The sequence below is a fragment of the Gossypium raimondii genome, chromosome 4 (genome assembly GCF_025698545.1).
Source record: "Gossypium raimondii isolate GPD5lz chromosome 4, ASM2569854v1, whole genome shotgun sequence".
Lineage (NCBI taxonomy): Eukaryota > Viridiplantae > Streptophyta > Magnoliopsida > Malvales > Malvaceae > Gossypium > Gossypium raimondii.
Genome location: NC_068568.1, coordinates 50,284,343 through 50,554,568, shown reverse-complemented (window position 1 = coordinate 50,554,568; position 270,226 = coordinate 50,284,343). Strand labels below are relative to the sequence as shown.

Here is a 270,226-nt window from a genome sequence, read left to right as displayed (position 1 = left end):
TAGGTTTAAGGTTTTATTTAATTTTTAGGGGTTCTAAAAAAATAAATTCTGAAGTAATAATTTTGATGAAATGAGTTGAGTTTTGTAGAGAAAAAACGCTCTAAGTAGGATGCACAGTCAGCAAAAGTACTGAAAACGCTTCCAGTTGGACACCCTTTTTAGTACTGTTGTTTCTAAGAAAATAAATTTGAGGAGTTGGTTCTAAAAAACTATCTCGGGATTAGGTTTGTAAAAAATGCCCCGAATAGTAGGGGGTTGAGGTTTGTAGAGGAAAAACGCTCCAAGCAGGATGCATTGTTAGCAAAAGTACTGAAAACACTTCTAGTTGGACGCCCTTTTCAGCACTGTTTCTGATAGTGCGTCCTGCTTATAGTGTTTTTCCTCTACAAATTTCAATCCCCACTATCCAAGACATTTTACAGAAAGGAGTGAGATGCTATCCCTTAACTATAAATGACCCATATTTCAGCCTCTGGTGGCATAAGTTGGAGTAATAGAAATTAAAGAAGTTCAAAAGAATAGAAGTTGGGGTTGAAGGTATAAGTTGATTTTTTGTGTTAATATTTATATGAAGCATTATATTTATTGCATAATATTTTAATTTTTCGTGTTGATTTTTCGTGTTTTGAATTTTTCTCTATAGATAAATTGGTTAAAAATGAGTGGACGAATTAGTGCTATTATTTATTATGACGATGAGGTCCGTGACACCGAGAACAATGTGATTTTTTTATTGGAGAACACAGCGTAACTTGCTTTTAACCAGAACATAGAATCAACAAAATTTCGTGAAAGAATTAGGCTAAAAATCTTCGGATCTATGGCAATGAGAGTTTCATCTATTAAGCATCGATTTTGTGTTTCGGTCGATCTCGTGAGATATGACTCATTTGATATCAAAGGTGCTCAGGCCTTGGAGGCAATGGTGCAGATGTACCTCGAAAGTGGATCACCATTTCTTGAGTTATATGTGAATTTTTCAAGACCAAATGAAGGACTCGCGTCTTCAACATCTCTTTTTGTTCGAGAGACAATAACCGTTGAAATTGTCGATAGTATAACCACTTTGTTAGAAAGTTGTCATTATGATATCCCAGAATCATCAATAGGAAGACACTCATCCGTTTTAACCTTAGATTTCAATCATGGAAGGCAGAACACCAAACCATTGGGTTTTGGCGGCAGATCAGAATACACAACCCCTGCACGACACTCAGTCAGTGGATGAGACATGCACCTCGGTAGGTCAATGTTCAACGCTGGGAATACTTAATGGGGAATAGCATCATCTTCCAGTGGTTGGCAATCGATATGTGATTTTGTACTTTTCGAAACATACACAAGAAGAGATGATGTACTCCCTACGACGTCCACTGGCGAGATGACCTCCAACATGGCAGATGTTGATGGGTCGGAGAACGAAGATGGAAATGAATCCCATGAGGATCCACTTCGGGAGTCTGGTGTCGACAGTTCAGAAGTTGCATTATTTTCTGAATCGGAGCCTATTCCAACTGAACCTGATGACGATGAATGGGATGAAAATGAAGAAGAAGATCCATGATTCACAGCATACTCATCGCCAACCTACATGCATAATGTCGATTTTTCAACAAAGGATGCGTTGGAGTTTGTAGAACTACAGCACATAAGGCCTGGCCATAGAAGTGTATCGTCGAATTCGGGTGATTCGGAAGTGGGTAGGGAGTTTTCCAGTAAAGATGGTTTTCTTGCAGGATTGAAGCGATACAACATCAAGAATAGGGTTAACTTCCATGTGATTAAATCTAAATATGAGAAGTTAGATGGGAAGTGTACAATGCAAGATGGTAGTTGCTCATGGAAAGTCATGGATTTTTTAAAAAGAAGATGGGGTTATGGACGATAAAAAAGTTCATCAGTTCATATACATGTGTTGTCTCTGATACATTATCAATGGGTTATTAAGGTTTTATTTAAGGTCTAAGGTTATTTCCAATTAATTTAATGTTCTCGTGGGTTGCAAGTGTTTCAAAGGATCATCCGAAGCTGGATTCAGATATGATCGCGTGTCTAATACTACCGATGGTGAAAACGGATCCGAAGACTACTATGTTGGTTTTAATTGCCAATATTCGTAGCCAATTCAATTACTCACATTCATACCACAAGGCGTGGATAATTAAACAGAATGTGTTGAAAAATATGCACAGTAGGAGGGACGCGTCATACAACGAGGTATGGCAGTGGTGTCAAGTGCTGGAGAGGTACGTACTAGGTTACATAACAAATCTTGAAACATGTCTTGCGTACTACAACGATCGCTTGCTTCGTGGGTGCCGAGTGTTCAAGCATTTATTTTGGACCTTTAAGCAATGTCGGGATGCATTCCAGTACTGCAAGCCATTGATACAAATAGACGATACCTTTATGTATGATAGATATACCCATCGGCTGTTGTTGGCTGTGGCATAGGATGGTAATCAAAGGATCCTTTCAATTGCGTTTGCAATAACACCGGAGGGAAAGCAAGCGACTAGGATTTCTTTCTGTCTAAGTTAAGGAGGAACGTCTGCCCCCAAATTGATACATGCGTTATCTCAGATCGGAGAACTAGAATAATATCTACAATTGAACAACATAGATGCCTCTGGGATCGCACACACCATCGGTACTATCTAAAGCACGTTGCGTCCAACTATTATCAGTAATGTCGGTCTACCGCTGAGCGACGACAAGTGACTAATATGGGTATTTAATCGCCACCAATATTATTTGGTTTGTAATATTCCGTTTGTATTTTTATATTTTTTGGACACAAGCATACGACGGAGGGATACGATATGGCCATATGACCTAAAACCTGACAGAATGCATCAATTTCGTTTTAAAAGGAACTCGTCATTTTTCAATAACCTCGGTTGTGAAAGAGACATACTTTCGTTTGGTGGAAACGTTCCCAAAGCGAGCGAAGAGTTTTGTTGGGCAATTGTAAGGAGGTCATGTATGGTGCCCGACAGTATTGGAACAAATTAATAATGGTAAGGCACGAGCTAACTGCTTGTATATAGTTTGTCATTCGCACAACAACCTATGGTTTCGGGTGATGGAGTTCGACAAACCAAACCAAGGTATTTCCGGGGGAGTGTACCGAGTACACCTAAGAAATAAGACTTGCGATTGTGAGATATTTTATGCATTTTATTTTCCATCCGCTCATGCAATTACAGGTTGTATGAACCTCTGTTTAGATCCATGAGCTTTGTCGATGAAATGTACAAATTAGAAAACTTGTACAACGCGTGGAGACACGTATTCCCACCAGTCCCAAATGGACGTAAGTGGTCGCCTGTATCGCTTGCTCCATTTAAGTTGTTACCCGATAGAGAATTACGTTGCCAACCAAAAGGTCGATCGTGCTTAACTCAACACATAGATATTCAAGAGCATTCAAACCAATAGAGGCTATGTGGGTGGCGTAGGAACCTGAGCCATATAACACCGTCATATCTACATCGAAATTAAACATTATAATATATGTCTTCATGAGAATTGTTAGCCATTGTTAATCCAAACTAAATTTGATATTTCTTCATATTAATTTTCAACAAAAATATTTGATATTTCTTTTCAAATCAAATCTTATTGCTCTGTTATTGGAAAATAATCAAAGTAAATTTCCATTTTGATCAGGGTTTAATGGTACAAGAATTAGACCGTGTACAAAAAAGATTCAAAAGAACTTCCATATTCTCAAATGAACAATATACAATTCATCAGTGTATATGTTGGTCAGAATTTATGCCACATCGGTGTGGTTGACGGTTATGTGTTAGATTCCTTCTAGGTTTAGCTTCCGAGCGGAGTTATGGTTGTCGGGGTTTACCTTCGGTCGATATAGATCCTTCCGGTCTATAAATAAGTGGTAGGGAAGATGACCCATCTTGATAGAACAAAGATCTCAGACATGTTTACGTCACCCACAGTTAATGAGCGTAACTATGGTGAGTCCCATAAGCCGATGAGATAACGACTGCATTCTTCGTCAGTGCCTCATGCAGAGATGACATATACATTGTCGTAGGCGTCGCTATCATCAGGAAATGAGATGGCCGGGGCGTGTACTACACCGAGGATGGATGACAAACAGTCTAACCTGATATAAGACTAGGAGCAGAAAAATGTGGTGCAACATTTTGTGCTTGTGTAAAAATAAAAGGGTGAGGATAATGACCAAAATAAGACGGTACGCACTAAAAAGGGTGTGGTGAGGGCATTGGTGCTGAGGTCGTTGGGACCGGTTCTTGTGTAGATACTGATGATGGGCTCGCCTCGTCACCCATTGAATTTAAAAGGAGCCATCGTGGCCTACTCGTATGGAGACGCCGATACCTCACCTCTTCCCCTAACAAATATGACTTGCCGTGGATCATAAACCATGGCATGTAATTCAGATTGCATGCTAACTCTGAAACGAGAATTGCGTCTCCAGTAGGTAAAAAATCATACTGATTATTCCATATGTTGATGTATTACGAGTGGAATATCGACCAATTTGTATCCGGTCGTCGTAAGTCAATAAGATGCAGATCATCAAGTTCTTGAGGTGCGACAGGAATCGATTGTCAGAATCCGAACTGTCGCAACACTCTATCTGCCTTGTGCTTCTCAACGATAGCGTATACTACCAATGAGACCTTAACGTGCTAGGCGTTGGGATTTACAAAGAATTCATTAGGAGTTACTGCCCAAATTTTAGGGTCCTCGTATGGTGTCTATTAAAACTATATGAATGTGATTAAAACATTAGTTATATATATACTACTAAATACTAAATACAAAATCGAATACATTATATAGTTCAAAAATAAATAAATACATACATCCACTTCCGATCATTGGTCTAATAGAAGCCGTATATCTTCAAGCTCGGTAGGTAATCCTACGTGACTCGGGGCATAGTTCCACCTATTTAAATAACTTATTAGCATAATAATTTTATTTTAAATCAATTTAATAACGGTAATATCTACTGAATTTTACCTTGTTACGAGTGAGAATGTATACGCGTAGTCCACTCGATGATATAAAAATAGAAAGCAGTACTGAGCTCATGATTGTAGTAGTAAAAGGCAACCACCAATTTTGATTTTTTCTGGTTTCAGCGCCCAAAACATCTCCTGGTACAATATTGCCAACACAGCGAACCCCCAACTGAGTTCGCCAGCTCCTTTAAAATTGACTAGTTTCAGTAGCCACCTTAGATGTGTAAGGTTTCGTGACTTATCTGACATTAGAATACCCCCGACAATTTGAAGGATGTACGCCCAAACGTATCATTCTATTCTCTCTTCAGTAGAATCCTCCACCAGCTCTACAAAATTATTTCGTAACCAGGCCATTTCGATCCGACTTCCGTAAATTGTCTCTAGAACCACACCAAAAAAATCGTAACATACAGTTCCCCAATCAATAGACTGAATAGACCCGGTAACTACTGACCTATCCATGGGTAACCCTAACTGTAACTACACGTCTTATTGAGTGATAGTACACACACCATATGGAAGAGAGATTGTGTATGTCTTTGGTCTCCACCTCTCCACAACGCGCTTATGAGTTTCGGGTCCAACTTACACCTTGGCCTAAAAGGGCCACGTGAAAAAAACCGGCTTCCTTCAGCAACTCTGTGTTTAACTAATTCACAACCCCCTCAACAATTATAGGCCATTATATAAAGAAAAAATAACAGAAAATTAAAAATAAAAATTGAAAATTAATGATACGGATTAGCTGGATGAAACGCTCCACTTCACTAAGTCTTCTGCGCATCGTTTCACTAAAACCAAATATGTTGTTTTGTTTGTTGGTTGCCTATTTTTCATTTTGACCTGTAACTACAATAATGGAAATGATTTTCTAAAAAAGGGGTTTCTTCCAAATTGTTTCTTTTTTCGAATCTTTGAAAGACAAAAGAAAAAAGGAATCTAAGATTGGTTTTTCAATCTAAAGACGAATATGGTTGAAATTTCTGAAAACAAAGATGAAAGTAAATATTTTCCCTATTTTAATTGTCTAAATTACCAAAGAGTAATTTTGGTATTAATCAATTATTAATTACAGAAAATTTTTAAATAAAATAAAATTGATTCTTCTCCAAATTTTATATAACAATTGGGTAACATTTAAATAGACCACGTGTCAATATATCATTGTGCAACAATTTTTTAACTAACATAATTAAAAATTGAATAAAATTTTAAGGTACCTACTTTTACACACACAAAAAACTTTTGGTACATATAGGAAAAGGTTATGTAATTTAAGTACCTATTATTATAATTAATTATCTATTTAAATTTTATTTAATTAAATATTTATCTAAATAAATATTGTCATCCCAATTATCCCATCTAGTTGAGGTTTTTTATTGAAACCTCAAAACCCAGTTTAAACCCCGATATTGTCATCCTTCATAATATTATAATTTTGCAAATATATAAAAGCGGTGTCTAATAAACAAATAATAATTTTCTTAATTGTTGGTGCAGATACCTCTGCAAAAACATTTCGGTACAAATATTCTTATTTCAAATTATTGCAAAGCTATTTTCTAGTAAGATAAAATAGGTTGTTTACTTTAACACTCCTTAAGATGTCTCTTAATCACATCATTTGTGTTGGTCGAACTACTTTGGTTCTTCTCTGATCATAACACTAGGAATGGGGGCTTTCATGGTAGCTTCAAAAGGAGTACTCAAGCCATGTCCCATACGAACCATGTCGATGTGCTCAACTTTGGTAGCAAGTTCATTCTTTCTTCTTGTAGAATATCCCTTGGTGATTCCCTTGGAAGACTCAGGTATAGCGGTAAGTCCATGGCTGGACCAAAAAAGGCGAAGGTCCCTCCCTCTTGACCTAGCAGTCATCCTTCTTCTCCTCTCTTCTTTGCTTTCATACTTGTAGTGAGTTTGGATATGAGCTGCAAACGATTTGGGTGAATAAAAAAGTAGCCAAGCATTTAGGACATCCATATACACTTTTAGGATAACCAGGAAGACTATATGTCCTACCATCATACCTTTTTAGATGATTATAATCTTCTTTATTTTCATCAGAAACCTCTTCGAAATTGCTATTAGAACTTGGTTGGTTTCTCTGAGTGCTAGGGTTGATGTTGTAGTTGGATTTATTCATATTATCAAGATTTCGCAAAAGCACAGCTATTTGATCAAAGTTTCTAAGGCATTGGTTGTAATACATAGGATTTTCAAGTGAATAACTAGATGCAGATTCAAAATTAGTTTCTCTGTTAACATTGCTACAAACATTGATTTGGTTCATTGGTGGGTTCTCAAAGCGAAAGAGATTCATATTCATGAGTTGATTGGGTTGGCTTCTTACATGAGGTTGGGCTTGGGCGAAAACACCACTGGTTGGAAACATTTCATATGGGCTAACTCTAGAGCTTGAAGCAAACATGCATTCCATTATGGAGGTTGGTGTAAGAAAACGAGTAGTTTTCACAATCTCAGGGACAGTAGTAACTGGATTTAGAGGAAAGGCAAGCAAATGGACTGTTAGATATTTGAGTGGAGATGATAGAACCGGAGACTTGTATGGAAATAAATAGTAAACTTCGAGGCACGAATGACGCTTTCCAAAGAGAACTATTTGCTCTCGCACAAAGTTGCTAGCGGGTTAAGACAAAGGTCCTCCCGGGATACAATGAAGTTTGAATTTCCTTTGATTAGCAAAATCAATGAATTCCCTAACTCTTACTCTAGTTTTTGAAAATAAGATCTATTGTAATTTTATATTTGTGACCACCATAATGCCTCTATTTATATGCACTCAATGAATACAATTTGAAGAGTCACAACCCTTCATATTGGACATACTCATTGGGAGAAACATGTCCCATGAAAATGTATTCATTGGATGATAAATCATCAATTTCAATTTAAATAGTTCTAATATTAATTTGCAATCTATACTTTCTATCAATCCCCCACTAGATTGCTAATTCCAAAAAATAAGTACACAACGATTATGCATAAAGAAGGGTGTCCACAGATTGAACATTCCTTTAGTGCAAACGCTCAAAGTATCAACAAAGTGAATGGTGGCTAGTTGCTTGAACCATCACTCCTAAAGTTAATACCGAAAAATTTTCACACAAGTAAAGTATTAGAGTAATAATTTAAATTTACTTTAGCACCGTTATGGCCATGTGCTCATCCCTTTTCATGAACATGTACAAGAGAAAACCATAAAGAAAATCTCGTTGAAGCTGCACAACTTCATGTCCATATAGGTGGATTTCATGACAATTAATGTCCATCCATTAAGAGTAAAACTCATCCTCCTAAAATATAAACACTAAATCCTGATTCTTAGTGTACGTTGTTATTCGAAAACTTGTTATTACCCTTTGAACCTTGAAACTAACTTTTGGCTAGAACAAGGTAGGGTTTCCATTATCAATGATGTGATTAGAATGATTTTAATCCCATCTTAGTGGTGGAACTCCTAACCAAATCCCTTGACAAACCTTTTTTCAATGGATCCGCTAAATTGTCAATTGACTTAATATAGGTAACAGTTATCACACTGTCCTTAATCAATTGTCTCACATACTCACGTCTCAAACTTATATGTCTAGATTTTCCATTGTACACCTTATTGTACGCTCGAGACAAGGTAGATTCACTATCACAATATACGGAAATAGTGAATCTACGTTGTGGCCACAACTTTATATCTTGGAAGAGATCTCTTAGCCATTCCGCTTCCTTACCAGTAGCCGCTAAGGCTATAAATTTAGCCTCCATAGTTGAATGTGAGATGCAAATTTGTTTCTTGAAGGCCTAACTAATGGCTCCACCTCCTATTGTAAAAATCCATCCTGATGTAAACTTATTGTCCATTAAACTTGTAATCCAACTTGCATTCGAGTAACCTTCTAGTACAGTAGGATAATCACTATAGAATAATTCCAAATTTTTTGTTTTCTTAAGATAGCAAAAAATCCTACAAATGCCTTTTCAATGATCAATAATAGGACAATTTGTAAATCTCACCAATTTGCACATAGCAAATGCGATATCAGGTCTAGTACAATGCATTGCATAATTAGACTTCTAATTGCGCTGGCATACTCAAGTTGCATTATAGTCTGCCAATATTCTCACTTAACTTGAAGTTCAAATTGTATGAAGTGTTTGAATCCTTGATATTCAAATGTTTAAACTTTTCCAATACTTTCTCTATATAGTGAGATTGACTTAGTGCAAAACCCTTTCCATGCTTTTTCACCTTTATACCTAGAATTGTATCTACCTCATTGAGATCATTCATTTTAAATTTCGAGGCTAGATACTCTTTTGTCTCACAAACACCTTCTATGTTCGTACCAAAAATCAACTAATCATTTACATAGAGACAAATAATTACACTATACCTATCGGTGAATTTAGTGTAAATACATTTATCTGCACCATTATGTAAAAAACCATATGACAAGATAACCGAGTCAAATTTTTCATGCCACTGTTTATACACTTTTTTTAAACCATATAATGACTTGATCAACTTACACACTGTATGTTCATTCCCAGGAAGCACAAAAACCTTCTGGTTGGTCTATGTAGACTTCCTCTTCGAGATCACCATTCAAAAAAGTCCTCTTAACATCTATTTGATGTGCATGTAACTTATGGATAGATGCAAGTGCTATAAGAATTTGAATGGAGGTCATCCTAGCTACTGGTACATAAGTGTCAAAATAATCTAGGCTTTCTTTCTGCCTAAATCCTTTAGCCAACAACCTAGCCTGAAAGATTAGAAAACCCCCTGTTGGAGTATTCTTCCTTTTAAACACCCATTTACACCCGATAAGCTTCGATCCTTGAGGAAGATCAACTAGAATCCAAGTATTGTTGGATAATATTGAATCCACTTCATTATTGATTGCCTCTTTCCAAAATGTTGCATCCCTAGAAGTCATGGCTTCACCATAGAATTGTGGATCACCATCCACATTAAACATTATTAGGATCTTCCTAATTACGGATTCTCTATCTCCCTCAACAAGGAATGCTGGAGATTGTGAGGGAATGAAATTAAGACCAAAGCCATTTACTTTTCTCACTTTTTGACTTTTCCTTGGCTCCGTATCCTTATTATCACAAAGACTTTTTTTGGTTTGATCACTTGAGATCATTGGTTGATATTCTTTTTCCAAATTTGTTGAATCATTGAAAACCTTATTTTTCAATGAATACAACATCTCTTGTTTCAATTATCGTATTTGACGCTAAGTCAAGAACACGATAAGCCTTAGAGTGTTAGGCATATCCAATGAATGCACCCTTGAAGGCTCTTGGACCTAACTTTGTTCTCTGTTGGTCGGGAACTCTATAGTAAGCCAAACACCCCCATACTTTGAAATAATCTAAGTTTGGAATTCGACCCTTCCATAACTCATATGTAGATATTTTGAATTTTCTCGATGGTATTCTGTTAAGAATATAATACGTAGTCAATAATGCTTGACCCCATTGATTATATGGAAGTTTAGCATTTAACAACATTGAGTTAACCATATCTACTAAAATATGATTCTTTCTTTCTGCCAAACCATTTTGTTACGGAGTATAAGGTGCAGAACACTCATGTACCACACCTTGTTCATCACAAAATATATTAAGTTCATTTGAAAAATATTCACCACCTCTATCACTACAAAGCACTTTGATTTTCTTACTAAACAAATTCTCAGCCTCATTTTGAAAACGTTTAAACATATCAAAAGGCTCGTATTTACTTCTCATGAGATACACATAAGTAAATCTAGAGAAGTTGTCTATAAAAGTGATAAAATATTGTTTTCCACCTCTTGTTAGTGTTCCATTTAATTCACAAACATTCGAATGAATTGAATCTAACACTTGTGAATTCCTTTCACACTTATTAGGAAACGGCTTCTTGGTAATTTTTGATTGAATACAAATTTCACATTTATCCTCAGACTCATCGTTACTTAGACTTATATAACCATTCTTTTGCATATATTGTAAAGTTTTAAAATTAAAATGTGCTAAACGCGCATGCCACAAAAGATAAGATTCAACAATATAAGCAGAAGAATTAAATTTATTCATATCAATACTCAACTTGAACATACCCTTGTTACAATATTCTTTTCCTACATATATATCACCCTTAAAAAAGAAAAACTTATCGGATTCCAAGATAATCTTGAACCCCTTGTTACACAAAATACTTGCGGACACTAAATTTTTTCTCACATCGAGAACATGCAAAACATTAGTCAAAGTCAATTTTTACCCAGATGTGAAGTTGAGTTCCACTGTCCCTTGACCGAGCACCTTAACCGATTGATAGTTTCCCACAAGCACTTCACAGTTTGCCACTAGTTCATAACTCTTTAATTATTGTCGGTTATTACACACATGGACAGTAGCTCCAGAGTTGAGCCACAAATTACAGGACTTATCAGTCATGGCTATGTTGAGTTCAGTAATCATACCAATCTCCAAATTTTTTATCCCTTCTGTAACCATGGCCACTAAGTCCATGCCATCCACCATATTGGCTTTGGAAGTTGTGGCATCTTGCTTCTTTTTGAGAAGTTTGCAATACTTAATATAGTGTCATTTATTATTGCAATTATAACAATTGCGAGTTTTTTTCTTCTTGTCTTGCACGTCCTTGGTCTCAGATGTGGCCTTTCGCTTACCATTTCGAGAGTTCTTGGACTCGCTCACATGGTTCACTTTAGAACTTTGGGAAAGATACAATACATCATGCTTTTGAGTTTCTTTTTAAATACTCAAATGCCTAAGTATTTTCTCCGCATTGAAGTCCTCTTCCATATGCAAAAGTTTCTTCCGATAATTGTTTCAAGACGAGGGAAACTTCGAGATGATAGCCCCAACTTGTAACAATTCCGGAATAACAACTTTCAAGGCAGGAAGCCTACTTACAAGGACTTGTAATTTATGTACTTAATCCATGATTGGAATACTATCGAGAATTTTGAATTCGAAATACTTCATCATTAAAAATTCATCAGTACCTTGTCGCTAGGTGTTGTATTTCTCTTCAAGAGCTTTCTATATTTCCACCGGGGATTGCATTGATGTGTAAAAACCATACAATCAATCAAACAAGGTGTTGAGGATGTGTCCTCGACATGTGAGATTGTCTTCTTTGTGCTTCTTCTTGAGTTCAGCCACTTTCGCAATTTCCTCGGAATTTGCATTGGTGGCGGGATCCTCCACGGCTTGTAGGTTTGGTTCCAGAATGTACGCCACATTTAAGACAGTAAGAAGGAACAACATCTTGTCCTTCTAACGATTTAAGTTTGAACTATCAAATCGGTCAAGTTTCACAAACTCTTGATTCATCACTTTGAATGTGATGTTAGCCTCCGTCGCCATCTACAAAATTAGTTCTCTTTAATTGTTGGATACTTGAGTGGAGACGATAGGACTGGAGACTTTTATGGAAATAAACAGTAGACTTCGAGGCACGAATGACGCTTTCCAAAGAGAACTATTTGCCCCCACACAAAGTTGCTAGAGGGTTAAGACAAAGGTCCTCCCGGGATACAATGAAGTTTTCAATTTCCTTTGATTAGCAAAATTGAGGAATTCCCTAACTCTTACTTTAGTTTTTGAAAATAAGATTGATTGTAATTGTATATTTGTGAGCACCATAATGCCTCTATTTATATGCACTCAATGAATACAATTTGAAGAGCCACAACCCTTCATATTGGACATACTCCTTGGGAGAAACATGTCTCATGGGAATGTATTCATTGAATGATAAATCATCACTTTTAATTTAAATAATGCTTATGAATAATTAAATTTGTAAGATGATAAATCATCGCTTTTAATTTAAATAGTGCTCATATTAATTTACAATCTATACTTTCCATCAGAGACATCATTAGCGACACTATGAGCCTGAAATCTATTCAATGAAACATAAGTTCTATTTACTTCCCTGACTCTATGGCTAACGAGACCTGAATTTGAGTTAATGATGTCACTATCCCTCACAAGGGTCAAGCCTAAGTCAGAGTTGGTGGATGATAGAAAAAAGCGGACGTCAACGGTTTCATCACCAAGACCTAGGCTAGTTGATGAAATCAAACTGGAGTGACTGAAATTCATAGCCATGGGGGAGAGGGACAAGACTTAAGAAGCAAAGAAAATAGAGTGCAAAATATAACACTACTAAGGCTAATTCTGGTTTAACCCTCGAAGTATTGCTTCTTATTGTAGAAAAGTGTGTCTATTTTAGGTTAAAAAGAACTTATTAGGCAATGCCACGAGGGTTACATTCAACAACTCCTAAAACTTGAAAAACAATTAATTGATAAGGCCATATTTGGTTACTTGGGATTTCTAAATGGCAAGAAAGTAATTTCAAAATTGTGACATTTACTCACTGGAGAGCAATTAATTTTTGCTTGGTTGGAGGCAAGTGAAATACAGATAGGAGAAAACCCAACAAATTAATGAGAAAAAAGCCAAGGAAACCCGTTAATGATAAAACAACTGTTTTTTTACTGTATATGTTTGGGTTTGTGGTTATCATTTCCAATAATGTCATCTTCGTACTTTGAGTTTATATTTTTAATTCAAAATGCAATATGCCTTTTATGCATTTAATTAATATTTTTTATTTCCCAAAAATGAGTGAATTATTTATCATTATATTATACATTAAGGGTTGATTAAATTGTTGTCATTCATTAATTGGGTCTCAACTTTATTAGGAAATTACTAAAATTTATTTCTTTTTCAAAGCAAGAAATATTATTTTGAGCGTATTTATTTATTTTTATTTTAGATAATCTAGATATATTTTTGGAAACTTTTATTTTTTAAAATTTATATTTTAACAATATTTTGAATTTATTAATTACAATATTTCTTTTTAAGTCAAATGGCAACTTCAAATTTTAGAAAATATTGGATTACAATATTTCTTTTCATTTAATTTATATTTAAATTTGATATATAATTTTAAATATTTAAATATTTTTAATCTAAATATCATTTGTTTGGTTGAAAGTAAATGTTTATTTTTCAATTTAATTATCTTTTACTTATCTAAAACACACAACATTAAATTTAATTTTTCTTTTATATTTCCTAAATAATTATGGGTTATTAATATATTTTAATTAATTGATGTGAATATTTATCTAATTTAATATATTAATTTGAAATAAATTTGTAATTGGTAATATTGTTATTGATAATCTTGCTTAACTCAAATGTTGAATTGCTTTCTAATTTTTATGTTTTAATTAACGAAATAATGAATTATTCTAAAATACATGCAAAATATCAATTTATTTCAATCATGTTAAAAATAATTTACTATTGTAAAAGTGGATGTGGATTATAATAATAAGTTTAATATAATATATGTTATGACTCTAATGTTTATCAGCAATAAAATTTCATATAATTTATGTTTTTTGTCTATAAATATAAACGTCGGAGAAGTATTATAAATATCCCGATTGAGAAATAGAATTCATATTTCTCTCTTTGCTATTGTATTCCTCTTGTTTTTTTTACTCTGTTTATTCTTTATTTTATAACACATTTGAATTTTTTAATTTTTTCTTTACCGTATGAATCTTGATTTTTTTTTCCTTTTAAATTTGTTTTCTAACTTTTTCTAGATTTTGGAAAACGAAAAGTTTCTATAGCTCAACCCGAGAGTTGAATCCAAGGATGGATCTAGGGGGTACGATCGCTCCTTTGGAATTTTCAAAATTTTGAATTATATATATAAATTATCATATATTTTAGATTTGGTGTCTACATTATATAACATTCCCCTTAGCCAAATTGTATTTCATATAATTCCTCCCATTAAGCCATAATGTAACATGTCAAACCAGATCCTTTAAAAAATCAAAGTATGACATGTTATTACTTAGAAATCATATTAATTTTAACACCTGTTCTGGCAAAAAATTTGTAACACTTCAATGTTCGAAATAAATCATTATTGGATTAAATATAATGTTTAAATCTTATGGCGTATAAACTCAAATACAGTAACTGTATTAAACCGCATATAATATTTAATATCCAAAGCATGAAATTTCAATAAAATTTCATAAAAACAAAGTTTTAACAAAAAGTTCTTTGTACAAATTATTCTAAAAATATATACTTAGATGCCACTCCCACGCTTCATGCATACTACAAACAAAACATATTATCTCACAATAGCAGCAGCGCTCCGGTGTAGTCTTTCAGGTAGGTCTTCTTTCAACCAGTAAGCCTGAGAAGTAAAAAGTAACAGAGTAAGTTCGTATAAACTTAGTGAGTTCCAAAAATATCTTAAGTAAGAATACTAAATGCACAACTGAACTTTTAAAAAAAATTCACACATTATCACAGAGTATGCCCAATGGTGTATACAGAACTCAGATAGATCAATAAGCCAATGGCGTACCACATAGGTGAATACTATATGCCAACTCAACATAACTCAGATAATCCATTTTCATGCCAGCAATGTGCCCAGATTTCATAGCCAGATACATAATACAGTCTCATTAACATACATTATTCACCATAACTTCTCATATCATTTACACTCAATATAACATGTTTTATCATGTTTTGCCAATCCAGTTTGCAACATACTTGTCCTATCGGAGGCTACACAAACATATCTCCTCATCTCTATCTCTACATATCAGTTCACATCATATCATTCATTCACATTAGAAGCAGTTACTAGTGGCTTAAATATGAAAAATGACTCATACTTCATATCATAGACATATTGAACTCAAATTAACAACTCTGAATAACCGTTATTCATACACATACATTTTTCATCATTTACAAAGAAAGAATACTTACCTTATACAAATATTCATACACATACATTTTTCATCATTTACAAAGAAAGAATACTTACCTTATACAAATATAAAATAAAAAAGACCACAACACATGAAAGTCAGAAGGAACTCACTAGAAATTATAGTAAAGTCTATAAAGCATGTCCTTTGCCTTTATCACTTGGGCCTTTAGTAGCTTCTTGATCTAAAAATGATGATAATTAAACATATCATATCACTAGTCTATCAAATCTAAACATGCATGCAAGAATCATCAACACTTAATCCAGAATCATGAAGTTTCCTTCCTTACACACCATTCTAACATTTATGCATGTAGAACTAAAAACACGTAAATAACTTTGAAGATAACCTAGGGTTCATCATTAATTACTAGTGAGCTGATACAAATGTATAAGTTAGCTGAATACAACGAACCCAACTTCGAAGAGGTTTTTTGGACTAAATTTTTCAAAGAGTTCAAAGAAAATCAAGAAGAAAGAAGAAAACAAAGAATACGCAAAGGTTTTTAGAGCAGTCATCGCTATCCTTATACACTTAAGCACGGAGACAAGGTTTAGTGGAAGAATCATATAATTCCATTAACACTCTTGGTTCTCGTGATTAAGTGCGCTTATAATAATTTAAGTCTTTTCATCTACAGTAACTTAGTTCTATTCTAAATAAATCCCAACTTAACTAACTAAATTACCTTACTAAAATAATAAACAAATCTAATTAACTATAAATTTGACTAGTTTGCCAAAAAATCTGAGGTGGCGTATGCTTAACAAAAGAGTTCGCCAACCATAGATCTCGCCAAAGCAAAGAGTTCGCCAATTGGCATAACACTCAAAACTCTATACTTATCCAAAACAAACACTTATTCTTATCTACCCTTCTATTACCAACTATATGTCAAACAAATAGTACTCACATACAAAAACTTTGTCGGGCGAGTTGTTACATATAAGGTTTTACTTTGGAAGTACAAGAATGCAATAATAATTCAGGGAAAATATGGTAGCACTGAGGCGATACTAGGACAAGCTAAAAATCTCGCCATTCACATAAGCAGCAATAACAAAGTTGAAAGATGAATCATCTAGAATTATTGCCATCAAATGGAAGGCACCTTGCTATGGTTGGCTAAAGATCAATTCAGATGGAGCTACTGTAGTGAGTGGAAACTGGTCAGCAATAGGTGGCGTTTTACGTGACTCGCATGGTAATTGGTTAGCAGGCTTTCATCGATTCATCGGGAGAGGTTATGCTCTAATGGCTAAATTATGGGCGATCCTCCATGGCCTTGAAATAGCTTCGCAGAAGGGGTACACCAAGGTGATAATTGAATCTAACAATAAAAGTGTAGTGGATATGCTAACAAATGCTTCAGTAGGGTCATCATCAACAACTTTAGTCCAAAGAATAAAGGAGGAATGTAGGCGCAATTGGACTGTCAAAATCCAACATGTCTTCCGTGAAGCAAAAAAAATGGTTGATTACACAACCAAGTCTTGATCTAAAAATAAATATGAATCGAAAATTATTGATTCCCCCATGTTTGGTATTAGGCAACTCCTTTTAGTGGATAAAATGGGGGACTTTTATGTAAGAAAGATTAAAGAGAGAGAGAGAGGGGGAGGGGGAGGGGGAGGGGAGAGGGAGAGAGATATACAGAAAGAGAGAGAAGATATAATTTGCAAATGTAATTCAATTTTTTAAATATTATTTTTATTTAATAAAACTATAATTAACATATTTTATATAAAAATTAAACTTTTTATTAAATAACATATTAATTAAAATTTATTATTTTTATTTCTATTAAGAGTAGAACTAATTTTATTAAAATTTGAGACAAGATGTTATACAAAACTAATTTAATAAAGAATATATTTGTACTTTATGGATATTATTATTATAAATAAAAATACATTATAAAGGATTAAGAAAACATAAAAAGAATAAGCTTTTTTTTTTCGGTACAAAAGACAGCCAACCAATAGTGATTACAAACCAGTGAAATTCCTAAGTAGCAGTAAGGGACAATGCATTCAAATCTTTATGCAGCAACACTAGAACTGAGTCTGGGGTTCTTCAAATCTCTATAAACTATTAAGGTTATAACAAAACTAGTTTAGCCATGTGATCAACAACTTTGTTGTGATCTCTAGGAATATGTCGAACTCGCACATTCCAATTGTGTTTTAGCAGATGATCAACCAGTCGCAACTTTGTCATCCTATTAACAACAATGTTTCCAACCAAAATTGATTTAACTAGCATCAAATTGTCACATTTTAGGTCCCAATGTCTATAGCTAACTTCCCATACAATTTGGAGACCTTCCAAAATAGCTCTAGCTTCAACTTTAAAAATTCTCTCCTTCTCAATTCTCATTGTCAAGCTATGTACCAGTTTGCAAATGAGTCTCTGAAAACTCCTATTGCAAATGAGTCTCTGAAAACTCCTATTGACACGCCATTAGTGTTATCTGAAACAACACCATCCGTATTTAATTTGACCCAACCTTACTCTAAAGGCATCCAATGTTTAAAAGTGACTAGTTTGTATGAGAAGATCACCTATATTTGACCATACAACAAACCTACTGTTATAATTAAATGTTGTTAAAGAAAGTAGTGTATAATTTTGACTAATTCTGTTGTGGTGCTTGTCAAGACGTTCCTTGGAGACCTCTAAACAAGAGCTAGAATTTGGTAGAGGATCTCTATCACACCATTAATTAATTGCCTTAGACTTTTCTTTTTCATTCAAAGGTCAGACTCCGCTTGCAAGGGATTGGATCAGCCTGAAAGACTATTCAACGGATCATGTAAAAGTCCATGAAAGAAATAGAACAAGAAAATCGGTACTTCTTTGATTAATTTGTTGCAGGCGGAAGAAATAGTAAGATTCCCATATGATAGATACTCTAGCCTAATTTACACGATTTTGTTTTTTTATACAAACGCACCTGCTGTATTTTTGGTCGTAACCAAGGTATTCACCGCCAACAATGATGATTAATCCCCTCGTCACAAGTACTCTTCAAAGGGATAAACGATTGACCATGAAACGTGCTCCATTATTATAAACGGGGATCGAACACCTAACCACATAGTTAACGGATTTGGTGAGCAACCACCATATCATGCCTCATGGTTACACCTGTTGCATTGATCCTTCAATTTTGAACCTCCTCCAAGGAGTTATATTCCTGCTGCAACAACAAATTCTACAGAATACTACCTGTTCCATTGAAGTATACAAGATCTCTGGCAGGCCTAGACAATGCTTCATCCAAGCTGGCTTTCATGAAGATATAAGACGAAAGAGTGCTTCAATAAACAACATATCAGAGCATATTGCTCAAAGTCAATCACTAAAACAAACTAAATGCATTAATCACCCAACCACGATTGAAGGGAACTTTACATTGAATCAAATTTGTTGTCCAAGAAAGCATAGAATGCAAAAGAATGTCCATCTTGCATATCTTCATTGCGCCATAATAATTTAAACTACTCATGCTCACATGTTAAACAAACCATCAAATATATATTTAACATGTACCAAAGGAAACGACAAGTGAATTTTGTTGGTTAGTTGATAACAATATCTAACTTGTTAAAGCGATTACAAATATCCTCAAATTGTTCACGTACACAACTGAAGGTAAAAGCATCAAAGCCTACATATTGGGCATTTGCTCTCTACCCTTAGAGTGTTATTTCATCCTGATAGTATATGTTACATTAAAATTGGCTTAGTTGATGGCTATCATGTAGAATAAGGATATTCTAATATCGAAAGTGAGATGAACTGCTTCTCAAACAAGATAAAATTAGTTTACATACCTAATGAATTCATTAAACTATGAAGTTCCAACAATATGGAATTCCTACTTATTATCTTCCTCAATTCTTTTCCAGCTAGAAAATATCATGTTAAGTTGGTAAAAGTATCATGAAGGTCCCTGTACTAGGAGTCTGATTTCATTTTACCCCCTTTACTAAAAATGGGCAAATTAGTCCTTTTACGTTAGATCAAATAGCAAATTGGTCATTTCTATTAAAAGATTCATCCATTTCTACTGTTAAAACTAGCACGAATGACAGAATAATCGGGCAGTTACACAAGGTGTGCCACGTGTACCTCATACTAACATACAAAAGTAAAAATGGATGAGAGTTTTAACAAGAGGACTAGTTTGCTCTATCGTAGAGGGACTAATTTACCCATTTTTTGAGTAGTGAGGGCAAAATGCAAGTTGACTCCCAGTACAAGGACCTCTATGATGCTTTTACCTGTTAAGTTAAATTCCTTAACATGAAACTGATCATATAATTTGATGACCTAAATGCCCAGTGAAATTCTTTTCTGAAACTGTATCACATGAAAATTATCTAAAAGGGGGAGGTTTTGTTCAATTGTACTACATAAAGACAATCAAGCATCAAACAAACGAAACTTAAAAATTCTTGAATGTAATGTTTACCATATGATGATAAACTTAACTAAAGGAATTTCAATACAGATTTTTGGAAGAACATTTACTTCATCAATGGTGCAAAGTAATGGCAGAATTGACAGCTAAACTAAAACTGATTCCACAAATCAAGTCAGAATTGACAGGCTTAACTAAAACTGATTCCACAAATCAAGTCAAAGGGGAATACAAGCTTAAGCAGTCTATGAAACAGAAGACCAGACTTCAAGCAGGAAAATACAGTGTGAAAACCTCAAACTTTGAGAAGCTGCAATTTGTTGGAAAAGGCAATGGCAATCCAATCAGGTTGCGCAGCAGACCACTGTAATTGATTAATTTCGTAGCCAGCAGAGTAAACACACAGAGGATCGATACCATTAGGTCCCGCCACCGTAGGCAACTCCCAAATAAGAGCCTGGGTATCATCCCCAGCGGAACAAATATGCTTACAACTCTGAGGAGCCCAGGCAATGGCATTGACACTAGCGTGATGCCGCTCCAACTCAGCAACGGGGGTTGTGGGTGACCTTATATCCAAAATCACAACTTTATTGCTATCCATTTGAATGGTAGCCATATACTTCAAATCTTGCTTGTTCCAAGCCAATCTTAATAAAGGGGTGTCGGGTTGGGGACTTTCATAAATGATGGTGGAATGTTCTTTGTCTCTCAAATCGAAAATCCTAACGGACCCATCAGCGGAAACGGAAGCAAAAACTCTAGCTTCACCCCAAGCAATGTCGTAAACCTCTTTATCATGAGCGATCAATTGGGTTTCAACGACGCATTTCTCGATGTCCCAAATGGTGCAAGTTGTGTCGATGCTGGAAGTCCCAATTCTCTTGGGTTCAACATCGTTCCAATCGAAGGAAGTTAACGGGGCACAAAACTCGCTGGTTTTGCTATTGTTTAGAACAGTGACAGGTTCAATGGAAGATTCTCGAACTTCCCAGAGACGCAGGAAATCGCCGGTTGAAGCGAGAAGATCGGAACAAGAAGAAGAGGATGAAGCGGATTTTCGATTGGGTTGGAACATGAGCTTGGTGGGTGGATAAGGGTGGTCGAAGGCAAGCTTTGGGTGGGTCTTGAAGGAGAGGGTTTCTGGATCAAATGAGATTATGTCGACTCTGTTAGTGTAATCTTCGAGGAAGCTGCCGAGAGCGATGCGTTGATGGTTGATATTGGTGGAGGAAGGCGTGGAAGATAAGGCCATGGCATAAACTGTGTAAGCTGATTCGTAGGTTACCGAATTATCGGATCTCAGGTGGGATTCTTGAGTTGAATTCTCCATTTCTTCTCAACCAAATTTGGGAAGAGCTTTTAGGGTTTATAGCCCGGGAGCTGTTAATTTCCCTTTCCCTAATTGAGTTTCCACGAAATGGAATGCTATATTGTTTTCTTCACAGCAATGTTTGATTTTTCATGTGGTTTTGGTCCAAGGTGAACCCAGAACCACAAGCTTTATACATTCCTTCCAGACAAATCAAATTATCGAATTATAAATTATTTAAGAACAGTTAGAAAAAGCTCTAGAAAAGTTTATAAACACTAATAGCATAAGCATCAATTAAACATTTCAAATTCAATTAAAGGTTAATTTTCTTAAATTCTAATTCAACATTAACATTACTTTTAGCAAGCATTTTGTCAATGTGATTACCAAAATGTTATTTTACTTTTTAAATTTAACCTTATTAAATAAAAGAGTATAAAATAAAGTTTTAAGTAATGTAAAAAAAAAACAATCCAAAATAAAGTTAGTATTTTGATAAGAAAAATTAGCAATATGAACAAGTTGACTTAAATTTTGAAATATGAAAAGTACAAAGGCTAAATTTCAAATATGTAAAAGGAAAAGCTAGAAAATAGTTTACCCAAAATGTTACAAGGACTGAAGAGAAATTTCCCCTTTTCTCATTTTCACATGAAAGTCACAGGTGGGGTTCTTTCATTTTTTTTTATTTTTCACTCTTTACTCCTCTTCTTCCTTCTCCATTTTCCCTAGCTGCACTCCACTATGCAGTTAGCCATTGCCAATGTCCCTCGAGCCAACTGATATCACTAGAGTGCAATTCTCTTCCTTTTTCATTTTTTTGGTTTTCTTTTGCCCAAAAGTCTCTCTCACTCTTACTGCTACCGTCGACATCATAATGATTGTTTGTGGTGATATTCTCAATACTTAGCTGTATCTACTCTATCACTTCCGTGATTTGGATTTGATTGTCATTTCCAATTTTTAGTAGAGCTCTCTCTGCTTTTTGTTAGCTTCGTCTTATTGAAAATTCACTAATGTTGAAAATCAAATGATATAAGAGGAGTTTTGACTACATTTATTTATTTAAAGGTTGAAAAACCTTATTCTAATTAATATTAAATAGATGAAGTGTAGTTCTATACGAATTCTACTTGTGCCACAAGAGGAGTTTCGGCCCTCGGCCTTAAGCCCTCCACATATCCCCTAGTTTTGCCACTGTATTATTTTTTAACAAGAATTTTGGTCACACAAATCTAACAATTCACTTTCCATTGTTTCTCTTTTGAAAATTTTAAACTAAGACTGTCTAAGAAGGGGAAACATTTGTTGTCACTCTGTATCAAAATTTGATGTTCTAGGTTGTTATTCAGTATTAGCGTTTAGTTGTTCTTCCATTTAATTTTTTTGCATTTTGCATCATGTTGTTTTGGGTTTCATGATCATACGGTGGAGACTATCATGATTCGTGAATGCATAGACTATCATGTTTTGGGTTTCATCGACCTGTGTTTGAATGCCTTCAAGAATTTTTTGTATCTGCAACTTCTCCGGAGATTCTTGTGGCAATTCATCTTTTTCCTCGCGATTACAAGCCCATTCTTGAATTTTGTTTTGGTGAACCTCCTGAAACTACCTAAACGTTAAATCTCCTACCACATACGTGGTAAGGCGATGGAACGGGGGAAACTAAGCTAAAGACTAAGCCTAATGTGTATCTTCTCTCTCCTATGCCAAAATTGGCTATTTTTAACAGCAAAATCTGACTCCATAATTGTCCCCAAAATTTCCTTGAACGGACCTTCATTGTTTAGTGCTTCAGTTAGACAAAGACTACCCCTGGTGTCATTTTTTGTCCCCTCACGATAGTGATATCACAATATTGTCGACATATGGGATGCTCCTTGGTAATTGGGTATTGTGATACCTAAAGAGGATATCACAATACCATTGTAGGTGGTCTTCATCTTGGACCTATTGGAGGTATCATGATTCCCATGTTTCAATATCACGATACCTCTATCTTCGGGGATGTTTTCGTGTAATTTTGGTCTACTGTTAAGTACCTACAACACTTAACACTTAAACAGACATTAGGGCCCCGATGGCACAATTGACCAATTTCGGTCTAAAAAATAAGTAAAAAGAGGTATTTACACTTACTAAAATGAAAATCTAAAATTAAGTTAAACTAATAAAAAGACTCTTAAATTGCTTAAATACAAGCTCATTAAGTGACACGATAAGCCTAATTTGACATATGAAATTATAACAGATCACCTTTCTTTCAAAATGTCAAATGCCTGAGTGCACTCCTCGTCAAAAATGAAGGGAACATCTTTCTGTAGAAGACGACTCAATGGTTTGGAAATTTGAAATAAATCCTTGATAAACCACCAATAAAACCTGGCATGCTCCAAAAAGTTACGGATCCCATAGTTAGAGGATGGAGGTGGTAGCTTTTCAATGACTTCAATATTAGCACGATCAACCTCTAATTATGGAATTGAATTAATTATTGAACATAAATCGTTATTAACTGTTCCAACTTGACTAGTAACATTTGGTATCCTATTCCGGTAATAGAAACAGGATATGGGTGTTACACCTTTCTTCGGGACACAGTGTGTCGAACTTACCCACTCACTATCAGAGATAGCGTAGACAATACTAGCATTTAACCATTTCGTTAATTCTTTCTTCACCACCTCCTTTCATTCGCCGCTGACCATCCACCATCGATTCCTCTAAGAGAATATTATGTTGAAAGAGAGATTGGCTTATACCTTTAATGTTAGTAATAGTCCACCCACTAGCCTTTTTGCACACTTGTAGTACTTGGTGAAGAGCGGTTTCTTATTCCACACCGAGTCGTGCAAAGATAATAATCGTTAAAGTATTATTCTCTCCAAAATACCCATACTTCAAATCTTCCAAAAGAGGTTTCAACTCAAGCTTGGGTGACTTCACTATAGATGATATCATTTTCTCGAAAGCATCCTCAAGAGGTTCCAATGGTTCCTTGCAATGCCTCCACCAATCTAGCTGATAAACTCTTTCCTGTTCAAGTTAGAATTCCATATCATCGTGGGATTCCCAGTCATCATCATTGTAACACCCCTAACTCGTATCCGTCATCAGAATAGGGTTACAGAGCATTACAGGACAAACAGAATATTAAACCATTCAAATCGTACATTAATACAAACATAATCAAATTTTATTCAAATACATCCATAATGTCTCTTAATCGAGCTCTCGAGGCCCTAGAAATACTATAGAAACAATCCAGGACTATATCAGAAAAATTTGGAAATTTTAGGAAAAATTTGAAAAATTTAGACTGCAAGGGTCACACGGCCGTGTGACTCACACGGCTGAGACACACGCCTGTGTCTCAGGCCAGTGGACATTTAAAATAGGGACACACGGCTGTGCCCCAGCCCGTGTCCGTACCCATGTAACTCACTGACTTGGGTCACACGGCCAAGCCACACGAAACCACCGTCATATACCAAATCACGAATGTACTCAAATCTCGCGTTCAATCCAAACTGAGTACTAAATTCGATAATATATTACTCATTTATTAACTATTTTTCCTTTTCCACGAGTATCTACGGAATCTTGATATAAAATATAAAATTACTCATTTATTAGCATATATTTCATTTCCAATCCATTTTACAATTAATACCCTTTTATTTTTCAAATTTTCACAATTACCCCAAACTTTTACAATTTCTGCAATTTAATCCCTTAATTAGTTAATTCATCAAATTAACTAATTTTCTCAAATCAATAATCTATCCAAATATTCTAGGCCCTCAAAAAGCCCCTACTAAACCTAAAAGTCACTATCAAACCCTACTATTTTGACATTCTCACAATTTAATCTCAAAATCAAGATTTAACAAAAATCTCTTTACAAATTCATCAAATAGCACAACAAATACTCCAAATAAATAATATTCAACAATGGAAACTTCCAAAATTTTTAGCAGAATCAGAAACAAAGGTACAGGCTAGCTGGACCTAGTTGCAACGATCTCAAAAACATAAAAATTACAAGAAACAGGTAAGAATTGAACTCACACGCAAGCTTCTATGCTCAACCGATTCTCCAAGCTATTCCTATGGTGTTTCGGCAATGGCAAAAGAAGAAATGAAGAAGAAAACTTATTTTTTCTAATTTGTTTTATTTAATTTCTATTTATTTACAATTATGTCATTAAAATCTCATTAATCTATCATTTTAATTTCTCTTGCCGTCCAACACTATCCATTAGGGACTAATTATTATATTGGTCCCTTATCACGTAATTACTAAGCTATTGAATCATTTAATTGAACTAATTATTAACTTTTACACTTTTTTCAATTTAGTTCTTTTTCTTTAATTAACTATCTAAACGTTAATATTTCTAAACCAAATTTTAATACGGATTTAATAACTCTATAAATATTCTAAAAATAATAATTACGAGTCGACACAAAGAAAATTTGTGGTCCCGAAACCACTACTCTATGACTACTGAAAATCGGGTTGTTACAATCATGGCATGACTCATCCTCCTTTCTAATAGAGAACTCTCTATGTGCACTAGATTGTTCAGTCCCAACAGGCCCCATGCTCTCAACATCCAAAAATCGCTCCACTTCACACTCTTCTTGTTCTGCAAATGTTCCTTTTTCCTTGGACACAATCATCACGGATATAGACATCTCTCTAGCGGATTCTACTACTCTCAACCTGTTCTTTATTACTCTCATACAATCTGGCATAGAAATACTACAATTGAGCCGCACTCTCGACTCCATTCCCAATTAAGCCTCATAATATTCTCTTGAATCTTTCCCAAGCTTGACCTAAAGTCTCGGTACTCTCTTGTTTGAAGTCGGACAACCCTTTGTAAGCGATAAGCACGGTGGTCATAGAAATATTTCGCTTCAAGAATAGGTATAAAAATTCCTCCCACGTAGTGATAGTGTTGGGAGGCAACATATCCAACCACTCCCTTGCTTTTCCTCTAAGAGCAGATGATATCAATAACAATCGAATATTATCGTTAGGAATCCCCTCATAACCCATAGTGCTGCATATGTGATCAAACCTGCGAAGCATATTCAATCACACACAATTTTTTTGAAAATCCTTGCTTGACTAAAATTCAACATGGTACAATTCAATAAATTTGCAAAATAATCCAATCCAATAAATTTGTGCTAAAAATCCTCCTAAAAAATCAAATGTTTTTTTATTAAAAAAAACGAATAAATATGTTAAATTACACGGCAACGTAGATGCATGTGAAAGTTGCAATTGGCAGAAGCACAAACCAATTCATGTTATCATACGTTTTCTCCTCTTATTTGTTTGGCGGTTCAAGATTGACGGACTTTTCCTTTTCTCATGGAAATTGATTGGGTCATTCATTAATATTATTTTTTTGTTAGTTGGGTGTTCGAAGTGTAATTTGCCTTCATCCTCACCATTCAAATTAATTTCGAATGCCCATCTCATAAAATGTCAAATCTCTCAGCCGTTTCTGCCTAATTTAATAGCTTTCTTTGGTCAAAATATGTTTATAGTCCCTGAACTTTTTGAAAATTAGGAATTTAATTTATATACTTATATTTTTAGGAATTTAATCCCTTTACTTTTCATATTTCAAAATGTAGGTCCAATTGTTAATACCTTCAATTCTTTTATTAAATCCAGGTTAATTACAAGATCTTTTTTTAATTACATGGAGTAGTTTTCTTTTAATTTGAAAAGTAAAGAAACTGAAATCCTAGAAATACAAGTGCAGGGCCTAAATTCCTAATTTTTAGAAAGTACAAGCACTATAGTCACATTTTAACCATCTGCTTTCCAGAATTAAACTTTTCTCTTAACTCATAAGAAGCTTGCAAGGCAGTGCAGTGAGATTTGAATGAGAAGGAAAGCATGTTTGAGTCCGTAATTCTGACCCACAAGACTTTAAAGCCACTCCATGTCCCACCCATGGTAGACGTGCAGGAATTGGATTACTTTTAAATTTTTTTAATAAATTTTCATTTAATTAAAAGAATTTACAATCTAGTAATTGAATTATTCAAAAAAAATTATTTAAGTAATTAAATTATTAAAATCAAAACTATATAACTTTCTTTATTCACACAATTTGCAATAATCGAAAACTTTTTTTTTCTTTTTATATAATTCACTTTTTTATAAAATAAATTTAAAAATCATAAACTAAAATTCCAGAGTTACATAGTCGTAATCTGAAATTTCAAAGTTAAAAGTTTGACTTTCATGTACATGTGAGCATCACTCGTTAATTCACATGGCTTGATGTACACGCCATGTTCTTGCAATATGTGTTGATTATCACATAGATTAAATTAATTATATTTAGAAAACATTTTAATATATATAATAGGAAAATCATAATGTTTTTAAATTAAGAATAAATATGAAATATTAATATAAAAATATAAATTAGCTATTTTCTTTTGAATAGGAATTTGTATGTACAAAATTTAAAAGATTTTATATAATTAATTTATAAAAGTAGACATTATTTAGTAGAATTTTAAATGAAAAGTATTAGTTATTATATTGTTTTTTATGTTAAAAATAAAGATAAAATAAGAAAATAATTTTTTGTTAAATACTTGAAAATTAACTTTTTTTACAACTATTTACTTTAATTTATATTTTATATTTATAATGTTATCTTTTACTTTTATTTTAAAATTATAATTTGATTTGTGCATGTGATATTCATTTTTGTGAGATTTTTTCTTATTTTTAAAAGTAAATTAATAGGTCATGCTATGTTACATAGTTTGATAAGTAATAATGAATATATAAAATATTCTTTTAACAATTTTATTATAGGTTAATATCTATTATTTTTAATACAATGCTTATAACTATCCATATTCCCTTTCAATGCACTCAAATTCATATCCTCCTATATTAACAATAATATTTATGCAATATATAACATATCTTAAAAGGTAATGAAGCCGTAATAAAAAATATATAAGTAAATTTTACACTTTAAAAATTAAAATTCTTTACCGGAAAAAATAGAAATAAAACGTGAGTATTAATAATTTATTAATACTAAATTATGAGACATTGATGTTGTAAATAGAAAACTTTTATCTAAAAATTTATGATTTCAAAATTTTAAATTTTAGTTGTTTTGTAAAAAGAATTAATTTTTTTATTGTTTTCCAACTGAATTAAGATTCTATTAATGAATAATTTCAATATAAATATATATTTTATACTATTTTTATAACTACTCATAATTTCTAATCAAGGACACAATTATCAATATAGATTTATGGATAATAATGTTATGAATGAAAATGAAAGAAATAGAATTAAAAGAGAAAAGTTTGGTACTTGGTAGACCCCACAAATATTTTCTATCTTTTTAAGTTAAACGTTTGGCTGCATCTTTATTTTCTATCTCAGCATTCCAACACTTGATTTGGGAAAGCTAAAAGTAGGTTCAATATTTTCTGTTCTTATAGAAAAAGAGATTTGTGGAATTGGAGGTCTTCAAATTTCCATCCAGCAGAAGAATGATTAAGGTATCGATTATGGCGGAGCTGTTAGGAGAATGCAAGGTGGCGCTAGCAAGGGTGAGGGAGAGGCTGTTAACACCAACCCCAACCTTTCATTTTCACCCTTTCCCTTCTTCTTCTCGTGATTCTTCTTTCCTTGTTTACTTTTAGTAATTTAATGTTTCTAGTTTGGATCTTTTTCTGTGTTTCTTTTTCCTTTTACATATAATTTTCATCATCCTCATTCTTTTCTTAGTGCTCTACGATAATGTAAATTTCAGTAACCCTTTTTCTGTTTCCTTATTGTAGTCAACAGCTTAATTATGAGACATCGGTGTGGGCAGAATCCTAAATTAGTTCCTTTGTATTCACCTTATCACTACCTCTACGAATAAAAACGACTTACATTTTATCCCAGGTAAATTATTCTTATATATTAGATTAAAAAGTAAATTATTTTTTATTAAAACTTTCATCTATTTCTACAGTTAAATATTGATCTCTATATGTCAACATGATGTATATATGGCATGTCACGTGTCATTGTCTAGTTATTTTGTCAATCGCATCAGTTTTTAACGATACAAATGAATGAATCTTTTAACAAAAATGAACAATTTGCTCTTTTATCTAATATACATGGACTAACTTGTCTATTTTTTTAATAGAGGGAGCAAAATGTAATTTAACTCCTAATACAGTGGCCTCCATAGTACTTTTATTAGAGATGCCCAATGATGGTTATTAAAAATTCATATAAAAATGAAATGATGTTTTGATTGTAATGATAAATTAAGTTAAAGGTTTTGCATGCATGATATTCTTAGTTCAAATCTTATTAATTTATAGGTACATTTTTTATTGATTTATAAAATATATAAAATGAACAAAAACACTCTCATAACGATATAACTTATTTTGCACGTAGAAGATTATTTTGATAATTTCACAATTAAGTTGGTGTTCGATTAGCTCGTGACTTAAATATAAATACTTTAAAATAAAAAAAATTTCTCCAACAAAAATGAAATTGAATGGAGGTTTGGCTCAAAGAATATAAAAATAATTTTGATAATAGATTATTTTGTCTGGTTTATTTGGTTGTGATGTAAGATTTGATGTTTGATTGATGAAACTTAAGATTATTTATTAAATTCTTATTATAAAATTTATTTATTTTTAAAAAGTTTAGTTTTATTTTTCATAGTCACAATTTTCATAAATTACAATAAATTGTGATAATTACTGTTTTTATTACATATTAATAATTAAATATATGATGTTGTAATAATTATAATAATCGTGAAAAATGATTGCATCAACAATCATAATTTGTAAAATTTTAAGATAATGTAGTCATTAAGTTAATTATTTTGAAATAAAAATATTAAATTTTAAGACGTTATAGGACCATGTCAATACTATCGTTAGGATAGACATCGTAGTGTCAGTGTTGATCCTTCCTTATATGTAACCATATTATAAAACCAATATTTGGTTAAGTAGATCCAAATTTGTTCTTTTAGATTTCCTTAGTTATAACTAAAATAGATTCAATAAGTTACTAACGGCAACTAAAAAAATATCAATGGAAACTTAAATTTTACTTTTTTTATATATCATATTTGGGGTGGAGATGAAAATAACAAAATTTGAATTCGTGTCTAACGATGTCCGATACACTCCATACAAATTAAAAACTCGTATAAAATTTTGTTTCAAATAGATCAAATTGTCGAAACCATTTTTATGATTTGAAAAATGGGGATCGACTTTTGAAAATAAAATGTGGAGTCGCCACCGATCTTTTATTAATGTGTGATCGGCTCACCATTAAAAATAAATTTTAGGTCTGCGAAATTTGAGAAAACAGGTTCGGGAGTCGGTTACGCACGAGAAAGGGTTAGCACCCTCGTAACGCCCAAAATTGGTACCGAATCGATTGTTTAATGTCTTAATGTTGCAATTTTGAAAAGATTTTAAAATACGATCCTTTGAAAAGAAAACTTGAGTAAGATGATTTGGATATTTATTTCGATCAAAGAAAATGAAACGAAAAGCAGCGAAAAAAAAAACTCGAATCACCTTTAAGAAAATTTTTTCTGTATATTGAATGTGTGTGTGATACAATATGCCTTTTTTTGCGTTTTTTGTCCCCCCTTACAAATACTGAAAACTGGCTTTATATAGCCGAAAATGAAATACCAAAATTACAACCAAAACATCTCGCTTCCTTTTCTTTTTTTCTCTTTTCTTTATTTTCTGTCGATTTCTGCTTTTTTCTTTGCCTTCTCTGCTTTGTTGTGTTCGTTTGTCCTTCTTGCAGGTACAACGTACAGAGGCGCAGGCGCACGCGTACGGAGGTGGTGGACGTAGCACCATGTACGTGGGGAGAGGTGTGCGTGGCAGCGGCGCAGGAGGCTCTGGAAACCCTAGGGGTTTCCGAAAATTATTCAAATCGGGCCATAGTGTATTGGGCCTGGGGTTTTGGGTATTTTAGGCTGAATTATGTTTGGTATTAGGAAATTCGAGTTTGAGCTATTTTGTAGTAGGGTTTTGGGTTTAGTTGGGTCTGTAATCTGGGCTAAGTTAATTGGGTCTGTAAAAGCTGGACATTAATAGTAGAATTTATTTATTTATTTGGTTTTTATATTTGTATCGGGCCGGGCAAAAATGGGCTCTTACACAAATTATCATCCTCATTCAGCACAACATTGTATGACATTTATAAGGGCTCAAGATATAATGGAATAAACTATTATGAGTATGCCTTTCGTACAGAATGGTCAAGTAATTAATCAACCCAGTCGTACAAATGATCCCACTTTCCCACATTCCCTGATTGATCATGTGAGAACCGTCCACCAGATTTCTCTAAAACTCTCATCTCCAGTGGTAAGGACTGAACATTAATTATATATACTAGTTATCTGTATACTTCTCAACCTTATAGTAAAATTGAAATAATCTACAGGTAGAAAAAGAAGTTTGTCGTAATGATAAATCATCACGAAATGCAACAAGCGTTGGGATTTTCATCGCTAAAAAGCTGAGGAGCAGGCGGCATTTGCTCGATAACGTAAAGGGGCTGGTAATAGTAAATCATTCTCTTCATGGTTTCCTCCTCGTTACCATGATTGCCACTATTTTCCTCTGCTTCTGCAGATCCTTCTTTCTTCCCTTCTTCTTTGTTTTCACCTTCTTCAGAGGACTTTTCTTCTTTTTTCTCTGCGTTTTCTTCAGGTTTGGCTTCTTCGGTCGGCTTCTCTTCGCCCTCTTTCTTTTCTTCTTGTTTCTCTGGCTCAGGTTGAGGCTCAGGCTCTGGTTGAGGCACGATCCTTGCCTGTTTTTTCGTGCGTCTATATACATAATCCACTAGCTTGTTTGCATCCATGGTGCCCGTCACTGTAACTTTTCCTGTGCTATGCTCTGTTACGGCAGTCTGTACGCCTGTAACATGTGTCCATTAAACAACATCAATCATCCCTAATGAATTTTTGGGTAAATTATACCCAAAGTTAATAAACTAGTAGTAAGTTTATGTTTTGAATATTCAACTTCAAAAAGCTACAAAATGAGTATTGAACTATTCAAATGTTTTCATTTAAGTTACTGGCTTGTACCGGCTGCACCAATCAAAAGCTCTTAATCCCCTTTCTCTTTGATAGTTCATTTATTTTCATGAAACAACTTTGGTCATCACAAATCTATGATCCAAAATCTAAAAAATTTTCTTGTCCAATCTCCTACACTAGCCGTCAAAAGACTTAGATCTAAGGTATATTCTTCTACTCATCAATGGGTACTGATCTACCATATTGATCGTTAAATCGTCGCTTGAAACTCACTAACCGAACTTAAAAAAACACACTTAACAACCCAGTAACTTAAATAAAAACTTTTAAATAATTCAGTAACTTAAATGAAAACTTTCAAATAGTTCAGTAACCATTTTGTATCTTTTTAAAGTTATATTCAAATTTATCAAACCTTGGATGTAATTTACTAAGTGCTTGTCACGTTGGAAAGGCCCCACCACCGCCATTGTCTGCCTAATATGGAATTCCTTTTCTGTCTTATATTTCTTTAGTTTCCCATTCAGTTGGTCAATCACACTCATAAATTATCATCTAGCTTTTTGCGGTTAAGTGGCAAAAGGGTACGGTTGTTGAATTGGCTTGAAACTTAACCAACATTATACCTCTCATTTTTAGTATCTTTTTCTTGAGCTGGTCAGCACAGGCTTGGCAATGCATGTCTACATTAAGCTCCACGGTTGCTAATCCACTAACCTGGAATTATCAAACCAATCAACACCCTTCAATACTTCTATATATGAAGTAAATGAAATTATAAGACGTTAGATGAGACCTGTGAAGTGACAACTTCTGGTATAGGTTCACCCTCAGCTGGTGGCAAAGGAGACAGTACTTTAGCTCTTCTCTTGGTTTTCTTCATGATCTTAGCACATATTGTTTGAGGCTCAATTATTCCCTTTATTGTCACTTGGTTTTGAGCCATGTCGATCTCCACTCCTTCCACACCTGCTAACCATTTGTGTATATTTTTATTTGTCTCAAAATAGAGATAAATAAGTAAAAGAATCAAAGAGGCAAGTCGGAGTATATTTTATTTTCTCTAATAAAAAAATTAGATAAATTAGTCCTTAAACATTATATTAACAGTAATTTGATCTTTTCTGTTAAAAAAATTATCCATTTGTATTGTTAAAAACTGACGTGATTGTTGGAATAAGTAGACAATGACATATAACATGCCACATGTATCTCATACTAATGTACAAGATCAATTTTTAATAACAGGAATGGAGACAAAAGCACGGTTTGCTCTTTGAGTTAATGTATAAGAATTAATTTATTTTTTCTTAGTAGAAATAATAAAAATACAATATGACTCATAATATGAGATCCTTGATACTTTTACCAAATAAATATATACCAATTAATTTATATGGATAAATATATAATTACCTCTAATCTTCATGATGGATTTCTCAATCTTCTTTGCACATCCCACACAATGCAAGTCCACTAACAAGATAAAAGGAGGAGGCGGAGGGGTGGGTGCCGGTGGTTCCCCTTTCTTTTCTTCTGTTGCCTTCTCTTCTGCCTTCTCATCCTTTTTCTCCTCTGGTTGAGCCTCTACCGGCGGTTGTTCCTGCCAAACATTTCCAATTAATGCCAACATAAGTTAGCAAAAAGGAACCCATATTGAATTATATACGTGCATGCAAACTGTTTTCCTTTCTTTAACAAAGCCAGTCTCTCACCTGCTTAGTTTCCTCACCCATTTCCTCTATAAATTAACTTAAATAACTAAGTCAGGTACTTGGTTAAGCAGTAGTAGAGTAGGTTTTATATAGAAGAGAGTGAGATGGAATAAGGGATGGACGGTGGGGTTAATAGTATATGAAGGAAAACTATGGGATTCCAAAGCACATGTAGTGCCACTCAGCATACAAAGAACCTCTTAGTTTAATATTTCTTTTTGGAGGTCTTTCCGATCTCCAAGGCAGAATATGTAAGGAAAAAAGGGGCCGGGGAGGTAACCAGTGGAGCAGAGTTGGCAGATTTATAGACAAGATTGAGGGAGCTGAATCGGATAAAAGGATAGATGAGAAAAGAACCAATTTGACGATGATAATGCCATACTTCTTCCATCTTCCACCGAACTTGGGGTGGATTTAGTGACCCTTGTTCTCTCTCAATTTTACTATTAAGCAAATTAGTTTTTTTTAAAAATTAGAATAATTTAATTCTATTAAGTAATTAAAGGTAATTAATCATGATATTAATATTTTTTTAATTTTAAATAAATTTAATTGATATGATAATAAATTTAATTTTCATAATTTATATATTTTATCAATTTGATCATATTAAATAATAAATTTTAATTTTTTTTAGAGGTGGTGATCTGTCAGACAAGTGTTGGGGGAATCTAGTACCGCCAAATCACATGCTTTGTCAGCTATGAAAACCTTGGTTCTATTGCCACGTATGTATCCACGATGACCCACCTCGAAAGTGGTTGTTAAATTTGGTGTTGGTTCTTTTTCTTTGGTTTTCCGCCTACCAATGAAAAATGGTCACATCTTTAACCATAACTACATGTGTTTGGTATGTTAGGAGCCAGCATTAGTTTTTGTCGGATGCATCATCCATATATCCTACTGGACATGAAAGCGCTGCTTAACTGTTAGCCTAGCTTTCGGTTGGATACACATGGAGCACAATGTCCACTCATTTTACCTTTATTTTCTATGTTTGAACTTCTTCGAATTTGTCTCTTTTTACGTTAAATTCCTAAGCTTCATGTTACATTGTTTTTTCAATGTGCAATCTCTTTACTTGTATCAATTTTGTTTCTTTTATGTAGAGATAAAAAAAAAACATATATTACTAAACATGCTTGTATTAAATGTGTGTCATCATTATTTATATTGATGTAAGTGCTTAACAAGAGAGGAGATGATCATGGTAACAAGAAAGTCGGTTCATCTAGATAGGCAAAGAGCTGGAGTGAGAGAAAAAGGAAAAAGGAAGCTTAAGGTAAGTATTCGGGACGTGCTGGGCTGAATGCTTAAAAGTTGCCAAAAAGGGAGAGAAGAGTTTCTTGTCATTGTGTGTTGGGGTGTATATAGGGGGAAAAGAACCCCATGTTCGGTAGTGGCATGTCGTTGACAAACTCAGGATATGGAGAATGTGTGATCAGTCAAGTGATAAGATTGTTATACCTTAGTTGTCATCAAGTATAGTATTATTTTGACATTCTCTTTTTTTAGATAATACAAAGTTGCTAGTCTTAGTAGTTCCCTCTTGGGGAATAAATGCATACCTACTAAAAATTGGGTGTCTGGATTGAGGGTCTGTTATTTAGCGGGTTAATGGCTAATCACGTAGTGACCAGTCGGGTGGTATAAGTCAGAGCCTCAAAAGGTCGTCCATAGTAGCCAGAGGATGCAAGTTAAAAAAGACCATCTGAAGATGCTTCCAAAATGCTTCTTGTGATGCCACGTGTTCATATCGAAGTAGGGGTATAACAATTTAAATAATATTTTTTTCTATCATATCCAAAATTAGGTTTATCTGTAAAATTGAAATGTTAACAATTAGTTATGTTATGCTTAGGAAGGAAGCATATACCAATTTTGGAGAAAAATTATAAAAGAAATGTAGAGATGGCTGAAACGTGGGATCAAAAAATATTAAGTTTTTGCGTGTAAAGATGTATTGGAAAGTAGATATCACATGGGATGCTGACCTTGAAATTACAAACCTTTGTCTTCCTTTTTCTTTTTCAACTTCTTTGCCTTTCTTAGGTTTCCGAAAGGCTATTATACTATAATTCATGTTTATAATATATAAAAAAAATCGAATCCTCAAAATTTTGATTTAAATTTCAAACTAACTAATTCTTTTATTTTTAAGAAAATTATTTTCTGTGATCGGAAATTTTCAATTTAAAATCAAAGCTTAACTAATGATACATATCCTGTGTAATATATATTAAAAAAAGGATATGCAACGAATTCGAGTAGTAGATTCATTAGATGAAGTGAGTTCATCCATGATCGATATCAAGATTCGATTTGTAAGTTTACTTGTTTAATAGTGTAATGTGCGCATGTATGAATTTGAACCTATAATGTCTAAAAAAACAATGGATATGTGACCATATTTGAAACCTGGTTATGAAGTTAAATATTCCATTAACCCATTATTCGTAAAAGTGTCATGAGGACCTCTATATTAAGATTCAGATTGCATTTTGTCTCTTTTACTAAAAAAATGAGCAAATTAGTCTCTGTACAATAGATTAAAGAGCAAATAAATTTTTTCTGTTAAAAATTTCATCTATTTGGACAGTTAAAAATTAGCGGAATTGATGGAATAACTAAATAATAACATGTGACGTGCCACGTGTATACATGGACTAATTTTTAACACCAAAAATAGATAAAGTTTTTAACAAAATGACCAGCTTACTTTTTGATCTAATAATATATAAAGATTAATTTATCTATCTTTAAAATAAAAGTAAAATACAATTTCACTTCTAATGCAAGGACCTCTATAATCCTTGTAGCCTGGAATACCAAACTTTATCTATAAAGAGGTGATCGATCTGGAATATTTCTCCTTCCCAGTTCCGATCTATCAATTCGACGGGAAGAAAGCAAGGCTAATACGCATTGCTATGTCGGTTTGGTGTTCCAAAATTGACAGATAAAATAAAGTATGGAGCAGAAGGGATGAGAAAGTGAAAGCCTAACTTGCATTTGTGGCAAATATTTGGGATAACCCAAAACCAACGGAATTACAAGAATTCAGACTCTTATTTCTTTCTGCTCCATAATTAGTCTCACCCACTTCCACCCAACAATTATATCTTCTAACTTGTAAGTGATTCACACCCATTTTGGGCTGAAAATATTTGTGTGAAAACTGTATTCTGAAAAAAAAAATTATATGAGTAGCTTTCTTTTAAGTAGACATTCATAGTTCTAATTTCAAAATTTTTAAATATATTTGGTTTTCTCTCTCACCAAGTCGAAAGCCTCATAATTTTTGATAATTTTAAACACTAAAAAACATGATTTTGATAAAAATATATATTTTGATTGCTAATTTGTGATTAAAATTTTAATTGAGTGTAATTATAAATTAAAAACTTAATTAAATGACAATAATGGAAAAAGATGTAGAAAAGTAAGGGGTGTTTGGTGTCCCAACTAATAGCATGGGCGGTTTGTAGAATCTGGATGATTGATTAATCAAACCATTAAAGCAATCAATTCTCAACCACCCAATTACTTTTGTTTTCTAAATTCTAGTACACTTACTTTTTACAAAATCAAATCACTTCATTTATTTATTCATTAATATTATTTCTTTTATCCAGAACCATGTTTTCAACTGTCTTCACAAAGTGATCCCCTAATGCATTTTCAAAAATATCGAAACAAATAGTTTTTATAGATACTAAAACATATATACAAAATATTTTAATTTAAAAAAATATGAAGTGATATGTAATATAGTTACCTACCACTACATTCCATTGAATTTTTTTAAAGAAAAAGAAAACCAATACATTTAAGGGAGGTCAACTGCTTCCAGAGAAGTTTCTGAAGTGTTGTTTGTTCGGAATCGATGGGCCCTTCAATGAGACGGTATTGTCCTCGGGTTGAGCTAAAGTTTTGTTGCCCAATTTTATAGAGAACTCGAGTGCTTGAGGTGAACAAGTTCAACCAGAACGGGAGTGCCTCATTGGATCAAGTTGTGTGTGGCGCACAACCACCTATTAAGGGAACGTGAACTTACGCTCTTGGTAGAGTTTTAACCCATGCCCCATAAATGAAAACAATGGGCATGTATAAGTGGTTGTGCGTGCTCAAACCAACAAGGCATTTCTACTCTGTTCAACCCATTGCCTAAGGCACCCAGGTTTTCTGTAGAGATCATCATTGTTCTAACATCGTGAATCGTATTCTTTGACATAATTAAACATCTTTCATACATGGTTGTACTATAAAGACTAATGTTGGGTGTGCCACAATTTGTGCAGTGCAATGTGAGTGCTCAAGATAAGATTTTTCTCTCCTACATAGTGGGAGAAATATATTAGCCCTCTTGATTTAATGAAACTAGAAATGCATGAGCATACTCAAATTAAATGATATGAGATATCATACTTATTTGTTTATCTTAGTTTACTCGGAAATTAAGAAACAAGAGATTTAAGGTAAGACTATTCCATGATTTGTGTTCAATTAAATATAAAGGACAAAGGGATATACTACGTAATAATATTATCATAGAAGACCATGTCGAACCACATCTTCTTATGACTTGGGTAGCAGTAATGCATTGCTAGATGTCGCTCACTGTTTGTAACATTAGAATTGTTTTAATATTACTACCAACGTTACAAGATCCTAGAGGGTCACACTCTTTGGTAGCGACAATCGGAATGTAATGAAGGTTAGGATTATGTTTAACCTGTCTTAAAAGTTAAATTGATTAAAAATATTCTAATAATTAATTTAATTTAACAATATTAAAATAAATCATAATATATGTATTTAGCTTATGCGCATATATATATATATAAAAAGGATTAAATTATAAATATGCCTTTTTGAATTATTAAATATTGTATTTAATGAAAATTCGATTAAGAAAATAAAAAAAAAGATGTTAGGATTTAAATTAAATCGATATCACCTTAAGCGAAGGAGAAAATCTCGTTTTAAGAGATGTATATTATATTTTCCCTCTTAGTGGTTAATGGTTTTGAATAAAAGGAAGGACTAATCCCATACTCAAAGTAACTTGAATTAAAACTTTGACTAGCAACAAAATTCAATTCTTTTTGAAAAAGTTTTAGAGTTTTTTTGATCGTTTTCTTCTAGGTGGATAACGTAGAGGTTAGGAATTTTTCATTGTTGTGTTGTTTTCAGATTGCGTAAGGTATATTTTTGACCTTCTCTCAATCCTAGTTTGTTCTTCAGACATGGATCCATAGCTTGTAGTCATCATAATATATTTTACTGTTGTGCCAAGAGGTGTATCGGCAATCCATTTGTGGTACCTGAGCCACTTGTATGATACAAATTCAAGCTACTTTCGATTGAATGATGTGATTGTATGAGATACATGTTTTTTGGTTCGATTTGACTGATTTGTTATATATGCTATATATGTTTTCTATTTAGATTAATTTATAGCATGATTCGTATTTGATTAAATGTTAATCGCATGTTATAATATGTTTTATTGATTCACCTAATTAATTTGTTAATTGTTAAACTGGATGCTTATTGGAGTTTGTTATTCACGGTAAGTAGTTAACTATATGGTAACAAAACAATGGAACAAATGTTATTCCAATAAGAAATTACATTGATTTTCAATATGGGGTATGTTTATGTTTTGGTTAAAAATTGGCAAATGTTAATGATTTTTCCACAGAAATCAAAGTGCAATTTCTTAATTTTTGTTAGGACTACGGCTCGTCAACCTTGTAAGGGGGCTACACCCCTTTGACCCCCTATACGTAGACCACATTAATTGTAGGAAAATTTATGTAATTCAAATTAACAAGTGATTGAATGACAACATATTATATTTGTATGCAAGTATGTTGTATACCAGGGTTGATATGTACGGTGTTTGCAAATGCATGATTATAGCCCAAAAGCTTGATAGTTTTATATTTTACAAATAAATTTATATTTGTATATACATATATTAAATATTTTTAAAATATATCGATAAATCTGAAACAGTACACCAAAACATATTGGTATTGATACATATCAATTCCAATCACGAGATTCAAATCTATGTAGTTGGAGTCAAAACTCAATTTATTCATACAGAGATTTTATCAAGAAGAAAAGTTGAAACTTCAAAATGATAAACTTTGGAGTTCAATAAGGATTGAGGACGAATTAGGAAGGTCAAAGCTTGCCTATTTACTTAAATACTCAAATTGTGACCACGAGCCCATATGGGAGAATGATAACATCAATCGGCGTCACACTTGAAGAAGCCCAAGCAAGCCCACGAGCTTAAATCATGTTATCCAGCTCATTTGGAGTAATTTACACCTAGTTATTTTGTTCAGGTATTATTTGTTAATATGGATGTATGGGCATGTTTAATTTAGCCCAATAATGCTATTTTATTTTGTAAAAATTCAGTCCATGCCTTAGCCAATAAGTCGACCGAATTCCCTTTTTTATTTGCCTTAGTTTCTATACTTTGTTATTTTTTTCATGTTTAAACTTAGTGATTTGACTTACAACCTATTTAGCAAGTAATAATAGTTTCATAAGGATTCCCCTAGCCTTTTCCTATGTAAAAGCTATGTTGCCCCTTGTATTAATAAAATTTTAACTTGTGGACTCTTCAACCACCAATTTACTTACTAGGTTGTCATTCCTAGGGATTGGTTAGAGCCAATTGTGTTCTGTAAAGGATTTTATAGGATTCCATTCAATCTTTTTCCATCTTTCTTGAATATTTAGTTTATATTAATCTTTTTCTAACACTCCATATTCTTGTGAACTTTCAAGTTCCAAGATCCAAAGATTTCTGTTTTAAACATCAAGAATATGATATTTCTCAATTTGTTTGCAATTTTCCATTCTTTCTTTTCAAATCTAGTTCAGTTTTCTCTATTCTATCAAATAGCGGCTATTTGTTTGATTTCTAGCTTAAGAACTCTTCAAGAAGTACATTTCTTATAAAAAAAATCCATCAAGAATGCATCGATTTGATGAGATCTCTCTTCTTTCTTCTAATCGATTACTTCTACTCATCTTATTGATTTGTTTTGCTTTGATCTTGAGTTTTATTAATCTATTTGGATTGTTTTAATTTCATATCAAGGTTCGACCACTCTTGTTGTTCAAGAGAGGTTTCCTTTACTTCAAGAAACCTCCTCGGAGAAACGATCGAGTTGAGACAAGCAGGAACGATAGAGGAGTATCGACGTCGATTTCATGAGTTGTTACCTCGGGCTGAATCTATGTGGGTAGATCAATTGAATGACATACTTACCACAAGGTTGTCAAGTTCCATTCGATTAGAAGTGGAGATGCAAAAACCTTCGAATTTAATTCAAGCAATGAACTTGGCAAGAACTTTGAGAAAAACAACAATTAACCAGGTCTATCAGCTTGCATGAATCATTGTGGCAAAATACGTTTTCAAACTGAAGGGGAACTTCTGCTGTAACAACCATTGCAGAGAAAAAAGTCAATTCGGAGGGGGATGGGCATCGACATTAGACTCCAATAACCGCAAGACAAACCTTGGATTTGTTAGAAGGTTGAGTCGTGTAGAGATGACAAAACAAAGAGAGAATGGTTTTTTGTTATCAATGTAAAAAAATATTTTGGTTGGAGATGAAAGATCTTGACAATGTTACGTAGAATGAAGAGGAGCATATGGAAACTAAAATATCCCAACTTTCAATAATGAGAAAAAACAAAGTGTAGGAGCTATTCAATCTGGAGCTTGCGGACAAGCTCTTTTTCTAGAGGGGAGTAGTGTTAGATTTGATTATTATTATTTTATTAAGAGATGTATTAGGAGATTTTGTTAATGAGTATTTTATATGTTTTTTAATTAAAAGTATGTTTATGATATTTAGGTTTAGGTGTGTGTCTTTATTTATTATTTTACTAAGAGATCTTTAATTAAAGTATCTTTATGGTATTAGGGTTTAGGTGTTTTTTCTTTATTTACTTAGTTTAAGACTCGATCCTATTCCCGCGTTCTCAGCACCCCTCTTTCCAAACAGATATCCATTGCTTTTACTGAACTTAGTTCTGAATTTATACCATAGCATAGACAACCATCATAATGGAAAGGGATTCAAAACAGAACCTTCTGCAAATGTGCTACTGCAATGGGAACGTTGGACTTCCTTTCATCATATAAAACACGAGAAAAATATCTTTACATAGGAATTGTTATTACTGTAGAAGCCCTTACAATGCTTCATCTAAAATGGAATGTTTGTGTTCATTAAGGTAAAGTTCAGCAAGAGCGGTATGTAAGGCTGCACCGATCGCAAGGACATCTTCATCGAGAAAGAAATACGGGGAATGCGGAGGATGAATTGAACCCAGTTCCTCGTTTCTAATTCCAATGCTTAGCATGAATCCAGGGATTTTTTCTTGATAGAAGGCGAAGTCCTCTCCTGCCATTATCTTTTTGCCCCTCTTCACATTCTCAGGACCAAGCAAAAGGCTACCAACCTTCTGAACATGTTGATGCAAGCCATCATCATTTACAACAGCAGGATAGACAGGGTGATCTTTTTCTTTCATGTCAATAAAAGCTTTGCATCGGTGTACAGCTGCTTGTCCTTTAATGACCTACAGTAAGTTACCGGTACATAAAAATGCTTAAGCTGAAAATAAAGGACATCTTTGACTCAGGTTTTAAGAACAAAACAATTTGGAGGAAGCCAAGATCTTAAAAGACTAAGTTGAATATAATATGACCTGAAGCTGATCTATGATAGTAGAAAAATGATCCATCAGCAATGCAGCAAAGAACATAGAACAATGAGATACTCTCATAAAAATAGCAAAAATCATATGATAATTCCCAGAGCACCAATACAGCAGGCCAACAGAGAAATCATAGCAGACAAGATTATTTTATAAGAATAGCATCTCAGAAAGGAAGGAGGAAAAGAAGATTGTTAATTTCACAAGAAAGAAAGAGAAGAAAAAGAGAGTGGCTACTGCTCTGAAAGGAAAAGAGAGGAAGAAAAGAAAAGGAGAAAAGAGAGAAAATCAGAATATATTTTTCATACTTTACCCTCAAACTTAGAGAAAATATATACAAGTGAAACTATACATAAAAAGGAAAGGTAATCTCCTAATTTCCTTAATTTCAGCCTATTAAAATCCTAAATCAAAGTCTTAAGATAGATACATGTCTTAACAAAGATGAACAAACCAGAAAGGTTACAATAGTTTGTCCACTCTAAAAAGGGAAAAGAACCACACACACACACATATTATATGTTAGTAAAACAATTAGCTCAAAAAGGTAAGACTTAGCTAAGGGCAGAACGCATGCTAGGAGTTTTCTTACTATCAATGGGAAAATCATGATTCTCATGGTTATTGCTAAAACCTAAAAAGACAAAATATTGCTCTGTACCTCTTTCAACCTTTGTTGTAGTTTATGCAAGCCCTCAGTGGTGAGACTCCTCAAAGTGCCCCCAAATTCGACATATGATGGGATCACACTGAATGCGGATCCACCTCTAATAAAAGTAACAGACAACACCTTACAGGGGAAACAAAGACATCGGGCATTAGGTTGCATTGGATGCCTTGCATACTTTAACCAGAATATATGCATTGTTTGTGTGTATCAGTAAATGATGGATGTCAAATTTGCCAAAGAATAGGCATAGAATATTCCTATACTTCAACAAGTTAGGGTAAGTCACAATTAATTTGAGAATGGATATCTAGATAAGAAAATGGGAACATACTTGACTGTGGAGAGGATCTGCTTCTCTAGAGATTAGCTGTTGCAGTGCCAAAATTGTAAAGGATGCAGCAAGTATTGGATCTACAGTTGAATGAGGTCCCGCAGCATGCCCACCAACTCCTTCTATTTTGGCTTCAAAGATGCATGTAGCGGCTAGGACTGGCCCTGAAACCAGTGTTATGCTTCCTGTCAATGTGCTATAATCAATGTGCATTCCAAATATTGCTTCAGCGTCACCTAAAGCTCCTTCCTTTATCATGTGAGATGCACCAGCACCCCCCTCCTCTGCAGGTTGGAAAAGTAATCTGACAGTTCCCTTCAGGGGCATATAAGGGAAAATGTAACTTGAGCCAACTTGAAATTTGTGAATCTTTAACATTTACCTATGCGCACATGTTAGTTTGTCATATATGTTTGCTTGTGTGTATATATATATATATATATATATATATATATATATATGTACATGAGGTTTTATGGAATCAATATTAGGAAGAGTGTCAAATGCTACTACATGATGTTGCGAGAAAAATGACTACTAATAGCATCTTTTTTATCTCTTGCAAGTTCCTAATTAAACTATATTTATGAAATGGAGGTTGTATATATGGCACTGTTCCAAACGAAACCTGTATAATATCGTATAAACAAGCAGAAACTGTAAATACAGGAACAAAAGAATTTGCAATAAGCCTACAAATGCATTTTTAGCTAAGTCAAAGGCTCATACAATCAGTTGAGAAAAATCCAAGTCAGAGCTAACCTTAAGCCTGTCTTTGCGTTGATTAAGCAACTTGGCAGCACCAAGAAGCATGGTAGTGTGAGCATCGTGCCCACATGCGTGCATTTTGCCATCTATTTTGCTCCTATGTTCCCAATCCACAAGCTCCTATAAAAAACAAATTCAGGGTAACAGAAACACGGACTCTCCGATGATCAGCTGCATAAATAAAAGATTAGGAACAAAAGGATGGTCAAATTTAGGATGACCTGAAGAGGAAGAGCGTCGATGTCAGCACGAAGAGCAACGATGGGTTTAGAACCAGAGCCAATTTGGGCGACAATACCCGTCTTGGCAAAGGGGTAAGAATAAGGGATGCCAAGTTGGTCCAGGTGTTGGCGGATAAGAGCACTAGTGTTGTGTTCTTGGAAGAGAAGTTCTGGGTTTTCGTGGATCTGCCTCCTGATAGAAACCAACCAATCTTTTTCCTGCTGGGCTGAGCTAAGGAGTTGATCTTTGTAATCATGATCAACTCTGCCATGTATAGCAGAGAGGCAAGCAAGAGAGACAAGCAGAGTGTGCAAACGGGCAACCATCTCGGTAGCGATGGCAGCCACGAGTTGCCAATACAATTTGGCAACAGATTGATTCAACTGAAGTAGCCAACAGGCAGGCGGAGGCAATGAAAAATTGATGAGGTCTGAACCCAAATTGTGGGGTGTTCATCTCACTGGGTGCAAACCATAATTGTATAAAAGAAATAAAAAATGTCTCACCTACCATTGACCTCATGACATGCCAAATGCTAGGGGACATTACTGCAGTAGCTTTGAAAATTTTTCTTATCATTTTTTTTTGGTGTTCTTTATAATTATTGAAAATCTCTCAAAAATCATTCTATATTCTTTAATCATATTTGGTATGCATTTAGAATTTTTGGTTTTCACGTTAGAATTAATAAATTTAAAATTAAAACTTAAATAAATAAAAAAATTTTATAACACGAATCATTATTTGATAGTTACTCATAATTTTTCGGCACTTTTTCAAAATTAAATTTTAGCACAAGAAATCAATATTTTATATTTGTACATACTTATAAAATTTTTAAAAATAAATAATTAAAATTTTATAATGTGAACCATTATTTGGTAGTCTTTCGTAATTTTAGTGTGTCCTTGAAAATTTTGGTATAAAAAATGTTTTGTATACTTATAAAATTATTATATATTAATAAATTTTAAGACATGAAAATAAATATATTTGGTAATCCCTCATATTTTTGTATTAATTTTGTAATCTTTGATATCACTAATACATTTTAGTACTAAATACTAATAAATTTAAAACATTGAAAATTAAACAAATACCTTTCATATTTTTGGTATGTTTTTTAAAGTATGTTTCATATTATTTTGCATACTAAAAATTATGTTAGGATTTGATTGAGGCCAACCAATATTTAATATTCAAAAAATATTATTTTGCATGCTACAAAATTTGTTTTATATAAAGATAATTTTAAAATTATTGAAAATTAATTGTTGTTTTGTATTTAATTACTTAGGATTTTCCTTGAAGGATATTTATTATATTAGGTATTTTTTTGTTACTTTAGTATTTATTATAATATTTTTTAATTTTGAAGTAGTACCAAATATTGGTTTGTCTTAACAATTTTCTTTCTTTATTTAATTTTAATATTTTTAATCTATAAATAATTTTTTAGCATTCAAAATAATACTTTTATATCAAAATTTGATTTCGAAACCATATTAAAGAAAATAGTACATAAAATATATGAGGGAGTAACAAAAATTTTGTTAATTATTTGGTTGCACACCTGAAGACTCTGACTCCCAAATAGGAACTCCAAACAATAGAAAAGAAAAACTTTGAAACTTCATAGAGACAACACATTTATAGAACTCCTTGACAGACTTAAACACGTCGTTCTGGGGAAATAGCCATGACCAATGGCATTTGACCACTTGTGCAATGTCAGATGCTCTATGTTACGAGCACTTTTCCCCTAAAATTCTGCATTTATGACAGTTACCCTAAAACAACTCTGGTGCTTCGTAGGGTAAGTTATTTCCTACCACTAGATCCTCAATATATTGTGGAAAGCCGCTTTGTAACCTCTTGTTCGAATTTGGGGCTATTGTTATACCCTTTTGCTACTCGAACACGTGTCAACATCAAAAAAACGTTGACCTTTCTGTTGACCCCACTAGAAAGAGCCATTTACTTGGACAAAGGGAACACCAACATCCCGTGTCCTTGCCCATCTATTCTCAAAGCCTTGGGGTAAGGCCATTTGCCTTTCTCAAAAAGGATCAGCCATCCGTTTTTTAAGTGTGAACACTCTTTAAGTGTAAAAACAGCCTCGATTATGTTGGACCTATCTAAGCGTAACAACGTTGTATTAATTGAAGGAATAACATAATGGGCCTCATGGTATGCATCTTTCGCGCATTGGATGAGGATAATTTTCTTCATAGCAATATACCATGTCATGCTAATGGACCAGGAGATCTCTCCTGTAAATACTTTGATTAGTGAAGAAAAGATCAGATTTCAGCACCCTAAAATTACTCTGAACAATTATCCTCTGAGTTAGCCTATCCCATTATCCTTGTTCCGACTCTCAACCTCCATAGCACCACCTTAATTTCTTGTTCAGCACTATAACAACATATATACATATGAATTTTATTTGGAAATTTTAAAGAATTTTTGAAAACTGTGTTAAAATTTTAATTTAAACTGTTTGAATAAATTGAAAATGTTTTATACATTAAAACTTTTTAAATTAAGTATATTGAAATTTTAAAAAAGTAATAAATAAAAATAATGTTACAAATTTTAATATTTTTAATTTTAAAAGGCATTTTAACTTTGTTAAATATTTAGAGTAAAAATTTCATAATTGAAACAATGGAGGTTATTCCATTCCAAAAAGCATATAGAAAGTGAAGTGAACCCTTAGTTTCACCTCTCCTAATTTCCTCTTTTCTAAAGTTCTTATATGTTGGTTGCAAGAATCCTCCTTTTTGTTCTCAGTAATCACTGATTGAATTTTATGATTAAAAACTCAAAGATTGTGAAAAAATATTTATACATAAATTTACTAAATATTAATATGTGCAGTTTATAAAATAATGAATATTTTTCTAAAATTAAAAAGATAGATGGTGGCAAAAAATATATGACAATATCATTCATTAGAAAATAACTTATATTTACTTTTTTTGTCAACTCTATTCATGTAAAAGGTTTTAGAAATAAGTAAAAAAGTAGCTTTATATAGAAATTAAAATTTCATAATGGAAAAAACCTCTGAAACGATGCTTAAATATAAATTTTTACTATGTTTACTGGGTGGAGTTTATATATAATCTGTCTGCAAAGTGATTCACTATTGGATCAATGTTTCCTTCACCTTACCTACTAACATGGGGGTTTCCCTCTATACATTCTGATGCTTCAAATGCTAGTCTAGTACTTTACATTACTGCACAATTTCAGTGGGCCACTGCTCTATTCTAAGATGGACTCACCATGCTACCCAAAGACTGATTACTACCTGTAACCTGCCTATATGTAATGAAATATATATAAATATATACATGTATACCTTCCGCTTCTTCTTTCCTTCCCATTTCCCCTGTTTAACCAGCAAATAAGGGGAACCAGTTCCATTATCCGCCCAATCACTGACGAAATGCCACTTCGATGGAGTGATGCCCTTAAATTTCATGTTCCTGCGATCATTGGCGTTGGAGTGGGGGTCCCCTGCTTGATAGTATGAGAGAGTTGAGGTTCTTCAGCTTGATGTTGACCAAACAGTATTACAAGAACCATGGGACAAGGGTTGCACCATAAAACATTTTCAGGCTCTCCCTGGGGCACTCCTATGGTTAACATGCATAGAGCACAGTCTACTCTAGATCCTTCAACTTCTCTTCATTTCAATGCCCCATACAAAATTTGCCATCTAAGTTTCCTTGCATCTCAGATTTTGTCATTATGCTAGCTGGGAACAAGGCATTGTTATCGGTGAGAACACCACTGTAAGTCGGGCGTGATCAGAGAGAAAATAATTTTCAGGCCACCTTCCCTTTTCCACTTCTGGAGGAAATAAAACTGCATTCTTCACACTAAAACCAGTAGCTTGCTTCTTCCTACCATATTTTTCTGTCACCTTATGGCCCCTTTCTTGGCCTTCTTTCATGTCTCCATCTCTTGGCTCTGACCATGTAGGTTTCCAGATTCGCAGCTGCAAAATCATTATTCCGCAGCATTAGCATTATGTGTGTGTGTGTGTGTGTGTGTGTGATAAGTCTGCCCAATGGAATTCGTAAGAATTTGAGTTAGCAATGTCTGTTGTCAATGCTTTGTACATTATTTATGCGTTGTCTATAGACCATATACACAACAACGGCATAGTGCTTCTTGCAACACCAGAGAAAACGTTACATAAGAGTTACCTGAAATTCTTTGTAGTCAACAACACCGTTTCCGTCAATGTCTGCTTGAACCCACAAGTCATTTGTCTCTTCAACACTTAGTCCATAGCGATGACCGATTATATTGAACTGTAGAAAGACAGAACACTGTAGTAGTTATGTTCTCCTACTAAGAAACAAGATGACAAAAGAAAAAAAAAGAGATCCCAATTGGAGGGAAGTTCTAATACCTGTCGAAGAGCTTCACAGAAACCTGAGTAGGTAATGTAATCACCATCATTGTCAGCCTTAAGAAAAGCAAACGCATCATCTTCTGTCAATGAAGCTTTCCTTAGTTGATTCTGAAATAGAACTTTTCCGTCAGATAAAAATGTTCCAAAGGAGTAAAAACACATTCTGACAGGGCAGAGAAAGAAAATGAAAACCAAGGGGAACGAAGAAGTAGAACGACAATGTTAAGCTCCTGACCTTGAACATGCCAAATACTGCTTCAGTCCAACTTGTTTTCAGAAGTTTGCGATAACTATTGGGATTGAGAAGCCATATAAAATCCACACCACATATGTTTCCCCGATGATTGAGGTGACTAACCCACTGTTCTTAAAACACAGGTATCAGAAAATTACTAGACATTTAATTAAAAGTTTTAGCAAAAGGTCAAGTGAAATATCAATGTCCTCCTATAGTACTCCTAGTGGGAGCGTAAAGATATTTACCTTGTGTGCATCTGCATCGGTGTACTGGTGAGCAGTATCATATGATGATACAAAGCCTTGGGACCTAAGGAACTTGTAAACGTGCCCGCGTTTGCTCCCATTCCAGTCTCTGTAGGAAAATGAGAAGGGAAAAAAATTAGTGTGGCTCTACAAGGGCAAGATATTAGTATTTGGTCCAAACTAAAAGAAATGAAGCATATATTCACCCGCAAAGCATAATTGGTAAAGGATTAAGATTATATTCCTTCTGATAAGATTCGACATACTGCAAGATTTTGTAGACCTGTCAAAAGAATTAGTATATAACAAGGATAAGAAAACGTATTGATGAAAAAGTTGAGGTTAAGTAAGAAAGGGTGTATTACCTGATGCAATCGCACTATACACAAACTTGAATCATGAGGAAAAAGCAAATGGGTATTGACAATAAGAATTTCTTGGCAAGGATCGTTGTTTCGGCATTGTGAAGCAGGGGTAACCAACTCAACATGAAGCAATTGTGCAACCCGGTCTCCACAATCATTGAAATGCAATTCCCTATAATTAATAACCCTAAAGTAGTCCTTATGCACCGCAGTTAACAGACCTGTTATCTCCAACAGAAATAAGGTCTAGTTAGAAGGAATCTAGAATGGAAGAAAAATAGACCACTTCATTGCTTAACCTTTAGGTAACCATTTTATCATTTCCTTCAAAATGCATGAACCCCAATGTCTATAAACCATTTCGAAAAAGGGCAAATAGAAAGTAGAAAGGCCTAAACCTCAAAACCCAATTCATGAGACTTCAAATAGTGCCTTAGTTGGGAGAAGTGCAAGTATTGTACGAAATATTAATTATGCAAGTTGTGCTTGCAGGATCGAACCATCAACCAAGGCTCAAAAGCCTTTCTTTAGCAGGTCATATCTACATCAACCGAAGCATTTCTTAAACTCTGTGAATTCCTTCGGGCTCTCCTCGAAATACAGGAGACAAAACTCCGAATGAGAAAATACTTTTCCGTTAAAACGTCCAAGACAGCCTCCCTCAACAAGTGGAAAAGTGATACTATATGATTATCGGCATCAGCTATCCTAATCAAGACTTATGCGGTTGCTGACTTAGTTATGGCCTACTGGTTAAGCACTAAAAAGTATGCCTGGCGGCTGCATATTGAGAGACTATTCGTAATATTCATATACTGAATTAGATAAATAAATAATAATAGTTACCATCACCACGGTTGTTGGTACGTCCAAGCTTGAATTTAAGATAACCAGCATCACCAAGCCTCTTCTCATACATATTTACAAGCTCTTCATTTCCAACCCAGAATTCCTACGGCAATGTAAATTAGAATAATGAAAAAGGGAAAAAAAAAAAAGGCTGTTGCAGATTCATAATAATAACAACAATCAATAATATCGGAATGAGAAGAGATACCTGCAGACAAATAATGGAAGATCTCTCGTATAATAAAGAATCCAATATTCGTTGGTTCCTGGCCAACCAATATGCCCTATAATCGCTTTCACGGCAATTCTGGTCCTGAATCCATTCAATATATGCAAAACAAAACAAAATATGAAAAAGAGTAATCCAATGCAATAACATATATATATATATATAAGAAAACCTTATGAGAAAGGCGTTTGTAAATGGGAGCGAGGATGTTAAAAGTGGTGCAGGTAATGCAGGGTTGGTGAGGATGATCCTTCAAGGAAGATGCAATCGCATAGCTTCCAATCCTTGACACTCTTCCCTTCATCTTTGTTCTCCTATCCTTTCTCATTTTCGATTTTTACAACAAAATCCAACGAAAAATGATAATAATGAATTAATAATTAAAACAAAATCAAAAACAAAAACAGAGTCCTTCCTGAAAGTTGAACGGACGTGAGGATTGATTTTGGGTTAAGGGAATGGTTTTGAAAGAAACAAATAGCGGCGGTTTCCCATTCATGAAAGAGAGAAAGTGAAAGCACCACCACGACCACCACCCGGACGATGGTCTTTGGTTGCTCTGCTTTCAACTAAAACAAAGCCCAACCTCATATTTACCTTCTTCTTGTTATAGAATTCGTTTATTTCACCACTTACTCCTCTCCTTATATTTATACTATCTTTTTTCATTTTTTGTTTTATTTTATTGATATAACTGTCATTATGTTCTTATCCTTTATATCTTATTCTACTTTTCCGAATTTCGGAATTTTTTTTTAGAAATTTACAATTTTGTATCATTAAATTTATTGAACGGTCGAAAGTTTTTTTACATAACACAAATGGTTATAGTACATCAAATTTAACATGTATAATCTATATGAATGAATATAAAATATGATGGTTGAATCATTAAAATTGTTATACCACCACATGAACTAGACATGTGGCACCTTCAGAAAGCTCCAATTCGACATATGAGAGTAGACCTTTACTCTCCATCCGTCGAGCCGTCTTCAATTGCTCAACCTCCTGGATCAACCATTCGTTGCTGAATTGTTCACTGATTGATGAGACATCCTCCTTTCATCTAGACCCATTTTCTAGTGGAAACACTTTTCCAAGTATGAACACTCTATTTAGGGACCACTGAGGCCTACTTGAATGTAACAACCTCGTATTACATGAAGGAATAACAAAATGAACCCTATTATGCACATCTCTCACGTACTCTATGATGACAACCTCTTCTATAATAATTTGTCATGCCACACTAGTAAACAAGAAGACATCTTCTATAAATACTCTTCCAAACAATGAGAAAGGGTTGCTTCTTCCTTTAAGCAATCCGCGAGCACTTATTTCTGCAATTAGCCATCCTATCCCCCATAACTTTTTTCCTATCCTCTTATCTGTTTTTTTGGCTTTCTACTTATATAAATGAATCGACCTCTTTTGCACCATCATCTCCTCGTTATTTTTTTCCGCGTTGAAACTTGTTTCCAAAGGTATAATTAACTTTAAAAGCAAAAAGATGAGGAATTGAGAAAAGGAAAAAAAATGAAAGGCGGAATTTTTGGGAATATGAAGCCGAAAGGAGACGCGATTCAGTCTCCACTACCTTGAAACCTAAGGAATATGAATTATAAGCAAGATGACCCACAACTTGCACAAGTTGGCATTGGAAACCAGACCGACCAAAATCTGTGAACTTGGGTGCCACCCACTACCATTCATGTGTAGTAGACAACTTACCTTTTCAACTACTTGTGTTTTATACATCAAAACTTTGATTTCCTGCACTTATATACACACGAGAGACAAATCATAGACAATTAGAAAACAAAAAGCAAGTTCGAATCACTTAAAATCATTTTTAAAATTAGGGTTTAGGAGAAAATTCTAAAAAAATAATTTTTAATTCTTATATATGATTTAATTTTTCCGAAATCATGTTAAATTTTGAGAATCCAAACCTTTTTAAAGAGAAGAATTGAATTATAAATTTTGAGAGATTAAAATATAATTTTATCATATAATAATTTATGATTATATTATTTTTAAAAGACTCGAAATTTTAAAAATTTTTGAGGCTAGAGTGTAAGTTAACAATGTATTAATTTATAATATTCTAACAAAAAAATTATTTTACCTGATGATTTGGAACAACTCTTTTTAAAAAAATCTACATCAGTTACCAAAACTATTAATAATGTTGATTATTTGGACCAACTAATGACATGATTTTTCTCCTTTTGATTCATTATAAGATAATGGTAAAATTGTAGTTTTGATTTCTCTATTATACTTTCATTTGATATTTAATATTTATATTTTAATTTTACATAATTTGGTCCTTTACTTTTACAATGGCATTAATTAGTCTAAATAATTTACATACTTATATCGTGATGTTATCTTATTATTTTACTTTTACAAGTGTCTTAGTAAAAAAAAAGCTATTTGTAGTTGAAAGGTTAAAGGTGATTTTTTTTCAACTATTTATAAACGTCTTGGCAAAAAAGAGTATGAATGTGGCAAAGTGGCATGACATCGTATTTTTTTCTATAGACTATATAATGGTCAAGTTTCAATTTTGGTTTCTATACTACGCTGAAATTTAAGATTTAATCTTTATATTTCAACTTATTGACATAATTTCATACCTCAACTTTTACAATGCCGTTGATTAGCTCAAATGTTCTATTTTGATTAAAATTATTTATTAAATTCACATCCATTGCAATGTTTTTTTTGTTACATGGCTACTATGTGAGTATTTAAAAAAATTTAAATGTCATCCCAACAAAGTTAGCGAGAAAAATTTAATGATATCAACAATTGAAATTGAATTTTTAAATTCGAAAAGTAGATAGACTAAATTCTTAAAAGTAAAAATATGAAAGTTAAATTATAAATGCACGAAGAGTACAAAGACTTGAAGTATATTTTAACATTCAAATTTTATTCTATAATTTGGTTAAAGCACAATTAACCCAACGCGAAACATGGGAAGCCATTAGTTTTATTCAATTAAGACGGGAAGCAAAAACCATGTTAAGGCTAGGAAAAAGACATTTGTGATTGTTGCCATCCTCTCCCAGTCTTTAGCATCTTTTCGTAGTTTGATATCCTATTGTTGCTCCATTACAATTTTTATAGTTTTGCTTCTACTACTAGTCATTGTAATTTTGCGAAAGTTGTAGATTTAATCATTACATTTTAATTTGATTAATTTTAGTCCCTGTCATTTATGATTTGGTCAATTTTAGTTCTAGTACTTTTCAAAATTTGAAATTTTAGTCCTAACCAAAACAATAGTAATTAAATTTGTTTGGTTAAATTAAATTACTAGTCATGTACATACATATATGTCACGAGTCACAGATCCAAACTCGCGATGAATGCACACAAAACAATCCATAGAGGTCAATTGATTAAATGGAGCTTATTTAACTCACCTGAATTAGTCTAATTTGTGGAACATATGGAAAAACCTTTCTACTTGAAGCTTTAGTGACCTAGTGAAACATTCCAGTAAATTAGAGTTATCATAGTGAATATTTGTAGTCCTAAGGGATAAGATTGTATAGTGTTTATATCACTTAGAACTCTTATCTTGTAGATAGGCATTAATCTAGCAGTCGATGTAATTTAAAATGTATCGTTGGGCAACTATAAATAGAGGTCTTCCCCCTCATTTGTAATTATCCCATCTTACTCAGTTGTATTTTATTCAAAGTAATCAAACATAATGAGAGAATTTACTTAAACATCTTTTGTGCATTGCTTTCTTGTGACATTTTCTAATTGTTTGTCACTTTTTTGCTTGAGTGTTAGCTTCTGCAAAGTTTCGGTGTCTTTGAGAATTTCTTTGTGAATTCTCATCTTTTCAAGAGTTAGGTTGACTTAGGTAGATTGGAAGCAAAGTTTTTGCCTAAGGCTACGCAGTTTGCTAAACTAAAGTTCTAGCCCTGTGATAGTTGGTATTAGAGCCAATGTTCGAAGGTGCCGAATTGAGATGGAAAATGAAGTTGGAAATCAAAATGTCCCAATGTAAACCCATGGGGCCAAGAAAGCGAGTAGATTGAGGGATATGCTATTGGCTTTGGAAGGTAAGGTTGCGAAACTCGAGGGTTATGTGGGTAATATGAAGGAAAGCCATCATGTAGCTAAGGGGCAAACTTTGGATTGAGACTCGGGGAGAGATTAGCTCAAGGTATAGGTGTTGGATGCTTTTAACGCTAACGTGGAAGAGATGTAAGGGGCTCTCAATTCCATTGCGCAGAAGCTAACAGAGAAGGATGATGTTCTCGAAGCTATGATGACGACTTTGAAGGAGGGCTAATTGAGTTGTATGAATGTTGCGTGTATTCTCTACTAGGGTTGCCGCCCCTCATACTATATGAGGGCTAATTGGGCCTTTCATGTATTAAGTTTAATTATATGTGCTTCTTGAACTTTTAACCTAACACTTTATAATTTAATTCAACCAAATATTTATTTTCTATTTCCCAAAATAAATATTATTTAACTAATTATTATAATTACTTAATTAAAAAAATTAATTTATCAATTAAATAATTTTCTCAACTTAATTCCAATTATGTTAAAGTAATAACAACTTTACTATAATAGAATCTATAAGGAAATATATTTAATTTCCTTGTTCAATAAATCTCATAATGATTAATTAGTTCAATTTCATCTTCGAATTTCAATTATTTATTATAATTAATTAAATAATAGTTCGAAGAACCTTAAATTAATTATCAAGTCATATTTGTACTTAGCAAGAAAAGCATTCATTGCGAATAGTGACACATGCGATCTATTTATCTTACTTCATCGTTTCGACTTAATTCTATCTATTGGTTCTACATGCAATTCGTTTCTCGTTATCCCGAGTTGGCGGAGGGAACAATTGAAATATATAATTAATGCTCAAATAATTTATAATTAAGTTTCAGTTTTCACTTATTAATTACAATATTATTTAGTCACGAAGTCATTTCACTAAAGTATCGTGACTGAGCTCTCCTTTATTATATATCATTACGAAAGCTACTTAATAAGTGCTCGTCCAATGACCTTGTCATAAGTGTGTTACCTTCATCCTTAATCTCTTTGGAATAAATTCGTTCTCCCGATATGTTGTTATTTTATCTCATGGTTGTAATAACTCGATTTTAGCCTGTGTCGAAGAAGTTAATTCCAAGATCCGAATTTATTAAATCAAACCGTTCAAAGATTTTCTATTAAGTACTTACAATACGAGTACGAAATTAGAAAATAAAAATATGAACAATTATATTAGAAATAAAAATTACTTAGTAACTAATTAAGTAAAATTAATTAATAATTAAATTGATTAAATTATTATATAAATAGTACAAAGATTAAATTGTTGGAGAAGCATGAAATGAAAGAATAATTAAAGGGGGACCTAAGTGGTAATTAAGCCTTGGCCTTAAATGGCAAGTGGGCCATTTCCTTTAAGCGGGGCGAATGCATTAAATGTTAGTCATGTTTAATTGTAAGTTTAAATTATGGGTATCTTAGATTTTTATTTTAATATCTATAATTTATTAGCTTCATCAGTTGTATATATTAATAATGTTGTTAATTAAGTTGATGGCATAAATCAACTCGACATTAATTCAAGATTGATGACAATAGCAACATAAATAATTGTAGTGCATTTGGTATTTTAATCTGATGTATTTATGTATTTATGTATTTATGTATTTAAGTTTTGTTTTACTCATAATCTAATCTATTTTAATTTTAATATTATAAATATTTCATATTCTATTATTAATTAATTTCAAATTATGTTTTATTATTTTCTTATAGTATTTCTTAACTAACATCTGTTCTGAAATGTAATTTTCAATTTCCACATGTATACGATGATTTTCTAGCGGAAACAGAGAACTTTGGAGAAGCATTGAATTTATTTTCCAACTTACAGTAATTTCCAAGTAAATAGACAGACCCTAACAAAAATGAGTTCCTACTGGATTTTGTGGAGCTTCTCCTTCCACGGCGTAAACGCTTTAAACAGGTGCCAAGCTCTTCAACTCGACAGATTCAGGGACTGCTGTGGCCATTTCATCAACTCCCTCGTTTGACAAAGGCAAGCACTTCAGTTCCTTCCTTTTCCCCCACAGAAATGAGTATAACCCAACTATTATCAGAACCGTTCCAAGCACTCTGAAGTCATATGAATGAGTCAGTAAAGTCTATTATTGATTTTTAAAACCTTTTTATGTTCGCAAAGAAATTGGTAGAAGGAAAATAGAGCATACATTCCGAGCCTTATCTGTTCACCAAGCACTAAAGCTTCTGATATGGCAACGAAAACTAGGGCCAGAGGATTGAACATTGGGGCATAAGTCGGGCCTCGCTTAGCTATCGACCATGTAAGTAAGCAGAATGTTGCTGCCGTACTCAATGCACCCTGCATAAAATTCAAGATCCTTGCTAATTCAAATCTTGGTCTTTCAAGGGAGATGCAATTGTGTCAGTAACATTACCGAGTAAACTATTGTAATCAGCTGCAAATTCCACTCCAATCTCCAGGCTGCCTTGCTCCTGTTTAAGCATAGCCCTATTACTGCTGATTGTATGGACGCAATGATGCATGTTAGCAGCGTTGCCCTGTATTTCCATGGGAAAACTTTGAGCAACTTCACCTGTTTGTTTGAGACAACCAAACCCAACCATTATGATCAAACAAAGAGAAGAGAGGTTAATTAATTAATTAATAATTAGATGATTGTATCAAACCTGCAATATATACCAACTAGCGTAGCAGACGCAACTACCGACAAGCATGAAAGTTCCACGAGTCCATTGAGACTTAGAAACCTCCATGACTGCAGGTCTGTGAAAATGGTGAGCATCAGCGAGATGAAACACTTTTCCTTTATACAGACTAGCTGCCAGTGCTCCTCCCACGCACAAAATTGCACCCGCAGTCTTGATTTTGCCACCTTTGCTGCCTAATCCAAGCTTCTCAATTCTACAATATAAATCAACATTTCATTGGCTTCCTTTTTAAATTATATTACAACATAATGCAACATCAACTATCAAAGTTACCGGAAAATGATGGAGAAAACAAAAGTGACAATGGGAATTATGTTGAGGAAGTTTGAAGAATATGTGGCTGTAGTATCTCGAAGTCCACAATAGAAGAGTCCCATGGCGGCTGTTATCCTGCATGAATCGTCATGTGCCTCATCCAATTAATACATGTTTTTGTTAATTTTAAGCTTTTTTATTTCGTCATGTCAGCAAAGCTAATAAATGTTAACTTTTTTCATTTATTTTGGGGTGACTTGATAAAAAGTACATGTTGAAAAGTTAAAATAGGCAAAAAAAATTAAATAAAGAACTAAAATAATATTCTCTATAAAGTTGAAGGACCAAGAAGTTATTATGCCTAACTGGAAAGATACCTAAGCTTCCTCGTGGTTCACACATCATTCCAAAGTGGAGAACACCAAACAAATAGAAAGCGATGGGCAAAACGTAGAAATAAAACAAAAGCAGATCAACCTTTGTCCTTCGTTATGCGTCTAATCAACTATTAACATTACGTCTCAAAAAAGTGGAATGTAAAATGTGCATCACCAAACTAAAAACAAAACTTTTTTTTAATAATCTCTTTGATACCCAAATTTATAAGATAATGCACTTTAGTACATTCAAACTCACGTCCTTCTATATTAACAATAATACTCATGCCAATCAAATTAAGACTTAATCAACAACCAAAATAAAAACTTAAATCCATTGTCTTAATAAAATTGTTCTTTTATGTATCTCAAAATATTGATCATATTAATTGATAAATTGCTAACTCATTTTATATATTTTTAAAAATAACACTTTACTTTTTAATAAAATAAATTGAAATTTTTTCCAATATGGATATACAATTGATAAATTAACCAAGCTTAGCTTAATTAAACATCAGTATTTAATAATTTTGCTTGTTAAAATTTAGAATTTCATTGAAAAAGTAAATTAGTTTAAGTTTTAACCTAGGATAAGGATAAAACTGGTCCCTATAGGTCAAGATGAGATACACGTGATAAGTCATGTATCACTATTTAGTTATTTCATTAGCTAGTCTAGTTTTTAATAGTACAAATGGATAAATTTTTAACAAAAAGGACTAATTTTCTCATTCAACAAATGTAAAAGGACTGATTTGCTAGAGGAAACAAAATTTAATCGACTCTTAATACAAGACTTCCATGGTACTTTTATCATTAAACATTATTTGGAAGCTTTTCTTTTATTGTTATAACTAGTATGGTTCTTGCCTTATCTGTTTATGTCAAATTATAGAGTAAAAATTTGAATATTAAAATATGCTCTACATACCTATATACTTTGAATATTTGGAATTTAGTCCTCTATTTTTATTTTCAGAATATAATATTATACTTTTCAATTTAGTTCATCTACTTCTATTACTTGATAGTCATATAACAATAAAAATAACGTTGAAAACATTGATTAAAATTTTCCTCTAAAAACACCCGTTCAAATCGTCATGATAAAATATATATTTTTTTTCTGTTGGAATAGTTTTCTTGTGAAAAATTGATGCCATCATTTTGATTAAAATAGTTAACAATATTAACCATTTAGACCAATTAATTTTACTATAGAAGTAGAGGATCCAATTATGTCGAAAATTAAGGTATATATATAAATTAAATGTCAATTTTCAACATAGTCTAGAGGCCAAAATTGAAATTTGACCATTGTTTTATAATGCCAAAGAAAAAAAAACGATGCAATCCTAGAGAAATGTGAAGCTACGTGTCAGTCTTTTAAAACTGGTGGCGTATTCAAATTATATATAACCACGTAATGTTTTAATCGAAAAATTAACGTTATTAACTATTTGGACTAATTAATAACATTATAAAAATATAGGACCAAAGTATGTTATAGATTAAATCTCAAATTTAAGTGCTAAATTTTTTTTTGTAAAATATGAAAAAAATCTTGATTGCCACGTGAGGCTTTTGATGATAAAATGATAAATCATTAATCAGCCAAACGTGCAAAATAATAAAGGTAAAAAAAAGTTAGTAGTTTCCACGCAATGCTTAGATCCAAACCAAACCCAAACCAGGAAACTCAAGTGACTTACCCTGTGAAGGCGTTGATGAATAGCCACAACCAAGTCGACCACTCCATCTTCTTTGAATTTTCTCTGCACAATTCGCCACACACACATCTCAATATTTGGAACATTAACTTATCACTCTTACTATCAAATTATATTATATATGAAAAGAAAGACAAAAACCTTTCGAGGAAGAAAGCTAAAGGAGCAACACAAAGAGCAGCAACCAAATGCCGGTAAGCCATGAGTGCGAATATAAAAGATCCTTGACTCAGTACGACTTTGGAAAGCAATTGCTGACCGGTTGCAAACAGCTGCACCGCCAACATGGCGGCTAACATCTGTGACTGTGACCACCCCGACCATTTCTTCATTCTTCCCGTTACCGCCATCGTAAAGCTTTTTCCTCTTTCACAATCGAGTGAAGCAGAAAAGAAATGGCTAAAATTAATTGAAAAGAGGAAGACCCGAAACGGCTGTCACCAATTTGTTTTTGTTTGAATTTTGTAATTTTTTTTTTCTGGCCGATTCCCAATAAGAACAAAAGAGCTGAAAGAAGTGGTTGAAGAGAAGACAAATGAATGCAAGGGATATTGAAAATCCAAAGAGCTAGTTTCTTACAGCTACAGATGCCATGCATGCCATATATATTATATATAATCTGAGTCAGTCATTGGCTATTCATGAATAGACTTTTGTTTCACCAATGCTTTTTACGTGGACTTTTCCAATATAACATAACCGAAAGTATTTGGTCATGTTGATACAATAAGGGAAGAGGTAAGGAGAAAGTAAGGAGGGACAAAGGAGTATGTGATGGAGGTAAAGAAGTTGGATTCATCTAAAAAAGTTTACAGTCGGAAATGAACATGAGGATAAGCTGGTTATTGAAAGAATGATTGCTCACAGTATATTCGGAGCTTAAAAGTTTAATCCTTTCTTCATTTTTAGGAAAGTATTTATAGGAGAGATCATCTTATATTGTAGTGTAACATAGAAGGCCATTAGAGCGAACGTAATGACTTACCGTACGTAGGGTGTGGATGTAGTGATCCCATACAATACAAGGTTGTTATTCACTAGTGGGGGTCACTTGTTAGAGGTGTGGTCACACTTAGATAAGAGTTTGCATCTAAAAAGCGAGTGTTTGATGAAGTAGTTTGTTGAGCGAGTAACCTTGTCATGGGAGTGGGTGGACAAGGCCACCTTCAAAAAGGAGCGAGCGGTCCAAGTTCTTAGCCGAGAACATGAGGAAGGTTAGGTAACAAAAGTGAGGTATCTAGTCTGAGAAAATTTTTGAATAAAATGAATTCAATGATGGGTGCTTGAAAAAGTATCTTATCGTGCTGCCATGTATTTAAATCCTGGAGAGATATAAATCATGTGAACTCCACACCTAAATATGAGTGTTGGTTAAGCAAAATTTTTAGGGTTTTGAACTCAGATACTTGGATTGTATAAAATGGTACGAGGAATATCCTTTTATAGAAAAGCCTTCTTAGGATTTATTATCTTTTTTTGGTACAACAAAGTTTAGGTATGAGGAATGTTAAATCTGAATAATTGAGAAATGATGAGTCCTTTGGCTAGAAATCAATGAGGGATGACAGTGCATGTGTTTTAATAATCTGATTTTAATATTTTTAAAACTTGTTTAAAGCAGTTTTGGATAGTTAATAATAAATTATTCATATCCACATGAAACGCCAACATTATAGAGCCAATTAATTAATAAATTATTGTTGAGCAGGGCGAAAGTAGAAAATTATTTTAGGGTCGAAATTAAACTGTAATTTTTACGATAGTAAAATTATAATTTCATCATTTTAATTTTATAATTTTAAAAGATTTAAATTAATTTTTATCATTTTTAGGGGTAAAGTGCAATTTTACCTTTGTTAATTTAAATTTTAAAAATTTTAAAGGACTTAAATAAAAATTTTCCATTTTAAGAGGAGTTGGGACCTTGCCAATCCCTCTAACCACACCCCTATATATATATATAAATTAGGGTTTTCTTACAAAATTTAAATAAGTGTTTAACTTGATTAAAATATCCTAACAAATCACTTTTGAGGTATCAATAATAATGCCACATGATATTTCTTTAGATTTCATGAATGATATAATACATCAATATATATAGAAACATCAAACTCAACACTTCTTACTATTTTTAACTCTAAAAAATATTTTTACAAAATTCTAAAATCCTAAATTTTAAACCCTAAAACACTAGACCCTTTATACCCTAAATCTTGAACTAACTCTTTCTCTAAAATAGTAAACCTTAAAGTTTTAAATTCTAAACTACCATACCAAAAATCATATAAATCTAGTTGAACAAAAAGACATAAACCTAGTGTTACTATTATTATTTTTAATTTTATTTAATTAATCAACATTAATTAGGGTTAACATATTATTAAAAGAATTGATCTAATGTTAAAACACATATAATAGTAATTTGAAATTCTTTTAAAAATATGATATTGATGTAGTGGCATATCCTTTTATTCTTTTAAAAAATTAAAAGTGAATTATATTTTTAAAAGTAAGTTTATTGATACAAGATGTAAAAAGGGAGGTAGATAAGAGGGAGTAAGAAGAAGACTAAAGTAGTGCAATGGAGGTCGATTTGCTTAAAGAGGTCGAGAGCCAAAATAAGGACAATGGGACAAGCTGATCATGAAGATGAGTGTTCATAATAACCATAGGGTGTTAAAAGGTTCAATCCTTTGCTCATCGTTTCTCAGGGTATTTATAGGAGAGGTCCCCTTGTCTGCGGGTATGACATGTCAGGATATATATTTATGTTCGTTGAATGCGTTATGGATAATCATAGATGCGTATCATGAGACTTTATCAGTACGAGGTAGTTAAGTTTAAATAGACACCTTGTTGCAAACATGGAGTGGATGACTCCATTAAGCAAAAACGGATGGTTATACTTAGAGATATTGAGGTCGAGAGGCCTGTCAGAATGTTATTTTAGAGGATGTCAACGTGGTTCAATGACGCTTCTAGTGCTGACATATGTCCACTTAGCGGAGGGATATAACAATAGCACCCCAATTGAGTGGAAGGTTATAAAGTGACTTTTCACGAGACATACTCTGAAGTTTGCTCAAAGGTTTGTCTTGCCAGGAAAGGTGAAGTAGCATAAGATTTTTAAAACATTTGTCGTAAATGCAATGGTTTTTTAGGGAATAGTGGTCATGATGAGGAGTATACGACATTTTACAGCTAGCCAAATACTATTGGTTATTTTCTTGAATCTATGAAGAATTACTATAAATTGTTCTTTTGTTTTTTCTGACGCCATTTTGTCATTTCAAATTCTTACTTAAGACCGAGATTTTACCTGTCGCTATATTTGATGGAGGAAGGGTTTCATTTGCCACCTCATCAATTTATTATGGACTTGTTGAATTCTTATTGTCTGACATCTAAACAGAGGGTAGTTCCTGGTGGTTGATAATTGGGTTCATGATTAAATTTACAATACATATTGGAAGTCATCCCCATGCAAAATATTGAATAATAATTCACATTTTCATTTTGTTTAAGCTTCACTTTTAATCCTCTAACTTTACAAAAATTACTATTTTGTCTATTTCCCACATTTTCTAAATTGATTTTCATCTTCAATATTAATAATTGGTTCCTTATGAATCTAATTTATCTGACCCGTTTTCGAATTTCCTTTAAATTCACTAAACACAATTCTCAGAATAGTACCCGATGTAATAGCGAAAAATTCGTGATCTTACCCTTGTAATAATGATTGAATCCAAGCACTATCAGGCACGGTAGCATCGATTGCACTGTATTCTAGTTCAGTCGATGATCTTTCCAGTTACTACTGTTTTTTTGTTTCTTAGAGCATCGAGATAAATCAAGTAAGCTGTTAGAAGTTCTGTCATCTTGATTGCCCCCAAACTGAGTCAGAAAAAAGCCCTTAAAAAAGAAAGAAGCTGATATTCGTTCTTTATAAACAAACCACGAAACATTGTCCCTTTCAGAAAAGAGCCTGTTAATTCATTCGCAAGGAAACTGAAGAGAGCAGAGGAGTATTGGCTTCAGTAAAAGAATATCAGATATGTAGTTCTGCAGAGACAAGAAAAGGGCACATCTAAGGAGCCAAAGTCTTCAGTAGAGGACTGCTTGTGAGGAGCCAGGCGTAGCAATTGGCTCTTCTATCTCGGCTATAGTTTACTGAAGCTTTGCATCTTAATTTAAAAGCTGCAATCAAGGTGACTCTTGCCTCTCGGTGAAATGGTAAATTTGCATGTCTTTCAAATGCTTAGCCTTCCGCTGTTCTTCCATGTACATATATACATGCAATATTTACCAATTCTTGGATTCAAATGAATAAAAATGCGTTTTGTAGTTGAACATGTGGCTTTCTATCTGCAAATCATTCAAGGCTGGTGGATCATGGATATGGATGAAATGATGAATATGATAACATGCATCATACAATGCCACTTTGTATCTCTGGTAAAATTGTCTGTCATTTTGTACTCTTCTCACCGACCCTTCTCCAAGATTTGGTCCCATTTGCATTTAGTTTGTCTTGGCTCGGTGGTAGGCAGAAAAATAAATTGCTATGTTAGGACTATTGAAGCACCGAACGTGCGTTTCCCACTCTAATCTGCCTTTTATGCTTACGTACAATACTTTATAGCTAGTTTGTATTCGTGTAGGGAAAAAATATGATTTATCAAGTGGAATAATAGTTTCATATAATCTTTTTTTCTAGGGACGAGTGAATTTTATATATTAATTTTATAATATTTTTATTTAAAGTTATTAATGAATTTTCTCAAACAATAATAAATTTAAAAATAATATTATTTAACTAATTTAAATTTATTTAATCTTAAAAATTTAGTATTAAATCATCATGATTTGAATATTTAAATAAAATAATATATCTGCTAAATTCCTTTTGATTATTTCTTCTTTTTTAATACACCTGGATTATAACAGCTTAGATTATTAATAATTATAACCTCTTTCCAATATTTAATCGAGAACTTAAAATTCACAAAATAAACATCAACATAGTTAACAAAATAATTAATTGGATCTAAATCTTTAAATAAAGAAAGTATAGAGAATAAATTTCTAAAAAAATTCTGAAAGGTAAATTCATTACTTCATTTAATGAATGGAACCATACAATTCAAAGAAAAAAATAACAAACGTTCGTCGTAGATGGTGAAGATAAGCTCCATTAACACAACAAAGGTTTTAGCCTTAGCATCAATAGAACATTATGACACGTTGACAATTGACTTTGTCACAACTCAAGCACGATATATTTGGAATGATTGCAAGCACTTAAAGAAATCAACCCGGGATGTTCCACAGCGGTGAGCAAAAACTGACAAAAGAATCGAGCATTCACCAAACTAGAGAGGATGACAACAAAATCATCCCTAAAATCACTTGTAAAACTAATATTACATGCATAAGCAAGACTAAAAAATGTGCTACAAGAGCAAGCAAAAACTTCTAAAACTGAAGACTTATTAAACAATGGAAAAACAAACAAAAAAATATAAAACTTAAGACAACACGGATCCAAATGACATGTGAAATCATTTATTATTTTAAAATACTCTCAAAACAGAAACAGATTAGAAGTTGACAAAGAGTCACCCACTTTTCAAGAAAAACTACTGGTGACCAGTGGAGTTTTAGCGAATGACAGGACCGTCATTTGTCCATTACAGCTTGTGAAGACAACAAAGATACCCACAAAATAGATCTGCAAATTGAAAAGAGAGAAGACATGTGTAGTGAATAAGAAGAAGAAAAAAAGAAATGGTTGATAGAAGAGGAAAAAGGTGGGCGACAGCCAGCCCAAAGGCTGGCACCACCGCTGAGCAAAACAAAAGATAAGAAACAAGTGGCTTAGAGAAAAAAAGAAAAAAAATTAAATCCCTAAAATTAAAAGTTTAAACTAAATTCCCAATGTATGAAAAGTACATGGATTAAAAATATAGTTTAATATTTTTTAAATAACGTATGTATGAATAATTTTTTATTAATATAGTAAAACTTTCTATAATTATTTTCATTAAATGACTTAGGAAATATAAATAAAAAACTTATCTTAAATGTTGTTATATCAAAAGCTTGGACATCAAAGCTAACACATAAGCTGTAATTACTTTGTTATTTAAATTCTCCTACCATTGCCTTTACTTTTAAATAAATTTCATAACAATTATCAACATTTTCTTATATAGATTAATCACATAAGTATTACCATAATCAATTTAACAAGTTTTCACTTAGGTTTTATTAGGTAAAGTAAAATTCTTGAAGTACTTACAACCAAATGCTTGGAATGAATTTTTTCTTCTTACTCCTTAGCTATCTCTTTTCCTTTGTCATCAATTTGAGATTCATCCATCTTCACTTTGTTTTCATTTTCATATAAAGAAAAATATACAAAATTCAATATCAAAACAATGATCAAATATTATTTCCATACACTTTTGTTGAAACAAACATGAGATAAATGATAAAATCTTATCATTCTTATCTTGTATTCTTACAGAAGACCCTAACTTCACCTTTCTCTCTCCCTTAATGTATGCAATAATTGCCTTAACAAGGAATTAAGCTTTTTTATAAAAAAAAATTGTTTCCACTAAAAATCTGTGGAAAAATTGAAGAACTCGGACTTGATTTGGCTGGTTATGGAGTAAAAGGACTAAAATGAAAAAAAAAAAACAAAGTTTTCTCTCAATGAAAGAAATGATGAAACTCTACAAGTTTCCATAATAATCTATTTGTTTTTTTATTAATTAAAATATTAAAATATAATTGGAGGGTGAAAATGAGCATTAAGCCATTTTTTATAATTAATGCTTATTCTTTATCGATGATAGCTTTCAAAGGCTGTGACAATGAAGGACATTTTGGCTATTTATGTAAACTCATACGGAGAAAAGGTAAATTTTGACAAATCTTCACTTTGCTTTAGTCCAAACACTCGGTAGGAGCATAGGCTTGTTATTCGGGTGTCTATTTGGGATTGCCTTTGGTAATTAGGAAGAACAAGACTAATGCTTTTCAGAGTGTAGTTGACATGATGCATAAACGAATTCAAAGTTGATATAAAAGACAACTTTTTTTATTAGGATAAAGAGATTTTCATAAAATCTATATTAAGTCTTTACCGACATATACTATGAGAGTTAATTTCTTTCTACCATTGATAGGATTTTGGGTGATATGCATAGATTCCGATGGGCGGGGAGAAGCGAAGACCGCGGTTAGGCCATGATAGCTTGGGATATGTTGTGCAAGCCTAAGGGTGCGTGAGAGGCTTGGGTTTTAGACATATTCGACTCTTTAATATCACCATACTTGGTAAACAGGTTTGGAGGTAGCTCATAATGGAGACTCTTTGTGCTTCCAAGTCATGAGTGTGAAATATTTTCTTGAGGGTAAAGTGATAAAGGCAAGACGTGGACAAAATTTATTTTATCTGGTCTAATCTATTGGCGGCAGTTAGGCTTTTAGCTCAGAACTATTATTAGAAAATTGAGGACGATTCATCAGTTTGTGTATGGCATGATCGACGGGGAAATGTAGGCTTTAATGCTGCAACTTTGGAGCTTAAACGGCTCATTTTCATGAGACGCAAAGGTGTGCGAACTTACGACTGAGGGTAGGGGAGATTGGAATTCGGAAACCTTGCACATGGCATTTAGTCCATAAGAGATGGACTGTATTTTGACTATTTCTCTTTACTTGCGCAGGCCAGGTAACACTGTTTTGTGGGGGCACTCTTCTTATGGGAAGCTATACCACTAAGTCTGGATATTTGTGGCTCTTATTTAGGTCTTTGAGCTCTAGACCATATCGATTTTTTTGCATCATAGTTGGAAGCTCGAGACTCTATCGAGAATTAAACTTTCAGCATGGCGCCTTGGCCATGATTTGCTTCCTTCAGTAGCACGGATTGCCTTTATACCTATGTCTACGGATTTTAGGTGTCGGAGATGTGGAGACCCGTTGGAGACTGCTATAAATGCCATCGTGACTACTAGGTATCTCTTGACACCCTTATTTTAGATAATATTAATGATTCTTTGTTGTTTGTCGTTGTAGTTAGTTTCATTGATTGGCTCGAGTTTGCTTGACAAGGAAGATTTTACGTACGAGTCTATTAGTTCTAGTGTGGATTTGTGGAGTGTGCAGAATAATGAGGTCATAAAGGGGTAAAGGTTCTCTCCACACATTGTTATTGACTATGTGCGTGGCTTGCAAAAGGACTTTAGGGTCCATAACTTTCTTCATCGCCCTATATTGTCGAGTGCACCACGGATTGTTCATTGGCAGCCTCATGAAGCTTGGGGCAATTATTTGAGTTCGGAAGATCTCGTGCGACGGGCTTTGCACAACCATTGCTAAGCGCAAAAAATCCCACTTGGGCGGATGCCCATGCCATCTTATTTGGTCTCTACTTTACTCACACTTGTGAATTCCGCCATGTAATTTTAGAGAGTGATTCATATATTCTTGTTTCTAAACTTAACTCTACTAATTTGGATTTGACATTATTGAGCCATGAAGCCCATTCTTTTATTTATTTGTTTGATTTTATTTCTTTCCAATATGTGGGCAATCATGCGGCCGATAGACTAGGTCGACTAGGCTTAGCTAGGTTTGATGAACTTTGCTTTGATTTGGACTGTCCGTCCAAGGTTCATGAGATTGTTATTCACGATATATAATTATTAAGATTGTTTTGGTGAGGATTCTAAACAAGTGTTACTAGAATTTGGTAAATCAGCAGTTAACTTGTGGTCTCTAACAAAAATAGAGCAATAATAGAGTAAGGGGGACCAAGGAAGATGACAGAAAAACCTGCAATCACAGCATCATTAGGCCCACCATGAAATAATGCAAATATAAAACTCGACAGTCCTGTTTGTATGTGGCCCTTATCGGATTTGTGGATTGGAAATTTGGCATGACAACATAATCCTTATTTACGGTATTTGTAATTATCTTAAACTAAAAAGGAATATTTATTATTTGATTCGTATCCTATCATAAAAAGTTCAACGGGAGCAATACTTGAAATGACAGTTTATAAAAAAAATATCGATATTGAGATTAGCTAAAATAAGACAAGAGTTAAAAGAAATTACTGAAAAACTTAGTAAAATTGATATGACCCCTATAATCGGTCCAATACTAAATAAAAGTATTTGGGTTTGAGTGTGTTTTGTCATGTTTTGTAATGAAATGCTTGACTGTTACGAGAGGAGATTGTATAGCCACATCCGTATAAGTTTTAACTATGTCTTTGCTTGGAGCATATCTTTTAGTCCCCCACCCAAACCAAACCAAACCAAAAACAAAACAATAACTCTCTGGTTTGGGATATCGCCATAGCAGAAACTTATCTTCATCGAATTGCTAGAGAAAATGGCCAAAAGAGATTGTTGTTCATCTGGGTTCGCTGTTGGGTTTTCTCGGCACTATTTTGTTTGGTGGTCATCGTCATTTTATCTTCTAGCTTTGATACGGTTCTTGGTTCTCGTGAATTCATCAGCTGCAACAAGTGGACCGGTGATAAACGTGACCAAGCATATCTCCTTCACACATTTCAGCCTTGATGATCCTAGTGTTCTATCAGATGTGAAGCTTCTTGGGAGTGCCAAGTTTTCAATGGAAAAAAGTGTTATCCAAATTCCAGATGAATCTGAGGCTTTTGATCTGAGACATCAAGCAGGGAGAGCCATTTACTCCTCTCCGGTCCGGCTGCTTGATCCATACACCCACACCCCGGCATCTTTTCAAACCACCTTTTCTTTTCAATTCAGCAATTCTTCTAACGCAAGCGTCGATGGGGATGGGCCTAGTCATGGTGGCAGCGGTCTCACATTTATCATAGTCCCGGATGAGTTCACCGTGGGAAGACCTGGACCATGGCTAGGTATGCTCAACGATGCTTGCCAGGAAGATTACAAAGCCGTAGGTATTGAATTCGATACGCGTCAGAATCCGGAATTTGAAGATCCGAATGACAATCATGTTGGCATTAATCTTGCTAGCATTGTTTCCACCAAGGCTATTGATGCATCAGATTTTGGGGTGTTCCTTAATGACGGTTCAGTTCACCGAGCTTGGATTACATATGATGGTCCTCGTAGATGGATGGACATCCACCTCGGATCAGATGGCCACCCTTCAAAACCTGTCTTCTCTGGTTCTCTGGATCTCTCTCCTCATCTGAATGAGTACATGTTCATTGGATTCTCAGCATCTACAGGCAACAAGACGCAAATTCATAACGTACTCTCCTGGAACTTCAGCGCAACGAGCCAAGCTTTTCTTCGTTTCCCTTCGGAGGAAACCTGTGAGAGCAAAATCACCCTCCGTAAATCTGAGGCCGCTCAAAGTCAAACTACCCAAAAGAGATCTAATAAAGAACCGTCCAGCAGTTTTTTTATTTTCATTGCCGTGGCTGTACTAGCTTTGGCTACCATGATCGGTTTCATTTTCTGTAGTCGCAGGGGAAGAAATGACAATTCAAAACTTACAGCGATTCCGGAGAAAACGCAACGTCCCAGGCCTCCAAACAAGCCCCGCCGCTTCACGTTTACTGAGATCTCATCAGCAACTCGGGCTTTTAGCGAGACAGAAATGCTAGGTAGCGATGCCAGAGGTATTTATTACAGAGGGAAGCTTTCGAATGGCTGTCAAGTGGCTATCAAAAGGCTGTCTGCTCAGTTTCTTAACTCACAGCAAGGCTTGGATAGACGACGGCTTCTCAAAGAAATCGGTGCCATGAGTCGAGTTCGTCACCCGAATTTGGTTCCCATAAGGGGGTGGTGTAATGATAACCGCGAAATGATGATTGTGTACGACTTTTACGCCAACGGAAGCCTCGACAAATGGCTGTTTGGCGCAGGGGTTCTTCCCTGGACACGACGTTTCAAAGTCATCAACGACGTTGCAGAAGCACTGAGCTTCCTTCATTCTAAGCAGCTCGCCCACAAGAACATGAAAACAAGCAGCGTTTTTCTTGATGTAAGCTTCCGGGCTGTTTTAGGTGATTTCGGGATGGTGCTTTCAGCAACGGATTCTAGAAGGTTTGAGTCGGCAATTAGCCAGACAACTGATGTTTTCGAATTTGGAATCTTTGTGTTGGAAGTGGTTTCGGGACGGGGGAGGTTAGACCCTGAAGTAGAGCAAGAGGAAAGGGACTTGGTAGATTTTGCGTGGAGGATGCATGTGAAGGATGAGAAGGTGAAGGTGGTGGATGGGAGGATGGGGTCACTGGTTAACTTGGAGCAAGCCATTCGAGCTTTGGACATTGGGCTGCTTTGTACGTTAAATGAGTCTAAGGGTAGGCCTAAAATGGAAGAAGTGGTGGAGTTTCTCAGCATGGACAAACAAATTCCTGAGCTGCCTGCTTGTAGACCCGTCTCATTGTTCCCTTACAACAGTGCCACAAGTCTTTGCACTGGTTATTCTTGCGGCCCATTCAAGTGAATCCAGCTGTTTGCCTGCTTGTATAAAACTTTCAAGATCGGTTTAGTATATGTACAAAAATGTCGGTCAGTCAAGCTATTGTATTTTAAGAGCCTTTCCAAACATTGCGTAATTAGCTGCCTTCATTGGGCAGTAAAGCCCATCTTGTGAAAAATGGACGACAAAATGTCCCAACTAATGCAATCACATACTTTGCACTTATCAATTTTTAATGCTCCTAGTATACATTTTTCTTTGTTTTTCTTTCGAACTGTACGGATGATTTCTCCCCTAAACAGCTATCCTTTAAGTTTTTCTCTGAAAGCATTGTACGAATAACCTTCTAGTTGCAGTGGAACTCCAAAGACGCTCGATAGTTGTGAACACAGATTGCCCAATGTGTGAGAGTGAACAAGAAACACTATCATTTATTTCTAACATGTCCTTTGGCAAGAGTGGTGTGATTTGGATGTCCACTAGGTTTTCGCATACGTAAACTCCCATGTCTACAGGAATGGCTCAGTTCCACACAATGGAAGTGTGAGCAAAGTCAATTTATATATACTACTCATGCGGTCGTCCTTTGAGCTACCTAGAAATCTAGGAACGCCCGTGTATTTCAAAAAAAGCTGTACACCCCCATTCAATGTATCTTTCAGGTTACTTCCCTGGTTTCTGATTTTTCCAAAGCATTCCGATTCCAACCTGCTGCAGTCGATACAACTCTGAGGCTGGAGCAGGTTGTAGTAACATACTTGAACATGTTGCTCGTGCACAAATATGCATATTCAACTTTGGGTTTGCCTCCAACAGAGGTACAGGACTCTATGGAGCTGCAGTCAGTCTTAGGATATAAAAGGAAATCATATTATCATCTGGCGAACATTAGATGGACAATCCAAGCTACATTCTAGACTTTTCTTTCTTCGATCGATCCTGCTTCGAATGAAGAATCTCCAAATTTGTCTATAATCTAATAGTAGATCTATCATAGCTTTTCTTTCTTTTTAAATAGAATTGGTACCAAAGTTTGGAGGTAAAAGCACGATATTCCCAAAATTTCTTTAAGCTATCTGGAAGTTTTCTAAAAATATCAGTCAATAATGAATTTAGACAATGGACGTCCAAATTCTTCTAAATTTGGATATTCGTTCATTATGCAGGTAAAATAAAAGGGCAAGTTTTATATATATATATATATTTTAATTTTAAAATATAAAATTATTAAAATTGTATGTCTAGAATGAACTTAAACAAATAGAGATACAAATTCATCTGGTTCAGAATTTTTTTTTTTTTGTCTAGAATGAACTCATTGTTGATCCTCTTTAGAGGGTCCTGATTTCATTTAAGATGACAAGATGGGATTTTGTCCAGAACAACACATTTGTTGTTATTCATTTATCTATTATCTAATGGTAAATCTATCATATTTTTGGAGGATAAAGCACAAATTTTAAAATATTTCTAAAATTATTCGGATTTTTTTAAATATTAGATTTTTATATTAGTATTTTTAAAATTAAAAAATTATTAAAATTACACATCTAGAATGAGTTTAGACTAATGGACATCCAGGTTCATCTGAATTTAGACCTTCATTTACTAAGATTCATCATGCATATGAAATAAAAAATTAATGTTATTTTTAATTTTTTAAAAATAAAGTTACTAAAATTCATGTTAACTCAGACAAATTACAAATATCCAATTCATCTAACTCTGGACATCTATTTGTCTAGATTTATTATGTACATGAAATAAAAATTAATATTTTTTATAATTACAAAAATACACATCTAGAATTAATTTAAATAAATGGACATTTAAATTCATTTGAATTTAGACATTCATTTGCTTAGATTCATTATGCACATTAAATAGGAAATCTAGTTTTTATATTATTATTATTATTTTGAAATTCAAAAATTATATTAAATACATTTTCTTTTAATTTTGAAGACACATGGTGCTATTTTATTGGATGTTAGTAAAAGAGTTAATGACATCAATCATGTAACCAAAACGCACCAACTCAATTAATGGTTTTCAAGTTTTGTTACCAATTCTATTTAAAAAGAAGTTTGAAGGTTAAAATATGATAGCCTGCATTGTTTGCATTTTTCTTAGCTTTTAGCAATATTTTATGATTTTCTAGTTATTTAAGATTTAATATGTGTTGTATTGAATACTATTGGGGATGAAAATAGGAGTTAGTCACAAAAGAAAGAAAGATCGTTGAGGCAATCTGTAATACCTGTTTTCCGTCTCGATAATCGATACGGATAGAAAATGTTACTAGAATGTACGCAAAACAAAACCCTTCAAAATACTGGGAAAAAAACCTTAAGAAAATAAAATAAATTCTTTAAATCGTATTAAAGTCAACTTTTATAAATGACTTCAACATTTAGAAAATGTTTGAGGGGTTAGAAAAATAAACCCATGTTTTAAAAATAATTTCAGCTCATTTAGAAATTGTATACGGGTGATTGGAAGCCTTTGGGATAAAGTGATGGTCTTAGTGGGCTCAGAAAGCCCAAAAGACATTCAAAATCATGTCCAAACACTTCCACATCATAACAACAAGTTTCAATTTAGTATAATACAAAATCTAAACTCATTTAAGCTCAAAGTACGAATCATGAACACATTTATATTAAATATATAAGGGAGAAAGCTCAAATAAAAATACAAATACAAATCGAAGTTATAAATACAAACTTCATCCTAAGTATTTATCTACATGCCAATATGTTTATTTTTACATTTAGAATTTTAGTAGCATATTGCTTCAAATGCAAGAGTCATGAAAGATGCATAAACAATGTTAGGATGACTCTTAGAAGATAGAAACGTAGATGTGATTGACTAGGTTGACAGTATATCAGATATGACCCAAGTAGAATAGATTCTGAATTTATTTATCGATTTATTCACTTATGACGTTCATAGTGTGACATACCTTAATCCTGAGTGGATGATGGATTATGTATGTGTGACTCGTATACTTTGATGTAAATAAAAGTACGAGTTCAAATAGATAAGGAACCGAAAGTTGGTGTGTTGGGTATACGACTTCTACAGTATGTAAAATCATTCAAAATAGTGGAATTCATAGCCCAATAAATGAGTAAATGATGTCCTCTCATTGACATTACACGATAGATGAAAAGTAAACGTAGCCACGGGTCATTTGTCTTTGTGATAAATGACAAAATTACTAGTTGATAGTAATTTACTTTTCATGAAAGAAAATGTAATGGTTATCATGAGATAAAATAAGATCATATTGGAGAACGGATTTATCCTAAAGAGATTAAGGATGACCTGTGAGGGTAACACATTTATGACAAGGTCATTGAACGAGCATTGATCGAGTAGCTTTCGTAATGATATGTAATTATAGAAAGCTCAATCATGATACTATAGTGGAATGACTTCGTCATTAAATTAGTTTATGATTAGTAGGTAAAAAGTTGGAACTTAATTATAAACCATTTGAGCCCTAATCACATATGTCAATTCAGTCCCTCTGCTAGCTCGTTGAAATCAGAAATGAATTGCATTTAGAATAAAATGAACAAAACTGAATAGAAATGATAAAATTAGAGAAATGAATTACATTTGAAAAAAATATGGTTTCTTACTAAGTATGGAAATGACCTGAGAATTAGTTTAAGTTTTTCGAATTATTATTTAAGTAAATAATTGAAGTTCGAAAATAGAATTAAATTAATTTGTCATTGTGAATTTATTGAATATAGAAATTAAATATATTTTCTCATAGATTCTTTTACGGTAAAATCGTCATGACTTTAACAAAATTAGAATTGAGTTGAGAAAGTTATTTAATTGGAAAATTTATTTATTTATTTATTTAATTTAATAATATTTTTGAAAATAGAAAAACATGCATCACGTTGGATTAAATTATAAAATATTGGGTTAAAAGTTTAGGAAGAACGTATAATTGGACCCAATACAAGAGAGACCCTAAAGCTCTCATAATATGTATAAGAGGCGGCTAACCCTAGTTAAATTCTCTCATAATTTAACTAGGGGATTGATTTTTCTATTAAATAAATATTATTTTTATTCTACTAATGCAATAGTAAAACAACTAAAAATACGAAAAAGGCAAGTGCACCTATCAATTAATAGTATAGTTATGGTGAGCAAAGATATCGTTCCCATGAGGATCAAAGGTACTAGTAATTATCGTCTTTCTATGATTTAACCGATAAATTGGGGTGATTGATTAAAAACTAAAATTAACTAAATTAATTAGCTAAAGAACACAACAAAGAACGAATTAGGAAAACAAACGATTAACAACAGAGAAGCGAAACAATACCTAGGAAAGAATCCACATAGATTTCATCTGTCATTATCAAACTGAATTAAACAACTTCTTCACTTAGTATCTTGATTCGTAGAAATCCTTAAATTATGCTAATATCTTTTTTGAGAGTAAGAGTAGTTGACTCTAGGTTAATTAATTGAAATCTCTTTCTAATTAAAACCTTTATTATCGTATTAACTCGATCTATGGATCTACTTGTTAGATTTGACTCTAATCTGGTAGATTTATGTCGTCCTATTTATAGGATTGCATGCAACTTCACTCAATTATGCTAAATCTACTCTTAAATAGAGACTTTTCCTCTTCTGATTTAAGCACATCAAACATGGATTAATAGTTTGGAAATATTAAACCAATAATTAAGCACACATAATTGAGAATAAGATTCAAGTATTTATTGTGTAAAATAGAAATCAAAAGACAGAATTCATCATAAGGTTCATCTCCCCTAGGTATTTAGAAAATTAGTTCATAATCGCAAATAAAAACATCTTAAAGACAATATAACCACGAGAAATAAAGAAACTCATAATATACTTCAAAGAAATCAAAAGAAGATATTCAATCTTGATGAAATTTGTTTCAGATTCAACTTTAATGGTATTTTTCGAATTGTTTTCTTGAGCATTCTATGATGACTTACTCATCTCTTCTTATTTTTGTCATATATAGGTCTTAAAATGCCCGAATAACCTAAAAAAAAACATTTTCCCACATGTTTGGGGCGCGATTCGTGAAATCGACACGGTCTTGCACATGGCAATGTGACAGCCCATGTGGCTCACACAACCATGTGTCTAGCCTGTGTGAAATGGCCCAATCCGTGTGGCTCTTGAAACTTGCTCCGATTTTCTAAATTTCTCTCGTTTTTCACTTTTTTTTGCTCCCAAATGCTCTCGTAAGTATAAAAACATGATTTTAAAGGACTAGGAGCATAAAATTCACCATTTTATATCGAATAATCATCCAAAAACACATTAAGAATGAGATTAAAACATGTTATTTTTACCACTTATCATCTGCTAATTCAATTAGGGTTCTTTTATCTCTCTATATAAATAGATGACGCTAGTAAGGCTAACAAGACAAATAAAACACAACTTTGAGATATTATTATTATGCCATAAAATAGTGTAAATTTATTTTTTTAAGTATAAATTCTATTTTCTAATAATAACAATTCTACTAGTTTTTATAAGAGAGAGATATTTACTTCCCTACTAAAAGTAAGAAAATTAATTTTGATTCTGTTTTTGATTCGTAATTGTTCGAGCCCACACTCGAAGTGATTTGTGGTACGATAATAGCGGAGAAGATCGTTTAGTTGAAAGTCGAGAATGTCAAGAATCTATCTCGCACAAAGTACATGTACTTTTTTGGAAGAGTTTAATGCTATAAATATCACAAACCGACTTAATTTTCAAATTTTTATTTTTTTCTCTATACAAGAAAACCGTTTTTTAACCGAATTTTTCCCAACACATACCACCATCACCACCATTCCTCATCATACCATTCATATCATTACGATCTCTCCTCCACTATCAAAATCTCATAACCACCACCATAAACACCATTTTTTTCCTTTTCAACAACCATACCCAAAGCCTCTCCAACCCAAATCCCTGTTAATCAATTAAAATAAAAATAGGTTGAAAGAAAAAAGAGAATAGAATAAGCCAGAAAAGAGTAGAAAGAAGAGGAAAAATCAAAGGAGAAAAATTATAAAAAGTAAAGAAACCATTAAAAGGAGACTCATCTAATAGAATTGGAGCCTCCAATAGTTTTCTTCCAAATCCATATGGTGGGTTCAATGCCAAGACCGAGAAGGACAATATACTTTGGAACTGTGGCAATTGAACGGTAGGAGAAGGAGATCGAAAAACATTACCTCCTAATTTCAAGGTGAGATTTGAAGAGTTTATGGCCTATTCACACAAAACTAACATGAGATTTAAGACAAGAAGTGAGGAGAGTTTTGGTGTGCCTAGTAGGGGTGAGCATTCGATCGAATCGAATCGAAAATTTTCGAGTTAATCGAGTTTTCGAATCTCATTTTATCATCCTAACTTTATTTGAAGTTTTCTCGAATCGAGTCGTGAGATGAAATTCGAATCGAATCGAATCGAATATATTTGTTCAAGTTAAATTTTAAAAAATAATTTTGGGTCCTTATAACCATTGTCACCCATCGTAATAAAATTTGTTCACCTTAATCAAATTTTTTATTAACTTTCATCACTTCATAATTTATTTATTAATTTTTTTATATATTGGTTAGCTTCTTTGCTTGCTTAGTTGTTTCAATTATCTTGATTCTTGTCACTATGTATTTTAGAATTAAAAATATATTAAATGTAAAAATATGATTTTTAATAAAAGTTATTTTAAAAATAAAATGTGAAATCGATACCAATATAAAATTTTAACACGAATATTTTATGGCATAATTAATAATTCAATTTTAATATAAATATTCAATATGACTAAACAATTCAATAATATAAAAATATAAAATGTGAAATTTAATTTAATAATATAAATAGTAGATATAAATAAAATTATTACTATTTATGTTTAGTGATTTTTTGGATATTTTTATTTTTATTTGAGAGTAAAAGGTGAGAAGTAAAAGTTTAGGAGAAAAATAAAAGTTTTGGGGAATAAAAGTTTGAGGAAAGTAAATAGGGGAGTAAAATTTTGGAGGAAAATATTAAAAAAATTGGAGGGGAGGGTTTGGGATAGATGGGAGGTGAGATGGAAAGGAATAAAAGTTTTAGGGAAAAGTGGGAGGAGTAAAATTTTGGGGAAAATAAAAGGTTTTGAGGGTTTTGGGAGTAAAATTTTGAGAAAAAATAAATGGGAGAGTAAAATTTTGGTGAGAAATGAATTTTGGGTAGATTGGGGGGTTGGGAGGGGAGGGGAGGGGAGTAAAAGTTTTTGGGGGAAAGTGGGAAGGAGTAAAAGTTTTGAGGGAAAAGTAAAAAAGTTTGAGAGTTTGGGGTAAAAATGTAAAATATTATAGTTTGATATTCGAATTATTCGAATTATTCGAGTTATTCGAATTCGAAAATTCAACTCGATTCGAACTCGAAATTTGAAAAAAAAAATTCTAGTTGATTCGAATAACTCGATTCGTTTAACTCGAAATTCAAATTTTTTTTCGATTTTTTCGAGTCGAATCGAGTTTTGCTCACCCTTAGTGCCTAGTTGCCAAAGTAGACAACGATGGCAGCAAGTTGGAAAGGACATTTTTGTTTGAGAAGAAGAAAAACCTTTTTATTTTATTAAGAAAATTTTTTGGAGAGGTGAAATCAAATGGTAATAGGCATGCTTAAAATGAGAAAAAAATTTGGTGTACAAAATGACAACTTCTAAAAGTTGGGGAAGCATTTTTGTAGTTTACCCATACTTTTAAGGAACAAACTGCAATTTTGAAAAGGAGCCGGGGGGGGGGGGATCGTAAGCATTTAGAAGGAAGAGACAATGGAGAGTAAAAATAAATCGTCAAGCAAGCAACTACCTTCATTTAAATTGTAAGCAAAAGAATACCAGTTAGCAGGACTGGAATTACTCGCATCACATTGCCAGAAAAGAAAAGTTCACTTCCTTACTACTACTTTAGCAGCTCTATCTATAGTTTTCCCTCGAGATATCATGGTTCAGGCATGGCCATGTACTCTATTCTTCTTCTTGTTTTCCTCCGCTTATGCTATTGCTTTCTCTGAACCTTCACCTTCTCCCATGGAAATGCCGCAGGCTCTACTATCATCAGCATCTTCAAAAGCGAAAGTTGTGAAGGCCATTGTTGCAACTGCTGCAACTACTCTAGTTATTGCTTTCATTGTATTCTTCTTCTTCTTCTTTTTCAGAAGGATTAGAAGAGGGCGATGGTGGCCGAGGGGTAAGTATGAATCAAGCTTTCGTCGAGAAGCTGTGGTGATTCCGGATGAGTTCAAGAAGTATGGTGGAAAAGCGAAAGGATTGGCGGTTGAAGAAAACGGTAGAGAAGTTCTTTGTATGACAAAACTTGATAATCGACGACTAAAGAATGAATTCCCAAAGGTCATGTTTAATCCTAGCTATGCCTACGAAGAAGACGAAGATGAAAAAACGATGGATACTACAGTTGAAAGATCAAAAGACTCAGAATCTAGAGAGGATTTTGAGTTCTTCGATGAGCCATCTTCTGTGATTCTGCCTCCGGTTTCAACACCACCACCATCAGAACTATCGCCTGCAATGGTTTCAATGAAGCAGACAACTCCAAATCCTCCCCCTCCATCGATAATGCCACCTGCACCGCCAGCAGCAGACCTCTCTGCTCCATTACTAAAACCCCCAGCAGCACCAAGAGGCACGGCGAGCAGGAATAGGCCAAGCACATCGCCGGAGAGGCGGAGAGGGGCTGGCTTTGGCCAGTTGAAGCTGCGGCCTCTGCACTGGGATAAGGTTATAGCTGATTCTGACCATTCCATGGTTTGGAATCAGATCAAAGATGGATCTCTAAGGTGACTAACTATATAGTCTTAAAACATATGCATGCTTATTCATTCATTGTCTTCTTACTGACTGTTATTCTACGTTCAGATTTGATGATGAGATAATAGAAACTTTGTTCGGATACACTACTGCCAACCACAAATCGCCAGACAGTAATAACATATCGTCTACTCCAGGTAGTTCTGGCAACACCCCAGAAGCTCAGGTTTTCATTCTTGAGCCTCGGAAGTCGCAGAACAGTGCAATAGTGTTGAAATCTCTTGGGATATCTCGTACGGAAATTATTGGTGCCCTCCGTGAAGGTCAGGGACTGAGTGCTGAGACCCTGGAGAAACTAACCAAGATTGCTCCAACCCGAGAAGAAGAAGCTAAAATCCTCCATTTCAGTGGCAACCCTATGGGACTTCCAGATGCTGAATCATTTCTTTATCATGTCCTGAAAGCTGTTCCTTCAACTTTTATACGTATCAACGTGATGCTTTTCAGATCAAATTATGAATTGGAATTTCTGAAACTCAAGGAATCCCTACAAACACTTGAGTTGGCCTGCAAGGAGCTAAGAAACAGAGGACTATTCTTAAATCTCCTGGAGGCTATCTTGAAAGCCGGTAACAAGATGAATGCAGGAACAGCAAGAGGAAATGCACTGGGTTTCAACCTTAGCGCCCTTCAAAAACTCTGTGATGTCAAAAGCACCTATGGAAAGACAACGCTTCTACACTTTGTGGTCGAACAAATTGCTCGGTCCGAGGGTAGGCGACGTGGGACCAACAGGATTTTCTGCACTAATGGTGAAGTGAATTCTGAAAAGCTGATGCCAGAAGAGGAAGACCGAGAATATTTGATGCTAGGTTTACCAGCACTAGCAGCCTTAGGGTCCGAATTTTCCAATGTAAAGACAGCAACTACCATAGAATACGAGAGTTTCATCAATCTGTGCTCCAACCTGACAAGCCGTGTTGCAGAAAGCAAGCAACTTCTAGCATTCTGTGGTAACAGTGAAGAAACTGATTTTGTAATGGAAATGGAAGGGTTCTTAGAGAAATGTGAGGATGACCTGAAGGTAGTCCAAGAGGAACAAGTAAGGGTCATGGAACTCGTGAAGAAGACAACAGAATATTACCAAGCGGGATCTTCCAAAGTGAGAGGAGCGAATCCGCTTCAACTCTTTGTTATTGTTAAAGATTTTCTCGAGATGGTTGATCGAGTACGTGCAGACATTACAAGAAACTGCGGCATACAAATGGGATACACAGTCCAGGATCATTGCCACCACTAACACCCCCTAGGAGGAACCCCCTTAATAAATTTTCGTTCACAATTCATATCATCGAAGATGTCTAGAACAACCTTCTAGTGAATCTGATGATGATTTCTACAAAGAGTTTGCTTCAGCTCTCTCAATTTGATTAATGAAAAGGAAGTGAAATTAGAAGTCAAAGTCTGGAAATAGGCTTTCATTGTGAGGTAATCTTTGGAAGTTTATCAGCTTGTACAATCTGCCCTTCATTTCATTAGGCTGAATTAGGTGAAGACAAATAAAAAGTTCAATTGGAGATTCAGTGAACTTATTTTCAAATCCAGTTCATATATTCCAAATGCATCCGTTTATATTAAGCTATGACTTGTTAGTAAAGATGAGGTAACATACAGCACCAACCACGGGCAAAAGCACAATAAGATTGAATTGTGACTACAACCTGAGGTTCCCTTTCTCAAGGTACAAAACCATGAGATATACTTCACCTTCGAAACAGTGAATTCTCAAGGTACAAATGCAATCTTTGCAACTACACAGTGAATTATCACTGAGCCAATACCTTCAACCACTCAACCACATTATTGACTCCAACACCTTTTAAAGAAATTGAACTACATTGACGATTTAAATCAATGAATGAATGCAGGCATCAATTTTGCATCAATTTTATTAAGACACCCATTATAATGTCTCGACAAGCAGCTGGGGTTATTTATTGGTGGTTGAATATAGTTTTTTTTTCAATCAATTGCTTTAATTCAATGCCAGAAACTATTTTAATGCCTTGTCAAAATCTACACGTCTTTTTATTTATTTCCCCCTAATGGTCGTCTAGATTGCTGGTAAGAACAGCGGTGGCTTGAATCCAAGCAATCAAGTTCGGATCTATGTCTCCTGCTTCTTGTTTCAGGTCTAATTTGGGCTTATGCCACTGCCACATCCTCGTAGTACAAGTAACCAAGAACTGTTCTACCCCATACTACTAAACTAATTGTTGAGTTATTAACCAAGCTGTTGATGTAATGAGTAGGGCAAAGGAGGGGAGAGATGAAATTTGGTTAATGATGAAAGGTTCACAAAAGGACAAAAGGAAGTGCTTAGACTCTAATGGTGAAGTGAGAATCCCCTTCTTCTAGCGAGGGGAGCCATATGTATATATATATATACTCCCAAATAAGTGTTTTCTTCGTAGTGTTCAAGAGATAAATCATAAAAAAATTTTGATGCTTATGTTGATAGATATTTCTTAAGTCATTTGTCATCTTATCAAGTTTTTATAGTCTACTTGGTGACAAGTCGATGAGTCTTACACGTGGTGAATGAGATATGACCATTTAACAAGGTCTCTAGTGAAGTGAGGTGTATAAAAATTACCTGTAAGAGAAATGTCATAAAAAAATTTAATTACTCATTTGTAATAAAAAGAAAGTTTATATACCCATTTGAGAAAAAAATATTATTTAAATATTAATTTGTGGACTAAATTTTTTTAAATAGATTTAATAGTTTGATTAATGCATTAAATAAAAGAAGTATCAGCTTAAAAAAATAATTTAATTACCATAAGTAAAAAAATAAGAAAAAAGAATAATATCTGAGTTATGCCAAAAAAAAAATTGTCCAGAAAAAGTATCAATTTATTAAAAAATCCAGTCATTTCCAGGTGGGATAAATTCTTGCTTAGTGCTTACAAAGCCAAAGGCGAGTCCTAGATAGTGAATGTAGACTGTTCTGAAGGGGACGAGCGAGCGCTAAAAGATGTTTTATCGTTGCAAAATCCTCAACGTTAACTTCCCATCATCTATGTCTCTGGGAACTTTCGTCAAACACCTTCCATTTTCCATACCTAAAACCTCACTTCCTCCTCAAAGACTCAACTTTAAATCTCTAACCACCACCACTACCTGCGTAACACGCAGCTCTTCCTATTTTGAAACCTTAAACTCCCGCCAAAAGGACCAGATTCATCTCTACGTAGACGCTTTACTTCAATGGAACCAGGTAATAGTATGAAAAAACTGTCGAAACTTTGAAATTTGTGTGTTTCTTTTTCCTTTGATGGGTGTTTGTTATTTCTTTGCAGAAGATGAATCTCACCGCTGTCAATGAAGTTAATGAAGTAATGGAAAGGCACATTGAAGATTCCCTAGCAATTATCCCTCCTATACAAAACTCTTATATCTCAAGCTGTAACAATTCATTTGACAACCTTAGGATTGTTGATGTTGGAAGTGGTGCGGGGCTTCCTGGCTTGGTTTTAGCTGTTGCTTGTCCAGGTTGACTTCTTACTTCACTTTACATGTTCACGTATTTTAGTCTTTGAATTCGTTTCTAATATTTAGTAAATTTGCATGTTGATTCCATTTTTTTTTTGTATATAAATATTACGCTAAAATATGTAGGTTGGGAAGTAACATTGGTTGAATCTATGAACAAGCGATGTCTTTTCTTGGAACATGCAGTGAGTCTTATCGGTTTGTCCAATGTTCAGGTTGTGAGAGAAAGAGCAGAGGTATTGTTTCTGTATTCCTTCTATGGGTTCAGTAATGATTTGAGATTGAAGATCATTGTAAAAGGGCTTGAATTTGAGTGCATTACTCAGCTTTATGCATTTGGGGCACTAAGCATGGGTAATATGCATGCCGTAATTGTTTCAGCGCATTGCTCAACACTCCTTATATGGGTTTTGTAATTATTTGAGTGCACTAAGCATGGCTAATATGCATAGTTCAACCATTGTTATAGGACAGAAATTGGGGCAGGATTCCAACTTTAGGGAGAGATTTGATGTTGCAGTGGCCAGGGCAGTTGCAGAGATGAAAGTTTTGGGTGATTATCATATGCTAACTTCTTATATTGAAATTATTTTTGTTTATCCTAGACTGCAAGCTCTAGTACTGCTTATACGGGTTCTTTTGGTTTCTTTTGTTTTTCAGCTGAATACTGCCTTCCTCTTGTTCGTGTTGGTGGCTTGTTTGTAGCTGCAAAAGGTCATAATCCTCAAGTATGTATTTAGATTTCACCTTGGAAATGACTTAGACGATGGAGTAATTGTTCTCAGCATTAAACCCTTACTTTAGATACTATTTTGGTTGTTAGGATAAGAAATAGGTACGCATTGCTTTTATAGAAATCCCAAACAATTTTCATCCATTTTCTGATTTGACCCAAATTTTAAAGTTCTAACATTTCATTATGAGCTGTTTTTAGGCGCCAGTTTATCTTTTATCTTATATACTTATCCCATGTTGGCTTGGTGATTCTTTCTCTAAAACCTTGTACATGATCATTTCTCCAGTCAACTAGAAGTAAAATTTTGTGAAGGAAATTCATTTTTAACGAACCTGTCGTTGTCTTGTATATTGAAATTTCTCTTAATTATATGTCTCTGGTTATTAATTTGTCTTTTGTATTTTCTGAAATGTAACAGGATGAAGTTAAAAGTGCAGAGAGAGCAACCAAATTGATGGGTGCTTCGGTATTGCAACTCTGCTCAGGTATCTTTTATCATATATCCTACCCCAAAAAAAATGTCACATTTCAGTTTTAGCTTTGTCAGTGGTATACTATGTTATTTCAGCTTGTGAGCGTGTAGGATATGATATGTGTCCGCCACAGAGAATTAATGTTTTAAAGTTTTTTCATATACTTGGATGATCATACTTGTAAACTGCCATATCCAAATATGTTAAGGAAAATGAAGAGTTTGAGTAACAGGTGGCATGTTATGCATAATAGATAAAAGTAAGCAGGTCGTTGTTTGTCTTATAACTATTGCATCATTGCCTTGCATGGTTCCATTGACCCCCATAGGTTTCACCAGCAAGTAAAGTAAGTTAAATACTTCTGGGTTCATTACTCTCTTCCAATTTAAAATACATGCACATCATGCACTTTTACTAGATTAGTGCAGGACAAAGTCATTCATTGTGTTCTGGTCTAGATCTTTATCTCTGATGGATAAATAGAGTGATGGGCCCTGCTATTGTTATTGTTATTCAAATAAAAAGTAATAAACCCCATTTCTTTTTGTTGTCTACTTTTCCTTGTATAAAATATGGTGAAACCTTGCCAAGACTGAAGAAAATGATTCTGTTTTCGGTGGTAATCGGATGTGAACATGTGTGGTTAACTTCATACTTCAATGAAGTTTATTCATTTTTAGGAGATGTAAAATTTTGGGCATTTGTATCGAAAGATTTTGAAGGAGTAAGCAGAGGGGATCTGAGGGACCTATGAGGATGATTATTTGTCTTAAGGAAAATGAAGAGTCTGAGTAACATAGGTAGCATGTAGTGCATATTTGATGAAAATAAGCAGCTCAATTGCCTGTAGCTATGGCATTATTGCTTTGCATAGTCCGTCGAGCCTCATTGTTTTCGTCAGTAAGCAAAGTAAGTTAATACTTCTGGTTTCATTACTCTCTTTCAATGCAAAATCCATGTACATTTTGCGCTTTTACTAGATCTATTGCAGGACCCAAGTCATTCCTTACATTCAGGTCAAGATCTTTATCTCTGATTGATAAATAGAGTAATGGACCTCGCTATTGTGATTCAAGTAAAAAGGCAATAAAACCCATTTCTTTTTGTTGTTTACTTTTCCTTTTGTAAAATATGAAGAAACCTTGGTGAGACTTTGAAGAAAATGATACTATTGTGGGTGATCATCTAATGTGCACATAGGTGGCTAACTTCATATTTCTATGAAGTTAATTCAATTTTAGGAGATGCAAAATTTTAGGCATCCGTATCAAAGGTTTCCGGAGGAGTAAGCAGATTGGATCTGAGGGACCTGTGAGGATGGTTATTTATGTTAAAACGAAAATGATACAGATTACTGTGCTGGAAGAGTGAAGGGATTTGGGCTTTGTAAGGACTGTCTGGTGAGATCAAATTGTACATATGCATAGGCAGACTTACATGCATGTCTACACATGCACATGCCTAGTGAATGTAATAGCAAGCACCAAATGGTCAGCTAAATTTCCAATTGAATTTTACAGATTGGCCTTGGACACAAAGATCAGGCTTTTCCATAGTTCTAGAAAGTTAAGTGAAGTATAAAAGCTATTCTTATAAAGAAAGGGTAGAAAGGTTTGGTCATTGTTTGCAAAATTTGGATTTCCCCATGACAGAAATGTTATCTTTGTAATTCCTATTCCTTTTTCCTGGTTCCCAAAATGACATTTCTCATTTTGGATGTCCTTTTAATAAGATCTTTCATTTTTGTTTAGATAATAAGATCTATTTAACTTTATAATCATTTTCTCTTTTCATTCATTTAATTATTTAGTTCAATTTTCAAAACAAACCTTGCATTTATAGCATGCCTTTATGAAGTGATGTTAACCTTTTCTATGTTTCTTGGCCAATTTCATGTAGTGGAATCACACAGCCCACATGGACAGAGAACTGCTATCATTTGCTTAAAAAATCGCCCCACACCAAGAAAATATCCACGTGATCCAGGTACACCAACAAAAGAACCACTCTAATAATTAGGGTGTCAGTTCTGCTGTCTTCTTTAGTTTGTTAGGCTTCCTGCACCTCCAAATGTATATGACTTCTTTTCTTAAATTATTCTTTCTTTTAGTGACCAACTTGGTCATGGCTTCACAATAGGCTTAAGACTTTATCCTCTGCAGTCTGGAGAGACTAATGACTTGTGTAGTTTTTCTCTCAATATATTTAGCTTTCGTGTCAGTGTCGTGTTTCGTATTGCTTTTGTAGTTGTTCTTTCTATGTTATGTTTGTGTCGTGCGATCGTATTGTATCAAACATTATCAAGTATAGCATCTAATAGCTGCATATGCAGTGTCTGTGTATGTTTATGATACAGAATTGGCCCTAAGTTGTTGATTATTGGTTAATTAATCATGTCAATATGAAGTTGATTTGGCAAAGGAAATCTTGATGGCTTGCTGCTATTTACAAGCTAATAATGTTTCTCATCTTCATCCATCTAATGTATGTCAAAAGAATCAGTCCCGTTAAGCACTTGATATGGCTCATAGATATCATCAGATCATGAAACAAATTCTTCAAGAATTGTTTATGTTGAATTTGGTGATGAATATTTGTAGATTTCTATTTGTATTTTCAATTTTATATATATGATGAATACGTAAGTCATTAATGAAATGAATAGTTTGGATAATATAGACTACAATAGTGGAATATAATACAAATATTTTTTATTGAAGGAAGCATTAGACAAATAGTATACCTATTTACCTGTATAGATGATCCAAAGCTGCTTTTATAGTAATATATTTATATATAATAAAGAGGGTGGGTTTTGAAAACAGCAATTGGTGGGAAGAAATTAGGTTAGATAATGGAGAGATGAGAATAGTGACATTTACCTAATTTCTCAGCCACTTGTATAGTAGGATTTTTGAACATAAGACATGGTGAGAATATTCAATCATCCTCAAAACATACCTTTATTGTATCCAAATAACCTTTGATTTGTACACGGTGTAAATAGATTTATCTATCTATGCAAAAGTTGGTTGTATATTTTAATTTATTTCTTATTTTTAATATTTTATTAATAATATGATTAAGAAATTAAAGCATAATAATTTATAAGTTAGGGTTTAGCAATTTTTAAACTTTGACATAATATTTTTATGATCTTTTTATGTTAATTAATAACTTAACAATATTTCAAAAAAAAAAGAGTAAAGGATGATTTGATTGATATGAAAATGTTTTATTTTTTATATTTGATTGAAAATAATTTATTGATTATTTTTATTCTCTAAATTATTTTTAAATGGTAATAAATCAATTAGAAAGTGAAAGGTTTATAGGAAAGAGATAAATTGTAATAAAACTAAAAATGATTTGATTAAATTGAGCCTTACTTAATTGTTAAATAAACCAAATTGCAAGAGAGAGTGATTATAAAGTATGTTTATATATAAGGTAGAATAATAACCTTTTACACATTTATTCAATTTGACCTCTATTAATTTATTGGGAGTAAATTATTATTTTTAAACTAATAAGGTTAAAAGAATCTATTAAACCCTTTTAAAATTTAAAATTATTTTAAAATTTATAAATTTTTATTAAAAATAACAATACCGACCTATTAAAATCTAATGGTTATAAGATTTTAAAAATAAATTTGACCCTGCTCTTTTATTGGGTTGGTAATTTTTTAAATAAAATTTTATAATTTTATAACATTTTTTAATAAATTTGTTTTTAAATTTTATGATTTTAATAATTTCCAAATTTCAAAGGGCTTTAATCAATTTTTTAAATTTGTTACTAAGACCTTTTGACTCTTTAGCATTATTAGTTGAAAATTTTCATTCATAAATATTTATTTGATTTAAAATTTTCAAGAAAGAATTATTAATAAAATACGTATTTATCACTTAACGTTGAAAATATTAAGTTGATTTAATATATCTTAATCATAAAAATTGATCTTAATTCATGTTTCATTAACAAGAGTAGCTAGATAATATTCCATGAGGCTTACTAAGCTTTATACTTAACGAGCTATTGTTTCTTGCGCATAGGTTTATTTTGATCTTGAAGCCTAGCTCACCCTGAGGATCACTGACTCGCACCATTGCGAGATTACGATAGTAATGGATTTTTGTATTTGTGTAGGTGGCTCCTAGTGGCATGTACTAGCCGTGTAAAGGAGCTCACAATCAAGGCACACTTTGATGATCTATCTTGTTCATTGGGGGTCATTCAACCTGACAGGACCGTCCATTTACTGGGAAGAGACTCAATGCCCGTCTATTTGGATCCTAATTAAAATGTAAACACTCTAGTAACTTGTATTTTTACCAGGATAATTATTTTAAATCCTAAAGGATGAGAATGTATAGAGTTTAAATTCCTTAGGACTCTCATATTGTAGATAGACACTAATGTCAACCATTGATGTAACTCAATTTGTACAGTTGGTTGTTTCAAAAAAAATTGTACAGTTGGATATGTTGGATTTGGTACCTTGAGTGTAGTTTATTCGTTTGTAAACTTGTAATTTTTTTAATAGATTGGTTAATAAAACAATTCATGGATTACGTTAATATACTTTGTATAATTGTCCTCATGTGATTTTTGCATGCAAAGTAAAATAGAAGCAAATATTAGCTCACTGGTTATCTAATGTTTAAACTAATACTAAGCGGTATTACGTGATCAAATCGTAATACGAAAAAAATAGCTTATATTAGTAGACGAACCTAAACATGCCCTTAGTCTAATAAAAAATGAGCAAACCAATTGAAAGACTAATATGTTATCTATCAAGTCCAATTGGGGAGATGCCTTGTCTTGAGCATCAGAATGAATGACTTCCAGAAGATAGAGACATAAATGTGATTGACTAGATTGACAATACATTGGACAGGACCCAAGAACAATAGATCCTAAATCTATTTATGGATTTATTCACTTGTGACATTCATAGTGTGGCATACCTAAATCCTGAGTGGATGATGGACTATGTATGTGTGTGACAAATATACATTGATGTAATTAAAAGCCTGTGTTCAAATAGATAAAGAATCAAAAGTTGGTGCGTTGGGTATACAACTTCTGCAGTATGTAACGTCATTCACAACAGTGGAATTCGTAACCTAAGACATGGGTAAATGATATCCTCTCATTGGCATTACATGGTTGATGAAAAGTAAATGTGACCATAGGTCGTTCGTCTTGGAGATGAATGACTTGATTACTATTTGATAGTAATTGACTTTTCATGAAAGAAGATGTCATGGTTACCATGAGATAAAATAGGATCATATTGGGAGAATGAATTTATCCCAAAGAGATTAAGGATATCCTATGAGGGTAACACACTTATGACAAGGTCATTGGACGAGCACTGGTCGAGTTGCTTTAGTAATGGTATGTCATTGGATACACTATAGTGCAATGACTTCGTACAAAATGAGTTTACAATTAATAGGCAAAAAGTTGGAACTTAATTATAAATCATTTGAGCCCTAATCACATATGCCCAAACAGTTCCTCTGCTAGCTCGTTGAAACCAGAAATGAATTACATGTTGAATCAAATGAACAGAAATGGATAAAAATGGTGAAAATGGAGAAATGAGAAACATTTGGAAATGGATCTGAATTAATAGAGAAATGAGAAACATTTGGAAATGAATGTGATTTTCTCGATTTTTGAATTAAATGAAGTTAAAAAATGAGAACAAATCATTTGGTCATAGTGGACCTATTGAATGTAGAAATATTAAATATATTTTCTCATAGATTCTTTTACAGAAAAGTCTCCATGATTTTAATGAAATTAGAATTGGGTTGAGAAAAATATTTAATTGAGAGATTAATTTGAGATGTTTATTTTGGGAAATAGAAAATAATTATCAGGTTGGATCGAATTATAAAGTATTGGGTTAAAAGTCCAATAAGTAATTATAATTGGACTCAATATAGGAGAAACCCAAAAGCCCCTCATGTTTAAGAAAGGGATGACAAATCCTAGTATAATTAATTAGGGTTCCTGCCCCCTATACTTCTAGCTTGACTAGGAATTCATTTTTATATTTGAAATAAACTTCTACAATTCAACAAAGGTTTTACTTCATTGCCCTATAAATAGATGGCACCGGTAAGGCTAGATATACAACTCTAAGATATTGTTACTCTTCCCGAAAATAGGGAGAGTTTGTTCTCTAAGTACTAAATCTATTTTCTAGAATAACAATTCTGTCGAACAACTTCTTGTAGGTGAAGGGGTGTTAGGTGCGACATTGAGCCATAAGATTGATGTCCCCAAACTAGAAAAGTTTAAAAGGGTAAGGTTCGCGAGAGATGTGGACAACTTGTGGAAAATGAAGCAATTCTTTCATCTCATAGGCATCAAGGACAATAATGCTAAGGTAAATAATGCTTATATGTATTTTACTGATGTTGCTCTTTTATGGTGGCGTTATAGGTACACAAATGAAAAAAGAAATGCGACCAGAATTGGGACTTGGGAGGAGTTTTAGAAAGAGTTCAAGGAGTAGTTTTACAAGGAGGCTCAGGCTAAGTTGTGTCATTTCTCACAACAAGGCACAATTAGGGAGTATGTGAAGGAGTTCACTAAATTGATGTTCCAAATCACTGATCTAAGTGAGAAGGAGACATTCTTCTTTTTCATGGATGGGTTGAAGCTATTGGTTAAGTATGAATCAAAACGTTGTGAGGTCAAGTAACTTACCAAAGCCATGATCGTCACTTCTTAAGCTAGGTGCTAAGAAGTCAGAAAAATCTGAGTCTTCCAAGCCCAAACTCAAACCAAAGGGAAATGGTGGGGGAGACAAAGACAAACCGACAAAGAATAACAATGGTAAGACCCAAACTGTTCACAAAGCTAAGCTCAACAAGCCGTGGGAGAAGAAGAAGGGCTAGTGAAATTCTTCTTTTGTGAATGTCTGCATATGGTCAGGGACTATCCAAAATGATCCGTGTTTTCTGCCATCAAAGAGGATGATGAACCAGAAAAAGCACCGATGAAGATTAGTTTGATATTGAGTGGTGTCGAAGCCAAGAATAGTCATTAACCAAATTTAATTATCTTGTTGAACAAAACTATGTTGACTAATTAATTTAATTTTTACTTCGAATTTCAATTATTTAATTACAATAAATTAAATAATAATTCAAAGAAATTAATTTAATCTCTAAGTCATCTCTTGCTTATTGCGAGAAAACACATTCATTACGGATAGTGATAAATGTGGTCTATTTCTCTAATTTGTTATTTTCATATTTTTATCCCATTGTTTCAAATGCAAGCCATCAAGGTTGTACGGAGTTAGCAAACGGATTGATTGGATATTTATAATTATGACTCAAATAATTTGGATAAAGTTTTAACTTTTGGTCTATTAATTACAACATTGTTTAGCCATGGAGTCATTCCACTAAAGTACCATGACTTAGATTTCCCCATTATATGCTACAAAAGCTACTTATCAAGTCCTCGTCGAATGATATTGTCATATGTGTATTACCCTCATAGGATATTCTTAACTCTTCATGTTAAATCTATTCACCTAATATGATCCTATGTTATCTCATGGTAATCATTACATCGTTTATGAAAAAGTCAATCACTAACATGTAATAATTAAATCATTCATCTCGAACAATTGACATGTGGCGTCGTTACTTTTCCATCTATCATGTAATCCAATGAAAGGATGTTATTACCCTTTTCCATCTATCATGCAGAAGTCGTATATCCAATATACTAGCTTTCAACTTTATTATAAATTGAAATCAAGTTTTCAATACACCGAAGTATACGAGTCACACACACAGAGTCTACCACTTACTCAGGATTGAGGCATACTGTGAACGTTACAAATGAATAAATCGATAAAAAGGTCTAGGATTTATTCTACTTGGGTCTTACCCAATGTATTATTAGTCAAGATAATCACACATCTGTCTTTATCTTTTGGAAGTCATCCACTCCAATACCAAAGATAAGGTATCTCCCATTCGAACTTGATAGATGTCATAATAGTCCCTGAATTGAGTCTCTCAATTTCAATTCATTAGACTACGGGCCATTTAGATTACCTACGAATATAAGTTGTCTTCTCGCATTATGATCCAATCACATAATACAACTTTATATTAGTTAAACATTAAATAATCTATGAAACAATATTTGCTTGTTCATTTTGCTTTGTATGTAAAAACTATTGAGGAGAAATACAAACGATACCAATGTGAATGATGGAATGTTATTAAACCAATATGTTCGAAAAGTTACAAGTACATTACGATGAAAAACTACACTAAGGACACTAGAGCCCAACATTTCCATGGTGATAGTTATAATAGTCGACATCGTGACATCCAAGGCCTAATGTGACAACGTTGGCTTCAAATTTTGGCTACATGGCTGCTCCCCTTTTATAATGTCTCAATGTTGAGACCTATCATTTTAATGTTGCATTCAAAGTTTTATCTCCATTCTTGCCAAAAGCCAACCATATCTCAACATTGTGAGGACAATGTCTCGATGTCACCACTAGCATGCTCCATCAAATTTTTTTTGTTCCACCAAAGCCAATCCAAGATTTCCCTACATCCAAAACATTCCTATATAACAAAGAATCGAAATGCTATAAATCTAAGTCAAATAGCTATTTCAACTATATTTCATCCTAAACACAAAAACACAAAAATAGCTTATAACTAAAGTGAAAAGGGTTCAAAAGGTGTAACAATTAAGTACTTATCATATATGGGCAACACTTTGCCAACTTTGACTCTCACCAACACATGCATGGTAAATATGTGGAATGTCTCCAACCTACCTCACCAAAGACAAGTGTTGAGCCTCTCCATCGCATGAAGTACATGTGGAACTTCATCAAGTCCACTCAGTCTAATCGTAGCTAGATTGCTAAATCCTTCAATCCCGTCACCGCCTAGTTAGGAAGACTGTCATGTCCCCTAAAGTGTTGACCTCGACAAAACCAACATGAAACGTGTTTAGGCCTAAGTGCAAGGAGAGCAATCAACCTCCGCTATAGGTATCCTTGGCCTCAAGGACAATTCTTCTTCTTCAAGTTCCTCTCGTTATGCTATTACTTTCACCTCACTCTCAAGCAACCATCAACGCATCACCACCGTGAACCGACGCATCACCACCATGAACCGCTACCTCCCTCATTCTTCCTCATTTCACCCTCAGCACTTCCACTATATTGATTTGAATATTATTATTAATTACTTACAATAATTATTGCAAGAAATTTGTTCGGGGTGAGAAAATGAGGAAACAACTTGGATGCAACAGGCAGCTTCTTGACAACTAAACCGAAGAACAGGAGATTTTGTTTCATTGTACCTTCTGCTTGTTTTGCCCTTTGTATATGAAATCAATGGTTGCAGGTAAATTTTTTGTTAGGAAATATAGAATTCCCACGTTTTTATTTTTCTTCTTTCTTCAGTATTAAAGAGGTGGCAGGGGATAGAGAAAGGGACTACGTATGTCAAGATTCAAATCTCATTACTGATACTATCTCTTAAGATGTTATATGAACCAATGAATTGGATTCAATGCTACGGCATGCAGCTTCAGCTTTTAATACCTCGTCTCATAGGTTGAAATATCTTCACTGATCTTTAGCTCACTAATGGAATTCTACTGCAAGACTGGCCATAGAACTAAATTGCAAACACTAAGCTTGCTGGTACAAAAAAATGGCCAGGAGAAGAACATTATAACAAAGAAAAATCAAGATTCAAGATCTCCATAGGGAAGGGGAGCAATAATCTGCCACACCTTGATGTCACAGTCCAAGCTTCCGCTATAAATAACATAGGATGTATCGCAACGGCTGGAACGATCAACCGCTCCAGCTAAGCACTTAACGGGGCCTTCATGCCCTTCCAAGACTGCCAAACACGAGTAATTTCCGTCCACCCCTCTCCTCCAGATTCTGATTGTTTTATCTGCTGAACCACTGCAAACTAAGTCCGACACTACAGCCAAACACAATATAGACTTTGTATGCCCCCTAAGGGCACCAGCCACTGCCATGCCATCGCCACCATCGTCCTTCTCCCAGACAACTATGGACCTGTCACTGGCACCGGAGTACAAAGTAGACCCATCAAGACTTATAGCTAAAGCATTGATCCCCGAATTATGCTTTTCTAGTGTAGTAACAAGAGAATGGTTCTTGTCTCCTGGGATTTTCCTCCACACCTTGATTTTCTTGTCAGTTGATCCTGTGTAAACATCACCGTCATCGGATAATGCCACTGCGTTTATTGCATCGTCATGAGCATTTGTTACTGATTCCAAGCATTTGAAATCACTGGTTCTCCAGATTTTGAGTGTCCTGTCCCAGGAAACAGAATAAAGCAGGGTCTCATCTCTGGATAAAGCCAGTGCAGATACTGTATCTACATGATGGACCCAGGTGCATGTCTTGTGTCTTCGGATTTGAACATGATTCTTGGGCTGGAGAAGCTTTGAGGCGCGGTCACTTAATGTCGGCAACGTTGCCAGCCGAGTGTAGTTTTGGTTATCAGGGCCATCATTATTGATTTTCCACACCCGTATCTTGTGATCTTGGTGAGCACTGAAGAGTTTATCAGCTAATACTATCAAGGACTTCACAGCACCCTTTCCCATAACCACTATGTTATTGGTTAAATTTTCAAATTCAAAATCAGAGTTGAGATCGTTGCACTTCCATAATCGAATTTCCTTATCAGAAGAGCCTGTGTAAAGGAACTTTCCGTCGAAGGCGAGAGAGGAGACATAGGAGGTGTGGCCTTTTAGAGTGGTGAGGCAGTGGTGTTGGATGTTGGAAAGATAGTAGTGTTGCAGGTGAAGTTGGGAAGTGATGCAAGGAACTGATGGGAGGCTTCGCTGAGATTCATAACTTGAACAACAAAATTGATGGTCTGACATATTTCTTATATAAGATATACAGAAAAGAAGAAAAAGCATATGGTGGAAGAAACTGAAGTAACTAATATATATATATATATATATATATATATATGGAAGGGAAATTTGTATAGTATTCACTATTCAGAAAGTTCTGTTGGGTAGAACAAGCTGAAATTTGAACCTTTGATAACCAAGCTATCAAAACATTTATGAGGCACGCAAGTTGTACCCACCACTATTGCCATGACGGATGCTTTCTGTTTTAGTGTAGAGATGGATCATCAAAAGCCGATTTCTTACACGTTAATCTGCAGTCATCAATACTGAAGTTTAGTTTGAGGTCTTAATCACTTGCATACACTGATACTACAGATTAAATGTCTGCTAAATATACTGTCTGGTTGGTGGTACTATTGTTTACTAGATATGAAATAACTTACTCAAAGAGAGGACTCAAGTTTAAATTTTAGAGACGACATTGTTAGGAAAAATAATCACAAGCCTCGAACATAAACTATAAAATAAACACGAAAAATTCCAAAAAAAATAAACATGATTAGAGTCTTGTTTGTTTAATGGATAAGGTATAGATAGAATAGTTTTAGAGGTAGGAAGTGATAATAGGTAGGTAGGTAAAAATGTTTGTTTCATCATCCTATTGACCTCATGGTTTGTTTGGCGCTTAGTCAAGAAAAAAGAAAAAAGCAATAATAAAATAATAAAAATCATGAACCATATGTTCTAGGTTGTTCCTGCTAATGGAAGACAACTGATTGTTGGTTCGTTTTGAGTCTGTCTTGCACTATCACTTTTGACTCATTTTCTTTCTATCATTTTCTTGAAACAGCCTTGTTTACTGGATTTTGTTAATTACCTTTTCTAACCCAACGACCTTTTCATTAAATACTGAATAAAAACAATTTATTATTTTCTAAAATTATTAACATATAATTTATTCTTAAAAAATAATCATATATGAAATTTCTGTATAAAAAGTTTAAGTTAATAACTCTATCAGTGTCATATATTTATAGTGAGAAATAGGAGAATTTTAATTGTATAACCATGGGTCGGGCCACTACTCGATTTCATATTTCAAGTAATTTGATATGTTTCATGATGTTATTCTTATTTAACGTCCATTCTTTCATGATAACAATTACTTTCCAAGTCATCTAGCTTAATTAGCATCACAGTAGTTCCTATCATAACTTTACATCATTTATTTAACCATTTCAATTCTAACATAGCAACAACATAGTTACTTACCTTGTTCACTTATCACACCTTGAATTGTCATTAGCTTTCATACTACTATAAGATCACCAACAAACATACGAGATAAATCATACTTTCACTTATGATAACTTTGAGTCAATAACTAAACAAAAAGTTAAGCATAGGATAAGAACATATTAATTTAGCACATACTGAATTAGGGTTACTCGACTACGGTCTTTGTCTTCCCTTTAACCCTCAACATCTCAGCGTCGTCTTTAGCCATGTATGATAAGATCAATTACGAAAATAGTGTTAATTTCACAAAAAAAAAATCCATGGAAACACATCAATAGTTCATGAAATACAATTTATTCATTTTAGTCCCTCAAAGCCCCAATATTTGAAAACTTTGTACCTTTTGATCTTACCAATCGAATCTAAATTCGACTTTGAATTCATCCAATAAGGACCTCGTACTTTCAACCTATAGCATAATTTTCTAAATTTCATTTTATACAATTTGGTCCTTAATATCATAAATTTAACTATAGGTCTAAACTCAATTTTTACCTTAGTCCAACACTTTCCACTAGCTTCAAATATGGTCCTAACATATACTAATCATATCCTTCAAAAATCCATTACTATCAAGCTTCAATTTCATCAAATCTCAACAATGACAACATGAAATAAATTAAGCAATTAGGAAATCTATCACATGGGCATGACATGCTAAGCTTGGATAGTTAAGTATTAATAAAAATCAAATGAAAAGAACATGTTTATCTTTGCTAATTTGCCCATTGCTTATTTTTTCTTCTGAGTTACCTGTTGTTTATGGTAAATTGTTGGAAGGAGATAAAGCAAATGATATGTTGAATGTCTTCAAATCTACCAAAAAAAAACATAAATGTAATGCTAAAATGTAAAAAATCCTAAAACACTAAGAAATTCTCATAAAAACAAGCTAAATGTAATATGTGAAATGGGCATAATAACATATAAACTATCCACTTATCATTACACCAATTAATATGATTTTTCATAACTTGGGGGAAATTTATTGCATTCGTTGAGATGGTAAGTTTTTTTAAGGAAAGAAATCATCCATTAAGGTAAAACTAAATGTAAAACATATAAAGCAAGAGGGGTAAACAGATCACTAAATCCGAGCCAATAGGCTTACCCCTTGCACCCAGTCCTACCGTTTGATATCCCTTCATGCCTTATCATGCAAACATTGTGTGAACTATCTGAAAGTGATGAGAAAGAAAACACATCCCACTCCATGTGGTTTGCATGTAACAAAGCTACTTTAGTTAATGAATAAGCACCCTTGTTGGCAGATTGACAAGTCCAACAAAAGGACAAGCTGTAAAATTGCACCTTCAATAACAAACAATCATAGATCACTATTCCTAGCTCAGAAGCATCATTTGATCCTCGCAAAAGCACATTAGCTACCATCAAACAATCTAACTCTAAACTAATATTATCAAGTCGTAGCGATTTTAACCAAGAGAGAACTTTAGTCTCACAATCCGTGTGACCTTAAGCGATTTCTTTATTCAAATCTATCTAAGTCAACCTAGCTCTCAAAAAGTAAAAATTCACAATAGAAATTCTCTAAGACACTGAAAATAAAGCGAAAGCAACTCAAAGACAAAGAAGCAACGGAAGAACAGAAAAGCCAAAAGAAAGCAATAGCACACCAATTGTTTGAATAAATGCTTTTTGAATGTGATATAATAGGATGAATACAAATGAGGAGGAAGACCTCTATTTACAGTTAAGCTCCCCTCAGATCCAACGGTGCAGTTTACTTTACATCAACGGTCGAGATTAAAGTCAATCTACAATTGAGATGCTTAGGGGATTTACACAATTCTCTAATATTACAAAATCAAATCTTCTAAGATTACACATATTCTAATATAAGTTTTCATATTTACCATGGAAATCCTAATTTTCCATAACTACTTCACTAGGACACCAGGACTTCAAGTAGTTGAGCTTCTCCACATGTTCCATGAATCGGGTCAGTTTAAATGAATCAAATGAGCGTCATTTAATCAATTGACCTTCATTGTAACGACTCGATAGTCACGAGTATTGGAAAGTGTACTTTCGGGTCTCTGTTTTCGTAAAACGAATTCGTAAATATTTATTAAAAATATTTACGAAGTTAGTTGTGTGGTTAATTAGGTTTTGATTAGGTGAATTTGTTTAAATTAAGAGTAATTAGGTGTAAGGACTAGATTGCATATAGGGAGAAAGTTGAATTATAGATTAGAAGAAAAGTGAAGGGACCAAATAAGCAATTAAGCCATAAATTGACAAGTGGATGGTGTTGGTAAATACATGTGTAATAATAATAAACATATGTATTTAATAATAAAATATGTATTGCTTATTAATTAAGTAAATATATATTAGTATATTATTATAATTAAAACAAAACAAATAAAAGAAAAGAAAAGGAATTGAAAAAGAAAGAGAATAGAACGAAACAGGGGAAAAAAAAAAGAAAGAAAAAGAGAAAGAAAGAAGGAGAAAAGTTAGGGTTTCAGGGGTTCAAATCTCAATTGGTTAGTCAATTTAATCCATTTTCTTGTAATTTTATGTTTTTGAAATGCTAGTATTAAATACTACTTAACCTATGCTGAAATTTTAGAAATTATTGGATCTTTAGATGTTGTCTATGTTGAATAATTTGAGTATTAGGGATTAAATTGATAGATTTTTAAGTTAGAATTGAGAAAGGGATTAAATTGTGGAATAAATTATAAGTTTTGAGTAATAGGGACTAAATTGTGAAAATTTTGAAATTTAGGGATTTATGTGAAAACAGGGAGTTGAATTTAGTCTAAAGTAGAATTTGCATGAAAATAAAGAACTAAATGTGAAGAATAAAAGTTAGTCTCGGTTTAGGGACTAAATTGAAATTTAGGCAATATTTGAGTAAAAATTGAAATATTAAATATGAAATTGAATTGTGCTGTGTTGTATTGATGAATTTTAATTGTTTTAATTCCGTAGCTAACGTCGTACCGGAATCATCGACTAAAAAGGGAAAAGATAAAGTCGACGTCGAATAGCTCAGAATTTTCGGTTTGTATTTCTATAATCCGAAACTAGTTATTAATTGTTGTATTTTTAATTTAATGTATATGGTAAGTGTTGAGGTGAGAATTATTGTGTTTTGCAATTGAAATGGATTGATTTAATATGTGATGAATTTATTGAATTTATATTGATTGAATTGGTATATATATATATATATATATATATATATATATATATATGAATATATTGATTATTTGAATTGAAATGAATATTGGTTGTATTTGAAAAGTGAATTGGAACCCTATTAACTGTATCGGGCTGAGTCGGATATAGATGGCATGCCATAAGATTGGAAGAGTTTAGGGCTTTTTTCGACTTTGAGTCAATGAGACACTGGGTGTCAATTTATTACTTAGGATTAATTCGATGAGGCATTGGGTGTCAATTTACTTCGGTTTAGCCGATGAGACACTGGGTGTCAAATTATTACTTCAAATTAACCGATGAGGCACTGGGTGCCAAACTGGTGTGTTTTGGTTGGATCCATGTATCCGTCCGAGTTCGAGTCATGTTAATAGGAGTAAACATATAATAAAGTTTTATAATTGATATTTAAATGGCATGGTATGAGAAATGAAATTGATATAGTGAATTGAAAATAGAATGTGACATATGTTGTAAATACATGGCATACATAAGTTAAATACTCATGAATTGAATGTGGAATGGATAGTGTCATTGTTTAAATGATATGTGAACAAATTATAGAAAGCTATTATATAGCAAGTGATGAAAATTGAGTATGGTATATAATGATGTATTCATGAATTGACTATTGCATGCCATTGTACGAATAAATATAGTTTGATATGTGAATAACCATTTATATAGCAATTGTGCGAATAAGATATTGTTTAATAAAAAAAATGATAGTCATGATACTAGACATTAATATGTCCTTATAATTTAATTGTGCTTATTATATTATCGTGTCTTTTAACTATTCGGATTATAAAAATACCACTGAGTTTTACTCAGAGTACGGTTTTGTTTTCCGTGCGCAGATTAGGTACAGTGATTTTGAAGAGTTGTAATTGAGGTTGTGAGCATCCATCTCATCATCTCCAAGTGCCAAGAGGATATGTTTCAAAATTTTAAATAGAAAGGCATGTACTTAGGAAGATCAAGTGTGTTCCAAGTAGTAAGAAAAAAAAATATGTAATATTCCTATATCAAGTTCCTTAAATCGAACCGGATATAGGGGTGTTATATTCATAGGATATTTTTTGTGCATTAATCATGGGTTTTTATTTGCAGCCCGTGACACTATACAACGGTTCAACAAGGCTTCTTCAATACCGGAAAAGCATTTCACAACATGGCCATTACTATCTTGAATTACCGCTACAAAACCAGCAGCCCCATATTGTTCCAGACCTGCGGCATCGACATTACATTTGTAATAGCCCATAGGAGGGGCGACCATGCATCCATTCTGTTTGGGAACAGCCAGCAACCCCCATTTTTGTTTGAGAACAGCTAGCAGCGGTCGACTGGGCAGCAGCAAACACACTCTTTGCTTGCTACTAATTCTGCAGAACACTTCAGCCCCTAGTAGGTTTTTCCTTTCATTAAAGACAAGTGATATTTGATAGAGTAATACTTCAATTCTACTTATTCAATAATCTTTTACTACTGAACAGTGAACTAGTTTAATATTGATGTTGTTACAATTATATTACTATTAATATACTAAATAAATTTTCCTCCATCTTATTACACCAAAACAATGGATAAAATGCAATATATTGGAATCTTTTATTTCTTCATCAACTTGCATGCTATATGACTCATCGCCCATTTTGGTAGCTTTATGAGCATTCTCATGCTTTATACGTGGGACTATCATTGAGAGATCGATTACATTTTATTTTTTACGAATTATGAAATCCTTTAATCCAAAAAAGTAGTTAAACTGTTACAAAAGAACAAAAAAAATATTGTACAGTAAGTTATACAACAAATTAACCAATGATACCTCAAGAAGTACAAAGTAAAACACAACCTCTTGTTATTTTGTCTCTATATCACATACAGATATGCATTCTAAGTAAACTTAAGTAAGTAACAAGCAAGCACTTTCCTTTAAATTTCAATATCACTCAAGCTAACTCTTATCTCCAAGTTCTCCCAGCCTTTCCTCTGCAAAATCGACTGTCGCACTTTCTTTGAAAAACTGCACTCAAAACAAATGTAATCACGTGTCTCTGCAGCATTCATACAAAAAAAAACTACAAACATCAACAGAAATCCTCATTAATTTGTTTACACGCTTTTATTTCATGCAAATATTCTGTATACAAGATTTGTACATGTCACATAAAAATTCTGTGAGGCATGCATGCATACATATACATATTAAGCAAAATAAAATAAATAATCTCAATGATCATTACTTTTTCCTCATTTCCTTGTTAGTGCTCTAAGATATGCCTCACAAACACCAAATTCTATCCATCAAAGCAATAAGGAAAAGAAGAGGGAAAAAGCTAAAAAGGGGAAGAAATGGTGTATTGGAATATAATATCAAGGGTTCCTTTCTAGTACAACATTATAAAAGTTTGAAAGCAATAGATTATATATATCCGACTCACTTCTCACTCATAACATCTTCCAAAGTAACATTAATAATTTTGATCGGTAGTTGGGGGTTTTACTAAGAGTTAATTAGAGGGGTTGTAAATTTTATGAATTGTATTAACTCGGTTGGTATTGTTGTCAATGTAGGAGGATGTGAGTTTCAGCGTGCTGATATGTTTAAATTTTATAAAATGTTAATTTTTTATATTGTTTTTATTGTTTGAAAAATCTATTTTGTTAATAGTTTTTATTTATTTATTTTTAATTAGAAAAGAGTGGGTTTCTACATTCAATCTCTCCTTACATATTGAAAGTCCACCGCATCCTACCGAAGCCAATGTTTTAGGGTGGGTTTGGATGGGCGATTGGGTGCGGTGCGATGCATTTAATTTACTTTTTGTCTTACGCCACAGTATCGCTACAGTGTCTAATCTCACCGCCACTGCTATTTTTACGCTAACCGTAGGTAAACGCACCGCCCATCCAAACTCACCCTTAATTTGTCAAATGGGACAACAAAATAACAAGTATCTAACTCATTGGATGCGCAAGACTTGGCTAGCTAATCTGCCATGTAATTCGCCTCTCAAAACATGCGACACTTGCACTTCCACAAAGCTCCCAAATGTGTTGCACCACTGAAGCTGAGCAAGAAACAGCATCCTTACTATTAATCACTCTCCACCTCCACTTCGTAAACCCTTTGCGCCATGCAAGTTACAAGCCAGTGAAAACTGCCCAAAGCTCTAACTTAAGGATGCCTCCCATACTTGATAAGAATAGCAGGGGTGCAACAGATAATATCGAGATTCAAGCTGTTTGAGGTTAGGAAAAACCGAATCAAAGCAAGTTGAACCCTAATTGACAAGAAAGTAACCTTGAACAAAAGAAGAAGCCAAGTGAGAAAGGGTATTTCGATAGCAAGCAAAACTAAAAAAAAAATCAAGAACAATAAATAAATATTTAAGAGATTTGAAGTGGGAGATAATCGGATCTTGAATAAGAGACACTTTATTGAATAATAAAATAATTAAACATCATACCTAGAGCTAAACTTTCTATTTAACTGAGAAATAAGAAACTTTTAAACAATTGAAAATATTAAACTCATATATAATCAAAATTAAGCTTTAAAATATACTCAACCATAATTTAAACTTAAATTAATATTCGTCGTAGTCTTTCATTGATCAAAAACATCTCAATCAAAAAAAAATTGATTCTCATAAAAAAAAATAGTTCACAATTCACAAGATCTTTTGAACTCGTCAAATATGTTTCATAGAAAGTTAAACCAAACATGTTGTTGGGCTGACTATTGGCCCCATACTCGTATCAATACCTTAGCTTACCAAAAGCCTACTATACATTGAAGCTCTTCAAGTCGTATTACCCACCGATTGACAACTAGCCGTTTCCTGCATGGATTGCATGCACCATGCATCAACGTCAACCTTTACCCATCCAGGTTAGGGAGAACACCATTGTACCATCAAAGGTGAGCTTGTAAAGCCCGTGTTGCACCATAAGGTAGCATGTTTGGTACTAGATGCCCAACGCAAGCAACTGGTGATGATACGCTGAAATTGTATTCCTGAAATAAAACAAAGTTCCTGTTCTTCCAAATTTGCCAAAAAAGTACCCCAAACAGCAGACTTCCAACATTTGAAGAACATGAACTTTGTTTATTTCAGGAATCCAATTCAGCACAGAGGCTATCATCGCTAGTTGTTTGAGCAGGGGATCTAGTATTAAACAAGCCGCCTTATGGCGCAAATGGGCTTTACTCTCTCACCTCTGTTGGTACATTGGTGTGCTCCCCCACCTGGATGGGTAAAGGTTAACGTTGATGGGGCAATACGACTGGTCGTTAATCGGTGGGGTAATACGAGATGAAGAGGGTCTATGGATAGTGGCTTTCGGAAAGATACACGAATGGGAGGGATCCTTAATGCAGAGCTTTGGGCAGTTTTCATGGCTTGGAACTTGCATAGCGCAAAGGGTTTAAGAAAGTGGAGGTGGAAAGTGAGAATAAATAGGCAGTACAGCTGATAAATAGCTAGATGCTGTCTCTTGCTCAGCTTCAATGGTGCGACACATTTGGGAGCTTTGTGGAAGGGATTGACAAGTGTGAGTGTTGCATGTTTTGAGAGAGGTGAATTACATAGCAGATTACCTAGCCAAGTCTTCTGCACCCGATGAGTTAGATACTTGTTATTTTGATGTCCCATTTGACACATTAAAACATTGGCTTCAGTAGGATGCGATGGGCTTTCAATATGTAAGGAGAGACTGAATGTATTCGGTTTAATGTGGAAACCCATTCTATTCTTACAAACAAATTAAAATAAATTTAAAAGCTTTAATTATGTATTTTAAACTTGTCTTTAGATATTATTATTTTTTAACTAATCTCCCTTATTAGATATACTTTGTCTTTTTGTTTTGTCTAGCACCGGTGCTAGCTTTCGTGCTAGCTATCGCCCGCCTTTTCTTTCTATCCGTCAACCCTCTCTTCATTTTTTCTTCTCATTCACTTCATGTGTTTTCTCTCTTTTCAGTTTACAAATCTATTTAATTTGTGGGTATTTTTGTTGTCTTCGCAAGTTATGATGGACATATGACGATACCTATCATCGCTCAAACACCACCAACCATCAGCAGTTTCTTTTAGAAAGTGGGCGGCTTTTTTGTTAATTCTTAATATGTTTCTGTTTTGAGAGTATTTCAAAATAATAAATGATTTCATAAGCCGGTTTAGACTTGTCTTAAGTTTTATATGTTTCTTTTGTTTGTTTTTTCATTGTCTAATAAGTCTTCATTTTTAGAAGTTTTTGTCTATTCTTATAGTATGCTTTTTTAGTCTTGGTTATGCATGTAATTTTGCTTTTGTGAGTGATTTTAGGGCTAGTTGTGTCTCCGTCCTCTCTAGTTTGGTGGATGCTCGATTCCTTTGCCGATTTATGTTTGCTGCTTTGGACCATCCGGGACTGATTTTCTCATTGTATTAAGGGTGGGTTTGGATGGGCGATTGGGTGCGGTGCGGTGCGTTTAGCTTACTTTTTGTCTCACGCTACAGTATCTAATCTCTCAGCCACCACTGTTTTTACACTAACCGCAGGTAAACGCACCGCCCATCCAAACTCACCCTAAGTGTTGCAATAACTCCATATATGTTATGTTCGAGTTGTGACAGAGTCAATTGTCAACGTGCCATAGTATTCTATCGATATTGAGGCTGAAGCCTTTGTTGTGTTGACGGAATTTGTCATTTACTGCCTACAACGAGTGTTTGTTATTCCCCAAATTGTATGGTCTCATTCATTTGAATGAATTAATTAAATTTATATGTTTTAAATTATAATAATAATAATAATTTAAATCTATTTTGTATACACTTTTATTTTTAAATTTTTGTTTTAACACTACCATGTGAATAATGACCCAAAATTGACTAAGGAAAGAAAAATTCAATATAATATGATCGCAAATTGCAATTTACTAATCCAAAACAGAAAAGAAAAGAGAAGAAAAGACCTTCTCAAAATATATTTATTATATAATTTTTAGATTTTAAAAATTTCTTTTACATAATTATAATTTTTATAAAATATTTTATAATTTCAAAAGAATAAATAATGATTTTTCAGAATTTTAATATTTTTAGAATTTTTATTCTTTTAGAATTATTGTTAAAAATGTTGTAAAAGTACCAAATTGAATGTTTTAGGTGTAGTTCAAGGATCAAATTAGATATTTACCTTTAAATTAATATGTCATCTCATTTTTCCGTTAAAGTTGTAATGGCCATTAACGGAGGAGTGATCAAAACGTTATAAGTCAATAACTTTAATGACCAAAATGTAACGTTTCATAGTTCAATAGCAAAAAAAATTATAGCCAAATTTTAATCACCATTTTGTAGCTTTTACAATTCTTAAGACTTCATTTATAAAGCTTGTCTTTAAATTCTCTTATATGTTTCATTGTACCAATTTTTGAAACAAACGCCATTTAGTATACTTAAAAAATTGAGGCATTACAACTTTAAGGAAGTATATCATCGATTTTAATGTAAGAACTCTCCAAATCAAACACCTAGACTAGACCACACCTAGAGATGATCATGGGTTGGGCTACTCGGCCTGGCCCGACGGCCTGCCCGAAAAATAGAAGGGTTCGGGTAAAAATATAGGCCCGAAATATGAGTTTGGGCAAAAAAACGAGACCCGTTTAGAAAATAGGCCGGGCCTCAGGTAAAATTTTTTTTGCACGGGCTCGGCCCGACCCGAATTATATATTAAATATATATTTTTTATTTTTAATCAAATATAATTTTTTAAAATTTAATATGCTATTTTCTTTTTAAAATATGCTATTTTGGTGTTGTAAAATTTAATATAGGCTGGGCTCGGGCTTAACGATTTTCTTTCGGGCCAGGCTTGGACAAATTTTTAAACCCATATTTCAAGCCCGGCCATGATCACCTCTAACCACACCCTCGTGATTCACTTAAAAATTTCTTTTAGGAAAATAATGAATATGCATGGGTTTAGTATTTTACTATTTTTATCGAAAATGAAAATAAAATAAATAAAACTCAAATGTTTAATCATAAATATTTTACTACTTCACTTATCCTTCAGGCCGTGGGATCAATTCACAGGCCATATTTATATGGTAATTTAAATGAGTGTGTATGTCTTTCACTCATAATGAATATAAGAGATAAATTAATATTTAGTCTTTGAATTTAACAGCTTTTTAATTTGGTTTTGAAATTTTTAGTCCACATTAGTCTCAATATATGAAAACTATTCTCAATTTGGTCATTCTTGAAAATTTTAAATATATATAATCTTAATAAATTAGGTAATCACGTTTCAAACCTTAAGATGCCATGTCATCATACCTTAATAAAATCCAAATTCAGGGATCAAATTAAGAAAAAAAATCCAAGATTCTGAGAGTAATATGAAACAAAAAGTTTCAGGGACCAGAATAAAAAAAAGTGACGAAATTGAAGGACTAAATGTTACTTATTCCTTGATATAATTGACGTGGCGAAACTTAGATGGAGATGGCCATGCCAAGGCAATGACGTTATCCACACACTAGCTTCTATAAATACACCATCTGTCATCCCTGACTGGGTTCTTTCGACTTCTCTTTCAACTTCCAGTTTCTCAGATCAATTAGTTTTCTTTCTTTGTAGAAAAGGTGTGATCTTCAATTTAGCCATAAGATTACTAAAATTCGAAACCATAGTCACCCATTGGATTCAAGATTTTCTATTTTGTTTTCTTCTTTTTTTCCCCGAAGTTTTGGTTTAAATTCTAGGGTTTTCGATAGTCACCCATGGGTGAACGCAAAGTGGAGGATATGTCGTTGTCAGCTCTCTTCGAACAAGCTCGTAAGATCCATCTTACGGTCACGGAGTCCGGTGCTGATCAGGTACAACCTCTTCTTATGCTTGATTCATTGTTCTTTCGACGCCGATCTGATGAATATCAATTCCATGGGTTCCGCAGGATCTGGTAAAGAAAGGATGCGAGGTGCTGGAGAAGTGCGAGGACATGATAAGCAAGCTAGGGCTTTTCTCATCCAATGAGACCAAAGATGATATCAGCACCAACAATCTCAAGTACCTTCTGGTAATCATCTATGTTTTCATTTCGTTTTTCCTTATATAACTTATACTTAGTAACTTAGTATCTCAATTAAGCTTTCTTTGAAATTTTGATTCTTAGTTCTGTAATTACTTATTCTCTCTCTCCTTAAATAACTTGGGAGTTATTCATTCTTCATTTTTAGAATAATTTGACAAAGTAGTAATGGCTGTAATTTAAGTAGTATCTCAAGTTCTAACTGTTGTTTTACCCTTCAGGTACCGTTTTATCTGGCAGAGCTGACGGAAAAGCTTGCGCAGGAGGAAAGGATTCAGATTCTCAAGATTTCGCAAGCTAAATTGAAGGTAAAGTTTGGTTCTCAACGTGAATTCAAAGTGTGGTTGAATGCTCATTTTGAAAGTTTTGCCTTAAAGATAATATTTAACGAATGTTGCTCTTGTAATTATTTTTTTATTCTGTTAAAAGTTTTAATTTATCTTTTGTTCTCTTTTATGTCAACTGGAATTTAATGAACTTATCGTGTCTTCTAGGAATTCATTTCATTTTGTGAAGCAATGGAACTTGTACCACAGGAAGAGTTGGAAGCTTCTGTGCAAGGAGCTTCAAATTCTTTTGCTGACCGAAGAGCTTTGAAGGTAGTAATATTTATTTTTGCAAACAACATGAAAATTTGTCATTGTTTTATTCATTCCAGATAGTTGAGTTGAATGAGTTGCTTTTGTGCCTGTTTACAGATTGCTCGTTTTAGACGCCAAAGGGCTGCAGAGGCAAAACTTACAGAAATAAAGGAGCGGAAGGAGCGGCGTGGACGTTCAACAAAAGCAGCTACCTTATCCACTCCTGTGGAGGTTGGAGAGGATGATCTGCTTGATGATGATGGGGAGGAGGAACGAGAGGTTAGTTTTCTGCTAGAAATACCTTCTAAATGAATTTAGATGTGGTGTTACTGTTAAGACTTCCCTACTAGACGTCAAGCTTGATATTATCTTGTGAAAATCTGTGAATACATGGAACTTGTGGAAGGTTTGCATGTATTGGTGACAAGGAATCTCTTGGCAACTATTTTACTAATTTTTTAAAAATAAAAATCGTATGTAGCAAAGCATTAGTTAAGGCTATTTTCTAAGGTTACTTTTGAACTGTTTTTTCTTTTTTTTTTTACTTCTTGTGCTTTTGCTCATAAATCAGGCACTGAAGGTTTAATTAGGGCCCTTAATTGATAAGGCTTCCCCTGAATTGTTTTATATTTATTTCCTGTGTTTGTAGTTTTATCATAAGCAAGTTCTCAATAGAGTTGTGATTCTGTTCTGAGTGATTGGAATCTAGTAGTTTTAAATGTTCTTGTGAGGTTATACTCACTAAGTTAGAATTGGGCTTTTTTCTAACTTGACTTTTACTTTTTTATGATGCTATAACTGTCCCCCCCCCCACCCGCCCCGAAATCTGATGTAAATATGATATTTACCTACTGGATATTACTAGGACCTCCCGCATTACCCTTTGCAACTACGCATACAAAGGAAATATTGGCTCCATCTTTTTTACCTAAAATTATGATTATGTGCTTTTTACCTCATGAAGTCTGCTGCTGATACTGTAAATTTGGTTATTTTGTTGTCAGAATAAATGTATTATGCTTTGAAACTGAAATGATACACCTAATGCTTATTATTGAAGATATTAGCTGTTCTTATTGATTTGGCACAACTATATGGTATCCCTAAAAGAATGGCAAATTCCTTGTGCAGGCTTGGCTTACTACTATCTCATTGGCTATTTGTAAGGTTAGTCTTACATACATTTCAATAAAATCTGCCATGTAAAAGCTTAATTTTTTCCCTCATCATAGCAATAACTTTGTAACCACTTTATGCATGATACTGCAATTGTAGGCTTTTGATCTGCTTGAAATGCTGAAGAAGGAAGAGGAAATGCTTTCTGCAATAAAGGAGAAACAGCTCAAGGTATTAATCTGCTTAAATGATCTATAGCTTTAACTGTTGTATTCAGTACTTGTGCTTATTTTTCCTAAAAAAGGTAGTTGTCTGCCTTCTGAATTTTTTAGCAATGAGTTAGCTGAAATTTTCTACTAGAAGATTTAAAGCTTTGAGTAAAGCACAGCTTGTGGATTCACACTTTACACTCACTTAGGAGATGTAGATCATTACTTTTAAGATAAATTTTTTATGATGTTAAGCCTCGGAAGGGGACATCTAAATGTCCGGTGCCAAGATTGACACCGTTAAGCCCCATTAAGGAATTGGTTACTTATTTTTTCTGATAAATAGAAGAAACATTTTCCCCTGTTAGAGGCATCTTAGCCCCTAAGTTCATTCTCTAGGCATGCCACTTGGCCAACTGGCCTTTGACGTTGGAGCAAAGTGGAAATTCTTCTACAAATTTTCGGAAATATTTAACTAAATCGCTGAAGCAGAACATTGTTGTTTAAAGGATAAACGTTACTCGATTTACTGTAATCTTATCATTGCGTTGCTGCCCAACCATAACTTGTTACAATCTGCCATTAATTGGTGACAATGCTCAATTTCTTGTGCATTACTCTGGCCAGTGCAGTAATGTCCAGCTTTCCGGTAGCTTGTGATGGAAAAGATTAATATTTTTTTTTCTTTTTTTTGAGTTTCAGAAATTAAATGGCTGTCTGAAGGAATCATAAAATTGCTTCTTTATATTTCTACTCAATTTTTGACAGTATTTCTGATGAACCATTTTCATATTATGGATTGATGGTTATTTCTCTTGTATTTCAGGATGGGGAAAAGGAATTTTCTCAGGCTATCCTTGATGATCGCACCAAGAAAGCAGAGGCATGGCATCGTGATGCTGCAGCTCGTGCACGGTATACTCAACCTGCGGCACCTATTACTTGTGCTACATTTGCTCAAGATGTTATTGAAGGAAGGGCAAATGTATCGCAAGCACATGACCACAAACACCAGCCAATGATCTTTGGACCACAAAGCCTTATAGGTGGGAGCCTAACAAGTGAAAGGGAAAGGATGGCAGCACAAGTTTTCCAACCTGCTTATCGGTAAATCCCTGTCCTGAAATACTACTACTATTTACTTTCTGTTTTATTGTCGGGGATGAAGGACAGATTTGGGCATCAAATTATGTTTTTGTTCAAACATCTTTCCATGTTATCCCTTCCCTAGAATGTTGTGTTTCTTGTATGCATTGTTTTTAATTACTAATAAAATTATCTTGTTGTAGGATGCCAACTATAAGCATCGAGGAAGCTGGTCTGAGGGAGATGGAAATGATGAATAAGTGGCAGGAGAGGAATGCAAAAATGTTTGAAGAAGCTAACTCAGCATGGTACAAGGACAAACCAAAGATGGGACCAAGTGAAGATGATGAAGACGATGATGCCGCCCAAGAGAAGGCACGAGCATGGGATGACTGGAAAGATGACAATCCTCGAGGTGCAGGCAATAAAAAGCTTACTCCCTGCGGGTGAAAGTGACAAGTAGTTCCCATAATTCTCTTGCAACGTATTCTTTCAGGCCTACTAAATGTGGTTTTAGGAATGTTTCTTAAATATTTTATTTTGCTTATAGGTTTTGTTCTTAAAAGAATTTTGTTTGTTTGCTTTGGACTATACATAAAATGCATACATCAACTTGATTGTATGTAGGTAATCACCTAGTTGTCAACTTAGTATATTGTATTCGGCTTTAAGAAAATGTTTAGTGCCAAACTTTGGGACTGATAATTATATGAAAAAACAAGCTTGAGTCATGCTTGAAACATAAGAGATGTCATGGTAGATATATCACCTGTCAAATGTGGAAAATAAGTCATTTCCAGCGGCACAAAATAACTGTCATATGACTCATTAAAGAATGCTTCCGCATCAGCCATTGACAAGGAAGCAAAGATCATGGTAACAGTTCCATTTATCCAAGAGATCCAACCACAATTAGGACAATTAACCAAAAAATGGTAGTAGCCACGACTTTCAAAAACCTTGCGCCTAAATTCGTTGCTATGATTTCTGCCTTAACTTCTTGAATTCCAAAGTTCTCAAGGCAGCTTTGAATTCCAAAATTATGTAGCTTCATATATTGTTGCTGCCCACTTTGGAGAAAAATACAACAGCATACTTTGAAGTTGAGGGAGAGCGTTAATAAGATCCTTGAGATCAAAGTTGGGTTGTCAAACACTCGTAATCAGCATGTAACTCCATATATGGTGGTTACTATCAAATGATCCATATTACCAAAGCTGAAACTCATGAATTGTGTCCAAAAATAATTTCCGGGCAAGGCTTCATTGTCAAGAACCAAATGACCCTCACCAAAAGATTGACAACAGTATTAGGGATTCCAAGGGCTTGAAAAATTGAGAAGTCAACATCGACCCACCAAAGTACTCCTACTTTAACTTCAACATAAATGAGGTTAACTTTTTTTCAGATTCAATTCTTCCTCCTAAAGAAAGACAACCTCGAAACGTTTGAAGGCAACCACCAATTTTACCTTCTCCATGGACAAAATCAAGTACAAGGTCAATCGACTTAGCAGCTTCAGGGTAATGGCCTGTAGCCCATTTGTTAGTAGCATTGTATTGTCCCAACAGGAAATTATCAAGACTAAATACATGAACATAAGAACCCGATCTAATACTATACTTAGTTCTAAATTCAAGACTGATTTGAGTAGCATGAGAAATGCACCTTCCTCCGGGGTCAAAATCTATAAGAATCACACGAGGAATGTACTTACCAACACAATCACTGTAATGCACATTGATAAACTTTGATTTATGATAGGATGGAGGAACTCTGTTATAACCTTCAGTAAACTCATATGGTACCCGCCTATCACTTCCCAGATCTTGTTTCAATCTGTTCTTGCATCTTCCTTTTAGGAGCTTTTCAGAATATGGAACCATTATTTCAGGCTCTTTAAGCTCCGTCAACTCGACCCTGGATTCTTTAAAATCTTTTGAAATTTTTTATTGTGCCATGGGCTCAAAATCTTCTGATGAAGTCTTCTCCTTCGTCATATGATTCTGATTTTCCTGATCAATTTGTAACTGATCGTCATATCAATATATCCATCAATTCAATTCCAAATTATGTTTAAAAACAAAACATCAATAAGCAACCAGTTTAATCATTTTCATTAAAGTGTTAGTTTAGAGGTTACCCATCCTTCCTTTGTGTGCAAAGAGCATCTAAATTTATTGTGCTTTTGCTCCTCGTTCCTCCAGCACACCTACAAGATACATTTACTTGGATTTTGGTATCCAAATTGCTTTCGTCCTTGAACATTAGTCACAAGGTCTCTTGTTTCTTTAGGAACATATACTTGCTTTATTTTATATTTAGTCCTTTCTTAATAGGAAAAGTATGCGTAGTATGACCATGTTCACACTTTTCCATATTCAAAAAAGAGATTTCCAAACGATTTCATTTTCCTTTTTTAAGCTCTCAAATTTCATTTTCAACTCAAAATTTTCTTTTTCAAAAAATTCAACTATCTTTTGGAAGTCTCAAAATTTATTTTCAGTTTTTCATTTTGACTTTTCAAATCAATTTTTGTTTTCAAAAGAAAATCATTTTCAATTTTGAATTTTTAGATCATTTTCTTGTATTTAGAATTCATGGTCTCAAATTCCAATACTAACTCATTGAAAACATTTGTAGCTCATCAAAAGAATATGAATTTAAATCATACGAACTAAAAGATACCTCCTGCTCTTCAAGAGCCATAAAACACATCACATTTGGATTCGTGGGGAGACTTTCACTTGATTGCTCATCTTTGCTTTCCTCATTACTTGAGCTTTCCTTCTCACAAGGCCTCTTAGTCTCATTTTCTTCCTTCTTGTCTCCATAAATGTCCTTAAGTCTATCCCATATTTCTTTGGCACTTCCACACGAGGAAACTTTGTTGAAGATTTCTTCACTCATGTTGCACACATGTTAATGAAATAAACAGTAATGTAAAATATTTATTTAAATCACAAGATCGAACTAGAATAATATAGATATATATAATTTGAAAAATTAAATTGGAAATAAAAACTGGATTGAAATTTTTATACTCATAAGTAGGCAGAAAAAACAGACTGGTAGTTAAGGTTTGTTTTTACAGTTTCCTTAAGACAGATTCGATTGCTCCTTTGGTGCTAGAGAAACGTTGGTTGATTGTCTCCCAGGGTACAACAACGAGATGAGCACGGCAGTAGCACGATTGCAATGATCAACGAACTGCAACCTTGCTAAAGAAATATGCAGGAAAAGATTCTCGAAATTATTGCAGGAAAAATAGAGAAAAATTTCATGCGTCTCCTTCCTGCAAATGATTTCGGTTTTAAAAAATTTGACTAAAAATAAAATTACGTATGAGGCTAAAATATCTGCAGGCCTAGAAGGGTCAGATCAGCCCGAACATTTTGCGTTGCCCATGTCGTGCGAGTGCACCCCCAACACACCCTCCCTACGTGTGAGGGAGAGCATTAGTTTAATCATTAAATAACCACCAAGTTGGTTCATACATATAAACATATTCCACACTTATCTAACCAATGTAGGACTAAACTTTCCATTTTCCTCAACATATTTCACAAGTGGCTTACTTTGAGCATCAATTTCTTATTCAATACTCAACCATTTTGAGCATATGATATACCATTATAAATGTCTAATGGGGTAGAATATAAAACCATAATTTTAATAACCAAATCTCCACCTTTACTAATCAAGAATATGCCTAAAAGCTTCCAAAAATCTATTGTTTCCAACAACTCATAGCACAAAGGAGTGTGTACATAGCTTTGGAATTGGATTGAGCCTTGGTTATCATTTTCATCCCATCTTTCTTCCTCATTGGGTATCTCCAGTGGACCTTTTGAGATTATCCTCCAAGCACCATAATCAAATGTTTGGACAAAGATTTCATCCTCACTTTTCAATTGGAATGGTTTTCTTCGTGTAGGAGTGGAGGACGTATGATGGAATGGCCTTTTTGAAAAGTTGTTGGCTTTGACTCAAATTCCATCTAAACTCAATATTTTTCGCCTCAAATATTTTCTCTTGATGGTTAAACCTTTGATGAATAACAAGCTCTAATACCAATTGTTAGGCTTAAAAATACAATTGTTAGGCCTAAAAATACTAAGATAGGGTGAATTGGTATTTTAAAAATTTTTATAAACCTTTCTAAATGATAAGGAAAGGGAAGAATGGCTTGGACAATTCGATTTATAGTAATTAGACTCCAATTGCCTACCTCCACTACCTTGGTATACCTCAACCAAGACTTTCCAAATTTACTATGCTTGAATTACCTTTCAAGGAAAAGGTATAACATTTACAATCCCTATCTTTTTCACAAGACTAAGATAGAACTTTCCCCAAGTTTTTATGGCTTAACCAAAACCCTTTCTATTTTTTGTGGCTCAACTAAAATTCTCTACAAATTACTTAAGGTTTTAGGCTTCAAAAACCTTAAGTTAAGTAACCTTTTGTAGGTAGAAGAAAATATGTAAACAATAAAAGCCTCTCAAAGGTGTGTGTTTACAAGTGTTTAGCTCTCAAAGAATTGAAATGAGAATGATAAAATGATCTAACAATAAGCACCTAAGAGATATGTACAAGAGAAAATTAAGAAATAAAGAATTTGATTTTTTTTTCTCTTGATTTCTATGTTTTGATGTTCTTGTCAAGTGTCTTCAAGTGTTCTTGACTTGAATATATACCATCTAAATGATTTTTGGACGTTTGGAGCCATTGGAGGAATTTATTTCACACATTTAACAATATGTCTCGAGACATATAACCCTTGTCTCGAGATAGGAAGAACAAATATAACCATTGGAGCATGAGGTCTTGAGACACAATAGGCATGTTCGAGATAGTTGACCATATGTCTCAAGACAATTGCATATGATTATCTCAAGATAAGGCTCCTCTAAAGCATACCTTAGCTTTGATGTTGGTTAGTCTCAAGACAATATGGTTTTGTCTCGAGACAAAATTGAGAACCTTAAAAAATGTGGTTGAGAAACATTTTAAAAGACTTAAGGGCTCCCAAAAACTTTTGTAGAAAGTTTAAGTCAAGTAGAAACTTTGTTTTTGAGTTTGTAGTACTTGAAAATATATTTGAACAATATTAACCCATTAAAATCCAATGGTTATAAGATTTATTTAAAAAAGTTGACCACTACTCTTTTATTGAGTCGGTTTTGTTCCTTTTAATAAATAATTTATAATTTAAACATTTTATAACTTTTTATAATTTTTTATAAATTTTATGATATTTTAAATTTTAAATGGTTTAATTGATTTTTTTTAATTTGTTACTAACACTTTTTTTACTCTTTAGCCTTATTACTTTAAAAATTTCTAATTTATTTTCAATAAAAGAGTAAGGGCCAAATTGAATAAATGTGTAAAGGTTGAAAGCTAAATTTGTTATTATACCTTATATATGAACACCAAATTTTAACAGAGCAATTGTTTTACTCACTCATCTAATATACATGAGCTATATATGATACAGGATATTTTCTAATTATTTTACAGTGAAAAAGTCATATCAATTTATATAGAAAACCATGATAAACTAAATTAAATTAATTTTTTTCCATTTTTACTGATTGGTGTAAATCACCGTAAAAATAAAACTAGATTTGTTGTTATACAAAAGAGGGATTAAACCAAAATAAATTAAAATAAGATCACCCTACATTAAATAAATCATCATGTAGAGAATGAAGGACTTCATCCGATGGTTGCATGAACATAAATTTTCCCAAAGGTCTTGAGAAAGTCATTTTTGCCAAACCATTCGCTATCTTGCTAGCCTCTCTGAAAACATGTATTAAGCGAATAGTGCAGCTAGGCTGGATAAACTCCTTAATGCTATGATGATTATATTGTATTGTTTTAAAGAGGTTAAAAAAATTAAACTAAAAAAATCAGTTAAGTGGAAAATAAACAACTTTATGTGGTCTAAAAGTTATTTAGATTATATGGAAGTTAAAAGTAGTAAGTGTATCCATCCCAATAATCCAAGTATTAATTTACTCTTAGTAGGCTGATTAAACACGCGTCATTTACCATATGTAACAAAACCAAGCTTGAGTAAATTATAAATCAATTAATCTCAAATAATTCCTTAAACTAAGCTTTTTTATTTAGAAGGTCAAGTAAATTCTAATACCCGAATTTTTTAGAAAATAATCATACACGTAAAAATGGGCATATATCCAATCCAAAGTACATCAAAATATTTTAAAATTAAACATAACGACAAGGCAGTAATGTCTTTATTACTCCGTTTGTAAAAATTACAGTGGTACTTTTGTAATACCAACCATATAAAATTAAAATGAAAATAAGTGCATTTTGCAAACTAATTACTCTTATCAACAAAGAATAGCTAACGGGAGCTTATACCCAGAGGGGGAGGAAAAAACATAATAGTGCCTACTTGTATGTCCTTGCCCCTGTGAGAGAGATGTATAGAATTCACATAATGTACGGCGGATCAATAAAGGCCCACTCAAAAACCTGCTCGTATTGAATGGCAGCATTTTCCCAGGTGAAGTCCTTTTGCATGCATCTTCTCATCAATCCCTCCCACGTTGACTTGTGATCTCTGTACGTCCTTATTGCTGTTTTTAGCGCCTGCACTCGTGAAAATCGAATTATGTCAGTTTAGAAGGCCACATGAGAAAAAAAGAGAATTCGCAGACCCGCCATTGCTAAACTCGTATAAAGGTGCCAAATAAATAGCATTTAACTTACATTTAGCATACAGTCTTTTGTGAGCGGAGAAAAGGTCCACCTGTCAGCACAGTTCAAACCATTGTAAGAGAAAAACTACATGTAAGTGAAACACTTACTAAAGATATGTCGGATCTCCAACACTCGCCCCTAACTCCAAGTAATATCTTGGTTCTTTTGAGATCAATGCAGTTGCATTCTTTAGTGAAACATCGTAGATGATTTTACAGAATGTTTGAACCACAACTGAAATCTTAACTAGGGATTTGTTTATCTATTTTGATTAAACAACACTTGGATTACTACAAAATTTTCAACTCAGTAAAAGAATTTAGACGTTATACACCATGTACTAAGTTGACGAAAAATACAACGGTAAAGACTGCATACCCGGTGCCTTCACCTCTACCTTCTCCGGCGTACGGATTGAAATTCTCTACTGTGTCCTGAATGAGAGTAAGGCAGAGGCATGTAATGAAGGTTAATCTGATAAAAGCAAATGACACGAGATAGCTACTGTTTTTAACTCACTCTAAGTCCTCCTGTGGCATGAACTACAGGGACAGTTCCATATCTCATCGCATATAACTGATTTAGTCCACAGGGCTCGAATCTTGAAGGCATCAATAGTATGTCACAGCTGCTCAATCCAATACAACAACAACAAGATGTTTATTGGTATCTTTATTAACATGTTAAGAATAAATAGAAGTTTCTGATTACCCTGCAGTGATCCTATGAGAGATTGGAACACTAAATCCAACCCAACCACGAAATTTATCTCTGTAAGTATTCTCTGCTGATCTCATCCAGTCTTCGTAAAGTGGGTCCCCAGAGCCAAGCATTACCTAAAGAAATTTTGGAGTTTAGTTCTCCTGCAAGTTACAAAAAGAATAACTAGAAAAACAGCAGAAAAAGGTACAGAGAGGCCAAGAGGCAGCACCCTAGACGTAAATATTGTCAAAGAACATGTGCATATCAGTAATGCACCAAATTACCAAGGCCCGAGCAACTAACTAGGTTCATACTCCAAATTACCAAGTACATTTCAATTTCAACTTAACTAAATCACCAGATTCAATACAACTTGAGGAAGAATGATATTAGTATTGAGGACCAGCTTAAAATGCTTAAAAGAGTCATGGTCTTCTACAAGGGCAAATCTTCTTTTTATCTACTTCGACACTAGAAAATATGAAAAATACCCTTCAACCCAAAAAGGTCGCCATGATATTAACTAAAAGGAATATATCCTTGAATACACCATACAAATTAAGAGTAGTTCTGCTTTGCGCTTATTATGGTTGTTAAATAAATAGAAAAGTCACTTACAAATTGTAGATCATCTTCCATAAGTTCTGGAATTGCCCAGTGGATCAGGTCAATGCCTTTCTGGTAGTCCAGTCTCCCGATAAATCCAATCTGTAAATACGAGCTTAGTGAGACATGAAGGAAAGACTTGGTTTTTTCACTACCAAGTCTTCCAACACAAAGTAAATTCTTACCAAGGGACAACCAGGCTTAATTGGAAAACCAAGTTCCTGTTGGAGAGCAGTCTTGCATTGAACCTGAAGTTTACATTAGTTCAGGATAAGAATTCAGAAGAGCAACTTTTTTTGCTATGAACAGAAAACCAGAAATTAACCACCTTTCCAGATAGAGAAGCAGCAGAATAATGGAAAGCAATATGCTCATCTGAAGATGGATCCCATTCAGCAATATGAATGCCGTTTGTAATTCCTGATCATCATTGAATGTTCAGGAAGAGTCGGGTTAAAGAATATCTGTAATTCCTTCAGAGACTAAACATGATTGGAGAACACAAGTTCTGAATGCCCCACACATGATCAATGCATGTAATTTTCGATATAAGTGAAGCATATGGACAAAACTAAGACCTAGATAAGGGCCATACTAAAATGCAGATACCACTAAAAGTGGGATGTCACATTAAGTTGTGTATGAGAATTAACCTTCACAGCATTTGCATGTGCCTTGGCCTAAAAGCCTTTAGAGTTGTACCAAATGACATAAAGGCCGCATTTTATTTGAAAAGTAGAGAAAATGTACCAGTCAGAACACTCCTCCGACTGCTTAATAGCTGATTTAAACCATATCCACCTTCAACAGTTGTTATTTCCCATGCATAGCCCTGCAATTAACAAAATATAGTCAACTAAAGCCATCTTATGAAAATACTAAAACTGCAAGCTGTGGTTCAAACTTATTAAGTAGAGGATGGTTTTTACATTTTAGTTGCAACTAATTCCCATACAGGAAGCTCAGACATTCAGTGGCTCTTCAATCAGATTTACATGATATATGATCATAACCATCAAAATAAAATGTAACATTGTAGATTCAAAGAATTAACAACATTATATATCAAGAGAGATATAAATGTACCATAAACAGTAGAATATGTAAATAAATTACCTTACTAACGGTAAGTATTCGATCAGATGTCACAATGGCACCCTTTAGAATATTGACAGCCTCTCCTGTGTCAAGAGCATGTGTCCTTGCCCATGTAGGAAACACCCATTCCAATGCCCCATACCAGTTTGAAGGCAATCCCAAATTCTTAAAGGTTGCTGCAGGTTCCACTCCCTTTCATATAGAAAACAATATATCTAAAATTATTATTTCAGAAATGCATGCAATTTGATCTACAAAAGTTCAGTTTAACCACTTTTAGAGAGAATGAAAGAATCAAGAACAAAGCAAAAGGAATAACAATGTGGAAATTATCTACCTGATGAGCAAGGTTATGAATTACAAGGACGCTCCGAGCATCTTTATAAACACCAAATGGACGGTATTTGGCAGCCAAAAGCCTGAAAAATGTAACATGTAAGATCAGCGGTTCCAGAAAGACTGCAAACTTTAGGAATCGAGTGTAATATGAAGTATCAAACTAATTCATTGGTAAAACTTATGCTTTCTAATACTTGAAATAAGGTCTGAGTATAGCAAATAGATGCAACAATAAACAGGCAAAATCTTACACCGACACGAGACCAGCATGCCAATCATTGACAAGGAAGAGACACTTCTCTCCATAGGTATACCCTCCCAATGGAAGCACTAATGGAGCTTCACATGCTGCATGGCAAAGTAAAGTATACCGAAACTGTAGAAAAAATTGTCATTAGTGAATAGAGAAGTAATAAGCAATTTCATATTCAACCAAATACCGACCAAAACTTTACCTGATTATCACCAAAAGCACCATGACTATCGCCATATGGATTTCCAGGTCTATGGTAAGAAGGATGGTCCACAAATACCTTATAATGTAGGGAAACCAATTAACATGGTTAGAGTCTTCTCCCACCAACCAACTCGACAAATAGATGAATGGAAGTTATTAATAAAAAACTAATTTCCCTCATGGTTCGCTAATGAATAATCTCTTTAATAACACATTCATGAGAGGAGGTTTAGATTAGAAGCAGAGATTAATTCTTACCCAATCAACACCCTCCCGATACTCATGGAAGAATGCAATCTCTTGTTCCCCTCCAAAACATTGTAGTTTGATGCGTCGATTTGCATCAAAGACATGTGCAAAATTTTCATCTGCAGACGTACCATTCAGGTATCTTGGGGAGACAACCATGACTCTGTGTCCACGGCTAGCCAGCTCTATAGGCAAAGAACCACAAACATCTCCTAATCCACCCGTCTTTGAATAAGGCGCAGCTTCAGCAGTAACAAAGACAATATTGTAGGTTACTCTGGTTTCTATTTTTTCTTTTTTTATTTCCTCATCTTTGACTTTGGTAACAGTTGACACAACTTCAGCGTCAATGGCTTCATTGTCACCTATGATCCAAGTTAATAAACTGCAGTTAGCCACAGAAGGCCATTTACTCCTTATGAACAAAATACTGCTACAGATACCAGCTAGAGAAGATCAAACTAAAGTGGGCAAGGTGTAAGAGTCAAAGTAAACTCCGGAGCAACAACACAACAACAGTAATAAAAGATATAAATTTACACCTTAGATATTGTTTCAACATTATAAAAAGAAAATGAAAATGTGGAGGTTTAACAGACACGGGATAATCTAGAAAAGTGAAATAAAATTAGAAGAAAAACTTTGGCAATGACAAAATGGAAAATAGGACCATGCGTGTATTGTTTTAAGAGTTTCCAAATAGTCAAAAGTTTGCATATGACAGCCCCTGCAAGAATGAGTATTGCTGATGCAAAGATTGCCGGATCATGCTCGCAATGAGGTATTGTTAATAACCATAGATCCCAAATTCTACCAAATCCAAGTTTTCATATATGAATCTTGACCAACAAGAAGTTCAAGATTCATCAATAAGAACATCTTTCACTCAACTCTACTTTGATACACAATATTAATTAACTAAAGAAAATTTAATAACGAAAGAGTAATAAAAGCTATGAAACATGAACACTTCTATCAGGGAACATCCAAGTGTGGGACATGTATTATGCAACAAAATACATGTTAGACACATCAGGACATGTCAAAGAAAAAAGAAAAGGCAAATCAAACAAACAGTCGATGTATGATCAAAACACGGTTAGATACATTTAGACACACTTAGACACGCAGTTATTTATTTTATTTTTCAATATAGAATCAACAATGAACAATGCAGTTCTCAACTTCTCAAGATTTGATTTTTGTAATATTCAGGTTTCTAAACTTAAAAATATTTTCTACTTGCCTATTAATATTTAATTAAAAGTACCAATTTTACATTTATATTATACCATATAAAAGTAATTATTTATAGATGTCCTAATCTTATAGAAACTTTCATATTAGAGTGTCTACACCTATATGTCACTATGCTTCGGAAAGTTAAGAGTAATGTTCTGAATATGATATTTATATTAATAAATAATGAAATGATTCCACACAAAAAAAAGAAAAATAATTAAAATATGAAATGACAAAAAAATACATGAACCTAACATAGATACGTGAATGCACCAAAATATACATAAAATTTGTTACTAAGTAACACATAAAAACTTAAACCAGTTCATAACAATTTAAACACCAAAAAGTAATACGAATACAATGTGAACATACTTTTTTCCCTTAAAGTGAACCACTATGATAAGCTATACAAAATATGAGCTAAAGCTAGATACACTACAAACACGACATGAAAACATAAATTATCTTCTAAATTGAATTATTCTAATAAACCATGCGATAGACAAAATGACACGAACACAACATGCCTATACGAGCACGATAAAATATAGGAACACGAACATATACAATAATAATATGAACACAATACAAAATACACAGACGTGATGTAATCGGCATAAATTATTAACCTGTAAAACATAAATAGATAATATTTAAAATAAAAAAATAGGGAAATAAATTAGATGTTCCCATGGGGTAGCTTTTATAGATGGTTACAGATATAGACAAAGTAGTCAATTTTGTTCCATGGTCCATAGATAGACGGATTGAGAGGGACCATCTGAACCTAAAATGCACGCAAACAAGGAATAGTTTGCCTGATGAAAGTGAAATACACGATTGAGTATTTTAGTTAACACTTGACAACGTTGTACTTGATTGGCCCCATTCCACCCCATCCTGGGTCAGAGAGCATGTGACTGATTTTACTTGTTGCTTATTTCATTTGCCTTTCCTATTTCTGCTTCAAGATTCTTTTTTAATGTTAATATCAGGGAAAAAAAGATGGAGTATAATATGATAAAATATGGAAAGTTCTAAAGTATTCTAGTAATCATTAAATAATACAGAATAAGCAATATCTTCTTCCAAACAAAAGCAGTATCGTCAAATGATCATCGTAACATTATAATTGAGCATCATTTTAATCTTGAATAGTATAAAAAAGGAAAAAATCAGAGTAACAAAAATACCAGGAATCAAGTTTAAGCCAATAACAGAACCAGAATCATCTCTGTCGATGCCCAGCATAAGCCCAGGCTTTTCTGGGCTGGAAATAACATCAGAATTTTCTTCTCCTTCAATTGCACTAGAAATAGAACCTTCATTTCCAGATTTTTCAGATCTTATAGCCGTCAATTTCCTATTTTGAATATTTCTTTTCAACAAAGGACCGAAATCCAGTTGCCTAGTACGCCTAAAACTGCAACATTTACGAGACGATAATGCAATATTGGTAGATAATTTGCAAGACCATAGCATACGAGTTAGTTGAATAGACGCCATTGGAAAACAGGGAATTTTGAAAGAAACAGTGAAGGAATAAATAAATAGATGAGAAGAACACGAAAGGAATCGTGAAACAGGAAGGACCCGGAAAGAGCAAAGAGCGAAAGGAAAGGGAAATCCGGGAAAATAGAAACGACTGTGACTCTGGTAATAAATAAAATATCCAAAAAAAGGAGAACAAAAATCAAACTTCGTCCTTCCCTTTTTTATAGTGAAGAAGAAGCAGAAGAGTGAGAGATCCAGTAAAAGCGCGAAAGCCAAGAAAATTGGATGACCTGAGGAGATCCATATGGCAGAAGCGTTTTGCTAAAGTTAAAAGGACTTTCTCCATTGATGGAATAGAAATTCCCTACGTGTCAATCTAACAAGCTCTTTCACGTGAACTCTGCCTTGGAGCTTGGGACTACCGGTTTCATTTCATATATCAACCGAAATATGAGGTCAGATGGGTGGGCGGTTCTTTCCTTACCCCAAAACTCCCCTAACTTATCCCCACCTCCTAATTTGAATTAATATTTTTATCCAAAAATTAATCCTATATCTGGTTTCAATTAGATTCATCTCGAGGTTTTTGAGTTTTCCGAAAATGTATTTAAAGGGTCATTTATTAAATAATCAATCAAACTTTAATAATAATCAAATATTATTTTAAGATAGTGCTAGGATTTTATTTTCTGTCATCATCGAAAGTTAATTTATTGTGAGTGGCCTAGTTCATAGAAGGAAAGTACCTCTACGAATCAAGTTGTACATGGTGACGACCTATATGCCTTAAGCTAAGGTTAAGACTCCACCAAAGTGAAATGCTCACATCCCTTAGGTGGGTGATCGTGTGCTCTCCTATTGCAAATCAAGTCACTCACAACAAGGCGAGAGACAAAAGCATATTGTGAGTATATGCAGATCATAAAAGTTGTATTTAAAAAGAAATGTGTTTTGAAAAATTTACCTGTCTTGTCTTTAGGCTTGTACTGTACAACTATTAGTACAATTAAAACACATATTGTAGTAAACCAGAAGTTTACAAATCCAAATACATTTACTATTTGGCATGACCGGTTAGGCTATCCCGAATCATTAATGATGTGAAAAACAATTGAGAATTCATGTGGTCATTCATTGAAAAACTAGAAAATTCTTCAATTTAAGGAATTCTCATGTGGTGCTTGTTTTTAAAGAAAATTCATTACAAGAGCATCATCAGCTAAGTTGGTATAGAATCCCTTGCATTTTAGAATGTATTCAATGTGATATATACGGGCTCATTCATCCACCATGTGGATCATTTAAATATTTTATGATTTTGATAAATGCATGTAGGGGTGAGTATTCGATCGAGTTGAGTCGAATCAAGTCAAAAAATTTCGAGTCAAGTCAAGTCTAGTTAACGAATCCTATTGTTTATACTCAATGTTGCATTTACACGGACCGATTATTTAACTAGTAGACAAAGTACAAGATTATTTAACTACATAAGCAATATAATAGTTTTGCCTTTTCACTTAATGGATAAATATTTATCAAAATGACATAGTTTTACTTTTTAACTTAATAGTTTTGACTTTTATCTTTAGAAAAGGTAAATATTTATCAAAACAACATAGTTTTACCTTTTCTTATTTGGATTTTGCGGATAACTTGAATTGTGTAATACATATTCGAGTTAAACCAAAAATTTTTATTTTTTATTCGAGTTGGTCCGAATAACTCGATTAACTCGAATAATACGAACTATTTAATACAAAATTAAAATTTTTATCGAGTTTTTTGAATTAGATCAGATTTTGCTCACCCCTAGATGCATGTTTAAAAGGGTCACATGTATGTTTATTATCAACTCGTAACCTAGTGTTTGCGAGATCACTTGCGCAAGTAATTTAATTAAGGGCATAGTAAAACAACAAAAACAATGTACAGTAACTTTAATCTATACAAACAAATTAACCAATGATACCCCAAGAAGCACAAAGTGAAGCTTTAACAAGATAAGTTCTATTGATTGGTCTTCCTCCTAAGCAAGCCCGCACAATCTTTTTAATCTACACCAAGAAAACATTTTCAGTCAAGAAAGATGCACTAAAATACCTTTTGTTCCTCTGCCTCCATATCATATACAAATATGCACTCCAAGCAAGCTTGAGTATAACAACAAGCAAAGCCTTTCCTTTAAGTTACAATATCGCCTAAGCTAACTCTTGCTTCCAAGTTCCCACAGCCCTATGAATAGAGCAAAGGCGCAAAACTGACTACCACACCTTCCCTGAAAAACTGCACTAAAAGAAAGTGTGATGACATCTCTTTGCAACATCCATACAAAAAAAGTAATAAGTATCAACTGAAATTCCAAAAGCAAGCAAATGATCCCCGGTTGGAAGTCTATTAAGAATGACAATCCAAGCAATAAAAGAATGTTTGGGAATATGTAAAGATAACCATAGCAAACGTTGTCATTCTACCTTCATACCACGAGTTCTAATTGCCTCCCACAATCGAGAAGTACTCACTTTAGCATTAGCAAATTGTTGAGAAGTGACAGGAACCAAAGGCTTCAACTTAAGCATCATTTGTCAATTCCAACTACTCATTGAAGTAGGAGCCACATCTAGAAAACTTCTACCCTTTAATACATATTTGTTAACCCAAGCGATCCAAAGAGATCCCTCTCCTGCAAGCAAGGCACGGATAAGCTACAAAATAAAAGCTTGATTCCATTCTATAACATTTTTTAGTCCCAAACCCCCTTAAAATTAAGGTAAACAAATCGCCTTCCAACAAACACAAACCTTTCGACCCAAGCCAAACTTTCCTTTCCAAAAGAAGCTAAGACAATATTGATAAACCTTCTTAAGAAGACTCTTAGACATTAGAAATTGGCGACTCCAATAGGCTTGCACACTAAAGATCACAACCTTAATGAGTTGCAGTCTACTAGCATAACTCAAGTGCTTAGTAGACCACCCTTGAATCCTGTCCAGAATCCTTTTAGTTAAAGTAGCACAGTCAAACCGAGATAGCTTTTAAGAAACAAGAGGAACACCAAGGTACCTCACTGGTAGCCTACCAATTTTAAAGCCTGTGCAAGTAATCATGAAAGCTAACTCCTCTTGAGGTACCCCAACAACAAATAATTCACTTTTGGAGGCATTGAGTTGCAACCCAAAAAGTAAGTAAAATTGCTGAAGAACACAATAAACACCAGCCACAGAATTAACAATACCATTAGAAAAAATAATAAGATCATCGGCAAACATTATATGAGTCAACTGCACTCGAAGGCACTTAGAATGATACTTGAAGAGAGCATTTATGGCAGCAACATCCAATAACCTGGATAACACATCCATTGCAAGCACAAAGAGGTAAGGAGAGAGAGGATCTCCCTGCCTAATACATTTCCTCCCTTGAAAGAACCCCATAAGGCTTCCATTAAAGGAGACAAAGAACCAATAAGTAGTTAAACAAACTTCAATCCACTTCAAGAACTTTTCAAGGAACCCTTGAACTCTAAGTATTGAAAGTAAAAAGGTCCAATGTAAAAAAATAAACGCCTTTTGAATATCAACCTTCAAGGCACATCTAAGAGAAATATGCCTTCTACCATACCCTCGCATTAACTTATGAGCCAACATGGTATTATTAGTGATACTACGCCCTCTAACAAAGGCACTCTGACTATTAAAATCAAAGCAGGCAGAAAAAGAGTCATTCTATTAACCAAAACCTTAGTTATGCACTTATAAACCACACTGCAACAAGAAATAGGCCAAAAATCCTTTACATAGCTAAGATTATCACACTTGGGAACAAAGGAAATTGAAGTAGCATTAAAGGCAGCCAAAAGAGTGCAGGATGCAAAAGAATACTGAACAACCTCAAGAAAATCAAGCCCTACTATACCCCATGCAGATTTAAAAAAGAAAGCTGCAAAACTGTTAGAACTAGGGGCTTTCTCATTCCCTGCCCAAAAATAGTTGCATTTATCTCCTCATTGGTAATAGGGCTAGTTAACACACGATGAATATCGTTAGAAAATTTAGGTAGTAACTCCTGAAGCAAAAAATTTGGGCACTCAACAACATTAGAATCAACTGCGCCAAGAAAATTTTGATAAAACCCCAAAATCTCTACAGAAATTTGATCAAAAGATTCCAACCGATTACCAGTTGCATCAAAAAGAGAAGTAACAGTGTGCTTATTCCTCTTAACTGTAACAGTACTATGAAAAAATTTAGTGCTTTGATCCCCCTCCCTGATCCACTAAACCCGAGTTTTTTACCGATAAAAACATGCTTCGGCCTTTTGTAAAACCAAAATATCAGCTCTCACCTTATCAATATGACCATTTCTAACTAGCTCACCTTGCAACAAAGCAAGTTTCAAGCTCTCTAACTCTTTAGCCTTAGCCTTAACTCGAGCAAAAATATTATCAAAAGCCTCAGTGTTGAGCATCTTCAAGACAAGCTTAAGTCTCTTAAGCTTGGTAAATAAATTCAACATAGGATCACCTACCACAGTAGGCTGCCAAGATTCAGTAATAAGTTGCAAAAACCTATCATACTTAGCCCAAAAATTAAATAACCGAAAAGGCTTTTGGTAAGGATTGCACAAGCCGCTCCAACCAGACAATAAAAGGACAATGATTCGAACAACTAGGAGCAGCAAACTCAACTCGTGAATGAGGCAGAAACTGCAACCAAGCTACCTTAACAAGAACTCTGTGAAGCTTCTTCGCAAACGGCCTATCCAATTGATTATTAGACCAAGTGAAAAGAGGACCAAAATAAGCATGATCAAAGACTTTAATCTCTCTAACTAAAGCTTGAAAATTCTTCATATCAACAGTAAAAGACTAAGAACTATCGAAAGAAGAACTCTCCTCAGGCAAAAGCGTGACATTAAAGTCACCACCCAACAATCGTGGAGCATCACCAACATGGCCACTCATAGAACACAAGTGAGACCATAGCTTTCGACAAGAAACACCATCATTACAAGCATAAACAGCTGAAAAAAAAAAGACTTTCTAATGTTGCACTTGCACACTACATCTAATATATTAACCAAAGATATATAACACATCCACAATACAAGCACTCTTCCAACTAAGCCAAATTCTACCTTTAACAGCATAATCATAATTGCAAACACAATTCCACTCTTGAAAATACTTCTCCAAAATAACCGAAGCACTATTACACTTAACTCTAGTTTCCAACAAACAACAAACATCAATTTTCAATCTAGCTAACCTACCAACTACAAATTTTTGCTTTAGAGGATTATTAAACCCTCTAATATTCTAAAAGATAATAATCATGGAATACGAGGAAAATGTGTACCTCTTTTATCACTTCATTTTCATCGCCCTTTAGCAAGAGAATTATTCATTTTCTTCTTACCTTTGTCAAGGTTCTCTTGCTTTGTAGCCATCAAAGATCTCACAAGAGGAGCTACTGCCATCAAGGCTAACCTGGGCTTCTAAGAAGAAAACTTAAGTTGTTCAATTTCATTATCATAATCAACAACATCTTGCTCAGAATATCATCAGCAACAACATCATTAGAATCCACAAGCTAAACACTCAAAGCTTTAAATCTATTACTAGATCCCCCAAGAAAAACATGATTTGGTTTAAGAGTAAAAGAAATATCCAAAACCATGGCTTTACCCTTAGAGGAGACTTTAAAAGTTGAAATCAAAATTACACCACCATCAGGAGCACTCTCATTTCGAACCGCAGCAGATTTTTTAGTAACAGAAATTTGAGTAGTGCTTACACCATCTTACTTAACCCTACAAACTTTCACCTTATTCTTCTTAGAATAGTGCTTGCCAGAATGACTAAAAGATCGACACTGTAAACAACGCATCGACAGCCATGGTACTTTAACTCCAATAGAAACAAAAGAACCATCACGCAATTCAACATTAATAAAAAAGAGTTCAAAATTAATCAACAGAAAGCTCAACACACACTTGTGTATAAGTAAGACGTTGTTGCAAAGTTGTGATATTATTCATGTAAAGGAGAGCACCAAGCATACTTGTAATGTAGCTAAGCCCCTTTTGAGTAAAAAGCTCTAAAGGGACTCGACTTAACTGAACCCAAATCGGTATACTATTAAGGAATAAATCCAATCTCTAGAGATTAGGCTCCCGCTTCCTCAGCACCATCAACTTGTTCTGGATGTGCCAAGAGCTATGATCCAGAACCCAATCTCGAGCAATGGAAGAAGAAAATTGAAAAATAAACAAATTTTCTCCTACCATCTTGACTTCAACAGCCTCCTGTTTACTCTAAAGTATTTCAACCCACTTCTGCAGAGAACCAAAATTGGGAAGTCACCCAAGAAATTAAGCCACCAACAAGTGTTGCCACCTCTAATTCCTTTCATCAAACACCTCACTCGGAAGTTTGAAAGTAATAGAACCACCATGGACTTTCGGTGGAAAAAAAACTCCAAACTTTGCTCAGAAGGTGAATAAAAAAACTTCCTTCAATCTAAAGCTTGTGAAGAGGACATAACACAAAATCAAAGCTAAGAAGCAACAAATAACACAAAATCAACCAGAAAATGAAGAAAATCAAGCCAACCCCCCCCCCCAAAATCAAGAAAAAACAACAAAGAACTAAGAGAACTCTCGCGTGCCAAAAGCCAGCTAATGTGCATAGGGAGGATTCTCTTAACCTAATCCCTAACTCCAAACACTGAGAAGAAGCTTTGTTTCTACCCTATTGGGAATTTCATTGAACACCTTTGGGACACCTTTGCTTAAAGAAAAATGTTATTTACTTTTTAGTGTTCTTTTATTTGATAATTTTATAACACATATAAATTTATAGTAATAATAATATAATAGTATAGATAAAAAAAACACCAATATACATTTTTATCAAATTTTTCCCTTTTTCTTTTCTCTTTCCGCTTAATTATGTCGTCTTTGTACTCTTTAAACTTTTAAAATTTAGTCGTTTAGGCTTTAATTTGAGGAATTTAGTCTCTATTTGACTAATTTAAAAACTAAAATCCAATTGGTAACAATTCTATTGAACCTTCACGATTTTGAATATTCGACGTTTGGTTTAAAATAGAAATCAATAATAAATTTTAAGTAAGTTGTAAAAGAAATAAAATTTAAATTAGAGTAGGTGGACTGTATTTTAAATTAAAATTAAATAGAATGACTAATTTTTTAAAATTAAAATAAAGAGATTAACGGATAATTAGGCTTTTCTCTCTCTTAGTTTTCTTCCACCCAAACCTAAAAACATTTAAAAATAAAAAACCAGCAACATGTCAATGTTATGTTTGTTGTTTAATATATAGTTATAGATATAAAATCATTGATATTTGAATATGTTTAACCTAGAGATTTAAGTTGAGTAATTTTTGGTAAAAGTATCATGGAAGTCTTTATACTATGAGTCATATTGTGTTTTGTTTCCTCTATTAAAAATAAGTAAATTAGTCATTATATGTTAGATCAAAGAACAAATTGATTGATCATTCTATTAAAAATTATATTTATTTTTACTATTAAAAACTAGTATACGTCTACATAAAGTACACATGGCACGCCAAGTATAACTATTTGGTTATTTTGTCGGCCATGTCAATTTTTAACAATAAAAATGGGTAAAATTTTTAATAGAAAGGGTCAATTTGCTTTTTGATTTAACGTATAGGGACTAATTTACCCATTTTTTGAGTAAAGAGGTAAAATGAAATTTAACTCCTAATGCAGAGACATTTATGGTGCTTTTTCTGCAATATTGGCGTTCCTTTTAGTTGTTCCAATACATTCATTTTATACATCAAAACTAAATGATAAATAATAAAATTTTCATAATCACTTTTTTTTCTAATAACCTTTGTTGATACAAGTTTCAACGATGGATGAGATAAGGAGGAGAGGGTGGTGACGCAAAGGGAACTGATTCACCTAAACAGGCAGAGAGTCGAAGAAGTATAAGAAGAGAAAAAAGGTTGTTGTGAATGTAAGGAGGGAAGCCAGGGAATAAGTGCTCAAGGTTGCTAATGGGGAAAAAAAATCCTTATTTCGTCGTCCTGAAGGATATTTATAAGGGATGGTCATCTTATCTGGTAGTGGTGATGTGACAAGTTGTTACAAAGAAGTTGTCATCATGGAGTACGTGAAGGACGTGCACGATGAGGTCCATTTTATTGTTCTTTTTTGAAGCAATACAAAGTTGTTATATTCAGGTGAGCCCTAATGATCTTTGAAGAGAGTGCTTACACTTGGAATAATGTTTATATTAAGAAGCGGGTGGCCAGACTATGGTAAGTGATATTCCCTCTAATAACGAATAGTCTCATGTTGGGTAGCTAATCTAGGAGGTTGAGCAGTCGAGCATAGTTTAGCAGACAAGAGATGAAGGACTGTATTCAAGCATCCTCTAGTGCACTCTAGAAATGCCATGTGTCTAGCTCAAATTTAGACATACACTTTTTAAAAAAAAAAAAAGAAAAAGAAAAATTAAATTTTTATTAAAATGAACTTCCAATATTTGTCCGTTTACCTCTTAACGCGCAAAAGTTGGCGCGTGATTACATAATCAAAAGTGTACAAAAATTTCCAATGCTGAATGATTAATACAACAACCCTAAACCTGGGTTTTAAGTTTAATTAATTAAATAGTGATAGCATTCTTGACTTTATCTTATCAGCTATTTTATCATTGAATGCGCATTTCAATTTATAAAGTCCAACGCTCTTACTTCATTAGATCTTTGCCTGCCAATTACAATTGCTCATTCAAATCCCCACTCAATCCAACTCCATTAATTCCTTTACCATCTTTCAATCTTAATCTAAATTTGCTTTAATTTAGGGAAAACAATTATTTTTTATGGCCGATCATCAGTTCCACTTATTTTGCAGGTAATATTCCAATCTTATTCTTTCTGGAAAAAGAAAAAAAGTCAACTTTTTTTCCATGTTGCTTTTTAATTTGAGTTTGGTTTTATGGTTAAAGTGAAAAGGAAAGGAAGATTTAGTTTTCACGGAAAAAAGTGTGGATTCGGTGCAGTTCAGTAGACTGTGATCGGATCCACCGCAGGTAATGTCTTTCTTAATTGTTTTTTTTTTTCAAAATTAATTCTTGCTTGGTTGCCGAGAAAACTATGGAAATGAATTTTGAAATGAGGCCGTTTCTGGTTTTGATAAAATAACGAATTCAAATTTCAGAATGTGTTATTTGCAAACTTTTATCAAATTGAAAGAAGATTTTAGAATAACTTGAACTCAATTAGCTTAATTGTTGAATTGGAAGGAACTTTACTATCTTGAATTCGTGTTGATGATTTTACTTCATTTCTTAAATAGTTTCTTTTTTTTATCTTTGCATAAAGGTTCATGTTCTGTTGTGATTGGAATCAATAGGAGTTCAATTTGTAATGCAATCTGTTGACGAGAGTAAGGAAAAGAAGACGAATTTGAAACGATCAAGATCACTATCCCTGCACGATATGCCCGTGACTGACAGCCCTGCTACGCAAACCCTTGACCATTATGATATTTTCCCTGTTAAAGATATAGTTCAATCACCATTACCTGGATATGTAGCACCTACATCTGTTAGTTTTAGTCCAGATGACAGTTTGATAGCATATTTATTTAGTCCTGAAGAAACTTTGAGTAGAAAGGTTTTTGCTTTTGACCTCAATGCTGTCAAGCAAGATTTATTCTTCTCTCCCCCGGATGGTGGACTTGACGAGAGTAATATATCACCAGAAGAGAAGTTGAGGAGGGAGAGGTCCAGGGAGCGTGGGCTGGGTGTCACACGTTATGAATGGGTGAAGACTATCTCAAAGAAGAAAACTATTATGGTGCCTTTACCTGGCGGGGTATGTGGAACGATCTCATCTGTTAATTTGAATATACTGTTAACAATGGCTTATTTAGTCCACGCATGATGTTCTGTATGTGTTACTGTTGTCTACATATGCTACTTTCCCTAAATCTTAAGCATTGGGGCTTTCCATGTTCTACTTATCTTTGTTGATAAGTTTTGTTATAATCTAAAATATACTCAAAATACTAAAGTGTTGAACCAATGACTTTTAAGTGTTTTTTTTTTAATTGGGGACATCAGGGCATGTTTCTAGGAGCAATAATATATAGATTTAAGTGAAAGAAGTGTGTTCTTTTATTTATGTTTAATCTGAACTGGCGGAGTTTGTATGGTTGATCCTTTCTCTTGATACTTCATTGACCACAATTTGCCAATTTGTGAAGTTGCATTCTGGATTAGTGATGTCAACATGATGTTGCTATTGCTGTTAAGAGTCCGCAGCACAGTAGATTCCTTTATAACAACAACTCCCTGTTGTGTGAATTAGCTGGTCAATAACATTTTTTCTCACCAATGTGATTATTTCATGCCAACCTGTCACCACTTTTTATCTCTTTGCACTGTTATCTTTTATGCTACTTCTGTGTGTGTGTACATTTCTTTTATCAACTCTTGCATGCAATTTAAGGATTTTGTTTTCCCTGATAATTTGCTTTCCTTTCTATGGGCAGATCTATTTCCAGGATTTTTCTGGTTCAAAACCAGTGCTCAAGCTTCCGAGCACGTCATCATCACCAATAATTGATCCACATCTTTCGCCAGATGGTACCATGCTTGCTTACATAAGAGATTATGAGCTACACGTTCTAAATCTTTTGTACAATGAACAAAGACAATTAACATATGGTGCCAATGGGAACACTGTGGTAAGTTTATTTCACCAGTAATCGTTCACTTCTCTGGATGTTCATATGTTTATGAGTTTTCTTTTCTTCTTTTCTCCTTTTCTGGCCCTGTCTATGAAGGCGGGGGAGGTGGGGGGTTGGTGTAGAAGATAGTATGTACATATTTAATTTAATGATGCAACCTACAGGGCTTTCAGTGCCATTAACTGCATCATACAATGTAGAAATCATAGGGCAACTTTTCCTGCCTTTTATAAAAATTATTGAATGAATAATATCAAATGCAATAGGCTCTAACTGTTTGATTTTTACCTGGTTTCAATATACTGTGTGTGTGGCAAATTAGATTTTTACCCCCATGTCTTGAATATGACATTATTTTTAATGAATTGCAGACTCATGGACTTGCTGAATATATAGCTCAGGTGAGAATTTCTTTCAATTTCCTTACTTTTGTTCACATATTTATATAAATTAGTCACTGGTTTGTATGAATTTGGAACTGATTACTGCTTTTGAGAGCAAATAGAAGTTACAGTTCTTTGCAAGGTGTACATCCAATGCCATAAATCTACAATGATGCCAAACTTCAATTTTTCCCCTATTTAATTGCTGTATCGTGCATATAGATTTCTCTCCTTCATATTTGGGGAATTTGATTGCTTGCAGGAAGAGATGGATAGAAAAACTGGGTATTGGTGGTCACTTGATGGCAAATTCATTGCATTTACAGAGGTTGATTATTCTGAGATACCTCTTTTTAGAATTATGCACCAAGGTAAAAGCTCAGTTGGTCCAGAGGCACAAGAAGACCATGCATATCCTTTTGCAGGAGCTTCAAATGTCAAGGTTCGGCTTGGGGTGGTGTCCACCACTGGTGGCCCTGTTACCTGGATGGATCTTCTATGTGGAGGACCCAACTATGATGATGAATATTTGGCTAGAGTAAATTGGATGCATGCAAATGTTCTCACAGCACAAGTCGTAAATAGGTCTCAAACCAAACTAAAGATCCTTAAGTTTGATATCAAGACAGGCAAAAAAGATGTTGTAATGGTCGAAGAACTAAAACCTTGGATTAATTTACATGATTGCTTTACACCCCTGGATAAAGGAGTCAGCAGATATTCTGCGGGGTTCATCTGGGCAAGTGAAAAAACCGGATTCAGACATCTTTATCTGCATGATGCTAATGGGACATGCTTAGGGCCCATTACAAGGGGCGATTGGATGGTTGAGCAAATTGCTGGTATAAATGAGGCTGCAGGGCTTGTATATTTCACTGGAACTCTTGATGGACCCTTAGAATCACACCTTTACTGTGCTAAGCTATGCCCAGATGAGAATTCAACTTTGCAAGCTCCTGTCAGATTGACTCATGGCAAGGGAAAACATGTGGTTGTGCTTGCTCACCACATGCGGAAATTTGTTGATATTTATGATTCTCTTGATTCTCCCCCTAGGGTTTCACTATGCAACTTGATAGATGGAAGTTTAATAATGTCTATTTATGAGCCGCCATCAACAATTCCCGGGCTTGAAAGACTTCAACTTGAGCCTCCGGAGATAGTTCACATACAGGCAAATGATGGTACCAGACTATATGGGGCTTTATATAAGCCTGATGCAACAAGATTTGGACCCCCACCGTACAAAACCTTGATCAGTGTGTATGGTGGTCCTGGTGTTCAGCTTGTTTATGATTCTTGGATAAATACAGTTGACATGCGAGCGCAATATTTGCGAAGCAAAGGCATTTTGGTTTGGAAGGTTTGTGTTTCCCGCATTCACAACTTTCTTTTCCCTTAAGTTTAGTTCATGATACACTATCGTTCTAGTTAGGGTATATGACTGAAAAACAGGCTCTGATCCTCCAATAAAACGATTGGTAGGGGAAGGGACTAGTGATTCCTAAATTCCTTAAGCCATCTGTTTTGTTCATACTTTCAGAATTTAGCTATTATACTTTCAGATAGTGACATGTAGTGTGCCACGTGTACCTCAAGCTGACGTACATGAATTAGTTTTTAACAGTAAAAATGGATGAAATTTTTAATAAAAGGACTAGTTTACATTTTAATCTAACGTATAAGGATTAATTTACTTATTTTTTTAGTAGAGCCAAAATGCAATCCGGGCTTCGATGGTACTTTTACCAATGTCTAATCTGTGTCAGCAGCTTTTTCAGACATCTTATGCATCTCTTTAGTTCGCCCGACCTGAAATATTCTGTATGCAGTTAGATAATAGAGGAACAGCTAGACGTGGACTGAAGTTTGAAGGCTATCTCAAAGGCAACATTGGCCGTGTCGATGCTGAGGATCAGCTCACCGGTGCTGAATGGCTAATTAAAAAAGGGCTAGCAAAGCCTGCTCATATCGGGTTATACGGTTGGAGCTATGGCGGCTATCTCTCAGCCATGGTGTTGGCCAGGTTCCCTGATGTTTTCCGATGCGCCATTTCCGGTGCACCCGTTACATCATGGGATGGCTACGACACATTTTACACCGAGAAGTACATGGGATTCCCTTCCGAGGGTGCTGAAAGTTTCGAGTATGGCTCCGTGATGCACCATGTTAACAAGATGAAAGGAAGACTGCTGTTGGTCCATGGCATGATCGACGAAAATGTACATTTTAGGCACACTGCAAGGCTCGTTAACGCACTTGTGGCAGCTGGCAAACCGTATGAGTTACTGATATTTCCAGATGAACGCCACATGCCACGCCGTCACAGGGACCGGATTTACATGGAAGAGAGGATATGGGAATTCATTGACAGGAGCTTGTGAGGTAAACTTCCATGTTTATATATCATCTCTTCGAGAGTCTAGTTTTGTTTATTCGAAAAATAATAATAATAATAATAAGTACTTTGGAATTCATTTCTCTTTCTAAATTTTTATCAATTTATAAATCTGGGACAAATTTTCTTTTGTAGTAATACCATTTTGTTTTTAAATTTCATTTGAACTTTTGCCACTCTAAGCTGGTTTTGACGTGGAAGCAATCTATTGGTCGAGTGTCACGAAGACACATAATAGCTTTAACACAAGATCCCGAAAGAAGTATATCTACAAAAATGCCCTTCACGTGTTAAGAATTTGGAATTCTTCTTTCTTAAGAGGCAAGAAAAAAATTTATTTTAGGGTAATAAAAATGTGCTGCCCATAAGATGATAGATTAATATGTTATCTTAAATATTTAAATAGAATACTAATTTGAAAAAAATTATGACATTTTTCTTTTAGTAAGTATAAAATGATATATTCTCTTATAATTCCCACTTAAAGAGTATTCAGAGAATTTATCATAAAATGAGGACTATTTGAGATCAAGAAATGTAACAACTTTATATTATTTCAATCAAGAAAATGTCAAAATAATATCATATCTGTGGATAACCGACATGCATCTAATTGATTATATGATTACTATATTTTAAATTTGTCGGAGATGTGACATCACTGAATCTGAAACCTCCCTTATAAATGCCTTTCAAAATAAGAGAGATATATAACACTTAATCTCTTTTGTTACCTTCCTTTTTATAAAAAGAAATTTAAGAAATTCCAATTATTTAAAATAATTACATATTTTAAAAAAATTAAATTAAAATTTGCATTACATTTACGTTTTAAGTACTCGTCAACGGTCTTTTAGTAGTTTCGGAGAAATCATTTATTAAAATGGCGGAAGCATGTATGTATATCATATATTCCAAGAAGGGTAATTCAGTCTTTTTGCGTACAGCTAATATTTGTAATTAACCGGTAAACCCCTCCGAAACTTGCGTGATCCGACACTATAAATACCCCCCTTCATTTAATAAGCTTGTACTCTCTCTAGACCTTCACTCTCTCTCTGTTTCTCAGAGTGAGACCAAAAAAAATAATAGAAGAAGAAATCCATTTTCTTAAAACCATTTTTCATGCTAATATTTGAAGAAAATCTCTAAAATTAAACAAAGAAAGAAACCTGCGACAACGTATTCCTTTTTCTTGCATTTCGAATTTTCCATTTCTGCACCTGAATTTTTTTTTCCTAGTCTTTTGATTTTGTTTTCTTCAGGTACGGTTTCGATCATCGTTTTAAAATTTTCCTATTTTATTTCGCATTCTTAGATTCAGCTTCGTTTTGGTAACGAAAAATTCTGTGTTTTATCTTCTTCGTTTTTGGTTATTTTTATTGCTTTATTTGAACTTCTTTAATATGTTTAAAAATAGTTTTGCTTAAAGATTTTCACGTTGCTGGGGTTAAAAAGGAGATCGGATCGGATAGAAGGTTTTGAAATATCATAATATTCGTAATTTTGTTGTTCAAGTTTATATGTTGTAGATATTTTCCTTTGGTTACTGAGAACTATGAGCGAGAGTTATTAATAAAATATAAGAATTTTTTTTGGTATAATTAGGTTGTGTGTAATAGTGTATCTGATTATTTGTAGTAGTTTCTTTCTCTCTCTCTCTCTCTCTAATAAGATCTGAATAATTTATATATATATATGAAGAAATGAAGGAATCAAGGTTGTCGTTTCTGGTGGAAAAGGAATCTTCTTTGATTTCTTTTGAACTAAAGTAATGTTTTTATTCTCTAGTTTCTAGAGTTTTCTTACAACTTATTACCGTCTGATGCTTTTTTCCTGTTGTGTGATTAGTATTTGATGTATTATTGTAGGGGGTTTGGACTTTCTTTATATTTCAAGGAAACCTGTGGAGTGAGAATGGATCCTAAGCTCTTCTTTATCCTCGGAGAAAACTAGGATTTATGTGAAGCTCTTACTGTTTCCGCCTAAAATTTTCTTTTCTTTTTGAATTTTCCTTCGGAGGTTTGTCAGTGTTTTTACTTTCGTCTTGTTTATCAGTAATCAAATGCCGCCTCATGCTTTTTCTGGTGTCTGATTACGTCATTGTCTGATGCATTCAAGGAAGTTTGAACTTGAAATTGCTGTAAGGTCCTGGACTTTCTTGATGTTCCAAGGAAACCTGGGAGTGAAAATGGATTCTAGGCTCTTTTTTATCCTTGGAGAAAACTAGGTTTCTGGGAACCTTACTATGACCATTAACTGTTTCTGCCTAAAGGTTCTTTTTCTCTTTTTGAATTTTCCCACTTTTTTGTTGAAGGATTTTAGTGGAATTGGTTTTTAGAAGTTCTAGTTTCTTAACATTTTCTACAGGGTTGACAAATACAATGTCGATCGCCAGTGTAGCCTTTAGCTCAGCAATTGAAGAGTTTGCTTGTTTCCCTGAAAATTTTGCCCATAGATATGGTCAGACTTTGAGCAACTCAATCTTAATTTTTCTCTCTGTTGGGGGGTCTATCATTCCCATGCGTGTAATGGAGTATGATTCAATTGCCTCTGTGAAGCTAAGGATTCAGACTTCAAAAGGGTTTTTTGTGAGGAAGCAGAAGTTAGTTTTCGAAGGTAGAGAACTGGCTCAGAATGATTCTCGTGTCCAGGACTATGGTGTTGCTGATGGGAATGTATTGCATCTGGTGTTAAAGCTTTCAGATCTCCAGGCTATCACTGTTAGGACTGTATGTGGTAAGGAGTTTGAGTTTCACATTCCAAGGGGTAGAAACGTGGGTTATGTGAAGCAACAAATTGCTAAGAAGGGAAAAGGATTTCTTAATCTCAAGGATCAAGAACTGGTATGCAACGGTGAGGTGCTTGAAGATCAGAGACTAATTACTGATATCTGCAAAAATAGTGATGCTGTTATTCACTTGCTAGTTCAAAACTCTGCTAAAGTACGGGCTGTTCCTATTGAAAGAGATTTTGAAGTTTCTATTGAGGCATTGAGTTTGAATGAGGGGCCACATGCTGCTAGACAATACTTGGGTGACACATCCTCTGTGGAACATCTGATCTTGGCAGGGAAGCTGTTCCAAAGAGATTCCATTCTGGAGCCTCTTGTTGTTAATTCGAAGATTCAACTGCCAATGGCTATTAAAGAACTAATTGACTTAACTTTTGATGGATTACAGCAAGGCAGCAGGCCTATCAGGTCATCAGAGGGGTCAGGTGGAGCTTACTTCATGCAAGATTCATCTGGTCAGAAGTATATCTCCGTCTTCAAGCCTACTGATGAAGAGCCAATGGCTGTAAATAACCCACATGGCCTCCCCTTGTCACTAGATGGTGAAGGGCTGAAGAAAGGCACATGTGTAGGTGAAGGTGCACTGAGAGAAGTTGCAGCTTACCTGTTGGACCATCCAATGACTGGGCCTCGCTCATTTGATAGTGGAGAGAAGGGCTTTGCTGGGGTTCCTCCTACTGTGATGGTTAAGTGCTTGCATAAAGCATTTAATTATCCAAACGGTTATGATTATGATTGCAAGATTGGGTCACTGCAGATGTTTGTAAACAACGTCGGAAGTTGTGAAGATATGGGCTCTCGTGCTTTCCCAGTGGATGAGGTGCAGAAGATCTCTGTGTTGGACATAAGGTTGGCAAATGCAGATAGGCATGCTGGAAATATACTGGTCACAAGAAATTGTGAGGAAGGTCGGTTTTCACTTGTTCCTATTGACCACGGCTACTGCTTACCTGAGAATGTAAGAGTCTAACTTTGCATTTTTCAACTGTTTCCTGGTTTTGGTAAATGAGCTATCATTGTAAAGGATTCTTTAGCATTCATTTTCATCACCTTGTTGTTGCTCTTTATTTTGCTGCAGTTTGAGGATTGCACGTTTGACTGGCTCTACTGGCCCCAAGCTCGTGAACCTTATTCCCCAGATGTCATCAAGTATATTAAATCGCTGGATGCTGAACAAGACATTGAACTTCTAAGGTTCCATGGTTGGGACATGCCACCCAAATGTGCTCGCACTTTTCGCATTTCCACAATGCTTCTAAAGAAAGGTGCGGAGAGAGGACTCACACCCTATGCTATTGGAAGAATCATGTGCAGGGAAACAGTGAAACAGGAGTCGGTGATTGAGCAGATTGTTAAAGAAGCGGAGGAAGCTCTGCTCCCCGGAATGAGTGATGAGGCATTCTTTGAAGCAGTGACATTGATCATGGATGGGCGTCTTGATGAATTGACCTCTTAAACCAACTAGTTAGGTAGGGTTTGGATATCTTCGTTTTCAATATCACATACTTATTGCACAACAATGATGGGAGTCCATGTTTTTGTTAAATGGTCTTGGCATAAGTTCTGTGTAGTATTCGGATAGTTGCTCGAACTTGTGTTTCCATCGTCTGTTTTATTTTGTTGGTGCATCTAAATTTCCTATTATGCAGAACGACCTCAAACCGTACCATACTACTTGGAAATGTCTATTAAGTAATCTATCCAAGAACAAACTGTATTGGGGAGGTTTTAGTTGTTAGCTATGTGAATAACAGTACAAATCTCATCAGCTTTAAATGTTTTTCATTTATGCTTTTTCTTTACCTCAATTCCAGTAGACCCAATATTTTCCAGTTTGCTCAGCTGAGGAGGGTAGCTTGTTGCTTGCCGAAAGAGAACAAGCACTTACTTCAGAGTTTCTCTATGATGCCATATTTGGGAAGCACATGACTTCCAAACTATGTTGTTTGGATTTGAATGAGTGTGAACTCAACTGCATCCTTTTTGTAATCTCTAGTCGACATGGAGGCAGCTGTAGTAGAAGTCAAATTGCATTTTGTCCCCTCTATTTAAGAAATGGGTAAATTAGTACCTGTACATTAGATTAAAGGGCAATTTGATCATTCTATTAAAATTTTCATCTATTCTTTCTGTTAAAACTATTCCGTGTATGTCACTATGAAGTATAGGTGATATGTTTCGTGTAGTTGTTTGGTTATTTTGTCAGTCACTCTAGTTTTTAACAGTGCAAATGGTTGAAATTTTTAACAAAAGAAAGATTAATTTGCTTTTTGGTTTAATATACATGGACTTATTTGTACATTTTTTGAGTAGGAGGGAGAAAAATACAATCCGACTCTTTAATTTAATGTATACTATACTTTTACTTCTCTAATCCCATCAAAAGAATTTATAATTAGATAATAAAAAGAAAATTGTAAAAGAAAGTAACTTTTAGAGCCTATAACATGTTTGGACTTTCAAAATGAACAGGAACAGTGACACTTTACCATATCTAAAAACAAATTCTGAAATATATTTTTGGGAAAAAGGTTAAAGAAAATTTAATTTTAAACTTGGAGACCAGCCAAGAAAGCAATCCCCGTTGATGGTAACCATAATGTTCCATAAATAAATTGCGCAACAGTGAAATTGCTTGCTTCAGATTCTGAAGTGATGACTCTATAGCCAGGCCATTTGACCCGTTGACCAACTGCCGCACCAGCTCCATAATTCATGTATTCACCATAGTATAGTGAATCTAAGGCAAATGAACCATTCCATTCCAGCCATCCCCTAGGGTCAATGTGGTCATGCATGTATGATAACATGAACACAACCCTGGAGTGCAGCTTCCATGGACGCCCTAGATACGTTTGGAAGCTACCGTTCATTACTGCGAGATCCGGCGTGGGTAAGATCCTACATGCATGAATTGAAATACCCGTGTTTTGATGCGGGTCTTTTCGACTTTGAGCCGTGATTGTGTTCTTCTGAAAGGGCATGGGTTTTCGAGCGTAAATACTACAGTTTTGAAGTACCACCGCGGCATTTCCGAAAATGAAATCCACAGTGCCATAGATGTCACATTCACGATAGAATTGACGATTGGAATGAACGTATAAAGTATCTTGGTACCCAATAATGTTGCACTTGTATACCACGGCATGGTCTGCCCCAACACGAAGAGCTACTGCTTGGTGCTTAGTTGGTCCAGCCCAATTCTCAAATGTCATGTCTCTCGCAATAAAACCACTCCCGGTGGCCGCTGAATACAAAAAACGAGTCAACATCATGCATGGTTAATAGTATTAAGTTGTTCTTTTTAATTCGAAGAATTTGTGTAGGAAAAAAATGAGGGCATTTTTTTCATATATAAAAAGTTACAAAATAGTGGTTGAATTATTAATAAAAATATTTTATCCTTCAATTATAAAATAATTATTTAATTATTTATTTTTGATCACTCAACTGTATTAAATTTTTAATTATTTTTATGTTAACCTACTCATGACAGAAAAAGATAAAAAAATTTTGAATAATTTTATAATTTTTTATAATTAAAAAAATTATAAAATAATTGAGTGAGAGTATAGGTTAAGCAGGTAAGTTACCAAAAGTAGCAGTGTGGAAAGTGGTGACGTTATCAAATACACTTTTTCCTCCTGAAATGACTGTTTTACCCTTGCCGTCACCAATAAACATCAAGTTCATTTTCTTCCTCCCCACCTTCAAATTAGTCTCTTCGTATCTGTTAAAACAAATAATAATTTCGATTTTTCAGTTTAATCCAGAAAAGGAAAAAGCTTTCACCATAAATGCCTATCCACCTAAACAATCACATGAATACGAAGTAGTTTATAATCATTGCGGTGGAAGCTGAAAAAAGAACCATTAATTGAAAACAAACCCCTAATTTCAACCCCAAAAACAAAATTTTAATTCTACCTATATTTGGAATATGTATTCAAAGTCTTATAAATGGAATTAAAAGTAGAAGTTCAAAACTACAGGGACTAAGGGAAAAATTAGCCCAACTTTAAAATATAGAAATTCTACAAAGGCTATTTCCGTGGTGTTATGTTATAATGAGAAATGTAATGAAAAGCAAAAAGGTGTTGTAGTAAAACTAGATGCTCATTATTGTAACGTCTATTTACCTTCCTGCCCTCACGTAAATGACAATCCGCCGACTACTATTCTCCGGTGCCTTTTTAATCGCTTCACTAATCGTCTCAACGGTGCCGTTTCCGTCTTTCGACACGATTATATCAGCCTGGATTTCCGACAAGGGAGTGTCGAGCAGCTTTCTCTCTATTCTCCCTACCCATTTCGGGAATTTCTCCTCGTTCGACGGCGACGACGCCAGCAGCCTCTTGTTCTCTCCCGACGCACCGGCGAAGTCGTCTCCGCCTGTCGCGGCGAAAATCGACAAGCAGTTACTCACGAGTTGAGACAAGTCATTCAGTTTCGCCACCACGTGATCCTTCAACGCCCCGGTCACTCCCTCGAATCCCTCCGCACACGTGTCAAGGTTCGTCAACGCAGCGCTAAGCCACGTCATCACGTCTTGGGTGGACCCGCCTTTGTGAATGACTGCGGAGAGGGAGCGGGAGAGGGCTTCGATGGAATCTACCAGAAGCTCGAGGCAGGCGTCGAATGCGGAGCGCACACGTGGATACATCTTGATGTTGGAAACGGACGTCGTCATATAAAGAGCGTCGCTGAAGTGCTGCAAGGTCATGTTGAAAGAAACATGGACCAGGTCTTGTTCACTGGCAGTGAACGAGTCAGGGAACTTAAGGAGTGAGTTGACACAGTGGTTGGGGAACCGAGTTCTGCTACAGGTGTTGGAAATGGCTTGGGTTGGGTTGTGGCGGATTACGGCGGCGCCTCGGCCAGCCGCACAGACATTGATCATAGTGAAGACAAAAAGTAAAAAAATGGTAATAAGGTTTTTAGGTGGTGCCATTGCTTTGATCTTTTAAGCTGCAAAACAAAAGAAACAATGGCGGAGGTGTAAGAGTGTGGAAAGCTTCAAGGGTGGTCTACTTTCAGCTATATTGGCAACTGAGGAACAGGGATGGGTTATACATTAAACTCACCATTCATTCACCATAACAGATATCTATCTTTTTACTTTTCACGTCTTTACCATTTATTACGTAGCTTTATATAATCCAATTTTAAATTCAATATTTAATATTGATTAAAAAATATTTTATATATAAAAGTAAATTAAAATGTGTAATTAATTGTTTTATGAGATTTACATGTACCATCAATAAATAATAATATTATACTTCACCGTTAAATAAAATAAAAATTAATTTTATTAAAATATAAATTAAATAATAATTAATTATAAATAAATATTAAAACTCTAAATTTTACACTTTAAACCCTAAACTCTTAATCAGTGTGATTAATGTTTTTGGGGGTAAATGTACAACAGAACACTTTAATGATTCTTAAGATGCTTATCGATATTAATTACCCATTAATCAGACCCTTAAACTATTTATGCTAACTTTTGACACTACTTAACCCAACTTTTTTAATCAGGAATGAAATTAGAAAAATTTTGGGCGAAATTAAATTGAATATTTTCACTATAATAAAAATGTAAGTTTATCATTTTAATAGTCTATATCTTTATACTTTTAAAGGATTAAATTAATTTTTGTCATTTTAGGGCTAAAATACAATATTACCAATGGTGAAATACATGGTTAAAAGAGCCAATTACAATTTGAACATGAAGTAAAAAAAAATACTTATAATTGATAATTTGGCAATTTTTTAAAAAGAAAGGGTCAGAGGGGTATTTTCAGAAACTTGTTTTATTAGTTTCTTTCAATTTAAAAGGAAAATGGTAACAATGTGCTTCAAAAAAAAAAAGAAGAACAGAGTTGAATGGTTTACCTTAGGGGGTGGAGTGTGGAATGGATTAACTGCAAAGCTGTTACCAATTTAGGGTTTATAAAAGCCTTAAACTATATTTATAGACTCAATTTTAACAAATATTTTGTAATTAATGTTTAAGATTTTTCCATCAATAAATATGGTTGGAAATCTAAAGAGATTGAGGGATTAAAATGGCTCTCACTTCCATTTTTATTTTTCTTTCCTTTCATTTAATCACTTTGATTATTTGTTTCTGTTAAATTATAGAATATACTCTAAGTAAGATTTTTAGAATCGCCACATTAAAAACATAAATATAAAAATAAAATATTTAAAAGTAGAAAATCGGTTCAATACGTTTTTTTTAGCCTGGGTCAATCGGTCTGTATCTGTTCGTGGGTTAATCGGTTTGAGACCATGATTCTAAGTCTCTCCACTTCATATATTTGGAATTTAGTCATACTACTTTTATTTTCAAGAATTTAATCCCTCTACTTTTTGGACTTAAAATTCCATTTTCAAAAAATATATAAGCACATAATATTTTATTTGAAAGTTAACTATTTTAACTAATTAATAATAATATAAAAAAAAGTTTAGACACCCTATTTAGGAAAACGGAGAAAGGTGAGGACTAAAATGTGAATAAAGCCTTTTTTTATATATATATAGGCATATAGATATTTAATTTTGAAGTAAATGGTGACTTCCAAAACAAGAAATATAAAAATAAAAGAACAATTATTATTTTTTAAAACACGCAACTCAATTTATTATCATTTATTAGGGTTGCTCAAATGGTTTATTAGTCGAATTGAACCACCATTCACTCAAATTTATATAACCCAATATTTTCTTTTCTCCTCGTTATTTAATTGAGTTTATTTTATATCTATAAATTTATATTTTACATTATTTTTTTGTAAAACAAATACGACATAAATATATTTGAAATAAAATATTATTGTGCAATTTCTTTTAACCATCAAATTTTTTTATAATAAATAATATTTTGTAATATTCAATGTCATATACAAACTTTAATAATAAATAATGCTTAATTAAAATAAATTTAAATTACATATATTACATATATGAGAGTGCATATTGACATATTAGAGTTATAAACGATAAATGAAACTAAATGTTATTTAAACAAATACTCATATTTATATAATTAAAATATTCATATTTTAGTACTAAATTAAAATATATCACAAGTCCTTATACTCTTCATGAATTTGAAATTTAGTCCATATACTTTTATTTTTGGGTTAGTCCTACTTTTTAAATATCAAAATTCAAGTTTTGCCATTAGCATTATTAAAAATATTTTGTTAAATTCATGTTCGTTATAATGTCATTTTTATTTACATGAATCCAGTATTTTTTATTTAACAATGTGATATCATCAAAATTGACGTAAAAATTAACAATTTTAACAATTAGGCTTGTTTTTCATATATGAAAAGCGAGAGGACTAAATTGTTGAAAATAAAAGTACTGAAACTAAATTCCACGTTTGTGAAGAGTACATAGACTTGTAGCATATTTTAACCTTTATACTACAAAATATTTATTATTCAAATATTAATATTGAATATTTTTCAATAATATATGAAGGATATTATTTAAAATTTATTATTAAAATAAAATTGAAATATTATATAATTTATTAAAATAATAAATTATTAATTATTATATGATTAGATATAGATAATTAAGTATGTATATTTAATAATATTGAAATTTATAATATTTTATTAATTTTAACTATTTTAAAAAATAAAATGTATTATTAATATAATATAATTAAATTTGATTTAAATTAATTTTTATATAAAATAAAATCAACATAAATGAGCACTTTTTAGAAAATAATTTACGTTTTTTCAATAGGGTAAGTCATTTTATAATAAAATTGACTTACTTTTTATAAATTATTTTCCGTTAAACAAACTATTTTCAATAAAACAAATACAAGAAAATATATATAAAAAACATTTTCCAAAAATTATTCTCAATAAAACAAATGGGTCTAAAGTAAAATTTCAATTTCCTTTTTCAATTCCTTTTCTACCTCCCTACCAAAATTTTCTATTCTTAATTATAATTAAAGACTATTTATTCTCTTGATTTATTATTTTCCATGATTAACTAAACCTCAAATCTAATTTTAGGCCTATAATCAATTCAGGAGAGAATTACATGAGATTTGAAATCGTACTCAAAAAATTTTCTACTTCAGTATTTTTTATTCTTTTTTAGGAGATAAGCTCAGTCATCTTTCAAAGTTATAATAGTATCAAGTCAAAAAGAGTTCATTGATTCGTTGCTGTATGGAGCATAGTTTGAAGAACTCATACATCTGTAATTGTCGTAATTGATCTACCAAAGAACAATTGATGTGACTAATTAAGTGGTTAGATTTGTCAGAGAAATTAACGATCAAGTTTTAACCACCAGCGAAGTTGAGGCTGTTGATTCAAGCCAGATCCTTCTAGTTTGCAAGGTTGTCAAGGAGCTAAATCTGAGAAGTTGGTTTTAGGGTTGTTTGTTTGGCAAGGATTAACTACTTGGCCATTCCCCTATTCCCGTAATTAATTTACATACGGATGGGCTGGTGGTATGAGGCTGTTCCCGCAATTAATTTATATACGGATGGACTGGTGATAAGAATATAGAGATGAAAAAAGGTATTTACATTTCGTTGAATTTACTTACAATAAGTTTACATATTTTACCACAAGATATCCTCCCTTCGAAATGATTTTGGATTTAACTCTTTTACCTTTGAATGAACAAACAAATTTAAATGAAAATAAGAAAACAGAGGATTCATGAGAAAACTGAATCAAATGGCGCAAACAAGTAATGTTCAAACTTTGTTATTGGGTTTGGGTACACATACGTTGTTTAACATCTAAGTTTTTCCTTTGGAAATCAAATAAAGAAAAAAAAGATTATTTGATTGATTGATCATCCACCAAATTAAGTTTCTGTCACTTGAACTGGTGTAGTTCAACCTTAGCATTAAATTTAGGGTCCCACCACTGTTCAATCCCATGAGCTGTCCTAAATTCTGAACATGGACGTAGATTAATAGTGAGGTAAGCCGAAGGAAGCAAATGCAAGGGTTCACATCTCATGTTGGGTACAAGACTTGACAATAGACAAACAATTGAATTCTTAGTTGAGATCCTTTCAATTTTCCCAGCTCCAATCTCTTCCATCTTCTTCCTATGTTCAAAATACCCTTTGTACTCTGAGCAAAGAACATCATTCGGATTCACAAACAGGTGAGGAGTCCATGAACATAATGCAGTGAAAGGATCTTGTTTCCCAGGCTTTGGATTTCGACCCTTAATGGCCATTGTGAGTGCTGCTTTAACCACACTGCTGGTGAAACGAATCCCAGTTTTTAATACTGGATACTTCACTATTTCCACTGGGGTTGATAAGAATGGGGGATTGAAGAGGTAAGTTTCAATGAGATAACCCTTCATAGTCAACTCCTTCCCTGCAATCAATGCCATGGCTGATCCAAGTGAATGCCCTGTTAACCAAATGTTGGGTCCAATTCGTTCAACTGTATCGTTCACAAACTTCATGGCCAGCTTAAACCGGGAGCTGCCATGGAGTCTGTTGCATGCACAAAGAAGGTCCAGTTTGAGATCACGGGAAATGGAGGGTGGAGTATTTAAAGTACCACGAAAGGCAATAACATAGTTGGGGGCGTTTTGGAGTTGAGAATGGTGAGCAGAGGAGGTGTTGATGTTGAATTCATAAATGGCACCAAATATGGATCCATCAACATCATCAATAAGACGATGGTTTAGTCGAAAATGAAAAGATTCCCACCATGGAGGAGCACAACGAACTTGGTGTCCTTCCCTGTTCTTCTGCCGATCACGTTCTAGCACATAAACTCCTTGAACCAAACTCGCAGCAATCGATCTTCGATGATGTTCATTTAACCTCCAAAATTAAAACCAAATATGTATATACCGATTAACACTCAAGAAATCTAGCAAATATTTTCAAGAAATACTTACATATTTAGGATCCAATAAAATGGACCAGAATTGGTAAAAGTATGCTTTTATATTAGGAGTCAGATTTCATTTTGTCTCATTAACTCAAAAAATGAATAAATTAGTCCTTGCACATTAGATTAAAAAGCAAATTGGTCTTTTTTTTGTTAAAAATTCTATTAATTTGTACTATTAAAAACTGGCATGGTTGACAGAACAATCAAATAATGACAAATTTACCTCATTGTAATGTACAGGACAAACTTTTAACAGCAAAAATAGATGAAATTTTTAACAAAAGGACCAGTTTACTCTTCATCTAATGTATAGGGACTAATTTGTCCATTATTTTAGTAGAAGAGGCAAAATACAATCTAACTCCTAGTACAAGGACCTCCATGATACTTTTACCACTAGAATTCCTCAAAAATGAAATGATAGCTGCCAAAAGCACTTACCAGTCAATGGCTTTGAGTTGTGAAGGTCCCGAAAGACTAAAATTTGCACGACCAGACGCCATTACCTATTTAGTAACTAGACATTTCACTGCCAAGAGAGATTGTAATACTTCACTAAGCTTGAAAGTGTAAAATTTTATCTAATAAAACAATCATTAATGAGTAAAGAATAAAACTTATAGGCCAATAAATCAAGAGCTTTCAAGCTCTGTAGTAAATGAAATTTCCTGCAAGTTTTTAAAGCATTTTTGGAACATGAGCTGCAATCATGATGGCGTGAAATTAACGAGCACATCTCAGAAGAATACATATATATATATATATATATATTATAATATTTACAACAACAAAAGTAAAACAAGATAATGTTAGAATATGGGATCGAATCTTTATCCAAGAAAAAGAGCAACTATTTAGTGATAAACATCTGCAATCCATTTCATTGAAAGGTATAATACAATTCCAATATATTATTCTTTCTTTCAGATTCATTGATAGATAAAAATGTATTGAATGGAATAAATACAATGTGAAGGCCGAAGCAATAGACCAACATGACCAACCATGGTTTTCAAGTCCATCAAAGCTCCTCTGCCTTACAAAGACATGACCCCTAGAAGTTGCACTGCTTCAAGCCCTACGACATTTGTTTGCTATATGAAGACAAATCGGTTTTATGTCTTCATGGTAAACGGGAAATAGGAAGTCAATTACAATCTCCCTGAGTTCTTACACCAATGTAAGTAAGTGATGTAACTTTTCCTCATGCAGTTATCTTAGAAGATACTTCTCATCCGTTACAAAAGGCCTGTACTCGTGTAGTTCTGACAGACCAATAAAACCATTATCCCACCATTGGTGAATTCCGTGAGCATGTTTGAAATCCGGAGAGTGACGCAAATTAATAGTAAGATGGGCAGAAGGAATCAGGTGCAGTGGTTCTGACTCGCTTCTTTGTAGACCTGAGCCTGAGAGTAAGCTCCCTACCTGTGTCGCGACCCTCTCGATTTTCCCGGCCCCAATCTCCTCCATTTTCTTCCTATGTTCAAAATATCCAATATACCCTGAACATATAAGGTCTGAAGGATTCACAAACAGGTATGGTCTCCAAGAAGAGAGTGAAGTAAATGGATCATTTTGCTCGTGTCTAAGATTACGACCCTTTACAGCAAAAGCGAGGCCAGCTTTGACTACGCTGCTTGTAAAACGAATCCCATGCTTCAGCCTTTCACTCTTGATTCCCTCTACAGGAGCAGACAAGAATGGGGGATTGAAGAGGTAAGCTTCAACATTATAACCCATCTTAGTCATATTTTTACCTATAAGCAGTGAAATAGCTGATCCTAGTGAATGACCGGTTAACCAAATACTTGAATTTCTGTAAACAGAAAAGAGGCTCTCCGCGGCCTGCATTGCTTGTTGAAAACGAGAGCTTTCATGAAGTCTATTGCGGACACAGAGGAAATCCAACTTGAGATCACGAGACCTGGTGTTTGACGTATTTATAGTACCCCGAAATGCAATAACATAATGTGGAGAACTTTGAGATGAATGGTTGTAGGTGAAATTACAAGGCTTGGATTGAAAAATGGCACCAAAAATGGAGTTATCAACATCATCTACAAGAATATGGAACAATTGGAAATTGAAGAACTCCCACCAAGCTGGTGCATGAGCCAGAGGGTCTTTGCGGTTCTCTTGGCGATCACGTTCTAGGATGTACACTCCCTGAACCAAGCTTGCAGCAACTGATCTTCGGTCATGAAAGTTATCCCTACCAACGAACCACAGAAAAAGCATAAGCTGCAATTAAAGCATGTTCATTACTGCAGCTTTGGCTGCTGAATTCACTGAATTTGGCCCTAAGAGTTCTGTGCACCAACAAATCCCCTGAATTTTGATCTTTGCTTAAAGAAAGTAGAATTATCTGTTGTTCATACTTGTTCCATAATAATTTTCTCAGCATGAATTCAGGGTCATAGAGACAAAGGAGTTTTAGTGGTAAAAGTATCATGGAGGCCCCTCTACCAGGAGTCAGATAACATTTTATTCTCTCTATTAAAAAATGAGCAAATTGGTCCTTGTACAATAGTTCAAAGAGCAAATAGGTCATTTCTGTTAAAAATTTCATCCATTTATACTATTAAAAACTGGTATAGTTGACGGAATAACCAGACGGTGATATGAGACTTGCCACGTATACCTCATGCCAACATATAGGAACCAATTTTTTAACATTAGAAATGGATAAAATTTTTAACAGAAGGACCAGTTTGCTCTTTGATCTAAAGTATAGAGACTAATTTATTCATTTTTTTAGTAGAGGTGATAAAATGTAATCCGACTCTTAATACAAGAGCCTCCATGATACTTTTATTGAGGATTAACTACTATCAAATGTTAGGTACTAGATTAATTGTATGTCCACTTCATTCTTAGCATCAATGGTTAGTCGGTTCACAATTTGAAAATGCTCATTCATTGAACTCTTTTGAATTAAAATGCTATTTGAGACCCCCCCTTCTTTTTTTCTTTTTTTCTTTTTTTTTTTTCATATAAGTCTCCTTGACAAACTCCATTAATACCCTACCATATATCTTGCAATGTTGTCCAGAGAAAAAAAAAATTTAAATGTAAACATACATTGGAGATTCTCAATGAAATAAATGAAAGAAAAGGTGTTTACCAGTCAACTGAAGTGAGGTGTAAAGGACCTGAAAGGCAGAATATTTGTCTGGAAGAGGCCGGTTTCTCTTTCTTTCTTTGTTTCTCCATATATCCTCTACAAAGGCTGTGTGAAATGCTAAGATGTAGTACCAAAGTTTCCCATTATTCATCAAATTGGGTGACGCTTTATACATGAATTTCATAGTTTTCATGAAAAAAGTCAAGAAAATGTGCCACAAGTCTCTGTACTTATCATGAGCTAAATTCCTTGAAATAAAAGTAGAGGAATTAAATTCCTTTTCTAAAATTTGTTTTCATACTTTTCTCTCCAAATTTAAGAAGAAAACGGAAACTTTTGAAAAGCCATTCCCTTTTCATGGGTTTCTTTCTCGTTTCTTTTTCTGGGAAAATTCAAAACAAAACCCAAAAAAGAAATAAAATAATAATAACATACACAATTAAAAACCATTGAACAACCAATATTGACGATTCTTAGGTCATGTAAAATTCAACAAAAACATGGAAGAAATACAACAACAAAAAATATTCAAGAAATTAAAAAAGAAATAGTTTACCTCAACGCAGATTAACGAAGATGTAAAACAAATTCACAAATTTCACGTACTTTCCCTCCTCTTCTCTTTTATTCCCTTCAAAGGAACAAAAGAGAGAGAGAGAGTTTAGGAAAAAAGGGCCTTCGACAGTGTGGCATTAACAGACAATTCATAAAGACAATTTCACAAAGTTTTCTCCTTTTTGTTTTTTGTTTTAAATTATTTATATTATTTTAAAATAAATAAACCATATTTTACTATATTTAATTTAATATTAATATTAACTAATTTTATTCATAATACCTTACTTATTTTGGGTGTAAATATTTGGTTATTATTATTATAAATGCATCTTAACCACCTCTCAACGACACGCTCCAACTTCCTTTCCCTGTTCATGGCAAGCAAAATGTCTATTTCTGCTCTTAGTCACTTTACTTTTTATATGTTTAAACTTTAGTCCCTCTACTTTAATTCTTTGAATTTTAATCTCTCTATTCTTTTAATTTGATAATTGAAGTCCAATTAACAACACCAAAGAAATTTCCTTCAATTAAAAAATTAGTTTTTCATTTTAAAAATAAGGTAAACTACCCATTGCTAGTCCAATTTTTAGGCAATTTTATTTTGGTCACCTTAAAAGAAATCTTTGCAATTTCGTCATCCAACTTTTCATTTTAGTCACCCATAAATATGATTATAAACAGGAGCTACGATCTTGACCTGATGCCTAGCACCATAAGAACCCTTTCCGAGAACCTTTATCTTTACCACTTTAACCTCCATTCTTTTTTCTTAACTTTAGAATTTGTTTTCTTGGGTACATGTTACGGTATAGAACATTAAAAGCTTTATAGCTTTAGCTTTTATAAATACCAAAATAGATAAAAATTTCCTAATTTCATTTGGAAAAGGATGAGCTTATAAATTTTTTTATATTCGTTTAGTGTATATATGAATAAATTACTTTTTGTAATTTTCTTAAATGAAAATATTGATAGATAAGATGACCATTAGAGTTAGAGTTAGAGATAAAGTTAAAGTTAAAGTTAAGGTTTTCTAATTTCATTTGGAATAGGATATTGTTACTTGTTGACAAAGTAATTGAAGGAAAAAGAGGAACTGCGACTCAATAATCAAAATTGTTTATGTAAATTTTTTTCTAAGGATACAAACGCCGTTTTTTCTTCTGCCATTGCCACCCTGTTCTCCCATTCCTCTTATCACATTAACTAGTGTGAAAGAAAACTCTTGATGAATCCACCAAATCAAACCACAGATGATTTCTCTTGTAACATCCCTCTATCAACTCAATCGTCGGGTCCGAGCTACCAGATGCGACAACCATTACCGAAGCAACTACCATAAAATAATCAACAAATAAATCATTCAAACATCCAATCATAAATACATTCACATCACGATATACAATTTTTTTCAAGATTTATACAAGCTTACTAAAGCTCATTTGCTAACCTGAGCTTGAAAAATGACCAGATTATTTTCAAATCAAGTATCGATACCCCATCTAGGTGTCGATACCAATCTAAGCTTCGATGTTTTAGAAAAATTGATTTAAAACCAAAGGTATCGATACTAGACTTAAAGTACTGATACTTCGTTCAAGGTATCGATACCCTAACTCTGTATTGATACCATTTTAAGGTTCTATGTTTGAAAATTTTAAAGAAAATCACTAAGTATCTCGATACATTTGAGCCAAAATGGTCAAAAAATCATATTTTGGTACCTTTTTCATGCCAAACCAACTCTATTACTCAAATGGTGCTTAAAGCACACTCAAACCTGCACAAAGCCAACCAAAACACATAACAAAACATCCGTTTTACCATTTCCAAAATCAACCAAACCATTATATATCAATAAGGTACTTAAACATAACATTTTAACCTATGAATTCACAAACCTTTCAAACATTTATAACCATTCAATTCCATCATTTAACTAAACCATTTCACTTCCAAATTTGTCATTCAAATGCTTTATCTAAAGCTTAACCTAATACCAAGCGCGCGCACACATACACATATAACATGAACATCAACTTTCTCAAAAACAACCATTAACCAAGTTTCAAACCAACTATCATTTCCAAGTAAAATCATATGTAACACCTATGGACATGCCACATAACCGGACTTTAGAACATTTAAAAAATTACCAAATTAACAATGGGATAGTGTGAGCTTCTTGATGATCCACTTGACTCGTTCCGCAAGCTAGCAATCTACAGAGAAAAAGAAAACAACGAGGTAAGTATATCGAATGCTTAGTAAGTTCATAAGCATTAAATCATAACTTACCTCAATAACAATTTAATATGATAAGCTCAATAACAATTTAATATGATAAGCTACTAGCTTGACAAGTTTGCCCAAACATGGCAACCACAATTTAACAATGTGAGTTCAATATATATCGTATCATATATTAATTCAAACATACAATATTCCAATCCACTTATAATCAACAGTTCAATGCCATTCACGTAATCAATCAACATTTAATCAATTTAATATCAAATTCATACCATTTCATTTATTTATCAATAATGCATCCAATTTCAATTTAATGACAATCACTATTTCATTTCATTGTTCGAATTTTGAATCGAATTTATAGATTCGCCACATTTCCATATCAACCCTCTGGGCTCGTATATCCAGTTGGCATGATATTTTCCACGCTATCGATATTCATCTATCATAAATCAGCTTTGTAATATCAAGTCACATTATCAATCCAAATTGTATATCATTTATCAAATATCACATTTCATACCCCCGATTAACTTGACTTGGACAAGAATAGATAGGTTTAATCAACACATTAATTTGACATCAGTGCCTCATCAAACAATGTCGAAGTAACTAGTTTGCGCTTCACACTCATCGGTATAACCGAAGTAAAAGTTGTGCCCATCACTTATCGATATATAGTCTAAGTAACTCGTACTCTATCTATCCTATGACATGCCAACTATATCTGACTCTGACCAAACAATTAATAGGGTAATCAATAATCCAATTTCATTATAGGTTCAACTTATTTTTTTATTGATTTCAATATCACCAATTCATTAATCAAGTTACCATTTCATACATATATTGTATAATTTATCTCAATTTCACCAAGTTATACTATTTTCAATTTTATTCAGTTTTGTCCTATTTTTCAATAATCATTCACAAACATAAAATTACGATTCGATCAGTCATAATCAACTATCAATTCATTAAATGACTCAATTTATCAATCAATTTATCATTTCTTTACGATTTAGTCCATATTTTACCTTTTGTACCAAATTGCAAACAATTTAAATTACTATCAAACATACACAAACTCATGACTCAAGTATATAATAATTGAAATACAATCATACCATATGAAATTACCTAATCAAAACAACAAACAACCAAATCTTCAAGGACTAATCAGTAATTTCACATTTTTCTCAATTATCTTTGGTTTGGTTCAATTCTCATTCTATAAAATAATTCAGTTCAATTTATCAGTTCCAGTCCTACCTTATTTCATCCTATTATAAGATATATTAGCTCAATCTCATTATTCGAACGCCCCTAAAGTTTTGCATTTTATTTAATTTAGTTATTAAAACTGAAATTGCCATAACTTTCAAATTTGAGCTTTGATTTTGAAACCGATATCAATTACATCCTTCTAAGACCCTCGGCTGTCCATAATTATAGAGATTTAATACCAATTTAGATTTATTTACATTTTAGTCCCTATATTCAAAACTAACAATTTTCACTTTACAAATTAGTCATTTTTCATATCTAAGTTAAAAAATTACCATTTAACACCAATTTCATAAAAAAAAAACTCATCAATGATAACTTTTATAAACTTCAGTGGATTTGCAAATTGGTACACGAGTTAGCTAAATCAAACTCTTGGAACCTAAAAAACATAAGAATGGTAAGAAATGAACTTGAAAATGCTTACCAATCGAGGGGCCAAAGTTGAAAATGTCAAAAACCTATTGACAACTAGAAGAAGAAATGTTCTATTTTTCATTTTATATTAAGATTAATCATTAATTAATCAATAATTAGCTTAATTAACTATAATTAACTAACTTAATTATACTTAACAAAGTTTAGTGGACTACACCAAAAATCCACCACCGTTTGGATATAGTATATATGACCAATTGCTCAATTGGTCATTTAAATAATTAAAAATCTATAGCGATTAACTTTTACCATTTTTACAATTAGTTATTGTACCTTAATTAACTATCAAGTTGACAAAATTAAAGGACCAAACTTTAATTAAACTCTATACTAACATTGTAAATATTAAATAATAATATTTAAGGACTCAAACATTGGAAATGAGGTTCCAAAATCATATTTTTTTACACCACTGACTTTCAAGTCGTTACAACTCTCCCCCTTAAGAAATTTCGTCCCCGAAATTTTTATTTGAGTAAAGGTTAGGGTACTATAACATTATGGTTTCTTTTGGTTCTCATGTAGCCTCTTCTGTATCGTGACATTGCTATGTGATACTCATTTGTTCCGCAGTTTTTTAGTTTTCTAAATCAAAATTCTAACTGGTTCTTTACTATACGTCATATCAGACTATAATTCTATTTCATCAGAAGATAACACATGAGTAGGATCAGAACCATAACGAAATAACATCGATAGGTGGTAAACATTATGAATCTTTTTAAGTTTCAAAGGCAAAGCTAGTCAATAAGTTACCAGACCAACCATTTTTAGAGTCTCGTGTGGCCCTATAAATCTCGAATTGAGTTGCCATTTTCTGCCGACACGTAGAACTTTCTTCCAGGATAAAACATTTAAAAATACTTTATCATCGATCTGAAACTCAATATCTTTTCTTTTCAAGTCAGCATATGATTTCTATCGATCTAGTGTAGCTTTAAAAAAAACTCGTATAATTCGAACCTTTTCTTCAACTCCACAAATCAGGTTTATTCCTGCCAGCTTTCTATCGCTTAACTTTAACCAACATAGAGGAGTTCTACATTTACGTCCGTATAAAACCTAGTACGGTGCCATTTTGATACTCCACATGTAGCTTTATTATATGTGAACTCATCTAATGGTAGAAATTTCTCCCAACTATCTTCAGATTTAGTAATACAACATCACAACTTATCTTTGAATATCTAGATCACCCGTTCTGATTGTTCGCCAGTCTATTGATGGAACGCAATACTAAAATTCAATTTCGTGCCCAAGGCTTTATATAGTTTACCCCAAAATCTGGATGTAAACCTCATGTCTCAATCTAAACTAATAGATACTGACATATCGTATAATCTGACAATCTCAGAAATGCACTGTTTAGCTAACTTTTCAAGTGAGTAATTTGTCTTGACAAGAATGAAGTGCGCTTATTTAGTTAATCTGTCAAACTATTAACCAGATCACATTTTTCTTTTTCGGTGGCAAAGATAAACTCGATACGAAATTCATAGTATCTCACTCACATTTCTATCCTGAAATCATTACAGGTTGTATAAACTTGATGAAATCTGATGTACGAGTTTGACTTTTTGGCATATCAAACACTTTGCTATGTATTCTAAAATCTCTCTTTTCATTCCTAACAGTACAATTGTTTCAAGTCATTATACATTTTGTTACTACCCAGATGGATTGAAAAGCACTACTACGAGTCTCATGTAAAATGTCTTGTTTCAACTCTGAATCTTTCGGCACACACAGATGGTTTAAAAAACATAGGTTCCTAATATTATCAATATTGAATTCAGAAGTCTGATTGCTTTCAACAAGTCTGACCGTGAATCTATAAGACAAAGAGTTTATGAGAAAATATATTTAATTTCTAATTTTCTTCTTCTTATTCTTCATACTTTTAGGGTTTAGTGTCAAAATTTTTTGGTTTTTAGTTAAGTTAGTTGATAGTTAGTTAGTTTTCCCTGTAGCTTTGTCTTAATTGTTGTTTAATACTCAAACCTTCTTTGTATTTTCATCTTAATCCATAACATTTAATATAACTCACCTCTATTTTTTCTTTGTTAAAATATGATCTTGAATAGTATTTGTGACTTCCATTGTTACCAACATTCTCTCCTCCAAGCAACCATAAAGAAATCACTAAGTTTTCTTAAAACCTACTTTTGTGTTTAATCTAATGTATGCTTTGATTGTTTATTAGGTTGTTGTTTGTATGGAAATGATGTTAGGTAACTAAGTTTATGGTGGTTGGTTGATATAAATTTTATTTGATTAGTTTTTTGTACAAAGGCTAAATTGTAAAAACTGGACTAAATTGAATAAATTTCAAAACTTAGAATTGACGTCTCTAAGGGAACATATAGATAGGTGAGACCGAAAGGAGAACTTATTGAGCATAAATTCTTTTAGGTCGAGTTAGTTTGGTTAAGTCAAGAGATAAGCCAGACTAAATCGTTTAATTTGGTAAAAATTAAAATTAAAAAATGTAATTAAATTAATTGGTCGTTGTGAATCTGTTAAGTGTAGAAATTAAATATACTTTCTTATAGATTCTTGTACGTTAAAGTTGCCATGAATTTAACAAAATTAGAATTAGGTTGAAAAATTATTGATTTAGAAAATTAATTAATTTAATAAATAATATTTATTTTGGAAAATATAATAACATGTATTGGGTTGGATTAAATTATAAGGTGCCAGGTTAAAAGTCCAAGAAGCACGTATAAATGGACTCGATAAAGGAGAGCCCTAAAACCCCTAATAATATGTATGAGGGGCGACAACCTTAGTGTATTTAACTAGGGTTAGCCGTCCCTCTCTCCTAATTCAACTAGGGGATTTTTTTTCTATTAAATAAGTATTATTTGTATTATACTAAATCAATTAAGGTTCATTTATCTCTCCCTAAAAATAGATGACACCGGTAGGTCTTATAATACACAAGTTATACACAATTTTGACATATTGTTATTCTGTCTGAAAATAGTGAGAATTTATTTATAAGTATAAATTATATTTTCTATGAATAACAATTTTACCAGTTTCTATAAGAGAGAAAGATTTACTTGCCTACTGAAAGTAAGAAAATTATTTTTGAATGTGTTTGATTCATTATTTTTTGAGCCCACACTTGAAGCAATTCTTGCTACGAGAATAGCGGAGAATGTCATTCGATTGAAAGCCGAGAATGTCAATGATTCGTCTTGCACAAAGCACGGATACTTTTTGGAAAAAAAAATATTGCTATAAATATTACAAACTGACTCAATTTTCAAATTTTTATTTTTCTGCTATACAAGAAAAATGTTTTCGAACCGATTTTTTTCCAACAAAATACCACCAAAACAACGAAGGAAGGTCCAAACATACAAGCCTATACTCTACCAGCATAACCTCAAAAATTAACCTTCATACTCTTTTCATTCCCACTCTTTATAATTTTCGGTACTCTGCCCTGATTGGGTGAATCGACCTCCATAACCACCGCCACACTTTACTTCATATCTTCTCCTTGTTGTATCACTGTATCAACAATTTGTGCAATGAACATGGGCATGACCTCACAATCTTAGAATAGCCACCTAACCAGTTCCTCCGTTCCAATTGACACCCCCAACCAACCTATCCCTCCAGTAGCTTTTTCTCCCCTAGCCACTACGAAGTATCAGCCATCATCTGGTGCATTTCCTCCTAGGCCTAGGTAGCAGATAGCTTGTTACTTACATCAAGCTGTAGCTTGCCTTACTACTACGACACTTCCACCAACTTTAACATCTACCATGTTGGACCAGGGTTCTCACTAGTAAGCTTTTAAGCGCCAGCCTCGTGATTCAAAGACCCAAGAGAAGCTGCGGTGACTAGAGGAACAATTCTCTTTGCAAGAACACCACTTCAAAAAGCAACAATAACAACAACATATTCTCAACCAAAGAAACAATCAAAATAAGCAATTGATTGTTGAGTTGAGAGTTGCGCAAGAGATCCTCAAGCGAGAGACAGGAAAACGAGGCCCAATCATATTGGAAAAAATTCAGTTTGAAAATAGTTTTCTTGAAAAGCGAAAAATTAAAATTTTGAAAATCGACCTAGTTTGTGATATTTATAGCAATAAGCCTTAGACCGAAATCATGCTTATATTTTCGAATAAGAAGATCATTAATGTTTTCTAACTTTCAACCAAACGACATTCTCCGCTATTCTCGTACCATGAATTGCTTTGAGTGTGAGCTCGAGCCAATTGAATCAAAACACAAAACTAGAAAAAGTTTTCTTTTCCTTTTTAGATAAAACAAAAACTCTCTATTCTTTAATAGAAATTGGTAGAATTGTTATTCTCGAAAAATATATTTAATAATTGAGAATAAATTCTCTCTATTTTTCGACAGAGGAGCAATCTCTCAAAATTGTGTTAATAGCTCTATCGGGGTCATATATTTATAGGAAGAGAAGGTGAAACCCTTGTTGAATTGTAGAAGTTTATTTCAACTAGAAAAATAACTTCCTACCTGGAGTAGGACTAAGGTGGACAACATCCCTTAGTATTCCTACTAGGGTTGTCGCCCCTTAATATTCCATGAGGGGACTTTGGGCCTCTCTCACATTGGGTCCAATTGGTTGGATATGGTGTGTAGTGGATGGATGAGTAGGAAAACTACATTGAAATTCATATACATGTGCATAAATTCTGAGATATGATATACTCTGACAATACGGTGATTGGTGATAATGTTGTATATGATATTTATGTGTTCATGAATGATTTTATGGTCTTTGGTATACTGCTTCCTATTGATTAAGACTCACACTGAGTTTCATAGCTCATCCTATTAGTTTAACATTTTCAGGTATTCCGCAAGGTTAGGACAGACGTGGCATTCGAAGATCTCAACTTGGATTTTCAGTACTTAAATTTTATAAGTTAATTCATTTGGGTTTGTAATAATTTCTTTATACGAACTGTGACATGGGATTGGTATTTTGGGTTTAATTGGTATTTTGCATGCATTGACGTCAAAAATAAACAAGTTAAATAACTGGATTGAATTAATAATTGGTTTTTGAAAATTAGGAATAATGGTTTCTATTAATAAAATTATAGACTCTGGATTTTTCCACTGCAAAATTGGTTTTCAAAACTCTGAATAACAAATTAATAATAAAATATGTTTGTAAAATTAAAAAGTAACTTTTTAATTGAAATTTAATTAATCTTGGAAAAATTAACATTTTTAAAAAATAATAATAAAAGAAAGCCTACTCCAGTTTTGCGTAAAATAAGCACTTACTTTAAAAATAAGTTTCTGAAAACCTAATCGGTTTTACAAGGCCATTTTGGTGGTCGCTATGACCTTCAAAATTCGGCCATAACTTCTGGACTGGGTTAGGGAGGTTACAGGTTTAGGCAAAATATTCTCCTATCACCCTAGGACATCGAAGAACAACACAAGGTCGACTTGTGGGAGAGAACCAACGAAGATTGGATGAAATTCCATGCCAAATATATCTACATTGGGGAACGTAGTATCCTTAACCTTCTTGTTACTATAACCAGTGACAAAGTGAGGGCTAAGAAGGCTTTAAGAGGGACAAGTGACTGTGAAAGTAGAGAAAATGTGAACGCGATTTAGGGCAACAATAATTGTTGTGATTAAAAAACTCATTAATAACTATAACCATTATCGTCCTGAGTCGTGTTTCAGCTTTTCTCCACTGTCACAGTCACTCATCCATCTAAAAGTCTTCTTACACCCAACTTTGTCACAGCTTATGGACAATAAAACTAAGGATACTACTTTTGGAGGAGATCAATAAAAGGAATAAGCTGATTATACTGAAAAGCCCCTTTGCTTGTCCCTATGATTATGGTCTTAAACTTATGTATGGGTTTATAAAACACCTTCTTCCGATGTTGTGAAACTTGAACTCGTGACCGCATAACCATCGTCAACTAAGAGCCCTAGTTATACTTCAACCCATAACTATATAATCACTATGAATTGTGAGCTTGAGTTGCAATGCGATGGGCTTCTAAGACGATGGTTCCATCTCGACACAGCAGATAAATGTGTGGGTGTTCGAGCGCTATCGCATCACCTTGAACTCAAATATACCTCAAAACTATCACAATGTTTACCTCAAACACACACAAAAATAAATATTTCTCACCAAATTTTCAACACTCAACAAAAAAAATAATTTTGGAGGACACATTTTCTATTTTTCTCTCCAAAATTGACTTATTTTCCTAAATAGGGAAAAAAATGACCTAACACCTTAAATAAATTTTATCCCATATTTTTTTTGTTCTTTATTCTCTCTATCTCTCTTTATTTTATAACACGTTATCAACACGATTCTCAAATTTTTTCCATAATTCTAAACCCATCTCATCCTTATTTTTTATTTGATAACCCATACCTCAATTGCTTTCTATCCCTTTCTAATCCCCTATTGAATTACTTTCATTATTTTTCTAACCTAGCATTCAAATTGGTTGCTTGGCTACCCCAAATTTGACGAAAAAATAAGGTTTCAAACTTATGCAGCAATTTACTTAAAGTTCTAAGGAGGAATCAAATTTAATTTCTCTATCGACTTAAGGTAATCCTAAATTTTATATTACAAATTGTTTTATATTACTTCCTATTTTCATTCTTAAATACGTTATTATAATTACACTTGACAAATAATTTGATTAATATTATTTTACTAGTATCTTTTTTTAAGCTCTTTTTAGTAATTATAATGTCAAATCTTGCCAAACTTGAATTTTCTGTCCTAAACATCTCATGCAAGAATTATTTGTCATGGGTGTTAGATGCTAAAATTCACCTAGATGCTAAAGGTCTAAGGAATACTATAGTAGCAAATAAAGAAGCATCTAACCAAGAAAAAGGCAAAAACAATGATTTTCATCCGTTATCATCTACATGAATGATTAAAAGTGGAATATCTCACTGTGAAAGACCCTCTTGAGTTGTGGAAAAATTTGGAAGAACGATTTGACCACTAGAAAACGATGATCCTCGCTAAAGCTCGTTATGGTTCGATGCACTTATGGTTGCAAAGGTTTTAAGACTGTAAGTGGATACAATTCAAAAATTTTCAAAATTAGTTCTTAACTGAAATTATGTGGAGAGAATATAATTGATAAAGAATTGTTAGAGAAGACATTTTCAACCTTTCATGCTACTAATGTGCTCCTGCAGCAGGAGTACTGCGAAAAAGGTTTTAAAAAATATTCTGAAGGGATTTCATGCCTTTTAGTGATTGAACAAAATAATGAGTTGTTGATGAAAAGTCATGGAATTTGTCCCACTAGTATTGCACTACTACTTGAAGTGAATGCTGCAGTACACAATAAATATGGAAATGAAAAATATAGAGGTTGTGATCATGGTCGTGGACGTAGCGCGGGATGTGGTCGAGGACGTACTAGTAACCGTTATCATGGTGTTCATAATAGTGGTACTTCTAACCATCAGAAAAAAAGAATAACAACGAAGGACAATAAAGAGATGGTTAAAATAATCCTTCAAAGGTTATTAAGAATTTATGTTACCGATGTGGTATGAGGGGGCATTGGGCACGTACCTGTCGTACGCCTGAATATTTAGTGAAACTTTATCAAGCATCCATTAAAGGGAAGAAAAATAATATTAAGACAAATTTTATATCCCAAAATGTTGAAATGGAGGCAAAAGAGTAGGGTGATGTAATTCATGGCCTTAATGATATAACTCACATTCATGTGGTAGATTTCTTTGAGAATCATTAGAAAAGTTGGTGTTATTTTAGCATTTTATGTTGTTTTAAAGTATTTTTTGTTTTCTTGCATAAATAATAAGTTGGTGTTATTTTGGCATTTTTATGTTATTTTAAGTATGCTTATTTTCTTGCAAGTTATACATATTCAATAAATATTTGCAACATTTCTAATTTTACATTTTATTTATTTTTATGAAGAATATGAATGATCAACAAAATTTTGTTGGATCCAAAATCAATGAAGACATTTGTCTTGTAGATAGTGCTACAACATGTACGATACTCAAAGATAAAAAAAAATTTTCTCATTTAACAATAAATGATGCTCATATTAATACAATATCGGGTAGTTCAAAACTTATTGAAGGCTCTAGAAGAACTATTATATTATTACCTAAATGTACAAAATTTGTCCTTGATTTTCCACTAAGTCTTAAAGAAAATTATTAAGTTTTAAAGATATTCATATTAATGAATATCATATTGAGATTATGAATGAGAAAAATATTGAATATCTATATATTACAAATGTTGAATGTTGAAAGAAATATGTTTTGGAAAGATTACCTGCTTTTTCATCAGGTTTATATTATACACATATTAGTGCAATTGAGGCACATGTTACTACAAACCAGAAGTTTGTAGAACCACATACTTTTACTATTTGGCATGACCAGTTAGGTTATCTTGGATATATTGTGATGCGAAAAATAATTGAGAATTCAATTGGGCACCCATTAAAGAACCAAAAGACTCTTGAATTTAAAGATTTCTCTTGTGATGCTTGTTCTCAAGGTAAACTGATTATTAGACCATCACCAGCTAAAGTTGGGATTGAATCTCCCGCATTTCTAAAATGTATTCAAGGTGATATATGTGGGCCTATTCATCCACCATGTGGACCATTTAGATATTTTATGGTATTGATAGATGCATCTAGTATATGGTCACATGAATGTTTATTATCGACTCGTAACCTGGCGTTTGCGATACTACTTGCTTAAATAATTCGATTAAGAGCACAATTTCCAGATTATGCAATAAAAAACTATTCATCTTGATAATGCTGGTGAATTTACATCCCATGTTTTCAATGATTATTGTATGTCAATTGGGATAAAAGTTGAACATCATATAGCTCATGTTCACTCACAAAACGGTTTAGTTGAATCGTTTATCAAGCATCTCCTACTAATAGCTAGACCACTGCTTATAAGAACAAAGCTCCCTGTTACAGCTTAGGGATATGCTATTTTGTATGCAACAGCATTTATGCATATTAGACCAACAATTTATAATAAATACTCCCCATTGCAATTAACTTTTGGTTGGAGCTAAATATTTCCCATATTAGAATTTTTGGATGTGCAGTATATGTTCTAATTGCTCCACCACAACGAATAAAGATGAGTCCTCAAAGGAGGTTGGGAATATATGTTGGTTATGAATCTCATTCTATAATTAAGTATGTTGAACCATTAATTGGAGATTTATTTATTACACGATTTGTTGATTGTCACTTTAATGAAACAATATTCCCAACATTAAGGGAGAGAAAAATATAGCTGGTAAAAGAAACCACAAGGAATAGATCATCATTATCTTAATTAGATCCTCGTACAAGCCAATGTGAACAAGAAGTTCAAAGGATCATACATTTGCAAAACATCGCCAATCAACTGCTAGATTCATTTGCTGACCTAAAGAGAATTACAAAATCTCACATATCAACTAAAAATGCTCCAATACGAATTAATATCCCAATAGGATAAACTGTTAGTGTAAAAGAAAGTAATCCATACTTGAAGCATGGAAGACTAGTTGGTTCCAAAGATAAAAATCCTCTTAAAAAAAAGAAGAAAGGAGCAAATACTCTAGGTAATTATATTACGGAGATAAGTTCTTAAGAAAAGGCCAAAGATATAACTAATCATGATTATAAAACTCCAGAAGAGATTCAGGTACCTAAAAATCCTTGAAGGATTTAAAATCCCAGAAGGATATAGAGTTTCTCGAAAAAATTTCTCGATCAGATTAAAGAAAAGTTTATATGGATTAAAACAATTTGGACATATGTGGTACAAGCGTCTTATTAAATACTTGTTAAAAGAAGGTTACAAAAACGATCCAATTTGTCCATATGTCTTTATAAAAAGGTTTGGATAAGATTTTGTGATAATTGTTGTTTATGTTGATGTGCTATATATTATTGGAACTCCTGAAGAGCTCCAAAATACAGTAAATTGTTTAAAAAAAGAATTTGAGATGAAAAATCTTGAAAAAAAATAAAGTTTTGCCTTGACTTACGGATCAAACATTTAAAATATGGAATTCATGTTCATTAATCAACTTATACAGAAAAGATATTAAAAATTTTTTTCATGGATAACGCACACTTATTGAGTACTTCGATGGTTGTACGATCATTAGATGTGAATAAAGATACATTTTGTCCTTACGAGAATGATGAAGAGTTTCTTGGTCCTAAAGTACCATATCTAAGTGCCATGGGGGCATTAATGTATCTTGAAAACAAACCTGATATAGTTTTCGTTGTAAACTTGTTAGTAAGATTTAGTTCTTATACAATATGTAGACATTGAAATGAAATTAAACATGTATTTAGATATCTCAGAGAGACCACTGATACGGGGTTATTTTATTCAAATGATTTAAAATCCCTATTAGTCGACTATATTGATTTTGGATACTTATCAAATCCACATAAAGATCGATCTCAAACATGATATTTATTTACATGTGGGGGTACTGCCATTTCATGGCGTTCAACAAAGTAAACATTAGCTGCCGCTTTTTCAAATCATGCAGAAATAATTGCAATACATAAGGCAAGTCAAGAGTGTGTTTGACTAAGGTTATTGACCCAACATATCTAAAAGATATGTAATTTGCCTTTAAAGATGCCAACTATCTTATATAAAGATAGTGCAGCATGTATAGCTCAATTGAAGGGTGGTTACATCAAAAGTGACAGAACAAAATGTATTTTACTAAAATTATTCTTCACTCATGATCTTGAGAAAATAGGTGATATAAATTTTCAATAAATTCGTTTTAAGTTTTTATCACATAAGGTTTTTTCTAATAAGGTTTTAATGAGCCATATTATCTACCAATAGATATCCAAAGGGATTAATGAGACACATTATCTACTAATGGATATCCTTAGGGATCGAGATAAGTTTTGATGTTCTATTTCATTTGTACTTATTATGTTTATAAATAAATAAAATGTTTAAAGAAGCATTGTAATATGGGATCAATAAAATATATTCTCTCTGTATATTTTATCTTATTTTTTTTTATCATTTTTAAATCAATCACTCGACCCGACCCTTTTGGATTTTATATTTATATATATTTATCCATTTTAAAATATAAAAAGAAAAAAAAGAACAGTAATAATACTCGATAGCTCCAATCGAAAAATCGTTCTTGTTCGTCTTTCTTCTATTGTAAGATTTTGACATTTCTTTCTTTCTTCTTTCTCTTCTTATTCTGCCATTGAAGGGATCTGAATTTGACTCGAGCTCGGCGTGTCAACTGCGGCACGCCCTTTGAAAACGTTTGGCGCTTTGTGGTAGGTAACCTGAAGGGAGATGACTGAAGCTCACTTTACCTTTTGTTTTTCTTTCATTGATTCACAGTTCCAATTCTCTTCTTTTTCTTATTCGTTCTTGATTTATAGATTTTATTTACTTTTGATAAAATGATTTGATCTGTTTTAGTTCTTTGAATCGCATGATTTTCGAAATTTCAACTTTCTTTCGATTTCTTCTATTTCTTCTGTGATTTTAATCAAACTTCGCATTGCTTGATATTTCGTCTGTTCTGGTGTTCTGCGTGCTGGATCTGAACTCGTTTCTCTTGATTTTCGTTTTTCATTTAACTATTTTTTTGTCTGTTGTTTGGTCTCCGGTATAACAATGGAAAATTGATTGGAAAGGAAATTCTGAAGTTTATACTTTTCTTTTTAGTAATTCCTTTTTGTTATCAGTAGTATAAAAAATTCATCCCAATTGTTCTTTTTCTTGCACTGAGCTCTAAGAACGTAGCTGGCAATGATAAAATGTCTACTTTTTTTTTAGAGGCAATAAAATGTTTACTTTTTATTTATTTTTGTTCGGAATTTTCTTTTCAGGTGGATTAGAGGCTTTGTTGCCATTAGTTGAGTTCACGCTGTTCTTTGAAGGGGTTTTAGCGTGGGAGAAGTGAAAGGATTTTTGTGATGGGGATTTTTGATGGATTTCCCATTCCTCGAGATAAAGAAGTAAGCTTAATTCACTCTTCTTCTTGTCTTAAGAGTTTAAGCTTAATTCCTATACCAGTGTCTGAATATGTGTTGGACACTAATACTTCAACAAATTGAAATCAGAAAGTTTTAAGAGTATGAGCAACATAGGTTGTTGCTTTACTACTTTGTTTCTGCTATTGCTTGTAAAAAGATTGCCAACAAGCTGAATTGTGATAGGTTAGCCATGAATAAATGACCACAAAATCACATAATTCTAATATAGATTTCTTATATTCATGTAAATGTCATGTGCTTTGTTCTTGAGGAAAAAATGCAGTAGTAATATAATATATAATTATTCTTGAAAGGAACACTCTTCTCATATTCAAACAACTTTTCTTTTCGTTCAGAAACAAAAACTAAGTAATAGAAGTAACAGCAAAATGGTGTCATTATTATTGCAAAATTTGGCAATCATCTTGAGGCTGGTGGAGTTCGAATAGTATTCTGATTGTTGCTATGGTTTAGATTAGGATGCTTTACTTGGATGGTATTATTTTTTTGATTGGTAGGCAGCTTCATTTGCTGTTATCAAGCACCTGCTTTTGGTGAAGAATTTGATAAAATTAGTGAAGAACATAATGATGTATTTCTTAGATTACCCTATGTGTTTTAATGTTTTTTTCATGGTTCTTCTTCTGATTTCTTATGATTAATTGCAGCACTTAAGGGATGAACTTTCTAGAATAGATGAGAGTTGGGCAACTGCACGTTTTGATTCACTACCTCATGTTGTCCGTATCCTGACATCAAAAGATCGTGAAGGTGAGCTCCAGTTTTTAAAGGAACAAAGCGATGTTGTCGAGGATGTTGTAGATGAAGTTGTGCATGCTTATCACGGGGGATTCAACAAAGCAATTCAAAATTATTCTCAGGTTCTTTATTAGTTTCTTCCCAAGTTAAACTTTTGGACATTTTGCTTCTCAAGTTTCTCATTGCTTGGTTTTCTGCTAATGATATTTCATTTTTTCTTTTTTCTTTTTTTTTTTTTGGGGGGGGGTGGTGGTGGGAGGGTTAAATGGAAAATTAATTTACTTCAAAACCATTGTGGTGATTTGCTGCTGAGCACATGAATTTATGTTCATATTTTTCTCAGTAACACTTTTTCAGGTAATGCTGGGTCCTCACTCGGACAGGGAATATAGAACATTGTTCTCTGTAGTTTCGAATCATAAAATCATTTGATTTTTATTCTAAATCTTAATGGAAAATTACGGATGAATGGGAAAAAAACTGTCATTAACCATAATTATATACTATAACTGCCACTACCACTAGTTCATATTCCTTTGATAAATCATGGTTTCTACTCAGGATAACTATTATACTTTGTTGAGAAAGGGACTATATCCTTAAAAAGTAAAAATAAAAAATTTCCCTGTCATATATGGATAACTCACTATTAGATGTGGTGACACAGAAAATATTAGCAAACCTCAGAAGACTGAGGAATATCCCTAAAAATTAGAAACTAAAAGTTCTGCAGTCCTATATTATTAGCTTACTATTAGATGTGGTGACACTAAAAATATTAGCAAACATCTCTGAAGACTGAGGAACCCTACTGCTGTTGCTTATTTTGTAATTTAACAGAATTTTGGTAATTATTGTTATGTTTTTTCATTTGCTATGAAGATTATCCTTGTAATGGGTTAGGTCGGGATGGTGATTGTTTAGGGGGAGTGTTAAGTGGTGTTATCCCTCATATGTTAAGTATTAGGTTTCTCGTGATCTTATATTAAAGTTGGGCCACTCCACCTATTGCCCATTGGTTTTATGTTGGATGCTTAACAGTATCTAATTATATTGAACAGACTGGCCCAACAGGTTGAACGGAGAATAGGAGGTTTAACCTGTTTGACCTTTGGTCTGATTTTTACCTAGATTGATAAGTATAAGTAGTTATGATGTTAACATAATAGTGGGTTCAAAGGTGTTACTCCACAAACAGATGTCTCATTGTGTCATAATTTATGCTTCAAGAGGGATTCTTGCTGAGTTAGAAATGGGTAGGGACAAACATATGTTTCAGAGAATTTTGTTTTAATTTTTCTTGTCTTGTTTTTTAAGTTTTGATGGAATTTTTTCTTTTATTGATATTAGCATTTTGTTCATTGCAAGTGAACCATATTATCTTATGTTAATTCTTTTAAGGAAAACAATGCTATTTACTAGTTATTTTAGTGCTAAAAAATTCTATATTAACTATTAACTCTAGCAATCACGATCTAGATTCTGCACTTCTTTTATTGCTGTTTTATGGTCTGACGGACTCTATTGATTTATAAAACCATTTTAAATAGTACTAACAGAATAGCATAACTTAAAATTCAATTGAAATTAAGGGGTAATAAAGTTTAACACTCCCTCAAACCATAGATATTTTTCCAAATGCTACTAAACTAAGAGAACTATTTCTTTCTGTGTTTTCTCTTTTATAGTTTTTGCACTCGTGTCCTATGATTCTGCTGATCTGATACTAGGAAGAGAAAAGTTGCAATTCGTCATTGCCCTCTTGGATGATAATTTTATATACTTTTTTCTTCCAGATATGATATTTGGTTTGTTTTTATGGATTCTTAACCTTTTGTGTGTCGCTCTTCTGGCCCATGATTATTGTCCCATTTGAATCTCCAAAACTTTCGGGGATGCAGTAATTATTTTTGTATGTTTTACTTTTGTATATTCTCAAATAGTTTTCTCTTCAAAACATATCCTTTTGTTTTGCTCCCACAATATTTTGTCTAGTTCGAGATGTCCTGGAATGCTTTGTAAACTTTACAAAGTTAGCCTCACTTGCTGCTTCTCTCTTTATGCGCACGAATTTGCTAGGTAATATTTTGAAAATGAATGCTTTCTAAGACAAATGTAAGTACAATAAATGATGCCCCCATAAAATGTAGGAAGCCTAAAGATGGCTAAATATATGGGAAGAGCAAGGCTTTTTTTTTTCTTAATATTTTTTTCATTTTGGCTATGAAATTAAGATAATGTGCAAAAATAAAATAATAAAATATTGATTTTAAATCAAGACGCTCATTTTGGACTTCTAATATAGAAGTATAAAATATGCACGTGAATTAACTATTAAATCTCTAATTATGCCTTTGATCATCAATCCTATGTTATAGAGCCCTCTATCGGTCTGATCCTATGGGTGATAAATAATGGATGGATAAGAGTTTGAGGGACATGAATGATCCATACTATTATATATTTGAACAAATAGCTCGTACAAAATGAGTAAATAAATTTGCAAAACTAGTTTGATATGACACTTCCATTAGGTGCCATTTCTCGTGTCAGTGCCATTTTCTCTCTCTTTTCCTTCTCCTTTTAAAAATGAGAAGAGGAAAGTGTGTTTTTACATTTTTGGTTCCTAACTGTTCATTCTTCTTCAGAATTTTAAATCAAGACACTCATTTTTTGGGCATCTAGTATGGAATGAACTATGCCCATTGATCAAGTATTTAAATCTCTAGTTATGCCATTGATCATCAGTCCTGTGTTAGAGAGCCCTCTATCAATCTGACGTCCATCAAACACTCATGGTAATAAATCCCACTTAAGATAAAATAATGGGTAAGATTTGAGGGAATTGAAAGATCCATACTATAATATTTGAACAAACTGGCCATACAAAATACATAAATAAATTTACAATCAAAACTAATTATCTCTGGTATAGGTGCCATTTCTGATGTCAATGTCAATTTATCATTCTGTTTTCCTTCTTTTGTTGAAATTAGAAGTGGAAAGTTAGCTGTTACATGTTTTATCACTAACTATTCATTCCTTTTCAGATCTTGCGGTTATTCAGTGAATCTTCTGAAAGTATTGGTGTCTTAAAGGTTGACTTGTCTGAGGCTAAAAAATGTCTAGGTGTACGGAATAAACAATTGCATCAGTTGTGGTATCGATCTGTTACATTGCGTCACATAATTTCCTTGTTAGATCAGATTGAGGGCATAGCTAAGGTTTGTTGATTATTATTTCAACCATTCAAATGCTATTTTGTTAGGATTGAAATGCTTCATCTCCTCTAGAATTTGGCACTTCACTTCCTTTCATGTACCTATGTTGCTGCAGTAAATCAAGTAAATCTGAAACGCCACCTTGTTTGTTTGTTACATGGATCAGGTTCCTGCTCGTATTGAGAAGCTCATTTCTGATAATCAACTTTATGCTGCAGCTCAATCGCTTGTTCAGTCTGTATTGATGCTTGAGCGAGAGGGCCTCCAAACGGTATTTATAGTGTATTCTTTGCTTTACGTAGAAGAAAGTGAAACCTTGGTTTAGCTAGTGCTGTTTATACAATGTTGCAAGTGGTTTATCCCTTTATATTCTTTGCTTTATTTAGGTAAAATTTGGTTTAGCTCCTGTTCCTACCAGTTCCATGATTAAATTTGCACTGGATTAAAATGTTTCAACTTCTCTTACTCTTTTATCTTTTAAAGCGACTTGTTGCTTTGACATAAACAGATAAGCTGTCTGTTTTAAAGTTGTTAGACCTCCCAAATTAATTGGGCATATTTTCACGATTATGGCTAGGTGTTTTGTTAAATATCTGGAAAAAATGCACAAAAAAGGCCTTATTTTGACCCAGTTTCAGGTTGAACCCTACAGTTTTGAAAGCCTAGACATTGATCTCTAAATTAAATATGAACAGTTTTAACCTTCAACTAACAAGACCTTTAATTGTCATTTGGGCTGCACATGCTGTTCCAAAGAGATGCCAACACAATGTTCTCTCTTTGCTCGCTCTTATCATTGTAAATCATCTTCTTTTCTCTCTTTATTTGTGGTGGAATAACATTGATAGACTACACACAATTACAACAAAACCAAATGGAACAATTACAATTTCTAAACTATTCTTATGGAAAGTAATCCATAGTTATATAAATAAGTACAGAAAGAAAAATGGAAGCCATGTCATTTAAAAGCAAGAAGCTTAGTCTATGTTATGTTTGTTGTAATTTTATAAATTCAAATAAAGTTGGAGTGACGTCTTATTTCATATGTTCATAAAACATAGGCTCACAATAGCAATCAATCAACCTAGTGACAAAAGAAATCTTACTCTTATAAAAAGCTCATCTTTTTCTATGTCCACTTCACTTTTGTGAAATTGAAACTATATATATAACTTTAGATGCCTGAACTTAAATATTCTAACCTAATATAATCTAGGTTGGTGCTCTTCAAGATGTTCGATCTGACCTGTCAAAGTTGCGAAGTGTTCTGTTCTATAAAGTTTTGGAGGATTTGCATGCACATCTTTACAATAAGGGTGAATACAGGTATTTTTATCTATGAAGGACTTTTAACTTTCCATGGCATATTCTTTTTGCATTTCATCGTTTCATTTGTTCACATTCAATTGGAAAGAAATAAGTCTTATCTGGTTCTATACACTTTTTGCATTTTTTCTATGCCAGTAAAAGGCATTTCAGAAAGTTTTCCCTCTTACAGAACTTTTGGTCATTACGCCAACTAATTTTGCAGCTCAATTACATCAAGCTTGCATGAAAAGGATGATGAAGTGCCTACAACCACAGCTGTTGCATGCACTGCAAATACTTCGCATCCTGGCTCTCGAAGAACCAGGTCTGTGAGAGGTGATGGTATGTTTGGCAGTCAGGGAATTGTAGATGGGTCATACAGGCCAGGTTCCATTGATGAGGGGTGAGTCTAGATTTTTCCTTCCTTTTAAAATATTTTTCTTTATGTACTCTTGACTTCTCCCAGTCTCACATTTTAAAAAAATGAAACAAATTTATGATTATATTTGCTTTTCTCTGTTGTACATTCCTCTTGAAGGATGTTATGAGTTTCAAACATCATATAATTCATGCTTTAACAGTTATGATAGTGTTATTAGCATTACTAAGGGTTAATGACTCTGAATAGTTCTTTCCTCGGTTACAGTATGACCATGTCCAGCTGAAAACAGATTTCTTTCAGAATATAGGAGAGCAAACCTTCACTTCTGTTTTAGTTGAGTTTTATGGAAGAATGATTTGGATGCCAAACTTTCTTTTGAATCATACAGTATTAATATTTATGGCAACATGAAATGTGATTAAGTGATTTCGTCTACCAAGTATTCATCTCTGAACCTGTTATCTATTCTAAAATGCCTTCTTTTACGGATTTTGTTGCATAAATTTTTTCCCATTATCAATGTCTGCTCACGGGTTTAAGTTTTTATTATAAACTAATTATCAGATGTCTATACTGCTTGGTGTTGTAGATATGCAGAAAGTCATTAGGCTTTTTTTCTCCTTTAAGAAAAATTCTGTTTAGGATTCCTTTTTTTACTTGCTTTTTAGAAATATTATATTTCTCTGTTTGTTCAGTTTTCTGAATTTGTATTACCTTTTTCTTTTCTCAGTTCATCATATGATGGCCATGATGAGGATGGCTATTTGGAGCCACATGATAATGTTGGTGATGCAAAAGATGCCAAAGTCATATCCCATCAAATCCCATTGTGGTTTTCAAGTTCGACTCCTGATGAATTTGTTGTATGAGTACTTCACTTAACATTACCACATCTCATGAAATTGACTTAATTAATTTTTCTCACCATTAGCATTCAAATGCTGTTTTCGTTTTGGTGTTCTAGGAAACAATAAAAAAGAGTGATGCTCCACTTCATGTGAAGTATTTGCAGACCATGGTGGAGTGCCTCTGCTTGCTTAACAAAGTAGGTGCAGCTGGGGCTGTAATAAGGTTGGTTGCTTTGCTTAGGTAGTAGCATGTTTTGATAGAACTTATATTCTTTCATTGGTGCTTATAGATAGAATCTGAAAATGGTTTTCTATAACTATTCTAATATACGTTAATTTTCCTTTATCTACACATCTACTGATGATTTTTTTAGAGGGTTTTCTAATAAGATATATGAACTTAATAAGTCTGGATTTAAATTACGTACTGAGCATGATGGAAAGTAGTCTTGAGCCATTTTTTCCTTTGATAACTGTTCATACTTACAAATTAATGACATGATAAGTTCAAATAATAATTTATTCCTTTTTTCTTAAGTTCTATTATTTTCATTCTGCTCTTGATATTAATTGTCTTCATGATGGTTTATCCACGTAACAGCCAACGATTGCGACCCACAATTCATGATATTATCACTTCCAAGATTAAAGCGCATGCAGAATTCGCTAATTCTTCAAGGTCTGGAAATGATAAGGCCACTCGAATTGGTAACTCCACTCTGCACTCTATAAATGGACAGTTAGGAAGCTACCAGTTGCCTAAACAGAAGTGTCAGAATGGGATGTCATTGGCTGGGACTCTGTTGGCAGTGAGCCCTGTCTCCCTTGTGATGGCTCCTACAGGAAAAGCACAAGCTGCTGCAAAAGAACTTCTTGATTCAATTTTGGAGTCTGTTGTTCGGATATTTGGTGGGATATGGACTTTTTTGTTTATTACTCTTATTCTTTTCTATTTTGTTTACTCTTATATTAAAAATTGCAACTAAATTTCTCAGCTGTAATTGATCAGAGAATCATGTTGTTGTTGGAGAGCTTATTCAGTCAAAATCTTCCCTACAAAGTGACCCAAATGCACAAAAGTCAATGTCAACAAATGTAAACCTGGATTCTGAAGCATCTCAAGTTACTGGAGGCTATAGTATTGGCTTTTCCTTGACAGTTTTACAGGTCTTCTATCTTCTCTTGTGCTTTATTATTTCTTTTGGGCACTGATCTTGGCATAATAACCTGAACTTTTATATCTTCATTTTTCAATATTTCTTGCATTATGTGCTACAGAGTGAATGCCAACAACTCATTTGCGAGATTCTTCGAGCAACCCCTGAGGCTGCATCAGCAGATGCCTCACAAACTGCCAGGCTTGCAAGCAAGGTTCCTACAAATGAAAAGAGGCAAGTAACTGGAATCTCTTATGACAATACTCCCAGGAAAATAAGTATCCAGTAATAGTTTCCAGTGTTCCTTTACTTTGCTACCATATTTTCATATTTGGGTTACCTGGGTTGAATCTTCATGTAGCTTGGGCTGTTTTCTTTTATCAATACTGACCTACCATTTTAGAGCCCATATTCCACTATATGGGCTTCAATTGTTGTAATAATTTTATCCATAGAATTGCAATTATAGATGATATGCTATACTATTTTCTCCTTAATTACGGCAAAAATAAATATCAAATTGATTTTCTTTTTTGTACAGGCTACAGTTTGAGGTTTTTTCCTTAAGCGGTTTTATCCCACATTAGTCAATGTTTGAGTTTGTTGTGCTTGCATTCAGTTGGGCCTCACCATAGCCAGTTGGTTTTAGGTTGGATGCTTAATATAGAAATAGAGCCCAAGTTTGTTGTGTTTTTCATTGTTTTTCCCCCTTATTTTTTCTTTGACATGTTAGATCTGTTGTTGGTATTGGTTTAAACTTTAAAGATTACGGGGAATAACTGGTCTTTTCGTTCATTAGTTAAGTCATTAGTTCTCTGTGGCTTGATGTTCGAATTAGGCTTCTTGCCTATAGTCTATTGGTTCTTGCTTGGATGCTTAACATTTTGTACCGTAGCTATCACTTTTACTTTGGTTTTATCATTATAACTGTGATAATTTAACTGGTCCCACTGTTCATTAGTTAAGTCTTTAGTTCTCTGTGGCTCGATATTCAAATTAGGTTTCTTGCCTAGTATATTGGTTCTTGCTTGGGTGCTTAACATTATGTACCATTGCTAGCACTTTTTCTTTGGTTTTACCATTATAACTGTGATAATTTGCTTACTAAATTCCCTTAATTTTGTTCGACAAGTGTGAAAGTTGATAGTGTTGGTTACAGGGATGGGTCAGAAGATACACTCACTTTTGCTTTCCGTTTCACAGATGCTACCGTTTCAGTTCCGAACCAGGGTATGATAAAGTCAAGTTATTGCAAAACTCATTGAATTGTTTTTGGTTCTTTTGTGATAATCCATATATTATTAATGTGATTTGATATTATATTAATGAGCTCTCCTTGGTGAAGGAATTTCAGTTATTATTTGGCGAAGATCCCCTATTTTTTATTATTAGTATGAATCAGCCAAGGAGGGATTTATGTCTGCCCAATTAATCAAAATTTTTGGCTAATATCCTAAAAAAGCCCTTAAACTACCACTTTGTTTAAAGGAACCCTTATACTATTTTTGTAGGTAAGCCCCTAACAATTTTTTTGTATCCACGAAAGCCCTTGATTTTAATATTAAAGCAAAAATATTTTGAAAATGTAAAACTAATTTCATATGCTGATGTGAATTTGATGAGAATATTAATAAAATAATACTTTTGAAAGTAAAATAAAAGAATATTTGAATTATTTTTCTTGAAAGTGCTTATATACATAATGCACTTAATCACTCTTTTGAAAATTCTAATTACACTTCTAAGTTTTTTGTTTAAGTGTATATAATTTCCATTGTATCAATAATAAATTAAGATAAGAGCTTGAAATTCAAAATATTTTTACTTTAACATTAAAATCAAGGGCTTTTGTAAGTAAAACTCCTAGGTTAGAGGCTTATTTAACTACAAAAATAGTATAAGAGTTTCTTTAATCAAAGGTAGCGTTTAGTATGATGGAAAGTGGTCACTTTCCTAGGAATTTAATCGGTTGGAAAGTGATTCCAACGTTTGGTATGTTCAATTTTATTCACTTTCCTTGGAATCTAACATTCCTTGTGGGAGTTACTTTCCCATGAACATAGCAAAGTGATTCTCATGATAAAAGGTGGGAAAGTTACTTTGTCATGTAGATTGGAAAGTTAAAAAAAATATTAAGACAAAATCAACGCTATATTGGTTTATAGTATTAGTATATTAATAAACAAACAAAAAAAAGCTATTGTCTCCTTCCTTCTACTTGATTTTCTCTATTACTCCAAAGGATTCTTCGCAAGAAAATTTTTCCTAATTTTATTTTTATATGCATATTTAATCATCTATATAGTATACCATTTACATATTATATTTATTTTCTATTGTTTTTCTCTTTTCTTTTTGGTATATTAATTGAAAATTCAACTTTATTATAGTATTTATGAATATTTACGAGCAATAGGGAAAAAATTAAGGTCTAGGTTTAACTCTAAGACTGATTTGATAATAACCATTTTATTTATAACATTATAAGTTTATTATATTCTCTTGTTGATTTAAAAAAAATCACTTTTTGATATCTACTTGAACCAAAACAACAATTCTTTTGTGAGAATTAGGTCATAGTTTAGGTTTAATTCATTACAAAATTGGGGCTTCTTTGGAACATCTTTATTCTTTTTGAGATTTAGCACTAAAAGAAAGAACAATAAAGAACCAAAAGAAGGTAACCAACTCTTCTCAGCTACAAATTTGATTTAGCACTTGTATTTATGTGAAATATTTATCTTTTTTGTAGAATATGGTCAAAATTGTTCCATTTAAGCTATGTAGGAATTGTGGGTTAGACCGCCTATAGGTTTATATTCATTTGATTTAATTATTTGTAGTTTTGCACATAGCAATACATGGAATTAACTTCTTCTTTTTTATATTCTTAGGTAGCCTTTAGCTAAAACAAAACGTGATTTCAAGTAACTTTTTAATTTATCGCAAAACAAGTTTTATATATACTTAATTTTATATATGCATTATTATATTTAGAAAATACATGCAAGACAAATTGGAAACAATTTTACATTCAATTAAAATATAAATTAAAAAAATTAAAACTATCAATTAAATTTTATTATTACATATTTAATCCAATATTTGTTAAGAATAAAATTTATTATAAAAATTAAATGCATGAATATTACCTTTTATTCGACAAGGTTAAATTTGTAAGTTATTGGTACATTCCTAAGCAAGTACTTAGTGAACCAAATGTGATAGTGGAACTTTCCTGTGATTTTAATCAATACCTTCTAATGTATACCAAGCATTGTAAAGCAACATTCTTGGCAATCACATTCTAAAGAATGTCATTACATTGGAATCATACCATGGGAAAGCACCAAACGCTATCTAAATGTAGTAGTTTAAGGGCTTTTTAGTGTATTAGCCATTTTTTTAATCCAATTTGCTTGATTCAGCAAGAAGTTGGAGTAGGAGAATTTTAATTATGCTGATTTAATATAGTCTCTCTCTCTCTCTCTCTCTATATATATATATATATTACTTTTTCTTTGCAGTAGCCATTCATTATTTCTTTCTTTAAGTGTGGTGATTGGAAACTTTTGTTTTCCATTTCCTTGTTGAGTTGCAAATTTTATAGGTGTAACTTCTTTGACATGTTCAATTTGTTAATCATCTCCTTATCAACATATTTTGTTGTATGCATGTCTACCATATAGGCGTTGATCTCATTCGCCAAGGATGGAATAAGAAGGGTCCCAATGTTTCACAAGAAGGTTATGGCTCTGCAACTGTCTTGCCTGAGCAAGGCATTTATCTAGCAGCATCTTTATACCGGCCCGTTCATCAGGTTTGGGACCATGAGAATCAAATACCTATGTTTTCAAACTTGTCTTTTGTTACATGTTCATTGATGGGTCTGCAAATGGCCTTCTGTAATCTGATATGTGGTGCAGTTTACAGACAAGATTGCTTCTATGCTGCCAAAAAAATATTCCCAGCTTGGGTAAGTCTCTTGTCCAGGCTTGTGTGTGGCACAAAGAAGTGACACTTTTTGTGAATGATATGCAAAGTAGTTAAGGATAGCTGGTAGGCAAAGAGCACAAGTATTTTTCATATCCTGCTGTGCTCTACTTTTGTCAATCTCTTACCAAAGTTTTCAGGTTTGCAGTGACATGTGGAAAGGGAAAATATTTAAAACCCTTAAATTTCTCTCTGTATTATCAAAGCTCTGTGATTTGTAAAATATGCTAACTCATTTGCAAGTGGTCTGTAACTTTGACTTTAATGTTCTTTTGTGTCCTAAAACTTCTATAATTGCAGGAATGATGGGCTGCTAGCCTTTGTGGAGAACTTTGTGAAAGACCACCTTTTGCCAACTATGTTTGTTGAATACCGGAAAAGTGTACAACAAGCTATATCAAGCAAGTTCTATAACCATATGGCTCCCACAATTATTAATAGTCATTTTTCAATCCATCCTCATGTTAATAGTTTTTGTTAGATGATAAACTGTCTATCAAAACTTCTCATCTCATTTTCATATTAGTCATACTATTGGTATTTTCAATATTTAGCACCTTAAGATGCCTATTACAAGAAAGACAAGGAAGGGTTTGATCTTGTTTGTTGAATATTAGTGAGTGTACACTGAAAAGATGGTTGGCACAATATAATTTAAAAATAGAAATAAACCTGCATGGGATATTAGCCATAAATAAGGCAGCAATGAGATTAATGGAGCATTCATTACCTATTTACATGGATTGAGTGAAAGAAAATATACATGTCCATTTTCTAAGTAACGTAGTGTAGTAATTTCGTTTCAGAAAGCTGAGAATAATGGAAGAAATTTCTGTGAGAACTGAAATCTATGTTGCAAGAGACTGGAGGTGGGTTGTATAGGGGAATGCAAGGTTAAAAAATGGTTCTTCATCAGTTATATCAATATATGATGCTCCAGTTTTTGTTCCATCTTTGTTTCTCCTTTAGGACTTTTTGGTCGGATTCCTTTCATGCTCTTAACCTGAAAATGTTTTCTTACAGGTCCAGCTGCATTTCGGCCACGGGCAAATCCCTATGTTTCATATAATTCATCCATTGAGAAAGGTCGACCTGTCTTGCAGGGGCTTCAGGCTATTGATTTCTTAGCAAAAGAGGCAAGTTTATCTTATTTTCTTATTTCCTGAAGAAACTTTTTTCCTTCCCTCCTTTTCAATCTCATTATATTATGTAAAGAAACACAGGAAATTGTGGATTACTGAGATGCCTTTCATTGAAGCTGGAGCAGCCTTCAATTACAAGTGAAATGTAACCAACTTCCTTAAAAGAAGAATTGTTCAAACTTATAAAATGTACTAAGAGAATCTAAACAACCCAACAAATGAAGAAGAATTATTCGAACTTGTAAAGTATCCTAAAAGAATCAAAACAAATCAAAAAAACAAGATAAGCATAAATACAAGGTTATTAACAAGAAAACACTTGTGCCAATACACCCCTCCTAAAGATAGGCAACATACAAAAATGCCTGGCTTGAACAAATGATGGTCAAAGCTGGTTTTGGAAGAGCTTTGGTGAGAGTATCTGCTAGTTGATCTATGACATGGATGTGAACAACTTCAACTTGCTTTCACACGTATGGAAAATCCACCGCAGTATGTTTCATTCAATTATGGAAGACAAGATTATCACAAAATATGTGACGCCAACATTATCACAATAGATGGTGGGAGTTTTGCAAAGCAGTATATGCAATTCAAGGAAAAGATTCTTTACCCAAGCCGCTTCAGCAAGGTCACTGGCAACAGCACGATATTCAACTTCCGTTGAGGATCAAGCTATTGTTCTTTGTTTTATTTAGGGCCAGCTTACAGGATTTTGTCCGAAGAACAAAAGATAAGCAGAAGTAGAGGCTAATCATTGACATTCTCCAGCCCAATCCACATCAGAATATGTGTAGAGACTAAAATCCTTACTTCTGTTTAATCATAAACCAAACTGAATAGTGCTTCGAAGAGACCATAGTAACCGCTTTAGTGCTTTCTAGTGAATCTCAGAGGGATTACATGAATTGAGACAATTTGTTGAGAGAAAAACAGATGTCTAGATGGGTGAAGGAATATTGTAGCTTCCCAAGAACCTTTCTATTTCGGGTTGCATCGGTTAGTGAAGAACCATAGTTGGGTTGCAATATTTTAGTGGCACTCAATGGAGTTTTAGCACCAATGCAGTCCTTCATACTTTCTTCACACAATATGTCACTTATATGATTAGATTGTGACAGGATAATGCTATCTACATCTCGTAGCACTTCAACACCTAGAAAGTAGTTTAGAGTGTCAAGATCTTTTAGAAAAATGATCAGCAAGGGAAGTAACCTGGTTAATAATTGAGGTGTGGCTGCCAATTATTATGATATCATTCACTTAGACTACCAAATACATAGTTGTCTAGGACCCAAGACGTATGAAGAGTGAAGCATCGTATTCAGATGTTACAAATCCTAGATATAGTAGATGAGTCTTGAGTTCAAGGTACCAAGCACAAGGAGCTTGCTTGAGTCCATAGATTGCTTTTTTTAAATGGAAAATGTGGGAGGGGTATGCCTTGTTTTCAAATCCCGGAGGTTGGACCATATAGACCTGTTCATCGAAATTGCCTGGGAGAAAGGCATTGTTAACATCTAGTTGTCACAAAGACCAATTGAACTATATGACAATTGAGAGCACCCAACGAACAGTAGTGAGTTTGACTACCAGATTGAATGTAATTTGGAAATCAACACTAGGTTGTCGAGTAAACCCCTTAGCCACTAGTCTAGCTTTGTAACAGTCTATAAAACCATCAGCTTTCCTCATGATCCTGTCAACCACTTTCAAGAAACAATATTTTTAGTCGGATCGTGTGGTACCAATTCCCACATTTGGTTTTTCATCTATGCATCAAATTCATTTTTCTCTACTTTTTTGCCATTCAGGGCGTTTATTAGCTTGTTTGAAACTGTTTGGAGTGGATGTGAGTGATAGTTGAGCCATGTAATAAAAAATTGTTTTGGTTTATAGATATTGTTTTAGGAAGGGGTGGCCCTTCATTTTGGAGGTGAGGGAAACAATGGTCTAGCTGTATGTGGTTGGGTAATTGTTGTTTGAGTTACTAACAATAAAACACTTGTGCCAATATTATGTTCATTTTTTCGCATATTGGGTTTTTTTTCATTTAGCATTTTCCTTTGTTCATCTTTAATGTTCTCCCTACATGTTTCTGGACCATCTACAGCTGTTCTTTTTGTCATAACAATGAACTTTATTTTAACTAGGTGCTTGGTTGGGCTCAAGCAATGCCTAAATTTGCAGCTGAACTTGTGAAGTTTGTGCAAACTTTCCTTGAACGAACCTTTGAAAGATGTCGAACTTCATACATGGAGGTATGGATTCTTCCGTATACATGTTCTTCCTTAAGGTTGCTTTTATATGCTTTTTAACATGCTCTTCATTTGTTGTTGATCTTTGTTTGCCAACTAATTCTAATTAGTTGTTCTCTCTATTTTCGAAGTGTTTGGTCAGATCAATAACCTGTGAAATTATTAAGAAAGAAAATTTTACATAAGAATGTTTAGATGTCTTCACCTGATTAATTATTGTTCTAGATATTATTAATAGATAGGTTGTTTATAGTTGTGCAAGACATTAGCCTTAGGTGGGAGGCATGGGTAGAAGGGGGGAGCATTTTTGCTTTTTTTCTTCTCTCCCCCTCTCTTTGTGTTTAACATGGATCCAAACTTTTGAAGATATATTTTTCAGTGCGTAAGTGGAATTGCATTTATTAGCATGGATAAATTGTCAAACAAGGGTTAAGATGTATGATTTTTCTGTCTACTGTAGGCCATGTAAACTAAGGTGTGAATATGACAGGTTAGTCATAGCAGCTCCTCTAATCTATAAGGTACAGATGGAAATGGACTAACAATGCATAAACAAAAGCAAAGAATCTGACCGATAGAAAAATGTTAATGGCATTTTACGACTGTTAAAAAGCTTCCAAAAGATAAGTACCAAGAAATGTCCTAAAAGAATCCAAAATAGGCTAAAGCATGTTTGGTGTTATCAAAACTGATTCCACCTCTAATGTTTAATATGTTATGCCGTTGTGTAAACCAAGAAGCAATGATGTTCATGCTTGTTGAAATTATTTGATTGAGATTGTTGAAACTATATTTTTTCATTATATTAATGTGAATCTAATAGAGAGTTGGTCTTTATACATTTATTTTGTACAGTAATAGACATTTTTCATTCATAAACATGTGTTAATATTTCAGGCAGTTCTTGAGAAGCAGAGTTATATGGTCGTTGGAAGGCATGATATTGACAAATTGATGCGATGTGATCCAGCTAGTGCATGCTTACCGAATGCACTTGGTCAGTCAAATATGGGAAATATTGTTTCTGATATGGAAAGTATGGAGATTGAATCAGAACTAAATGAACTCCTCTTAAATTTGCGTCCTATTAGGCAGGTACATATGTTGGGTGATGACTTATGCCCTACTGTTTCAAAATTTCCTTCGAGTAAATAGCTATGTACTGTTTAATCCCAGAAAAAGGTAACTTATTATGCATCTGAGCTTGACTTGCTAGTGAAACTTAGGTGCCACCTTTTGTATAAATTGAAATTTGATGTTGTTTAAGTATAAATTGAAGGTAGTCATTCTCTCTTAACACATTTTGTGCAGGATAATCTAATCCGTGATGACCATAAACTTGTTTTGCTGGCATCCCTGAGTGATTCATTGGAGTTTGTTGCAGACTCCATCGAAAGGCAAGTTCTTTCATCTGGCTTGAGTTGGTATTGGATTTAATATGCAATGTTCGTGAAGCAACAGTGGGTGTTAAACAGTAGTTTATGAGGATATAGGGAGTTATTAATAAAATTGACATGTGCAGCTTGAGATCTATTCCCTGGATTCTAGCACATGGATCTTGATGTTTACCTACATGTACCAAAGCTTTATGATACCCCTATAAGTTTAGAAAGTAGCTTTTTTTGTTCTTCTATGTGATTCAACCACGTATTTCTAGATCCAAATAATTGGTGAGATAATGTGATTAATATTTGTAACCAAATATTTTGTATATAGGAGTCATGATAGGAAATTGATTTTTCTAAACCTAAAGCTGTATGTGCAACTGAATAGATCTTTGCATCGAAGGAAAATAAAATGTTACAGAGCATTAATTTCACAATCTTTTCCCCCCTTTTTTTTCCCTGGCATATATATACAAAGAATAATATCTTCCTATCCAATATACATCATTTCAATAATAGATCCTTCTGCAAGAATGATGTCATGATAGACAAATATGATTTTGAGTAACTTCCTATCCAATATATTTTCTGCTATCTCATACATTTAAAAAAAATATGTATTGAATATGTAGACTTGTACAGTCGACCCCACTAGCAGCACTAAACAATGTGGAGACTAGCAATAAACAAACAAGCAGTTCACCAGCTAGGGATCTGGCATCATTTGCAGATGAGTACAGAAAACTAGCTATTGATTGCTTGAAAGTTTTACGGGTGGAGATGCAGCTGGAGACAATTTTCCACTTGCAGGTTTGTCCAAATAGCTTAATTTTAGATTTACTTGAAGAATCACTATGCGGTGAAGGCACCTGTAGGTAACCAAGCATTATGGCTCCAACAGGAAATGACATCTAGGGAATACCTGGACAACCAGGATGCGGAAGAGCCTGATGACTTTGTTATTTCACTTACTGCACAGGTTATTTTCTCCATTTCTTATTATCTTGTAGCTTGTTTCAGTTTTAAACTTCTAATGATAATTGTCCATCAGTTCATGCTCCTATACTCTGTTGCTCCATCTTTTCCTTTTCTGAAGTACCCACATCCAATACTTATGTTCAAACATATAATGGAATAGGGTGTGGAGGATATGACTCTCCAAGGAATCTTCAAATACATTGAAAAACTTAGAAATAAATTAAACATACCCATGAAAGATGGGTATCAACATCCAACACTGACACCCAAGTCTGGAAATATGGACTCCTATAATCTATCAAGTTGTTATGTACTCAGTGGGTAAAACCTCATGGGGAAATTCAATTTGAATTTTGGCTTAATATGAAGGATTGTTCTACCATTTCATGTTCAGCTGTTTGTTTGGTATCTTATTTATTTGTTTATTTTTACATGTCTTTTTTAATTTTATGGTTATTTGGTAAGTAGTGGGCATCTTTCCCTGTAACTTCTTTTGAAAATAAAAAGCAGCTTGGGTCAGCTGCTTGATTTTACCTTTGATGACTATTAATGAGAAGCATCATTTAAATTTGACTTTCAATTTTCTCTGTGTATAGATAACACGCAGGGATGAGGAAATAGCTCCTTTTGTTGCTGGAGTGAAGCGTAATTATATTTTTGGTGGAATATGTAGCATTGCTGCAAATGTATCACTTAAGGTTGGAGTTCATTGTTAACTTTGATTCTAATTTGATCATTGTTCAGATTAGTTTTTATTTAGTGTATTATCTCTATTCCTCTAACAATGTGAAATTACTTCTGAATAGGCTTTGGCTGACATGAAATCGATCAATTTGTTTGGAGTTCAGCAGATATGTCGGAATTCAATTGCTCTGGGACAGGTCAGTATGTCTTTTTATTTTCAGATGGGATGGGATGGGATGGGGTGGGGTAGTGCGATGGCATTTATTTTATCTTTGAAGGTGCTTGAAATAATATGACAGTATTCCCATTTTTTCTCTAGCTCATCCGCTTTACTATGCAATTCTGTTGTGATTTTCTCGTCTGTTGAGTCCATTCTCAAGTTTTCTTTATATGAAGATTACAGTCTTGAATTTTCCCTTACAAGCAAACTCTCATCTTTTCTTATGTTGCTCCAACTCTTCATTTTTCTTGAACCATGTCTGACACCCAAGTCATACACATTTTCGGCCATGCGAATGTGACCCTCCAAGCAGTAAAAATTGTCCGAGAAAGTAACAGTTCCGTATGTGCAAAAATCATTTTACTCTTTCTCCTCGCTTTCATCTTTTTTACCTTTACTTTTCTCATACAAAAGGATAATTGGTTCTTATGAAAAAGGGTATACATTATTCTAGCATCAGTCGCATAACCCTATCCTTCCATGCAGCCTTGCTTGGTTTTGCTTTATGGTCTTAATGTTTTGCCGAGAGTTTGAATGAAAATAAGTTCCAAAGCTTTTCCGAAATTCAACTGGTTCAGATGTATCCTTCTGATTTAGGTTTTGCATGTACGAAATGATCCTGATTTTACCATCTCTGCTGTCATAACAGGCCCTTGCAGCTATCCCTTCAATTGACAGCGAAGCTGTACAACAGAGACTTGATCATGTCCGAACCTATTATGAACTGTTAAATATGCCATTCGAGGCAAGCTATTGGAACTCATAGTCCATTTTGTTGGTGGTGAATAAACTTTTATGCCATTCCAATTTATTCATACTTTCCTTGATTGCAGGCCTTGGTTGCCTTCATTACCGAGCACGAGCACTTGTTTACAGCTGCAGAGTAAGTAGCGTTAACTAATATCTTCTAGTTGAAGCAAAATATTTGGCATTAGTTAAGTGACAAATTATGCTTCGTTTTGACAGGTATGCTAATCTTCTAAAAGTCCAAGTCCCTGGAAGGGAGATACCTCCTGATGCACAAGATCGAATATCAGAGATTTTATCACGTTAGCAGTCGAAGTGGCTTGATTTATATCTTCCAAATCATATGATCTTTGCTTGCATAGTTAATTTCTGGTGTCCCTATCAGTACAGCAGAGTGTGTGGGTCATGCTCCAACTACGGGTATTGTTTAGTGGAATGCCAGAGAGACGAGGTTTGTTTTATTGCATTCGTAGTTATAATTTGTTATTGGTGTAGTATCAATTTTGTGAGCTGCGTGTTTCTCCGATTATATTTATTGCTGGTTGTGGACATTCTACATCCCAACTTCCAACTGCTATAGGAAGTCCAAGTTCGATAAGAAACATCTATTTTTTAACCCATGTGGCCTCTCAACTTCCCCAAAAAAGTTGCACCTGAATTCAGATAAAATAGTAATTAGATGTGTGGAAAAAACCAGATCAAGAACCGATGAACCAACCGTTATGAAACTGGTTTTGGACTAGTAAAATATAAAGTAAAGAAGGTACAGAACAATACAGAGAAGTCTCTATTTTTATTTATCAATACAAAATTTCAAATGAAATAAAATTTTACGACATTAAAGTGTATTAAACTTCTCTTGATAGACATTTAGTTTACAAGAAAATATTTATAACACTCTAAAAATCTTGTGAGGGAAGGAAAGACGGTAAACATATTCTCATTAAAAATCTCATCGAGAAAATTTAGTGAGACAGAACTGTAGTCAAAGGAAAGAAAGGTATAGTGTGTTTCTACTTTCTTTCATGATAACATCGAATGGATTTGATAAACATTTAGGAGTTATGAGAGAGAAATTTTATTTTAATTTCTTGAAGAGTTTTAACAATAATCATAATAAATTTTGATCATGAATTTTCAATAATTTTAAATTATGTTCAAATTAAAACAATGCATAGATATTGAACGATCTTTTAGGAATTTTTATATATATTCAGTATTCTAATTTTTCTAAGAATATATTGTAGAACAATCATTAGATTATTAGATGCATGGCAAAATTTTTGTGAATTATCAAATTAATAAGATATGTAAAGGTGCTTTCCACATAATACTCAAAATTCTTGGTGAGGTGAGCGGTTAGAATGAAGAAGATTTGTACTTGGAGTGTGGGTTGAAAGCCATTTGGGTTTTAGACTTTCGGTAAATTTTGTTTGCTTTCATGAGCTGAAACATGAAATCCATTTAATGAAGTTTTAATGGTCGAGATAAAACTGAAAAAAAATTTGAGAATTAAAGCTGAAATTTGTGTGCTAAAATAATCTAAATTGAAATTTCTTAAAAGAACCATTTAAGTACAAATTAAGAATTTAATTTAGTTACTGATTTTGAAGAGAGAATAACAGGGGCAAAGCCCGACAAGATGAACAATTTATTTATTATTTTTAAATTTTTTAAAAATATTTTATTTTGACAAAGGTGAAGGACTGAATTATTAAAATGCCATTAAAAGGGTAGTTTTGAATTTTGAATGATAAAAGTTTATAGATCGAGGATATATTACACAGGGCTCGAGCTTTCTTTATCATTTTAAATGACATAACAAACTTAATTATAGGGCCAAGTAACTAAATATATTATAGTACATGTGACAAAAAATAAATATGACACTATTCTCAAAATCTATTTATAATCTATTGAGAATATAGGATATACTAGTGTCACAGGACTAGAATTTTCGTTCACAATTTGTGTGGCATTAGGTAATTTCTTCGTTTTAAATGTGTCTAAGTCAGCCTAACTCTCGTAAAGTGAGGATTCTCGTAGAATTCCTAAGGCACCAAAATATAGCAAGCGCAATCTCAAAGATAAAAGAAGCTAGACAGAGCAGAAAAGCAATGCATAAGGTGTTTGAGTAAATGCTCTTAATATATTTTTTAGCTCAAAGAATAAAATACAATTGATGATTACAAATGAAGGGGTGACTCTATTTATAATTGAGCTCTCCCAAAACAGACAGTATAGATTAAGTTACTTTGACGGACAAGATCGAAGCCTATCTATAATTAAGGGAATTACACAATCTCAAGATTACAAATTTTATCGAATTACAAATCTTCTAAAATTACTTTCTTTATTTACTAAGGTAGCCTTAATTTCCCAAAAGTGCTTCGTTGGGCCACCAAGACTTTACATGGATGTGCTTCATCACTTGTTCTTTGAATTGAGTCAGTTCAAGTGGGTTAAATGAATCTCATTTAATATGTAGACCTTCATGGGACGTTCTTTGTGCTTTGGTTACGGGCTTTAAATCGTGACTCGTGACTTTTCCCTCACCCATTCTCGCAATGCCCTCATTGTGTTTTCGAAATGACATTGGTTTGATTCGCCTCAAAACTTTCTCAACACCTTAGCCCTTCTCGACTAGTCTCACTAGTTCCGTCCTTTGGAACCTTTGCCTCAACTTCCATCGTCTCTTAACTCAAATCATTTCACTCGTTGGTACATCTCGTTTGCAAGAGCACGCCACTTTTCCTCGCCCACATTGTGACTTGCCTTAATTGAGATTCCCTTGATCCGTGCGCATCTACTTCAGCATGCCCACGTTGAACACCGGGTTAACTTTGAGTATTCCTGCTAACTCTCATTTGTAAGCCCCTCGGCTTACCCGCTTCAAAACTCTAAAAGGGTCCCTATGTCTTTACAAAGCCAACGGTAAGTCAAAATGAAAAACACTACTAAGTTGTTTGAGATGCACCTTGCTCGTTGTATTTACTCTTCTCAACTTTTCAGTTTGCATCACTACTTTACCCCAAAGTCTGATGCACAACCTACCTCTCTCATAGGTGATAGCTCCATTGATAGGTCAACTAGCTATTTATTGGTTTTTTGCTCCACTAGCGTTTTCAAAGGGGTTTTTTCAGCACTATGATCTACCGAGTCAATGTTCCTCCTATACGAAATATCATCGGGTAGCTGGATTGTCGATAATACCTTGGTTTCAACCCTCATGTCTCGATTTACTAGCACAACAGTTCGTGATATTGGATCATCAAATATATGAATGAAATCAGTAAAAGGAAAAAGACATGTCTTAATCTTGTCAAAGAAGTTCAAGCCAAGAACAAAATCGTAATCATCTAGGTGGATTACCTCGAAATCTTCCTTGCTTTTCCACTCGCTAATTTGTTGCTCAACTCCTCGTGTTACTCCTACAGTAGGTACCTCTTTAGATTGTACCGTGTTGATATTCTTATTACACTTTCTAATCGAGAGACCAAGTTTGCCCGTGGCTCTCTCCGATATGAACAAGTTTGATGCTCCTATATCAACAAGAGCACTACTTCTCCGGCTTACAATTTTGATGTCCACAAACATCAACCTTTCTTACCTGTTATTCCTCTTTGTAGGAATAAGTACCATTGACTCAAGCTTTAAAGCCTTACTTTCATCGGGCTTCACTTTCTCTCCTTTACTGATCGTGGATAGCTTAGATCACTCTAGATGGTCTCGCAACCTATGCAACCCACAACATAAGAAGCACTTCACTGACTTCTTCTTGCTCTCTTTGGCCTCCTTGGCTTCAACAACCTTCATGATCGAACTAAGCTCATGGCTTCTTCTAACACATCATCCCCTTTGGTAGTTGAAAACACAAATCTCGTCGGATAGTTCCTTACCATATGTGGACTGTTGTAAATGAAGCATTTTTATCTTGCTCCATTTTTCCTTCAGGTTGTTAGTTTTCCATTTCACGTTTTGTGGTTTCCTATTACCACCGTTGTCATTGCCATGCCCAACTTGTCCCTTTTCATCTTTCCCACCATTTGCCTTCTCATTGGGCTTGAAAGACTCAGACTTCTTCAATTTGGGGACATCTATCTCGCAGTTGAGCCTGACACCCAACATTCCTTTACCCACGATAACTCGACACACGACAAGTTCTCCTTGAGCTCCTCAATCCTCGTGTTCAAATCCTTTGTTGTGACCATTATTTCCTTCTTCAAAGCCATCATCATGGCCTCGAGAACATCGTCTCTTACTATTAGCTTATCCGTTGTGTAATTGAGCATCTCTCGCATCTCTTCTACATTGGAATCGAGAGACTCCAACACCGCTTCCTTAAGTTACTCTTCCTTCAAGTCCAACTCCGCATTGCATCCCTCGACTTCCTCAAGTGTCTCCCTCATGTCCTCCAGGACTCTTCAAGATTGACCACTTGTTGCTCCAAAGCCAACAACATATTCATCAATCAACTTGCTTTCCTGGCCCTCTCACGGGTCTCCATCGGCTCAATTTGATCGGTAATTTCTTTCGACATTTTGATCAGCACATTCACAATCTTAACTTGGATACCAACTGTCACGAGGTTAGACTTTTTGTCTCGTAATCCGTGCAACATTGAGCGATTCTTTTGCTTCAAATGCACCTAAGTTAAATTAACTCTCGTAAAGTGAAGATTTTCGTAGAATTCCTTTAAGGCGCCAAAATATAGCAGAAGCAATCTTAAAGAAAAAAGAAGCTAAAAAGAGAAAAAAAGCCACAAAAAGTAATACACGCAAGGTGTTTGAGTAAATGCTCTCAATATATTCTTTAAATCAAAGAATAAAATACAATGGATGATTATAAATGAGGGGGAGACTCTCTATTTATAGTTGAGCTCCCTCAAAATTGATAGGTATAGATTGAGTTACATCGACAAACAAGATCGAAGCCTATCTATAAGTAAGAGATTTATACAATCTCCAAGATTACAAAATTAAATCTTATAGGATTACAAATCTTCTAAGATTACTTTCCTTATTTATTAAGGTAACCTTAATTTTCCATAAGTGCTTCACTGGGCCACCAAGGCTTCAAGTGGATGAGCTTTGTCACTTGTTCTTCGAATCGGGCCAAATCATGTAGGTCAAATGAGTCTCATATTATTTCAATGTTAATTATTAATATAATAAAAAATAGAAACAATTTGGTCTACTTTTATTGACATCTCAACGTAAAAGTACCACAAAATCTTCGTGTTATACTTTAGATTTCATTTAAACGTCTCTACTAAATAAATGGGCACATTAACTATTGTACGTTAGATAAATGAGAAAATCAACTACATTAAAATTTGGTATTTATATATAAGGTATAATAACAAATTTAGACCTCAACCCTTATATATTTATTCAATTTGACCCTTAAAGGGTTAAAAAGGCCATAGTAACAAACTAAAAGAAAATTTCAATTAAGCCCTTTTAAAATTAAAAATATATATTTAAAAATAATACAAATTATAAACATAAATTTAAACAAAAATTTATAAAAATTATAAATTATAAATTTTATTAAAAATAGAAATACTAAACCATTAAAAGCTAATGGTTATAAAATTAAAAATCGATCCTCGCTCTTTTATTGGGTCGGTATTATTATTGCTAATCAAAATTTTATAATTTTAAATTTTTGTAAATTTTAAATAATTTTTATAATTTTATGGTCTTTTAATAATTTTAAAATTTAAAAGGGCTTAATTGAGTTTTTTTAAATTTGTTACTAAGGCATTTTTATCCTTTAGCTTTATTAGTTTTAAAAAATTTAATTTACTTCCAATAAAAGAGTAGGGAAAAATTGATTAAATGTGTAAAGGTTGAGGTCTAATTTGTTGTTATACCTTATATATAAACGTCAAATTTTAAAAGAAGGGTTGCTTTGCTCACCCATCTAACGTACAATGGCTAATTTACACACTTTTCAATAGAACTAATTATTAAATAAAATCAAATTTCATTATTATTTATATTTAGAGTTTAATTATGGTTCAAAGCATTTTATTATTACAATTTTAAAATAGTTAATATATTTTAATTATGTCTAATAAATTGAATAATATTGCTTTATATTAGTTGAAAGATTTATTATTCAATGCTCTGAGACCATTTAATTTAACACCTCATACCTGACTCGATCGTCAAGTCTGAGCTACAAGATGCCATATCCGTTTCCAGAGCATCTACGGTCAAATAACTATATTACACAGTCATAATATGATACATAATTATTTTCAAGTCTTATACAAGTTTACAAAAGCTCTTTTGCTAACCCGAGGTTGAATTAGGATCAAATTGTAAAGTTTGCAAAATATTGAGTTGATGTCGCGATTTCGGGGGTTCCTCGTCACGACATCAGGGGTAAATTTAAAAAAATAAACACATCATGTGACATTATAAGCACGAGTTTGGAAAATTTTTTAAACTGACTATAATACCTTTTATTGTTGATTATATTACTAAATTGATATTAGAACAATAATTTCTCAATATATTACTAATTATTATGTAATAACAATAAAAATAATAATTAACTATTAATTCATTGGATAAATTGAAAATAAATAAAAAATTCCGTTGGTAAATGATGCATAGATATTATATACAATAAATTTTATCACATGCGTATACGTAGAAACCACAAACTTAAAACACAAATGTGTGTTTAAAAATAACATACAATAAAATGTAAATAACATCTTTAAATAAATATTTGGTTTAGTGGTAAAATGAATGGTTTTTAAGTTAATAGAGATAAATTTCAAAATTAGACAAACTTTGATTCATTCTATAATTTGATACACGAACTTTGATTTGGTGCAATGATGCACATGAAACTTTGATTGTGGTTCAAATGTATATATAAAATTTTAATTTTGATTCAATCATACACATTTTAAAGAAATAAATACTTCAATTTATTTTTATATTTGATAAATATAATTATATATGTATGCAATATATAAACATAAAATGATGTTAAATCAATAATTGTGTTAATAATTTGTGAGAAATGTATCAAATCAAAATTTCATGTATAAAATTGTACAAAATCAAAGTCCATATATAAAATCATACATTAGATCAAAGTTCATGTATAGTTTTGAGATTTATCCCATGTTAATAAGCACAAGTTCAAATTCAACCACATGTAACTTTTTAATTGTTTTTTTAAATAAATGACTAAAATACTCTCGAATAATATAACTTGTTTTAAATACGAAAAGATATTTCGTAATTTCACTAACTAAGTTGGTGCACGATTGACTCATGATACCAATTCAATCAGAGATTTTATTAATAGTATAAATAATATTAATTATTATACAATTTTCACTTTCACATTTCTTTTCAACTATAATTATTTTATTAGTAGTAAACTTACTCAAAACTATATATGAACTTTGATCTAACGTGCGCTTTTATACATGGATTTTGATTTTGTACAATTTTATATATGAAATTTTGATTTAATACAAGTCTCACAAATTATTAACACAATTGTTGAATTAACATCATTTTATGTTTATATATCGCATGCATATATAATTATATTTATCAAATATAAAAATAAATTGATGTATTTTTTCTTTAAAATGTGCATGATTGAATCAAAATTAAAATTTCATGTATACATTTGAACTACAATCAATTGCTAGTTGAATCTTATAAAAGCTAGAGGATTCTAGTTAAGTCATAAAAACTAAGGGGAAAGTCCGCTTTATAAAAAAGATAGGGATTATAAATGTTATTTATTTTCCTTTTAAGGTAATAATTCAAGCATAGTGATTTAGGAAACCCTTAGTTGATGTATACCAATTTGGTGGAGGTAGGCAATAAAAGCCGAACCACTATAAATCAAAGTGTTCAAACTTTTCTTTTTTTGCTCTTTCATTGTAGAAAAGTTTGTATGGATTTTTTAAATACCAAATCACCCATCTTGGCCTTAGTATTTATTTTATTTCAATTAAAATGTCATCAATTTAGGATACCTAGTATTGATAAAACAAATATAATTTGATAAATTTCAAATAGTTAAAAAAAATTGCCTTAGTCCTATTTCTCAATACTAAGCATCTTAAATTCCACCCTCCACTTTTTCATAAGATCGAACTCATCAATAATAAAATCTGTTAAAAATTCTCGAGCTATCTTTTTTTCGATGTATGCCACCAAGTAAGTTGAAAGAAAATCATCCTCCATTCTGTTGCGAAGCATTATCTTCACAATTTTCATGGCTGAAAATGCTCGTTTGGTTGTTGTAGTAGACACGAGAAGAGTGCACGAGATGAAAAATTCTATCAAGAAGATGATAAATACTTAAGTTATTTATCTTAGTTAGCACCTGACACAACTCAACAACTGTAGAAGCTTTCTGCAACTCTGTGCTTTCATGAGTATTAAGTTGAAAATGCTCCAATTGAATCTTCATATGTAGCTTTCTTGCTCCATAAAATTATTCAGATAAAAATCATTCATAAGCTTGCATATATATTCCACAAAAAAAGTTTTGTAATTATCGCGTGGATCCAAAGTAGAGCTAAGAACAAGTAACTTCACTGCCTCATCATTAAAGCGAGAATTCATTTCTATTAACAATTAATCGATACCGACAATGAATATATCAAACCTATAGTAGACACGAGAAGAGTCCACAAGACAAATAATTCTATCAAGAAGAGGATAAATACTTGACTTATTTGTCTTAGCTAGCACTTGACACAACTCAGCAACTGTAGAAGCTTTCTGCAACTCTGTGCTTTGATGAGCATTAAGTTGAAAATGCTCCAATCGAATCTTCATGTGTAGCTTTTTTTGCTCCGTAAAATTGTTTAGATAAAAATCATTCATAGGCTTGCAAATATCTTCCACACAAAAAAGCTTTGTAATTATCGTGTAGATCCAAATTGGAGTTAAGAACAAGTCACTCAACTGCTTCATCATTAAAGCGAGAATTCATTTCTGTTAGCAATGAATCGATACCAACAATGAATATATAAAACCGATAGTAATGCTCAATTGTGAGGTTATCTATCTGGATGCGAGACTGACCTTGATCAACTTTGTATGAAATACAATTTGACCAAGGGGAAAAATGTTATATAATGTAGACACCAAATCTAAAATACATGGTAATATATATAAAATTCCAAAATCTGAAAATTCTAATGGGCATATGTGGGACATCGTAGGTGGTCGGATAAAAACAACAGATTTAGATTTCAGAAAAATGTATTTGATGGTAAAAAAGAGTTTAGAGATGCACCAACGCAAACTGTGGGATTTGATATCTTATTGATATTGAAATACATCAACTCCACATATAGAAAGATGAATCAACCTCCTAACGCACAAACAAAGAAAAGATTGAGAAAGGTGTACGAAGGTGGTGATGTTGATCATTAGAGTGGTGATAAATCTAATGAAAAAGATTATCGAAATGAGGCAAATTTATGAGGGAAAAAACAAGTATCTTTTTTGAGTTGTTTTTCTAGGAGCATAAGATATTATGGCATAATCTTGATGTTATGCATATTAAGAAGAATGTTTTTAAGCATATTATTGGAACAATTTTGAATGTTGATAAAAAAATCAAAGGAAAACTTAAAAGTCGTCATAACTTAGTTGACATGAGAATTCAATATGATCTTCATCCACAATTACTTTCAATAGTAAATCACAATTGTCGCTTTCTTTTTTTAGGATGTCTAAATCAGAGAAAGATTTGTTTTGTGTAGTGTTGAAATATATCAAAGTACCAAATGTATATGCCTCAAATATATCACGATGTGTAAATGTGAAAGATAAAAAATTTTATTATTTGAAAGCATATGATTATCACATCTTGATGCAAGATGTATTGCCACTTGCCTTACGTTCTTCTATATCGAAGAATGCAACTTCTTTCTATATTTGAACTTTCAAATATAATGAAAGCTATTAATTGCAAAGTTCTTAAGGTTGAGGAACTTAAAAGACTTCAAGATCGAGTAGCTTTAACTGTATGCTATTTGGAGAAGATTTTTTCACCTTTATTCTTCATTATAATGATGCATTTGGTAATCCATCTCCCATATGAAGCAAAAGTCAATGGACCTATTTTTTATCAATGGATGTACCCATTAGAGAGGTATTTATTAATAACTATTTTCATTATATTATGAAGTATATGATTGTTTTTGAACTATTGAAATTATTGCGCTGCATTTTCTTGGAAAAGTTGAAATCTTATTGTCATAACAAACAATATTCAGAAGGCTCAAATACTGAAGGATATTTAGCAGAGGAGTGTATGAATTTTTTTCTTAAGATATTTAGGAGATTTTGAAACAAAATTAAATAGATCGAGCAAAAATTTAGGCTCATGCATCATAACTTAGCCCAAACTTACTTATTTAAAAGTAAATTGGCTTATTATGGCAAGTGGAAGGTTGTGTTATTTCGATGTGATTTGCCTGATGTAACTACTACTAGAGGGATTAGAAAAGATCAATTTGGTTTTACATTGGTGAATTTTTCTCATTTAATTCACACTAGACAATAATTAATTGACAAGCCTTATGTTCTTTCATCTCAAGTGAAACAAGTTTTTTATTCAAAAGGTCTTATTGATAATAGTTGGTTTGTTGTACTTCGTAACACTCTTAGTGACTTGTTTGACATGGATGGTGAGAGGAAAAACAATGATGTGTTGCAATTTGAATGCTTACCTTTTTCCGATCAAAACTTGGATGAAAATATCCTTAATACTAGTACAAAAGTTCAATGGATTCGTGAAGATGTTGATGAAGATACTTATGACCAATAAGTGTGTGCATAGAATTAAGTCGGAATGTAAAAAAATTCCCCTTTCTCTTATTATTGTTTATGTGCATATGTTCCTTAATTTGCATTTTGATATTATAGTTTTATTTAACATTATTGTTGGTGGTGATGTTTGTGTTGATAAGTCTTGCTTTATAGTCCTAAATGGTTGAACTTGCTTATATTGTTTAATTTATTTACATTTTTTAAAATTTTTGTAGATATTATGTCAAGGAGAATATTAGATGATTTGAATATCATTTGTACACCTTCACAATCACAAGGTGTTGGCCTTGAAGGCTTAAGTAATAGAGTTGAAAATCCAAATGCCAATGAGGCTACCGAGAGTGGAGTACTTCAAACAAACTTGAATTTAGGTACCATATTTTGTGAGATTTATAAATTAATTTCATTATTATGGATTAAAAAAAGAACTCATCAATCTTAAACAAAATTTTGTTCTTCATAGTTGATGCCAACGACCAACATAGAACTAGAGGGTGTATGATATTGACGGCTTTATTTACAATGGAACTCGAAGAGCATATTGTCATTTCATCAAATGAATATGGACAGCCAATTAGGCCAAAAGCATAAACAGTTGGTGGGTTTTAGGTATGGTGGCATGAACAAATTTCATTGTCTAATCTATTACGAATCATGGAGTCATATACAAAAGAAAAAAAAGAAAAAAAAGAGGAGGCACTAGTTTTGGTGAAGGTATTTACATTTATTAAGTTTTTCTGCTCTTGAAATTTGGTTTCATATAAATATTAACAAAAACATGACCTTTTATCATAAGTTAGGTTTTTGCTTGAGATCCTAAACTCGTATATTAAATCATCATTGGCCAAAAAATAGAAAGATTATAAGTATAAGTTGAAAAAGGACCATTTCAAGCGAGATGTTGATCATATGGTCATAAAGTGGAACGTGCAACACAGTGTTAGCAATATGAGATTTTGGTAAATTTTTGGTGCTTAGAAAAGGGAGAGGTAATGAAAACAATTCATATTTTTTATTTTAATTAATTTGTTTTTAATAACATTATTTTTTGTTTGATATGTAAACAAATGAGAACAAATTGGGATCTCCAATAGAGCCAAGCAGAATTGCACTCATACTAGTGGATTGAAAAGCTTTGCTAGGATGGCTAACATAAAAGTTAGTTATTTTCCACCTAAGTTGTATGAGATTTGCAAGTTTTGACATTATTTTTAATTTTGTAATTAATTTTATGTTGTAGGAGATTGAGAAAGGAAAACAGATTGATAGATTTGATTTGTTTAAATTGACACATACCAAGAAAGATGGATCACATCTAAATGCGGAAACACACAAAATTGTGGTATGATTCTTTAACTTTTAACGATTGTAAGGATATGCAATATTGTAATGAGCAAAATATGCCAAAACTTATTAGTATTTAATGCAATGATTTGAGGTATAATGTGAACACTAGTTTTATTCTATTGTACTTATTTGTTTGTTGGGTGTTTAGGAGTCTTTGGTATCAAGTTGTTTGCATCTTCATGGGATTATTGAATTTAAAATTGTAGGAGAAAGGGGGAGAAAGGTTGGCAGAGTTTCGAGCTATCCAACCATCGGCATATTCAACTTTTAAGCAAGCCTTTAAGAATGAATTGTTCATTGTACTAACTGAAAAAAGAAAGAATCGGATGTGTAAAATGTTGCTAAGCATTTTGTATAAAAACGACGCTAAATGTTACCGACGTCTTTTTCTGCGATTCATTTTGCAACAGTTTGTAAATGCTACGAACTATTTTTGGTGGTATTTAGAAACGCCACAAAAACCAAAAAGAAAAAGTCGACGTTGCAGTTTCCTCAATTTGTTGCAGTGTATTCACATACAATGCATGCGATGTAAGAAACTAGTATGTAAAAGCATGAGTTTAAAAAAATAAAAATTGAACCGACAAAAATATTCTTTGTTATTCATTACATTACTAAATTAACATTAGAATAATATTGTTTTTATTATTAAATATTGAATATTGAAATTATTTCATTAAAGTTTAAATTATATTTTTGTATTCATGTTAAATTAGACATTTATTATGATTTAAATTATTTGATTCTGACATTTACTAATATTTCAATAATATAAAAATAAAACTTACCACTATAAAATAGATGCATTAACAAGGACATAAATACCTACATAATAATATTTGTTGCAAGTTTGAGACTCGCATGGGCCATAAATTTGTAGAAAGTGTTGGGTGCTAGCAATGGTAAGGCACATTGTACACTTATAGAAAGAACTCAAGTTCGAACCCTAGAGATGACATTGTTGGGAGAGACAACAATGAACCTTGAAAGGATTAGTGATTGTGGATCGTAAAACAAACATGAAAAATACCTTAATTATACAAATATAATAAATGTTAGCATTTCTTATTTATATATTTTCATTCAATTAATAACTTTAATAATTCATAAAAAAGTTTGAATTTTATTACTATTTTCATTTAAACTATAATTCTATTTTAAAGTTTTTTATTTTTATAATATTTTAATTATCAAAATAGTTAATATCTTTTAATTCATTGAATAATTGAATAATATCACTTCACATTAATTACATAAAATAAAAATATTTCATCTAATAAAATAAAAAAACGTAAATCATGTGCAATTCATGTGATATTGATAATCAGTATAATATAAATTATTAATTATTGAAATTTATATGAGTATATAACATGTAAAATACACAAAGATAATATAAATATACCGATTTCCAAATCTCATTAATAAGAACATAATTTTGCTTTTTAGGATTTCATTCGATATAAGTTTTTCTTTTTAGATGTGAAACTTCATTGAAAAGCATTAAAAATAAAGAAAGAATCCCAAAAGGCTCCCAATACAAAGGAACATATCATAGATAACCAATATTGATCGCATGTAGAGGTGAAGTCAAGAATTTTATTTAGGGGATCGAAATGAAATTATAAAATTTTGGGGTCCAAAACTAAATATATTGTGTTAAAAATACTTAATTTAAATTTTTTATTTTTTAGAGGCGCCAAAATTCGATTTTTTTTTATTAACTAAAGACTTAAAATGCTTAAATTTAATATTTTATTTATTGAAGGACCTTATATAGCAATTTCACCATTAGGAAAATGAGGGGTCAAAGCCACTCGCTACGCCTCTTTTTGTCTGACAAAAAATCAAGTCATATCGATTAAAGATGGATGAAGGTGAAATGTCTATAGTAAAATTTTCTAGATATCAAAAGTGTGGTTTAAACATCTCGAAACACACCAATCAATCACACACACTGTACATTAGCAGCATAATCATATGAGTAATATTCCCATTTGCATGCTTTTCGAAACATATCACCAATGCAAGCACCAAACATACAATTTTCTAGACAAATAGTTGTCTAGATTCATTTAGATGAGTGCAAAACTAAAAAAACTTCAAAAATTATTAAAAATTATTAAAATATTTATTTATGTTTAAGATGTTATTGAGATTCATCACGTATGAACAACAAGATAGTAAAAGTAGAGAATAATAAATACAAATATTTTATGTGGAAAACCCTTACGGAGGGGAAAGTTACGGGCGAAAGAGGCTTCGATTTTTTTACTAAACAACAAACAATACAACGATGAAGAGTATTCAACTTGAACACAAAGAGAAAATCCCAAAAGAAACTCAAATACAAAAGCTCTCTCAAAAACTCTCCTTCAAAACTCTTTAACAAATCTCATACAAGAGATATTTAATGCAAGTCTAATTCTCTGAATCTAATTGTATCTAAATAGGGTCTAAAGGCCCTTTAAATAGGCTTGGAATGTGGGTCCTATATGACTAAAATAATCTTGTAGGAATTAGAGTTCAACTGGGAAAAGAAATCTTGTTGAGAGTAAAAAACATAGTTATATTTGTGCAGAAATCATTGCCTCATCGTGATGTCATGTACTTGCTCGTCACAACATTGCAGCCTTGCTTGGCAACCAAAGACGTCACATTGTCCCGACATACAGGACCTCCTCATCCCGATATCGCGTGGCTTTCTGCTCCCTTTCGGATTCTCGTTGAATTTCATCTTAAGTGCCCGCAATGTATCCGATAAATGGGAGGCACACCCCACAAATATTAACAATTTTTCCTTAGGCACAGGAAACTAAATTATAATGTAAGGTTTAACCCTGTAAGACTCTCGGAGGCTGCACATGGTGATGATGGAATTGGCTGTAAAATATGTGCCCTTCATGACCTTCCTTCAAAGCAAATAAAAAATGTGTAATTACAATCCATTTATCTTGTTGCAGGGGTTACCACACTTCTTCTGTTGTAGTGGAGATCGTAGACATTAGGTTAAGTATGTTATCTTGTGTGTTCTGTAGGACTAAAAATGAGTAAAAGTGTGTAAAGCTTAAAACGAATAATGAGAAAATATAAGAGAAATCAAGAAAATAGAGGATGAAGAGAAATTTATGAGAGTATTGAAAATAAAGCATATGGATGATTTTCAATTATGTTTAAAATACTAATATTTTTAATTTTTTTTATTTTGCACTCATCCAAAATGAATTTGGACTACAAGTTGTACATATTCATTTGAAGTTGGACAACCATTTATTCATATTCATTCTATATATGCACATTTTAATTGTTTTTTAGAAAATAATTTTTTTGAAAATATATATATATTTGCTTACGTAGCATGCCACGTTAGTCTACTTCCATAGGCCAACAATATTAATAACGAAATGGACCAATTGAATTTTTTTGAGTCACTGAGGGCTCAATTTGATTTTCTGATTTTTTACCAATGGTTTATTTTACCTTTAAGCCTTAATAAAAAATAGGGTTAAATTATTTTTGGAGGCTTGAACTTGACAACAACTCCCACATTAGATTTTAATTTTTGTTGTTGTCTAAATTAACCTTTGAACTTGGTAATTGTTCCCATGTTGGGGCTTTACCTTTGTTTTTTTTTTTTTTGTCCAAGTTAATTTTTGAACTTGAAAAGTACGATATGCAAAAGAGTTATTGACAAATGTGTAACAGCCCAATTTTCAGTAGTGTCAGAACAATGATTTGAGATCACTAAATTCGATGAAAAAGTTAGAAATATTTTTGAATCAGTGAATTTTGTGATTTAAAAGAAATTATTAGGTAAATTGGGTCAAAAACGAGGTATCGAGACCTCGATATCATAAACTGAGCCGTAAATATTTTTATAAATATTTACAGAGTGTCAATAGGATAATATTAAAGTTTCGTTAAGAAATTTTAACGTTTCGATAGTTAATTATGAAAAGGATTAAATTGCAATAGGGATAAAAGTTTAATTATAGATTAAAGAAAAGTTAAAAGGACCAAATAGGCAATTATGCCTTTTTCCAAAGTTGAGGCGGCATAAGTATAAAAATATGAGATTTTTATGTGTTAAAAAATATTATTATATTATAGTAATGATTATGTTTTTATATTATATTATTATTAATATATTATATATATATATATATATATATATATATATATATATATATATATATATATATATATCAAAAGAAAGAATAGAAATGAGAAAGAAAGAAACAGAGAGCAAAACGAAACAGAGAAGGGAGAAAGAAGAAAAAGAAAGAGAGCGACGGTTCAGGGTTTCAAAACTTCTAAATTCAATTGGTAAGTTAATTTAGTCCCTTTTTCTTATGGTTTTGATATTTTGGTATCCTAGAACAAAATACTACTTGATTTAAGTTGAAATTTTGGAAGTTAGTAAATTTTAGATGTTGTTCATGTTGAATTAATTGATGAATTAGAGGTTAAAATGATTGAATTTTAAGTTAGAAGTTAGTAGAAGGTTGATTTGTAAAATAAAACATAAGTTTTGAATTAATAGGACTAAATTGAGAGAATTTCGAAATTAGGGATTTATGATGAAAATGAAGAATTAAAATGAGTATATAGTGAGAATTAAGAGAGAATATGGAGTTAAATTAGGAAAATAAAATTAGTATTGATAAGGGATTAAATTAGAGTTTATGTAAAGTTTAGGTATAAATGGAAATATTTTAATGGAATTGTGTATTAATAATTTTAATTGTTTAATTACATAGCTAATGTCGTGCAATAGTCATTGTCCGAGAAATGAAAGGAGAGCAGTGGACAAGGATTGACTCGAGAGAAATTTCGTTAGTATTACTATAATTCAAATTTAATTATTAATTGTTAAAATTTAAATTAATATACATGATAAGCAAATTGAGGTAAGAATCATGATTGAATTAAATGAAAATACGTATTGGTATTGAAATTATAAATAGCAATTGTTGAATTTTGAATAATATGTTTAGTAAATAAAAATAAGGTGAATATTGATATTGAATTGTATGTGAATTGAATGGAAATTACTAGTGATATGATTTGAATTAAAAGAATTAATGCGATATTGAATTGTATGTTGATTGAAAAGTAATTAGTGATTTGAATTTCATTAAATAAATAAATAAATAAAATATAAAATATGAATTGAATAAAAGTGAATTAAAATATGAAAAGTGTGAATACATGAATCAAGTATGATTACATGTGAATGTCGGAATATCTATTGGTAGATTAGAAAGTGGAAAGTAAATTTGAATTGAAATATTGAATAGAAATTGAAATGGTTTGAATTGAATTATTGAATTGAACTGGAATATTGAAATTGGTGATTGATATGGATTTTATTAGAATTGAAATTGAGAATGTGGAGATTGATATGTGAAACCGACATCGAATCAATTATGGAATACTTAATATTGTTATGTGTATCGCATTGAACTGTGAAAATATTGAAGCAATGAATTACCGCAATATCGTGAAACCGATTGAATAATGAATTTATAATTGATCTTGAACTAATATGGAAATTTTATCGAAAGTAAATTAAATACCCTATTAACTAGTCGGGCTAGTCGGATATAGTTGGCATGCCATAGGATATGGAAGAGTACGGGTTATTGCCGGCCATCGATCGAGCACTTATGTGCCGACTCATCTTATCATATCACATCGATTCAAAGACTTTGTGTGTTGAATATCATTATCATATCATATCGCTATCATTCTCATTCTTCGATCGGTACTATGTATCGTATTAGGCACTATGTGCCGATTGGTGTGATTGGTTGGAATCTGTATCCGTCAAAGTCCGAGTCAAGTTAATAGGGTAAATGAATAATTTTGATAATATAAATTTTATTGCATGATCTTGAATATGAATTGAAATAAGACATTAAATTGAGGTATTGAAATAAAATGTATGAACCATGGGTTCAAGAAATAGATAATGATATAGTTCATGAAATAGTTTTGGTAGTATGAGATGATGTAAAATATAAGCAAAGAGAAGCAAACTGAAATAGCCATTGTTGAGAAATGAGAAATAAAAAATGAAAATAAAATGATTTGAAATAGTGAAATAATATGTGAATTTAATTGAATACAAGTTATTGAAATTTATTTATGGATTTAATGTATAAATTGAGTGTTAGAAGATTATAAGTGTAAATTGATTATAAATGAACGAATCGAATCGAAAAATAGTTGTTATTATTATTATTGTTGTTGAAACAAGTTGATTTAATATATTAAATGTTTATTAAAAGATTAAAAGTATAAATTGAATATAAATAGAAATGATAATGAATGAGTTGATAAATTGATTGGATTTGTATGAACTGGAATGAGTTATTAGAATGAGATGTGGAAAAATCTAATAAATTTTTTATAGTGAAATAAGTTCGAATACACTTAAATATAAGACTGAAATATTGCTTATTGTTATTAATGATCAAGTTGATTTAAAGTATGGGATAATTAATGAATAATTGTAGACATAAATTAAATGTATATAATTTATCCATTAATGTTATTAATTTGAATTATGGTAATACCACCGAGTATTCCCATACTCAATGCATTGTTGTTTCCGCATGCAGTTAGTAGGAAGCTGATTCTCGGTCCAAAGATCCGAGTAATCCCGACCTCGGAGAAATTTTGGTGATGTACTTTTGTTTTGATAATGTGGCATGTACCTAAGTGATATATAGGTTAAGTATAAGAGTTTTGTGATTGTGGTTTTAGAACGATGTTTTAAATTGATTATAAGTATGAAATGGAACTAATATGACATATTTGATTAAAGTATGCTATGTCTGTTATTTATTTGTGAATTAGTTATAAGTTATCCGATATGTCTGGTAATACTCTATAACCCTGTTCCGGTGACGGTTTGGGGTTAGGGGGTGTTACAAAATGAACCTCGAAGATACAATAAAACCCAATGACTGTCTATGTTTTGCACTAACGGAAACAGCCCACTGAGCAGAGCATAATAATAATATCAATTATATAAATTCTTTATAGAAAAATCTAGGAATATAAAAGATAGTGAGAGAATAAAAAGAAACTTTTGATATGTTTTCTGGTGTATCTTACAAATAAAATTTCTCTCTTATTTATAAGAGGCCTCGTGTCTCTTTATAGATACATAACTATTAAAATGGATAGTCATTTCTTTAGTAATAAATATAATTATTCAATAGATCTCTACTTGAATAATTATGACTATTTGTTAATAATTAAGTGACTTAACTTTTGATTACTTATAACTTTTATTTGCAACTATTGGAACATTATATATATATTTTGAAAATGTTCCAACATATTTTAATTTTCAATATTTTACTCTATAATTTGATATAAACAAATAATTAACCTAACACTAAACGTGAATAGACCATATTAATCATTATTGAATTTAGCAAAAGAATATATTAAATATATTTTTATGGTAAAAAATAATCTTTAATTTTTGCGCATGCGGCCTTTATATATTTATAATCATATTAAACTTAAATTAACAAAAGATGGGTTTTTTTATCCAAATAATATAACAAATAATTAATTACGAAAATGGTCTGAGAAACAAATTAATTATGAAAATAGGTATTTGTTACAGTGTTCCGTCGGTGCCGCCTGACATATTGGCGACACCAGACTAAAATGTGATGATCTAAAATATTTTGAGACCTGATATTTAAATTTTCTATTTTGATTGGTTTTGATAGTTTGGCGGCACCAGACTTTAAATAGAGTTAATTGCTTTGTAAACCCTTGTTTATTATTATTATTATTTTATTCCCCTTCAACACAAAAAATAAAGAGGCCTCTTACCAATTAGTCCAAAAAATTTTCTACCAAAAAATATTTTGTAAAAATTCAGTTCCAACGGCTGGAAATAAATTTTATTTATTTTCTGAAAAATAATTTTTGTTCAAATTATGTCCGACATTATAGTTAACAATATTGATAGTAATTTTCTTTCACTCACATAATATCTGAAAACTATAAATTTAATTAATAATTATAATTTATACATAATAAGATTTTTCTAAAGCTTTCATAATTATAATTTTATACGGCGCTTTTGGTAACTTTTTATAAAAATACTTTTTGATAGAATTTTTTTGAATTAATTGATAAGAAACCTCTTTATTTTGGTGTTGAAAGGGAATAAAAGAAAATAAATAAACAATAAGAGTTTATAAAGCAATTTAACCTATTTAAAATTCGGTGCCCCAAATAGTCCGCACCTTAAAGGTTTTGTTTTTAGCAGCTAATTTATTCTGAATATTTTAAATCATCACATTTTAGTTTGGTGCCGCCAATATGTTAAGCGACACCGTCAAAATACTATAGCAAATGTTTATTTTCGTTATTAATCTGTTTTCATATTTTTTGTAATTAATTATTTTTTTAATATTATTTATGTAAAAGAACCCAAATTTTAAAAATTTAGAAAAAAAAAAAAAAACCTAGAAAAGCCCTTAAGAAGAAAAATCCCATTTGCAAGTGGCCTCCGTTTTAAATTTACCCTCATTGTTTGACAATCAACCAAAAAAGAAGAAGAAAATTAATCAACCGAGTATCCCCATCCACATTCATGACAAGTGCAGAACACGCGCAAGGAAACCGCGTGAGGAAAACTGTTCACCTCTGACATGAGATAAATAGGTGAGAGAGTGAGTGATGAGCACTGTCAAGCCCACTCTCTGCAACTTGCTACTATAATAATACAAATTTGTTTTTCTTTCTTTTAACTTATAATTCCCACTCTTCACAAAAGTAATAATATTTATTATAATTTGTAATTATAGGTAGGAGTTAAATTGTATATTTTTAAGATAGTAAAAATATGATTTTATTATTTTAATAATTGATATTTTTATTATTTTTAAAAATTAAATTAAATTATTATTTTAAAATTTAAGTATAATTTTATCATTATTAATTTAAAATTTTATAAATTATAAAAGCTCGATATCAAGTTACTACCTTCACCCTTACTACTAACCAGTGAAATGAATCTTTAAATAAAAATAGAGAAAGCAAAATTTACAAAATTATTTTAGTTAAAAATATGATATAACAATTGAATTCAACAAACATATATAATATAATAATAGAAGGGAACTTTCAAATAAAAAGAGGCATGATATGGGACAGTTGGGGACAGAGAGGGACCACAGTATAGCATGTCATTTTACATTTTGTCCTTACTGTAAGCATTTTTGGCTGCTGTGTTGAGTTTGTATTTTGCACTACTTTTGGGGACTCTGATTTCCAAGAGAAGTGACATAAGAGTGGGGGAAGAACCAAAGTTTGTGTTTTGTTCTCTCTCAAGAATCAAAGAACATTTTGTGCTTTTGTGAGTCAAGAAATGTATGCAGAAACTGGGCTATTTTTCCCTTACATGCAAAAAGTTTCTCAAGAATTTCACCAGTTTGAAGAGTTCTGCGAAACCCAGAAATCCAATGCTTCAATGGTACTGAATATCTAATCTTTGCTTCTTTTTTCTTTCTGTTCATTTTCCTTGCTTTGGTTTGTTTTGAATGATCTGCATTTGGTTGATTGGGTATACTTCTGATGTGGGTTTTAGCTTTGATTGCATGCATCTGAATCTACGCTCTAGTATTCACTTTGTTCCTTGTACTATAATGATTCTTTGTTTTTGTAGTTTTTAAATGGAGAAATTTTTGCGTTTCATTCTGATTTTTGGGAAAAAATTTATTTCGTGTTCCCCTCTATTGACGAAGAAAAACAGTGGGGAAAAATGTTTTTTGGGTTCTCTTGAGAAGGGGACTTCCATAAGTTATTCTCCAAACAGTTTCTCAGCAGCCAAACAAGGCTGAAATGGTGAAAATAAAAAAAGAATGAAAGTATTTACATGCCGGATCAGGAAATGTTGGAATATAACTGGAAAATAATTTCCATGTCAGGAGTTTCGTGTTGTTCAAGATTTCTGCCTTTCTCTTCAACTTTTTGGTGTGAATTTGGTTATTGGGTTTTTCACTTTTAGCCCACTTACAGAAAGATTAGAAAAGAATAAGAAAAGGTCTACTCTTTTTCCTTTTTCTTTTAGGTTTCTCAGTATAAAGGGGACGAATGTTTGGCAAGTACAAGAGGTTATTAGGTAAAGTATAATGGAGAGTACTATATTAGGGGTTGGGTTATGTTTTGCCTCTTCTACTAAGAAAAATGGATAAACATGATGTACAAGTGCCACATAGCACTGTCTGGTTATTCGGTCTGCCAGACCGGTTTGAAATTTTTAATAGAAAAAATCAATTTACTCTTTAGTATGACTAATTTGCCCAACTTTTTAGTAGCCAAAGCCAAATGCTGACTCTTAGTATAAGGGCTTCCATGGTACTTTTACCAATGGTTGTTTGTATTGCGCTTTATTTTAGTTGGTTTCAAAAGTGAATCAAATTTTGGGGAAAGTAGGAGAAATGGAATTTACCCTTTTTTAATGGCTATTATAGATCTTTTCCTGCTTCCTTACTGTAGACTTGGAGTTTATGTTGTTTCTTGAGAAGGGTTCTGAATTTGATTGCTAACATCATACTATGTGATCTTTGACTTGAGGGTGAGTGTTGAAATATATATGTGTTTCATTCAATTTTATAAAGTTTCTTCATATATTTTGAGGACTATACCCCATACCCTTGTCCGAATATATGTTAGACACAAATGATTTAGGGAAAATAAAGCTTTTATATAGTTGACTACAATGCAATTCGTGCTTTCTTCGGACAGCATAAAGCAGATCATTTTTCTGCCTGTATTAATTGTTTTAGCCTCTGCTACTTTGTTTCACTCAGCAAGATATCCTATTCGAAAAGTTAATAATATTTGTTCATGTCTAATGTAGAACAACATGGTTCAGACCTCAGCAATATCTGAATATTACCTGGGAGGCGAAGGTGATCTATTCAAAGCCCCGGAGCCTATCATTGAAGAACCAATTGTGGACCTTAATCCCATGACTGCAGCCATCTCATTAAGCTTTTGTGGTGAAGATGTTATTACTTCACAAGGATTTAAAGCTGCTGATATTGAATCAATTCAAAACGAGCAGTTTTTAGAGGTTCTTTATGAGTGCGAGAAGGATCTGATGGCACGAGCAGTCATAGAAACACCACTATCCGAGGTCCTGGATGTAAAGATTCCTTTGAAGACGGATGAAAACCAAAATCATGAAAATGAAGTGCTCTGTGATGTACAGTTCCAGAAAAGTGTCAGCTCGGATTGTTTAAGCTCAATGGAAGGGATGCAAGGGGCTGCAATGAAGCCTAATTTTCTGGATTTCCCTGGAATAGATTTTGGTTCTGCTTATGGAATGAGGAGAGCATTTAGTGAAGGAGACATGAAGGTCAGCCTTAATTATTTTTGCTTTTGTTGTTGTTAGATGTAAAGGCTATTAGTTTTCTGTTGGCATTTGAGTGCATACCAACCCCTTGAACTACATGGACCTTATCTGATTAGAGCATTATTTTTGGTAAAAGTACTAGCAGTCAGATTGCATTTTGCCTCCTCTACTAAAAGCTTGTGCAAATTAGTCCCTATACATTAAATCAAAGAGCAAACTGATATTTCTGTTAAAAATTTCATTCATTTTTATTGTTAAAAACTGGTCATTGTATGTCAAAATGAGGTACACATGGCATGCTACATGTAACTGTTTGATTATTCCTTCAGCCACTTTAGGTTTTAACAGTAGAAATGGATGGAATTTAACAGTAAGGACCAGTTTACTCTTCGATCTAACATACAGGGATTAATTTGTCTATCTTTTTAGTAAAGATGGCAAAATTGAATCTGCCTCCTAGTACAGGGCCTCTATGGTACTTTTATTGAGTACTTTTTCATACATGACTGGTCTGCTATCAATTTTCTTATTCTACCATACTTTTGAACACAACAGTGTTTATGACTTCATTCCCTTATCATCGAAATCACACCAAGAAGCGATGGGATCCTGCTTTAAGACGAAACTCTACTGGTCTCTAAAATTCATATATGTTTCTTCCGTCTTAATAACCACCAATTGTCTTTGTCATTACCCTCTTAAACTCTCACCAGAATCAAGTGACTCTTCAAACTATCGTTGAGCACTAAGCATGGTATCATCTTTCTAACGTCTAGCAACTAAGAAACTTTTAGATGTTTCTGACCATTTTCCACAGGATGGGGTGGGTCATTTGATACTGAGTTTTTATGACAGACTCTTGGCAATGGTAATGCGAGTGTCATCCATTCTCCTCTTGAGCGACCGATAATCGTCAGCAGCTGTTCTACCAAGGATCGAAGGGAAAAACTCTCTAGATACAGGAATAAGAAGACGAAGAGGAACTTTGGAAGGAAAATCAAGGTAACTGAAACTCATGGTTATTTTTCATATTCTTGTAACTGAAACTCATGTGTTTATGTATATTTTTTCTCAGTATGCATGCAGGAAGGCTCTTGCTGACTGTCAACCGAGGATCCGTGGAAGGTTTGCGAAGACTGAAGAATCCAACAACTCAAAGAGGCAATAGCTGTTGATTAATCAAGCCAGTACCAAGTAAAACAGGAATGAAGTAGCTAGATTGAATGATGCAATGCTAAGAAAAGAAAGTTTTCGAGTAGTGGTGTCAACTTCGACATATATAAGCCTTTGTGGAGATCATCTTATGACATTAAAATGCTAAATAAACCATAATCCAGCTCCTCAGAAATAGTTCCATGTTATTTGCTGTAATCATCCCCACTATAATGGAAGTGGCCAGTTAGGATTGTACATAGTGTTTGTTCAATAAAATGGCACAGCTGAAATTTGTACTTGTTCATATATGTTTTTAAAAGATAAGTAGTTTTTAATGTTATATGCTATACGTATTTAATTTTTTAATAATATATTTTTAATTACGATAATTAGTGTAAAATAATATTCAATATTATTGGAACTGTTTAAACCTAATAAAATATATTAATTTATTTAACAATTTAAATATTGTAATAATTAAAATAATAAATTTTCAAATCATAATTAAATCATTTTACTATATTTAATGTATAGTTTTACTTCATATAAAATAACAATAAATATAATTAACATATATTATTTATTTTATCATTTAAATATAGTGTTAATAAAAAATTCTTAATAATTATTAAAGTACTTGTATAAACTATAAAAATTGATGTATTGTAAATTAAACTCCTCTATTCAAATTTTATTTTTATTTAGTTAATAAATTTATTATCATAGATAATATATATAAATATAAATATAAATGCAATATATTAAATTAGATTATATAAATGTATTTTTATAAAATTTTATATATAAAATATAAAATTACTAATTATGGAAATAAATAAAAATTTTATTTAAAATTAAATTAATATAAAATTTTCTTTTCATATCAAATTTAATTATTTATTATTATTTAAATTGGGTTAATAAAAGTCTTTTAATAAATCGGATTTATTATTTATAAGGATAATAAATTTTCTTATAAATAATAGAAAAATTAAAATGATAAATTTAATGATATAATAAATAAAAAAGTTATATTAGTCAATTCGAAAATTCCTTTAAACTCGTACTTTTATTTAAATTAGTTTCTAAGCCACATGTGTTGCACATGTTTTTATGTGCTCAATTTTAATTAATTTTCTAAATAATATCTTTTTAATTTATTATTTGAATTATTGAACATATTAAAATATATTATATTATTTAGCAATTCAAATATAATAATAAAAATCTGAAATCATAATTAAAGCATTTGTATTAGAATAATAACTCTATTTTAAAATTAGTAAATAATTATATATTAAATAAAACTAATAATTTTTTTTGGGTAAAAAGGAGAATAGCTAACTACTAAACAATGTTTAACTCCCAGCTAACTTCCTGGAAGAAACAACGCGCATCCGAAGCCAACTAAGGTTCAACCGACAGCGGAAAACATGCAACTCATTCAGGTGGGCAGAGCTAATCCGCGATAGACGATTGGCAACTTGGTTGTAAGCACGGTCACAGACGATCGGCAACTTGGTTGTAAGCTCGGCCAACATGTCTTAGACATACATTCTAACTACGCTCACACAACGCATGCGCTAACTGCAGCTCAGCAAAGCTGCTATCCACAGCAGGACCACTCCGGAGAAGGTCAATAAGAAGGGAATTATCACTCTTCACCTCCACACCATGGAACCTCCTATTGTCACGGGCCGCAGTTCAAAGCCCGTGACCATCGCACCAAATGCATCCATTGTAAGGTGAATTCTTAAGAGTAATAGAATTCCTTGAGCATTTACCCAAACACTTTGTGTGCATTCTTTCTTTGGTTTTCTGTTGTTCTCTTGTAGCTTCTTTTGGCACAATCGCTTCCGCTATACAAATTGGTGCCTTGGAGGAATTCTAAGGAATCCTCACTTTTGGGCGTAAAGGCTGACTTAGGCGAGTTTGGAGCAAACGGATCGCCTAAGGCTGCACGGTTTGCGAGACGAAAGGTCTAGCCCCGTGACACTATCACATGTAAACTGAAGTCCGACGTACAAAGCACGTGCCATCTAGCCATTCCCCACAACAACCGCGGACAGCACCACCAATGCAAGCACTGTTCCGTCTCTTGGACAACGACCCATCCACGTTGACCTTGACCCGATCCACACTCGGTGGTTGCTAGCACATATGAGAATAACAGTAACTAAAGAGACGGTTGGAAAGATCTGTAGTCCCATAATTTCTTGCCCACGCAATACTCGCTACCACCACATCCCTATTGCTACCATTGGAATTGTGAAAGACGAAATCATTGCGGGTTTTCCACAACAACCAGCAAGCCACTGGAAAAAACGTGCACCAATGGACTCGAGTCGAATGTAAGAGGACAGAAATATCTAAATTCTACCGCAACCAACTTGCGAGTCCACCGTTGAAAAAACGACCCAGAATCTCATGACGAATAAGGCTGTCCCAAACCACATGGGCTGCATCACAATCACATAACACATGCAAGACAGTCTCTTGAGTCTTGCCACATCGAACATAGTGCCCTTCAGTCGCCATTCCACGAGGCACACGATAATACCATAGCCACCAAAAGAATACTCGGACCCTTTGTGGAGCCTTAATCTTCCATACGTGCTGCCAATCATCTATAAAAGGCATTATAACAGACCCTTCCAAGGACCGAAACGTTTCCCGAAAGGAAAAATGACCACCCAATGACTAGCGCCACCAAGTCGATCCTCGCCTATAACCTCCGATGGGGGTAAAAGATCCATCATACCATGCAACACGTGCTTTAAATGTATAAACACATTTTATTAAATTATAATTATTTTTAAATGTATAAAGAGTTAAAATTAGAACAATTTTTTTAATCCAGTCCTTCTAAATTTCAAAATTGAGCAAATTGGCCCCTTTAAAAAAATCGGAGCAATTTAATCCTTGTAAAAATTTTGAAAGTGAGCAATTAAGGACATTCAATCACAACATTAATGTCTTCAGTTAGTCAGTACATAATTTTGATTAGTATAGCAATAAATTTATCTCTTGATGTTTACATGAACTAGTTAAGAATATTTTTAAATGATACCAAAAAGTGGTTAGAAGAAGTGGGAGTTGTTTTCTTTCCCATGCATTTGAAATCAAGTTCAAATCCTAGAGTTTTCATTGTCGGGAGGACTTTATCTACGTCTACTCCCAACCCTAAAGAAAAACTAAATTTTGATTATAAAATTAATGAAAACACGTGTAGTTATGTTAGAATATTGTTATGGGATATTATCTTTTAGGAATATCTAAATATATATATTGTATATTATTGTATATCTTTTAGGCATATATTTAGGAATATATTATATATTTTTCCTATTCCTATCAATAAGATTGAAAGAGATTACCATATTATTGTCATGGTATCTGAGCTTGGTATTTAGCATAATTTTTTTCCATCGTTTTTAATGGCTGGCAGCGATTCTACTTCTTCACCACCGCCTAAAATTAAACCTAACTCTCATTTTTCTTGTGTCCTCAAGATTGACCCAGTGATTTTATTACTCCTATTCGATTAAAGCTCGACAAATTCGATGATTGGGCTTATGCTATTCATGTCGCTCTATCTTCTCGGTGCAATTTTGGATTTCTTGATGGTACCATTACAGATTTTGTTCCCCCTTACTCGAAGGATGATTGGGTTACCATTCATTGTATGGTTGTGTCCTGGATTCTCAAAACTATTAACCTGGAAGTAAGATCGATGCTTTCCAATTATGATAATGCGAAAATTTTGTAGGATGATTTACATGAACTTTTTTCTGTTGTCAACGATCCACGTATTCAACAATTAAAAGCAGATATTAATCGTTGTAAGCAAACCAAGACCATGAGTGTTGCTATTTATTTCAGTAAATTAAAGATTTTGTAGGATGAATTAGATAATCATGAACCTTTAATTTATTGCAGGTGTGGAAAATGTTTATGTAACTTAGAGAAGGCGCATGAACAACGTTGTGAGCATGACTGGCTTCATCAATTTCTTCTTAGTCTCTATTCTGATTAGGTCTACACTACTTTCCCAAGGTTCTTTGTCTTCCTTGAATATGGCATTCTAGCAGATTACTTAGGAGGAACACGTTTGCGACATTACACAGGTCAATGAGGACAAGCCTGAAATTTTGGGCTTTGCGGTATGCACGGAGGGACATGACAAAGGTCGGGTTGATCGTGTCGACCTTGTTGTGCACTCATTGCCATCGCAAGGGGCATGAGTTTGCTACCAGTTTTGAATTACATGGCCACCCGAATTGATGGCTACAGAAATATGGGAAGCCAGAGATGAAAACTGTTGGTCGCGATGGCAAGATAGGTGTTATATCTTCCACGTAACAAGTTTCTCGTGGTAAAAGCAATGTATGAGCTAATGCTACTGCCATAGATAACAACCATGGAGCAACACCAGTACATAACACAATAGGGCCAACACAATCGTCAGAGGACGACACTTCTTGGTTTTACCGCTGAGCAATGGCAACCTCTTCTAGCGATGTTCGGTAATACATAATCCACTAACAATCAGTTGAATTGTAAGTCCAAAAATAATTAGATTATTGATACGGGGCATCCAAATCATGTTACGGGTGATCTTATGTGTTTGACAAATGTTAGAGAAGTTGTAGCATATTCCGTAGGACTTCCTGATGGCCAAACAGTAGTGGTTACCAAAGAAGGAATGGTTAAATTGACAAGAAAAATTCACTTAAAGCATGTTCTTTACATTCCTAAATTAAACTAAAATTTAATTCCGGTTTCATAGTTGAATGATGATATGAACTATTTTGTCCTATTTTCTACTAACATATGTGCTATTCAAGACCTTCATTTGAGGGAACTGATTGGAGCGAGTGGGAGACAGAATGAACTTTACTTCTTTTGACAAGTATCGACGGTCAAAGCAGTTTCGATTGAAAATTCATACTCTTTAGAATTTTGGCATAGAAGATTGGGTCAAACTTCTAAAAAAGTATTGAAGTTACTTTCTTATGTTAGTAGCTCTAGAGATCATTTGAATAAAGCATGCAAAATTTGTCATCGTGCTAAGTAAACTAGAAATAATTTTCTAATTAGTGAACAGAAATCCACTCGTATTTTTGAGTTAGTTCATTATGATTTATGGGGTTTTTATGGCACTCATCGTGTCACACCCTAATTTTAGACCAAAGATTTAGTCATATTAAAATCTCGATCTCTTGACATTTCAAAGCTTTCAAAATTACTCCTATTATATAAATTACGTATGAAATTGTGATAAGCTTAGATCATTACGGGAATTAGTATGGATTTGAATTTTTTGGAGGGCCGGTTGAAAAAATAAATAAAAGAGTTATCTTTAAAATTTTATTATTAAAATTATAGGTTAGTGGTTGCATGGAAACTGATGAACGTTCAGTAGGATAGTGGTATTTAAGAGAAAAAATAAAGCCAGTGAACAAATATCTTTCTTTCTTCTAAATTCTTTATAGCTATCATTTTTCTCTAGATATTTCGATTAGGAGAAGAAGAAATGACGAATCGAGCTGCATGCTAGGGATGAATAGCAAATTAGCTTAATAAAACGTGAAATTAGGGAACTAGATGAAGCAAAACCAAATGACAAGGGATCGTTGAGCTGGTTTAGGTACTATGGTTTTGAGGTAAATTGTCAACGAGTTCTGAAATCAAAATCTTTATTAGTTGTTTTGTGTGTTTTCATTATCGTGTTGCCAGGTTAAGTTGTTTTTGGTGTTTTGCTAATCATAAATGTTGCTATATTGTGATATGTCAGCCAAAATGTTGAAACATGTTGTGTTGTTGTACAAATGCATGTTTGGTTGCATGCATAAGCTTGTTGTTGTTGATGAGTTGTACTGGGCAATATATTACTGATTATGTTATTTTGTTGAAAGGTTCGATGGTTGAAATGTGAATGAGAGACTGTAGTGAAATGTAAGAACGTTATGTTTGTACATGTAAAATGTATGTTTAACTTATTGTAATAATTGTTGATTGTTTGATATATGCTAATTTGGTGAAATGAATGTTACATAGAGTAAGGAAGTATGTAAGGTTGATGATGAAAATTGAAGTGTTGCATGATATTTGGCTTTGCGGAGGTTTAGACGGATTGTACGAAGAATATACATATGTATAATATTTTGGCTTTGTGAAAGTTTGGTTGGGCTATACAGAGATATATGCGCACAAGTAAATAAAAACCCTACAAAGGTTCTATGTAAGTAAGAGATTTTGCAAAGTTTAAGGGTTTAAGCCTCATATATGAAAGCAAGTCCTATGGTCATGGCATATGCGAGTTATGACAGTCTGTTAGACTTATCCTCTAAGATTTATAACAATATTATATGTTGTATGTATGAGTTTGCATCTAGGAATTCGCATGTAAAAGTTTGTATGAATTATCTTTCAAGCACGAGTTTGTATGGATTTTCATCCAGGTAAGAGTCTACATAAATTATCTTTCAAGAACGAGTTTGTATGGATTTTCTTCCAAGTAAGAGTTTGTATGGATTAGATTTCGAACGACATATGGTCTATTTCTCAAGCGAGAGTTCACAGTAATTATCTGTTAAGCAAGAGTCCTAGAATAACTATATTTTATACACGAGACTTTGAAGACTACTACGTAAGAAAGAGTCTACAAGTATGAATCCGCATATAAGTTTGCACCATTATAAAATCGCATGCGTGAAGTCACCATGTTTGAGTCCTTACGTAAAAGCTCTCCAAGTGTGAAACTCCATGCACTAACTCTCAGGAATTAGTTTGCCGTAACAGTATTATCTGCTAAGATAAGTTGCATATGAGTAACTTTCAAAATAAATTTGGTGATGAGTTGTCTTGTATGGAACTAAGGCAAATGGGTAAGTGATATCATCTTGCAAGAGACTCTACTGTACGAGCAATGGAAATTGAGGCTTATGTCAATAAAGAAAGTTTACCAAATTATAAGTCGAGCCAAATCAAAAGATGACAAGTTTACACCAGGAAGATGCGTGAACTATCTTCGTTCAAGTGAAGTCAATCAGAAGACCAGACCAAGGAATACCAATCATATTACTAGATTAAGCTAATACACTACATTAATAACTCACTCAGTTCATCCAAACTTAATTATCTTTTTGTTATGCTTTCAGATATATTAGGTTACGAGGCACCAGAGAGGGACTAAGCTAGAATTTGCCAAGCCAATGCGAATTTGTTTCCTCAACTATAACATGCATATAGTGGGCGACCTTGAAGCCAAGCCTCAGGGTTAAAACTTTTGTATTTGAGTGTGAACCATTGTTATTATTTCCAACATAAGGTAGCTGTTCAATTTAGCAAAGTTATTATGATGTGTCTGAATTGAGACGAAGGTATAGGGAGAAATTTCCCTCAATGAAGCTTCGAGATTTTTTCACTCATACTATCATAAAGAAAAGTTCATCTCTCACATCACCTACTTTAGAGTCTTCCTTAAGTACTCAATTTCCTATAACGCATTATGTTGATTATGACAAATTTACTATGAAACACTAAAAGTTTCTTGCAGCTATTTCTGCAGGGGTCAAACCACAGTCTTTTAAAAAGACTGTGAAAGATGCAGAATAGCGTAATGCTATACAAAAGGAGATTCATGCTCTAAAGGATAATGACACTTGGTCTATGGAGACACTTCCTCCTAGAAAGAAAGCTTTAGGTGGTAAGTGGGTGTACAAGATTCAATATAACTCATATGGAAGTATTGAAAGACTGAACGTTCGTCTTGTTTTTTTTTGTAATCACCTAGTAAAAAGTATTAAATATAATAAAACTTTTGCTCCTATGGCAAAAATAGTGATTGTCCGTGCTTCCTTAGCTATTGCAACTTCAAAAATTAGGAGTTACATCAGATAAATGTACATAATGCCTTTTTGCATGGTGATCTTAATGAAAATATTTATATGAAACTTTCTTCAAGTTTTTCCCCTGATAAGCCTGGAATGGTTTGTCATTTTTTCAAGTCTTTGTATGGGTTAAAATAGGCTCATCGGTGCTGGTTTGCTAAACTGGTTACTACACTACAAGGGTATGGATTTCTTCAATCATATTCTAATTATTCTCTCTTTACATACACTAAGGGATCTATACACATTAATGTGCTAGTTTATGTTGATGATTTACTTATTTTTGGGAATGATTTCGTTCATTTGGAAACTTTTAAAGGGTATATCACTTCTTACTTTCATATGAAGGATCTTGGTGTTTTGAAATATTTTTTGGGGATAGAGGTAGATCGTAGTTCTTTGGGTATATTTCTTTGTCAAAAGAAATACGCACTTGATATTTGTTGACACCATTTTTTTGATTGAAAATGGGGTCGACTTGGGTTTTAAAAAACGAATACGGGAGTCGCCACCAATCCTTTTTTGTGAGGTGTGATCGGGCCACCTCGTAAAAGGGGTTGTTTTTAATAAACAATTTAATTTTATTAAAACAACGGTTTTGGTCTCTGAAATTCGAAAAATGGGTTCGAGTCGGTTACGTCATTTAGGAAGGATTAGCACCTCGTAACGCCCAAAATTGGTACCTAGTTGATTACTTAATGTCTTGAAGTCGAAAATTGAAAACTTTAAAGAGATTTAAAAATACAATACTTTATTGAAATGTTAAACTTTTTTGGGAAAATAGGCATATTTCACGTTAATCGAGAAAAAGAATCATATCCAGTAAGTTAGGACACAATGTCTCGAATTCTCGATACGAGAATAAATGCCAAAAATTTATTAGAAAAGATATTTAATTATCTCGAGTTTAGAAAAGGGATCATGCCCAGTAAGTTAGGACACGATCTTTTTTAATGCCGGAGATCATCTAGAACTTAAGTTTGAAAAGATTTGTGTATTTAGATTTATTGTGAAAATCGAGACCCAGTAAGTTAGGGTACGATATTCTCAAATCCAAACACAAGATTTTGCTTATTCAAAATTGTAGCTTATGCATTGAAATAAATTAATCTAATAAAACACGATGTTAATACTGTAACAAGGCGATATTGGATACAATAGTGTAAAAATAATACTAGCAATTGCAACAAAAATAAGATAAATAAAAAGTACAAATCAACAATGTATACAAGCAAGTAAAATTAAAGCATTCATTCGAATCAATAATGAAAATGAAATAAATAAATAAATGAATAAGATTATAAAAGGTAAAAGATATATGCGTAAGCATAAAATTATGAGAGTGTGAAAATCTATGTACGTAAATATATATGTAAATATGTATGTGTATACTAATGTATATATATAAAGTTATGAAATATATAAAATATAAAGGTAGGTATATATATATATAAAACTAAAAAACATATATGCGCACACATACTATAAAAATATGTATGTATACATGTATATAGATTAACGATATATAAAAATGTAAGTATATACATATATGAAAATTAGAAATATGTAAGTATGTATATAAGTATGTACACATATATATATATATGTATATAACAAATCTAAAAACAGTATAAATAAGTAAATGATAATAATAATAATAATAATAATAATAATAATAATAATAATAATAACTAATTAGTTAAATAATAATAATAATAAGGGACTAAATTGAAAACAAAACAAAATCACAGGGAAAAATAAAAAAAAGAAATGAAGTAAAAGATTAATCTGTGACGCGCTTGAAAGAAGAGGGACCGAGGTGAAAAATATCCCAATCCACCAAAACGTAGAACTTCGAGGGACTTAAATGAAATCAGAACAAGATTTTAGGGTAAAATTAAAAATAAAATAAACCTAACAGAAAGGGACTAAATTATAAAATGGGAGAAATAAGGAGGGGCTAAAAGGGTAAATATACCCTTAGCCTCAAAAACGCGCGGATCCTAGTCGGACAGGTCGGGTCGCCCGCGGGTAGCGCAAAACGACGTCGTTTTGAGGCCGAATGAAACAGGCCAAAACAGCGCCGTTTCATTTGGGTATTTAAACCAAATTTCTGTTAAAAAATTTCATTAAGCCCCCATTCCTAAAAAAAAATCAAAACTCTTCCTCTTTTCTCTCAAAAACCTCCTCCTCCACCATGGTATTTGGTTATCGACCATCTACGACGGCGCCATGTCATGTCCATGGTGGCTTTAAAAACCAAAACGGCCTTTGTTTGCTCCTCTTTTTGAGTAGAGCTCGATTTTGAGGCTTTTACACCCCGGAGGCCCGCCGATGAAGGTAAAAATCCTTCCTTTCTGTTCTTTTCTTTTTATTTTTCGTATTTTTTGATAAAAATGAAAATAAGTGAAAATAAATAGAGTGAAAAAATATATAAAAAAAAACCAAAAATCCCCCCTCAAGAAACCGTTCGGCTTCCGGCCACCTATCATCGGAGGTGGCTCCTCACCGCATTTCTAAGATCTGAGCTCGGAGAACCGGTCAGTTTTCTCTTTTTTCTTTACTTATTTATCTTTGTATGTAGAATAATAATAATAATAGTAATAATAATAATATAGAAACAGTATAACAGCGAAAACAAAAACTAAAAATATCAACCTTGAACTGATTTTTCTTTGTATTAGATTCTCTATGAAATCTCCCTCTTTTGATACATGGTTGGTGCGGCCTTTTATAGCCGATTTACATGTCGTTTTTGTTTTCTTTTTTCTTGCTTCTATGTCTGTCTTCCTTGTTTCTTGTTTGCAGATTTTGGTGAGGTCAACGGGTATTGGAAGAATAAACCTAGCCTTTTTGGTGCAAAACTGGTCGTGCTTCGGGCGTTGAGTGTGCTGCGAAGGCACGAGGAGACGTACGGCGCACTGAGGCTGCTGGTTGTGAGCTGAATTGGGCTAGGGTTTTGCCATCTTGGGCCTCTATTGTGTTATGGATTTTGTTTTAATTTTGTTTATTATTTTGTGTTTTGTGGTTAAGGCCAGGGTAAAATTGGGCCCGTACAGCTGCCCCTCTTTGCTCGTTGTCGTGTAACGAGAACAGAGCAAAGACTTCAAAAGGACCAATTTTTCCCGGTCTCACCGAGTCTTGACTTCTTCTGGTACTTCTCTTCTTCAAATAACTCCGTTCCAGTCCATTGTGTCTTGTTGCTTCAATCCACTCCACTGCATTTCAAAAGGATCTGACTTGTAGCTTTAATTTCTTCGCCGCAACTTCTGGGGGACGATGTTTGTGGTTTTAGTCTGCTCTACTGTAACTTCAGGGAGATAAGACTGGATGAGATCTGCTCTACTACATCTTTAGAGAGATAAGATCTTTTGTTTTAATCCGCTTCACTGTAACTTCAGGGAGATAGGATAGTATCTTCGATCTGCTCCGTTGTAATCTCAGGAAGATAAGATCTCTAGCTTCAATCTGTACCACTGTAACCTCAGGGAGATGAGATCTGAAATTCTTCGGTCTACTCCACTGTAACCCCAGGGAGATAAGACATGATGCGATCTACTCTGCTGTAACTTCAGAGAGATAAGATCCTTTATTTTAATCCACTCTACTGTAACTTCAGGGAGATAGGATAGTGTCTTCGATCTGCTCCGCTGCAATCTCAGGGAGATAGAATAGTGTCTTCGATATGCTCCGCTGTAATCTCAGGGAGATAAGATCTGAAATTCTTCGGTCTACTCCACTGTAACCTCAGAGAGATAAGACCTGATGTGATCTACTCTGCTGTAACTTCAGAGAGATAAGATCCTTTATTTTAATCCACTCCACTGTAACTTCAGGGAGATAGGATAATGTCTTTGATCTGCTCCGCTGTAATCTCAGGGAGATAGGATCTCTAATATTCATTATTCTGTTATCTGGGGAGCATGACTTGTATAATGAACCTAATTATGCCTAATGATTAGGATGACATGATCAAAATGAATCAAATGCTCCTAACTAGACATGTGTAAATGGTGTTTGCAGAAATGCAGAATTTTATTATTATTATTATTATTATTATTATTATTATTATTTTGAGAATGATCCCGCTTAGGTTTTCATTTCTCGAAGTTCATTAAAGCTTTGCGACTGACGTGCTACAACGCCTTCTCGCCTGACTGGCTTTTCTGAAGAAACAATTAGCCAGGTTGCCTCCCATTGTAAACCTTAAAGTTTCATCCACTGGGGCACAAGAATTTATACCATCATTCTTCCACCGTAATCCAAGGGTAAAAATATGTGGCTTTTCCTCAATCTTCTCATTCACTATTTGAGGATACATAATGTGAAATTCTTTGGTCCTTTATACCATTCTAATGATGTCATACCAAATGCTTATAAAAAAAAATTCTTCTCCAAGGAAACTTCTTCCTATTGCTTGGTGATCATTGCTTGCTTGTTTATTTAAGCTTTTGTTAACGCTACTCCTTGTCATTTTGTTCAATCAATGCACTTGACAACATAATCCAAGGAGAAAGTCTAAATTTAGACTCTTCCTTCTCAAATTTTCAACTCCTAAATTTGGTGTTCTAAACAATTGTCTTGTCTCGGGTTCCTATATTATTTAGAAACTTTTCAGAGTAATATGCAAAACTTCCTTTGTGAAAGTTTTATTAGCCCATACGACATGTTTGCCAAAAGGTCATAACAATGGACAAGAATAAAGCTGGTTCTGATCATAAATCAAAAAGAAATAAAACATCGAAGATAGTGAAAGAAAGATAACAAAGAAGTGGATTGAGAATGTGTATCTTAGCAAAAAGAAAAACGTATTTTCAAGAATATACATATAAATAGAATAAGAACTAGGTGCCCCAGTTATCGCAGCTTGAATTTCTCTGTACAAACTTTCTGAAGACCATTCGGAGTTTGACATGTGTTTAGGAGATCTGCAATACTCTGTCAATGCTCCAAGACGTCGCATATCATTTCTTGTTGGTTCGGGTAAAGCAAGATCTTCACATGCCCCTGATCAAAATTTGATCTGGTCACATCACCTTATGCCCCAACTCGATCAATACTTGAGCCACCCTTTCCGGGTTTTCAACTTAAGCCCCCTTTGGCCTCAAGATGCCCTTCGCGGGTTTTCACCTTGACCTCTCCAAAGTTTTTTTTTTTTGGGAAGCAAAGCGCCCTTTGCGGGTTTTCACTTTGGTTCTCTTTCCTTTTAAGTGAAATATTTCTTGATGGAGTCTGCGTTTACAGGGTTTGGCAAACTTTTGCCATCCATCTCACATAGGATTAAAGCCCCACCGGAAAATGCCTTCTTTACAACATAGGGACCTTCCCAATTTGGCATCCATTTTCCTCTCGAATCCTTTTGCATGGGGAGAATCTTTTTTAGCACTAAGTCTCCTTCACGAAACTCTCTGGGGCGGACCTTTTTATTATAGGCTCGCATCATTCGTTTCTGGTACATTTGCCCATGACGAATAGCTCTAAGCCTCTTTTCTTCTATTAGGTTCAACTGATCGTACCGAGATTGGATCCAATCGGCTTCGTCCAACTGTAATTTAGATAGTACCCGTAGAGAGGGGATTTCAACTTCAATGGGTAATACCGCCTCCATTCCATATACCAGAGAAAAAGGTGTTGCTCCGGTAGAAGTTCTAACAGATGTTCGATAGGCAAGGAGAGCAAATGATAACTTCTCATGCCAATCTTTGTAAGTTTCAGTCATTTTCCCCACGATCCTCTTGATGTTCTTATTAGCCGCCTCCACTGCACCATTCATTTTTGGACGATATGGTGATGAGTTATGATGTTTGATTTTAAATTGGCTGCAAACCTCAGCTATTGTGCTATTATTCAAATTTAACGCATTGTCGGATATAATTTTCTCAGGCATTCCATATCGACAAATAATCTCTTTCTTCAAGAATTTGCTAACTGCTGACTTCGTGACATTTGCGTATGAAGCAGCCTCTACCCATTTGGTAAAGTAATCAATGACCACAAAGATGAAGCGATGCCCATTAGAAGCCTTTGGTGATATTGGCCCAATAACATCCATACCCCACATGGAAAACGGCCAAGGAGAGGTCATGACGTGAAGAGGTGAAGGAGGCGCATGTATTTTGTCTCCGTAAATTTGGCATTTGTGGCATTTCTTGGCGTAATCTATGCAATCTCCTTTCAGGGTGGGCCAATAGTACCCAAATCTCATGATTTGTCTGGCCATCATAAAACCATTGGCGTGCGTCCCACAAATACCCTCATGTACTTCCTCCAATATTTTCTTAGCTTCCACGGCATCCACACATCTTAACAATACTTGATCCTTCCTTCTTTTGTATAACACTTCCCCATCTAGGACATATTCGATGGCCATTCTTCTCAGAGTTCTTTTGTCATTCTCTGTCGCTTGATTGGGGTACTCCCGATCCTTCACGTCTTCGTAGGATATTCGATACCAAGGACAATCATCTTTTCCTCCTCTTCAATATTGCAAGAATAAGTGGGGTCTCATAGATACTCATCCGAATAGGCCTCATTGCCTCGAGTCTATTCACATGAATCATCGAAGCTAGAGTAGCTAATGCGTCAGCCATCTGGTTTTCCTCTCGCGGGAGATAACAGAAGGTGATATCATCAAACTCACCAGCCAATTCGAGAACTAGTTTTCTATAATCAATTAGCTTAGGGTCTCTAGTTTCCCATTCCCTTTTAGTTGGTAAATCACCAATGCGTAATCCCCATATACTCTTAGCACTTTGATGTTTCGTTCAATGGCTGCACGAATGCCCATAATACATGCTTCATATTCTGCCATATTATTAGTACAATCGAAGTCCAACTTGCTAGCAACAGGATAATGATCTCCATTTGGGGATACCAAGATTGCCCCAATTCCATTACCCGTAGCATTCGAAGCTCCATCAAAATTTAACCTCCATACGCTACCCATTCGAGGCTTCTCTTCAGTATTCGCCACATACTTCAAGTCCTCATTTGGAAAATCGAAGTTCAAAGACTCATAGTCTTCCAAGGCTCTACTAGCTAAGAAGTCAGCTATCGCACTTCCCTTTATGGCCTTCTGACTTACATATACTATGTCAAATTCCGAAAGCAGGATCTGCCATCTAGCCATTCTCCCGTTTAAAGCAGTAGATTCCATCATATACTTTAAAGGATCCAACTTTGAAATCAGCCAAGTCGTATGATACAACATATACTGCCTTAGTCTTCGGGTTGCCCAGATTAAAGCGCAACACAACTTCTCAATTGATGAGTATCTCATTTCGCAATCAGTAAATTTCTTGCTGAGATAGTATATTGCCTTTTCTTTCTTTCCCGTCTCATCATGTTGGCCTAATACGCATCCCATGGAATTCTCTAACACTGTTAGATATAATATCAATGGCCTATCTGGACTTGGTGGCGATAAGACTGGAGTATTAACCAAGTACTGCTTTATCTTATCGAAAGCTCTCTGGCATTCTTCATCCCATTCACCCGGATTATGTTTCTTTAAGAGACGGAATACCGGATCACATTTCTCCGTCAGTTGTGAGATGAATCGAGCAATGTAATTCAATATCCCCAGGAAACCTCGAACTTCCTTCTGCGTGCGCGGGGGAGGTAAATCTCGTATTGCTTTTACTTTGTCTGGGTCAACCTCAATCCCTTTTTTGCTAACTATGAAGCCTAATAACTTCCCTGATTTGGCTCCAAATGTGCATTTTGCCGGGTTAAGCTTGAGCTGAAATTTTCTCAATCTCAAAAATAACTTTTTCAAGACTTGAACATGCTCTTCTTCCGTTCTAGACTTCGCAATCATATCATCCACATAGACTTCGATCTCCTTGTGCATCATGTCGTGAAACAAAGTCACCATAGCTCTTTGATATGTTGCTCCCGCATTTTTCAATCCGAAGGGCATTACCTTGTAACAAAATGTTCCCTATAAGGTAATGAATGTGGTTTTCCCCATGTCTTCAGGATGCATCTTTATTTGATTGTACCCAGAGAAGCCATCCATGAAAGAAAACAATGAATAGCCCGCTGTGTTATCTACCAAGGTATCAATGTGAGGCAGTAGAAAATTATCTTTTGGACTCGCCTTGTTCAAATTCCTATAATCCACACACATTCATACCTTTCCATCTTTTTTAGGAACAGGGACGATGTTTGCTACCCAATCCGAATACTTGACCTCTTGTAAGAATCCGGCGTCGAATTGCCTTTTGACTTCTTCTTTTATTTTCAACACAATATCAGGTCTCATTCTCCTGAGCTTCTGTTGAACGGGTTTACAATCTTCTTTTATGGGCAGACGATGCACCACAATGTCAGTGCTTAGCCCGGGCATATCTTGGTACGACCACGCGAAAACATCTTTGAACTTTCGGAGCAAATTAATGAGGTCTTGTTTTGTCTTTGCAGTGATTTCCGTACCAACTTTCACCTCCTTTCCATCCTCTAAGCTCACGATTTCCAATAATTCCCCATGAGGTAGGATCTATTTATCCTCTTCTTCCACCATTCTTAGTAAGTCCGGAGACACACCATAATCTTCGTCATTTTCAAAGTCGTGAGATCCCTCCAAACACATTTCTTGCTCAAAAATAGGCTCCGTGTTTGAAACAGCATCACTCATGTCGTTGATATCTGAAGACCTATGAAGGCATACCAAAGAATATACCAAGAATATATAAATTTATGAATGAATATTTGTGCAAAAGAGTTACAAATGAAAAAATTATTTGTAAGACAATTAATCAAATGGAAAGTATATATTTATATGTAAAGGAAAAAAAGTGACTGATCGAGATGAATGTAGATATGTATTTCATTAAAATGATGATATTTAGGCCCAAAGCCTATTTCACAAAAGATTTCATATCGTTCCTAGGCCAAAACAACAGGGATGTTTTGAGCATTACTCTGAATAAGCCCTAAAGACTACAGGGATTTCTTCAGCAGTCCAATTGTTTAGCTCGCTCCCCTGCTCATAAGGGCGGATCTCCAACAATGTCCTTTTTTTTACTGCTTCCACAGTGTTGATATGAACATTTTCCAGCATTCCTTCAATACCTTTGCTACCGGACACTCCGCACTCAGAATGAATCAATCCTCCCGACACAAAGGATGTAGATGTGTGGGGAAAGGTTAAAGGCTCCCACTTAGCTTCATATTCGCTCAAACGTGCCCTTCTTTTCTCTTGTCTCTTCTCTATTTCTTTCTTTTTCTGCTTCATGTCTGGCTTGTATCCTAAGCCAAAACTATCGAACTTTTCCTTCAACATTGGGGCTTCAATCCTTCCCTGAAGATATTTTCCCAGTCCTTTCCCTGGTGCGGCTCCTCTTCCTACCATCAATCGCAACCCCATTTCGGTGGTCCTGGATATTTTTGGTATTGGAATTCTGCTTCCCTCCGCAATAAACATCGCGTTCAAAAATTCTAACGACCGAAAAGAACATTCCAGTGCATCATCGTTGATGTCCACATAAGGTGTATCACTGGTCATCATTGCGATAATATCTTCCTCTGCATCTATTGTTACCAACCGACCCTCCGATACCAACTTCACCTTCTGATATAATGATGAAGGTACTGCCCCCGATGAGTGTATCCACGGTCTTCCCAATAAACAGTTGTAGGAAGGCCTAATATCCATTACCAAGAAGTCCACATCATAAGTGATAGGACCAATTCTTAACGGTACCTCAATTCTCCCCATAACCTTCTTTTTCTGTTCGTCAAATGCCCTTACTATACTCGCATGCTTTCATGTGCGAATCGTCCACCGTGAATCGACCAAGAGTGGATAGAGGCAATACATTCAGTGCAGATCCATTATCAACCAGGGCTCCCGGGAGTGTGTATCCTTTGCATCGGACAGTAACGTGCAGGGCTTTAGTAGAACCCCTTCCTCCGGATGGTATTTCGTCATCATTGAAGAAGATAAAATTGTCAGCGCCTATGTTGTTGATCAACCGATCTAGCTTGTTTACCGATATATCGTCGGCCACATATGTTTCGTTTAGTACCTTCAGAAGCGTATTCCGATGTATTTCTGAGCTTAGAAGTAAAGCTAATACAGAAATGCGGGCTGGCTGTTTGTGCAGTTGCTCCACAACACTGTATTCACTGTGCTTCAGAAACTTCAAAAACTCTTTTGCCTTCTCTTCTTTTATTGGTTCATTAACTAATGGTTCAACTCCTGCTGCTTTTCCTTTCCTCTGTTCTTTCTTCCAATTCTCTTCCCTGGACGACTCTGCTTGAGTGTCATATCGTTTCCTATTGCGTGTGTAAGAACCTATTTCCTGGCTTTCTTCCGCTTCTTTCCCCAAGATGGTCACATTGCACCCATAATTCCACGGCACCATTTTGCTATCCTTATACAAGAAATTTAATGGTTTTTGAATTACAACTTTTGGTGTTGCCTGAGCCCTAGTTTCATTACCCTTAGGGCGTGAGATAACGATCACAGGATGATTTATTTTCGGAGTTCCTGTTCCTGACTCTGTCGCGCATATGCTCCTCCTTTCTTCCGCCTCTTTTAAAAACGTCATCTCCTTGTTATCCATCATGCTTTGAACCAAAGCCCTGAATCCTTCACATTCTTAGATTTCGTGCCCTGTTTTATGGTGGAATTCACAATAATTTCTCACTGTACCCTTCCTCAAAATTTGAAATAACTAACCCTCTCTTTGCCATCTCTTTCCGGACCCGCTTCAACGGAGTTTTACTTCAAAGAATGTCGACTTGACTTCTCCACTCGTACCTTCGCTCACCATATTCACCCCCTTATCAGCGTGATTAGGTAACGGATTTTCTGCGTTAGGTGAGTCGTCAAGTTTAACAACACTTAACTTGATAAGTCCTTCCACTACCTTCTTGAAAGCTGTACAATTTTCTATTGAGTGCCCTGAAATTCCCGCGTGATAATCACATTGTGCATTCATGTCATACCATTTTGGATACGGGGGTTGTAGAGGACTCAAGTAACGAGGGGCGACAACATGTGCATTGAATAAAGTCTGATACAATTCCTTGTATGACATTGGGATTGGCGTGAATTGGGGCTTTTCAGTAGTTTGCCTAGCTCTCGACTCTTGTCTTGACGATCCCGGTTGATTAGCAGCCACTTTCTTTGGTTGATTCACAGTAATTGACCTACCGTAGGCATTCACATTATTCACTTCATTTTCTCTTTTCCTCGGGGCTGCCCTTCTATTATTCTCCCCTCCATCTATTCTTTCACTTTTAATGGCATGCTCAATTATTTCACCATTCATGATTATATCCGAGAAATTCTTTGAAGCACTTCCCAACATGTGAGTAATGAATGGGGCCTTCAATGTATTAATAAAAAGCGTCGTCATCTCTTTTTCTAAAAGCGGTGGTTGTACCTGAACCGCTACCTCTCTCCACCTCTGCGCGTACTGTCTGAAGCTTTCGTTCGATTTTTTTTCTAAATTCTGCAGAGTTATCCTGTCAGGCATTATTTCTGAGACATGATCGTATTGTCTCATGAAAGCCTGTGCTAAATCATTCCAAGTAGCGATTTTTGTTCTGCTCAGCTGATTATACCACTTTGACACCGCTCCTGTAAGACTTTCCTGAAAGCAATGTATTAATAATTGATCATTATTAATATACCCCGTCATTCTTCTGCAAAACATAGTAATATGGGCTCCAGGGCAACTGGTCCCATTATATTTCTCAAATTCCGGCATTTTAAATTTGTAAGGTAGCACCAAGTCCTAACCAAGCTCGGTCTTTTATGTCTATCCCATGATAGCTTTCAATGCTTTCTATTGCCCTAAACTTCTCTTCTATCCATTTCCATTTCTCCTCAAGTTGTTTTGGAAGTTCCTCCTTCGCCTTGTTCTTTTCAGCCATCTCATCAAGATCTGGGATAGCAATATTATTTGGGCTATCTCCAGGATTAGAGCCCACTCCGGGTTGAAAATTCATTGGTATTGAAGCATCGCCTTGGAACTGATGAGGCCTAACCGACACAGAGGGTCTTCGTGGATGCAACTCAGTTTGAACCTGCGCGTGCGGAGGCTTGAAACCTGGAGGATAAAGTGGTTCGCTATTGTTTTCTTCCTCATTAATAATCACAGGTCCTTTCCCCTTATCTACTCCCTTCAATAATTGCGTCATCTTAGTTATCAGATCATTTTGAGACTCCTGCATCTTTTGTTCTATGTCATGCTGAATCTTTTCTATCTGCTCCTTCATTTGCGCCTGCAACTGGTCTTGCATTTCCTTTTGAAGTCGCTCTAGCTTTTCCAGTCTTTGGTCCATAATTTTTGACTTAGCTCGGGTGCCGTAACCTTGTTGGTTTTCCAGGTTAACTGAAATAATTTTACTCGATTAGGGTTCTTTAATGGTCATTAATGCATATGATGTGATGCAATGCATGAAAAGAATGCGAAAAGAGGCACTGATTCTAATTCAACTTCATTAGAAAACTTTACTAGAAAAGAAGTTTCTTTACATAAAACAGATTACATATATGGCTTTGCTCTCACGCTCAAAGCCTTAACCTTTCTAAGAAGCCAAGCTAATTCACGGCCCCGGTCTGACTCCGACTCGTACTTCAAACTTAATAAATCAGCCTGAACTGCTAGGGTCTGCAAATGATCAGCTACTTCGCGTACTTGAGCCACCGCTTCGCCCATAATATAATCTCTTTCTCTAATCTGATCTTGAGATCGATGAAATTGCCCTTGCCACTGCTCATTACTTTTTTCCAGAAGCTCTATTCAGAGTTTACTATTTTGCAACGCATCCTCGAGCTCTCCTACTTGTCTTTTTAATCCTTCAATTTTGTCTAAGCTTGCCTTTAATTCAACCGTAGAATTACGACTACGGTACTGGTAAAGCGATCTTTCTAGTTCTGTTACTCGGACCTTCAACTCCGTCTTCTCATTTTGGCAGACTAGTAGACTTTCTCCCAAAGTAACTTCTCGAGCTCGAGTATCTTGAAATTTCTTTTCCCACTGATTAACTTTCTTTTTTCCTCCCGAATTTCACTGTCGCCATTGTTCAAGCGTTTTACCCAAGCCGCAGCTTCTTATAGACCTCACGCACTTCTTGTAGTCCGTCTTGGTCGTCTAAATCTTCTTCGCCTTGTTCTTTCCCTTTCTCAATTTGTCGGCCTCCGGTCTTTGAATGTTCACATCCATTTCTAATCGTAGTTTTTCTTCCTCTAGTTGCTCTATCTTTTTCCCTAACTCTAAACTCCTCTTTTCAAATTCTTGTTTGATGATTTCTATCTCTGAGGGCAATATTTATAGGTGCTCCTCTAAAGATTGAGCAGTTTCTGGACTTGATGCTGGGATATTATCGTTGACCCTTTGATCACGCCACTGACTATACTCGGGGGTCATCACCGGTCCCACAGTTAATATTTTCATTCGGTGAGTCTGGTTCCAGGCATTAGACATTTCTCGAACCCTTTTCTTGTAATTGTCCTCCTTATAGGAAAATTCACAATGGGCCAACCCTTGTGTTGCTGGTATGAATTGTCGTGATCTGAATTGTCTTGATACGAGCAGAGGAGCATATCCGATAGCTCCCCATATTCCGAGCAGAGGAACCCAGTCAAAATCTCCACACCTGTATAAAATCTCATCAGGAATTAGCCAAGGAGCCCTCCACTCAATATCTTCATCTCGGAGATTCTGGAGTATCGCCATCCACTTTTCTTCTGAAACGTCATCCCGTCTTGGCGTGGTTACCAATTCTTCTAGAGGAGAGTAGCTATCAGAGAATACCCGATAAGAGATCTTTTCTACTTTCCAGAAGTGGCTATGAAACCATGCTAGTAAGAGCTGAGCACATCCAATGAACCTTCCCTCTCCAGCTCTCTGGCATGCGTTCAAAGATCTGAAAGTTTCAGCCAGTATTACCGGAACGGGAGTAACCCCTTTACCAAGCCGATCAAACAGATCAGAAACGGCATCGTCTATATGTCCTAATACTTTGGGGAAGACCACTAATCCGTAGATACCTAAAGCGAAGACATCGACCCTTTTCTTTACATCAAGATGTACCAGCACCAAATTTCGCAAGCTTTTCCAAGGAATGCATTTACTATCGCCTTTCTGCTGGATTCAGGCAGCAACCCACTGCTCACTCATCCCAGTAATGTTCATTAGTTTCTTTAATAACGGAAGGGCCCCAGCAGCTCTAGAATAAGCCTTGTCGACTTGAATCTTTGGGCACCGAAGCAAGGTCGTATACTCCTCTACAGTAGGCGTCAAGTCTACTTTTCCGAAAGTGAAACAACCATAGGCGGGATTCCAAAATTGAGCAAGGGCTCGAAATAAATACTTGTCCACTTTGACACTGAGCAGATAAGGCAGGTCACCGTAGTTGCAATAGAACAGCTGCTTGGTCTCGACATCCCATCGATCCCAGACTTCTTTCATTTCTCGAAGGTCATTCTGGATTACACTGATACGGGCGAAATCCCACAATTCTGACATGTGTCCCGTGGTAAGACTATCACCTTTCTCTCGTTGTGTCGTCTCAGCCCATATTCGCACAGCCGCATTATCATCTACTTTATCAAGAAACCCCTTTTCCATGATAAGCTTTCTATCTAGATACTGAACGTGAATCGACACCTCTTTTATAATGAAAATGCCATGCAATCACAAACAAACAAATCAGTATTAAACACAGAACAATATCTAGAGTAAATGATGATAAATAAAGCATCCATTTGGGTAAGAGCTAAGGTTTGGCGGAGTTCCATCTAGGTGGGTTCCTATGGCTCACTACATGTGGTTCGGTTCTAAAGTAAGGGTACTGAACCAGTGATTCCTCAATCCTCACCCATTATAGGCTCATACGGATGAGTTCGGTTCGGGAATACATTTCCTATGGCCATGTGGAGATGAAAATCTCACGAAGACATAGGTACAGATGTATCCCGGAAGTGATTCACTATCCCATGCGGAGGTGAAAACCTCACGAAGGCGTAGCTTCTCACTCCCACTTAAAAGGTGTGACCAACGGTCATGCAATACAATGTGCAGAAATATACATCTAAACGCAGTAATTATAAACAAGATGATAAAGACTGAAATAAAGACGAATGAAATGCAACACAAGGATCGTATCAAGTTTTCAATCTTTGACAAAAAGACAAAGTAATCAACAAATGGCTCGACTCTCTTATTTTTTTGATCCCCAGTGGAGTCGCCAAGCTGTTGACACCATTTTTTTGATTGAAAATGGGGTCGACTTGGGTTTTAAAAAACGAATACGGGAGTCGCCACCAATCCTTTTTTGTGAGGTGTGATCGGGCCACCTCGTAAAAGGGGTTGTTTTTAATAAACAATTTAATTTTATTAAAACAACGGTTTTAGTCTACAAAATTCAGAAAAATGGGTTCGGGAGTCGGTTACGTACGAGGAAGGATTAGCACCCTCGTAACGCCCAAAATTGGTACCTAGTTGATTACTTAATGTCTTGAAGTCGAAAATTGAAAACTTTAAAGAGATTTAAAAATACAATACTTTATTGAAATGTTAAATTTTTTTGGGAAAATAGGCATATTTCACGTTAATCGAGAAAAAGAATCATATCCAGTAAGTTAGGACACAATGTCTCGAATTCTCGATACGAGAATAAATGCCAAAAATTTATTAGAAAAGATATTTAATTATCTCGGGTTTAGAAAAGGGATCATGCCCAGTAAGTTAGGACACGATCTTTTTTAATGCCGGAGATCATCTAGAACTTGAGTTTGAAAAGATTCGTGTATTTAGATTTATTGTGAAAATCGAGACCCAAAGTGAGTTAGGTACGATATTCTCAAATCCAAACACAAGATTTTGCTTATTCAAAAATTGTAGCTTATGCATTGAAATAAATTAATCTAATAAAACACGATGTTAATACTCGTAACAAGGCGATATTGGATACAATAGTGTAAAAATAATACTAGCAATTGCAACAAAAATAAGATAAATAAAAGTACAAATCAATAATGTATACAAGCAAGTAAAATTAAAGCATTCATTCGAATCAATAATGAAAATGAAATAAATAAATAAATGAATAAGATTATAAAAGGTAAAAGATATATGCGTAAGCATAAAATTATGAGAGTGTGAAAAATCTATGTACGTAAATATATATGTAAATATGTATGTGTATACTAATGTATATATATAAAGTTATGAAATATATAAAATATAAAGGTAGGTATATATATATATATATATATATATATATATATATATATATATATATATATATATATATATAACTAAAAAACATATATGCTGCACATACTATAAAAATATGTATGTATACATGTATATAGATTAACGTATATATAAAAATGTAAGTATATACATATATGAAAATTAGAAATATGTAAGTATGTATATAAGTATGTACACATATATATATATATAACAAATCTAAAAACAGTATAAATAAGTAAATGATAATAATAATAATAATAATAATAATAACAATAATAATAATAATAACTAATTAGTTAAATAATAATAATAAAAATGGACTAAATTGAAAACAAAACAAAATCACAGGAAAAATAAAAAAAGAAATGAAGTAAAGGATTAATCAGTGACGCGCTTGAAAGAAGAAGGACCGAGGTGAAAAATATCCCAATCCACCAAAACGTAGAACTTGAGGGACTTAAATGAAATCGAACAAGATTTTAGGGTAAAATTAAAATAAAATAAACCTAATGAAAGGGACTAAATTATAAAATGGGAGAAATAAGGAGGGCTAAAGGGTAAATATACCCTTAGCCTAAAAACGCATGGATCCTGGTCTGGACGGGTCGGGTCGCTCATGGGTAGCGCAAAACAGGCGTCGTTTGAGGCCGAATGAAACAGAGCCAAAAGCAGCTGCTTTCATTTGGGTATTTAAACCAAATTTCATTAAAAATTTCATTAAGCCCCATTCCTAAAAAAAAAATCAAAACTCTTCCTCTTTTCTCTAAAAACCTCCTCCTCCACCATGGCGTTGGTTATCGACCACCGGCGACGGCGCGCCGCCGTCATGATGGCAAAAAAAAAACAAAACGGCCTTTGTTTGCTCCTCTTTTGAGTAGAGCTCGATTTTGAGGCTTTTACACCGGAGGCCTACCGATGAAGGTAAAAATCCTTCCTTTCTGCTCTTTTCTTTTTATTTTTCGTATTTTTGATAAAAATGAAAATAAGTGAAAATAAATAGAGTGAAAAAATATAAAAAAAACCAAAAATCCCCCTCCAGAAACCGTTCGGCTTCCGGCCACCTATCATCGGAGGTGGCTCCTCACCAGATTTCTATGTGATCAGCTCGGAGAACACTGCGGTTTTCTCTTTTTTCTTTACTTATTTATCTTTGTATGTAGAATAATAATAATAATAGTAATAATAATAATATAGAAACAGTATAACAGCAAAAACAAAAACTAAAAATGTCAACCTTGAACTGATTTTTCTTTGTATTAGATTCTCTATGAAATCTCCCTCTTTTGATACATGGTTGGTGCGGCCTTTTATAGCCGATTTACATGTTGTTTTTGTTTTCTTTTTTCTTGCTTCTATGTCTGTCTTCCTTGTTTCTTGTTTGCAGATTTTGGTGAGGTCAACGGGTATTGGAAGAATAAACCTAGCCTTTTTGGTGCAAAACTGGTCGTGCTTGGCGGCCGTCTTGGCCATGAAGGCACGAGGAGACGACGTCTGACCGAGGTCATTGGTTGTGAGCTGAATTGGGCTAGGGTTTTGCCATCTTGGGCCTCTATTGTGTTATGGATTTTATTTTAATTTTGTTTATTATTTTGTGTTTTGTGGTTAAGGCCAGGGTAAAATTGGGCCCGTACAATATTATTTCAAAGACGAGTCTTTTGGGAGTAAAGCCCGCAGGATCTCCAATCGAGCAAAATCATAGACTGATGCATGCTATAAGGGCGATTTTGATTGATCCAAGTCGTACAGATGGTTAATGGTTTGTTTGATTTATTTGGCAGTGAACAGACCTGATTTAGCATACTCGGTTCATATCTTATCTCAACTTATGCATGAGCTAAGGCACGAGCATTGGGATATGACTCTGCGTGTTGTCCAATACTTGAAAAGCTCTCATGACCAAAGGATTCTATTGAGATTTGATAGTGATTTGTCTTTAAAGGGGTGGTGTGATTCGAATTGGGCTGCTTGTCTGTTAACCCGACATTCGCTTACTGGTTGGCTTGTCTTTCTAGGACAATCTCCAATTTTCTAGAAAACTAAGAAACGATATACTGTGTCTTGGTCTCCGCTGAGGCTGAGTATAGGCCTATGACTTTCGTCACTTGTGAGCCAAGTGGCTGAAGGCCTTACTATTGAGCTTAGGTGTTTATCATTCTAAAGTTATTCATTTATTTTGCGATAGCCAATCAGCATTGCATATTGCACAGAATCTTGTATTTCACAAGCGTACTAAACATATTGAAGCAGATTGTCACTTTGTTAAGGATGCAATCCAGGATTGATTGATTGCACCTTCTTATATTTCGACCTCCGTTCAATTGGTTGACATTTTTAGAAAGACACTTAGTAAACTGCAATTTGAATACCTTCTCAGCAAGTTGGGCATTTATAATCTGCATGCTCTAACTTGAGGAGGGTGTTAAAATATTATGGATATTATCTTTTAAAAATACTTAAATTTATTGTATATTATTGTATATCTTTTAGGTGTATATTTAGGAATATATTATATATCTTTCTTATTCCTACGTGACTACTGCTATATAAATATTATGTATACTCTTGAGGTTTATCAATAAGATTAAAAGAGATTACCCTATCTTGATCGATGTGGCTAGCAATGGGTATGTGGTTGATAGTAATCTTTCAGAAGTTCGACTTATACATACTATGATTTTGAAGGAATGACAAGGTAGATTCGGCATGTACCGAGGGAGCAAAACAAGGTTGCAAACTTCATAGCAAAGATGTCGACTGGAGCTTTGAATGTGAAGTGTTAATTTGGTGAGCCACCTGAGTGTGTTCGAGCTTTACTAGAAAATGATATTCAACAATTTGGAATAATGACAAACTCTCACGGTAGAATCGTGTAATTAGAAGTTTACTTCTATTTACTTTTAACAAAAAAAAAAAAGATTACCCTATTATTGTCAAGTTATACCATAAAATATTTTTTAACCGATGTAATATTCTAAAGATGATTTGAGTATTGATAGTATAATCTAAGTATTAATTCTAATAAAAATATATAATATAAATGGTTAAACCTTATAAAAAAACAAAAATAGATAATTTCAACTAAAAGTTGGCCTTTCCTTAAATGGGTCGATGACAAAACAGCACAAAGTTGAAGTGCCGAAATGTTTGTGTATTCCAGCATGAGCTCATTGACATGTCTAATCAGCTTCTTTGTGGACTAAAATGGCTGCCAATCACTTTCCAGGGCCAATCTTATGTCATGAACAAAGGGTCTGGATTTTCCTATGATGACACAAAAGTATATACATGTACACATCAGTTCTGAGGGGCGGATCTAAGGACCGATAGGGACTAGATTCTATAAATAGATTTTTTTTATAATTTATAAAATTTTAAATTAATAATTATAAAATTATATTTTTTTTTTCAAAATAATAAAATTATATTTTTACGATCATAAAAATATATAATTAAATTTCAGCTGTTCAATTTTTTTAAACTTCGCCTCTATAAGACATAGTGTTTATTTAGAATAAATCAATGATTGTGCACAAATTTCCAATTTAGTCATTCAAGTATAAAAATATTACAATTTCATCAACTAATTATTTGTGATTGTGTTTCGTTACTAGCAGAGCTGAAAGTTACAATTTGACATATGTATAAATAATTTGCAATTATACATTTATAAAAAACACATTATGCCAATTTGTACATTACGTATAAATAATGTGTTTTATATATTACTAGATATTTTAATTAATCTATTAATTAGAAGTAAAATTAACTTTTAATAATAATTAAAATTTATTTGTAAAAGTAAAATATGAAAATAAAAAGTTGGAAAGAATATACATTTTGAGTGTAATTGATAGATTAGAAATGGAAAAGGCAAAAGGAGTATATAAGCCCTTAAATTTTAGGGAAAAATCAATTAAGTCCTTCCGCAAAAAATGCACTTAATTAAGTTTTTAAACTCTCAAATTATATCAAAAGTCTTTTGATTAACATTTTTCGTCTTTTACTATTACAATGCTGATGTGGCACTCCATATTTGCGATAGTTATTGATGTGGCAATGCCAAGTTAGTTGCCATGTCAGAAAAAATAAAGAATTAAAAATTTTAAAATAAAATTTTTATTTAAATATTTTTACTGGAATGAACCTAGACAACCCTTTGTCCAAGTTGATTTTAGACTTAATTTTTTAATTATAAAAAATAATTAAAATTTTATAAATTTGTAAAACACTATTAAAATTTAAAAAATATTAAATAAAATAAAATTAATAAAATGGTAAAGGGTAAAAAAAATCTCAATAAAAAAAATCAATTGGTCCCTTCCATTAATGAAAATTGTTAGTTGACTAATTTGATCATTAATTGTATGACATGGGAGTTATGTAAATTTTGTTCAATTTTAGTGTATTGGCAATTTAGCATAAATTGACGTTATTTGGTAAATGTGTGCTTAATTAAATTGTGAATCGATGTATTTGCTGGATTGAATTAAGAATTGTGGAAATTGAATTGATTTGGATGATTGTGGTATGCTTGGATGATGAATGCACGAAATGCTCGAGTACAAGCATTGATTAAATGGGGGAATTTTATAGACTTGATTGACATATTTTTATGATTTATTTTAATTGATTTTGGACATGAGTTTTGCTAATTTTGATACTTAATTTATTATTTTCTATTTAGGTATAATAATTGTCTAATTTGTGGGAGAACAATTCTAGCTTTAGGTTGATAATTAATCTGGTGTTTGAATTGTGAGACCTTAAATCGTATATATATTTTTCTAATTTTGTATTGATTAATTTTTCAATTTATGAGATAGATTTAGTCATTTCACAATATTATTTTAATATCAAAATTGAGAAGGGACCCTTGATTCTGTGTTAGACGGCATACAGTTGGTGAATTGGTACGATCCGTAATTGTCATATTCATCTCACTGAAGAACAAATTGATGTGACCAACTGAATGAATAGTTGGATCTGTTAAAGGAGTTAACAATCAAGTTTAAATGACCAACGCAGTTGAGGTTGTTGATTTGTCGGGTCCTTCTAGTTTGCAAGACTTGCCAAAAAATTTGTGATAGTTGATTTTAAGGTTATTTGCTTGGTAAAAGTTAACTATCAAACAGTTTCAATAGTTAATTTACATAGAGAAAGGTTGGTGATTTGATGTTGTTCCTCGTCACTATAATTGACTTATAAATTGGAGGAGAAAATCTATTATTGTCTAAGATCAATTCTAAGTCAAAGTCAAAATCGTGCTTGAAGTTGGAGCTTTCATCTTATTGGTTTATTCAATTTTAATTTTGTTTGCTTCTTTTATTATTTTCACAGATTTGTATTATTTTTAATATAAAATTTTATAAAATTAATCAGATTAGTCTTTATGGAATTGAACTTTGTAAATATTTTTAGAAAATTGTTAATTAAAATTGTAAAATTATAATCCAAAAAATAAAATTATAATATTTATGTTTTTTTTATGTATTTTATATTTTTATATAAATAGATTTTGACATAAAAAAATTAAAACTAATAATAATATTGGCATTATAATTTTTACAATTTTCAATTAACAATTCTATTACAATGTTTTAAGAATTTTAAAGTTACAAAGTTAGGTTGCAATAGGAATTTTAATAATAGTTATAGGTTTTGGTAGTTATAAAATATTATTATATAAATAGATATGTTGTTATATATTATAGTTATTTATACTATTTATTTAGTGTTTAAGTGAGTTAGTGCCACCTTAAACTAGGTCACCAATTTCATTAGAAAATTATAAAAATATCTTTCCTAATTAAAATAAGTTATACGATTTAAGAGTATTTTTGTTTTTCATTTTAATAAAAACTAAATAAACATGCAAATGGTGAGATTTAAACAAATTTATCACTCAACCAAAATTTCATTTCAATATAATTTATATATTGTTATTTTAATATGCACAAGTTATTATTTCCATTAGTTGTATATATTAAAATTGTTAATTGAGTTGGTGTTACAAACCAACTCCATATTAACTCACAATTAATGACAAAATCGTAATAAATAATTGTACTGTATTTAATATTGTTTATCCGATATATTTATGTGTTTAAATTTCGTTTTACTCGTAATTTAGTCTAATTATTATTATTATGATTAATTATTTTCAAACCACGCGTTTAATTATTTATTATTTGTTATTTTTAAACAAGTATTTATATTCTAAATTTGTAATTTTATTGTAGATATACATGTGATATGATTTCTAATATTGTTATATATGTTATATAAATATATTTTAGAATTGATGACGAGGCGCATTGCCCTCGAGCGTATGGCATAACCTCCCGCTTGAGGCTCGAAACGAGTGGGTTTATTTCAGACACTTGCAGCTCTTGGAGTGTGCTCGGAAGAAAGCAGGTGTGACAGCCATGGCGAAAGAAATGATTGTATAGTAAGGAGCCACATAAATCATGTTCATGTTTGTTCTGCAAAATGCATGTCTGAGGCACACCGAGGTCTGCTCTTTGATTATATGAGAAGCAGAAGAATAAAGTAAAACCATGGTCCTGTTTGGAAACTGCAAGGTTGGGAACTTCATGCCACAAGTCCTGGAACTTAAATATGCTATTGGCACCAAAGTAGTAAAAAAAGGGGTGAGCCCTCCATTTGTACACTTTCTGTTGCCCTGCAAATTGGTGGAAAACAGGGCATCCCATCAACCCAAGTCTCATCTTCAAGCTGGGATTCGGAAATGAGTCAATGGGTAGCTGTGACCCATATTCGTTTTTACATAAATAAATAGCATAAAGTACAAATTAAGCCATGCTTCCAAAAACAAATGGAACAGAATCAATAGCTTCTCTTATGGAGCGCCATGTTCAAAAATTTGCCAACAATTCCGGGGCATCCCCACAAAATTCCTTTAACAAGTAGAAATTACAGTATAGTTCCAACATTCTTGGAAAATCCCCTCTACTGAATCGTAACATGAAATTCTAAAATATGAAGAAAAAACAAGTGTTAGTCTCACATTATTAACGATCCATCCTCACCAGCCCACACTTTGAAAACATAGAAAACGACGGCCTCTCCTTTTCTCTCTCCCTTTTTCAGCTTTCTTAGAGAAAAGAAAATTTTCAAGGGGGAAAAGAAAATTTGCTTCAAGCTTTATTTATTTATTTATCCTTAAATATAATGGTTTAGGGGAATTTAGTTTAATTTAATATTATATGCTGTCTCTTTCTTTCTCTATACTCTGCAGCAGTTAGAGAGAGAAAGCTTGATCGAAACAGATCTCTATTCCATCCAACTCGACCCACTCTTCTTTTTCTCTTCCAATTTCGCATCGGTTTCTCGTTCAATTTCTCTTCTTTGTCTTTTTTTTGGGTTCCTCTGTTTACATAGAAGGAAAAGAGAAAGGAAAGAAATGATGGTGGTCTAATTGTTTGCTTTGTTGGTGGAAAATTGAGTTTGCAATTAGGGTTTATGGGTGTTTTGGGAATTAAGCTTTTTATGTGAAAATCCAGATTGGTTTAAGCGTTTCGAAATTGGAAGAACGAAGAACTGAGAGGTGTTTTTTTATGAGAAAGGATTGATTGATTGAAATATGATAATCAAGCGCAATCTGAAATCCCAAATGCCGAGTCTAAAACGATGCAAACTCGGCGACTCTGTTGGTGAAGATGAAGATAGCTCGGGTACAACTCGCAAGAAGCGAAAAATCAACTATTATTATCCTCTGACTCTCCTCGGACATGTCGCCGCAGGCATAATTCCGGTCAGTCTCCACTATATTATAGCCTCCGGAGAGCTTGAGAAGGGTTTCGCTGCTTCATGGAACACCGAAGTCTCGTGCTCTCCTGATGAAGTGGAGTCTAAATCCAAACGCTCAGATTCGTCCAAGCCCAAGAACCGAACGGTGGAGATTGCTCGGCCTCCGTTGGTGAGGACATCGAGAGGGCGAGTTCAGGTACTTCCTTCACGGTTTAACGACTCTGTTATTGAGAGCTGGAAGAAAGAAAGTAAAACTAGCTTGCATGATCATAGTTTCGATGAAGATGAAGATGACGATGATTTTGAATGTAAAAAGGATAAGTTCAGTTTTAAATCATCTAAAAATTGTAAGCAAAACATGAAAAACCAGCGAAACAAAGAAAACAATGGTTATAAAGGGAGAAAATATACTACATTGTGTGAGGAAGATGACAGAGAAGCAGGGTATGGTAGGTCTTCTGGAATTGGGAAGTACTCAAGTTTCCGGAGTTCCTTAACTTCAGTGCATGAGCAGTTAGTTGGAGAGTATGAGAAGAATGCGAATGGGGTTCTCATTGTTGATTTAACAACCCAGGGCCAAGCTTCAAGGGAGAATGGTGAGAAGGAAGATGGGTTGTATGGGCCAGAGGATTTCTATTCGGGGGATATAGTGTGGGCAAGGCCAGGGAAGAGGGAACCGTGTTGGCCAGCTATTGTTATTGATCCAATGACACAAGCTCCTGAGCTGGTTTTGAGGTCTTGTATCGCTGAGGCAGCTTGTGTGATGTTCTTCGGACATTCTGGAAATGAGAATCAGAGGGTACTGATTACTTTATAATTAGAGCTTGTTTATCAGTTTATGTTTGGGAACTTGTTTACTTGTGGGATTGTCATTAAGTATGTTACTTTAAATGATATTGGACAGGATTATGCATGGGTCAGGCGGGGGATGATTTTCCCATTTGCAGACTTTCTCGACAGGTCTGTAGATTGTTTTTTTCTTGAGGCAATTGATTTTTTATTGTGTAGCTGGTATGTGCTTAGGTAGAGTCTGCTTAGTGTAGGTTCCACGAGCAGCCTGAATTGGCTGGGTGCAAGCCTAGCGATTTCCAGTTGGCAATGGAAGAAGCTCTTCTGGCAGAAGAGGGATTTACTGAGAAGTTGATGGACGATATAAACATCGCAGCTGGGAATCCAGCTTATGATGAATCTATTCTTAGATGGGGTCAGGAGGCTACTGGGTCAAACCAGGATCTGGGCTATTGCCTTCCTAACCAGGCAAGTTGCTGTGTAAAAAGTTCAGGCTTGTTTACTTCTTATCTTCTTTCTTTGGGATCAATTTAACGACATTTCAAAGGCCTTCACTTACCTTAACTTTTGGAATTCCAGTCACTCTCAGGAAAGAAAGGCTATTTGTTTGTATCTTGTCTTGGGGAATCCGTTTGCATCTTATCTTTAGTGTAACCTTAGTTCTCTCTCTTTTGGTACCAGTGTTTAGAACAATTTTGAGCTCCTTATTGTTTGACTTAGTTTGCATAAAAATAAATTTCAATAACTTATTTTTATATATTTGTCTAAAACAATTGGATCATATAGGTTAAGGTGCTGGGTTGAAGTTGTTCCTTCTAGTCTTCAAAGTCTATTGAATGTAATATTTGCAGGGCTTGTTTGGGAAATGTAAGGATGCAAGATTTTGTGAAAGCTGTGGCATGACGCTCCCATTTAAAATGGGAAAGAAAATGAAAGCATCAACTCCTGGAGGCCAATTCCTGTGTAAAACATGTGCTAGGGTTTGTGGCTACACCTTTTCTGCTTCTTAAATTATGTTTCCACTGTTTTTTTTTTTGTTACTTTTCAGAACTATATGCATTTTTATTGCAGTTAACAAAATCTAAACATTATTGTGGCATTTGCAAGAAAATTTGGAATCAATCAAACAGTGGGAGTTGGGTAAGGCAACATAGAAACTTGAGTTTTGATTTCTTTTCTTGCTGCTATTGAGTAGATTTTATTTTTAATACTAATTTATTGCTCATTTACACTGAGTTAGGTGCGATGTGATGGTTGTAAGGTTTGGGTGCATGCAGAGTGTGACAAAATTTCCAGCCGTCACTTTAAGGTTCATATGTCATACTGTTTATTGTAATTCATTATTTATTTTGACCTAGTGAAGCCAATGAATGAAGTTTTGATTTCCCTGATCAAGTCAAATTTGCTTCTCTAGGATCTGGGGGCCACTGACTATTACTGTCCTGCTTGCAAAGCAAAGTTCAACTTCGAATTATCCAATCCAGAGAAGTGGCAACCAAAAGCTAAGTAAGTCTATTCTATTTTGAAACCAATATTTGTCTCTGTGTGAGTGTATTTGGACTAGGGCAGTATTACTGCTAGAAGTACTATATGTATCAGAAAATTATTTCAAGGCATTCTGACTGATCCTTTTTTCTTCACCTCTGTGTGCCTAATGCTTTTAAAACCTTTAATGCAGATCAAAGAATAACAACAGTCAACTACTTCTCCCTAATAAGGTTACCATTGTCTGCTGTGGTGTTGAAGGCATATATTACCCAAGCCTTCACTTGTAAGAAAATTCTATTATTAGTGAATAAATTTCATTTTTCTTTTCCCATCTTGGAATGACATATATACAAATATATATTTTAAAATCTTCAGCGTGCATGGATGTCTTTGGTCTGTTTTACAAATTGTTCAATAGCAATGTGTTGTTAGAATTTTATTTTCTGAATGCATTTGAAATGATACCATTTCCATTTAATAGTCAGTGATTCCATTCAAGCAAATTTGAGGTTGCTACTTCATTTAAATTGTACATTTTATAACAAGTAACTTTACAGTCCTCTGAACTGGGATCTTTATCTAAACTAGGACTAAAAATGCTTAATTTTATTGTCATACAATAATGTCAAAATGCCCTATGCGAATTTTATTTGAGTGTTTAACTAGTTCTACCTGTGAAAAAGAATTTGCCATTCTGAATTTTGACTAGGAGTCTTTATTGATTATGATATCTTCTATTCCAGAGTTGTTTGCAAGTGTGGGTCCTGTGGCTCTGAGAAGCAAGCTCTTAGTGAGTGGGAAAGACACACTGGTTCCAGAGAAAGAAATTGGAGGGTTAGCGTGAAGGTGAAAGGTTCCTTGCTGCCATTAGAACAATGGGTTTGTGCAACCTTTGGACCCTTCTTTTTCCTTTCAGTTCTACATTTCTTATCTGTCCTCATACTCCATTTCCTTGGATGTAGAAATAATTTAGAAAAATGGATTCCACATAACTGAGATCCGTGTAGAAAATGGCATTCCATTCTATTCTATTTCACATAAGAAGAAACTTTTGGTGGACTTTAAGCTGAACTTTATTCTGGAAGGGAAAATGCTGACCCCAAGTTCTGAAACTTTTACGTCATACTTTTTATACCTCTACTAATAAAGGAGTCTACTTCCCAGAAAGATGTGTCATTATTTTCCTTTTGTTATCTTTTTGGGCTTTGTTTGTACATCCTTCCAAATTATATATTGATAGCTTCATCTTTAAACTTGCAGATGCTTCAGTTAGCAGAGTACCATGCAAATGCTACCTCCTCTGCTAAGCCTCCTAAACGACCATCACTACGAGAGAGGAAGCAGAAGTTGCTTGCCTTTTTGCAGGGTATTCTTGTTGGCATTGAAATAGTAATTTCATGTGTGCTTACTTTTTTCATTTATGGGTGTGGGGTCATGGTAGTTATTAAATTTGTTGTGACAGAAAAATATGAACCGGTTCGTGCTAAGTGGACAACTGAACGATGTGCTGTATGCAGATGGGTTGAAGATTGGGATTACAACAAAATTATTATTTGCAACAGGTAGTTTCAAGTACTGTTTTTTTTCCCTTTTGGTGTGCTTAAATAAATTTTTGTATAAAGGCATTGAGTTCTGGTTCCTTAGAACTGTCTTTTTTCTGACATATAATTGACAGTTAAAAGCAGTCTCCTGCTTCTAAAATAACATTGATCTTAAGGTAATGAAATGTCAAAAGTATAATGCTGATCTTTTTCATGCTTTTATATCTCCTTGTTATGACTGTAAGATCTGTCCTAGCTTTTGATTGTTCATTTTCAGCTTCATATTTATGGGCAGTGAATGGCATTTGAGTTCCAACATCCAGTTATTATCATTATTTGAGTTCTAATCCCATGCTTAGTAAACAAAATAATATTTCTTTGTTGGTATTTACGGCAGAGCAAATCATATTTATTATGAAGTTGATTTTCTTCTAATCAGATGTCAAATTGCCGTGCATCAAGAATGTTATGGAGCAAGAAATGTTCGGGATTTCACTTCATGGGTTTGTAAAGCCTGTGAAACTCCTGAAGTTACTCGAGAATGTTGCCTTTGTCCAGTCAAAGGTATAATCTGTAGATATCTCCATTTCTTGTCTTTTGGTTCCAGCTGGTACAGACTCCCTGTTTCACTTCTTGTGAAAAGTGATGTTTGTGTGGATAATTGCGTATTTCCTTCAACTCTCTTAGATATGCATTTCCAAACTTATTTTTAGAGCTTCTTATGCTTTAGTTCTTACCATAAGGTGGTCTAATTGCAATCTAGGAGCTAGTTTCCATACCTGTTTTCGTTCAATGCAGTCTCTGTTGATTATTATTAACCTATGCAGTTTTCCCCCATTTTAGGAGGTGCTTTGAAGCCAACTGATATTGAAACATTGTGGGTTCATGTTACTTGTGCTTGGTTTCAACCTGAAGTATCTTTTGCAAGTGATGAAAAGATGGAACCTGCTCTTGGAATCTTGAGCATTCCATCAGATTCCTTTGTGAAGGTATATTAAGATATTAAATACCCATATTCATTTCTTTTTAGAGCATGATCTTAGGCAAGTTGATAGCTCCTTGTTTCACACTTGGCGTGGTGGTTGGGACTGCTGCATCACAAGAAACTGAAGGATTTATTGTTGTGCAGAAGTTTTAGTTCATATTCATTAAATAGTCATCAGAACCTGGAACTCAGGGTTTTCCTTTTGGCACAGAGACTTTAACCAATTGAGTAAATAATATTACCATCAATCTATTTTATGAGATATTTTTGCAATTTTTTCTACCATTTCTTTATATAAAATTTGTTGGTAGAGTAAACAATCTTTTGCATTCCTATACCACACATGCATGCTTGGGAAGGGGTCCTCTGAAAGTATAATCTTTTTTTGGCGTAAATTGACTAGATCTTTATATATATATATATATATATATATATATATATATCAGTGTTAAATCTGCTAAAACATCCCATTTGTAACTATTTGTATTGTGGTTCTGTTTTGTTTTCGTTTTTAGGCATGAAGACGGATTTATTATCTGATTGCTATTCATTAACATAAACTTGTGAATATGACTTGTTTACATGAACTACAGATTTGTGTTATTTGCAAGCAAATCCATGGTTCTTGCACAAAATGTTGCAAGTGTTCAACATATTACCATGCCATGTGTGCATCAAGAGCTGGTTACTGCATGGAGGTAAGTTACTTTTAGCTGCTTTTCCACCTAATACTTGCAGTGTCATTTTCTTTAATCAATGTAATATGCTCCCTGTTTGGCATCTACCTTGAATTTCCTTTGATTTTATGATATCGTCCATTCATGCCATAAAAGAAAAGATATTTCACGTTTACAAATCAAGATTCAGATCCTTTTTGGTGCAAATCAATAGTTTAGCAAGTTTGTACAAGATCTAGCTGGTTTTGGATCGAGCCTTAGAATTTCAAAAACTTCACAAGTTCACATTAGAATTTCAAGTTCATTACATAAAACAATAATCATAGAGAAAGAGAACTTGGAAATCCTATAAAATTATGTTTATTTACATAGGTATTGTCAAAATTCCGCTCAATTAGTATATTAAGTCTGTCTTGTTTTCATGTGGATGTACTTGGGATTTAACTTGTCAAGATCATCGAGTTGATCTCTTGCTATCACTTCATAGCTTCTTCTGTTCTGTTTAAATTGCAGTTGCATTGCTTGGAGAAAAATGGCAGACAAATAACAAAAAAGGTGTCATATTGTGCATATCACCGGTATGCTTTAAGTATATCTGCTGAGTTTCTCTTTTTGAGCAATTTCTTATATGCTAATCTTTGGTTCTTGTTTTTGTACTCTTTTCAATTTTGTGAAGTGCTCCAAATCCAGACACTGTTTTAATCATACAGACCCCTCTGGGGGTCTTCTCTGCCAAGAAGAAGAGTGGATCAAGGCTAATTTCTTCAAAAAGAGTGAAAATTGAAGAGGTTCCAACTGTAGAAACTACTGATGTTGAGCCGTTTTCTGCTGCTAGGTGCCGGGTCTTCAAAAGATCAAACAATAATAGAAAGGTAAACTTACAAGAAAGTTTGAAATGTTCATGCATTTTATCTTAGGGGTATCAGTTTGCCTGATTTCATTCCTGGTATATTCTTGGGCTGTGTAGTTGTCTGAGTTTTTGCCAAGATGATTCCCCTCCTCTTCCTTTCCTAGTGGAATGATCTTGAAATCTGCTGGTTTATGATTCAAAACTTTTAAGGCTGCCTTCTGTTTTTAATGTAAACGGAAAAAGAGGAGGAAGCAAAAAGAAGCATCAGATTTTGCTTCTTTTCCAAGTCAATTTTTTCCCTCACTGTTGCTTTATGTATTCATTTCTGAACCACAGCCAGAAAAATGGTTCAAGCTTCTCAAGTTCTCTCACCGTATTATTTTGATCTCATATTTTTTCTTTACTTAGAGAACTGAAGAGGAAGCTGTTGCCCACCGATTAATGAGACCTTGCCATCATCCTTTAAGCACTATACAGAGTTTGAATGCATTCCGGGTAAATTTTTCTCCTTCCTAAAATCTATGGGTTTGTTTACAGTTTTTGCCCTTTGAATTTGAATTCCAATAGAAATAAATCCTTTGTTAATATCCATGATTGGTCATTTCATTTAACAGATGGTTGAAGAGCCTACAGGTTTTTCATCTTTCAGGGATCGACTCTACCACTTGCAGGCAAATCTCTTTTCTTTTTCTTTTTCTTTTTCTTCTAAGCACTTAATATTCTGATCAGTTTGCTAAATAATGCGTGCATATAATACATGCAGAGAACTGAAAATGATCGAGTTTGCTTCGGTAGATCTGGTATACATGGGTGGGGTCTCTTTGCCCGTAGAAATATTCAAGAAGGGGAAATGGTATTATTAATGAAAAACTTGTTTTTGCTTAATTTTTTTTTAATTCCCCAGGATTTTGATAGCTATTGTCTAGGGTTCCCCTTATAAATTCATTATACAAAGATCCACGGACTTGTGGATGGACCTACATATGCCTCACTCTGTTTTGGTTGCATTGGGTTTTTGATTTCAAGAGTTCATTGATAACTGATATAAAAAAACCTTAATGACTCGTTTGGTGACTCATGTAATATAAGGAATAAGGTTATTTATTACATATGTATTACAATAGTTAGACATAAAATAAAGAATAGTTAGTACAAATTTTAACTTGAAATTAGAAAGATGAGTAAAAAATAAGACTGCTTCAAACTAAACAAAAACTTTCCCTCTTCTCCCAAAATAAGCCATGTGAGTAAAGTGGGCGTCATAGTAATTAGATTAAAGCTGAAAATAATGTTTGCGATTCTGTATTTATCTTGCATGTGGAATGGGATTCTAATTAAAATTTCCAGGCACAACATATCTTCAGATAGCAACTAAATCATTCGAACAGGATCCTGGACAACTTGGTATTGGGCAGTGACATTTTACACCGTAGAGAATCCCTGCAAACCTTGTATTTTTGAACGATGGGAACATTAGCATTTTCTGGTTGTCTGAAAACGGAAATAAATATTTACATGGCAGTGAAGCTTTTCTTTTTTTTGTCTTCAGGTTCTTGAATACCGTGGGGAACAAGTGAGGAGAAGTATTGCCGATCTAAGAGAAGCACGCTACAGAATAGAAGGAAAGGACTGCTATGTAAGATGATTTTCCTTGTACAGTTGGGAAATGTTTCTACTAATTTTCATGCAAATGGGTTTAGGTTAGTCCAAAATATTTGAGTTGAATATCTTTCGCAACTCTGGTGCTGAATGCTACCAAGTTTATTATTTTGAAGCGTTTAGAAGTGTTAGTTCCTCCGATCACTTGTACCTTAGCTCTCTGCACCTATGTTATTCTTGAGACTGAATTGTGGGAACAACATATGTTGCAGTTATTCAAGATAAGTGAAGAAGTAGTGGTGGATGCCACTGACAAAGGGAACATAGCACGATTAATCAATCATTCGGTAAATCACTTTCTTTAGCTTTCACTAGCCTAGAGTTGAATCTTTTCTCTCTTTTACTGCGTTATAATCTATATCACTCTTGCAGTGCATGCCTAACTGCTATGCGAGGATTATGAGTGTGGGTGATGATGAGAGTCGGATTGTTCTTATCGCCAAGACTAATGTGTCTGCCGGAGATGAGCTAACGTATCTATCCCACATACTCTCTTTCTCTCTGCAGGTGTCTAGTGGTTATTGGTTAATTTTTTTTAATGCTTGGTAAACACATTGGCAGGTATGACTACTTGTTTGATCCTGATGAACCAGAGGAATTCAAAGTTCCCTGTCTGTGTAAGGCTCCAAATTGTCGAAAATTCATGAATTAGTAGTATATATACCCAGCGTAGCATCAATTGTTTCCCCGCAAGGACCGCTAACTCAATTCCCCATAGCAAAGGAGAATCTCTGTCATTACATATACACCCAATTCTCAAATTTTTGCCAAAAAAAAAAAAATCTAAAATGTATCTTTCTTTCCTTCTTTTTTAATAACAGATTTTATGTTTAATTAAACCAGAGATTTCCCAGTTGCTGTTCAAGCACTTGTGTATATTTTGTTGATGCTTACTTTCGCCATATTGTTGAATGCTAACCCATTTTTTAAAATATATGTTTTTCTTTAATAATAATAAAGAATGTGGATTGAGTTTAAACTTAGTTGGCACGGCAATTTAAAAGTATATGCATAAACATGTAATATTTTTAATTTAGTTAATTTGAAGTTTTGATAGTTTATGGTTAGTTTAAAAAAATAGTCAGATGTTAACTTAGTTTAAAAAATAAAAAATTATTTAATGGAATTTATATTTATGTCTATCAAAATTAAAATAACAAATCATCACATATGTTAGTCTAAAAAGTAGTTGATAGTATGATTACTAATAGAATAACAAAAAAAAAGACACCATATGTAATTTTATTTAATTCTTCTAGTGTTCCATATTTGTTAAGTTATTCTTTCTCTAATATTTAGTATAGGTTTCTTCTCATCATATGTTGGTCGTTGATCAAGTTTATTTTCATTTGGATCTATATAATTAATTTTTTAAGATCTCTTTCTATGTACTCTTCAAGTATGGATGATCTCAAATTCACCTATAAATGAAGTTATGAAGCACGCAATATGTTAGTATGATCCTACCTTGTTTATCTATGCTATATTAAGGTGATTTTACTAAGCTTTTATTAAATCAAATTATAAATGATTGTATTAAGCATATATTATTTTAGATCAAATTATGGTTATGGTTCCTCTACTAAATTTAAGATATAATATCTATACTTTGATATGATATAATTTAGTTCATCTACATAATATCGAAATAGTTGGTACCATTAATTATTATGGTCAAAATGTTGAGGTCAAATTCTTTCTTAAAAATACCCATTCTAACTTTATCCTGAAATATATATTTGTATTAGAAAAGTATTTTTAAGAGAAATTCACATAATTATTTTAGTTGAAATAATTAAGAATATTAAGCATTTGAACTAACTAATGTCATTATAAAGAAGATGATCAAATTATGTCAAATTAAAATATAAATACTAAACCTCAAAGTAAACATAGTTAAGAGTTTGAAACAGTAATTTTATAGTTATTTTATAATAATTAAGAAAAAATAAAGTCCGGTTAGTTAATAATAATGCATTAATGCAATCATGATCTGTTAGACTAAAATGAAAATTTAAATTTTCCATTGCCGGGAATTGAACCCGGGTCTCCTGGGTGAAAGCCAGATATCCTAACCACTGGGCGACAATGGAATGTATGCTGCTAAGCAAAATTGTAAACATTTGTTTATGAGGAATTAAATTGTAGACTAGTAAAAATTTAGATTTCAGGAACTAAATCGTAAAAGAATAAAATTAGAATATAAGAGACTGCTTTCTTCGATAGTGAGAGAGCTTCCCTTTTTTGTTTCTTCAACGGTGAAGATAGTGAACAGAACCTTATCAACTAGGAAAATATCTTACGAAAAAAATTTGGTAAGACATTTTCCTTAAAAAAAGCCTTAATTTTACCATTTATTGGAGAATAATTTCTTTTTAATGATTTATTTTACACCAAACAAACACAGTAAAACAATAAAAATATTTTACATATAAATAAACGCAACGGAGCATAAGACTCTAAAGGTGAGTTTGGATGGGCGGTGCGTTTACCTGCGATTAGTGTAAAAACAACGGTTGCGGTGAGATCAGATACTGTAGCAACACTAAATCGAAAAACATGTGAGACTCTTAATTAACGTGGGACCACCAATCATGGAATTGTCTTCTCTTTTTTTCTTTTTCCTCCTATCCTCCAAGTTGGATGGCAAGCTAACATCCTTTCGGAGTTGGGACCCTTTGTAACACATCTCTCATCATCGTTTTGACATTAAAACAAAGGCCTGAATCAGTGACTATCTTGATCACTCCCTTTTTATAATGCTTTTTGTGGTAAAGAAGTTTTTAATGCTGATTGATGCCCAACTTTTCTTCTTGAAAGACTCAAGTTTTATTAATCTGAAGTTTTAAGTGAAAACTTAAAGTAAATGATAACCCAACAAAAATAAAAGAACCCCATATTTGGCAAACCTCTGTCTTACAAATTATCTGACATAAACCTCGATATGATTAAATAAGAAACATAAACATCCCAAAAGTACATTTGAAACACACGAAAGAACTGAGAATCTAGTAACTTGATTTTAGCTTGCCTCATCAGTTGTGTTCTTTAATTTTAACAGACAGTGGCAAGCAAGTTATGTGTGGAGCAAGACAACCGCTCAAACTTTAAGGCAGAATATGGCCGCTTTGCGACCAATGTGGATGGGGTCTTTGCAGCTGGAGATTGTCGACGAGGTCAGTCGTTGGTTGTGTGGGCAATCTCAGAGGGAAGGCAAGCTGCTGCAGTGCTGCGCAAGTTGACAAATACCTGACTAGCAAGGTTGAGGATGGCGGGAGCCGAGATCTTGTCAAGGGACATCAAGACCTTGCTCAAAGGCAGCAAACAGTCATGACATAGGTAATCTTGATGTTATTGTTTGTGACAATGAGCTGAAATGGAAAGATTAATCTGATGCAAAATAGAGAAATGGTTTCCTAAGTGAGTTGTTAGCAGACTGCGGGAATTAAGCATCAGCTTCTGGATAACCACCGTGGGATGTTTTGCCGTAGCAGAGTACTTGGAATTGATTTAGCAGAGATAAAGGACTCGAGGAATGTTGAGCAAAAATCAATAAATATTCTCTTTGGGGGCTGGTATAGAAGGGGGGGGGTAATCATGTGTTTCATATTGTATCATCTTTGTTTATAGTTTTTATCCAGCTTGTTTGAATGTTCTTTCAATGTCATTGTTAGGATCGTCCCGATTAAGCAACAAACAAGTAAAAATAGCAGAAGAAATTGAGAAGATGAACACACAAATTTAACGTGAAAAAACCCCTCTAAAGAGGATAAAAAACCACGGGTAAAGATAATTTTACTATAATGGCAAAAGAATGAAGAGTACAAAAGATGGAGATAAAAACTAAACCCGAAAACCCGAAAAACAAAGAACCCGAAGACGTAAACACAAAATTCTCTGAATGTGTTATGAGTTCTAATCTAATGGGTGTGTCTTATTTCTAAGATTGTAAAAGAGCCTATTTATAGGCTAAATTAGTAAGTCAAATAAACTATACTAATAAATGCTAAATATATTATACTAATAAATACTAAATCTTCTAGAAAGAAAATATATTTTTGTTTGACTTGACTTGCAAGCAATCTCTTAGAATTTGGGTCACACAATTCTAACAATCTCCACCTTGACACGAATTCTTTCAATGCCATCTTTGCCAAAACCCGCCACGGGCCTATATTGAACTATGCAGGAAATTAACTGAGTCGAATCTATGCTTAGAAGCTGGAAGACTTCTAGCCTTTGACTTGTGCACTGCCAAATCAAAACTAACCCGGGTTTGATTTTCACGAATATAGTGCCCTAACTTTTCAAAACCTGCATCCAAAAGAGAACCTCTCTTCAACGAAACGGTCATACCTTTTTCCCTCCTATGACCAAGTTGCCTTCGCTTCAAATGAGTTGACTTTGACTCCGTAACGGACGAGGGACGTCCGATTTCACCGGTCACTGTAGAACCTTCCAGAATATAAAGACTGCCGGTTCTTTTACCTTTTAACAAAATGAGAGCTCCACGAGATACTTTAATGTCGCTCGACTCGATGTTGATTCTGCATCTTTCAAGTCTAAAATACTCAAGGAGATGAGATTCTTTCGTAAATCAGGTACATACCTGACATCTGAGAGTGTCCTAATCGTCCCATCGCGTATCCTAATTTTAACAGTACCAATACTTATTTTACTAGATGAATCGTTTCCCATGTGCACAACTCCACCTTCAACTGAACTGTATGTGGAGAACCATTCTCTATTGGGACACATGTGGAAAGAACATCCTGAATCTAGGATCCACTCAGACGTAAGCTTGGAATTATCGCTCGTTGACACTAACAAGAAATCATCATCACCTTCATCGACCAAATTAGCACCAGCTACATCTTCCTCGTTACTCTCAGCAGCTCTTTTATTTCGCAGTTTATAACAATCTGCTTTGACGTGACCTAACTTTTTACAATAGCGACACCTTTTGTCTCGTTTCTTTGATGCTACCAAAACGGAAGCTTGCCTATCTGCTTTGCTATTCAAACCAAACTCATTTTCGAGTTTGTCTCTACTCAACAAATAACCCTTCACATCTTCGAACGAGAGTTTGTCTCTGCCATAAATCAGGATCTCCCTGAAAGACTTGTATGAAGAGGGTAAAGAGCACAATAATAGCATAGCTTGATCTTCATCGTCAATATGAACCTCAATGTTCTTTAAATCATTTAAAAGAGTAATGAATTGACTGATGTGATCTTTAAGAAGCTCACATTCGTTCATACGAAACGTAAATAAACGTTGTTTCAACACTAAACGGTTAGCCAGAGACTTAGTCGCATAAAGAGTTTCTAACCTTTTCCACAAGGCGAATGAGGTCTTCTCCATCAATACCTCCTGCAATACTGTATTCGCGAGGCACAACTGGATTGCAGACAAGGCCTTTTCATCAAGCTCTTCCCATTCTGTTTGATTTAGATTCTCAGGCTTTTTCCCTGTAAAAACCTTTTTCAAGCCGTTTTGAACTAGAATTGCCATCATCCGAACTTGCCACAGATTGAAATTTGTCTCACCATCGAGCTTCTCAATTTCAAACCTTGTTGCTGCCATCTCTGAACGGGCTGATCTATGAAAGTTAAACTAGCTCTGATACCACTTGTTAGGATCGTCCCGATTAAGCAACAAACTAGTAAAAATAGCAGAAGAAATTGAAAAGATGAACACACAAATTTAACGTGGAAAAACCCTCTAAAGAGGATAAAAAACCACGGGCAAAGATAATTTTACTATAATGGCAAAAGAATGAAGAGTACAAAAGATGGAGATAAAAACTAAACCCGAAAACCCGAAAAACAAAGAACCCGAAAACGTAAACACAAAATTCTCTGAATGTGTTATGAGTTCTAATCTAATGGGTGTGTCTTATTTCTAAGATTGTAAAAGAGCCTATTTATAGGCTAAATTAGTAAGTCAAATAAACTATACTAATAAATGCTAAATATATTATACTAATAAATACTAAATCTTCTAGAAAGAAAATATATTTTTGTTTAACTTGACTTGCAAGCAATCTCTTAGAATTTGGGTCACACAATTCTAACAGTCATGATTGTCATAACGGAATAATGTACAGTTTTGTTCACAATGACGCTTGGGAACTCGAAAAATTAAAATTTTCAATGAAGTCCTATCGGAAGTCGGTTGACGAATAATGAAGGAACAAAATTGCCTGCTCTCAAAAGTTCTAAAAGCTTAGTATTGCAGTCGTACTCCCTTTGAATTTGTTAACCCAAACCCTAGGGATGTTCAACTTTAGGGCAGGTAAAACAGTTGGATCTGCCCCTTATTGACACAGTTGAACCTTATGATTCTGATTTCCAAGTTCAAACCTATCTCCACCTTCATATCAATAGGTGGGATCAAAATAAGTCCCTTAGATCTCTTGGTACTAATAGAGCCTCAAATCTTTTTTGTACAACACTTCCCATACAAGGAGATTAGTCTGGAAATTAGATCACAATGAGGTGTTTGCGATTAAAAATGCTTATTCCCTTCTAGTGGAGCTCCATTACCACTCTCCCTTAATCTCAGCAAAATGTTTAAATTAAATTTTGGTGGCTTAAATTTCCTTTCAAAATCATTATTTTTCTGTGGAAGATTTGTAATAATTGCCTCCTCACAAAAGGCTTCTCAAGGAGGCTCTCTACCAATGATAACTTTTTTCTTCTCTGCAAAGAAAGAGGGGAAACCTTCAAACTTCTCTTCTTAAATTGTAGTTTTGCTAAGGCAGTTTGGTTTGGTTCTCCTCTCACTCTTTTACGAACTCTTCAATTGGATCCTCCAATGGCTCCAAGTAAACAACATCAACTCCTAGGATTCAAGAAGTTTCTGCATTGCTATGGTCTACACCCTTTCGATTATATGGAAATTGAAAACCTTTCTATTATATGGAAATTGAAAAATGAACTCATCTTTCAAGGATCTAATCCGTCCTACAGGTGCTATTAAAAGGATTTTTGATCTCTACCATTTGATTCTTAGCGCCTATCCTGCTAATATTTTCCAGACTAATCAATCAAGGACTTAGTCTTCTCCCAGTCCTAGAGAGCACTTCATCTAATGGTCGCTTTAGCATGGTTCAAAATTGACAAAATGACATGACTCGAGGAACTACTATGGTTCAGAAGTCAAAAGGATTCCAATTGTTGCCCGTTTGAAGCTTCAAGTTTGCTAGAAAACTTAAGGCTACAATTCTTATCCTTCGCGCTATTCTTTTATCCTTTTTAAGTCTCACAATATTACTTCTTGTAGGTTACTGGACAGTGACAATAAATGGACCAACATCATACTTGAAGGCACCAAAGTAGGGCAAAAACTTTAACCAACATTTGAAGACATCCATAATCTCCTTCAATTCGTCATCATTAGACACGACTAGCGGTCAAGCACAAGCTAAGAAGAGAAGAAATGCAATGGGTAAGATGTGCCTTGAAAGCTTTCATTAGTTACTCTCGGCCAAAATGTTTTTTTTTTTTTGTGAAAAGAAAACTTAATACAATCTATTTATGTAGAAGCCTTTTGATCAAGGCTAACACTTGCTTTTACAATAGAATATATTGCTAACACTTCTCTTGGGATCTCATAAAAAACTGTCAAATTTCGACCTATATTAAAAGTCAATTTAGCCAAACAATCAACAATTTTGTTCAACTCCCTAGGAGTGTGTTGCATGTCCTAATGTCTGACCGTTTCTAAAAGTTGATGAATTCTTCTAATAAAGGTGGAGTTTGAGTCAGTCAAGGAGAATTCCCGAATAACCTTAATCACCTCTGAATTATCTGTTTGAATTTTGACTCCTCAAAGCATCAATCTTGGATGAGAGATAGCTCATCTAGAATGCCCCATAATGTTATTTCTTCCTTGATGATGTACCAAAAACAAATGATGTGTGATTTATTTATTAATTTTCAGTTTATTATGAGTTTGAAACAAATTTCCACTAAGATTGAAGATCTCCTTTTGATTTCTTTGAAGTTTATTATGAGTTTCTTTATTTCTTGTAGTTATACTGTCTTTGATTTCTATTTTATGTAATGAATAATTGAATCTTATTCTCGTTATGTGTGCTTAATTCTTGATTTAATATTTTTGAATTATTAATTCATATTTAATGTGTTTAATTCAGAGTAGATCTGGTATAATTAAGTAGAGTTGCATGTAATCCTAAAAATAGGACGACATAAATCTACCGGATTAGAGTCAAATCTAATAGGAGAATTCATAAATCAAGTTAATGCGATAATATAAATTTCAGTTAATCCGTAAAAATCCCTAAATAAACATCTGACTTATACGACACATTTCTGAAGTTGCAAAAGAGTAGCTTGGGTGCAATATGGCCCATGGTACCTCTAGCTGTTGTCATTGAAATAGCATTTTGTTCCTTGGAACACAATTTAACAAGGCCGAAATCGAGGTTTAATGTTGGAATGGAGGAAACATTGCTAGCAACCTTGATGCAGGTACTCGATGCCTTTGGTTACACCGACAACAATATCCTAAAGTTTTTCTCAACTAAGGGATCGATCATTACCCTTAGCTTGCAAATATGAACTTATTTAATGACTCATTTGGGAGGTATTCATAAACGAGAACTCAGTCATATCCATCAGCACAAAACCCAACCAGGCGAGTCACGTTCACATGGTGGATTCTGCCCATCTAACCCACCTCATTAATGAACTCTTAATATTTAACTAAAGTTTGCTTTTTACTTTTTTTCTTATTTCCATTTTTAAGAAAATGTTATTTTATTAATTCAATTATCAAAATTAATATTATTTTATTTAAATTAGATTAATCCTCATTTAATTATTACAAGTATATTATTTTAAAATTATAAAATTTATTATTTAATAAATTAAACAAATAAACATTTAAAATCACATACGTTACATTAAAAACTAATATATCTAAATATATATTTTACCACTTATTTTAATCTTGTTATTTTTAATTTCATCAAAATTATATATCACTCGAGCCACTGCGATTGCTGACTGGTGAATTCAATACATCCACGACTTTTATGAGCATCGCCATTGACTGACCGACGACTTGTATGAAAGAATTTTCCACATTACCTTTATTACTGGACTGAATTTTCAAAAAATAAATGAATGATTGGCATTTTACATTAAAGAACATCCCATTGTTTATTTCTTCATCGGAGCTCCACCGGAACCTGATGATGTTAAGACCCAGACTTGTCTTGTTTAGCGTCTTTGCCCTTACTTTATCTCTATTCCCAGATGTTTCCGATGGTAGAGCAGGCAAAAGCAACCACTGCGGCCCATCTTTGTGTGGACACGTTAATATCAGTCACCCTTTCCGACTAAAAGGTCAGCCTCGTGGATGTGGTGACCGTAGGTTTGAATTAGAGTGCAAGAGAAACCGCACCAGTTTTCCCACGAAATACGGAAACTTTTATGTCCTAAACATCTCTTATGTTGACCGAACGCTTCGACTTGTGGATGTGAGTCTGGTCGATGAAAACTGCTCAATTCCTCGCAGTTCCATTGTCCATTCTTCAGACAGCTATCTAGAATACATAATATTGAATAGAGCAGACACCATGTATCTGGTAAATTGCACGACAAGGATGAAGTCTTCTTCAGTTTATGTCGATGCTTCTCGTTGCCCAACCAATAGCTCTTCTTCTCCTTGGACCTACTTCTACTTTCCGGTCTCGTTTTCAAATATATCCGATTTCCATCATTCGTGCAGATTTATAGCCCAGTTTCCTGTCATGCTTTCCAATATTAGTGGCTTATCCCCTTCGTACATTTACAAAAACCTGTTGGAAGGCGTCGACGTGTACTGGTATATACCCTATACTGATTGGACTTTAAACCCGATTCTCAAAGTGTAAGAGACTTCGATCTTTAGATTCTTTCAATCTATAACTTTTCAAGGTCTTATTTATTGATTGGTTGCTTTTGTTTTTCCTTGGGGGGGGGGGGGGGCGGTTATTCTAGCTTGCTAGATTTGGTGTACTATCTGCTACTTCCAATAGAAAGCAATCTGGCCTTTCTTCTACCGGGAATCTTCGGCCATTATCCTTTTGGGAAAGGTTAATCTTTCAGATTTCATAAGTATCTTTATTTATTGGATTTGCCCTTGAATTGTATTCGAGTTAGTAATTTTATTGTTCAATTTGCGTTTTAAACAGGAGCCACCTTCGTTTGTCTTGCAGTATCAGGTAAATCTCTTTCCCTTCCCACTTTTTATGTTATCTTTATAAAATAATCATGAATGCTGATTTATCCATGTGTATGCACCTTGATGGGCAAGCAGGCATATTGTTAGCGAGAACTTTGTTGGGGATATTCTGCCTCATTACACTTGTCATACGCAAACTAAAGAGGAGGCATTTGTCGATGGATGATGATATCGAAAACTTTCTTCAAAGTCAAAATAATTTAATACCTATTCGATATTCGTATTCTGAAATAAAAAGAATTACGGAAGGTTTTAAAGTTAAATTAGGTCAAGGTGGTTATGGTTCTGTGTTTAAAGGAAAGCTTCGCAGTGGTCGGCTAGTGGCAATAAAAATGTTAGATAAATCCAAAGCAAATGGAGAAGATTTCATCAATGAAGTTGCTACTATTGGAAGGATTCATCATATTAATGTAGTGCAACTTATTGGGTTTTGTGTAGAGAGATCAAAACAAGCTCTTGTATATGATTTTATGGTGAATGGGTCTTTGGATAAAATTATATTTTCAAAGGAGAATTGTACTTTAAGTTGGCAAAAATTATTTGAGGTTGCACTAGGTGTGGCTCGAGGGATTGAATACTTGCACAGTGGTTGTCAAATGCAAATTTTGCATTTTGATATCAAGCCGCACAACATTCTTTTGGATGAAAACTTTATCCCTAAAGTTTCTGATTTTGGTCTTGCAAAATTATATTCAGTGGATGACAGTATTATTTCTCTCACAGCGGCTCGTGGTACATTAGGATACATTGCTCCTGAATTATTTTACAGAAATATTGGAGGCATCTCATATAAAGCCGATATTTATAGTTTTGGAATGTTGTTAATGGAAATGGTGGGAAGAAGAAAGAATTTGAATGCATTTGATGATCATTCTAGTCAAATTTATTTTCCGTCATGGATTTATGATCGATTTGAACAAAGAGAGAACATAGAATTAGGGGATGTAACAGAAGTTGATGACAAAATAGCAAGGAAGATGATAATGGTTGCATTTTGGTGCATACAAATGAATCCCGCTAATCGTCCTTCAATGAGCAAAGTTTTGGAAATGCTCGAAAATGAACATGATCAACTTGAATTGCCGTCCAGACCTTCACTATTTTCTCTCGAAAAGTCGACTGAAGAACATGTTTGTAAGAATGTATCGGAGGAACCATCAACGTCAAAAAGTTGTGTGGACATCTAAGTATAATGTTTGATTTTATTCGGACCTTTTATACATATAGTTCTGCAAGTACTGTAAGCTTTTAATTTGTAGCATTTCATGCTCAGTTGTATAATATCCAGCATCATGTAATACGACTATTAATGGATGTGTGTTTTAGACTTTAGCTCCTTAGCTTCATGTTTCAATTATTAAAAATGTCTCCTTGTCACCATATAATGAGTTAATATCAAATTCGTTTACAATTATTTAGTATATAAGTGACTCTTAACATTGTGATCTCATGAGAAGGTTTTTACTCTCTTATCGTAATATGTAATCATGCTGATAAGAGTATCTTGTAATAATTACGAGTGTGGTGTGGCGGTTGCTCACTTTATTTTTTAATCATGTAGCCAGGGGTTCGAGCTCCACTCCTAGAAATAGAACACCTTCCAACAATGAATACCTTAATTTTGACAATTAAACAACATTTAAGATAGAATCTTTTCATTTATTAGTAGAATTTATATACTAACAGCCATGCAGCATTTCATTTATGAGTTCAAATAAAATCTTAGCATTGGTGTAATATGAGTGTGCTAATAGGTGATTTCAAGTTTCAACTGCTTCTAGTACTACTAACAATGAGGCTCGAGACTGTTCTTATTCCATTTCTGAAATAGTGGGTAGATCTCTGTTAACCGGCTTCCTAGGTGTGGTGGCACCCATCGTCTTCGGTGGATCTGTCGATGCAAAAGGATTTGGTGGCATTGTAAGAACGTCAAGCTCTCCCTCTAACATCTGAACCACCACTTTCATCGAAGGACGATCAACGGGATACCACTGAATGCACCAAAGTCCAACGATCATGAGTTTCTTTGCTATCCCTGTTTGTGCATCATCTTCAATTCGAATCCCGAACTCCTCTCCTTTATCCAAACGATCATATGCCCATTCTGGGAAATACACTTGGCTTGTATTCTCGACCGTAACATCTATGTTCTTTCTCCCCCCAACCATTTCAAGCAACAGCATTCCAAAACTATAAACATCAGACTTATATGACACATTTCCGAAGTTGCGAGACAGTACCTCGGGTGCAATATAGCCCATGGTACCTCTAGCTGTTGTCATTGAAATAGCACTTTGTTCCTTGGAACACAATTTAGCAAGGCCGAAATCAGAGATCTTAGGATTGAAGTTGTGATCAAGCAAAATATTGTGAGGTTTGATGTCGAAATGGAGGATACGTTGCTCGCAACCTTGATGCAGGTACTCGATGCCTTTGGCTACACCCACAGCAATATCCTGAAGTTTTTCCCAACTAAGGGATCGATCCTTGCCCTCGGCTGCAAATATGAACTTCTCTAATGACTCGTTTGGTAGGTATTCATAAACGAGAGCTCGGTCATATCCATCGGCACAAAACCCAACCAGGCGAGTCACATTCACATGGTGGATTCTGCCCATCGAACCCACCTCGTTGATGAACTCTTCACCATTTCCCTTGAAATTATTGAGTACCTTGACAGCAACTAAAACATCACTGGAAAGTCTGCCTTTGAAGACAGTTCCATAGCCTCCTTGTCCCAGTTTGTCCTTGAAATGATTAGTTATCCTTTTAATATCAGCATAGGAGTATCTTGAGGGTTTAAGCTCTTTATAATCTTCCAAAAACTTTTCAATCTTGACTTGACTTTCTTTCTCCTTTTTGTCTAACCGATATCTCCACCCAACCGCAATGGCAATGGCTGCAGCAATTGAAGAACCCGACACAATACCTGCAAATCAGCATACATCCCTCTGTTATATCCTTGGTCTTAACTAATTGAAGCTAAAAGGAAAATTCCATTTACCTGCAACCATTAACCTTTCTCCCAATCCTGCCAAACATTTAAAATTATTCAGCTTTGATACATGGGAAATAGAAGAAAAGGGCTCACTGTAAGTTTACAACATTAAGCTTCACTTTGATGCAGGCTAATGATTTTTTTTATGTACATTGTACAATTACAATAGTTAAAACATACCTATATGGTTCTTGGGGATATAAAAACACTCGGTTTGTTCCTTGGTGCTATTATTGTTGTTCAATCTACATCCCCTTCCTTGAGCTTCGCAATCACCACAGTCTGGTTTATACCAACGTAATTGAAAACGGATACCGTAAGGAGAAATGGGTGTTGAAATTTTGCCAAAGTAGCTGCAATTCAACAGGTTGAATCCATAATAGGCACCAGAAGTAAAAGCTATAATTTGGGAGCCAGGGGTGCTTAAGCAAGCGACTCTATATCTTTTATACAAAGCCTTCTCTTGGCTTGAACATTCAAACAAGGTATAGTTGGATTCAGCTGGTTGGGATCTACGAGCTTTTAGGCGGCTGAAACCTTGTTGTTCCACCGCGAATGGAAAGGCAGATAAATTGAGATCTAAAAGCTGCCGCCAGAGGCAACCCCCGGGAAAGTACAAGTCAATCCGCTGAGCTTCATAATCTATGTGCTTCACCAACAGCTCCAGCGAACGTGGTATCTTCAGCAGGGTCTGTTTGTTTTCTGAGCAGGAAAGCTGAAACCCAGGATGAGGATACCCGCAGTGGGGTGACTGCTGGCCTTCTAAACGGAAGGGGAAACGGACAGGTGGATCCTGGTGGTTGCACCGCCGCACCTTGCAGTCGTCTTGGATTGGCACTGCTTCTGCAACATCCACAGCTAAGATAAAGCAGAATAACGAGTAAATTAACATTGTTCTTACTAACTTGTGAGCCCCTGAAGTGAAACGAGCTTTAAATAGTTTCATTGACATAGGTGGTTCAGCCCTTGAGAGTTCCAATTATGCACGCAACGCAGCTGCTGCTTTACTATATAGCTTTTTCTCGTTTAACAGGGTCTTCAACTCTTCGTCCTCTCTTTGTCCTCTTTTATGAGTAAATGTTGGACATGTTTGATTGTTAGCAACCCTTTCTAATCTTGTTGCTAATTTTCTTTTATTCCCGTTAGTTGTAGTAAAATTTGAGGAAAAAACACTGAACATGAGAATGACTACCGATTTGCTGTTGTGATCATAGTGGGGTCAGCTTGACTGACTTTTGTTTTTCCATCTTCGTTGAAGTTTCCTCTTCCCTTAATAGTTTTTACTACATTTTGTTTGGTATGACTAAGAAGTTGACTGACTTTTATGGGTTCTTTTTAATGTCTATCGTTTTTTTTCTAATGTAGGTGATTTTTTTCTCACTTTTTTTTCTAATTTATCTTTTATTTTCGGATTCTAATTCGAAATCGCAAAACTTGAACCATCATATGTTTTTAAATTTTAAATCACTTATTTTAGATAGAACAAATTTTTAAAAGTGAATACAAGACAAAATGACATAATTTTTTAATATGAGTATGGAACAATTATAGTCATTGCTTGTTCTACTCGTCCTATCTCGAAATAATCTTTTATCTTTCTTTGTATATAATTATTAAAATGATAAAATGTAATAATATATTATAGGAAAAAAATCATATGTTTTATATTTATATTTTTTAAAAATTATGTTTAAATACTTACTTGTCTTAAAAAAAGTAAAATTATTAAAATAACTAGAATAAAAATTAAATTAAAGCAGAGCGAAACAAGGTGAGATGGGATGGGGATGAATGCTTTTAATATATATGCTGTGATAGCGATTTTTCAGATTATACATTCAAAGTGGGGCAAGGCGGGTGGTGGAGTAAAGCATGTCAACTG

At 33.7% G+C, this 270,226-nt stretch overlaps 22 protein-coding genes, 1 non-coding gene and 2 pseudogenes across 42 annotated transcripts; 10 read left to right on the top strand and 15 right to left on the bottom strand.

Annotated features, from left to right (window-relative positions):
* Positions 1-15,126: 15,126 nt before the first annotated feature.
* LOC105780384 (protein TRANSPARENT TESTA GLABRA 1) lies at positions 15,127-21,870 on the bottom strand. 3 transcript variants are annotated; one of them, XR_008195430.1, is made up of 4 exons: positions 20,649-21,870; positions 18,882-19,212; positions 16,036-16,106; positions 15,127-15,330 (listed from the first exon to the last, which is right to left on the bottom strand). XR_008195430.1 is itself a non-coding variant. In XM_012604674.2 (2 exons), the coding sequence occupies exon 1, from the start codon at positions 21,685-21,687 to the stop codon at positions 20,650-20,652; it is 1,038 nt and encodes a 345-aa protein (XP_012460128.1). In that variant the 5' UTR covers positions 21,688-21,870; the 3' UTR covers positions 15,127-15,330; position 20,649. The 3 variants fall into 3 exon arrangements, 1 of the variants encoding a protein (XP_012460128.1); XR_008195429.1 differs by lacking the exon at positions 16,036-16,106; XM_012604674.2 differs by lacking the exons at positions 16,036-16,106; positions 18,882-19,212.
* A 10,093-nt stretch (positions 21,871-31,963) lies between these two features.
* Positions 31,964-34,822, bottom strand: LOC105780440 (heavy metal-associated isoprenylated plant protein 9). Its single transcript, XM_012604776.2, has 5 exons — positions 34,511-34,822; positions 34,212-34,398; positions 33,592-33,764; positions 33,422-33,512; positions 31,964-32,670 (listed from the first exon to the last, which is right to left on the bottom strand). Exons 1-5 carry the CDS (start codon positions 34,529-34,531, stop codon positions 32,228-32,230), a joined length of 915 nt encoding a protein of 304 aa, XP_012460230.1. The 5' UTR covers positions 34,532-34,822; the 3' UTR covers positions 31,964-32,227.
* A 7,837-nt stretch (positions 34,823-42,659) lies between these two features.
* LOC105780358 (IAA-amino acid hydrolase ILR1-like 3) lies at positions 42,660-45,786 on the bottom strand. 2 transcript variants are annotated; one of them, XM_052629854.1, is made up of 6 exons: positions 45,267-45,786; positions 45,040-45,165; positions 44,514-44,592; positions 44,278-44,441; positions 43,938-44,066; positions 42,660-43,138 (listed from the first exon to the last, which is right to left on the bottom strand). In XM_052629854.1, the coding sequence occupies exons 1-6, from the start codon at positions 45,591-45,593 to the stop codon at positions 42,749-42,751; spliced, it is 1,215 nt and encodes a 404-aa protein (XP_052485814.1). In that variant the 5' UTR covers positions 45,594-45,786; the 3' UTR covers positions 42,660-42,748. The 2 variants fall into 2 exon arrangements, with proteins under 2 accessions (XP_052485814.1, XP_012460094.1); XM_012604640.2 differs by having other exon boundaries at positions 44,278-44,592; positions 45,267-45,783.
* A 2,565-nt stretch (positions 45,787-48,351) lies between these two features.
* On the bottom strand, positions 48,352-52,258 carry LOC105780783 (uncharacterized calcium-binding protein At1g02270). Of its 4 annotated transcripts, none has more exons than XM_052629852.1 (10): positions 51,801-52,258; positions 51,608-51,712; positions 51,397-51,502; positions 50,551-50,771; positions 50,392-50,450; positions 50,186-50,294; positions 49,938-50,063; positions 49,700-49,810; positions 49,491-49,616; positions 48,352-49,279 (listed from the first exon to the last, which is right to left on the bottom strand). In XM_052629852.1, the coding sequence occupies exons 1-10, from the start codon at positions 51,954-51,956 to the stop codon at positions 49,028-49,030; spliced, it is 1,371 nt and encodes a 456-aa protein (XP_052485812.1). In that variant the 5' UTR covers positions 51,957-52,258; the 3' UTR covers positions 48,352-49,027. The 4 variants fall into 4 exon arrangements, with proteins under 4 accessions (XP_052485812.1, XP_052485811.1, XP_012460739.1 ...); XM_052629851.1 differs by having other exon boundaries at positions 50,392-50,468; positions 51,801-52,257; XM_012605285.2 differs by having other exon boundaries at positions 49,491-49,598; positions 50,392-50,468; positions 51,801-52,257.
* Positions 52,259-57,481: 5,223 nt separating this feature from the next.
* On the bottom strand, positions 57,482-61,419 carry LOC105780961 (WAT1-related protein At1g43650). Its single transcript, XM_012605513.2, has 7 exons — positions 60,948-61,419; positions 60,789-60,851; positions 58,715-58,831; positions 58,400-58,634; positions 58,147-58,305; positions 57,919-58,070; positions 57,482-57,823 (listed from the first exon to the last, which is right to left on the bottom strand). Exons 1-7 carry the CDS (start codon positions 61,154-61,156, stop codon positions 57,667-57,669), a joined length of 1,092 nt encoding a protein of 363 aa, XP_012460967.1. The 5' UTR covers positions 61,157-61,419; the 3' UTR covers positions 57,482-57,666.
* An 8,655-nt stretch (positions 61,420-70,074) lies between these two features.
* Positions 70,075-72,514, top strand: LOC105779983 (L-type lectin-domain containing receptor kinase VIII.2). Its single transcript, XM_012604030.2, has one exon. The coding sequence runs from the start codon at positions 70,230-70,232 to the stop codon at positions 72,300-72,302; it is 2,073 nt and encodes a 690-aa protein (XP_012459484.1). The 5' UTR covers positions 70,075-70,229; the 3' UTR covers positions 72,303-72,514.
* A 7,652-nt stretch (positions 72,515-80,166) lies between these two features.
* Positions 80,167-82,767, top strand: LOC105781061 (formin-like protein 4; annotated as a pseudogene).
* A 1,320-nt stretch (positions 82,768-84,087) lies between these two features.
* Positions 84,088-88,254, top strand: LOC105780758 (hypothetical protein). The gene is made up of 7 exons (XM_012605253.2): positions 84,088-84,412; positions 84,495-84,687; positions 84,814-84,923; positions 85,162-85,240; positions 85,348-85,415; positions 85,842-85,908; positions 87,796-88,254. The coding sequence occupies exons 1-7, from the start codon at positions 84,170-84,172 to the stop codon at positions 87,906-87,908; spliced, it is 873 nt and encodes a 290-aa protein (XP_012460707.1). The 5' UTR covers positions 84,088-84,169; the 3' UTR covers positions 87,909-88,254.
* Positions 88,255-95,428: 7,174 nt separating this feature from the next.
* LOC105778723 (protein JINGUBANG) lies at positions 95,429-96,920 on the bottom strand. The gene has a single exon (XM_012602479.2). The coding sequence runs from the start codon at positions 96,898-96,900 to the stop codon at positions 95,674-95,676; it is 1,227 nt and encodes a 408-aa protein (XP_012457933.1). The 5' UTR covers positions 96,901-96,920; the 3' UTR covers positions 95,429-95,673.
* Positions 96,921-108,923: 12,003 nt separating this feature from the next.
* LOC105779436 (PP2A regulatory subunit TAP46) lies at positions 108,924-113,173 on the top strand. Its single transcript, XM_012603192.2, has 9 exons — positions 108,924-109,224; positions 109,302-109,424; positions 109,658-109,744; positions 109,931-110,035; positions 110,135-110,296; positions 111,149-111,184; positions 111,293-111,364; positions 112,169-112,449; positions 112,632-113,173. Exons 1-9 carry the CDS (start codon positions 109,129-109,131, stop codon positions 112,876-112,878), a joined length of 1,209 nt encoding a protein of 402 aa, XP_012458646.1. The 5' UTR covers positions 108,924-109,128; the 3' UTR covers positions 112,879-113,173.
* A 5,505-nt stretch (positions 113,174-118,678) lies between these two features.
* LOC105779432 (soluble starch synthase 1, chloroplastic/amyloplastic) lies at positions 118,679-125,762 on the bottom strand. The gene is made up of 15 exons (XM_012603182.2): positions 125,062-125,762; positions 122,633-122,988; positions 122,373-122,450; positions 122,169-122,293; positions 121,916-121,997; positions 121,597-121,770; positions 121,231-121,312; positions 120,809-120,900; positions 120,666-120,728; positions 120,493-120,582; positions 119,884-120,008; positions 119,692-119,800; positions 119,551-119,606; positions 119,182-119,221; positions 118,679-119,061 (listed from the first exon to the last, which is right to left on the bottom strand). Exons 1-15 carry the CDS (start codon positions 125,372-125,374, stop codon positions 118,903-118,905), a joined length of 1,944 nt encoding a protein of 647 aa, XP_012458636.1. The 5' UTR covers positions 125,375-125,762; the 3' UTR covers positions 118,679-118,902.
* Positions 125,763-128,394: 2,632 nt separating this feature from the next.
* Positions 128,395-130,211, bottom strand: LOC128040516 (uncharacterized). The gene is made up of 5 exons (XM_052629294.1): positions 130,080-130,211; positions 129,736-129,895; positions 129,156-129,334; positions 128,981-129,045; positions 128,395-128,881 (listed from the first exon to the last, which is right to left on the bottom strand). Exons 1-5 carry the CDS (start codon positions 130,209-130,211, stop codon positions 128,395-128,397), a joined length of 1,023 nt encoding a protein of 340 aa, XP_052485254.1.
* A 3,859-nt stretch (positions 130,212-134,070) lies between these two features.
* LOC105779434 (uncharacterized) lies at positions 134,071-139,042 on the top strand. 4 transcript variants are annotated; one of them, XM_052629850.1, is made up of 7 exons: positions 134,071-134,281; positions 134,376-134,459; positions 134,783-135,246; positions 135,926-136,120; positions 136,495-136,524; positions 136,769-137,869; positions 138,339-139,042. In XM_052629850.1, the coding sequence occupies exons 3-7, from the start codon at positions 134,797-134,799 to the stop codon at positions 138,888-138,890; spliced, it is 2,328 nt and encodes a 775-aa protein (XP_052485810.1). In that variant the 5' UTR covers positions 134,071-134,281; positions 134,376-134,459; positions 134,783-134,796; the 3' UTR covers positions 138,891-139,042. The 4 variants fall into 4 exon arrangements, with proteins under 4 accessions (XP_052485810.1, XP_052485808.1, XP_052485809.1 ...); XM_052629848.1 differs by having other exon boundaries at positions 134,072-134,281; positions 134,752-135,246; XM_052629849.1 differs by lacking the exon at positions 134,376-134,459 and having other exon boundaries at positions 134,072-134,281.
* An 897-nt stretch (positions 139,043-139,939) lies between these two features.
* On the top strand, positions 139,940-143,883 carry LOC105779433 (phosphatidylinositol 4-kinase gamma 3). 5 transcript variants are annotated; one of them, XM_012603185.2, is made up of 5 exons: positions 139,940-140,169; positions 140,776-140,867; positions 140,963-141,179; positions 141,275-142,656; positions 142,777-143,483. In XM_012603185.2, exons 4-5 carry the CDS (start codon positions 141,289-141,291, stop codon positions 143,152-143,154), a joined length of 1,746 nt encoding a protein of 581 aa, XP_012458639.1. In that variant the 5' UTR covers positions 139,940-140,169; positions 140,776-140,867; positions 140,963-141,179; positions 141,275-141,288; the 3' UTR covers positions 143,155-143,483. The 5 variants fall into 5 exon arrangements, with proteins under 5 accessions (XP_012458639.1, XP_052485806.1, XP_052485805.1 ...); XM_052629846.1 differs by lacking the exon at positions 139,940-140,169 and adding an exon at positions 143,532-143,883 and having other exon boundaries at positions 140,191-141,179; positions 142,777-143,167; XM_052629845.1 differs by lacking the exon at positions 139,940-140,169 and adding an exon at positions 143,516-143,883 and having other exon boundaries at positions 140,191-141,179; positions 142,777-143,167.
* Positions 143,884-144,129: 246 nt separating this feature from the next.
* On the bottom strand, positions 144,130-146,842 carry LOC105779435 (probable pectinesterase/pectinesterase inhibitor 34). The gene is made up of 3 exons (XM_012603191.2): positions 145,838-146,842; positions 145,292-145,428; positions 144,130-144,945 (listed from the first exon to the last, which is right to left on the bottom strand). The coding sequence occupies exons 1-3, from the start codon at positions 146,647-146,649 to the stop codon at positions 144,248-144,250; spliced, it is 1,647 nt and encodes a 548-aa protein (XP_012458645.1). The 5' UTR covers positions 146,650-146,842; the 3' UTR covers positions 144,130-144,247.
* A 3,601-nt stretch (positions 146,843-150,443) lies between these two features.
* LOC105780345 (GDSL esterase/lipase At4g10955) lies at positions 150,444-152,350 on the bottom strand. Its single transcript, XM_012604621.2, has 2 exons — positions 152,077-152,350; positions 150,444-151,562 (listed from the first exon to the last, which is right to left on the bottom strand). Exons 1-2 carry the CDS (start codon positions 152,136-152,138, stop codon positions 150,587-150,589), a joined length of 1,038 nt encoding a protein of 345 aa, XP_012460075.1. The 5' UTR covers positions 152,139-152,350; the 3' UTR covers positions 150,444-150,586.
* A 138-nt stretch (positions 152,351-152,488) lies between these two features.
* LOC105780344 (GDSL esterase/lipase At4g10955) lies at positions 152,489-155,485 on the bottom strand. Of its 3 annotated transcripts, none has more exons than XM_012604618.2 (3): positions 155,319-155,485; positions 154,763-154,879; positions 152,489-153,850 (listed from the first exon to the last, which is right to left on the bottom strand). In XM_012604618.2, exons 2-3 carry the CDS (start codon positions 154,849-154,851, stop codon positions 152,848-152,850), a joined length of 1,092 nt encoding a protein of 363 aa, XP_012460072.1. In that variant the 5' UTR covers positions 154,852-154,879; positions 155,319-155,485; the 3' UTR covers positions 152,489-152,847. The 3 variants fall into 3 exon arrangements, with proteins under 3 accessions (XP_012460072.1, XP_012460073.1, XP_052485803.1); XM_012604619.2 differs by having other exon boundaries at positions 154,763-154,867; XM_052629843.1 differs by having other exon boundaries at positions 154,763-154,927; positions 155,319-155,477.
* Positions 155,486-170,488: 15,003 nt separating this feature from the next.
* Positions 170,489-191,081, top strand: LOC105779899 (exocyst complex component SEC8). 2 transcript variants are annotated; one of them, XM_012603877.2, is made up of 27 exons: positions 170,489-170,672; positions 171,234-171,362; positions 172,049-172,261; positions 175,190-175,363; positions 175,527-175,631; positions 176,580-176,689; positions 176,895-177,074; positions 177,784-177,916; positions 178,018-178,124; positions 178,503-178,810; positions 178,911-179,068; positions 179,180-179,292; positions 180,218-180,288; positions 182,748-182,878; positions 182,985-183,034; positions 183,352-183,452; positions 184,075-184,187; positions 186,347-186,454; positions 187,349-187,546; positions 187,763-187,848; positions 188,469-188,646; positions 188,738-188,815; positions 189,411-189,512; positions 189,621-189,695; positions 190,368-190,463; positions 190,552-190,601; positions 190,685-191,081. In XM_012603877.2, exons 2-27 carry the CDS (start codon positions 171,321-171,323, stop codon positions 190,770-190,772), a joined length of 3,168 nt encoding a protein of 1,055 aa, XP_012459331.1. In that variant the 5' UTR covers positions 170,489-170,672; positions 171,234-171,320; the 3' UTR covers positions 190,773-191,081. The 2 variants fall into 2 exon arrangements, with proteins under 2 accessions (XP_012459331.1, XP_012459329.1); XM_012603875.2 differs by having other exon boundaries at positions 170,489-170,676.
* Positions 191,082-211,918: 20,837 nt separating this feature from the next.
* On the top strand, positions 211,919-215,516 carry LOC105780373 (uncharacterized). The gene is made up of 4 exons (XM_012604659.2): positions 211,919-212,170; positions 213,560-214,060; positions 214,913-215,059; positions 215,133-215,516. Exons 1-4 carry the CDS (start codon positions 212,066-212,068, stop codon positions 215,223-215,225), a joined length of 846 nt encoding a protein of 281 aa, XP_012460113.1. The 5' UTR covers positions 211,919-212,065; the 3' UTR covers positions 215,226-215,516.
* Positions 215,517-228,313: 12,797 nt separating this feature from the next.
* On the bottom strand, positions 228,314-232,828 carry LOC128040515 (uncharacterized; annotated as a pseudogene).
* Positions 232,829-236,396: 3,568 nt separating this feature from the next.
* On the bottom strand, positions 236,397-237,698 carry LOC105771728 (uncharacterized). The gene is made up of 2 exons (XM_052629293.1): positions 237,234-237,698; positions 236,397-237,143 (listed from the first exon to the last, which is right to left on the bottom strand). Exons 1-2 carry the CDS (start codon positions 237,696-237,698, stop codon positions 236,397-236,399), a joined length of 1,212 nt encoding a protein of 403 aa, XP_052485253.1.
* An 8,521-nt stretch (positions 237,699-246,219) lies between these two features.
* On the top strand, positions 246,220-255,954 carry LOC105780319 (histone-lysine N-methyltransferase ATX4). 2 transcript variants are annotated; one of them, XM_012604574.2, is made up of 23 exons: positions 246,232-247,899; positions 248,005-248,060; positions 248,144-248,357; positions 248,741-248,869; positions 248,961-249,029; positions 249,130-249,198; positions 249,304-249,395; positions 249,568-249,660; positions 250,121-250,256; positions 250,638-250,743; positions 250,840-250,939; positions 251,358-251,482; positions 251,762-251,907; positions 252,497-252,601; positions 253,094-253,158; positions 253,257-253,452; positions 253,839-253,925; positions 254,045-254,101; positions 254,194-254,283; positions 254,980-255,066; positions 255,302-255,376; positions 255,462-255,562; positions 255,651-255,954. In XM_012604574.2, the coding sequence occupies exons 1-23, from the start codon at positions 246,934-246,936 to the stop codon at positions 255,739-255,741; spliced, it is 3,255 nt and encodes a 1,084-aa protein (XP_012460028.2). In that variant the 5' UTR covers positions 246,232-246,933; the 3' UTR covers positions 255,742-255,954. The 2 variants fall into 2 exon arrangements, 1 of the variants encoding a protein (XP_012460028.2); XR_008195428.1 differs by lacking the exon at positions 255,651-255,954 and having other exon boundaries at positions 246,220-247,899; positions 254,980-255,130; positions 255,462-255,521.
* A 1,156-nt stretch (positions 255,955-257,110) lies between these two features.
* TRNAE-UUC (transfer RNA glutamic acid (anticodon UUC)) lies at positions 257,111-257,182 on the bottom strand. The gene has a single exon. It is a non-coding gene; the product is annotated as a tRNA-Glu (tRNA).
* A 7,038-nt stretch (positions 257,183-264,220) lies between these two features.
* Positions 264,221-266,678, top strand: LOC105780986 (LEAF RUST 10 DISEASE-RESISTANCE LOCUS RECEPTOR-LIKE PROTEIN KINASE-like 2.4). Of its 2 annotated transcripts, none has more exons than XM_052629841.1 (4): positions 264,221-264,947; positions 265,103-265,197; positions 265,297-265,326; positions 265,422-266,678. In XM_052629841.1, the coding sequence occupies exons 1-4, from the start codon at positions 264,241-264,243 to the stop codon at positions 266,531-266,533; spliced, it is 1,944 nt and encodes a 647-aa protein (XP_052485801.1). In that variant the 5' UTR covers positions 264,221-264,240; the 3' UTR covers positions 266,534-266,678. The 2 variants fall into 2 exon arrangements, with proteins under 2 accessions (XP_052485801.1, XP_012460995.1); XM_012605541.2 differs by having other exon boundaries at positions 264,222-264,992.
* A 287-nt stretch (positions 266,679-266,965) lies between these two features.
* Positions 266,966-269,472, bottom strand: LOC105780566 (rust resistance kinase Lr10). 2 transcript variants are annotated; one of them, XM_012604963.2, is made up of 3 exons: positions 268,525-269,471; positions 268,351-268,377; positions 266,966-268,275 (listed from the first exon to the last, which is right to left on the bottom strand). In XM_012604963.2, exons 1-3 carry the CDS (start codon positions 269,294-269,296, stop codon positions 267,158-267,160), a joined length of 1,917 nt encoding a protein of 638 aa, XP_012460417.1. In that variant the 5' UTR covers positions 269,297-269,471; the 3' UTR covers positions 266,966-267,157. The 2 variants fall into 2 exon arrangements, with proteins under 2 accessions (XP_012460417.1, XP_052485802.1); XM_052629842.1 differs by lacking the exon at positions 268,351-268,377 and having other exon boundaries at positions 268,525-269,472.
* Between the last annotated feature and the right edge of the window lie 754 nt (positions 269,473-270,226).

What these genes read in the sequence shown, in the direction of transcription:
- LOC105778723 (XM_012602479.2), bottom strand. Translation starts at nt 96,900, where the DNA reads ATGCTTTTTCTTCTTTTCTGTATATCTTATATAAGAAATATGTCAGAC.
- LOC105780358 (XM_012604640.2), bottom strand. Translation starts at nt 45,593, where the DNA reads ATGGTTGCCCGTTTGCACACTCTGCTTGTCTCTCTTGCTTGCCTCTCT. An exon ending in TCGACGCTCTTCCTCTTCAG is followed by an intron (nt 45,166 to 45,266) that starts GTCATCCTAAAT and finishes TGTTTTTTATAG; the next exon opens with GAGCTTGTGGATTGGGAACA. An exon ending in TACAACAAAGGTTGAAAGAG is followed by an intron (nt 43,139 to 43,937) that starts GTACAGAGCAAT and finishes AACTTACTGTAG; the next exon opens with GTCATTAAAGGACAAGCAGC.
- LOC105780344 (XM_012604618.2), bottom strand. Translation starts at nt 154,851, where the DNA reads ATGGAGAAACAAAGAAAGAAAGAGAAACCGGCCTCTTCCAGACAAATA. An exon ending in CACCTCACTTCAGTTGACTG is followed by an intron (nt 153,851 to 154,762) that starts GTAAACACCTTT and finishes GTTCGTTGGTAG; the next exon opens with GGATAACTTTCATGACCGAA.
- LOC105779983 (XM_012604030.2), top strand. Translation starts at nt 70,230, where the DNA reads ATGGCCAAAAGAGATTGTTGTTCATCTGGGTTCGCTGTTGGGTTTTCT.
- LOC105779436 (XM_012603192.2), top strand. Translation starts at nt 109,129, where the DNA reads ATGGGTGAACGCAAAGTGGAGGATATGTCGTTGTCAGCTCTCTTCGAA. An exon ending in TAAAGGAGAAACAGCTCAAG is followed by an intron (nt 111,365 to 112,168) that starts GTATTAATCTGC and finishes CTTGTATTTCAG; the next exon opens with GATGGGGAAAAGGAATTTTC. An exon ending in GTTTTCCAACCTGCTTATCG is followed by an intron (nt 112,450 to 112,631) that starts GTAAATCCCTGT and finishes ATCTTGTTGTAG; the next exon opens with GATGCCAACTATAAGCATCG.
- LOC105779435 (XM_012603191.2), bottom strand. Translation starts at nt 146,649, where the DNA reads ATGGCACCACCTAAAAACCTTATTACCATTTTTTTACTTTTTGTCTTC. An exon ending in ATTTACGTGAGGGCAGGAAG is followed by an intron (nt 145,429 to 145,837) that starts GTAAATAGACGT and finishes TTGTTTTAACAG; the next exon opens with ATACGAAGAGACTAATTTGA. An exon ending in TTTCCACACTGCTACTTTTG is followed by an intron (nt 144,946 to 145,291) that starts GTAACTTACCTG and finishes TTTTGTATTCAG; the next exon opens with CGGCCACCGGGAGTGGTTTT.
- LOC105780373 (XM_012604659.2), top strand. Translation starts at nt 212,066, where the DNA reads ATGTATGCAGAAACTGGGCTATTTTTCCCTTACATGCAAAAAGTTTCT. An exon ending in TTAGTGAAGGAGACATGAAG is followed by an intron (nt 214,061 to 214,912) that starts GTCAGCCTTAAT and finishes TTTTTATGACAG; the next exon opens with ACTCTTGGCAATGGTAATGC. An exon ending in ACTTTGGAAGGAAAATCAAG is followed by an intron (nt 215,060 to 215,132) that starts GTAACTGAAACT and finishes ATTTTTTCTCAG; the next exon opens with TATGCATGCAGGAAGGCTCT.
- LOC105780345 (XM_012604621.2), bottom strand. Translation starts at nt 152,138, where the DNA reads ATGGCGTCTGGTCGTGCAAATTTTAGTCTTTCGGGACCTTCACAACTC. An exon ending in CAACTCAAAGCCATTGACTG is followed by an intron (nt 151,563 to 152,076) that starts GTAAGTGCTTTT and finishes TTAATTTTGGAG; the next exon opens with GTTAAATGAACATCATCGAA.
- LOC105780986 (XM_012605541.2), top strand. Translation starts at nt 264,241, where the DNA reads ATGAATGATTGGCATTTTACATTAAAGAACATCCCATTGTTTATTTCT. An exon ending in CCATTATCCTTTTGGGAAAG is followed by an intron (nt 265,198 to 265,296) that starts GTTAATCTTTCA and finishes CGTTTTAAACAG; the next exon opens with GAGCCACCTTCGTTTGTCTT. An exon ending in CGTTTGTCTTGCAGTATCAG is followed by an intron (nt 265,327 to 265,421) that starts GTAAATCTCTTT and finishes ATGGGCAAGCAG; the next exon opens with GCATATTGTTAGCGAGAACT.
- LOC105780440 (XM_012604776.2), bottom strand. Translation starts at nt 34,531, where the DNA reads ATGGGTGAGGAAACTAAGCAG. An exon ending in TGGGTGAGGAAACTAAGCAG is followed by an intron (nt 34,399 to 34,510) that starts GTGAGAGACTGG and finishes AATGTTTGGCAG; the next exon opens with GAACAACCGCCGGTAGAGGC. An exon ending in AAAGATACTAAAAATGAGAG is followed by an intron (nt 32,671 to 33,421) that starts GTATAATGTTGG and finishes CACATGTTACAG; the next exon opens with GCGTACAGACTGCCGTAACA.
- LOC105780319 (XM_012604574.2), top strand. Translation starts at nt 246,934, where the DNA reads ATGATAATCAAGCGCAATCTGAAATCCCAAATGCCGAGTCTAAAACGA. An exon ending in TTTGCAGACTTTCTCGACAG is followed by an intron (nt 248,061 to 248,143) that starts GTCTGTAGATTG and finishes TGCTTAGTGTAG; the next exon opens with GTTCCACGAGCAGCCTGAAT. An exon ending in TCATATTGTGCATATCACCG is followed by an intron (nt 253,159 to 253,256) that starts GTATGCTTTAAG and finishes AATTTTGTGAAG; the next exon opens with TGCTCCAAATCCAGACACTG.
- LOC105780566 (XM_012604963.2), bottom strand. Translation starts at nt 269,296, where the DNA reads ATGTCAATGAAACTATTTAAAGCTCGTTTCACTTCAGGGGCTCACAAG. An exon ending in TATCCCCAAGAACCATATAG is followed by an intron (nt 268,378 to 268,524) that starts GTATGTTTTAAC and finishes AATGTTTGGCAG; the next exon opens with GATTGGGAGAAAGGTTAATG. An exon ending in AGAAAGGTTAATGGTTGCAG is followed by an intron (nt 268,276 to 268,350) that starts GTAAATGGAATT and finishes GCTGATTTGCAG; the next exon opens with GTATTGTGTCGGGTTCTTCA.
- LOC105780384 (XM_012604674.2), bottom strand. Translation starts at nt 21,687, where the DNA reads ATGGAGAATTCAACTCAAGAATCCCACCTGAGATCCGATAATTCGGTA.
- LOC105780758 (XM_012605253.2), top strand. Translation starts at nt 84,170, where the DNA reads ATGTTTTATCGTTGCAAAATCCTCAACGTTAACTTCCCATCATCTATG. An exon ending in TTGTGAGAGAAAGAGCAGAG is followed by an intron (nt 84,924 to 85,161) that starts GTATTGTTTCTG and finishes GTTATAGGACAG; the next exon opens with AAATTGGGGCAGGATTCCAA. An exon ending in TGCAGAGATGAAAGTTTTGG is followed by an intron (nt 85,241 to 85,347) that starts GTGATTATCATA and finishes TTTGTTTTTCAG; the next exon opens with CTGAATACTGCCTTCCTCTT.
- LOC105779434 (XM_052629850.1), top strand. Translation starts at nt 134,797, where the DNA reads ATGCAATCTGTTGACGAGAGTAAGGAAAAGAAGACGAATTTGAAACGA. An exon ending in TGGTGCCTTTACCTGGCGGG is followed by an intron (nt 135,247 to 135,925) that starts GTATGTGGAACG and finishes TTCTATGGGCAG; the next exon opens with ATCTATTTCCAGGATTTTTC. An exon ending in GTGCCAATGGGAACACTGTG is followed by an intron (nt 136,121 to 136,494) that starts GTAAGTTTATTT and finishes AATGAATTGCAG; the next exon opens with ACTCATGGACTTGCTGAATA.
- LOC105780961 (XM_012605513.2), bottom strand. Translation starts at nt 61,156, where the DNA reads ATGGCGGTAACGGGAAGAATGAAGAAATGGTCGGGGTGGTCACAGTCA. An exon ending in CTAGTTGGTATATATTGCAG is followed by an intron (nt 58,306 to 58,399) that starts GTTTGATACAAT and finishes TCAAACAAACAG; the next exon opens with GTGAAGTTGCTCAAAGTTTT. An exon ending in GAACAGATAAGGCTCGGAAT is followed by an intron (nt 57,824 to 57,918) that starts GTATGCTCTATT and finishes ATATGACTTCAG; the next exon opens with AGTGCTTGGAACGGTTCTGA.
- LOC105779899 (XM_012603877.2), top strand. Translation starts at nt 171,321, where the DNA reads ATGGGGATTTTTGATGGATTTCCCATTCCTCGAGATAAAGAA. An exon ending in TACAATAAGGGTGAATACAG is followed by an intron (nt 176,690 to 176,894) that starts GTATTTTTATCT and finishes CTAATTTTGCAG; the next exon opens with CTCAATTACATCAAGCTTGC. An exon ending in CGTTTCAGTTCCGAACCAGG is followed by an intron (nt 180,289 to 182,747) that starts GTATGATAAAGT and finishes TCTACCATATAG; the next exon opens with GCGTTGATCTCATTCGCCAA.
- LOC105771728 (XM_052629293.1), bottom strand. Translation starts at nt 237,698, where the DNA reads ATGGAAAAGGGGTTTCTTGATAAAGTAGATGATAATGCGGCTGTGCGA. An exon ending in CTGGGATGAGTGAGCAGTGG is followed by an intron (nt 237,144 to 237,233) that starts GTTGCTGCCTGA and finishes CTTGATGTAAAG; the next exon opens with AAAAGGGTCGATGTCTTCGC.
- LOC105779433 (XM_052629846.1), top strand. Translation starts at nt 141,289, where the DNA reads ATGTCGATCGCCAGTGTAGCCTTTAGCTCAGCAATTGAAGAGTTTGCT. An exon ending in GCTACTGCTTACCTGAGAAT is followed by an intron (nt 142,657 to 142,776) that starts GTAAGAGTCTAA and finishes ATTTTGCTGCAG; the next exon opens with TTTGAGGATTGCACGTTTGA.
- LOC105780783 (XM_052629851.1), bottom strand. Translation starts at nt 51,956, where the DNA reads ATGAGAAAGGATAGGAGAACAAAGATGAAGGGAAGAGTGTCAAGGATT. An exon ending in TACCAACAACCGTGGTGATG is followed by an intron (nt 50,772 to 51,396) that starts GTAACTATTATT and finishes TGGAGATAACAG; the next exon opens with GTCTGTTAACTGCGGTGCAT. An exon ending in TTACCAATTATGCTTTGCGG is followed by an intron (nt 50,295 to 50,391) that starts GTGAATATATGC and finishes ATTTTCCTACAG; the next exon opens with AGACTGGAATGGGAGCAAAC.
- LOC105779432 (XM_012603182.2), bottom strand. Translation starts at nt 125,374, where the DNA reads ATGGCGTCTATTCAACTAACTCGTATGCTATGGTCTTGCAAATTATCT. An exon ending in ATGCCACAGGAGGACTTAGA is followed by an intron (nt 119,607 to 119,691) that starts GTGAGTTAAAAA and finishes ACTCTCATTCAG; the next exon opens with GACACAGTAGAGAATTTCAA. An exon ending in CAAAAGACTGTATGCTAAAT is followed by an intron (nt 119,062 to 119,181) that starts GTAAGTTAAATG and finishes TCACGAGTGCAG; the next exon opens with GCGCTAAAAACAGCAATAAG.
- LOC128040516 (XM_052629294.1), bottom strand. Translation starts at nt 130,211, where the DNA reads ATGAAGAATTTTCAAGCTTTAGTTAGAGAGATTAAAGTCTTTGATCAT. An exon ending in TTCACAGAGTTCTTGTTAAG is followed by an intron (nt 129,896 to 130,079) that starts GTAGCTTGGTTG and finishes GAATCTTGGCAG; the next exon opens with CCTACTGTGGTAGGTGATCC. An exon ending in GCTCATAAGTTAATGCGAGG is followed by an intron (nt 128,882 to 128,980) that starts GTATGGTAGAAG and finishes TTCAATACTTAG; the next exon opens with AGTTCAAGGGTTCCTTGAAA.